Raw genomic sequence first — 264,315 nt, 5'->3', positions numbered from 1 at the left:
ATACCGGGAATTGATTCTGGGAGGCCCTTCACAGCTTAGCCCAAAAGTTATAGCCTGATATTGTCTGGCCACAACAGAAGAAAAACAGGAAGCAATGATGTGGTTTAATTAGGTCTCAACTTTATTCGCTTAAAATCTGGGAGTACCCAGCCAGAAATTGTACAGTGTGGGTAATCATTTCCTTAATAATTTCCACATAATCCCCAATGTGGGATGATTGGGAACCTGCCACTTTTTTTTCGCATGAGGGATAAAGGGGGCTAGACTAGGATGGGTGTCAGCTTTCTGCTGTACCAGATGTAGGAGCCCCAAATAACACCTTCCTCAGCTCCCTTAAGAGTGCTTTCTTTCAAATCCTCTTCCAATCCATTTTACTGGGTAACTGTACCTGCACTGGACATCTGACACAAGATTTATATACTAAGTTATGACATTATAATCTAGCTCCTCCACCCCATCCCACTAGGCTTGAAACCTGCTGTGGGGAAGGTGGAAACCCACTCCACCCCACCTCAGCCAACGTGGCAGAGAGGGGAAAATTCCTTCCCAGCTCCAAAGGAAAAGAGGGCGATTAGCAAAATACTCACAGCAAGTCGTGAAGCCTTTTTCTCTTGCAAATTTTAGGGGTAGGTGCTGCAGCCTGATTCAGATAAAAAAGGGCTTCTCCAGGGCTGCATAGGGTAGAAATACCACCTCCCCACACATTCTTCCAGTCAGAAGGAAGGGCAGTGCCTCCCGCCCCCTTGGTCCGGCTTCTTCTTACTCTTCCCTACTCTGTCCACATAAAATTTTCCCCTCTACTACCCGTTCATTGAAAGGGGACTCCTTAAAGGGACAACAACCCCTTTTCTTTTGGCCAGCTGGACGAGGACTCACGGTATAGAGCTTCAGTGAGCACATTTTAATAGTGTTACTCATAGAAATATCAAGTAGCAGGTGACACTTTTTGTAGAGAGAGATCATAGCACTTTACTGGAGTTATTCAGATGATACCTTTGATAAGGGGGGAGATAAAGTAGCATGAATTAACCAGCAAAACCAAATTATTTATTACTTGTTCTCTTTCCACTTGCTGCTTTCAGCTTCTTCACTAAGGAATTAAATGTAATCACATCAGTGAATCTAATAGGGTGCATTAGGTGGGAACAAAGATTGTCATTCTAGTTTGATTAGAACAGACTTTTCCATTTTTTTCTACTAGTTCATGAAATACAGTTTCTCTCAGATGATAAGCTATGAACATTGACCTCACCATGGTGACCAGCTTGCTCACATTGCCAGACTCACATGATCAAAGGCCTTCAATGTGCATTGTTCAGTCATGTGCACTGTGTTAACAGAATCAATGACATTAGAGATTAAGAAGACTTTTGCCATGTAGACCATCTCTGGGCCTGTGCAGGCTTGTTCCCTACAGCATAGTTCCTGTACTTTGTCCAATTTAGCTTTAAAAATCTCCAAAGATGGGACACCTACCATCTTGAGGCTTGATTCTCCCCTCCAAATCAGAGTGGTAGCATGTGCCTTGTCTCCAAGGAATTTTACAGTGTGATCACTATCACATGTTAGGTATCTTGCTATTTTTACAGCTTGCTGTCAGTGAAGACACAGACGTATACTGGATGTTTTTATAGAGAAAAAAATCTCCTATTTTCCATTGGAGTTTTGCCTGAATAAGGAATTCAGGATCAAGCAAAGGGTACTTAGCGCTCTCCTCTTACTGTAATTACCCAGTTACTTCCCTGGAAACAATCAGCTTTTGATGGAGCACCCAGATCAGAATTACTTGAGAAAGACCTGAAATTTGTGATGTGGACATATGAGATTTTCTTTCTTTTTCATTATGCAGTTTTAAAGCGCTGAACAGAGATTTTTAACAGCTTGTGGCAGCTTCCTTTTGGCTCCAGAATGGTCCCCTGAAGGGACAGCAGGAATGTTTACTGAATTGTAATCTTGTATTTCTGTTATGTAATCACACTCTAACCCCCTTTTTTTTTTTTTTACAGATTTTTTTATTTTAGGTATTTCCTTGCTACATTCCTGTGAATATTGCTGAAGTCTGACAAGTATTCTTGATCTAAGTGTGCCAGTGTAGGAATGACCTTGATATATTTAACTTCCACTCCAACTATCATTAGAATCCTCACAGCCCCATAGCAGAACATCGGCAGCTGTAAATGCTTCTAGAAATGTTGTCTGCTCCACTGTACTCCATGTTGTAACAGCTTAATGATTCTTTGAAGGACTACACTCAGAGGCGGATTAAGGTTTCCTGGGGCCCTGGGCCAGAGCAAATGGGGAGGCCCCTCCCCACTCTTTCCACCTCTGGCCCTGCCCCCCTTCCGCCTGTGGCTGTGCCTACAGCCCCACCCCTTTCTGCCCCTTCCTCAGGCCCATCCCTGTTCCACCCAGGGTCCCCTCCATTCCGCTCCCCACTGCAGTCCCGCAACCCCTTTCAACTCCTTTCTGCCCCACTACCCCATGGCCCCAAGACCAGAGAAGTGCCACAGTCCTGGGGAGTGAGAGCTCGTCCAGTCTCAGGGTTGCAATGGGGGTCCGGGTGCTGGGGCTGCCCTTGCGACCCCCTGGGCTTCTGCGGGGGACCAGGGTCAGGATGCTGGGGCTTCTCCCGCCCCGCCCGGCGCTTCTGCTGGAGAGCAAAGTCAGTCACAGGGGTTTCCCCTGCTGCCTCATGGCTTCTGCTGGGGATGGGTGGAGGGCACTGGTGGGGGGCTTGCTCCGTACTGCGGCTTCTGCTGGGGATGGGGTCAGCAGCCACTGGGGGGGACCTCCCCTGTCCCTAGGCTTCTGCTGGGGACAGGGTCTGTAGTGGGGGATTCCCCTGCCCTACTCGCCAGCCCAGCATTGCTGCTGGGGAGTAGGTGCAGGGGCTTTCCCAGCCTGGCGGTGCTGCTGTGGAGCAGGGTTGGGGCGCGGGGCCTTCCAGGGGCCCCTCAGTTAGCATGGGCCCCAGTCGGCATGGGCCCCGTGTGCCCAGTGGCTAATCCACCACTATCTCCGCTGAGTAGTAGTTGTTGTTAACGATTCTTCCTTTTTTGCCACCTTTGAATTTTAAATGTTTAAAAGCACTTGCAGGGCCTCAGCACCTGTCTCCAGTTTAGCCGGTCATGCAAGTTACACAAATACGAGTTACTGTAGCCAGGGGTGAAAGTAATTTAAAGGATTTATCGGTATGCCCGAGTCCTGAGCAGGGGGCGTGGCCTCAACCGGAAGAGGCGGGGCCTTTATATATCCGGGCCCTTTAAATCAAGATTTAAAGGCCCCGGGGCTCCAGTAGCAGCGGTAGCAGGGGCTGGGAGCCCCGGGCCCTTTAAATCACCCCCGGAGCTGCCAGCTACCATTTTGGTCACCACTATTCATTCTTGTAATAATTAGCCCAGTCCACAACACAAGAAAAGAAAGTTGTATTAAATGATATGTGCTATCTGCACCACTCATTTGCTTTGTCTTTTCAGGACACAGTGGAATTCCCTGATAAATCTGGTTGTAAGGCAGTTTGTCATCCACCCCTAATACCATTTACTACCTTTTGTTCAGGAATGGTAGAAAGGTACATACTAGAAGGAGAGAAGGCAGGGTGTAACATTGTTAGGCATCTTGCTGTTTTTACAGCTTGGAGCTCTGCATCACAAAATAGTAGTGTCATGTTGTTGTTGGGTTTCCCCCCCAAAAAAGCCACCATTTTCATACGGTCAATCAGAATGACCTTCATTTGACATTAAGAGAGCAACAAAACAAGAAAGTACTAAAGCAAACTATCCATGAGACAGCACACAATCTGTGGTTAGCCTGCAGCAGGCTGTGTTTGAACACATAATGGCTGTCTTTGCTGTAGGGGAAGGACTTTCTGCATTTAGAGGTACACTATATGGAACACAAATCATAACAGAGACAGGTTGCAGACGTCACGCTCCTCCTTTTTGTTTTGAGCAGAAATGGGGGAAGGTGAATGAGATCGGACTCAGGATAGCCAGGGGGTTTCTCCCACCATTGTGATCTTTCTGGTTCTGATTATGGGGACAGCTCTGAGCAAGTGGGGAAATGGTCACTGTTTCTTTGAAGTTCCCTTCCACTGAGGATAGGGCTGTCAACACTTCTGAGGTATGCAGTCATCAGAGGAGAGCCCCCTCACAGCAAATGGAGTGCAGGGATTGGCAGAGCTGTTGCCCCACATGATCATGTTGCAGGTTCAGTTGTTCCCTAGCCATTTTCATCATTCTAAATGACATTTTCAATGACTGTGTTTTAGGCATCTGTATTGATTTATAGATACACACTTCTTTCCTCAAACCAACCAGCTATGCTGAAATGGGCTTTCTGGATAAATATAATACTAAGGGTGAAGATCATGTAATGTAACTGCTTCTACCAGAACTTAAAGACAGATTAGCTGGAGCTGGCACAGGAAGAATGCTTATTTGGTTAATCTTCAGGGTTCCTTGATGGAATGGGTTTATTTTTCTGGCATTATTTATTTTCCTCATACAGTATAAATGCCATTACTATGTTTGGCAGCTCTCTTGCATAGCTTGGTTGAATTTCTGTTGGTGATGGTGTCTGTGTGAAATGCATAAGCACATTACCCTGTTTGACAGGAACAGTGAGGGACAAGCATCTCCTGAATAGAAGGTTCCATTTGCAGTGCGAGGTTTCTCATTTTTCTTTTGGCCTGGGCAGCATTTCTCAATTCTTTTCATTCCATTATCAATCCAATGTTACCTTTAAAAAGAATTAACATCATTAAAATAACCTGCTGCCTAGATGCCAGGGAAATAACTGTTTTCTTTATATAACTTACAGCATAGCCTGCTCACTTAATGCATGCTATTTATTTAGTTACGAATGCCTCTCCTACTTGGCAACTCCTGCTCCTGTGGGAAGGGTGCAGCTCCTAAAGTGTTAGACTGGAGTTTGTCAATCAAAAGGCCAAGTTGGCAGTCAATTGTAGGCCAAATATGTAATTCATATCACCATTGCTCATTGTCTAGAGAAGTGTAAAGTAATGTAACTAGGGTCTCTAAATAAGTATTCGAGGATTTGTTTGTTCTCTGGAGATAACACACCTGTATTTCTATGGGATGGTATTTCTGTGCCTCTGTTGGCCAAATTCTGCTCTCACTTAATTGATTTCAGCGGACTTACTCCTGATATACACTAGTGTAATTAGTGCAGAATCAGGCCCAGTGTGTCTATCTTTGAATTCTCCTGACTTATTGTTAAGATTTGTGATCCCCTCTGAGCTCCACCAGTGTTTTCATATCTTCACAACTTCAGTTTTTGTATCATGTGTCCCCTCCTACATGCCACTGCGCTGCATCAGCACAGAAATCCTTTTGCATGCTTCTGCAAGTATGTTCTCAGTGAACAATTAACTCTCCTTCTCCAGCAATGGAAGCGCTCTACTGTCACACAAACAGTGCTGCATCGGTCCTCTAGCACAGTGGATCTCAACCTTTCCAGATTACTGCACCCCTCTCAGGAATCTGATTTGTATTGCATACCCCAAGTGACAACTCACTTAAAAACTATTTGCTTACAAAATCAGACATAAAAATACAAAAGTATCACAGCACTCTATTACTGAAAAAATTGTTTACTTTCTCATTTTTACCATATAATTATAAAATAAATCAATTGGAATATAAATATCATACTTACATTTCAGTATATAGTGTTTATAGAGCAGTATAAATAAGTATGAAATTTTAGTTTGTACTAACTTTGCTAGTGCTTTTTATGAAGCCTGTTGTAAAACTTGGCAAATATCTAGATGAGTTGATGTACCCCCTGGAAGACCTCTGTGTACTCCCAGGGGTACACATATTCCTGGATGAGAACCACTGCTCTAGCACATCTCTACACTACAGGCTACCCACGATGCGTTACTACTGTGAATTGCATGAAATGGCTTTCTTTTGCAGATTTGACCTACACTTTTACTGTCAAACAGAAAATACATACAAATATGGTTGCAGTCAAATTTAGATGAAGTGTTTGTGGGGGCTAACTCTACATCCATTGCCAGTGGGTACAGCTCTAAAATTTACCTCTGCAAGCACGAAGAAGAATTGACAATTACTTTTGGTCATCTCACCTTTAACCCATACTTGGTGATCTTCATTCACATTTCAGTTTGCTTCTTTAGAAGCGCTAGGTACTGTAATAGATTATATTTGCTATAACCAGAAATTGTCAACAGTTTCTACTACAATTACAGTAGGGGGATACATTTAGTTTTTTGCTTTTTTTTTAATTTAAAATTGCTTTAACTATTCATTCTCTAAACTGAGGACAGAGTTTTTGTTTGATTGTTAAATTTACCAATATTCATCTGGTCCAATCTCGCAAGGCACTTTCTGGTAAAACTCTGATTTAAAATGGGAGTTTTGTCAGAGTAAGGCCAGCAGATTCAAGCCCCAAACAGACTAGCCCAGATGGTTTGATGAACTGAATTTCTGCATGGCACAGAAGAGGGGTGTGGGGCTATCTGTTAAGCTCCCTGATTCTCTGGCTAGATATATGCCTGCCCTGACAAAGTAACTGTCTGTGATACGTGGTAACAGTTCCCAAGGGATCATTTACCAACTGGAGATGGCCTGGAGTGCTGCAGGCTCCAGCCATGCCCCCTTCTGCTGGAATTGCAGAGGTGTATGTGTGCTGTAAGAACTGGCTATGACAACAGTATGCCCACTGAGAATTCCCTTATGTCAGAAAAATCCCCAGCTGGGAAATTGCAGATGGTTTCCACTCCCATTATGTTCTCTGTGCTATACAAACAGGGCAGGCTAGGACAGATAATGTGGCCTGCAGCTTTTGGCATCTAGGGTGATTGTTCTTTCAGTCATTGCTTGCACCTTCTGCACAATAATCTTTCCAGAAGTATTGTGAAACATGTGATTTCCACATCATGTGACTGTGTCTCTATTTTATACTTTTACCCATTTTTATACTAGTCATACTATAGAAACTCTCATTTTGGGCATTTATCTCTGGCCACTCCCATGAATGGAATTGTATTGGCAGGAGGAGACATACTTGGTAGACTACAGAATTATTTCTTACATTTCAACATTTTTGCCTGTTCATAGAATATCAGGGTTGGAAGGGACCTCAGAAGGTCATCTAGTCCAACCCCCTGCTCAAAGCAGAGCCAATCCCCGATTTTTGCCCCAGATCCCAAATGGCCCCCTCAAGGATTCAACTCACAACCCTGCGTTTAGCAGGCCAATGCTCAAACCACTGAGCTATCTGTTGCTTAGGGATGATATCTCCCTGTAGGGCATTACTCCTCCAGCTCCCTCTTGCTTATTACACCTATGGCTAGATGGTGATCTTGTTTTGCCAATTCATCTTTTATCTGTGCTGGATTCCGCCATAGGAAATAACCAAAGGGAAGAGAATGGAAAGAGAAGGTATTGGAGTTCCATTTTACTTTCCTCATTTTTGCTATTTTATATTTATTTATAGTTAAATACTTCTAGTGCTATTGTAGGGTATGGCAATCAGAAAAAATCTTGTCTGACAGTGTGCTTGTAACTTATTAATATTAATGCTGGCTAATCAATTATTTTAAATTTGAAGCTCTCTTCAGTTATCTCAATCGCATACAAGTCTACATAATCTTTGCATTCCCTTTCTAATACACCTCTTTATGATCTTATTTTGTAACTTTCTCATCACATATAGTACAGTCAGGACAGTGAATGACACTATGATCCATTAAAGAATGGTGACAAAAGGGTTCATGGAAAGAGCTGACTCCAGCCAATATGAAATCAGAAAAAGGTTGAGTTTTAACCAGTTTGTTTGGGGTAAAAAATTTTTACAATTCACCTTAACATTTGTTAGTAGTTTTGGTTGGTTTTAAAAAATTTTGTGGGATAATTTAAAATTGTTTTTTCCTCTGCTGAATCCTTGGCCTAAGAATATGTAACAACTTTCTGCTAATAGTTTCAGTATCATGGTTCTACTTTATCTATTTTTCAGGTCTCAGATTCCCTGTGGTGCTAGTATGGTTTTCTATAACATCCAGGGAATAAGAGTTTTGTGCCTGAGATACGTCATAACCTTAATCTCAGGGACCATAGGATCCACAGAAAATAACTTCTCAGCTCAGAGGTTCCCCAGCATGCATTTTAGATGTAGCAGAAAGCTCAAGATCTCTAAAGTGCTGCAGATCTAGTTTACAGAAAGCCATCATACCCCTAGGACCACCAGCAAACTGCTGACTCTTGCTCTTTCTGCGACGAGAGGGAGATCCTGGCACACATCTGTGTAGGGTGTATCAGGTTCCAGCCCCTCTTCTGACTCGTCCAGAACCTCTTACTGAGGTTCTGTCTGCACTTCTACCCACATCTGCTAATTCACTCACACACTCCATCAGTGGCCCCACAAAGTTGCGAGACTGCCTCATCAGCTTCATCCTGGTGTTGGCCAAGATGACCATCCATCATACCAGGAGGAAGAAGGTGGAGTGGGGATACTCTGTGACTGGGGGGGACAAGGGGGCTATTTCCAGTCTTTCATCTGATCACACCTCCTAACAGAGTTCCTTTGGGCAGTGTCCACTAACTCCATAAACACCTTTGAGCAGCCGTAGGTGCTGTTGGGGATTCTCTGCTGAGTGTCCCCCACTGAATTCCTGATTTTTAACCATTAACCTTTGCTCCCATCCCTGTTTTTTTATATGTTGTCTCCAGTATTCATGATCTGGGTAGAGCCGCTCTTCCCTCTAGGTAGGGTGGGGAGCCTAGATCCATCTGTCCCATCCCAGTAACAGCAAATAGTACCAGCATGATCAGAACACAATGGGACTACTCACATGAGTGAAGTTAGTCCTCTGCATAAATAATTGTAGGACTGGTGCCTTTTTCAGCAAAGGTGAGGTGAAGAATGACACATAAGAAAGAAGCAATTGAGTGGGAGAGAGGGTAAGTATTTGTTTGATCTGGAGAGATAGGCCATCTTTCTCTACCCCTGGTTTTTGAGAGGATATCAATGCTGAAGGTGCTCCAGACATGGTTCTGAAAAGTTGTGGGATATGTGCCCTCTGTTTCTCTTTGCACGATGTCTTTAGAAGGGTGTAAAGTAGTCATTTAGCAGAAAGACCGGGGTGCGGGAAGAATCTCTCTGAAATGGCTTCATATTTTAAGAGAAACATACAGCCATACCTCTCCAGCAACTGAAATCACACTGAGTAAGAACAGCAAGCAGTCCTAAGAAATACCAAACAAGGTAGGAGAGGTTTAATAGAAAAATCAGTACATGCTATTATCAGATATTTATTATGTGAATTTAGAAGTATAGTTAGGAATCCTATAGGATTGTGACTACCAAAAGCAGAGAGGGAAATACAGTGCTTGGTTTCTACAAATGCTTTTTGCAGTACTTTTTTTGTTATTGCTTCCATGCATATTTGGGAGAAATCAAGAGAATTTTAAAGATTCATGTGCACTAAAGTTTATTGCCCACTGCAGATGGAATTTTCCCAGTACACTATAAAGGACATTCTCAAAATCTATTTTGAGTGAGTGAAGCATAAATATCCAGTATGTGATTTATGTGGTATTTGAATGTGATAAATCAGAAGTCTTAGTTTAAACAGTGTGCACTAGTGTCAGTCAAAGGGCTCTGTTTGTTAATTCAGTGGGAATAATTCATTAACTAACACTTTTCATCTGCTATATTTCTCCTTTCGATTTTAAAAATATCACAACAACCATAAACAAAGCACAAGAAATTATAAAAACATTATGAAACTCATAGCATTCCATATTTTTTTCCTCCCTTAACAAAACCAAAAGAGAGAGAGAAGTCATCATAGTACTGTCACGAGTCACAAATAGTATCTGAGGGATGGATATGTTTAAGAATGCCCAAATAACGATGATGTGGTCATAATTCAAGTCTGAGCTCTTATTGCAAGCCTAGGGAAAATTATCTTTTGAATGATGTACCAGTATATGACAATCTTCAGCTCCTAAGAGCCAATGACAAGTTTGCATTAGACTGCTCATTCAAATACTAAGAATGCTCAAATTATGGAGTAAGATTCAGTGCCAACACACACACAATACATAGGAAACGTAATTGGTGGTTAGTAAAAACAAAAAAAAAAAGTAAAAAATTATACACACTGCAGACTTAGGAACTTTCTTGCCTTTCATATCTTGACTAAGTTTGGAATTTAGTCACAAATGCCAACATCAGCAGTACTATGCAGTATCATACAGATGAGCCACATACTGAGGATGAAATCCTTGCTCTTTTTAAGTCAATGGGAGCTTTGTCATTGATTTCAATAGAGAGGATTTCACTCAGGTTGCCAGGAATGGATTGTAGACTGCATGGAATCTATTTATTATTTTAAAATACATTAATTTAATCTGTCATTGCCAGGTTATTTATTTTGCTTGACTAATTCACTAGCTGTGCTTTTTAATACAATCCAAAGGAACTGAATAACTTGTCCTAATTAGCAGTTTAGTTACCAGTATGGTAAGAACACTTGCCATTTCAACTAATATACCATCTTAGTAAATAGTCTGAGTTGTTTTGACCTTTGCCATAGTCTGTTTTGTAGGCAGTGTTTCAACTGTGTGCAACATCAAAGAAAATCAAGGCATGAGATGTCACATAGTAAATCCCACTTATTGAATCCTATAGTAATAAGTCTGTAAAGCAAGCTAATTTTGTAGCTGGTAGTGTTAGTTAAATTTGGGTCCTGATCCTGCAATGTGATACATTGGTCAGAACCTTGCCTTGTGTAGAGCCTCATTGTCAATATGCCTCCCCACAGATGCAGAGGTCTGCTGGCTTGCATCACATTCCAGGATCAGGGCCTTGGAATGTAGGCATGTGGTTTTACAAGCGGACACCCAAATGACAGCATCTGAATTCCTGACTGTATAATTACTATATAAAGCATGTATTACCATATACTCTGCTTAGACAGAGAAAATAACACAGGCACTAGGACCAGGCAGGCCCATCAGGAAGCTTTGAGATCAAGAGAAGGAGGGACATGTGTGTGATAAAGAATTGGAGTTGAGGTTGGCTGTCTTTGGGAGAGGAGAAATGGCATATTTGAATATGTATGGGAAGAGAAGAGAGTGATTCATAAGAGACCGGAAATGAATTGGGGGGGGGGGATAAAAATGGAGATTAGCACGTGTAAGGAAATAGGATCAGGTTGATAATCAAAGGGTTTGAAGTGGGTAGAAGATTGGAGAGCTCAGAGTAGGACACAGGGTTCAGAGAACAAAATCTGAGGAGGTCAGAAGGAAAGATGAAGAGTGAGAGCTCCTGCCCATTTTCTTTTAAAAGAAGTTAACAAGATCCCAGGTGGGTGAGCTGGCTAGGAGAGGAAGGACTCAAGCAGGAGAGAATAGGTGGAAGAGGAAGATGGCTTAAATTGGATAATCAAAAAATGATGAAGAGGTGTTGAGAAACAGAGAGGATTTCTCAGTCAGAAACAGAAGAAAGAGAAGACTGACTTCTAATGGAGGAAGTTAGCAGGTCTTTTTTGTCTATCTAAGCCATGTAATATGTTTCACTTTAATACACAAGTAAACCTCCATACCATAGACACTGAAGTGCAGTTACCTTTATAGTGTAGGGAGATGGTTAACTGTCCCATAGCTCACTGCATAACAACAGAGAAAAGAGACATTTTGGCAATCCCTTTATGAAAAGTACCAGGCAGTGTGAAGTAGACAGGACTAATATTAATTTCAAAGGTAACTATTCCTCATTTACTTGCTGTAGTTTTATGATAAAATAATATTTAGTGTTTCTATAACACCTTTCACCTGAGGATCTAGAATTGCTTTACAAATATTCAGCCTCTCTATATTTTTGTGAGATAAGTAGCTATTATAATACCCATTTTATAAATGGGGAAACCAAGCTACAGAGAAGTTAAATGACTTTGTGACAGGGTCACAAATGAGTCAGTTACTTATCTGAAAATAGAACTCAGAACAGAAGCCCTAACCCCCAGCCCCCTTTCATTATCCACTAGACAAAACTCCCACTCTGTAACCACACTGATACTCTGTCATTGGATGGTACACATCCAGAAAACAAAAGAAAAGGAGTACTTGTGGCACCTTAGAGACTAACCAATTTATTTGAGCATAAGCTTTAGGTGGTACAGCTCACTTCATCAGATGCATTCAGTGAGCTGTAGCTCACAAAAGCTTATGCTCAAACAAATTGGTTAGTCTCTAAGGTGCCACAAGTACTCCTTTTCTTTTTGCGAACACAGACTTTAACACAGCTGCTACTCTGAATCCAGAAAACAATCATACTAATTCTTACTACCTCAGCAACCCTTCACAAACAGTAAAAACAATACCTTTCAGTTTGAAATATACAAATCAATTATTTTGAAAGGTTAAAATATTTGTAGGTATTACTCTGGAAATTTCTGTGGTTTTACAATCACATTTTCCTATTTCAAAATATTTTTCTCCACTGTCCTGCAGTGTGAAAGACCACTACAAAGAACAGGGGAAAATGACTAAAAGGGAAACAGTGAAAGTGGCCATACCTTCAGTGCTGTTAAATACACAAAGTAAACCAACTGGAAGAAAAATAGAGATGACCCTCTTTAATTGATATGAAGGATAGGTGTTACTGGTAGTAACAGCATTGGGTAAAACCTTTCAGACAGAAACCTGATTTTTTTAAGCAGATGCTTTCCCTTAAGCTAATAGGAAAAGGGAGCACCTGCATTACCTTGCCCTCTGAAATTCTGTGGGGAACTAGCCCTGCACCAGGGTCCTGCTGTACATTGAACAAAAAAGATGGGGCCAGCCCCAAATGGTTGCCAAAGTGCCTGCTAAATGTGCAGTTGGTGGTTTCATAGTGGGGCTCATTAGCATCATGTTCACACCCGGGAGGGAGGTAAAAGCCTCATTTGGGGCATAATCACTTGGCAAGAGTCAGCTTTTGAGACTGGTTCACTTGGAGCCCAGTGGCAGGTAAGTGATTATGACTGCTGTTTTCCCCACTGGTCCTTTTGAAGCCACCCCCCAACCAACCCCGAGGAGCTGGGGCTAGAAAGGGACTGGAGGCGCTGGGCACCCTGAGGGCGGGCCCCCCGCAGCAGGGCGCGTTGCGGGGCCCAGATGCTGCGGGCTGCGTGTGAACATCTGCCGCGGGGCGCGCCCAGTGCCCGGGACCGACGGCCAGGGGGGCCACAGCGGAGCCTGCGGCAGGGGAGAGCTCGGGGCACGAGCAGCTGGAGCTACCCACAATCCCTTCCAGCACCTTGCCAGGCTGTGATGGGGCGGCGGGGGAGAGGCCCCGGGGCCCCGCCGTGCCCGGGCAGCAGCGGTCAGGGCAGGCTGTGGTGATCTTCCCGCCCGCGAGCGCGGGAAGCGCAGCGGGCGGGAGTGGCACCCTCCCCCGCGGGGACGGCCCAGCCCTGGGCTGCGCTGCGGCTGGGAGAGCTCAGGAGTCAGCGACCCTCCTCCCTGCCCCCGGCGCCAATAGACAGCGCTGCCCCCCCAGGCTGCAGAGCGCAACGCGGGTCCCCCGCCCGGTGCAGCCGCTGACTCAACCCGCTGAGGAGGTGGGGGGCGGGGAGACGAGGAGGGGCCGGGCCAGCCCCCGGGGCCGCTCATTATCCCCCGTTGTTTGTTGTGGTGGTGTTGGAAAGACAAGGGGCGGGCGCGGCAGGGCTGGGGGGCCGGCCAGCGGCAGGTTAAGCGGCCGCAGCTGCCCGCTGCAAGGACTGCATGACTCCCGCAGCCTCTCCTCGCTGCAGCCCGCCCCCTTCCCAGACCCAGAGGCTGCTGGAGGGGAGGGAGGTGCCGGTGCGTGGACGAGGAAGGGCCCTGCAGGAATCCTCGTCCTCGACGTGCAGCTTGGCTGGAAATCCCCCTCCCCAGGATCCCCGTCTGCAGACGCTGCTGGGGGTAAGTTGAAAGGGGGCTGCAGGGGGGGTGCGTGTGTGGTAGGGGGATTGGGGTGTGCGCACCCTGCTCGCCCCGCTCGTCAGAGGCGGAGTCGCCTGCTGCTGCTCATTTGCTGGGTTTCCATCCCCGCGACCGTCTCTGCTGGTGTAGCAGGTAGATAGGTGGATGGAGAATGAGTTGCTTTGGTTCGCCTCCCTGGCTGTTCTGCTCATTATTACGATGCGCTTCCGTTTTTTGTGTTTGGGGTTTTTTTTGGTACACAAGGTGTTGGAGTTTTAAACTCTAAATGAGCCTATTTGATGAATATTCTTTGTGTCAGCCCTTCATCATAGCCAGAGGGTTAAATAGCTGCATTGCTTTCCTCAGGGTTTTTTTTTTTTTTTTTAATATGTGGATGAAACTGTTTCTTACGGCATGAAATAACCTGGAACTGCAGGCTTGGATGTATACATTTCCTGTGTGAAGTGCAATGGCAGATGTGTCAAGTTCCTCCATTCTCTGTCTCTTCCAGGCTCCTCAGTTTCACGTGTGCCTGTGCGGAGGAAGGCTGCATGGATTTGTTTGTGCAGGGAAAGAAAATAAAATGATTTTGGGGGGCGGGGGGGGGGGAAGTTAAGGTATAAATTTTAAGTAAACTAGTGAAATTGGTTGTTGGAACCATAAAGTTTAAAATGCAAAATAAAGGTTTGTTGAAAAGAAATTTAAATGTTGGTGATTCACAGTCACTGGAACACTAATTCAGGATAACTTCATATGAAGGACATAGGCAGCTAACTGATGCATAATCCCAGCTATAAAAATTGGTCCTTAGGCCTTTTGTCTGTTTAATTATGACTGTGACTGTTTTCTGTCTGTCACTTTGTGCATTACATTTATCTCCTCTAGTGTTTCTCACTATTTAGTATGATATTTATTTAATGTGATTCCCAATATCTTCTCTAGTTTCTGGCATGGGAGAAAAGTGAATGGATTGACATAAATTCCTGGTATGTTATATTGGAACTAGTGATTTTTCATGTTCATAATATTTTAATTATCTAGAAGAATAAGAACCAAACTGTTGTGTTTATAGTCTTCTTATCACTGTGTTTATTTTCTTATGTAGCATGGAGATTATTTTTTCTTGACATGATTGATTTCTCTAGCCTCTTCTGGACAGATGTCATTACAAACCAAGAGGGTTTTTCAAAAAGGAAAGAACCATTTGTTTTTCTATGAAGCTTTATGGTCTCGGTAAAACTATAGGAGCCTATTGTGTGGGGACAATATTGGTTACCTAATTTAGTACTCTGTTCATCTAATGTTGGATTGTCATCAGGAGCCTATATAGCATGTTTATAAATAAAAGGCAGACCTTATTTCTCCTTTGCTAGGAAGCTATGTAAAAGTAGCCTCTATACTATACAAGAATCTTCACAAAAGGCCCAATCCTGAATTCCTTCTGCACCCAAACTTCCACTTGAGCTTAAGCAATGAAGAATTAGGTCCTTACTTTACTTTAGAGCTATATAGAGCTACTTTTAGTATGTTCTGAGATGTCTTTCCTGTTTTCTGTTTGCAAGAGTTATACATTTCTTTTAATCTTTGATAGTTTGTAAATATTTCAGTAGAAATTCCTTGCAGCACTGAAAGTTGAAATTGATGGCATTGATAGATGAGATAAACAAAGTTCTTACTAACATACTACCCAAATGGACATTTTCCCTCCTGTTAGGCTCTATCATTACCTTTTGGAAAACTCTCTCTTAATGGGTGATTATATATGATTTGATGTACATGACTGTAAAATATATCATTATTAGCCTGTCAAAGAAACATGCTAATGATCCTTTCCAATCTAAACTGTTGTGTAGGATTGAAAATTCTAAAAGATGCATAGGCTTTAAGTGACAGATGACAAAACTGACTTGCACATTTTAGAGACTACTTTACTTTTCATATTTAATCTTTCAGTGAACTGTTGATTTACAACATAATCTAGCAAAACAGGATCCATGTATCATTACTGGCTTGCACTGGAATTTAACAAAGTCACCTTAAACTAGACAGTGGGCATGCATGACAATCCCTGTGGTTGACTAAAAACTAATTTTTAATTATGCTTAATAAGTCATGCTTTATAGTTGTACTTTATAGGCCTTCAGTTCATTTGTTTTTAAAAAAATCTAAACAGCCTAATCACAATTTCAAGGCAAACTTGTGGCATATCTTTCAGTCTGGCTGGTACATTACTACAGCATTTGTTTTGGCTTGGAGCCATGGAATGTCACTGAAGGGATCCCCTGCCTTCTTTAAAGGCATACTTTACCATGGTGTTGCTTGTTTTCAAAGTTGATTTCTCTTACAGAAATTTTTTATTATTTTACATTTACAATGATTTTCAAACCTGTTAAATCCAGGTTGGCGTGTCCCTTTAAGAAACTCAGTGAGTCCTTCTCTGACGTTTATGGTGGCTGTCTGCCAGAACAATATGCTGTTTTGCCAGCTTTTCTGAGAAGAAATGGAACAAATTTTGCTTTGCAAGATTAAATAGTCATACTGAATTAAAAAAAAAAAAAAGATTGCTTTTGTAAAGCAGTTTTAAAAAAAAATTAAGGAATACACTATTACATTTTTCATTATGTGGAAGCAGCCAAAGGATGGTATGCTGTGTAATATACGGCATAGGAAGCTTTTTGAATACTGAATTGAAGAAACTGAGTCTGCAGATCATGCTTTTAAATTTCAAGTAAATAATTTTCCATGTTTTTCCTATTTTGTACTTTTTAAAAACCCTGTATCTGACAAAACTAACATGTTTGATCCATTATATCCATTCAGTCCCACTGACTAAAATGTAATTGCACAGACATAAGGAAAATACTTTGACAAAAATTGATTAGTAAAAAGTATTATTTAACTGACTTAAATGGGACTTAAACATATACTTAATTTTAAGCACGTTTAAGTGCTGTGCTGAGTTGGGGCCACAGAACATAGGAACTGGTGGGTTTCATATCACAGGATGAGAAAACGCCTTCAGCAAAGCCTAGTTGTGTTGATGATCTTGATACTCTCATTAAGGGCAGGGGTAGTCAACAGCTGGATTCTGGGTTTTAAAATCTGGACCACCAACATGCTTTTGAATGGACCGCAAAATCTTTTTAGTTACTTATTATCATTATTGTTATTGCGGTGTGGAAAATGTTTCTCTGGAGTCTGGTCCTTGACTATACCTTCATCAAGAAATTTGGACCTTGACAAAAAATAATTGACTATTCCTGTACTAGGGGGGTGTACTTATAGATCTTGTCTGCAAGTCCCCTATTGATGGTGAAAACTCTCTGTTATGGCAAAGGGGTTGCAGGGCATTCCAGCTATTCATATGCCAAGATGAAAGTTAACTTCCGTGCCCAAAATGTAGAACTACGGGTTAAGAAGCTTAATAAAATTCAGTGAGCTGTTCCATGGTACTAGGTTCTAGAGAGAGAATCTGAAACAGGCTTGGGCCTGAAGTGAATTGTGCTCTTCATCACTGCCCTGAATGCTTTATGAAGGTACATAGGATGAGCCCTCAAACTTAACTGGAAAATGAGATTTGGCTTGCATTATGCATAAACCTTTCTTCAACGAAAGAGGGCGTAGAGGACTGTTGGTAAGAAGTGGTTGCTGTCCACTGTGAGGTTTGTGGGCGTTTGGGAGGATGTGCAGGGTTATTTGCTAGATCTGATGTAGAGTTTCAGTAGAAGGCAGAGCTATTGCAAGTTTTTGCAGCATATGCTAGTTCATTATGCTTTTTAGGTAATGACACAGGAGGCTTTTGCCCAGTCATATTAGTGCCCTTGCAGTGTTGAGAAGTACATGATTAACAGTTATCATTCATATTTATTTTGATATATGGATTTAGTACCTGAGAAGAGTGCCAGATCAACTTTTCTGGAAACTGAAGTCTCTTGTGTATCTGCAGAACAAGTATAACACAGAAAGTAGTTCAAGCTTCCTCTGCTGCTACCTCCAGTATGTCTTATTCTTGATCTGGAGGGCTGCCTCCAGTGGAGAGACTGGGTTGAGTCTCTGTGCCTGTTCAGTTCATGGTTTTCTGCTGAGATGGTCAATTTTGTTGGCAGCTGTGGTGAAGGTTTATGTAACATGGACACTTGTATAGATAGGCTGTTACTGGCATTTGAAGCACCTCACCACCTGTCCATGTAAAATACCTGAAAAATATAATTGATTGATGGGTAATCTGAGCTGCTTACTCTTTCCCCCCCCACCCCCCTGCCAGAGAGCAAGTTTGGTGATCCTTAACCTAATAAATAGCTTGTTTCTCCAACCTTTGTACAGCTATTGGAACACAATAGAGGAACCCCCTTGGGAGCTGAGTAAAGAACAAACAATTGTCATATGAAAAGAGATCAGCTGAGCTGTTAAGTCTCTTTTGGAGCCAACTACTGCCCATTCAAAGTTGGAAAAAAAAACATGTGTAATGTTCTGTTTGTGAATCAGCGTATTGGGCACAAATATTTTGTCTTTTTTTTTTTTAAACAATTCAACATGTGGCATTTTAGCCATGCAACCTCTAATAACAGTGTCATGTACCCTTAATATTTTAATTTGGTCACTTGTATAGAATATCAGGAAAAAATAGTGGTTAGCAACAGCTGATGTTTGGATGCTGAGCCCACCTGAATGTTGTATGGAGGGAGGACAGGTAATTGTGGCTTCATTTGTTCTGTGGCTGAGTGGGAAGCTTCATCGCCATTCGTTCTCAGCAAGCTGGAAATCAGTCCTGCTGTTTAAATGCATTTTGCAAGAGAAATATAGCATCACTAGTTTAAAAGGTCCCTGAAGACTAAGATTGTAATTATAGGAGCCCAAAGACAGAAATAAAAATCCCTTTTCTCCAATAATAATCAACAGCATCTTAAAGAAACCCCACAGAATAATGTTCCAAGTCACCCTTGTCTGAAAAAGTAGCCACAGTAAGGAAAAAAAGAGATGCAGGTGAGTATGATGGCTGAAGTCAGTGGTCCTTACAGTTAGTAGAATGGATCAGTCATAGCCTGGTGGGAAGCAATGAGCCCTTGTTCTGGACACAGCAGTGAAATGAGGACAGACACACAGATGCTTTTAAGTGGCAGGCTGCAACTTTTATTAAACTTACATACAGGGCAGGTGGGCTACCTGAGTAACCTGACCATCACCCATACTCTCCTATAGCAGGCATTGAAGTGATTTCAGTGCTGGGCTACAGGGCTACTGCCATATAACCCATGACTCAGGCTAGTCTGTCGCCCAGCTCATTCGGAGTACTACAGCTCTGCTGCCTGCCCCGCAATGGGGACAGACGGTGTAGAAGGGTGGGACCTTGACCTGTGAGGGTGAGACCTGGTGGTCCTATCCTATCAGCCCAAAGCCCATCAGCAAAAGCCCAGATCTTACCTCTGGGAACTGTTCTTTTTTTTTTCTTTTAACTGTACTGGAAACTGGCCTTAAGTTGTGACAAGTTAACAACTCAACCAAGTACCTCAGTTAGGTACTAAGTAGGTTTTTGGTACTTGGTTGAGTTGAAGGTGCCGTGACAACAGCAAAAAACTCCTTGGGCCTCTGCCAGTTGGCTTGTGGGAGAAGAAATTCCTTTCTGAACCCAAACAGGTGATTAGCTAGACTTGCAGCATCTGCCAGTTTGGTTTCCCTAACTAGGTGGGTAGGGTGGGGCTGCTGGAATGGAGCCAAAAGAGGCTCCACATGGCTTCTGGTTAAATCCCTGGAGCTGGGTTGCAAGGGCCAACTAGTACTCCTACCCACCAACTCGCCAGTGGGTTCCAGAGACTACAAGGTGGGGGTGGGAGGGGAGAGTAGGAGGGAGAGAGCTATCTAGTGTCCTTCACTGAGTGTCTCTCTCCCTTGGAGCTGACGGTGAAGGGGGACAGCCCCCACAACATCAAGTTCCCCAACTTGTTGAGGCAGGAGGGTGCATTTGATCTGGACAGACGAAATTAGGACAGAGATATGGATGTATTTTAAGCGTCAAGCCATAACTTGTGGCCTTCCTCTCCACAAAGGGGACAGAGAGTGTCGAAGGTTGGAGACCTTTCCCTGCAAGGGCCACAATGTCTTACCTTGGCACAATCCTGCTTGTTTCACAACTTGCTCATGCATTCCCCATATTAAAACAGTGTTAAGATATAGTAGATTGAACTTTAGTCATGAACTATCTGAATATCCCTTTAAATCCATCAGTAAGCAACAATTAGTAAATAAAAACTAAGTTAACAAGCTTTGTTTTCTGCTTCTGTAGATGTTTGATTTCTTTTACATTTGTTGATAAACCTATATGTGTAAAGAAAATCAATATAAGGAAATTTAATTTAAAATAAATAGTGCATACTCTTGATATTGGTATGTTATAAGGTTCTTGGTTCAGGCAAGGAAGGACCCCTCATATTAGTCTCTTTCATTCACATAAATTGATCTTTCCAATGGTGCTCTAAGTGATACGATCGACTTGAAATCTAATCATTTAAAAAACACCAGTTACTTTCACATACACACACACAGGTGGAAAGCAGAGAAACTGAGTACATATATACAGTGTTGTTAAATGCACAAAGCATTAAACTGGAAAAAAAATGGAGAAACACATTTTTTCCTCTAGTCTTTCATCTGTAGTAGTTAAGTTGCAGGTGTTACAAGTAACTATAATATTTAAATGTTTTTCTGACAAATGTGATAAGTTAATGGCATCCCTTTAATAGCAAATGAGACATTGTTAGGTGCACATATCCATGTATTAAAGTTAAACAAGTATACATTGGTTAAACATATGTGAGGCTCATCTTTTTTCGAAATAGAGTAGGTTGCTTACTTTCATAAATGGTAATTCTGCAGCGCTCAGTATTCCAAATGCCTCAGAAATAAGAAAAGCCAGGAGCTTGAACTTCAGTACTGAAGGAGAAAAAGAGTTGGCTGGAGCTGTCTCACAGAACACTCTGATTGTGTATGTGTGGTTGATATTGAAAAGATAAAAAGCCACATCTAAAGAGTAAAACATTTCTCTTTCAGCCAGATCAGTCTAGTGCATTCTCATGTGGGCTGTAGTTCAACTGTAGTGGGTCTTATTTCTCAAATAATTATTTTGGAGCTGAGTACACAGCCCTTACTTAAATTGAGTAATGCTTTCTCCTGCAAATAGTTCCATTCAGAACTGAGCTCTTTATTCAGAATGGATTCTTTTATTAATAAAGAATTCCACTTAAGGAAAAAGAGAAATGTTGTTGTTGCAGGACTGATCTTTTACTTTTACTCATGGGTAAATTCATGTATTTTTATTCTTTGCAGTCTTCTGAATGGCCCTAAATTTACCATAAATTTAAAAACACTTAACTGGATGAGTTGGGATTTTGGTAATGAAGCTTTCGCTTCTAGGTTGCTGTTTGAATCTCATTGCTAGTGACCAAAAGTTTTAACCATTTAATGGCTGTTCTGTGGCCTGTGAAAAATAAGTTAGATGATTTGAAAGAAGAGGGTGTGTGTCTGTGTGTGTTTCACATCGTCATGTTTTTTAATTCAAGCCTTTCTAGACATAACGTTTGCTTGAAAAAAAGAAACAAATAAGCCAGATTTTCACTTGATGTAAACTGGCCTAGCTCTTTCTGGAGCTATACCAATTTACAACAGTTCATGATCAGGCCAGTTTCAATTATTAACCAGACTAGCATCACCCAGTGTGATTCGATGTAATGTACCAGTTCTCTTTTTCTTTGTCATTTTGTTTTTGATTTTTGAAGACACTACAATGTATTTCCATAATAGCAAACTTGCTTTGAAAATGCTATGAGATATGGTTAGTCTCTCTGGAAATTTACTACAGAGAAAATACCAAAATAAATTGCATTCAACAAATATGGAATTCACACTGTTACATACAGCAAAAATGTTTTATAATACATCTTTTTGTTTTTTCCTATGAAGAGTTTCATTACTGGGGCATTTTGTTATAGCTAGTCTAATTTTTGCTGGACTTTAAAAACAAAAAACAACAAAAAACAAAAAAAACCTTAACAGTCTATAAGGACTTGAATTAAAATATTTTCTCTCATTAAAATGTAAATGTACATAATATTTTGCATTTCTGTAACTATTTGAAAAACTTCCATACCGTACAAGTACAATGCATACTTGTGATGTTTCTTGTCAATCCATTGACTGGAATTAGCCATAGTTGTTATGTAACTTATGGAGTATGAATATTCTGCAGTGCGGCTTGCTATTTTAATTCTGTGACCACACATTCATCTACAGGTAGTGGTAGATAAACTGTGTGCCTGGAATGTTGGGTGTGTTTTTTTTTGTTTATATGTGACAGGGATATATAAGTATGTAGGATGTCAGCCCCGCTGATCCATTTATGGTAGATTCTAGCCATGGTAGTAGGGTCTGGATAGGGTGAGTAACTATGCTTCTTTTTCCTGCCAAGCTCTGTTTGTGTTCTGACTCCTCAGAGAGTGGCAGTTAACATTTAACTTTCCCCAAATATTGCTGCTGCTCTCCCATATGTCTGCAACAGGTATGCTGCCTCCTGGTGATCCTCCTAGCTTTTGCTTCTCGCTCCTAGCCTGCCTCTCCAGGAACATGTTTTATGGATTGGAAAAATTGATTATTTAGAGAAGGTGCATCCACCGTGGCTGCTCCCTTTCACCGTGTGCGTGAGGCGGGGGAGCAGAGAACTTTTAGGGTCTGTGAAAAATACCTAGACAGTGTTTTTTAAAGGCTTTGCCTGGACATGTATTTTATCAAACAGAAATTGTTGTTGGTCTTCCTCCAACTCCGTTACAGCAAATAAAGCCTAGGAAGCAGGACTAAACACAGAAATATTTAGCAACCACAACTTGTTTCACAACACTTCTAAAATCTCTTTCGGATTCAGAGAAAAGCTAAAAGTGCATAGGTACACACAGAGTGTCGCCTGAAAGTGAATTTTAGTTTTAACGAAAACTGGAAAGCATCAAAGCCATTACTGAGTTTAAAAGAAACAAACCCTTAAGGCTATTTTTAGGACTTTTTTTGTGCACGTATAATTCCAGAATAACATTTTTCAGGTAACTGGTCAATAACTGGCAACATATTCTTAGCACATAGATTTTCTCACAGGTAGTGCCTACAAAGGCCCTTCAGGGCGTCACTGTCCTAACAAAAAAAGGCAGTCACTACTGATTTTTAAACTCTCTCTGAACTCCTTATACTGTAGAACCTTAGAGCTACGAACACCTCGGGAATGGAGGTTGATCAGAACTCTGAAATGTTCATAACTCTGAACAAAATGTTATGGTTATTCTGTACTGTATTGGTTTGTTTGTTTTTTTTTTTTTGGTCGCTGCTGCTGCTGCCTGATTGCGTACTTCCAGTTCCAAATAAGGAGTGTGGTTGACTGGTCAGTTTATAACTCTGGTGTTTGTAACGGAGATTCTACTTGCTCTGGCTATTGAGAAAATCATCCGTCTGGCACTTATTCCATTACTTGCAGGAATCTCTTACAGTAGAACAGGGATCGGCAACCTTTGGTACGCAGCCTGTCAGGCAAATCCTCTGGCGGGCTGGGCCGGTTTGTTTACCTGCAGCGGCCGCAGGTTCAGCTGATCGTGGTCCCCCGTTCCAGGCCAATGGGGGCTGCGGGAAGCGGTGCGGACCATGGGATGTGTTGGCCGCCACTGCGGACGCTACAGGTAAACAAACCATCCTGGCCTGCCAGCGGATTTCCCTGATGGGCCGCATGCCAAAGGTTGCTGATCCCTGCAGTAGAACCTCAGAGTTACAAATATCTCAGGATTGGAGGTTGTTCGTAACTCTGAACAAAACGTTATGGTTATTCTTTCAAAAGTTTACAGTTGAACATTGACTAAATACAGCTTCGAAACTTTACTATGCAGAAAAAATACTGCTTTCCCTTTATTTTTTAGTGGTTTACATTTAACACAGTACTGTGTTTGCTTTTATTTATTTATTTATTTTTTGTCTCTGCTGCTGCCTGATTGTGTACTTCTGGCTCCAGATGAGGAGTGTGGTCGACTAGTCAGTTCATAACTCTGGTGTTCGTAACTCTGAGGATCTGTTGTATTCTGATTTGTTTTGTTGGTTTTGAGTACTATGAATATCATCATTGTGCGTGAGTATGGGCTGTACTCAGAGACCCAGCTTTCAGTAACTGAATCTAATGAAATGTAGAGGTGGGCCGGCCTGAGCTTCCAAATTTTGATCCTCAGTCTTTGGGTGCGTTCAGATCCTGGGTTCTGGTTAGGATGCATAACTAGTGGAAAATAATTTTTAAAACAGCCATAATATGCATGAGGATTTACAGGTTGTAACTTGTAGCAGTGATCTTTGTACTAATTTCATTCTGTTTGAATTCTGATATAACACTCCAGTGCACTCCATCTCATTTGAGGCCCAGATCATCGGGTTATGCTCCTGCAGAATTTCCATTAAACTTAATTGGTGTTTTGCATTGGTAAGGTCTACAGAATCGTGCCTTTTTTTAGACTCGTAAAACAACAAATTAGGTGTCTAGCTCATAAAGAAGAGCAGTTAGTAGAACTGAAATGCTCTCTATTTCAGAAAACTGGAGGCCAGAAAGCAATGTCATGGAGGATGAAAAATGAAATGTGAGAATCTTTCATTGTAAATATTTGATGCAGCTCTGATGTACCAGCCACTTGTAGCTCTTCAGTTGCACCTAATGGCCAATCAAGAGTTGTTATTAACTGAATTTCAAAAGCCTTCTTTTCAGATGAAAGTTAAATATATTCTGTCGAAAGGAATCCAGAGAACAATGTATCTTGTGTATGATGACAAATAACTCAATTAAGCATTTAATCATAATTGTGAAGTTGGCTAAATTCATTTGTCTGGAAAAGAATCCAGCAGTTTGTGTTGTATATGTGGGATGTATGTCCATCACTAGTTGAATAAACAAATACTGTACAACGTAATCACAATATAGCCTGAAACCACAACATTTGGTGTCAAACTAATCTATCATTATAAATACAGAGATCTTCACCACACAACACAAAAGAGTACAGAAAGGGAGATCCCATAAAAAGAAAAAAAACACCAAAGCAGTGATATGAGGCAACCCCCTCCCCCCCATTACCTTTATAATGTCCTCCATTTGTCTCATCTGTGTGGCATTTCCACTGCACTACAGTCACATTGGTTAAATACCCAATTAAGAGTTGTGTTAAACTTGTTCATAAATGACCCTTCTGTCTGCTGTTTCCTGATCCAGTCACAGTTACTATTTCTTCCTCTGCCCTCCTCTCCTTCACTTTATTGGGGAGCTGCCTATATTTTGATAAATGGATGGATAGGTTGTCTGGTTCCATTATCGCTTCACAGCTAAGAATGCTGTGGCTTGGATTGACTGGATTGCATATGCCAAGTAATAAAAATTATAGCGTCTGTAAGTACCTCTGAGTTGTAATCTTGTAACTTCTAGCAGCAGTACTGCTGCGAATCACTACACCTAACCTTGCACCTCTGGCAGTCGCAATACACCTGGGGGGACTGTTTCCTGTTCTTTCTATAGCAGTGGAAGGACACTATCATTAAAATCTAGTGATTCAAATAACTGGTTCCTTCTACGCTGCCATCAGTAGATTCTGCACGTTAAACGACAGGCTTAAAATATTACATTGGTATTTATTAAATCTTTTGTCATCTAAATCAAAAGGAATTCAGGTAGCACTTGTTGAAATAATTGTTGGCTGTGTAGTCCACATAGTGAGAATGCAAGATCCATGTTTATCTAAATTAGATCATTTAAAACACATTCTTTGATAGAGATGGATTATGATGATTTAGTAGATTGAGGAAAATTCACATATAACAATATAGATGTTTAATAGTTGTGAGGTGAAAGTGGGCTTGGTTTTTTTTAGAAATTTTTGATTAATTATGCACATTTTTGAGTGAAATGTGAAAAGCCATACTTTGAATGTGGAAATAGCCATTGAATGATACATAACATAAAATAAATATAACTTGTTTTTCATATAGCTAGCATTCCTGCATTTCAGTTCTTGCTCCATCATGGTGATGAGGTAATCTGACATTTTCATATTGTCCCTCTTAGAAATTCTATGGTCCTGGTATCTAAAGAATATTCAGAAGAAGACTGGATCTGTAAGGATAACCATATTTTGCTTTGCTTGCCTTGGGGGAAAAAACCACTTTGTGCATGCCCCCCCCTTTTTTAGGGGAGGGGGGCAAGTTGCTTTCTGCTCTTTACTCTTTTATAAGAGCATGTTATAGCCTTCAGAGTGAATGTATTGTTAATGACTCTGAATAGGCAGATGATAAAGTCAGGCCTTAGTTTTTGCTGATTCCAGAGTTCTAAATAGCTCTGCATCTTCTTCCAAATATTTAGCACACCTCTACTGCATACCTCTCTAATTTTGTGAGAGAGAGAAAAATCTTCCATCGACTCTTTTGGCCTGATTCTCCTGTCATTTACACCAGTATAAAGAGTAACTCCAGTGCACTTAATAGAGTTAGACTGGGGTAAATCCAGTTAGGTAACATACGTGTGTGTGTGTAGACTGTTGTGTTGTTAACCCTTTGCTCTTGTTATGCTTTGTCCCTACTGTTGGGATTAAACAGTCCTTTGTTTTGTAAAGGCTGTTTGATGTCAGCCTATTCACACACTGCTCACTGCTCCCGAAGGAGGGAGGGTTTGCAGGGTTCAAACCTATTCGGCTCCTGGCACACAGGGTGTAGTAACCTAGACCCAGTCTGAGAATGAGAGAATCACAGCACTGAGATTCCACTGTAGTACAGGGCGTGTCACATGGGGCGGGGAGGGGTGCACTGAGTGAGGCTAGAGCAAGGTCAAAGGTGCAGAGGTCCTTGTCACCTTTCATGGCTATTTAATGAAAGAAAAACAACCAGTACAGATAATTTAGTTTCAGTTCCAGAAGACAAATGTGATCATTTTAAGAATATTTAGTTTTAGTTCTGGTCTCATAAACTAACCTTTTTTTTTTTTTACAATGCATATCATTCATTTGAAGTACATTCTCTTGCAATTCAATCAGCTTTATGGTATAGTACATCCCTATATGCTTTTTTTTTTTGGAAGAAATGATTTGTTTTGAATTGCATCTGAATACATTACAGACAAGCTTGGAAAAGACTATAAAGAATAACTGATTACAGTATGTTGAATTATTTTAGGGTTTGTACTGTGGGCTGAGGATAGAACTCTAGTGTGAACAACCATTTTGTGATTTTAAAATCTGGCTTAGCAATGATGAGTAAAAAGTAAAAAATGGCAAATGGAAAACTCAGGAATGGATAATTTGAACTGTTTTGCACTTGATTTTATCATGATTGCTTGTTCACCTGCAGTACTAGTATTTCAGGAAGATGATGGAGATAATGGGCTGAATTCTGACGTGAAAGTACTCATTGTTCCACAAAATAATGGGTGGGTAGGAATTTTGTTGCAAATTGTCTACATCAGAAAATTGCTAACTCTTTTGTTTTCAGAAAAACAGAAGCGAAGAAGAAGGACAATTCTTGAAGTGCTTGCTCATGTCAATTCTATTCTAGGTGCGTGCGTGTCCACATGTGCAGCCGTTGGAGATTTTTGCCTTAGCGGTGTCCATAGGGTCGGCTGTGGTGCCCTCTTAAGTGCCGCGCTCATGCATCGGTATATTAGGTGCTGCCGGCCTTACACCCTCTCAGTTCCTTCTTACCACCCATGGTGGTTAGTCAGAGCGCCTTTCCCTTGCCTAGGAAGGATTAGCGGTTCTTCTACTTCAGTCTTTGAGCCTTAGGGCCTTGTAAATAGTCTGTTTACAGTAGTTAGTAAGTAGTTGTTAAGTAGTGTAATTAGAAATAAAGTCCCAAGGGAGACTTTGCCCAAGGCGGGGCATGTCCCGATCTCTGGGTTTTAAGCCCTGCTCTGACTGTAACAGGCCTATGCCTGTTAGCGACCTGCATAGCAGGTGCCTCAAGTGCTTGGGGGAATCACATGTGAGGGACAAGTGTCGCATCTGTAAGAACTTTTGTCCCAGAACTCATAAAGAGGAAGACATTCATTTGAGGGCCCCCTTGTGGAGGCTGCTCTCCACCTGGCATCCAAGCCTTCCTGGCTGGACTCTGCCCCGGGGCCCCTTAGCTCCCTGAGAGATCTTCCACCCTCTCCTGGGAGCAGTAGGGGACCCAGACTTGTGGCAGGGCTGACGCATTCCAAGGCTTTCCTGGTACCCTGAGAGCAGAGGCCTCTACTAGCACCACTTGCCCTAGGGCTCCGTGCAAGGGCAAGCCAGCCGTAAAGACCCCCCAGAAGGTGGGCAAACAACACTGGTCTTTGGAGATGAGACCATGTTCTCAGTCTCCACGTTCCAGGTCTCTGTCTTCTGCAGGACATCCTTGGTTGCCGGCACCACGATTGCAGTCTCCGCCCTCTCGATGCAGGTCATGTAAAGGTATGCATCGGTCACCATCTCGCCGGCACCAATCATCCTTCTGCTGGCTCTTTCCTTGGTGCAGATCCCTGTCTCCTAGAGCGTGGGAGCAGTCTCCCTCATGGTACTGATCCCCCTGCCCCTGGCACCGATCCACGTACTCAAGGCATAAGAACATAAGAATGGCCCTACTGGGTCAGACCAAAGGTCTATCTGGCCCAGTATCCTGTCTTCCAACAGTGGCCAGTGCCAGGTGCCCCAGAGGGAATGAACAAACAGGTTATCACCAAGTGACCCATCTCCTGCTGCCCACTCCCAGCTTCTGGCAAACAGAGGCTAGGGACACCATCCCTGCCCATCCTGGCTAATAGCCATTGATGGACCTATCCTATGGGGCACACGCAGTGATGGTTAGCTGTCAGACACAAGCTTTGACGGCCCCTCCGTGGTCACCAGAAGGTGATTCCTCCTGTACAGAAAGGGAATTCAGCCCTTCGCTGTGACAGCACTGGTACAATTGGGTGCCGGAGGCTGTGCTGACCTCTGCTATACCATCATGGCAGCAAGGCCAGTGGTCGGTGCAGTGGCCCTTCTGGAGCATATGGGGCATGCCTGTGATACTGATGCCTCCTTCCATCCATTCCTCGGCCACTGCTTTGGAGCAGCAGCCAGTGGCACCAGACTTGGTGCACAAGGTACACTCGGAGGCCAGGTAGAGGAGCGAGCGCCCACCACTCAGCTGAAACCCTCTTCCCACGCAGGGGATGATGCCCAAAGGCCTCTCCCTGTGACCAGTCATCGTCATTGTCCTTGAATGAGGTGGTGGCGGGGTCCTCTTGTACCAGCCCTCTGGACGATTTTAAAGAACACCAGGCCTTGCTTCATAGAGTGGCTATGAACTTGGGCTTGGAAGTGGAGGAGAAGGCCGAACAGACGGACACCCTGTTTAATGTACTTTCTGCATCTACCCCCGCCTGTGTCATGCTACCACAATGGGGTCCTAAAAATAGAAAAAAGAAACTCCATCTTCCATCCCTCCTACCTCCAAGAAGGCAGAGAAAAAGTATTTTGACCCCACCAAAGGCTTTGAATATTTGTATATCCGCCCCCCCCCCCCCCACCTTCGGGCTTGCCGGTTGTCTCTGTGGCCAACAAGAAGGACAGACGGGTAAACCAATTTGACCCCAAAAATAAGGAGGCCAAGAGGCCTTTTTGGAAGGAAGATTTATTCAATGACCAGCCTTCAGTTCTGGGTGGTTAAACCACCAGGCACTCTTGGGGAGGTAAACCTGGATTTGTGCTGGAAATGGCCCAACTTAATGATCACTTTAGATAAGCTATTACCAGCAGAAGAGTTGGGTTGGGAGGAGGTATTGTTTCATGGTCTCTGTGTATATAATGTCTTCTGCAGTTTCCACAGTATGCATCCGATGAAGTGAGCTGTAGCTCACGAAAACTCACGCTCAAATAAATTGGTTAGTCTCTAAGGTGCCACAAGTACTCCTTTTCTTTTTGTGAATACAGACTAACACTGCTGTTACTCTGAAATCTTTGAACTTACGGAGGGAGTCCCATAAGTTAAGGAGTCCCTGCCCCAGGATTTGGCTCAGCAGCTAGGTGCTCCCTCCAAATGGCGTGGGATGCTACTGATTTGGCAGCTCACGTGGTCATGTAAGCGGTGGTCATGAGATGCAGCTTCTGGCTTTAGACTGCTGGCCTGTCCTCAAAAATGCAGGCCTCGATCCAAGATCTTCCCTTTGAGGGGAATGATCTCTGTGCTGAGCAGACAGATAGAAGGCTACATGGTCTGAAGGACACTCGAGCCACCCGTCACTTGCTCAGTCTGCAGACACCATAGTCGGCAAGGAAGCAGTTCCAGCCGTTTCTGCCACCAAGGCCTTTGACAGCCTCAGCAAGGGCCTGCAAGGAGGAGCGCTAGAGACATGAGTTTTAGTCATAGAATCATAGAATATCAGGGTTGGAAGGGACCCCTGAAGGTCATCTAGTCCAACCCCCTGCTTGAAGCAGGACCAATTCCCAGTTAAATCATCCCAGCCAGGGCTTTGTCAAGCCTGACCTTAAAAACCTCTAAGGAAGGAGATTCTACCACCTCCCTAGGTAACGCATTCCAGTGTTTCACCACCCTCTTAGTGAAAAAGTTTTTCCTAATATCCAATCTAAACCTCCCCCACTGCAACTTGAGACCATTACTCCTCGTTCTGTCATCTGCTACCATTGAGAACAGTCTAGAGCCATCCTCTTTGGAACCCCCTTTCAGGTAGTTGAAAGCAGCTATCAAATCCCCCCTCATTCTTCTCTTCTGCAGGCTAAACAATCCCAGCTCCCTCAGCCTCTCCTCATAAGTCATGTGTTCTAGACCCCAAATCATTTTTGTTGCCCTTCGCTGGACTCTCTCCAATTTATCCACATCCTTCTTGTAGTGTGGGGCCCAAAACTGGACACAGTACTCCAGATGAGGCCTCACCAATGTCGAATAGAGGGGAACGATCACGTCCCTCGATCTGCTCGCTATGCCCCTACTTATACATCCCAAAATGCCATTGGCCTTCTTGGCAACAAGGGCACACTGCTGACTCATATCCAGCTTCTCGTCCACTGTCACCCCTAGGTCCTTTTCCGCAGAACTGCTGCCTAGCCATTCGGTCCCTAGTCTGTAGCGGTGCATTGGATTCTTCCATCCTAAGTGCAGGACCCTGCACTTATCCTTATTGAACCTCATCAGATTTCTTTTGGCCCAATCCTCCAATTTGTCTAGGTCCTTCTGTATCCTATCCTTCCCCTCCAGCGTATCTACCACTCCTCCCAGTTTAGTATCATCCGCAAATTTGCTGAGGGTGCAATCCACACCATCCTCCAGATCATTTATGAAGATATTGAACAAAACCGGCCCCAGGACCGACCCCTGGGGCACTCCACTTGATACCGGCTGCCAACTAGACATGGAGCCATTGATCACTACCCGTTGAGCCCGACAATCTAGCCAGCTTTCTACCCACCTTATAGTGCATTCATCCAGCCCATACTTCCTTAACTTGCTGACAAGAATACTGTGGGAGACCGTGTCAAAAGCTTTGCTAAAGTCAAGAAACAATACATCCACTGCTTTCCCTTCATCCACAGAACCAGTAATCTCATCATAAAAGGCGATTAGATTAGTCAGGCATGACCTTCCCTTGGTGAATCCATGCTGGCTGTTCCTGATCACTTTCCTCTCATGCAAGTGCATCAGGATTGATTCTTTGAGGACCTGCTCCATGATTTTTCCAGGGACTGAGGTGAGGCTGACTGGCCTGTAGTTCCCAGGATCCTCCTTCTTCCCTTTTTTAAAGATTGGCACTACATTAGCCTTTTTCCAGTCATCCGGGACTTCCCCCGTTCGCCACGAGTTTTCAAAGATAATGGCCAATGGCTCTGCAATCACAGCCGCCAATTCCTTCAGCACTCTCGGATGCAACTCGTCCGGCCCCATGGACTTGTGCACGTCCAGCTTTTCTAAATAGTCCCTAACCACCTCTATCTCCACAGAGGGCTGGCCATCTCTTCCCCATTTTGTGATGCCCAGCGCAGCAGTCTGGGAGCTGACCTTGTTCGTGAAGACAGAGGCAAAAAAAGCATTGAGTACATTAGCTTTTTCCACATCCTCTGTCACTAGGTTGCCTCCCTCATTCAGTAAGGGGCCCACACTTTCCTTGGCTTTCTTCTTGTTGCCAACATACCTGAAAAAACCCTTCTTGTTACTCTTGACGTCTCTCGCTAGCTGCAGCTTCAGGTGCGATTTGGCCCTCCTGATTTCATTCCTACATGCCCAAGCAATATTTTTATACTCTTCCCTGGTCATATGTCAAACCTTCCACTTCTTGTAAGCTTCTTTTTTATGTTTAAGATCCGCTAGGATTTCACCATTAAGCCAAGCTGGTCGCCTGCCATATTTACTATTCTTTCGACTCATTGGGATGGTTTGTCCCTGTAACCTCAACAGGGATTCCTTGAAATACAGCCAGCTCTCCTGGACTCCTTTCCCCTTCAAGTTAGTCCCCCAGGGGATCCTGGCCATCCCTTCCCTGAGGGAGTCGAAGTCTGCTTTCCTGACGTCCAGGGTCCGTATCCTGCTGCTTACCTTTCTTCCCTGTGTCAGGATCCTGAACTCGACCAACTCATGGTCACTGCCTCCCAGATTCCCATCCACTTTTGCTTCCCCCACTAATTCTACCCGGTTTGTGAGCAGCAGGTCAAGAAAAGCGCCCCCCTAGTTGGCTCCTCTAGCACTTGCGCCAGGAAATTGTCCCCTACGCTTTCCAAAAACTTCCTGGATTGTCTATGCACCGCAGTATTGCTCTCCCAGCAGATATCAGGAAAATTAAAGTCACCCATGAGAATCAGGGCATGCGATCTAGTAGCTTCCGTGAGCTGCCGGAAGAAAGCCTCATCTACCTCATCCCCCTGGTCCTGTGGTCTATAGCAGACTCCCACCACTACATCACTCTTGTTGCACACACTTCTAAACTTAATCCAGAGACACTCAGGTTTTTCTACAGTTTCGTACCGGAGCTCTGAGCAGTCATACTGCTCCCTTACATACAGTGCTACTCCCCCACCTTTTCTGCCCTGCCTGTCCTTCCTAAACAGTTTATAACCATCCATGACAGTACTCCAGTCATGTGAGTTATCCCACCAAGTCTCTGTGATTCCAATCACATCATAGTTCCTTGACATCACCAGGACCTCCAGTCATCACCGTCCTTCTTCCTTCCACTCACCTTCGCAACCCAGCCTGGCAAAGCATCACTTATTTTGGGGGCGCACTCGAGAGCGCTTCCCATCAGCTCCCCGGATTGGCCTCATTCTTTCCTCAACCATCTTCATCCCTACCGTTCGGCCTGCTCACAGGTCACCTTGGACTGTTGGGTGCTAGAAATTATATCACAGGGTTACACACTACAATTCTCTACTGTGATTTATACCTGGATGTCTTGGTTTGAGAAATCAGTATGAACTATGACTTTTTTAAGTTTGTGACACTTTTATTTTCTGTCAATCAAATGAACATCATCGAGTAGAATGAGGCCCCTTGTTAGTACTGTACCTGTTCAGTCCAGAGCATCATCTTTGTATGTGTTGTTTCTTTGTTTCAGTGCAAACACAAATTATTTTTAAGTGTCAGAATTGAGTTGTTTATAAAGGCAAATTACAAATGGTGAATAAAAATAGGGATACATAAAGCTATTAACCTCCCCCACAAAACTTTGGAACAGGAGGAAATATGAATCAAAATTTGGAAAAGTGCACTACAGTGCAGGATAGCTGAGTATGAGGTATAATCTGGGATTACTTTTTGGAGAGACCATCCTTTTTTAAACAGGCTTACAAACCTCTTTTGAGCTTAAATCTTCAATAAAATTCTTACATTTTAAATCTCACTGATCTAAAACTGTAAATATATCGGAGGCTCCTTTCCTTTCTCTTCTCTCCAGATCTTTCCTGTGGGATGTCAGGTTTTGTTTTTTTTCTCTGGTCAATTGACAGGATTCAGGACCTGTGACTAAGGATTAACAAAAGCTTTGGTTAATCCTTTATTCTGATAAAAAGGGAATGTTTTAAGAACAAGCAATGAGTGCATATGTTTTCACTCAGCAGCTTTGTTTGGATTTTCTTGAAATTACACTGTTGGAAAATATCAATGAGTATATTTACCCCAATATTGAATAGACATTAAAACTGCAATCAGTCTTGTGTTTTTTGCCCAGGGATGCAGTGTAACTAGCCTGCATGAAGGAAGAAAAGGTGACTATTCTTCTGTTTTTAGTGCTCTCAGTAAAACTAGGCTTGCTCCATGGCTGTTCCTGCTGAGAAAAAAGCCTTAAAGTTCTCCATAATCATTGATTTGGCTTTCTTAGCAGTAGTGTCTTGGGGTTCTCCTGGGAAGGGCCTGAAAGCTGCAAAGAGAGGACCTCTGTTTTCTACTGGGGAGTCAGGTTTAACCGAGTGCTCTTGATGGCAGTCCATTGTGAATTATAAGCGTTCATGAATAGTGAAACCAGGCTATAGTGAATTCATCAAAGGCTTTCTTGCGCTGGATATGCCTTTTGCTGCTGTCAGTTATTTGGCTTCTTTTTCCTTTAGAAGTAGGACATATTCTGTTTGCTCTCCTGTGGCCAAGATACCAGATAAATGCTTCTGGCATCTTTCTCCATCCCTGCCTCCCAACTTCTTTCCTTGCATGAAAAAATGCATAAGCCTTTACTGTGTGTGATATAAATGTTCATTTGGTGTTTCTGACAGGGATTTAAATAGCGCAAGCCCTTTGGATGATATAGGTTTGGCTTTCATTCTGTGGCACTGCCCAACCATCAATTTCAGATTTTATTGACTGTGAGGGATACGCTGCAGTCTTGCAGACCAGGGGCATCTGTGAAAACACATTCTGGTGAGAGCTTGGCAGAAACCAACCTCTTCCCCTCTATCAGGACCCGCCGAATATTGGTTCAAGTACAAGTATTTTGAGTCTGAATGCCATGGCAGCCCCTAAGCTTCCCCACCCACCTCCCAAATTGTACATCTTATACTCATGTCTAATACAAATTGTACCCTCTTACAATTTTGTGGTACCAGCTGCCAAGACCTCTCACATATTCCTGTTAACCAATCTGTCCTTTACTAGTTGTGGAAGCTTCTCTGGATCTTTCCTTGTCAAAATCCTGTGCCCCATCAAATTCTTTTTTCTGTAAATCCTGACTCCAGCCTCCCACCAGGTGCCTAAACCCTTCTGTAGTACATCTCTGACCACTGAGAACTCTGGAAAACTCACAGTAGCCCTGAACCTCCCAATTTCACGGTTTCATAGGGCGAAATGCTTATATTTTGTTGTGTTGGCTGAATGGTTGTAATAGTGATGATGAACATTTATCAGTGGAACTGAGTGTCCAGCATTCATTGATAGGGTAGTTCTTTTTCTGCCATCCTGGTTGAAAAGTGAGTTTTCGGAGTGAGAGGAAGAGACAGCAGGAGAAAGAGTAGTCCAGTTAAAGCACTAAAAGTAAAATTCACAGCCCATCTGCATAGGAGTGAATTCCTCCCTAAATGAATGGACAAGAATAAAATCTAATTACCTAGTGCAAGCGTTAGTTTAGCAGATGCTTGATATTTGGGTAAAAAAGCAAAACAAAAAACAAACCTTCCACAAGTAAAGCTTAGAAAAGGAAGAGCTCTGATTAGTTAATTAAATTCATCTGTATAATCTTATACTCTATATATGACTCGCTCAGAGTGCTTTATCTCCAGGGTGGCCTGTAATCTTCACATGCAAACCCTTCCTCGTGTAAATAGGGTGTGAAACTATTATTTATCTTTGTATAACCCGTGCATCTAATGAGGATCTATTGCAGAACTTTAGGTGTAATATTTTCTTGGAGGCAGTGCATGTCAGAAAATAGAGTGGTTTATGCTGAATTTAGAGGGCTATAATTAATCCGAATTCTGTTACACATACATACTCTTTTGATCATCTAAAACAAATAGAATATACGTATTTTCTAGAAGCTGTGAAACTAAGGCTTTTTTACAGATAGCCACATGTGCTTTTGTAAGATGCTCATGACCTTCTGTAAGGTTACTGAGCACCAGAGAATTGCTTGGCCATTGAGGATTAAGAAAGTGTCAGTAGAAAGAGAAAGAGAAAAATGTAAGAGAAAATGGTAAGAGAAAATGTAGGACTTCCACCCATTTGTTAGCTGAACAGAATCCGTCATGATCAGTTTTGACTATCCTGTCTCTCCGGCCAGAGGGAAGATTAATAGATTGGACAGGGATGGCTTGAGTCTGCCTGTGACATATTGGTAGTGCTTTGAACTATCTCTGAGAGAAAGCATTTGCTAACCCAGTGAACCAAATTCTGCTCTCTGATTCACATACGTGGCTCCCATGGAATTAATTGGGAACCCCATGAGCATCCTAAGACAGAGTTGGGAGTTTTCCTCTGCAGCGTAGGTCACTTGCAGGTTTAAACTAGTGTAAATGGAGGATTCTCTGTAACTTGAAGTCTCTCTTTTAAACCATGATTTGAGAACTTCAGTAACTTAGCCAGAGGTTAGGAATCTCTTCTCCTAGAGTATTTCCCGGAACCCGCCTCTTGCGTGTCGTCGTCCCCCACCCCCCCCCCCCCGGGCCAATTCTCTGCTTATCAGACAAACAAACTACTTGAGGAGGCTCCATAGATATATCCTGTTTTCATACTTTTTTCTTCCCTGAGATCAGTTACAGCATGTCTGCCTTTCCCAATCCAGGATTTCACACGTGGCTCAGCATTGAACAGCAGGAGAGACAGTCCTACCAATTTAACAAAAAGTAATGTTGATATGATCTGCACTTTCAGAGATGATCGCAAAGGGATCATGATTATGTTCATGTGCAAGAAACCCTGCTCACATTCGCTTGATGTTATCACTATAATATTGATGCACTTTACAAGGGATTTTACAGGAGCTGGCATTGACCTCTGGTGACTGGCTTGGGGCTCTGGGCACTGGGGTGGACTAGATTAGGGACTTTTGCTCTGCAGGGTAGCAGGGCTCCTGGTTTCAGCTATGCGGCACCAGGGCTTGAGGCTTCTGCCCTGCAGGAGGCTTGGGTGTCCAGACTTCAACCACAGGACTCTGTGGACCCCCTGGAACTGGCTTAAGGTCCCCCAGAGGGCCACGGACCCCTGGTTGAGAACCACTGGTTTACACCATTCAGTAGCATCAGGCTGGAGTCAAGGTCTTAAAAATATTTACCGGAGCTCTGCTCCCGACAGCGCTGGCTGAATTTAAACCCTGGTTACAGGAGTGGGAGGGTGAAGTTCTATGGCCTGCAGTGTGCAGGAGGTCAGACACTAGATGATCATGATGGTGCCTTCTGACCTTAAAGTGTATGAGTCTATAAGGTACTATGGTCTAGCACAGTGTTTTTCAAACTATGGGGTGGGTCTCCCAAGGAAGGCACGGTAGTGTGTCAATGGAGATGCGAGCTGTGTGCTGCCTTTTTTTTTTTTTTTTCTTTTTTTTTTTAAAAAGAGCTCTTGCTGTAAATCCCGGGTGGCTAGGACTTGTGCAGAAGAGCCATGCATACTTGAGAAGTGGGGATAAAAGGGACAGGAGGAGCCCTGCTGCCCGGGCTCGGTCTTTCCTTCTCCTCCCATCCTCAATCGCTCACCAGGAGACAGCCTGGGCTCAGGCTCTCCTCCCCAGTACCTCACCGGGAGGCCATAAGACTCTGGCTGTTGGCCCCGGGGTGGCAGCAACAAGGCAGAAGTAAAGGTGGCAATGGGGCACCAAGTATTCTGTGACAAGTGATATTGACGAATATTACTTGTCACATTGCCACCCTTCTGGACTTATGCTGCTGGTGTGGTGCTGCCTTCAGAGGTGGGTGGTGGTATACGTACTGGGGGGAAGGGATAAATGACTACAGACACAAAGAACAGGGTGGGGGCAAGCAAGTAAGTTTGAGACCCACCAGGCTAGTGGATAGGGCTCTGCACTGAGAGGCCTGGTTTCTATTCCTGGCACAGTCTTGCTGTGCAACCCTGAGCAAATCATTTTCCTTCCCACTCTTTGTCTATGCTCAGTGTAAGCTCTTCAGGGCAGGGGCTGTCTCTCACACTGTGTGTGTGTACACGCACAGGATCCAGCACAAAAGGGCTCTGAACCCTGCTTGGGTGCCAAAGGCACTGCTTATAATTCAAATACTAAACAGTCTTAGATTGTAGGCTCTTTAGAGCTAGGATCATATTTACGTTATATGTTTGCACAATACTTGCCACTGTGAGGCCCTTGTCTGTGACTGGGACTTCTAGGCGCTACTGCAATAAAAATAATACATCATAATAGTAATAAGCACTCTGTCAGAATTTGGCCTGTAGTATGAATTACTGAGTGGAAGCCATACATGCAAATTCTGAGGGCTAATAGTGACTTATCAGATGCTATGGTGTGTGCGTACAAAGACAGAATTTGGTCCTGAGTTAGACTCTTGAGCAGAGACTGGCAGTCAGACAGTAATGTACTATGCTATTTGAGAGTTAATTTTGTACTATAATCTTTCTTTAAAACATTGAGGCTAGATTCTCAGCTGGTATAAATGGGCTGAGTTCAAGCTTACTGGCTAAGAGGTTATCGGTGACTTTGTAGGCACAATGAGCTACATGCAGAAATTGTATTCTTGATTTTGAAGATTGTTCTGTTGGTCCATTCAGCTATCAACCAGTCTTACTAAGAGCCCTGCAGAATTCCCTATTTCTCTGTGCTTTCCTCGTCTTGCTATAAATACTAGCAAACGGTGATATTGTACTGATAGAAGATAAATGTCTAATCTGCAGTTATTACCAAAATACTAAGGTGTTGAGTCCTGTATAAGTACCTAGATAGATTCAGTGATATGTTGCCAATATTTTGTTAAATGACTTCACAAAAAATGTCATACTTAGCCTGTGATAAAACCTATGTCCTGTATGGGAAGGTGTTGCGAAGAGGATTGACGGGTGAGAGGCTTAAAGAGTAAGGGGCAGAGGAATCTATTGTTTAAATAAAACAAAATTAATAAAGATTTCTTATAGTCGTATAGAAGGAAGGATGCAGTATCACTTTTCGAACAAACTTATGTATTCAATTTGCTTACTGGACATTCTTTTCTCTATATTCTTGATAAATATACAGAGTAAACTGATAAGGTGGTAGTGTGACCAGGTTCCGGGGATGGACAACAGAGAGAATGGTTTCTGAGTGGTAGCTGTGTTAGTCTGTATCAGCAAAAACAATGAGGAGTCCTTGTGGCACCTTAGAGACTAACAAATTTATTTGGCATAAGCTTTTGTGGGCTAGAACCCACTTCATCAGATGCATGGAGTGGAAAATACAGTAGCAGGTAGGTGTGTGTGTGTGTGTGTGTGTGTGTGTGTGTGTTTGTGTGTGTGTATACATAGTATGTGAAAAGATGGGAGTTGCCTTACCAATTATGGGGTCAGTCTAACCAGACCATTCAATTAACAGTAGAATATCAAGGGAGGAAAAATCACTTTTGTAGTGGTAATGAGGCCCATTTCAAACAGTTGACAAGAACATCTGAGTAACAGTAGGGGGCAATTAGTGTGGGGAAATTAGTTTTTGTAATGACCCATCCACTACCAGTCTTTATTTAGGCCTAATATCATGGTGTCCAGTTTGCAAATTAATTCCAGTTTTGCAGTTTCACGTTGGAGTCTGTTTGCCCCCCCCCTTAATTGATTAGTCTTGTTAGAATTGGTATTGCAACCCACATTTTTTTCTCTGTGTGTGTAAATATCTTCCTACTGTATATTCCACTGCATGCATCTGATGAAGTGGGTTTTAGCCCATGAAAGCTTATGCCCAAATAAATTTACTAGTCTCTAAGGTGCCACAAGTATGCCTCACGTTCTTTTTGTGGATACAGACGAAAACACCGCTACCACTCTGAAACAGGTCTAATATGGTGAGGTGTTACTGAAAACCTAATTCACCATATATGAGGTTCTTACTAATCCCAAAGGACCAGACACTTACCCTCAGGTCAATATGTATCTCGGATCTTACCCAAATATCATGCTGTCAGCCAGTCCTTAGTAAACTAACTAAAGATTTATTAAGAAAAGAAGAGTTGTAAATGTACATGGTTGTACATGCAAATGTTTGCAAAAAGTCCTCATACCAGGGTTGTAGCAGTATGAAGTAGACTGCTGGTTTGCAAAAGTCTCTCTGGTAACTGTCAAAAGATTAGAAAGTTCTCAGTCCATAGTTCAAAATACTCCTCTTAGTTGTAAATCCACAGTCCAGAGAATTGGAGCAGGAAAGAGGCAAAATGGAGGAGTCTCAGAGGTCTTTTAAATCCCTTGCCATGTGCGTGGAAATGTACTGTTCCAAACCAAACCCACAGCCCCTGTTTATGGAAAGTTACTGGCCCAAGATGGAGTCCAGGGTCACATGAGTGTATCACATGCCCTTACATGTTTTGCTGAATCAATGGGGAGGGGTGGCCATTGGCTCCTTGCTGTCTGAGTTATCCGCAGGGAGACCTACTGTGTGGGATGAGTTTATTCAGTGACTCATTGTGAGAGTGGACTCATTTCCTTCTCCTAAATGGGCCATCAACACATAACTATCTAGCCCTGATGTAAATCTAATTGGAAGGTGTCATCCAGGAGCAAAACACGAGCTGGAGATACAAATACATAACTTTGGATACAAAAATGATACATGGATTTAATCAGGATAATCATACTCAATAGATTGTAACTTTTTGGTTGATGCCTTACATGATACACTTTGTTCAAGATTTGTTGCAATTGTAAAACAGTGGTAATATCAATTATATAAATGGTCATCTTTAATCACACAGTATCACAGGTAGGCAGGGGTGAAATACTCGTAATGGGCTACCTTCTCCTTGGAAGTGCTTTGAATATATTTGACATTTATTGCATTCCAAAGGTAAAACCTTTGTTTTTCACACACATTTATGAATTCTAGAAATAAGTCTTGTCCAGAAGGGATGATTTACCTGCATCCAGAGAAGGGTTTCCTATCAGAGGGAGGGAAATTTTCCAACCTTCACTTCAATTTGTGCCTGAATTGTAACAGGAGTTCTCGAAACCTCTGAGCCTTCTTCAGTACATTAGTTATTTTATTTATTTAGCACTAAATCCTGCAATTCTTACTACGTTAAGTGAAACTTCCATTTAATTTGAGTGGAGGTGCATCATTTAATGTGGGTTTTGCCTGAATAAGGACTGTAAGATTTGGCTCTTAATGTCAACTATTTTTTGTATAGTGTCTCAGTTTCTCTAATGCCCATCTCGGAGTAATAAAAGCTGACCAAAAGTCTAAAAGACAAGGTAAGAATCTCCTATGACAATGTGTCAGTGGTGAAATATATTTACATTTTTTTAAGATCAAAATACGGCTTCAGGTATTCTGATTTGCCTTTATACATGCAACCCTTCCATTTTAGTACAGAAAAATTCAAAATCCAGAAATGAAATGAGACGATTTAGCAGCATTTCAACTAAATTGCTCTTGTTGCTGAGGATAAATCTGTTCCATGCCACTCCCCACATACGTGTTATTTAAACAGAAAAATATATGAATATGTTCCTGTTCTTCAAAATGTTTCACACTCAGTGCATAGAGGCCTCGGAGCACGTTGCTGCTAATAATTCATTGCCTATTCACTAATGCTAACTTATGAATGATTTACAACTCACAGCAGGGAAGGCTGCATAATTTAAGAACAACGTAGAGTAAGAATTTCTTTCTGTGCAGGGCAGTAGGCACCAATGCACAAAACAGATTTAAAGCCAGACAGATCCCTTTTTCTGTAGTCAGGAAATACATTTTTAAAGTATAAATATAAATAGCTGAAAGTAAAGGACGTTAAAGGTCAAGCATCGCATCCTGAATGTGCTGATCTCATTTAGTTCAAGAATAGGTCAGGTCAGCACTTAGATCGAAGGCTACCTGGAAATATAAAAGACCATATGCTGTGACAAACTCAAGATGTTACAGTGAAATAGTTCAGTCAGTCAACAAAATGGTTAACCATCCCCCAGTCCTCCTCTCCAAAAATATATATACACAAAGGAAGCATCTTTGAAGGAAGATGGGATGCATCATTTTTATAAAGGATTTAAATGGAGTTGGATCTTACAGTATATGCTAAATGCAATATAAAATCTGGTTATATATTCTGTGGCTTTGTGAACACCGCTTGTCTTCTTTTCTTTAACATTATTAACTCTACCAGCAGTGGGACTAATGTGACTCACTGATGGCCTTGTGCTGGAATCTTGCTTTAATTCCTCCAAAATAATGAAGAAAGAAAGTGTGTGGGTTTTGTTGCTTGTACTGCTAATGGTTGTGGGAAAGCTGATTTTTTTATGAGAAACTTTATTTGACTTTATTTCAAGCACTCCCTGTTTGAAACACCGTTTAGCTATAGAGAAGAATCACTGGCACTGTACCTTGTAATGTTATTTGAGTGACCGGCATGGATGTGGCCAGGCTGTTTTGAACTGCGTTCAGCAACTGAGATTTAGTTTAGATTCTGGGCTCTGCGCTAGAATGTGGTTCAGCACAGTTTGGCTCAGTGAGCAGTGTCCAGCCATACAGGGCTAGAACTGAATTTAAGTGCAGCAGAGCGCTAGGTTTTCAGGCAAATGTGGATGAGGCCATATTTTAGTGGATTGTAGTCAATGTTATAGGTGGGGGGATGTAGTATGCCATAAATGAAGTACAGTAATCAGTATTGCCAGCCCTTGCTGAGAAAGGGGCAGGCAGAGGTGGTGAGAGCTCCAGCAGCAGGGGCCAAAATTACCTTACCTGATACGTTTGGGACAGTCACTCTCACTCACAGGATTGGCAGGGGAGTTCAAAAATCAAAAGACCGAAAAACCACAATATAATCTTAAACAAAACAAAAACCCTTAATGGTTTGAGGGGTCTGATTCATGGTGTTTGATCTCTTGAGAAAGAGGCAGTACTGCTTAATTCAGGGGTTGGAAAAGTTAGCAGACACCTATTAGAAAAGCTAAAGAGTCATATGAAAGAATGAGGGAGAGGAGTGCACCATTGCAATATCCAGGAATAGCACCCCAGTTAAAACCCCAATCTTTCCCCTCACACCCAAGTCCTAAAAAGGAGTGGTTGCTGGGATGCCTCCCACGGTGTTGTTCCTTAGCCCAGGTTGTGGACTCCATCACTCATATCCACCTCAAGCTTAATACACTTTGGATAATTTTGAAGCTATTTGCTTGCATTCTTTCTATTCGCTCACACTCCAGTTTCCTGACCATTGGGCACTATATCCCTTCCCCAGGCTTCTGGTTGCTGGAGAAGGGAGAGGTCTCTGCTACTCTACTCCCCCATGTCGGGCATTTTTTTTTTTGTATTCGCCTGCCTGTGAACAGCTCCAGTACCTGCTGCTTCTAGGTAAGTTTTGGAAGGATCTGATTTTTATCAGTAAATGTCAGTTTCCCCACAGACCAACACACACAAATATTTGTCATTAATAATCGAAATATACAGGTAGGCAAAATAAGAAAAATGTTGCTTGAGAACTAATTAGAGTTTGAGTTAAGGATATTTACTTTGTATATTTTAATGGTCTCAAAGCTTTAACTTTTTGGAAATCAGTGTCTACTGTCATTTAAAATTAAATAATTCTGACCTGCCCTGTTGTCTGACATTCCCACATAACTTTCTGCAATGTTGAAAATTTAAATAGATAATATCAATGTTTATTTTTCATTTTTTTTTATCTGACAAAATTATATATAAAAATGGAATTCTGCCAGGCCGACACCTAGGTTTCCCCACCAGGACCAGAATGAAATTGACATGATGCTTTGAAATTTCACCCTGTCAACAGGGTTCTGAAAAGTCTGACCAGAATCCTGTTAATTTCACTCTGCTGCTGTTTGTGACAGCTGTGAGGAGAAGCAGAGAAAGATAGTACTTCATATCTTAAACAGTACTTTTTTTTTTAAAGATGAAGCTCATATTCTGTAGAAATTGAAGGCTTATAGCCTAACCTCCATCTTTTTTTTTAAGTAAGTACTCATGAATCATGTGGATGGGAAAGAGAATACAGGACTGCTTTTTTTTTTTTCTCCCTTTAAAGATTCATATCACTGTAACTCTGCTCAAGTTTGTGGAAGATCTCTAGTTCACACTGGGAATGCTGAGAGGCTTAGTATACATATTAGCATAGTCCCTCCTGTACTGGCCTTTACATCAATTCTAATGCGTGGTCTCATCAATTTAAGTTACATGACACATGTCCATATTCACCAGGAAAATGTCCTGCAAACAACTGGTGAGTGGATTTTCCAAGCCAGTCATTGATCATGCAATGACTGACCTGAAAAAAAATGGTAGCAAGAGAACAAAAACTGATAGGTTTCACAGAAATGCTGTTTTCCATTCTCTTGCGTATTGTACGCATGTCAACAAAAATGCTGTGCCTACTTCTTAAAAACTGCAGAAGGGAAATCATGAAAGCACTGGAAGACGAATTCATTATTATAGTGTTCCATAAAATCTGCTTCATTACTGAGAAAGCACTGAGCCAAAGAGAAACTTCTGACCAAACCGCAGATGATTTGCTGCATAAAATGCTTGTCTGTTCTACCAACCATAGAACCATTAGTGCAGTGTGGAATTAAATTACTGTTGATTTCGTCTTGCTTCATAGATTCAACTCTTCTCTTGGACTACAGGAAGAGTGTTCATAAGATTCTCCTATTACTAAAGAATAGAGGGAGACTTCTTAAAGCACAACCGTAGTAGAACAGAAATAGAAGTACATTGAAAAGATTTATGTAAATGGGCTAAAAATCATTTCAAGAAAATTATGAATACAATAAAGCAATTCCAGTATACTAGGAGTTTGTGGAGAGGTTTAGTTGGTTGTGGTGAAGCTGACTTTACCGAATCCACAGCATGTGAGATTAAGAATAGAAAAAATGAGGGTGATGATAACTTCACTAATACAAATTATTCAAAAAGTGTGATCATCCTCCAGGATGCAAATGTGAGTTCTGCAGCTAAGCCAGTATTAACTGGTGAAGCCAGCTGAAATCACTTTATGGACTTATTGCTAAATATTTCCTGAAAGAAGAAAAAAATGACACTTTTCTTGCTGTGATGCTTCTGTCTCTTCTCCTACTTGTCACTTTTATGTTACTCCTTAGAAAAAATTTCAACTAGAATTAGGTAGCTGTATGTGACTAGTGTTTAGGAGCATGCTAAAATAAGGATTCTGAAATATTAGTGTTACAGAAGAATGCTTATATTTAAGCCTTCCTCTGGTCCTTGAATTTTTTGGCCAATAAATTGCAAAAACTGAGGATCTGATTTGCAGTGTAAATCAAATTATTTAGTGAAGCATGAAACTTTTAAACTAAACAGCTTGATACAATATATTTAGTTTTTCTTCCCGCAGCTCTCATTGGCCAGGCATGGCAAACTGCTGCCACTGGGAGCTGCAGGGGGTCATGCCTGCAGATGGTCAATGTCTGCAAAATGTCTGGTGGCCCGCAATTAGATTACCCTCAAGGGCCGCATGCTGCCCGTGGGCTGCAGTTTGCCAACAACTGGTCTACACAGACACTGTAAGCTCTACGCTCCTCGTGAAGGTGGAGTTATTCTGTCAGTGGAGTAGGGCACACAGGGCTGGTCTACGCTACAGGGTTAAGTTGACCTAAATTACGCAATTCCAGCTATGTGAATAATGTAGCTGGAGTCAATGTAGCTTAGGTTGACTTATTACGGTGTCTACACCGTGCTGGATCGACGGGAGAAACTCTCCTGTCAACTCTACCTGTGCTTCTAGTTCCAATGGCATACTGGAGTCGAAGGAAGAGTGATCTGTGGTCAATTTAGCGGGTCTTCACTAGCCCCGCTAAATCAGCCCCCAGTGGATCGATCATCGCAGCATCGATCCACAGTAAGTGTAGACATACCCTTACATCCGCGGGAGCAAGGCTGTAGTGTATACACTGACATAATTGGGTCGACATAAGACCGCTTATAACTGTGTAGTGTAGACCACGGCTCAGTCTATGGGAAACTCAGTGGCTCAATAATCCCCAAGTGGAGCTGGCCTTTAAAAGTAAATGTGTCAGAGAGAATGAGGATGGAGTGTTATAGTTTATACAATGGCATGAACCTTAGTGTTGATACTTGGAGTGAAATCCTAGCCCTACTGAGTTGCAAAATTCCCATTGACTTTCATGGGGCAAGATTTTATCCTTGGTGTCTTAAATAGAATATGTTAGAGTACACAGGGCAAATCTGTTTTCCTTCCTTTTTCATAATTCACTTATCTTTTCAGGACGCAGAAAACATTGCCTTTTGTGATCAGACTATCCCCAGTGATACCTTATTGATGTTGCATGGGGTTAGGCTGTCCCATTAGGCAGAAGCACTTGAGAATTCTTTCAGGGCATAGCTCTCTTGTGAAAGAATTGGGTCTTGCTCACAAAACCAGTGTTATTCCATGTATAGGCCTGTGCTTCACCATTGAGTCAGGACTTCCTGCAGCTCTGCATTGACTCCCTGGCAATGCAACTTCATTTGAAGTGTGCTGATGTAGAATCACCAGCTGGCATTTGTTTTTGGTACTGTCCTTTTAAGGGGGAAATACATGAGTGTACAAAAGAGAAGAAGTCAATTTTTTTTCTCCTTCATCCCTTCTCCACATTATCAAGAAAAAGTAATTATGAATTCTGCTCTTTGAAGATTTTGACATGGGAAAGCCTCATTGTTAAGTGTTGTGGTTGTAATTCTGAGAGGGGGAAAAAGTTGCTGGGAAATTGTTTTGTCGCTAATTAAAAACAGCAGCAGTACAAAACAATTGGAGTTGGTTGTATAACTTGATCACATGCTTTTCTGCAATCTCCATCGGAACACGGAGGAAGGTGGCAAAGATTTTACTGTCCCAGTGTTGGTGGTGAGAAATGATTCCAGAAACTAGGGTACATCATGCTTAAAACTAGTGGGCTAGATTCTGTCCCAACATATTACGCATTTCAGTCTCAAAAGTCAGTTGTGTGCCTGGCTGTATGTCAGGGCAGAAATTAGCCTGGTGCATCCCAGATATATTAAAAAATAGTCTTTCTCTATAAAATGTTAGTTTTTCTTTAATTTTGCCATTTTCTTTTGGCAGAAATTTTTAAAATTCAGTCAAGAATTCTTAGCAAAATTAAATGGTACTTTGCAAAATCTTTGTTCTTTTAAAATAAATCTTCAGTATAGGTTGGGGAAATAATTGTACAGAATATTGAGATCAAAAGATAGAATGAGCCATTTGTTATGGAGAGCTGGTAATCTTTCCATAATTAGGGTAGAGTGCTTAGTCTTCTGTTAACTTTGGCTAACTTTGCCAGCAGTGAACCAGTCCAGCTGAAATTTCATGAATACTTCTATCAGAGGATTGTTCTTTGTGAGAGAGAATAGTTTTTTTTTTTTTTTTCTTGAAAGGTCCTATCTCGGAATGATTGACATATGAAATACTAGATTTTTTTATTTTACTTTTTATTACTCAGTGAGATATGGTGACTTGGATGACTGTTTTTGGAAAGCTTGGGTGATTAGTAGTTTAAGTTTTTTTTGAGAGCTCTGTGGTGTCTCAGGAACATAGTGCAATCTCTGAGAGTTCTGCTATGCATTTTACCTCTTCATTGACCTCTGGTGATTTAGAGACATGGAAACACCTCCACGTGAAGAGAGTGTGAAAAGACAGACTGTTTACTTTAGCAAGGAGGCAAGTCAGTGAAGAAGGGTAAAAATATACAAAATAATTAACGTGATATAATGGGTATAGTTATGTAATCTGATGTCTTAAGGACCCACAGCATCTTTGATGTAAGTGTAAGAGTTGGGCAAAAATATTGACATTTCATGGCTATGATCCCACCTCCTTATCAAACAAAGGCCAACACATTAAATACAGTCCTATTGTATTCCAGTTTTTAGGGGCAAGAAGGATTGGGAAAAACAGTTGTTGACTGATGACTAAACATAGTGACTCACTGCTTTATTGTTTACTAAAGGGCTGGTCTGATAAAAAGAACCAAAATATTTGACAGCTGTTAAATCAAAGTAAGTAATTTAAAAACAAATTGTGCATTCTGTGCTTCATATAATAAGATTTGAGGATCATTGATAGAATAACCCTCTCTCTCACCATTTTAATTTCAAACCATTGTACCTTAATATCCTGCAAGCTGCTGGGAAAAATATTTTTATGCTAGTTGAGAAAATACAGGCAATAAGGGCAGAATCCCTGATCTGTGCTTTATTCAGATATATACCTTGAAAATAATAGCATGGGCCTTTGTCTCCTTCCACTGGTTTAGATGGTCATCTTGATCAATCTGGATAAATTTTAATATGGGTGGCGAGTGTTCAATAATATAAATAAAAAGCTGTATGAAATAGTCTCAACAAAGGGCTCTCCAGATTATTCTCTGCAGCCCAACTGCCCCCTCTTTGCATTGTAGGAAAGGACTTATGTTCTAATAGTGAATGTTTGTCCCTGAAATGTTCATTCAGACTTTTTCACTCGCAGTATTTACCTTTTTGTTAATTTTATCCAAAAGGGAAACACTTGATCCCACTGTGTGTTTTTTTTTTTTAAATAAATGTCTCCTACTAGAACATATTCCTATACTGTAATGGATTCAGTGCTTTAAAATGTCATACCTGGAGTGTGCTGTTTTTGTTCCTTGACAAGCTTCCTTTATTAGGCAATAGGTGTTGAGTCGTCTAATCCTATTAATGGCATGTTTACTTTTAATTTTTAAATTCAAAGTCTCTTGTAATTATGCAGTATTTAGTGAATCATTATGAATATTATGCTTCTCTAAAACTCGAATTATAAGTCATAAGGTAAATTTATCCATTTGATTCAGTAAATACACACAAAAAGTACAAATTAACAAGCAGCTTGCTAATAAAATTATCAGTTTGTTGGGAGTGAGACAACCTGCCTCTTAAATAAAACATGGCTCTGGATAATGGTATTCATGGCAGGATTCCCTTACATAATTGCTTGTCTTTGAGTTTTCTGGTAAAACTCCAGTGTCCTAGTGATAAGTGTTGAAGATATCAAATTGTTGGCAACATCAACTACCATTAAATATTAACCCTTTTACTACTGTGATGTGTGCAACAGCAATAGAAATTATTATACCAATTAATCACAATAAAAAGAGAGATGAATATCAGAAATTAAAATGTGCATGATTCCTTCTTCTTCTTTGGAGTGACACTGCCGTTTCAGATAAGGCTATGTACCCTCTGAGGCATTGATTAGTATAGCGATAATGACTGCTGCTATGTGGCAGAGATGAGAAAAGGGTTATAAGGCTATTTATAATGAAGGTATTGAGGAGGAAAATTTTGATTTAGGTTTAGATTACTGTGATATGAAAAAAATGTCGTGGGAAAGTCAGGATTCTGTTGGCACATGCTTTGCTGGAGATTCTTGGAGCAAGCAGGAGAGGAGGAAGAGCATGCTGCAGTAGCCAGGCAAGGTACTAACAAACTTCAACAGGACTTTGTTTGTTAAAGTGGAAACCTCTTTTCCAAGCTGCTGCTGCACCCTCAGTAGCTCTCCCTCAGCCTCTTCAACTCCTCCCCCCTTCTTCCTGTTTCCTCTCCTTTCAGACTCCCAACAGCCAGTGCTCCCAATTCTAATAATTACAAGCAACATCTAAACACCACACATGCCCACACTCAGATACTTGTGGACTATCTGCTTTAAAACTGAAAGCCCATTTTTGGTTCTGATATTTACATAAAAAGTCTAGAATAAACAGACTAGAGTTTTTTATGGCCAGGAATCTCATTATGCACATAAAGTTTCTCTCTAGCCAGCCCCCTATCCTCCCAAAATTGTAGTTCATAAATCCTACACCGTATTGAGAGGAAAAGGCAAGATTTGACACTAATCATAGATAAAAATATACATCATTTTTATAAAACAGTATTGTCAGACATCAAGATAAACATTTCTGGTATTGTATTTGCTTTCTGTTTTCATGTTTGAACAGAATAATTGTCTATTATAAAAAGTAGGGCATATATAATTGTGGTTTTGTTTGTATATTCAGAAATAATAATGCCTTCTGCTTAAACCATCAGCCTTATAAATGACCATGAATAATGGAAGGTCTTTTATGTGACACTGAACATTCCATTGTACACCTATTAATAATAGAACAATTTTTAAGAATGTTTTTAAACATGCCTAGGGATTAATAATGGAGTTAAAAGGGTCGTTTGTACTAATAAATGATGATACAGACTTAATTTCTCATGCTTGTTGTGAGAATAGTCTAGTGTTAACCGTGAGATACACTATGCTAAAGGTGTAAAAGCTTCAAAATGAAAATGAGGGAGATGTCTAAAGAGAGGTCAAAGATAATTGGCTATAGGAAATGCTTTTCATAGTTTTGTGTGGTCCATGATTTAAGAAATGTAGAGGAAAGATGTATCTGCTGGCTACTTTTGTTGTCATGAGAATGATACTATAGCATTTGAAAGAAATCTGTTTACACCAGAGGGTGACTGGACTAGTGGGGATCCTTATGGCTGTGCAAATGTCATTGTATGGGCCTGATCCAAAGCCCATTAAATTCAGTGGAAAGATTCCTGTCAACTTCAGAGGGCTTTGGATTAGTCCCTGTATGTTCTGGTTATCCTCATCTGCATACTTCAACTCATTAAAATAATATAGATTTTAGAAAAGAGGTTTAAGAACTTTTGACAGAGTTGGAACTTGCTGGTTGGTTAGGTAAAATGGCCAATGTACAGGTTAACTGTTTTCCTCATATTAGGATTGCCAACTTTCTGACTGCAGAAAACCACCCCCTCTCACTCCATCCCCCTCCTTCTGTCATTCGCTCTCCCCCACCCTCTTGCACTCACTCATTTTTGCTGGGCAGAGGGTTGGGGCATGGGAGGGGGTGAGGGTTCTGGCTGGGGATGGGGCCAGAAATGAGCAGTTTGGAGTGTGGGATGGGGCTCCGGGCTGGGGCAGGGAATTGGACTGTGGGGTTGGAGGGGGAGTGAGGGCTCTGGGAGGGAGTTTAGGTGTGGGAGGGGGCTCAGAGCTGGGGCAGGGGGTTGGGGTGTGGGAGGGCTGTGGGGTCTGAGCTCCGGGTGGTGCATATCTCAGATGGCTCCCAGAAGTGGCCGGCATTTCTCTTCAGCTCCTAGGCGGAGGTGCGGCCAGGCGGCTGTGCATGCTGCCCCCATGTGCAGGTGCCGCCCCTGCAGCTCCCATTGGCCACTATTCCTGGCCAATGGAAGCTGCGGAGCCAACGCTCAGGGTGGGGGCAGCATGTGCAGCCCCTGTGGTCACACCTCCACCTAGGAGCTGGAGAGAAATGCCATCTGCTTTCAGTAGCTGCGCAGAGCCAAGACAGGCAGGGAGCCTGCCTTAGCCCCTTTGTGCTGCCAACTGGATTTTTAACAGTCCGGTCAGCCCTGTGGACTAGAGCTGCTGGGATCCCTTTTCGAGCAGGCGTTTCCATCGAAAACCGGATGCCTGGCAACCCTATCTCATGTTTATGTACAAATTGTATTTTTAGAAGCATCAAGGCACTCCAAGCAGTGCATCTGTGGGAAATTTCAGCTCTAAGATTATTAAAGTCACTTGACCTTTGTTATGCTGCCATATGACACCATCTGTGGCAATCTATAATCATTCAGAAATTATTTCCTGTCTTGTTATACATAGTTTGTTTAAATCACCCCAATAGTCTGTGTATAGGTAACAGAATGTGCTACTCTGAGATTTTAAAAGAATTAATAAGTATTTTTGTAATTTAAAAAATCCCCATACATTTCTTAGCCTATCTGTGTCTGCATGTGATTTAAAATGTACTCGCGACCAACTGATGCAGATAGTATGTTTTGCTTGGTTAACATATTCTGTCAGGCAGGTCCATTAGTCCATGTAAGCTTTTCTTAGGATATATTTCTGTTGCATGGAAACCAGGGATTTGCTTCCATCAGCTGTGACGCTCTCTGCTGTCTCTAATTTAGTCAAGAGACCTAGTAGTCTCTGTTGGTTGATCTAGTTAACTATATGAAAATTAAAATAGAGAACTACACATGCAAATCTGCTTGCTTTCTCTGGAATGCTGGTAACCTAGTATTTAATTTGTATGGTATAGTTCACTAAACCCGTGGAAGGTTCTATGATGGGGTGCAGGACTGGATTTCCAATTAGGCACAGTAGGCACATGCCTGGGGCGCCCGCATTCTAGGGGCATTTAAAAGTTAAGTGTGTTTAAAAATTAAAAAGTTAATACATATCGCTCCCCTGCAGGTGGCCGGGCTTGTGGTGCAGGTTGGTGGCCACACAGTTTGTGGGGCTGGAGTAGGGTGAGCGTGTGAGTCAGCCCTCCTGGGGGTGCTGAGAGCTGCGGCTGGGCGGGGTGGCTGCTGAAGGTGCTGGGAGCATCCCAGCCCCTTCCCAATCTCTGCTGCGCCTCTGCCTCGTGCCAGAGAGGGAGGGGCGTGGCCAGCCCCCATTCAGTTGCACGGGCAGAGCCGGAGCGTGTCTGCCACGCTGGGCTGTGGGACGGATGGAAGACACCCGGGGACCACTCACATGGGGAGAGGCACAATCTCCTCCTTGTACCTCGCCTGGGGCAGGTGGGCTGCGCCCTGGCTTGGACTGGGAGGCGGGGGGCACTGGAGATGCTGTGCCTAGGGGCGCGTAAGGTGTAAATCCAGCCCTGATGGGGTGTTTCCCATCTTTTATTTACCAGGCTTTCCCCTTTGCATAATGATCTTTCCTATCATTATGTGCTATTAACACATTCTAATTGTCTATTGATTTTGTTTTTTGTGTAACCTACCCTCCTTATTCCTGTTAGTCAATGTTAAGCTTTGGTAGGATGGCAGTGGATGCCAACGGTACTCCATGTTTCATGAAGATGGTGCCAGACTGAGCATCTCCCATATGTGACTGCTCACACACAGTGGATGGTACTGCTGCTGGGCCTGCGTAATTAGTTATCTTCTTGAATTACTGTTGAAAATTGTAATTCAATAAACAAAGTTGTCAGTGAATGTTCATAATTTATCTTTTGGTGCCATGAAAAGTATTGATTCTTGTATTACATGTCACTGGGTATTTGTGCCAATATCCGGTATGTATTTACTCCAAAGTAAATAGTCACAGCTGTTCAGCTGAGGAATGGCTTGTTAGGTTAGGGCTTTCCCTTTGCAGCAGAAGAATTGAGAGTATGTTATAATTAAGGCTACATTTTAGTCACGAGTATTTTTAGTAGAAGTCATGGGCAGGTCATAGGCAGTAAACAAAAATTCATGGCCCGTGACCTGTCCATGACTTGTACTATATACCCCTGACTAAATCGTGGGTGCTTGGGGGGCAAGGAGGGGGCAGTCTGGGGGTGCTGCAGGTTCTCTGCGGGAGGGGGGGAGAAGGGCAGCCCAGGACCCTCGCTGCTGCTGGGGGTATTTTGGCGGGCTTGCATGCTCCCTACCTGGCTCTGTGCAGCTCCCTGGAAGCGGTGACAGGTCCCTCGGCTTCTTGACAGAGGTGCAGCCAGAGGCTCCGTGCGCTGCATCTGCCCCAAGTGCTGGCTCCGCGGCTCCCATTGGCCGGGAACCGCGGCCAATGGGAACTGCTAGGGTGGCACCTGTGGGCAGATGCAAGGCACAGAGCCACTTGGCCACGCTTCCGCGTAGGCGCCAAGGAAGGGACATGTGTCTGCTTCCGGGGAGCCCCTCGAGGTAAGTGCCACCTGGAGCCCTCACCCCCTCCTGTGCACCAACCCCCTGTCCCAGTCCTGCTTCAAGACTCTCTTGAGACTCTGCCAGACTCCTTTCCTGATTCTTTTACTGCCAGTCACATCAGGAATTGGAACCCTGATATATGACAGTAGGGAAAATACATCATCATAATGATGAGGCAGATTTTACACTGCCTACCACTGCAACATAGATTGGCTTTGCTAAGGCTGTGAATTCATTTCTGCTTTTAACAAAGGTATGTGCTGCCAGGGAAGAAAGGCAATAATTTAGAGACCATTTCATTAAGGGTGTGTGTGTGTGTGAGAGAGAGAGATGGTCAGATCACAAGGTTTATTGACATGCCTGGCCAATAACTGAGAACATCTGCTTTCAGTTCAGAATTATGCTGAATGTAACTATAGAGCTATTACTTCCTGCAGTTGCAAAGAAATTTCTCTCTGATAAACCTACTGTCAGAGATTGGGAAGTATTTGATATGTTCTCTAATGTACTTAATGTAATTTTTTAAAATATGAAATTCTATTTCCATTCCCTGAAACTCTGCAAGATACAACATCTGATGGCATGTTACAGTTAGAGGTATTAGCCTGTTCCTGTGTCTCTTTATGGAGGAACAGGATTTTTATTTTATTTATTGCATTGATACCATTAGCAAATATTCTCCTTTCTCTTCCCCACAGTCAGTGCCAGAAAGACCTAGGTATTTCCAATAACTTTATACACTAACATTAATAGCAAAGTGATGATTCAGGATTGTGATATCTGGACTTGAACCAGCTTATCAGACCAGCAGATACAACATTTATTTTGAGTTTATAAATAAAATCTGTGTTGGGTCAGTGTTGGAAGCTTGCTCAGCCATTTTCAACAGCCTTATTTTAAATGGTTATTGATTTCTAAATAGCAATTGGCATCATTGATGTGATTTGGTCTCTAGCAGACTACTAGGAAAGAAGTTGTAACTGAAGAGCCCTTAAAATGAATGAATGATCTAAATAGTCAGCATACTGTGTGCTGCTATATTTCTGTAGCAGGCCTGAATTGTCATTAGTCTTACTCTTAGTGCTAATGGTAAGGATAGCTAAATGCTACTTGTGTTTGTGTCTATGCACAGAATCAGACCTCTCTTTCTATCTTGCTATTGCTTAAATGTCTCTTAAATTTGTGATAAACAGTAACATATTAAACCCTTGAAAAATATTGGACTAAATTAAAACCCTGGCTCTGACCATCCCTGTGCTTAAAAGGCATATTCTGAACTAATCTTACAGGTCATTTCCACAATTTTACTGTTTCGTCCAGTGACTAATATTTTTAGAGTTCCACCTCGTCTCTAAGTATGTGATGTTAGTAGCTTTGTTGTTTTGTTTATATTCTCATTCAAGATTTCTGCATACCTGATAATGTGGAGTAGGATTGTTAATAAAGTGCCAGCAAGACAGGCATGCTACACTTTATTAGGCTGTCAGAATTTAAGAAAGACACATAAAACTGAAGCCTATTACTAAGGGACCTAGCGGAGGGATGTTTTCCCAAATCTAATGTTTTTTATTGCAGGACTACTGTAATTATGCAGTGGGAAATGGATAACTTAGAGTAACTTGGATGTAATAATTGGGTCACTTTGATGATTAGATAAAGGATAAAAATGAAATGAGCACAAAACTAGAGAGCTGCCAGATAACCAAGTACTGTCGTGGTAATTGGAGGCTTCTGTCTTATGCCTTAAAATACTAACCCTTTGCTTCTGTTTCCCCGGTTCACGTCAGCTCGCCCTGAAGGGATTTGTTTCTGGTGATTTCTATTCAGTTTACCAATAACCTGCAACAGAGATGGAACGTGTCAGTGAATTTGGCACAATTATTGTCATTGAAACACAGGCTACCTAGAAGACTGCACTGTATCTTATTCTTTGATAAGGCCATCATGTGAAATTATGTTTAAAAATATAGGATAGTGTAGGGCAGTGGCTTTCAAACTTTCCAGACTACTGTATCCCTTTCAGGAGTCTGACTTGTCTTGCATACCCACAAGTTTCACCTCACTTTAAAAACGACTTGCTTACAAAATCAGACATAAAAATACAAAAGTGGCACAGCACAGTATTACTGAAAAAATGCTTACTTATTTTACCATATAATTATAAAGTAAATCAATTGGAATATAAATATTGTGCTTACATTTCAGTGTATAGACCAGTATAAACAAGTCATTGTCTGTATGAAATTTTAGTTAATACTGACTTCACTGGTGTTTTTTAGGTAGGCTGTTTAAAACTAGGCAGATATCTAGATGAGTTGATGTGCGCCCTGGAAAACCTCTGCAAACCCCCAGGAGTACATGTATTTATGGTTGAGAACTACTGATGTAGGGGAGTTGCATTAATGGGAGAAAAAAATAAATCCATATAGCTCTATATTTTTCTTTTTTATAATTTAATTGAATTGTGCTCAAATTACACTTGTCTTTTCCTTTTAGCTTTTTTTTAGGTTAAGACTCAAGGTAGTAAATTTTCAGTATGATTACGGGGAAGTAAGGACAGAGGAGAGATTTTCAAAGTCACTGACGGGAATAAGATGCTAAACAGTCTTTGTACATCTAATTGCCATTTTTGTTTTTGAAAATCTTCCACCAAATTCCCATTCACAATAACAATATAATTAAATTAAATAATAACCTTATTTTAATTTGATCTGACTAGACGCTAAGGACCAGTTTCTGTTTGATGGGTATTATAAATGGCATCCAGGATTGAATTTTTTCTTTTCTGATCATGGAGCAAGATAATCTAAGAGAAAAGGAGAGTTGACTGTTTGTCAATGAGACAGTATTAAAGGTACAACAGAAAACTTATCCTGATGCAAAGGAAAGAGAGGAAGAATAGTAAGAGACCAACATGGCTCCATCAGGAGCTCTTTAATGACCTGAAAATCAAAAAGGAATCCTACAAAAAGCGGAAACGTGGACAGATTGCAAAGGAGGACTACAAAAGTATAGCACCAAGTGTATGGGGACAAGATCAGGAAGGCTAAGGCATAAAAAGAGTTACACCTAGCCAGGGCCACAGAAGGCAGTAAAATGGGCTCTAGAAACACATTAGGAGCAAGAGAAAGATGTAGGAAAGTGTAGGCCCTCTGTTTAGTGGGGAAGGAGAACTAATAACTGATGACATCAAGAAGACTGAGGCATTTAATGCTTATTTTGCTTTAGTCTTCACTACTGGTGACCAGCTATTCAACACAGTTAATATTAACAAAAAAGTACAGTGAACATAAGTCAGAATACGGACAGAACAGGTTAAAATATTATATTTAGATAAATTAGATGTATTCAAAGCAGCAGGGCCTGATGAAATTCATCTAGGGTACTTAGGGAACTAGATTGCTTTATCTTGGAATTGGTAGCCGTTCTCTTTGAGAACTCATTGAGGACCTGGTGAGGTCCCAAAGGACTGGAGAAGGGCAAATATAGTACCTGTCCTTAAAAAGGGGAACAAAGAGGACCTGGGGAATTATAGCTCAATCAGCCTAATTTTAATATCTGGAAAGATACTGGAACAACTTATTAAACAGTCAATTTGTAAACACCTGGAAGATAAGATTATAAGAGTAGCCAGAATGGATTTATCAAGAACAAATCCTAACAAACCAACCTAATTCCCTTCTTTGCCAGGGTTACTGGCCTGTTGGACATGGGGGAAGCAGTAGACATGATATATCTAGATTTAGTAAGCCTTTTGACACAGTTCCATGTGACGTTCTCATAAGGACCCTAGGGAAATGTGGTCTAGGTTAAATTACTATAAAGTGGATTCAAAACTGGTTGAATGACGTTACTCAAAGAGTAGATATCAGTGGTTCACTGTCAAACTGGGAAGGCGTATCTAGTGGGGTCCCGCAGTTGTCAGTCCTGGGTCTGGTACTAGTCAATATTTTCATTAATGACTTGGATAATGGAGTGGAGAGTATGCTTATAAAATTTGCAGGTGACACCAAGCTGCACTTTGTATGCACTTTGGAGGACAGGATTAGAATTCAAAACGACCTTGATGAGTTGGTCTGAATTCAACAAAATGAAATTCAATAAAGACAATTACAAAGTAGTTTACTTAGGAAGGAGAAATCAAATGCACAGCTACAAAATGGGGAATAACTGTCTAGGTAGTAGTACTGCTGAACCCCCACCCCCAACTTACACCTTTTATATTGTGTGAATATATTAATATTTTTAAACTTGGTTTTAAACAAGTAAAAGATTCACAGGCAGATAATTTATGGAGAATTTTAACGTTTCCTTAGTTGTACAAATATCTGTATAGTGTGTTGTGATTAAAGTTAATATTATTCATAAATGGTGGCAGCTTTCTAACTGACCCTCTGGCAAAGGGACAATTATGATTTTTCACATATTCTTGACAGCATTATTCATGTGATTTTTAATTAGTTTAGTTAGGACTCGGTGTATTAGGTGTTTCACAGAGAAATATGAAGGTAGACTTCTTACCAGTCTGAGTTTACAGTCTAAAAAGACATTGTGCCAGTGTAGAGATGAGGATTGGGATTTAGCACAGAAAGCTAACTGAGTGGTGAAGTGTAGTATGTGTCATGTCAGTTCTAGGAAGTTGGTTTCGAATTCTGGGGGAAGGGAAATTTAGTAATGTTTTGTTGGTTGACACACCATTGAAGGAGCACTGGGGTTTATAGGCTGGTTGTAAGAAATGTGCTTTAAAGAAGTACTTGAAGGAAAAGGTGAATAGGTGTTGGACCAGATCATGGAAAGAGTTCTAGCTTGAGATGGCCATGCAGGAAAACTTCATGGAAGTTCAGGCTGGAGAAGAACAAGAAGAGGATGGTAAATGGATGTATGGCTTGAATACAGTGTAAGGGATGAACAGCATTGCTGCTGCTTAATGATTTAAACATTAATGTTGTTGTGTGTGTTTGTATTATTGTAGCATGTAAGAGCCCCAGTCATGGGCAGGGACCCCACTGTGTTAGATCCTGCACAGAGAACAAAAAACATACACTCCTGTCCTGGTATTGTGCCAGTTCTGGTTCCTAAATTATGACTCGAGTTGATTATTGATTTCCCCCGTGTGCACACACACCTAAACTGTGCTAATGAAAGCATCCCGAAGAAAGCAACAACACAAAAAGTAGACTTTTTAGTTACCACATTTAATTTTTTTGTTTCTATTTTTTGCACCAAGACTGTAACCTTTTTTTTAATTGCACATTGCATTATGTTTACATGTGATATTTAGGCACTGTTTTGGTAGTGCAAAACTATTTGATCATCTCTGCTGCCTCTCCATATTGAGAGAGTCTAAAAAGGGTGACACCATTGTTGGATGAAAGTGCTCAAGAGACAAGTCAGAATACAGGCTTTTGTGGAAAATGAATATTGGGATTGAATTACAGTGGCTTTCAAAGGATTCTCTTTCTGTTGCCTCAGGGCTGACCCTAGTTCTGTAGGAGCACTTGACCTTCAATTCAGCAGAATTGGTGTGGCATTGCTCTGTGTGAGGGTCAAATGCAGGCCAATAGGAGGTAGCTCAGGGCTCTGTAACCTCTGTCATGACTATGCTCCACAGGGTCTTTGTCCATAACTGTGCACAGTGTGTTTGGTTAGAGCGTGGGCTGGGAGAAATGCAGATCTGCACCTACAAACATCTGCACAGGGAGGCATAACTATCATAGTAGTTGCTGCAGCCAGGGTTCGCAACGCATTTTCTCTGTTGCTATGTGGTTGGCAGTTGTGGCGTTGAAGATTGTGTGTGCCTCAAATCGCCTTCCCCTTGCGCAAAGAAGGTTTGCGGACAAATGCAGCAGCATTAAAATGTGCAGCTCTGGCCCAAATAGAAATGGGTCAGTTATTAAAAAAAGGTTTCTTTGCAGGGTGGTAATGAATGTGAATTGCACAGCTAGAGAAATTCGCTGATGCATGTCTGTTTTTAGTCCTACTTACTAGTAACTTCTGAAATATTTAATAACATTCATAATTGACCATCTTTACGTATCATCACCTTAGGTTTGTTATGGCTGTTCATTAACTGTTGTTAATTTGTATTCTGGAGGTCCTCATTCATTGTGGAAATTGGACAGGATAGTGAATGCAACATATGCAGCCACCTAAATAAAATCCTTCATTGTAATAAGTATGCATAATGGGGGTTGCACAGGCAACCTTAACTTTGGCATTTCCTGACCTTTTGGGTCCTTCACTTTCAAACCTGAACATCCTTTTAACATTGTTTTTGTAAGGAGTACATCTACGCAATAGTGTAATAATACCTATGTATTAGGATATTGCTGTATCCTAATTTTTCTCACATGGTTGTTCGCTGCTGTTTGTTCTCCTCTTGTCTCTGTGGTAAGATTGACGCCAAAGTGTGAAACAATGAAAACTTCCTTTATCCTCCCCTGTCATCCCTGTTTCTTCTCTTTGGGAGCCGCAGGATTGACTTTTTCTCTTTTGAGTCTGCTTCGTGTAGGAGATTGTATGGGATTGTATAGAATTGCAGTCCTCACCCTTTCTGACAATGTCTTCAATTGCACTGCAAGCAGTTCAGTACTGAGAGTCTGCATTCCATGGAGCAGTGCTATCTAAACGTCCTGTGTCTGTTTAGGTTCAGTGCTGTTGCAATCTAATAAATTTAGACCTCTTGTATTAATGACCCTTTTGTGAAGGATACAGTCATGTGACTCAAGTGGTCTGAGATGAGTGGTTGTGAGGTTGGGAGAGGTTATCTATATCTGATGTTTCTTACTAAAGATTATAAAATCTTCAGTTTCTTGAAATTAATCATTTATAAATACTTTCATTTGAACAATGCAAAGAGCATGTTTAATACTATTCAAGCACCCATGGTATTCTGAGCTAACATATCCTTGTGAGGAAAATGATACACCTATAGTAGGTAGCCTCAAGATGTTTAACTGAAAATGTGAAAGCCAGTTTGAACTACAGTTTATATTTCAGGAGAAAATTGTTTTTTTGTGATCTACCCTCTCCCCAGTGCCCATAGTGTGATTGCTGCTATACTTTCATTGAAGGGAAACAGAGCTATGTACAACCTGTAATAACATGTTTTTATGATTCCCTGGTTTTGGTAAAGATTAGCCCCGTTTCCATCTCTCATTACTGATTGGATGAAATTAATATAACAAAAGCATGAGGGAATACAGTTGTTGCATCTCCCCATGGTGCTAATGTGAACTTCCACTAGCAGTTTGCTAATACAGTGAATGAATCAAGTGAGTTCTGCTTTAGATTACAAAAATTTAAATAAATTGCCTCTGAAATATATGAAATTATATGTCACTTCATTAAATATTAGCCACAAAGTATTGAAAGCAGTAGGAAAAATGGGTTGGTGAAGATAAGGCCCTGCTTTTTGCTTTTCTTTTTTTATTTTTCTGTTAAAGAATTTGGTGTAAAATCCATCCCTTGCTAAAAATATCATTTAAAATTTTGTTTTTGGCTGCTTGACCATTTCTTCACGGTTTTCTGTAGAATTGACATTTTATAGTAGTCAGTATGCGGCTGGTTAATTGCTTCCCTCTTCAGATTTATTAGCTTTGTGTTTAAACAATAGATTTTGCTTGTTTTGTCCGAAGAAGGGAGCATGAACTACAATTATTTTAGTCTTTTTTTTTTTTTGTGTGTGTGTGTGTCTAGAAATCAAATGTTACTTAACTTTTATTGATCCCTTCCCTGGACTGGAGATTTAAACCTTATCCCTAGTTGAAAGGAAGATTTCACATTCTTTCATTTCTTTGTGAGCTTTGAGAAGTCAGTGTTGTTCATAATACATAGTGTTTGGAAGCTTATGGCCCAGAGAACCCCTCTGTACATCAACCTCCGGTGGCTTTTTTTGTAGTGTAGACATATCCTTAGTGCCCTGATAAACCTCTGTATCACTGGGATCTTCACGGGAGAAGAGTGCAGAGGGTACCGACAAGGCTCCAAAGAAGAGGAGTTCTAGAGATCTCTTGTTTGAGCCTCCATCAAAGAGAAGTTGGTCACTTCAGAAACTGACCACTTCAGAGGCCTCAGGGGGAGTATCACTGAGGCTCCAGATTGCTCTGCTACTCAGAGCTCTCCCAAGACTTTCAATTCTTTGAAAAAACAGTGTCAGAAATACATCGATATCAAAACTGATGTAAAAGGAAAAGGAGTCCTTGTGGCACCTTAGAGACTAACCAATTTATTTGAGCATGAGCTTTCGTGAGCTACAGCTCACTTCATCGGATGCATACCATGAAAACTGCAGCAGACTTTATATACACACAGGGATCATGAAACAATACCTCCTCCCACCCCACTGTCCTGGTAGTAATAGCTTATCTAAAGTGATCATCAAGTTGGGCCATTTCCAGCACAAATCCAGGTTTTCTCACCCTCCACCCCCCCACACACAAACTCACTCTCCTGCTGGTAATAGCCCATCCAAAGTGACAACTCTCTACACAATGTGCATGATAATCAAGGTGGGCCATTTCCTGCACAAATCCAGGTTCTCTCACCCCCCTCCAAAAAAAACACACACACAAACTCACTATCCTGCTGGTAATAGCCCATCCAAAGTGACCACTCTCCCTACAGTGTGCATGATAATCAAGGTGGGCCATTTCCAGCACAAATCCAGGTTTTCTCACCCCCCCCACCCCCATACACACAGAAACTCACTCTCCTGCTGGTAATAGCTCATCCAAAGTGACCACTCTCCCTACAATGATGTAGGTACTGATGTAAGTACCATCTTAACATGGTCGCTCTAGCAGAGACCCCAAGCACTCTATATCTAGGAGGTTGGCACTACTTACACATTCCTTGGCGTCCGTAACTGAACTGGTACCCCAGAAGTCCATCAGTGTCCTTGGTACCATCATCACCTATTTAAACATGTACTGCCAAAACAGTTAGTATCCTTAGTACCAGTGTCATTTTTCTAAAACGGGCCCACTGAAACAGTCAGCTCTCTCAGGACCAGCACTACCCGCAACGAAGCCTTGTATTGTCTCAGCTCACATACATCTGGTATCACAGGAATTTAGGTACTCCAGGAACTTGTTTGTTTCAGACAAGCTGGAGTGTCTGGTGTTTTATAGAGTACTGAGCAACTATTGGTACCAGGATGGGCTGGCCTTATCTTTTCCCAGTGTCTCCTAGTTCTCCAATCCCAACAACTGGGATTCTTCACCTTCACCGTTTGCCCACCCTTGGACTATGTTGAGGATGATTCCTCAGACTCCCTGATTTTGGGACGGGCTTCTCTTGTCTATAATCAAAGGGACATTTTCCTGACCACCTTTCCTGAGAGAGAAATTCCAAGGTAGAAACAGTTTTGTGTCCCTTCTCATTGGCATGACCAATGAGTGGATGCCTCCCTCCTTTACCGTATGGTCCACCTAAGTGGCTGTACTGGGACCCATGGGCTGCCTATCGCTAGCAGTTTTCACCACTGTATTAAATCTATGAATGGTTTATGCATGACTGTTTTACTCCATGGAGGAGGGTTACCACAGTTCCTACAGGAACTAAAAGAGAGGGAGGTGAATATGGCGAGTCACTGCAACTTAAACAAATCTAGAGAGGTACCACCCCTTGGAGTAGTTTACATATACTGGTTCAGTGTGAGTTTTCCAGAGATTCAGTGACAAAGAAAGGGTTTTTGGTATAAAAGGATGAGCTTGAACTGACAGAGGGCCTTCTTTCTAATTCAGCAAACAGACAAGACCTTCTGTCCAAAGGGGGTCCCAACCCTTTGGCCTACTAGGGTCCCATAAGACTGATAGGTGACTTCAGGTAAACTTTTAGCATGTATATAGGAACTTTTATTGATTTTTCTCTGTAATTTTTTACCTTAAGAATAAATGTGCTTGGTTAGAAAGAGCTGTGTGGTAACTTGTAACAGCTGGCAACACACTGTTCATAGCCCTCAAAGAGAAGGCAAAAGCACGGGCACTGACCTTTACGCAGACTGGTTTGCTGGGGGCATCACAGTGTAAGGGAGGGAGCTTGGCAGCCTGAAAACCCTTGTCAGAAGGGAGTGGGATAAGAGTCCCTACCCAAAGACGGGTGGGGACCTGAAGCCTGATTGGGAACTCCTGTAGTGGACCACTGTGACATGGAAATGGGGATAGGGATATAGGTGCAGATCCCCTGAAACTCTGACAAGGATCATCGAGGGAGACCCTCTCCTGCTCTATCACTCCCTCCCCAACTTCAGGTGGAGGCTTTTGAGGAGCGAGAAGCTATTTCATCATAGTCACCAGATGAGATGGTAATGTCCTGCTACCTTCTCTTGACGACAATTTTAAACAGTTTCAGGAGTTGAAGAAATGCATTGCTGACTCATTGCAGATTCTGTTAGAGGAGGTCCAGAAGTCCCAACATAAATTGTTGGACGTTTTGCATATAACAGCTTCTAGTCATGTGACTCTACTAGTAAACAAAGCCTTACTGGATCCTGCCAAGAAGAGTCTGACAAAATCCTGACACCACACCATTCATGAGCAAATAAATTGGTAAAAAGAATTATGTCCTGGTGAAAAATCCAAACTTTTTGTTTGCCTACACTGCACTAAATTCTGTAGTTATGGAGACAGTCATGAGCATGGCAGACAACATCACACAACGTCTGTGCCCTATGATAAGTACCAAAAGCAACTCAAACTATTCAGTTGGATCAGCTACTCTTCAGTGACTCTGAAATTTTGTGTTGCAAATTACCAAACCCCAATAGTAAAATGCAACCACGCCAATTATGAAAAATGCAATAATTTTATTGAACATTCCCCTGTGGAACATCTGTGACCAGTTCAATGCAATCAGAGCCAATGGTCAGCTCCTAACTAAGGCTAAAATTTTGTCATGGATATTTTTAGTAGAAGTCACGGACAGGTCATGGGCAATAAAGAAAAATTCACTGAAGCTTGTGACCTGTCCCTGACATTTACTAAAAATATCCATGATAAAATGGGAAGGGGCTGGGCAGATGCTGGGTGGCCGGGGAGCTCCAGGACCCTCCCTCCACCTGCGGCTGGGAGTTGCAGAGTCCCCCTGCCCCCTGGGGCGGCAAGGAGCTGTGGAAATCCCCTTGTGACTGCCGGCTGGGAGCTGTGGGGGTCCCCCCTGCCACCGGCGGCTGGGAGCTTGGGTGTCGGGGGGTACCTCACAGCTCCCTGCTGCTGCAGGAGGCTGTGGGACCCTGCAGTTCCCAGCCGGCAGGGCTGAAGTCATGGGGATTTTTGAAAGTCACAGATTCCATGACGTCTGTGACTAAATTATAGCCTTACTCCTAACAAGAACCTTATTGCAAGTCTCCCAAGACAGTAGCCCTGCTCCATTTCTACCATGCATAGAGCATCTTGGATACAGCAGTCTGGGTCTCCTAAGGGAGTGCCAAAATACCATTGAAGACCTTCCTTTTAATGGGCTTAAACCTTTCTGAGTCCTCTGACAAATCTCTTCATGCTTTGAAAAATTCCAGGGCCACTGCCAGGTCCCTTGGAATATGCATCCTTGCAAACAAAATAAAATTTAAGCAGGTCACAAATGGCACAGAAAGCTCATTCGGTCCAGTTCTCTACTTACCCTAGCCCTTCTGAGCCACCTGACAAGAGGCCAAGATACCAAAAGAAAAGACCACCTACCATGACTGGTACCACCAATCAGCTGTCATCTTTGTCCAAGCATTAATTTTGTTGGGTTCGTTGAAGGTGCAGAACATCCCCACCTCCAAAAATCTTCAGCTTTGCTGTCCCACCCACATTCCTCCCTTTGGAGACGTCTCCCCGTTTCTGAGCTGTCTGGGAGCAGATTACATCTGACAATGGGTTTTGGAGACGTAATATCAAGTTCCGTTCATTTCACCTCCATCCTTGCTACCCCACCACCCCTTCACGGTCCCCTTTCAGGGACCCATCTCATGTTCCCTTGGTGAGACTGGAAGTCATTTTTCTTCTACTTATAGGGGCTGTAGAAGCAGCTCCATTCCAGCACTGGGGGAAGGGATTCTATTCCAAATATTTTCTGGTCCCCAAAAGGAATGGGGGTTGGAGACAGACTTTATTTCTCAGACTCCTAAACACCTTTGTGAGATTACAGAAATTGAGGATGGTGACTTTCTCAGTTGTGATTCCATTGCTACATTCTGAGGGTTAGTCCTTCCATCGTCAGGGCGCATATTTTCATTTTGCAGTTCACCCCCTCACAAGAAGTTTCTTTGTTTGACAGTCAGCAAGAATCACTTCCATTATCAAGTGCTTTTGTTTGAGAATATACCTAGAGCAGATCAGAAGCCAAAGATCATGTGACTGGTAGCCACTCACTTAAGTCGACTTTTCGTCTTTCCTTGCCTCTACATCTATGGCATTATTGACAAATGTTTCAGTTGCTGAAATTTGCATAGCTGCAACCGGGTCCTCAGTACATATTTTCTCCAAATATTATGCTTTTGGTTCATGCTTTCAGGTCAGATGTTGTGGTTGGCAATGCAGTTTTGTCTTCAGGGTTCCAACTGAGTCTGAAACTGCCGCCTCCTTTTGAGGATGCTGCTCTGGAGTCACGTGAAGTGGAGCATCTATACGTACACTGCTCGAAGGAGGAGAATTTACTCATCTTGTGCTATAAGTGGACTTCTTTGAGATGTGTATCCCTATGGGTCCTCCACTACCGACCCTCCTGCCCCTCTGTTTTGCTGGGCTTTGTGGCAGAGAAGGAGCTAAGGGCAGTTTACCCAGGCAGCTTCATATAGCCTCATTATGGGGCAGGATGTCTGGAGCGTATCCGAGGACTGAACAGGCATTTCTACCAAAAATCTTCGATCTAAGCTGCACAGGGCACACGAACACCTGAAGTGGAGCACCCATTTTGAAGAACTCTAGTTACTTTCACTACAGTGTACTAATGAGGCATGCTAATTGCCAGTTAGTCTTTGTAAATACCCCTTGTGGGGATAGTCAGGAGAAATAAAAAGCCTGTTGAGCAACATCCTCAGGCCTATTTAATTTGTTTCTTTTAACTCTTCACGTGTGAGACCACAGCAGATATTAATACAGGTATAGGGTTGGTTTCTTGGTGGATGCAGTGTACCTGCAGGATGAATCGGTGATATATGCAATATATAAGGCTACTATTTAGTCACAGAGGTCACGGAAGTCACCAAATCTGTGACTTCAGCCCTAATGGCTGGGAGCTTCAGGGTCCTGCAGCCTCCTGCAGTGGCAGGGAGCTGTGAGGTACCCCCAGTGCTTAAGACAGCAGTGTCCCCAAACTTGCAGCCTCCGCCTTCAGTTAAATCAACCTCCTTTAAGTGGCAATAAAATTTGTTTACCATTCATGGATGTGATGTTGTCCCTGAGCAGTGTCTCCATTGGCACAGCGGATTACCCACAGTCAGAGATGAGGCTGCAGTGAATAATCAGAGACCCCGGTAGTAAGTAGTAAATAATGTTACTGTTTTTATTCAATCAAAGTAATTGTTTTAAAAAGCAAAGTACGCCTTTTTGGATCTGCCATTCCTGTTTTTTAAATACCTCAGTACTTTTTCTGCAGTTTGCTAGTCTCTAACTCCTGCCTCAGCGCCACTGCTGTCTGTTCCTTATGACTGTGCATTTTATTTCTTCTAGCCAGAGGGAGAGAAACAAACGTTGAGCTTCTCTTTTGCCGTCAAAGTTGTATTTATCAGTCTTCCTGATCAATTCCTGTGGGAAAAGCCACAGGAGTAGAAAAGTTATGTGTTAGTCTCTAAGGTGCCACAAGGACTCCTCGTTCTTTTTACTCACTCATGTAGAATCCTTCTCTGCCTCTTCCATTCTTCCCTTCCAAGGAACTTAGATCCCAGTGCAGTGCAGATATGAGTAGGAAACAAAGCCACCAGAGAAAAGGAGAGGCCTAGGAAGCAGGATAAAAGACAACAAATTTATTTGGGCATAAGCTTTCGTGGGTTAGAACCCATTTCATCAGATGCATGGAGTGAAAATACAGGAGCAGGTATAAATACTTGGAGTGGTTGGGTCATTAAGTTTAGATTTTGTAATTTCCCCAATACTAATTTCCCCCTACTGTTACTCACACCTTCTTGTCAACTGTCTGTAATGGACCACTCTCTTACCACTTCAGAAGTTATTTTTCCTCCCTTGGTGTCCTGCTGTTAATTGATTTATCTTGTTAGACTGACCTCACACTTGGTAAAGCAACCCTCATCCTTTCATGTATTTATACCTGCTCCTGTATTTTCACTCCATGCATCTGATGAAGTGGGTTCTAACCCACAAAAGCTTATGCCCAAATAAATTTGTTAGTCTCTAAGGTGCCACAAGGACTCGTTGTTTTTGCTGATACAGACTAACACTGCTACCACTCTGAAATCTGACACGAGTGAGCGTATGTAGGCTTCTAGAGTTACTTCTAACGAGCAAGTAGAATGCTATCCTTTTGTTCTGGCCTCTCTTAAGCTCCTTTCAAGACCTAAAATCTGTCAGTATGACCATAGAACATTTGATACATAGCAAAAAAATGATTATATTGAATGTGAATTTGTGCTTTCCCAGCCTGCGGCACAGTAGCCTCACCTACTGGTTGCTTTTTCTGTTATTCATCCCCTTAATAGCAGTCTTGGGATGGATATTTTTGAGGCAGACTATGTGACCTAGCATCAAAATGCTAAACTGAGGGCAATAGCATCAGTGCTTGCAGAGGAATTCTGCAGCACAACCAGTTCACTGCAACTATACAAATGTGCTTTTCAGTGTCATGAATACTGTACATCAAATCTGTGGTAGCAAGAGGTTTGATTTTTAAAGAGAAAGTGTATTACACGGCGTTTGTCATTGCTACAGGGTGAGTTATCCGAGGGAGAGCATGTTGATAATGATTCTGTGTGGAGCAGATGCATGAAGGGTCAAACATAGCCATTTAATAGTAAAGGAACTTTATTGGTGGAAATATGAAAGACACCTCAAGGAAACAAGATACCAACTGAACACTCTAGCGGGAAACTTTAAAGAGAAACGTAGGCTTAAACGTGGTGACAACATACAGTCATAGATCACTTCAATTCTGTGTGACTCTGTTTTCCCCCCTACACCATTTGTTTGTCTTGTCTGTTCAAATATTAACCTCTGTACAGAGGTGGATTAAGGTTTCCCTGTGCACTGGGCCAGAGCAAGTTTGGAGGATGTGGGTTCCCGCCCCTTCTGCCCTTTCCACAGCCCAAGCCCTTTCTGCCCCTTCCCTGGGACCCCACCCCTCTTCCACCCAGAGTCCCCCTCATTCTGCCTGCCCCACAAGTGGGGGTCTGGGTGCTGGGGCTTCCCCCACAGCCACCAGGGCTTCTGAAGGGGACCAGAGTTAGGGTGCTGGGGCTTCTCCTGCCTGCTGCTTCTGCCGGAGAGTAGAATGGGGCATGGGGGCTTCCCTTGCCACCCTGTAGCTTTTGCTGGGGATGGGGTAGGGGCACAAGGGGCTTCCTCTGATGGGGACAGGGTTGGGGCCACTGGTGCGAGGGCTTCCCCCACTCAGGGGCTTTTGCCGAGGAGATGATCGGGGCACAGGTTTCCCCTCCCCCAACTGCTGGGCAACGGAAACTGGGGGCCCCTCCAGTTGGTCGGGGCGTCTGGCCCCTGTGGGCCCAGTGGCTAATCTGTCACAGTTCCTGTCCTACAGAGACAATCTCTTGCTATGTGTTTGTACAGTGCCCAGCATAATGAAGCTACTGCAGAACACCATAATTATAATACATACATAACTTCAATTCATAAAATGGATGTTTTTCATGAATTTCAGGGTATATTATTTGCTTGTCTCCAATTTATTTTTGCCGCTTGTGCACATTTAACTGGTGAGTGTGACAGCTGATACGCTGGAGACCTCCAGTTCCGAAAACACTTCAGCAAAAGAGCCAGGCTGTCTGAGAGCCGTAACAGACTCTCATCCTTCGTGGAACAGACAAAGAGGGGGATGCGTAACACACATTGATTCTGAGCTGTGGGTTATTAAGAACATTAAGATTTCAGGCAGTGTTTCTATAGTTATATAACTAATCTAGGTGGTTGGGTTACAATGGCATGTGCTTCATTTAGGGCTTGTCTATACTGGCAAGTTTTGTTGCCAAAAACTGCCTTTTGGTGACAAAACAGTGATAATATGCTGGGACTGCAATGGGACTTTTGTCAAAAAAAAATGCCCAGTTTTGGCAACAAAAAATTCCACCCCTGCAAGAGACTTTTTTGCCTTTCCCCTCCTTTTATTGTCGACAAACAGCCAGTGTAGACACCACGCCTTATTTTTTGGATTTTATTGGCCTCCAGAAAGTGTCCCACAATTCCCATGCCACCACTCTGGTCAGCGGTTTGAACTCCACTGCCTTCCAGCTAATCCGCCCCTCCCCCTTGCAAGCCCCGGGAATTTTAAATTCCATTTCCTGCTTGCTGGCTTCCCAGGTGAGCATGGCTAGCTATCGCACCAAACGCACTCCCGCTTGGACTACCGCTGAGCTGTTGGATCTGATCAGTATACGGGGAGAAGAGTCTGTTCAGTTGCAGCTGCGAGTGACCCGTAGGAATCGGGACACAAGGCTTTTGCAAAAAGGGCTATGATCGGGACATGCAGCAGTGCAGAACGAAGATAAAGCAGCTGCAGCCGGCGTACTGTAAGGCGCAGGAGGCAAACCATCGCTCCGGTGGTGCACCTAAGACCTGCCACTTCTATAAGAAGCTGAGTGCTATTCTCAGTGGTGATCCCACCTCCATCGTCAATAGACCCGTGGATACTTCAGAGGCAGTAGAAAGAGGGGGTAGCCCAGAGGCTGAAATTCTGGATGAAGAAGTGGAGCTAAAAGAGAATGTGGAGCTCCCAGCGGGGTCTCCCGATGGGGCAGACAGCCAGGAACTTTTCTCCACTCCAGAATTCTCTATGGGGAATAGGAAGCAGATGAGATGCCGGGTAAGTTGCTGCAGCTTATATAGGGAATTGAAAAGTGGGAGGCAGATAGTGTTTTACTTGAGCTGGACATTGCCCTGTGTACCTAATCTGCATGGCCAAGTAGGGTGTCCATGGACATCAAGACCCCCAGGGAATCCTCCAGAGAGAGGCTATGGAAAGTTTCCAAGAGATACTTGTTAATCCTCTGCCACAGATTCCAGGGGATTGCTGCTTTGTTAGTTCCCCCATTGTAGGAAACTGGAGCTGGGACCAAAGTGGCACATAGCTGAGCTGCATGTAGACCGGGGTGAAAGCCGCAAGCATGCAGTAGTTGTGCTCTGGTTTCCCTGCTTACCTGCAGAAGTGAGATGTCAGCCAGCAGGTTGGCCACCTGTGGAAAAAGTGTGTGATAATTTTAGAATGAGTTCCCTGCAAGCCATGATCGTTTTGTCCATACGCACAACCACCTTTTCCCCCCACTCCCAACACTCACCATGATTGGGGTGCTCACGGAGCTGTGTGCCTGCCCTGACAGTGGACTTTCCTACTCCAAATTGATTTGCAACTGACCGGTAGCAGTCTGGATTCGCCAGCTTCCACACAGCGATTTGCAGCACACTTCTCTACCGAAAAGGCAGCTCTCATTCTGGTGTCCTTGTGCTGCAGGTCAGGGGCCAGCTCAGCACACAGCTCCAGGAAGGTTGCTTTATGCATCTGAAAGTTCTGGACCCACTGGTCTTCATCCCACACCTGCATGACAATGTGATCCCACCAGTCAGTGCTTGTTTCCCTAGCCAAAAAGCAAGTCTACCATATGCAGCCGCTCTGTGAATGCCAAAAGCGCTGAAAAGTTGCTGCTGTCCATATCACACTTGGATGCCTGCAATTCGTCCTACGTCAGTAACTTTGCAAGTAACTCTGTTGCCATGCGTGATGTCCTCACGACTGTTAACAGCGCATAGGAGAGAAGTGTGGGATCCATCCTCTCTCCCTGCAGATGCTGGCACACGCTACAAAGACTGACAGTTGGAAAAATGGCACGAAAGAAAAGCCAGAACGGTGTGAAAGGAAGCCAGAAATCATTGGAGGGCTGGGACACAAAGCAATGCATGACGGGACATTTTGCACATCCCAGGATTTGCCGCACTCCGTTTCTGCCTTCTCACAACACTTAATGACAGATGGTGTTGCCAGGCACTGTGGAATACATACCCACAGTGCATTGTTCACGCTGTCAACATTTGGGGCACCATTGTGGACATTTGTGGGCACTATTGTTGGGGGGAGGGATAGCTCAGTGGTTTGAGCATTGGCCTGCTAAACCGAGGGTTGTGAGTTCAATCCTTGAGGGGGCCATTTAGGGATCTGGGGCAAAAATTGGGGATTGGTCCTGCTTTGAACAGGGGGTTGGACTAGATGACCTCCTGAGGTCCCTTCCAACCCTGATATTCTATGACAAAGGGAGCAAATGTAGACTCGCTTTGGTGACTTTGCTTTTGTTGATTTTTTTTTCGTGTCTACATTAGTTTCATGAACAAAACTTGCAAGTATAGACAAGCCTTAGGCTTGGTCTGCACAGGTTTTGTACTGGTACAACTATTTTGGTTGGGGGTGTAATTTCTTTTACCGGAATAGTTATGCCAGAACAACTTCTAGTGTGGACACAGTTATACTGGTATAACTATATAACTTTTTCCTTTCTGTATTGGAATACCTTATATTGGCATAACTGTTTCCACGCGAGGAAGGTTGTATTGCCATAACTACACTGGTGTAATTTAAGAGGCACAACTCTTGTGTGTACACATGGCAGCTTGTAAAGGGAAAAACAGAGCTGAGTGTTGTACGTTTGCAGTAGGCCAGTTTTAATTCTAACCTGCACATTTGAAAAAATGAATTGTTTATCCTGTTTTGAGAATGAGTATTGCAGGCCTGCAAAGAGCTGCTCCATTAACATAATGGCATAGAAGAGACTAAGCTCTGATGCTGAGGTTCAGATCCTGTCTTAGACCTCATCCCTTAAACTAATAGGACTTTTGGCATGTATTCTTGTCTATGTGTGGAAGTAAGACTGTCTTTACAAATGCACATTTGTATGCAGATGTCTTATTTTACCTTGAATTACCTGAATCATGATCTGCCCCAATAATACACTATATAGATAGGTTTTTAAATAAATATGTATATATTTATGCTGTACTATGTTTTTCCCTTAAGAGAAAATTTCAGACAGTCTAAATTATATGGTGTTTTTGTAATGAGAGCTGGTGTTTAACATCTGAGTTGAGTCATCAAACTCATGTCATCTGAGAACTGAAGGAGACAGGATCTCTCTGTCTGTCCCTGCTTTATGGAGTCTTTATGGTTTTAGAGCAAAACTTTGACACTGTAATTTTAAACTTATTTTAAAATATCCAGAGAGAGTTTCCAGAAGTAAATTCTAATGTTGTTCTTCATTTACTAAAAAGGAGCTGAGAAGATGAGTCAGCAAATAGAAAACATGGTTTGTTTTTTTCAGTGGTGTGGACAAACCTCAGAGTGAAAGCAACAGAAGAAAATGGACCTGATTTAGACAAAATAGTACTACTGTGTAGCTATTGCCTATTCATATTCAGCTGTTCCACGTCCTCTGTATTCTGAGTGGGGATGGAAAAGAGAAAGATAGAAAGTGGGTGAGTGTGTCTGTATTGTACACTGGATATCTTTCCCCTTATCTGTTTCAGATTGACAGAGGAAAAATAGAGGAAGGGGGGGTGGGAAAGGGATCTAGATAGGCTGTGAAGAGTGACTCAGAATGACTTTCCCTTATTACGTAAAGGAAAGATACAGCCAAACAGAAGGAGAACACATTACAGAGAAAAATATTAGTTTAAGGAAGAGTAAAAAGCAATCACATATGTAAAAAAAAAAAAAATGAGAAGAAAATAAAAGGTACAGAACAAAGGGTAAAATGGCTAGGATGCTAGTAAAACGCAGAAGAAAAGTTTTTAAAACCAGGAGATCAAAAAGACGCCAGAAATTGGGGCATCTCTTGGAAAATTTTGCTCTTCTTTGCCTGGTACAATTAATTTATTTAGAAAGGCAAGTAAAATATTTTAGTTTTACCATCCCTGTTGTTATCATCCATCATCCATATCATCCTCATCAATCAGTCATCTATTTGCTCAACCTTACCATGATTTTCGTGTGCGATAAATTTTCATTATGGTTTTTTCATTTTGCTTATGAAGGAATGCAGTATCGCAGCCATCACGGTTTTTCATTTTGCTTGTGAAGGAATGCAGTATCATGTCCACCATGGTTTCTGTTTTCTATTTCCTAACTATTTAAAGCCTATAATTCGATCTTTTTTAGTATTTCTGCAAACACAGAGCCAAATTGTCTCCCTTGTAAGCTTTTTCTTGAATAGGGGTACATGAAACTCCATGAGTTTTCAGTCATTGTTCAACGGGTAGTGATCAGTGGCTCCATGTCTAGTTGGCAGTCTGTATCAAGCGGAGTGCTCCAAGGGTCGGTCCTGGGGCTGGTTTTGTTCAATATCTTCATTAATGATCTGGAGGATGCTGTGGATTGTACCCTCAGGAAGTTTGCAGATGACACTAAACTGGGAGGAGTGGTAGATATGCTGGAGGGTAGGGATAGGATACAGAGGGACCTAGAGAAATTAGAGGATTGGGCCAAAAGAAATCTGATGAGGTTCAATAAAGACAAGTGCAGAGTCCTGCACTTAGGACAGAAGAATCCCATGCACTACTACAGACTAGGGACTGAATGGCTAGGCAGCAGTTCTGCAGAAAAGGACCTAGGGGGTACAGTGGACGAGAAGCTGAATATGAGTCAACAGTGTGCCCTTGTTGCCAAGAAGGCTAACTGCATTTTGGGCTGTATAAGTAGGAGTGTTGCCAGCATATCAAGGGACATGATCGTTCCCCTCTATTCGACATTGGTGAGGCCTCATCTGGAATACTGTGTCCAGTTTTGGGCCTCACGCTACAAGAAGGGTGTGGAAAAGTTGGAAAGCATCCAGCGGAGAGCAACAAAAATGATTAGGGAACTGGAACACATGATTTATGAGGAGAGGCTGAGGGAACTGGGATTATTTAGTCTGCAGAAGAGAAGAATGAGGGGGGATTTGATAGCTGCTTTCAACTACCTGAAAGGGGGTTCCAAAGAAGAAGGATCTAGACTGTTCTCAGTGGTAGTTGATGACAGAACAAGGAGTAATGGTCTCAAGTTACAGTGGGGGAGGTTTAGGTTGGATATTAGGAAAAACTTTTTCACTAGGAGGGTGGTGAAGCACTGGAATGCATTACCTAGGGAGGTGGTAGAATCTCCTTCCTTTGAGGTTTTTAAGGTCAGGCTTGACAAAGCCCTGGCTGGGATAATTTAGTTGGGGATTGGTCCTGCTTTGAGTAGGGGGTTGGACTAGATGACCTCCTGAGGTCCTTCCAACCCTCATGTTCTATGATTGTTTCCATAAAATTATTCACCAGGTGGTGTAGAGTTTGGTGCACAGAACTGGCGGATTCCCACAGACCCATTTGTAGCCAGCACTATCTGGGTGCAGGTCCTATGCTATTGCACTGTCTCCATGCATGGACGTTGTCGCCATATTGGTCCCTGGATATTAGAGAAACAAAGTGGGTGAATTAAAATCTTTTTTTGGACCAGTTTCTGTTGGTCAGAGAGACAAGTTTACACAGAGCTCTTCTTGGGTCTGGGAAAGTAATTCAGCGTTACTTTGAGTTACGCCCTATCTTTGAGTACTTTTTCCAGACTGGAAGGATAGCTTTGTGTAAACTCGAAAGCTTGTGTCTGTCTCTCTCCAACAGAAGTTGGTCCAATAAAAGATATTATCTCACCCACCTTGTCTCTCCTTGCAAGGATGGCTGTTAAAGATCTTTTATTTCCATGAAAAGAGCTCAAACTCTTTTTTTCAAGTGCAGGCTCAGTTGCATCGGTTACCAAACATGCAGGGGGAAAGCTGGTATTTTACCTGTGAATCACTTTGGGGCTCTGCTCCTAGGTGCATTGAGGCACGGTGCTTCGTAGCTTCAGGGCACTGAAGGACCTATACACCCTGTCACAGGTGCCTTTAGAGAGTGGAGTAGCCCTGTCACTTGATTATCATCTTAAGCCTCACTGCATGACCATCTGTCAAATAGTTTTATAGCTTTTATGTATGTATTGTGATTGTCATTGTTTGTAATCTTGAAACTACTAGCACACACCACTTCAATATTCAGATTTCAAATGAACAGCTGTATGATGAAATGAAAAACTGTAACTCATTATTTGGGCTAAAAAAGACAGAACTTTATGCCGAACAAGCCATTCGGTTAAAAAGCTGAATAGATCGGTGTAGTTTAATATGCAGAGTAGGATAAATTAAAAGTCAAGACAGTCTGATCTGATGGAGGCAGTAAAGTTCATCCTGGATTGCTTGCATTAACTGACCTCGAGAGAAATTTGCCGTTGCATTGAGGACTCTGATAAGTCCCTTTGCTCATTTTAAATGCCGTGATACAGTGGAAACGTGCCAATGTTTACACAGGGAATTCTCCATGCCCTCTATTCTAGTGATGGAATCTCCATGCTAGCTCTCCACAGACCAACATGCAGGATGGTAATAGGCATTGTCCAAGAGAAGGGCCACAGAATTCATCATCGTACATATCCAGTGGTCCAATTCCCCGTTCATGTGATGTAGCAACCTCCATACCATCGCCTCATGGCCCTGCAAATGTCATACTTCAAGCTACACTTGGATGAAAGGTTAATCTAAAGAGAACATTTTGCAAGTTTAGCGTTACTTAATTTCCTTCTGTACTTCCTGTGCACCTTGGGGAGAGATGCTTTGGATGGATAGAGGCTCTTCCAACAGCATTGTGCCTTCTAACTGCACATTGGAACACTGTTCAGTACTGGCTTTGGAGGAAAAGTGTCACCGGCACTATTCTTAGAGCAGCTGAGTAATTTAAATCAGCGGAGAGTGGGATGCCATGATTTGCAAAGCACACTCATTGTAAGCACTTTTGTCAGGAACAGAAGCTATCCAGTTGCACTGCAGTTTTGTGTCCTGGGCAAGACTTATCCAGCGTACGTCTGTATGGGTTTTACTTCAATCATCTCATGTTGCTTGTGCTGTACTCTTCATCTCTTCCCTATATGTCAGTAGTTACTAAAGTAAGAGACAGTAGGAATAGTACTTAGTGCTTATTATTCAGAGTGCTTCACAAAAGGTAAGTTGTTTTTCCTACTTGACGATCTGTTTTACAGATGTAGAACGGATAAGTGACTTGCTAAGGTTACACAATGAATCGGTGCCTGAGCCAAGAATAGATCTCGTGTCTCCAGACTGCCAATGCTATTCCCTTATACACTGGATATTTGTCTCCTTCATTAAAAGAATTAATGAAAAAAGATTGTATAGTCCTGTTCTCAATAGAAGATTCTTTGTTGTTGTTTTTTTAAATAAAAGAATATTGATTGTTTGCACACACAGAATAGTATTGGCTTATTTCTGTCTTACAGGCTTTTTTTAATCAAAAGATTTTAAAAAAGAACACATGGTGGTGTTTTGAAAAATGTTCAGTTCCACATACTTAGAAATTCCTTCATCCAAAAAGAATTTGGCTTATGCTAATACTTTTCTGAAAATAGCAAGTTTATTAGGCTCTTGAATAAGCATAGCTTTGAGCTAGACTGCTTTTCAACAATATACCAATAATAGTCTTGTCTTTAATATTCTCTACAGATCCAAGAAGTCCATGGCATGTCCTATAATAAGCAAATCTGGGTTCATTGGACGGAAAACAGACCAGTCAGTATAGTTCTTGAATGTAACTGGCCTGTCTACTGAAGAATTGGATGAGAGGATTTATATTTCAAAACAATTGTTATGATCTTTCAGCTAATGTAACTTGAAATTTAGTCCATTCAAAAAAAGAATTAAAAGCAGTTTAAGATATTTCATCTATCACTGAATCCCCTGTCAATTTTTGAAGTTTACAGTTAATATTTCCTATCTCGGCATGTTTTCTTCTCCCTTACTGCTCTATAACAGACTCACACAAACAACAGAAGAAACAGGACTGACTATTCAGTGCAAACAATGAAATTGACCAAGCACAAATTACTATCAGATGCACAAAATAAACTGGAAAAAAAGAGAAATAAATTTCTTCCTCTAATAGCTTTCAGGTACAGTTACCTTCAGTGTTAACTTTAACATTAGATAAAGAACTTTGAGACAGAAGTGCCATTTTTAAACTGATGACATCTCTTTAATTTGTCCATGATTAGTGTTCCTCAGGTTTCCTTGGGATTGGCACAGTCATATTTTTTTTTCCTCCAGTGTGTCATGGCCACTAGTCTCATGTATGCTAATCAACAGGATAACGTATTTAAAATATAGAATCCTGTTACTGGAAATTCATGCAGTAATGATAGGGTGATGATAAACCATTCAGTTTGATTATTTTTTTAAAATCTCATCTCTGTTTGCCACAAATGGGCTAATAACTGTGTATGATTCCCAAGTGTGTTTAGAATGCCTTTTATATCTGACTGGTTGGGATATATTCCTCGCAAACACTCAGAGTAGGTTCTAACCAATACTGTACTGTTCATTCTTTCCCATATTTTAGTCTGAGAATCTCTTATTTCTCTACCTGCCATCTGTTCCTATGTACTTTGCATTTATATAATAAAGTGGTTTTTAATCTTTTCCATACCTGGGGACCCCCTTTTCCATACCGAGACCACCCTACATCACGTCTGGGTGGGATCCCACTACCATTTAGCAATTGTGGGAAAAGCAGGGTGCCTGTAAACTCTTGACACTTGTAGCATCATGAACTTAGGTTGAAATCCTGTTATATCATCCAATTAATTCCTTCTTGGAGAACAAGAGGCTCATCCCAGCAAGACAGGGAGACTGAATGCAAAATGTTGGGCTCCTGACTGCAACAAAATGGCCAATTCCATGGCAGAGATGTTGGATTCTGTGGCACATGGGAAAAATTTCAGATTCCCTGGTTTCATATTCACAGTGTCTTGATTTGAGTTGAATGGGACAGGTCACACTTCTTACAGTTATTGTCACATAGGGAGTTGGTGGGTTCTTGTCCCAGTAGTTCTGACTCCTAATCCTCTTCTCTTCCCACTAAAATATATTGCCTCCCTTAAAAGTATGTTCTTTCTCTTTTCTTAAAGACTGTTAGAACGTGTAGGCTAGATAACAGCCTCTTGATGGGGGTTGTGCTGACATAAACTCATCAGATTCCTTTGGTGCAGTCGTGTAGCTGGGTGTGACAGGTTTTCTGGTGTATAGGTCTACACTACACTACAAAATAGGGGTTAGAGAATGAACTGACTAATGGTACTTGCAATCCATTGACATATCCCAATGCTGCTTTGCCTTGTCAACTGCACTGTTAGCTCTTTAACCTCCATATCTCAGAGGTGAGCCCTACATTTTAACATTATAATATGAAAATGGCCATTTCTTGATACTGGATTGGGAAGTCACAGGTTATATCCGGCTAGAAGAATCAGATCATGGCTGTACCAAGGTGGAAAGGTGCTTGATCAACAGCAGGGAAAAACCAATTCCTTGGGGGTTATAAATAGCTAATCTTTCTTGTCATCTCAGTAATGATACCATTTTTCACTTGATAACGTGCTTTTACATACTTGGTTAGATAGGAAGCATTTGATTTTGTGTTAGCTTAAGTGTCAGCTGAAAATCAGGGAAAATGTAGGCTGACTATCAGGGAAAGAATCCTAATAATGAGATGTATTAGACCATAGAATAACTTCTTTAAAAATATGGAAATTCAGGTACTTGAGACACTGAAAATTGGTCTGGTTAAAATACTGGAAAATGTGCCATCAGGTACTTCAAAGACAGAGATAAAGGAACATATGTCTTTTCTTTCCCTTATTTCTGAGACACAGTTGCAGGGAAAAGAAACCTTTATGTAGGCTTCACCTTAATAAGAACATGTTAGATCCTCCAAATAAATACATTGCATGTGATGAATTTTGCTGGAAGAGGATGAGATGTCTGGTGACAATTATAAGCCTTCCCTGAGAGTGATGTGGGATTGTGAGTTGCCTGTATGGAAAGGATATTGTGCCAGGAAATTTGCACAATGGCATGGACAGCTGTGCACCATTGTTGGTTGTTAAGAGAATTGCTGCAGCAATAGTCACAGCCAAAGAATGGGAACATGGAGATCAACCAGATGTCTTCGGAAGAGATGGGAAAGAGGAATTGTCTGCTGTGTTAGAAATCAATGAAAGTGGAATCTTTATAATGAATATTTGTTACAGTACTGTATATTAATATGAATATGTACATGGAAGTGAAAGGGATTTTGTGCCGCAGGGATGACCTGTTTGACACCAGATGGGAGGCTCCTCAGCAGCTACCACCAGCCTATTAAGGAGCAGAATGACTGCCAATGATAGTGGCCATGACCCAGAATTTTGAGGGTGGGGCTGAAAATATTCAGAAGCTCCCCAGACTTTTCCTATCCCAGCTGGCTTCAGCAGTTGCTGGGAAAGTGAAAGAAAATGCCTGGTTTAAATAATATTTAAACAATATTGTAATGTTTCAAATGAAAAGTTGTTTTTCAATTAAAAAAAATTTTTTTAAACTTTTTTTCAGAAATGATGCTAAGAAGTTCATTTTTTGCAATGAACCTCTGCCCTTCTTCTAATCTAGTTTATTTTTTTTATCAAAAACATCAAAATGAAAAATTTTCAAAAACCATTTTGGTAACATTTTCAATAATGTTTTAGGAAAAAATATAGAGCAGAAATTGCAAAAAAAAAATTAGGAAAACAACAGTTCGGTCTGGTTCAAACACTGAAAAACAACAAATTCTGCATTTTCCATGGAAACATGTTTACATTTTTCAGCCATCCCTACTCATACCCTGACATGGCCCTTTTACTTAATTTCTATTGTTCCACCTATAAATCTTTGTACTAAGCAAAACAACATTTTATAGTACAGAAGCCAGCATATGTATTTTGCTCTTTGTGTTCTATTTGGGACTGCTTGTCTCTAAAATTATTTGGATTTGCTTATCCTTTGGTGGTGGGGAAGTGGGGTTTGAGAGAGTGAGAGACTCCAGACATTTTCTTTAGGGCTGTCACCTATGTTCCTTAATGAGGTTCAAACACAGAAGCACCTTATTGTGGATAAAGTTGTTCTAGAGAATGGAGAACCTTCACCCTCACTGGTCCTGGGGTTCAGGATGCTGTTTTACTCATCTTCTTCCATGCTGACTCTGTATGTGACGTTGTTCTGTTCTTTGGAAAGTGAAAAATTAAATGTGCTAATCTTCACTTCCACAATGCCACCACCGTTCATCAGCCCAGAGTGCTTATCTCACAGTCATTTCCATACTGAAGGTTTGTATGGTAGTTCAGAGGATGACCAGCTGCGTCTCTGGGCCAGCCCTTTAACAATATATTTTGAGTAACAACTGTGGGAAGAGTCTGCAATCCAGCCGACAGCCTTAAGCTGCCTACAAGATCCCTGCATAAACAAGAAATGATTCACTGTTATGACTAAGATGAAGACGGCAGTATGTGAACTCAAAGGTTTTTTTGTTCGTTGTTCACTCTATTGATGTTTTGTCTTCAATCATATATCTGGTTTGGGGATTCCCAGCCTTTTATTCATATTTTTTTATAATTATTTAATATTTGTATATGGAAAATGCATTGGTGTATAACTTTCCATTGCTATGAATCCTAAATCAGATAACTTCCCCCATCAATTTTTTTATATATGAAGGTGAATTTTTTTTAAAAAATCACTATTTAGTCCAAATTGCTCCTTTTCACTGTCACTAATTGAAGCTTATGTTAAACCCTAGATGTTGTTTTAAATCTAGATATAATCCTGAATTTTGTCCCAGGGGGAGTTTATGAAGAAATCAATCCTCCTACTTTCTGATCCTCTGTGAAGTATTTAAGAAGACCTTGATAGCCCGATAAGCAGCTTTGATACTACTTGTCATAAATATAAAGGAAAGGGTAAACCCCTTTAAAATCCCTCCTGGCCAGAAGAAAAATCCTCTCACCTGTAAAGGGTTAGGAAGCTAAAGGTAACCTCGCTGGCACCTGACCAAAATGACCAATGAGGAGACAAGATACTTTCAAAAGCTGGGAGGAGGGAGAGAAACAAAGGGTCTGTGTCTGTCTGTATGCTGCTTTTGCCGGGGATAGACCAGGAATGGAGTCTTAGAACTTTTAGTAAGTAATCTAGCTAGATATGTGTTAGATTATGATTTCTTTAAATGGCTGAGAAAGGAACTGTGCTGAATAGAATGACTATTCCTGTCTGTGTGTCCTTTTTGTAACTTAAGGTTTTGCCTCAAGGGATTCTCTATGTTTTGAATCTAATTACCCTGTAAGGTATCTACCATCCTGATTTTACAGAGGTGATTCCTTTACTTCTATTAGAAGTCGTCTTGTAAGAAAACTGAATGCTTTTTCATTGTTCTCAGATCCAAGGGTTTGGGTCTGTGGTCACCTATGCAAATTGGTGAGGATTTTTACCAAACCTCCCCCAGGAAGTGGGGTGCAAGGGTTGAGAGGATTTTGGGGGGAAAGACGTGTCCAAACTACATTTCCCAGTAAACCCAGTTAGAGTTTGGTGGTGGCAGTGGAGATCCAGGGTCAAAGGATAAAATTAATTTGTACCTTGGGGAAGTTTTAACCTAAGCTGGTAAAAGTAAGCTTGGGAGGTTTTCATGCAGGTCCCCACATCTGTACCCTAGAGTTCAGAGTGGGGGAGGAACCTTGACACTACTTTACCCAGGTTTTAATTTTAATTGAAAGCCAATGTGAAACACGAAGCTGGTCTTAGTCCTTGCTAATTTCTCAGTTGCCTTAGAATAAAAAGCGTATGAAATTTATTTCCACACTGAGACTTGGCTTCACTAAACACTGCTCCCTCTCCGATCTCTTGGTAGCCGAATAGATAACTTGCCCACCCTGGCCTGGTACTTAATAAAATTTCTGCTCTAGTCCTTCTTAGCCAGTGGTATTCCATGCTTCACGTAAAGGACAACTGACGCAGCAAATTATACATGTTGTCCTCATAGGGCAGTATGGAGTGCAACTGTTTAGTGGCATTTAGAAGAAAACTGAAACGGGAGGATAATTCATATTTTCATCCTCTTTTGATGCACTGGTGAATCAGTACTCCTGGGATTTTTGAAGTACAAGTAAGATCATCAGCTCCTCTTGGAGGGAGGGAAAATGCACAAGTACGTTCCCATCCAACTTCAGATTGAGTTTTTATTCCCTGAGGAACAAAAGCAGTGACCCTTTCTCCTCAACCTCTAGCATGTACACTTGTCACAGTTCTGGTTTTGGGACAGCCTTGTTTTCTTGTTCGACAATAAATATGGGATTCAGGTTGCCTTACGCAAGTCACATTAATGAAAATCTACCCAGCCTGCCACATATATCTCAGTGGTAGAATGTTCTCCAATATCCAGCTCCTTGATGCATCATCTGCCACTTCTTGGTGTCATTCCATGTAAAATGGATTAATGAATTTTAAAAACAACCTAACTGTTGTAAAGGGTGAGATATAGAAGCATGTGTTTAGAGGTTTTTTTGCAGAGTATTTGGTTTGAAGATGGGGGCTCATTTTCAAGTGAAGCTTTCTGTCTGTTGCAAATTGATTTTGATTAAATTGCAGTATTTATTGGAATTGTTATTCAAGTCCATACTTTACAACACCTATAGTTCTTGGGCACATGAACTGAATCAGAGAAACTACCAAGTTTGTATTTGTGGTGGTGATTTCGTTTTGTTTTTTACTTACAGGTGTTTTACCAGAACAATAAGAATTCGAGATTAGAGGAACTTTGGCAGTTTTAAAGGACATAATGTTATTTTTCCCAGCATTCTTTATCTGTGTCTTTATCTCACGATCTCTGGGATAATGCATAGAGAATACAAGTTAAAGCTTTTCTGAATATTTATAGATCACATCTATCTACCATGTATAGATTTTTGTAACTGGTCCCACCAGTATCAGTACTACTGGTAGTTTGTTGTGAGAAGATAACGTTATTCTAGAAAGCAGTGGACTTCCTCCTCCAGAGACTTTTGTGCTTCAGACAAATTTCTGTCCTCTCTGTTGCCAAGGCTTTATAACAGGGGTGGGGAACCCGGCCCATGGCAAGTCTCCGCGCCGCGGGCCGGAAGCGCTGAGCCTCTGCACTTCTGCCCCAGTTTCCGGATGGAGGGGCAATCAGGGAAGCTCTGCACACTGCCCTGCCCCCAGTGCCAGCTCCGCAGCTCCCATTGGCCGCTGTTCCCAGCCAATGGGAGCTGCGGAGGTGGCACCTGTGGGTGTGGGCAGAGTGTACCACGCAGAGCCTCCTGGCCACCCCTCCACCTAGGGGCCGGACATGGCGGCCACTTCCAGGAGCAGCGCAGGGCCAGGGCAGGCAGGGAGCCTGCCTTAGCCCCGCTGCCCCGCCAACTGGGAGCTGCCTCAGTTAAATGCCATCCAGCAAGAGCCCAAACCCCCTGCTGTACCCTAACTCCCTCCCAGAACCCACACCCCCATTAGTTGTGACCAGGGCCTGGTTTTGGAGTGGAACACCTGGTCAAAAAGGGATCCTGGTGGCTCTGGTCATCGCTGCTGACTGGGCTGTTGACTGTCCGGTTGGCAGCGCAGCCGTGCCGCACAGCGGGTCTTGCAGGCTTCCTGCTAGCCGGCGTGCCATGCGGCTTCTGTATCCGGAAGCAGCCAGCATGTCCGGTTCCTAGTCTTAGGGGCAGCCGTGGGGGTCTGCATGCTGTCCTTCCCACAGGCACAGCTCCCATTGGCTGGGTCAGGGCAGGGGAGGAACTAGTGTGACTTGTGAGCGCTCAGCAGGCGGCTGTTGAAGGGTTGTGTGGTGCTCGCCTCTCCTGCTGCTGCCCGGCCCTCTTCTCACGCTCCTTGTGTGGCTGGGCTCGAGCTATGGCGCGTGAACCGCGGTTTGTCTGTCGCCCCATCACCGGCACCCAGGAGTTCGAGGTATGTGTATCCCTGTCTCTGAGTGCTGGGAATGGGGCTGCACCCCCATCACTGCATCCCTCCCTGTCCCAACCCCCCCCCCACCCCATTCCCTCATCACTGCATCCCTCTCCATCCCATCCTGTCCTGCCCCCGACACCTGCCCTGCCCAGCCATGTACCCCTTACAGTGCTCTCCCACCCGTTCTCTCCACCTCCCAGAGCCCTACACCCCATTCACCTCCATACACTGCTGCATTCCCATTATATCCCTATACACCACTGTGCCCCCCACATTCTCATGCACCTGTAGTCTTCTGCATCCCCATCCACTCCACATACCCCTCACATCCCTGTGCTCTCCTTCACTGGCCCCTCACCCCCACCCTGCTCTCATCCTTGGCCTCTTTCCCTCCCTATCCTCCCTCCTCCCCCCTTCCCGGCTGGGTGATTTAGGCAGCCCCTGGAAAAGTGTATGAAAGTGTCTCTGTGTAGGCAAATGTGTGCACATGCATGCATTGTATGTGTGTAAGAGACTGTGTGTTTTTGTGTACGGAGGTGTGTGTATTGCCTCATGTGTGTATGCCTGTGTGAATAAAATTTGCAGCCTAACTCTTTGACTTTTTTATTCCTTTTGCTGGCTTGCGCACAAAAGAGCTGATGACCTAAAATATGTGTGTATTCATTTCATAACAAGCTTTTAAAAGAGAAGGGAACTCTAAAAGAAATGTATTATTTCTTAAAAAGTGAATGTTGTTAACTAGTAATGGCTGAAGAGCCAATGTATCATACATTTGTCCTCACCTTTGTTTAGCTACATTATAAACTCTTTGTTGCAGACTGTCTCTTTTTATGTGTATGTCCAGTACCCACCATCCTGGAGCCCTGATCTTAGTTGGAGTCTCTAGACACTAAACAACAATTGTAATAATAAATAATGTGGAAGCATATGTGTTAGTGCGTGCTAGATGTATACACATGAATCTGGACAGTGTCCGTTTCTGTGGTTGTGCTCTATGGATTTGTATTTGGGTTTCAGGAATGAGCCTTTAATGGAGCCATTGCAGCTGAGATAATATGTGGTCCTAATTCCACACATAAAATTATAATAACTTTAGTGAACAGAAACACGGAGCTGTTTACGAAAAATGGAATGAAGGGAGGGAAAGAATCATGAAAAGGTCTGTAAAATTTCATTTTTTTTTAAATTACCCTTTTTTACTATATTCTGCTGCCAGCTGTAGTGTCCTGCAACAAATAAAACCTGGACTTAGCATAATACATCTGTCAAAATAATAAATATGCCTGTTTGGGCCTTGCAGTGAAAATGAGCATGTGAGAGAGGGTGGGGGAGAGCAAGCAATAGAGGTAGGGGCAGTATGAGGGATGGATCAGGAAGGGGTGGGGCGGAGCCCTCAGGGAAGGGGCAAGGCAGTGGGCGGGGCAAAGGTGTTTGGTTTTCTGCAATTCGGAAGTTGGCAACCCTAACCTCCACAAGTACCCCCACCCCCTGCCTCAGGTCGGAACCCCCTCCTGCACCCTAAACTCCTCATCCCCAGCCCCACCCCAGAGCCTGCACCTCCATCTGGAACCTTCACCCCTTCCCGCACCCCTGCCCCAGCCCAGAGCCTGCTCCCACACCGTGAACCTCTCATTTCTAGCCCCACCCTGGAGCCTAAGGGAAGCCCCAAGCCCCCGCATGTCCCCCTCCCCCACTGGGGGGTGTTTGGCCCACAAATGATTTTTTCTGTGGGTCAATGGCCCCTGATAGAAAAAAGGTTCCCTACTGCTGCTTTATAATATTTATGCATAAACCATGTTTATTTGAGGAGAGTACAGGAGTTCAAAGTATACAGTGATAGTGTGAGCTGAAATCTCCTCTCCTGGTGCCATTTAGCCAGCGTACTATGTAACCAGGCGCAGTATTCGTGTTACGTTATCTCCTGCCTTTGGGATTCAGACCCAAACTCACACGTAAATAACCAAAGTAAACTAACAGAAATGTTATTACTCAGTGTAGAACTTATTGCAACTATAGTTTGTACATGGTACCATTGAATGTAATAATCATATATTTAACACTTTTTTATATATCACTTTGAACATGTAAAGTGTTTTACAAATTATCATAACGCCTCTGTAAATTAGTTATGGTAAATAATATTCTAACCTTTGACGAACCTAATCTTGGTGTAGTTTTTGAAAGTTGTGTGGTTATTAATATTTTAACAGTGCGGATAATTATTAAGGGGTAGTTTAGAATTAAACCCAGTGTCCTGATCAGAGGCACTGACTTTCTAAGGTGCTGGAGAGTATTCAACCCCTGGCTCTGCCCCAGGCCCCACCCCCACTGCACCTCTTCCCACAAGGTTCCACCCTGCCTCTTCCCATCTCGTCCCTGTCCCCGAGTGTGCCCTGCCCCCTAGCGCCTCCTGCACACCACGGAACAGCTGATCGCGGCAGCCAGGAGGTGCTGGGAGGGATGGGGAGGTGCTGATCTGGGGGCTGCCGGTGCTGCTTAGTACCCACCATTTTTCCCCTTCGGGGCTCCAGCCCCAGAGAAAACTGTTTGAGCTGGAAAATCACCAACTGTGCTAACAAGAATGAACCCTATATAAAAGCTTGATGGAAAGGGTTATGATACAATGTTGGCACCTCACAATTTTATAATGAGTCTTGCAATATCTGTTTTCTTTTCTTAAAGCCTCAGCTCATGGAGTCATGTTGTTATATCAGAATTTCAGCTTTAATTTCAAAAATAAAAAGTATTGTGAAAAATGAGTCAGCCCACAAAATCATGAGGTTTGCTTAAAAACCAAAAGATTTTAAAATAATGTATTTTGGGTTCTTTTTATTTGCCTTCTGGTTTTTGGGCTTTTAAGGTGCATTTGAGTCAAGTTTTCAAGCTTCTCTAAGCTGTCACATGGGCTAGAAACTTACGTTTAAAAAAAATAAAAGGCAGGATTTGAGTCTCGTGTTACCACTTGTTAAAAGCTGCGGCTCTTACGTAAAATACCTGATATGAGATTAAAAGAATTAAAATAAAAAAAGAAATTGCAAGACTTGGGGTCACCAATAAGTTTCTAGCCCTCGTAGCTGTTGAGATGGCAAGACTGATGATACCTCTAGCATTTGGTTGGAGTAGAAAGTGAATTCAGCTGCATCATATGAAAGCTGGGTCTGCATAGAGAATGGTGTTGCTCCACTGTGAAATCTGCAATTTAATTACTAGTAGGGGGTGGGGATGGTGGGGTGTTACCAGTAGATGCTTTTATGTCAGGATCCTACAAACACACATGTGAAAAGTCCCATTGAACTCCTGCATAAAGCTTGTTTTTATAGAGTTAGGGTCTCTAAGAGCATTGTCTTACAAACATTAGGAGGGAGTGTATAGAAACACAGGATACTTTAAAAATCTGTCTGATTATATAAACACTTCTAAAACAACTCCGTGTAAACTGATTAACCCAGGAAAGCTTTTAAATCCATAAGACCCCGGTAGATCAGGAGAAGGTGACGTGACCCAATGAAGCTCATCTCAGTAAACAGACCAGCAACATCTGTGATTAGCTAATCTTTATGCTGGATGCTTCAGTGGTTCAGAATGAAGCTGGTAAATGCTCACTTAGCACCCTTGTGTCTTCAAATAATTACTCCTCTGCTCTGAGTTACCCCATGGTCATCATTCCAGGAAAAGAAAATGCACAAGGCTAGGTCTACTCTACACACTTCTTTCAGTATAACTACATCACTCGGGTGTGAAAAAATCCACACCACCGAGTGACGTAGTTGTACTGACCTTAACCCCCCTGTGTAGACAGAATTATGTCAGCAGGCGAGCTGCTCCCGCCAATATACCTGCTGCCTCTCGCAAAGGTGGAATTATTAATCCAACAGGAGAGCTTTGTCCTGTCGGCTTAGAGCGTCTTCACCAGAAGTGCGATAGTGGTGCAGTTGCTTCAGTGCACCTGTTCCGATGCAAGTTTGTAGTGCGTAGACCTGCCCTTATTTGTAGACCATTAGGAAAACATTTAATTTTCCTAACGTTCACTAATGCATATGGATACAAAATTATTTTACCTTGTTGATGTCAGAGGCAGAGTTCACATGTACATTTCAGTGAAATCTGTTGATTCATACCATTAACTATAAAATCTTTGAATAAGGCATAAACAAAAGTCACATAGTTATTAAATATCTTTTTTTCTTTTACCCCTTTTGATACTGAGTGCAATAAAATGCATGATGTCTAGGTTTTCTTTTTACTCTTTCGCTTTATTTTTATTTTATTTTACTTTTTGCTACTCCAGTAACTTTTTCCAAAGTTGAAGAGGATTTGAAAAGCTACGAACAGCAAAAAGAAACTGTAATTCTGCCATTCTGAAACTTTTCAAAATTGAGGAAGGTTTTTAAAATTCAAGTGGCCAAAGGAAAAAAGAAAAACCAAAAATTAGTGGGGGGTGAGGGGAAGGGCCCAACACATCATTCACTGCACTGCATTCTGTGGAAGAAAGGAAAAATGGGATGAGAAACAGGAAAAAACAAAAATAAGAAATTTAGAAATGTGGGAAAAAAAAACCTTTAAAATGTGAAATCTCTGCTTTTAAAAATATTTTTTTGACAAAACTTTTGGCAATAGTTTTTGGTTTTGAAAAATAGTCATTTTGTGGGACGTGCTGAGGGAGTTTCAAGTCATAGTTTCAAGTTGTTTAGTTCTAGTCATAGCCAAATTCTAATGTGGATATACATATTTGTCCATTCTACATTTACCCTTTGGAGTTTTAAGGGAATATTTATTTTTCAGCTGTTGTCCTATAGTGTTGTTGAATTGCTGCCTTACTTTACCTCACAGGTGACTGCATTTCAGTGTTAAGTGAAGAAATACTCATGTGGATGGTGTGTTGTGATGTTTTGTAAAATCCTATGTAAAAATTTAAAATATTACTTTTGTTATAACTAATATCATGTAGTTTCTTACTCTTTTAATAAGAGTCCAGAAACCTTTGTGAAAAAGACTGGAGCTCTAGCTGTGTGAATTTTTTTTGTTTTTTTTGTTTTTTTTCCTTAATAATTACATCTTTGACTGCTAGCGTTAGTTTGTTTAATAATGCAGCTGTAAGAGACTTGACTGATGGGGCTAGCATACGGTGGGTCTAATCATAATTATAATACTATGGAAGATGGCCAACAATCATCATCCATTTCCAGTGAGCTTTACCTCATTTTAAATTAAAAACTTCCTGGAAACAGGGAAAATCACAGCAGGTGACATTCAGCACTGCCAGGAAATGTTTGGGTTATTTTAAGGAAACAAAAATACCCATATATGATAGCTTAAGGCGAGACGTATGAAACCAGGAAGAAAGCTCAAGAATAATACACAGGTATCTGTAAACTTCCTCAAAATATATGTATTTAAAATGAATGAGATCTGTTCTATTCTGCTTGCAGCAGACATCCTTCAAAGAGGACACAACTGTGCTACAGTTGACCTTGTCTATGGTTAACTTGTAAAATGGTCAGATACCTTGCCATAGTGGCTGCGATTGTTTAAAGAGTGTGAGAAAGTCACACCACAATCTCTGCACGGTAGACTATGTAGTTGTCTGGGTTTTAAAAAAATAAGGACCACAAATTTTAGTTCACAGCCTTATGGAAGTGCAGCACCTTTTAGACCACTTAACATTAATTCTTAATGGTTTGACTGATGATCCTTTTTGTTAGCATACATTCAGTTTTCTTCTAATGGAATAAATTATTTTAACTGTAAAACTGTCTTTTCCCCAGTGGAAAGAAACTTATTTATTGCTAGTATCCACTATGAAAATAATCCTTGCATGGTTGAAATTATCTATTCTGTTGCATTTTTATTACATTACTTGGAATATTTTAAGCTAACGGATATCCGCGGACGATGTTTGCGGATCGTGGATCAGATGCAGATACAAATTTTATATCCGCGCAGGGCTCTACCTATATGTATCATTTGCATTGATAAATCACTTGCTTACACAAAACCCCTTTTACCCAGATAAATACAGTGTGTTTCATTCCATTCTGAAAAACAAAGTTCTGGTTGGTTGGTTGGTTATTCAGTAACAATATGTTTTGCTATTGTACAAAACGGAAGTAGTATGTTATGTGGAGAGATTTGAAAGTGAAGAGGGAGACTGTCTATGGAGAGAGACAGAAATGAGAAGAAGCTCATGGAACTTGGCACCCTTGTCTTTGCTTACTAGCTATTCATTTACCAGGCAGTTTTAACAGACATGACTTAATGTAAAGCTACAGAAATTACAAATTCTTAGAACTATCAAATGTGTCTTCAAATCCTGGGTTTTGGGTAATGTAAGGTGCTGCAAAGAATATACCTTGGCCTTGTTTAATCCAAACACCATCCAGAGTGTGTTAGAGGTCAGTCCCAGGAGGTAGACCTATATAATATCTTCTGGTCATTTTGTAAATGAGCATATACGAACAGGGATGATTACCAAAGGAATATCTGACACAGTCTACTTGCAGTTCCTTTCAGTCCAAGGGTTAAGGGGAAACAATCTCTGACTGAAATTGAAGTAACCTGTCTCTTACTGGCAAAATATTGCATAGCTTAGTTCTGGAAATTGTGCAGGCTTTTTTAATAATAAATACTGGGTTAATGCCATGTTGACATCTCCTCCTTTCTGGAGAAGACCTCCTTCTGTTATCTATTCCAGATCCGATGGGAATCATTGAATTCATGAGGTGTCTATTCTTAGACCTGGGCAAAAGGAAACAAAGCTAATTGGGCAGATACAGTGACATGGGCTAATTGAACCTCAGCCCTTACTCCTAGAATACATCACTCAAGGAATTGGCATATTTGTGCATGATCTAGAGAAATCTTAGAACCCATAGTTTTCCTCTTAGATTCTTCTATACTTTTAAAATTTCTTTTTATTACAAAATAACTTTTGTATTACTTAGCTATGGTGCTGTGTGCTTGCTAAAGCTGTATACAAGTCCTATCGAATGTCTGTATTACTTTTCTGACTCCTTAATTTAAAAAAAGCTTTATAAAATGCTACTAGAAACTATTTATTCTAAACAAAGATATACTGTTGTAATTGCTTAGCTAAAAGAGGACTTTATTATCTCCATGTATTCTGAGCGTGTGTCAGACTTAATCCACTTATTTATCGGGGCTAGTACTAAATCTTGGTTGCTGGATCTTTGTTTGTTTGTTTTTTCTGTTTTTTTCTAGTCGGTGCACAGTAGCTCCTTGTTTGTTTCATGGTATACAAATTTTAATACAAAGTGCATGTTAGATTTTGAATGTCAGCAAGACTGCCACAAGTAGTTTGTGCAATGTGCCTCAGTTCTAGTGTATTGAATAGTGTCTTTAGATGGCTGTAGTGGTAGATTAATGAACTATGAGCTTTATTTCATCCATATGAGACTACTATTGGGTCAATCCCAGTTCAAGAAACCTTTAAACTAAATTCTCTACATGTGGCGCTTGATCCAATATCCTTCAGCTCTAACACTTCATGCCTCTCTTTGTTCTTTGCAGATCCTGAAGTGAGAAGTTTTTTTTTATGTAAACCGGAGAGAGAGAGAGAGAGAGAGAGACACACAATGGCAAGTTCAGCCAGAGAACATCTGCTTTTTGTGCGACGACGTAATCCTCAGCTACGGTATACTCTGAGCCCAGAGAACCTGCAGAGTCTGGCATCTCAGGGCACCATACCTGAGAACATGAACTTACAGCGTGCCAATAGTGACACTGATCTAGTGACCTCTGACAGCCGCTCTAGTTTGACAGCAAGTATCTATGAATACACGCTAGGGCAATCTCAGAACCTCATTATTTTCTGGGATATTAAAGAAGAAGTTGACCCAACAGACTGGATAGGTCTTTATCATATAGGTGAGTCAGAATCATTTCTTAATTTTCTATGGTTTTGGTCCTTTGCCACCTCTTCTCACTTTCATTTTCGCCAGTGGTGCATGTAAAGATAAAATATGAGATGAGACAGCACAAAATTACTCTAAAGCTTTCTCTTTCCCTCTTGGTTCAGTGAAGTGTGAAAATGTGTAGCCAATTAATGTAGATCTTGGTTCCATAATTACCTCCGAGGTGGTGAAATGCTGCCTCCTTAGACAACAGAGGCTGTGTGCATACACAATCTTCCTATTTCTATCTTTAGTTACTGTTGGCTGGTGGCTGCATTACTGACTTGCAAATTTAGGGGGCGGGTTTACATATTCCAATACATATTCCAAAAGAGATGCACAATCAACAGAGGTGTTAGCTGTGCCACTCCCCCATAAACTCAGAAGAGATTCAGAGGAGTCACTCCTTTATCTCACTCAAAGAATTTCAGATATATTGTCCCATTAGCGTGGTTATCCTTTCTGAAACTGTGACAAATTAATGGCAACATGGTGTTTACAGAATACCTATTGTGTGCCAAATGCTTCTACCACCAGGCCTAATATCTCGTGCTTTTTTTTCACTTTAGTGTTTATAAGTAGGCAGTCATGACTTTTTCCAGGATTCATCTTTATGGTTTTATAGGAAAAAGGTTTTCTTAGACTTGTAAACAATAATTTATTATTTCTGGCCAGGTGTGTTTTCAGCATTTGTGAAAATGTATTTTGTATAAATTCTTGAGGCTGGCTGTTGCACACTAAAATGTAAAGGATTGCATCTGTATAAACAATAACTCCCATTCATGAAAGGGATATTCTTCAGGACCCCTCCAAAATAAATAAATCACTCCTCCTCCCCCCTCCATGTTCCTCCCTTTTTTTTTTTTTTTTTAATGGTACTCAGCCAGAGAGGGAAATTTAATGTAGACAGGGGTCTAGCTGCTGGATCCCATATTGCCACCATTTTAGTTAAACCCCAAGAGAATCGAAATCAAGAGAAAACCTGTATGACAACTGGAACCTTGTCCATCTTCGAACTAACACCAGTTCAGCTTACTCAATATCCTCACCAATGAAATGTTATTGAAATAAAGATCTGCATTCACTGAAGTTGGTAAGTTTTCCCATTGGATTCAGTGGGAGCAGTATCAAGCCCTAAACTATACCATCCTCCTGTCCAGTTATTCAGCTGTCTCCCAAAGTGGTCAAAGAGCAATTTCAATCTGGCTCCAGAATAAAAAACTTTTCTGCTGTGTGTCTGCTGAGCCTCCCAAAGTGCAAAACAAAGGCACAGACTGACTCTAGCCTCTACTGAGAGGGCAAATAAACTCAGTCTGCCTCCTCTGAATTAAAAACCCCAGCATGTTACAGTGTAGGGCAGTAGTGTATAATATCCATCCTGGCTTTCTTATGTGCTTGTGTTAAAAGTGAGAGGAGGTCCAGCTACTCTATTTATTTATTTTTAACTGTTCTCCTTTCTGGCACTTTAAATCTTTCAGCACTGGATGCAGCTCCTTACTGAGGTCAATGAGTGTTTTGCTATTATTGATTAACATAGGAGTAGGATCTTAGCAGAATCTTTCCTTTAAAACTTGTTTTTATTTTGTGTTATGGAGTCACTGTTCTTACTCTTTATATAGATAAGGCTGTAACTTGCTTTCCATTCTAACTCTGGTTATGCATCTATTTGAACCTGAAAAAAATCCCTTCGACTTGAAATTTGGCATGTGTGTTTCCTATTCATAACAGAATATTTTTAGGGGGAGAGGGAAGGTTTGAGGTTGTTGGACTAAACTGAGAGACTTTTTTTTTAAAAAAATGTAATTTAAAAAAAAAAAAACAATAATAATTCTAATAGCATGAGCTAGAAAGCTCTAATTTGTTTGTCATGAGGCCTAGCTGAGAGTGGGACTGTTTTTTTCAGATGGTAGGGTGCAGGAATTAGTACCTATAGATTTTTGAACTTCACAATGCTTCAATAAGTTCCAGTGGACTGTAGTGCTCACAAAAGGTCCACAAGATAAACCCCACCCTCAGCTGAACAGCTTCAGCTTTGAGAGATTAAAGAGCTGGATAGCGCTCTTATGACTTTCCATTGACTCCGATAAGAGCTGAATCAGGCCCCAAATCACCACCAGCGGAGTATTCATTGTGAATATTATGATGGCTCTACAACCCATTTGTAATTAAGCAAAATAGACTCCATGCTGTAATATATTAATCGTCTGCTAGTCTTCACTCATCCGTGTGTTAAGATTTCTTTGGGGGGAGGAGGGTTGGGAAAACTCCCAGGAAATCTTTTGTTAGTGTCATACATACGTAGATTCTAAGGCCAGGAGGGACCACTGCGATCATCTGGTTGGACCTCCCGTGTAGCACAGACCTTGGAAGGTCCCCAAAATAATTCCCAGAGCAGCATATCTTTAGCATGTGTTTTTAGAAAAACATGCAATCTTGATCTAATAATTGCTAGTGATGGAGAATTCACAGTAACCTTTGGTAAATTGTTCCAGTGGTTGATTACCCTCACTGTCAAAAATTTACACCTTATTTCCAGTCTAAATTTGTCTAGCTTCAACTTCCAGCCATGGGATCGTGTTATACCTTTCTCTGGTAGATTGAAGAGCCCATTATTAAATATTTGTTCGCCATGTTGGTATTTATAGTTTTCTCATAAATATTTTAAAATGTCTTTGTGTGTGGGGAAAGAAAATTCACAATGTCACTTAAGGTAAATAGATGTCAATTAACTGAAACAACACTATTAGAATATTGAAATCTTGTAATATTGAAAGCCTGGAAATTCAGAGTTAAGGCTATAGTTACAGACATTTGAAAGTCAGAATGCCCATAGCCAAGGCTCTACAAACAACCCTGAATCTGACCCTGTCCTTCCCCACTCTGTTTATTTTAGGATGCAGTTGTTGACTGATATCAGGACATTACAAAGGTGTGGTATATAAGTAATAAGTAATCCCACTATCTTCAGTTCTTTACATCCTTAACTACAAGGCATCCTCAACTCCCAGGCACTTCTTTAGAAGTTGAGGTCATTCAGCACTTCACACAATACATGTCTGTGTGTGTATAATTATACATACATATAAAGCCCTAATTTCATTTGCAGTGCAGGGATTATAAATACTTAATTGGGTTTAGCCATCCTGTTCTTTATTTTAAAATAGTCTGTTTTATACAATCATTCTCCTCTGGCACTTCCTCCTGTAATTGACATACGTGTTAGTGAATTGCACATAATCTAAGAAAGCTCTCTGGCTCTTTGCCAGCATAATGCAGTAGCTGTATTTACCACTCTCCCCTCCCCCAAGTACAGCACAATCTCTGAAGGAAATACCAATAGACAAAGGAAAATATTTATCTCTTAGCTTAAAACAAAACACAACCCTGTTCTTTTCTCATTTACATTAATTATGAAACAAAGAGGGCTCATGAAAGAAAAAAATTGATCATTCCTAAAAAAAAGTGGTTATTCATTCCATAAAATAACACAGAGAGAAAACATGAGCATTCTGAAAAATAAGCATCATTCTGGCTCCGATTTTAATTGAGAGGTCTGTCAAAGAGTAAATTAGAGGAACTTTGCTACATTAGAGTGTTTTTAGAGGGAAATTTTAAGAATAGTGATAAAGATTTTCTTTTTGAACTTTCTTTCTGGAGATATCTCATTTACTTCAGAGAATCTGGTGCACTATAATGTGCTGCTTTATTGCTCTGTCTTTCAGAGATGTGAAAGAAATGGTTTTAAAAAAAATCCCAGGTTTCAGAGTAGCAGCAGTGTTAGTCTGTATCCGTAAAACAAAAAGGAGTACTTGTGGCACGGTTAGAGAGAAACAAATTTATTAAAGCATAAGCTTTCATGAGCTACAGCTCACTTCATCGGATGCATACAGTGGAAAATATAGTGGAGAGATTTTATATACACAGAGAACATGAAAGAGTGGGTGTTACCAGACAGACTGTAACAAGAGTGATCAGGAAAGGTGAGCTATTATCAGGGGGGCGGGGAGTACCTTTTGTAGCGATAATCAAGGTGGGCCATTTCCAGCAGTTTACAAGAACAGTAGGAGGGGAAATAAACAAGGGGAAATAGTTTTACTTTGTATAATGACACATCCACTCCCAGTCTTTATTCAAGCCTAAGTTAATAGTATCCAGTTTGCAAATTAATTCCAATTCAGCAGTCTCTTGCTGGAGTCTGTTTCTGAAGTTTTTGTTGTTGTTGAAGAATTGCCACTTTTAGGTCTGTAATCGAGTGACCAAAGAGATTGAAGTGTTCTCCGACTGGTGTTTGAATGTTATAATTCTTGACGTCTGATTTGTGTCCATTTATTCTTTACGTAGATACTGTCCAGTTTGGCCAATGTACATGGCAGGGGGGCATTGCTGGCACATGATGGCATATATCATATTGGTAGATGCGCCGGTGAACGAGCCTCTGATGGTGTGGCTGACGTCATTAGGCCCTATGATGGTGTCCCCTGAATAGATATGTGGACACAGTTGGCAACGGACTTTGTTGCCTATCCTTGCAACAAAGCCCAGCCCACCCCCCACCCCCTCCCCCCCGGCTCTCCTGCTGGTAGTAGCTCACCTTTCCTGATCACTCTTGTTACAGTCTGTATGGTAACACCCATTGTTTCATGATCTCTTTGTATATAAAATCTCCCCACTATATTTTCCACTGTATGCATTCGATGAAGTGAGCTGTAGCTCACGAAAGCTTATGCTCTAATAAATTTGTTAGTATCTTAGGTGCCACAAGTACTCCTTTTCTTTTTTAAAAAATCCCAGGTAGACTTTTACTATATGTTAAAATTTTATAGAATGCCTTCCTAGTAACAGAGGGAAACTGAGAAAGAGACTTTCCTCTTTGTTCTTGTGCTAATTCAGTTAATTCTCCCACTAGTTTCAAGTCACCAGTGAACAGTTATTTAAATGCTTATTAGTCGAGTTTTACCGAATGGTTAAAGTTAGTGGTGTATTAGGAATTCCTGCCAACCTACTCTAGTGGCCTGATCCAATTTGCACATTGAAATCAGGGATTGACTTCAATGGGCAGTGAATCACACTTTATAGGAATATTATTAGTTATTAAGCTGCACCTAGAGGCCCCAATCAGAGTCCTGGGCTTCATTGCGTTAGGTCCTGTGTCAGAACAGTGGTAGATACAAAGACTTTCCCAAAGACCATGCAGTTCTAGAAAGAACTGACGATCCAAAATGTTTTAATGTATCCATGAGGAAAGCCTTAAAACATTTTGCAATGAACAGAAACTAGCTTTAGCTCTTGTCATTTTATCTAGTGAATGAGAGAGAAATTACTACTTATCTTTCTTTGGACACTTAAAGAGAGCCTTTGTGTACATGCAGTGTTGTTTTAGCCATGTTGGTCCCAGGATATTAGAGACACAAGGTGGGTGAGGTAATTTTTTTTTTTTTAATTGGACCAACTTCTGTTGGTGAAAGAGACAAGCTTTTGAGCTTACACAGATTTTACCTCACCTCCCTTGTGTGTATATGAGAAAGACAAGCAGCACGAGTGAGAGACTGAAGGGAGCGTTCATACTGTTGAACTTTATATACGTTTGGTGATAAGGAATTAACCATTTGTATTGAAATTAAGAATTTAAGAAAAAACATAATGAAAGAAATGCCCTGGATTGGCAGTGTGCCCATGTAAAGGATTTGATTGTAAAAACCCTGTTGTTGTTGTTGAAACTCTGAATGAAGCCAGGCTAGGGGTTTTGTGAGTTAATTTTTAAATAGCTTGGGTTAAATTCAGCCTTGGAGTTAGGAGGCACAGTTGCTGTTGTATTCAGTGGTTCTGCTTATGTACTTATTTAAGACTGTCTGGGGTTTTTGTTTGTTTTTTTTTAAGAAATCAGAAAGCACAAAACAAAGAAAGGGGTGGTGCTGGGTTTGAGAAACACATTGTCATTAGTAGATTTTCTTCTGTGGCCAAATTGCCCAGGCTAGATGTTTTTGTCCTAATTTATGGAGTCCCGGTTCTGAGACGTATGGCTTTTACTCTAGAGATCCTGAGCACATTTATAATGCTGAATATCAAAGGTCATCATATTTATTTCCATCAATTGTTTCTCACAATCTGGTTGACATTTTTCTTGAATAAATACAGCACTGTTGCACAATAGCATATTCTTTATAAGGACTGGGGGAGAACTATAGAGGACAATTTAGACAGGAGGTTTAGTATAAACCGAGATCATAGGGTTGGGGAGTTTTGGAGCCTTTCCATTTCAGGTCAGACAAGATTGAAAAGAAAAGCTTTCACATAAGCTGGACTTAATACACTTAAGATAGCAATTCAGATAGATTAAAAAAATTAAAGACCTCTTCTATCCTCAAAGGCTTCTTTGACTCCTGTAACAAAAACCATATGACCTAATATCTCTCTTACGTCCTGGAAAAGCCTGATTATTATTGGTTTTTCTTGTTCAACTTCTGTATAATATATTAAAGTAGCAAAATGTTCTGTGCTACAGATGAATTTTCCTTTCTATTTGATTGCATTGGTTATATTTCTACTCTTAAATTGTAATCGTTACCCTATATATATATATTTTTTTTAAATGTGCTAGTCACCAGCTGCTAGAGATGATTTTGTGGGGTTGTTTTTTTTTTTTTTTTTTGCTACTGCTAAAATCTGTGAGGTATCATTTTGGAGCTTGGATCTGTGGATAGCAGTGCAAAACAGTTGCCCACACTAAAGGCCCAGTTTTGTTCCTTGGAGGTCAATAGGACCTTTGACGCTGTCTTCAGTGGGAGTAGGAGTGGGTCTTTGGTTTAGATGATGATCTGTGTATTCTAGGTTTTTCTGTGGTGCTATCACTGTAGTATCTCATTTTGTTCCACAGTTAAATTGGAAACTCTTCTACCTAGAACCCACAGCTACTGCTATGTTTGGCCTAAATAAATAGCATTTTTAATTACCTTAATTTCTAGCTGAATGTAGGTTTCAGAGTAGCAGCCATGTTAATCTGTGTCAGCAAAAAGAAAAGGAGTACTAGTGTCTAAGGTGCCACGAGTACTCCGTTTCTTTTAGCTGAATGTATTGGCCCATTGGACTTCATGTGAGAAGTCCATCTGTGTGCATTTTTTCCCCCTCTGTCTATATGACTACACAACACCAAGACACTAGGGCTACTGTAGAGCCAATATACACTGGTAATAAACAGTTATGGCAACATTTACCCTAAAAAAACCCTACACCCTAAAACTAAATGTACTGGGGGCCCACAGTGATTAAGACAAACATCTCTAATAAAAATCGATGGTCTTTACAAGCCATGCTTTTCCTCCGGTTATTTTCATTGCTAGTTCTTCTCTTCATAATGGAGTCTGAACCTGATTTATGGCTATTGGTATAGCTACCAGCTTTTCCCCACTACAAAATCTGATACTTCCCTCCTCCCACTTTTTAATTTAGTACAATCCTACTCAGAAAGCAGTGCAATCACAATGGGATGCCTTCCATATGTGGTCCTTGAATCACAACAGTACAAGGAATGAAAATAAATGATACTCTTCTGTGTAGTCTCACTGCCAGCAGTGGATATCTAAATATCTATTTTAAGTGAGAATGAAATGAACTCCTTGATTAATCAAGGACCTAGACCAGGGATGAGCAAACTTTTTGGCCTGAGGGCCACATTGGGGTATCGGGCTATGAATGCTCAAAAAATTAGGGGTAGGGATGCGGGAGGGGATGAGGGCTCCAGCTGGGGGTATGGGCTCTGGGGTGGGGCTGGGGATGAGGGGTTTGGGGTACAATAGGGGGATCTGGGCTGGGATCAAGAGGTTTAGAGGGCGGAAGAGAGATCAGGGCTGTGGCAGGGGATTGGGGAGGAAGGGCTGGGGGGCTCAGAGGTGCAGGCTCTGGGTGCTTACTGCAAGCAGCTCCCGGAAGCATGTCCCCCTTCCGGCTCGGCGGCGCAGCCAGGTGGCTCTGCGTGCTGCCCTGTTCGCAGGTGCCACCCCTGCAGCTCCCATTGGCCAGGAACCGTGGCCAATGGGAGCTGTGGGGGTGGCACCTGTGGACAGGGCAGCGTGAAGAGCTGTCTGGCCACGCCTCTGCATACTATGTAGGAGCCGGAGGAGGGTCGAGCTTGGAGAAGGGTCATGCTGGCTGCTTTCTGGGAGTTGCATGGAGCGGGGCAAGCCCCAGACCCTGCTCCCCGGCTGGAGCTCCGGAGCAGGACAAATCCCGACCCTGCTCCCCGGCGGGAGGTGAGGGCTGGATTAACGGTCTGACGGGCCGGATGTGGCCAGGGGTGAAAATAACTTAAAGGATTTACCAGTACGCTGAGTGGGGGCATGGCCTCAACTGGAAGAGGCGATTTAAAGGCCTCAGGGCTCTGGCTTGGAGCTCTGGGGCCTTTAAATCACCCTGCTGCAGAGGCGGCCGGGAGCCCCAGGGTGAATTAAAGGGCCCAGGGCTCCGGCCGCCTCAGAGCTCCAGGCATTTTAAATCCCTGCTGGAGCCTGGCTGCCAGCGACCTGGGGCTCCGGCAGTCGGGCTCAGGTGAGGATTTAAAGGGCCCGAGCCCCGCTGCCAGAGCTCCAGTGGTGCTTTAAAGGGCCTTGGGCTCCCTGCAGCGGCCAGAGTCCCAGGCCTTTTAAATCCCCGCCTGAGCCACTGCGGGGAGCCCCGGGCCCTTTAAAGCACCACCCAAGCCCCGCTCCTGGAGCTCTGGAGGTGATTTAAAGGGCCTGGGGCTCCCCGCAGTGGGTGGAGCACCGGGCCCTTTAAATCCCCGCTGGGGGAAGCTGGTCCGGTCCAGCGTGGCATACTGGCTCTTGCCCGTACCCCGGACTGGACCGGCTTACTTCCGCCTCTGGATGTGGCCCACTGGCCGTAGTTTGCCCGCCTGCCCGCCCCTGTCCTAGACTGTCGGGATGACTCTGATGGCTGGGACTGAAGAGTTGTCGGGAGACACATGCTTCAATTAATTTCATTTTATGTTTCTAAGATATCTGGTTTCAAAACTAAACAAATGATGCTTTGGTCATGACTGCAACTGTAGAGTTCCACTGTGCATTTTCAGCTGTGTGACTTGTCAGTATCTCTCCACTGCAAAAACTTCTCATATGATCCTTTGGACAGAAACCAATGTTCTTTCCATCTGGCTTTTGTGATGCAAGTGGCTGCTCCAGGTGATGGCTAGACTGTCAAATATAAACATTTGATACCTATAAAGCAAACCAATATACACTTCTGAATCCATACTGCTCTTTTAATTCAACATTCCCTAGCATCAGTCACTTTTCTTCATTTATTTTTGGCCTTGGCCTTGTGTGTTTGTTTTTTATTTTGTTTGCTTTTTAAATAGATATGTGGTAAACATTGCACTGTTTATCTCACTACTTCCTATCATCAAATGTACATGACATGCAATATTATTAAAGTAACTCTGAAAATGTAATGTATTCCAAATTGCTGACAACTGGATTGAAAAAGTAGACACATATATTACCTATTGGTGTGTATATATGTGTAAATAATAGACTATGGATTACTTCTGCTCTGTGCACAGTGTTGGAATTCATACTGTAAATTTTTATGACGTCTTTGGCACCTTCATCTACACAGGCTCTTTATTAGTTGTGTGCATCTGAGTTGCTGTATTGGGTATCATAGCTACTATGGCTTTCTCTCTTTCTCCTGCTCAGGACAGGAATGTTGTACTCTAAGGACAGTGTTACCAGCACTCCTGGATAGTCACATGGCAGGTTAAGTAGTATGTGTGTTAGGATTCTGAAGCTAGTAGTCGTACTTTATGTTTAATATCAGATATATAAGACCATAAGTTATAATTGCAGCAATTTACTGAAAATATCATCAAATATATTTCTAATAATCTTTAACCAACAAATACAAATCAAAATATTTTGTGCTAGATTCTCCTTTGTGTTATATGGCCCCTTTACACTGTATGTAAAAAGATCCTTAAAATTCTCTGCTAGCTGGATCTGGCAGAATTCTCAGCTAGCCTTGGAGAGCTTGCAACTGGTGGTTGCAGAGCTGGTATACGCAACCCCTCTACTACTTGCTAGCTTGGCCTTGATATAGGGGAAACTTGAGTGTGGGGAGGGGATGTGGCCAGAGTGCATTGTGCTCTGGCTATGCTGGGCTGGCATCCAGTCTCTTTGGGGAATGAAGACATCTGCTTAAAGTTGGAGCTGCTGTAGCATACTCTGAGGCCTGGAAAAGTGCAGATCTGCCCTGAAGATCAGAGAGCTGTAAATGTCCATCACTGCTTTGCCAAGTGGAAGCTCAGTGAAGGAGAGAATCTTTATGACTCACTAAAGTTCTGCCATTAGTAACTAGATTTAACAACTTAGGGTTGATTTGAGAATCTCATCGGCTGGGAGGTTGCCACCCTTTCTTTGACATTGCTGCTTATACTTTTGTTACCTCAGGATTAGACTATTGTAATGTGCTCTGCATGGGGTGCAGATTTGGGTGGCTGTCTGTACAATTTATGAATTTTGATTGATATTTTACAACAGTTTTTCATAATACAACTTATCTGTGCCTATGTAACTAAACCCGGCATTGCTGACAGATCCTGTAACAGATACGCACCCGACAGGTATAGTAGAGCAGGGGTGGTCAACAGGGCCAAATCCGGACCACCAGATGCTTTTGAGCAGACCACAGAATCTTTTTATTTACTAATTATCAGTATTGCGGTGTGTAAAATGTTTCTCTGGAGCCTGAACCCTGACTATACCTTGACCAAGAAATTTGGACCTTGAGGGAAAAAAAATTGACTACCCCTTCAACAGAGGGTGTTTACGACTTAAGTACCCTTTGTACCCTATTTGGGTGCAAACGTCTGGGAACAAAGGGTGAACTGCATCTTTACAAAACCAGTTTATCTGATTTCTGTGAAGGGAGGGGTGAAGATCAGAGAAGTGGACACTTACGAAGAGTAGAATAAAAGAGACCAGGTGATCAGTAGGGATTTAAATAAAGAAACACACACAAGCAGGGGAATCCAGGCAGGGAGAGGAAGCTTGGGGCAAGAGAGAGAGAGAGACCATGGTCACAGAAGCTGGGGTGGGGGGATGGGACTCTGGGAAGGAGAGGTCAACCAGCATGTAGCAGCCTCACGGGGATAGGTGGCTCTGCCCACTTTTTTGAGTCCAGATGGCCTGAAGGACTCTGGGCAATCCAAGGGACTCAGATCCCAGCTCAAAGAATGTCCTGGAGTGGTGAGGAAACTGAGGCAGGGTCATGTGTTTATAGTTTTGCATGATCGGTACTCTGCCACGCTTTACATGATTAAGTATAAAGGTGTAGACGATGCAAGGTGTATGAGTGTGTGTGGACTGTATTACAGCTACTGCAGGCCCATCAGAGAGTTAAAGGGTAACCAAGAGCATCATACCTTTTGGGTGCGTTTGTTACTGGGGTATCTTGGGGGGTCAGTGCTAGTCCATGGGGGCCTGGGGCAGGCGGGCTGAGGAGCTTCATTTCTGGGAAGTAGTAGTAGACTGAGAGTCAGTGCCCTGGAAATGTGTCAGAGAGGCTAAGGGATGCTGCACCCTGCAGAAGTTCTAGAAGCTTAACACACCTCAGGGAGCGTAGAGCACAAAGGCTTGAGCTCCCTTCACAGGAGTCCAAGTGAGTGGCCAGCAGGGCGCACTGGCTAGGATCTGTGACAGGCCAGAGTATGAAGCTGCTGCAGAGAATGGATTGCTTTTTGAGTGGGCCATTTCTCTGGGAGCACATGGCTGCAGTGCTCTGGTATCTGCTCTGGGTGCTGTTCGTTTCTGGGTAGAGCTTAAGGTGTGGGTTAAAACCCACAAATCTCTAACTGGCCTGGGTCCGGCCTACCTTAGGGATGGCTCCTCTCCCCATGTTGTATTGCCACAGCGGCAGACAGTAGGGATACCTGAGATGCATCCCCCTTATTATAAAAGGTGAGGCCAGCTTGTGAGATATTCTCTGTGAGAGCTCAGAGGATCTGAACTTGCTTCCCTACACTTGATCCAAAATAGCCAGTACTTGGTGATCTTTTAGATAGGGATGTAAAAGGTTAATCGCTGAAGCGGTAAGCACTGGGCCCGAAAGTTAACCGTTAACCCCAGAGGCCCTGCGGCAGGCCGGAGGGAGGGATCCCAGCCTCGACTGGGCCGGAGCGGTCCCGGCCCTGCCAGTGGGACTCCAGATCTGGCCACCCTACCCCACGATGAGCTGGCAGGACCTCAGCCCCAGCCGCCCCGCACTGCGTGGCCAGACCCCAGACACTGTGCTGAGCTGGCTGGCCGGCCAGCTGGCCCCAGCTGCACTAAGTCAGATCCCAGCCCCGGCCGAATTGGTCCCAGCCCCTTCGCCCATCATGCCAGGCCCCCCAGCTACCTCGGTTAACTGGTTAAATGAAATAATTTTAACCAGTTAACTTTTTAAACCTAAGTTTACATCCCTACTTTTGGGCATGCTGCCAAAGACCTCTGATAAAGAGAGGGCTGAGGGTTTACTTTGCATAGTGATGAAGGGACGAAAAGGAGTTTCTGTAGGTAGCTGGCTAAATTCCTTTGGAATGGATACTTCAATGTTGCTAAGGCTTTATTTAGTGTGGTGGTAATGATGTTAAGGCATCTACAGACTTGGTGAGGGGTCTTTTGTTATTAAATCTCAAGTATTGTAATTTACATAGAATAGTATCTTAGAACCCCCTGTCAGGGATTGGGGCCCTATTGTGCTAAGGATTGTGCACACACACATAATAAGACAGTCCCTTCCCTAAATCTAAACCAGTGGTTCTCAAACTTTTTTTTTCCAGGGACCACTTGAAAATTGCTGAGGATCTCAGCAGACCGCTTAATGATCTTTCCAAATGTTTTTTGTACCGTTAGCTAACTATTGTAAAGCGCTTTGGATAAAAGCACTATATATATATATATAAAAAAAAAACCTTAAGAATTAACGTTTTTGTGTTCTACAAATAAAAGCACACAACTCATATTTTAATATCAGTAGTCTTACTTTTCTAATGTGATGGATGTGCCCTCTCTCCCCCACCACGGCAGCCACTGGGATGGGAAGAAGGGGGTTTTCTCCCGGTTCCCCCTGCTGCGGCAGCCCCCGAGCTGGGACTGGAAAGGAGGGGGGTCTCTCCCCCGCCACAACAGTCATAGAGCTGGGGCTGGGAAGGAGGGCCGTCTGTCCCTGGCAGCCGCAGCCCTGGAGCTGGGGAAAGTCGCCTCTTTCTCTGGCCGCTGCAGCCCTGCACATCCCAAATTCCCCCCACCCCCTCTTCTCACCCCACTGCCCCCTCCCACCTACCCTCTATTCCCCACAAGGCCACCACCTCACCTTACATGTGTGTCTTCTCCAGGGTCCAGGCACTTAATTAGTGGAGCCATGCCTGCGTGGCTCCACTAATTAGGTGGGTGGCCCTTCATTCTCTCATGTGCGGCCGCCCAGGTGCTCACCTTAGAGGGAACTATCCACAGACACCTGAATGGAGCTCACAGACCACTGGTGGTCCATGGACCGCTGTTGGAGAACCTTTGATCTAAGCAATCTGGGCCTTTATCTCTAAGAAGCTTTTTAACTTTCCAATACTACTTTCTAGAAAGAGAAATATGAACTAAAATTGCAAAGCCCACTTCTTATGTAAATGTATCTCAATAGAATGTGATCTTTTTAAAATTAAAAAGTACTGAACCTTTTTCAGCGTACTTAGGGAAACACACATCACTCATTTTAATTATTGATGATTAGTATATTCAATATTCTAGCCAATCCACTTCATTCCTAAATAAGCTGGGGGGAGGGGGAGAGAATGAGAATGAGAATTTTTATATAATTGTGCTTAGATGCCTGGACTCTCTTCGATTGTGCTTGTGTCCAAAAGTGTGCTTAGATGCCTGGACTCTCTTTGCTGGCAGAGAGAGGCATGGGAGAGAAAAGGATTTAAAACATGCTATCTCATCCATACTAATACATAGAAATACTACTGATAAAACCGTAGATAGTTATCCCAATTAGGAGAACAGGAAATCACCCTGTCTTTCATGTTTGCTTAACAGTTTAAAACAACACAACCAAGTATTTCTCAGAACTCTAAAATTATTCTTATACTAATTGTTTATAAGAACTCTGTGTAGGTTTGCAACTTAAAGTATTTCCTTCCCGTTTTTCTCCTCTAAAGTGCATACACCATGGCTTGCTATTGTGCAGTGAATGGAATGTTAGGCTGCTGGCATTGGTATGATATATCATTTAATAAAAATGAGTAGCTGGATGTAAAGAATGGATATTAGAAATGTAAGAGGAAAAGTTTATTGATGCAGAAGATGGGGGGGTAAGGGGTGAGTAAACCCCCTCCCCCCATCTCAAAACGGAAGGTGGGGCGAATGGGAGTAATATTGTAAAAGGGGAGTGAGTTTAGAGGACATATTTGTTCTCGTTAAAATAAATATAAATGAGTCAAAAGAGCACTTGAATGCCAGATGTGCACTTTTAGCCCTTTTCCCCACCTACATACAGGCACAAGGCCATCTCTTCACACAACGCACAGTCAACCTGTGGAACTCTTTGTCAGAGGATGTTGTGAAGGCCAAGACTATAACAAGGTTCAAAAAGGAACTAGATACATTCATGATGGATAGGTCCATCAATGGTTATTAGCCAGGATGGCCAGGAATGGTGTCCCTAGCCACTGTTTGCCAGAAGCTGGGAATGAGTGACAGGGAATGGATCACTTGATGATTACTTGTTCTGTTCATTTCCTCCAGGGCACCTGGCATTGGCCACTGTCGGAAGACAGGATACTGGGTTAGATGGACCTTTGGTCTGACCTAGTATGGCCATTCTTATATTCTTATGTTCTTATCTAATCAGCTTTCAACGGAAATTGGTCCAGGAAATGACTTCATAAAATACATTTTTATAGGGGTTTAGATCACAATACTATATGTTCAGTCTACAGTAGGAATTCAATCCATTGCTGACAGTCCTTGTCAGCAGTGGGACTCCTTTGAGCTTATGTTGAAATCAGCTTAACCGCTAAGGTAGACAGGACAAAACGTTTTGCACCAGGATTGAAAAAAGTGAGATTTGGTTCCCTGCTTTCCCCATCTGGAAACTGCTCTCATTCTTGGAGAAGAAATGGATAGCAATTCTTGCTATTGTTGCTGTTTAGTTACTCTTAAAGTTACTTTATCAGAGGTGGTTTTCTCATAGTTCTAATGAGGTTTTACCTTTCAGACTAGCCATTATATCTCTGAAGATTTAAACACAGAATACTGAGTGACATGTAGAAAACTTACTTGAGGTTGTTTGCACTCTGGTATAATGTTAGCTACATTTGGATCTAAGGCTCATTCCCACAAGATACTGGTCCCCCTCAATTCCCATTAGTCAGTGGATGTTCAGCACCTTGCAGGGTCAAAATTTTAATCAATATATTGCTTTTTTTTCTTGAACCTGGGATGCATTTTTCTGCATTTGAAACCCATGTCAACGCTATGGGCTTGGCTGGCAAAATGAACCACCTACAATAGTATACCGCAGTATGGGACACCTACCCATGTTAGTGAGATCAACCTGTGGTAATACTCCCTTAATAGACTGGTCAAAAAAGTCCAGTTTAAAGAATGCTTGCCATGATTAAACCAATGGTAAGCCAGAGGGTGAAGAAAAATCTCTTCGATGTACATATCTGAGTTTCAATTGAATGATAAATGGAGATCTGCTTTTAACACATTGAACTGACATGCAAACATCTATCACCCTATGTGGTAGTCCCACGCCCTCCAGTGGGGAGGGAGGCCACTCTGCCTCAGTGTATCGGGCAACAGTCCTCGGGCTCTGGTCACACTGGCAGGGCTGAGCCGTAAGTAGTCTATGGTTCTGGGCCTATCTAACAGAGGCAAACAAATAACAACTGCCTGAGCCTCTTGTCCCCACTCTGGGGCGGTGCTGTGCCCTGCATAGTCTTTAGGTTGCCACCCCTCATCTGGGACTGACCACAGTTAACAGTCTGGGGCCAAGCCCTCGGGCAGGGCCAAACTGATTAGCAGGCTGTAGCCTAAGCCTTCCAGCTAAGGCAGCCAGCAAACACACACAGTCAATAGCTCTAGCCCTTTGGGCAGGGCAGGGCAGAGCAGGAAGCAGGCTTTAGCCCCGGCTTGTAAGCAAAGGCAGCCAGCAAACACGCACAGTTAGTAGCTCTAGTCCTTTGGGCCGGGCACAGCAGAGAGCAGGCTTTAACCTCAGCTTTGGGCTAAGGCAGCCAGCAAACACACATAGTCTTGGGGTTCAGATGGGGATGAGCACCCATACAGTCTAGGGTGCTGGCAGGGGTGTTGAAGGAGAATAGGCCTCCTAGCCTAGGGAGGGGAGTCGATCACCCCAGAGTGTCTTGGGGCGGGGTTCGCTCCTTTGGCTACGGGTCTTCTCTTCCTTGGGGTGGACCATCATCGGGGTCAACAGCTTAGCCCCAGGCCCTACAGTAGCCTCTGCTGCGAAAAAGTCCTCCATAAAGGCCGTGGCTGTGCTCAGGGTCTCCGGCCGGTGGCGAAGGACCCAGGTTCTTCCTCGTGCTGGAAGGATATGTATGAACTGCTCAAGCAAAACTTGTTGGCGACTTCGGCCCCCGTATGCCATTCGGGCTGCTGGCTGTCGCCCTCGGTCGGGCCCTGGGAGTGTAGCTCTTCCCCCAGCTTTGCCCCCGGAATGTTTCCGGTGTGATCTCATGTGCATCAAGGATTGCGGCCTTCAACTGCCCATAGTCCTGGGCTTCCCCTACCCGGAGCCCCTGGTAGGCAGCCTGGGCCGGGGCTGTCTAGTACGGAGCCAATAGGGTGGCCCATTGCTCCAGGGGCAACTTAGCTGCAGAGGCGACCCTCTCAAATGTGATAAGGAAGGCTTTGGGATTGTCCTCAAGGCCCATTTTTGCCAAGCGCACCAGCACCATGGGGTCAGCTGGGGACGCTGCACCCTTGGGATTGGAGCCTCCTGGGGTCGGCAGTAGTGCTGCAAGGTGCTGCAGGCACTGTTGTTGCTGCTTATAGTTTTGGGCCCTCAGTTCTCAAATCAGTTGCTGTTGCTGATTCTCGAGCTGTTACAGCAGTTGTTTGGCTCTCAGCGAGCCATTTAATCAACTTTTCAACCATCCTTCCTAAACTGGGGAAGGGCGAAGGGGTTCTATCTAATGCTGTCGTTGGCTTGTCCCCTTATTGCGGCAGGGGGGATGCCCACGTTCTCCACCAAGTGTAGTGGTCCCTCGCTTTCCAATGGGGAGGGAGGTCACTCTGCCTTATTGTATTGGGTGGTAGTCATTAGGCTCGGGTCACACCGGCAGTGCCAAGCTGTAAGCAGTCTATGGTTCTGGGCCTGTCTAACAGAGGCAAACAAATAACAATAGCCTGGGGCTCTTGTCCCCACCCTGGGGCGGGGCTGCGCCCTGCATAGTCTTTAGGTCACAACCCCTCAGCTGGGACTAACAGCAATTAACAGTCTGGGGCCCTAGCCCTCAGGCGGGGCTGAGTTGATTAGCAAGCTATAGCCTAAGCCTTCCAGCTAAGGCAGCCAGCAAACACAACAGTCAATAGCTCTAGCCCTTTGGGCGGGGCAGAGCAGGAAGCAGGCTTTAGCCTCAGCTTGTAAGCAAAGGCAGCCAGCAAACATGCAGTCAGTAGCTCTAGCCCTTTGGGCAGGGCAGAGAGCAGGCTTTAACCTCAGCTTGTGGGCTAAGGCAGCCACCAAACACACACAGTCTCAGGGTTAAAATAGGGACATACGGTCTAGGGGCTCCAGAAGGGTTGAGCACCAGCAGGCAGTCTAGGGTGCTGGCAGGGGCGTTGAAGGAGCACAGGCCTCCTGGCCTAGGGAGGGGAGTCGGCCACCCAAGGGGTGGGATGGCAGGGGGATGCGGGCCTGCCCAACTCCACCATGTCCCAGCCTAGGGCCCGAACAGTGGCGGGGTGGTCTGTAGTGGTCCTTTGCTCTCCAGTCTGGAGGGAGGCTACTCTGCCTCACTACACCATAGAAATTATTCCTGGGATTGTACTCTACAGAAAACCAAATGGCAAGACAACGGTTAAGTTTTTATGGTGGGTTTTCATTGAAAGATAAGCTGATACGGGACCTGATTAATATAGAATTAGAAGATACTATAATGCCAATCAACATGTGATTATGGAAAAGAGATCCTGTCAAACTAACTTCATGTCCTTCTTTTATTTTTGGTTGATAAAGATAATAATCTTGATGTAATATACTTAGACTTCTGTATGGCATTTGACTTGGTACTGCATGACATGTTGATTAAAAACCTAGAAAGATCTAAAATTAACATGGACAGCGTTAGATGGATTAAAAACTGGCTATCTGATAGGTCTCAAAATGTAATTGTAAATGGGGAATCATCATCAAAAGGTATGTTTCTAGTGAGATCCCACAAGGGTCGGTTGTCGGCTCTATGCTATTTAACATTTTATCAATGATGTGGAAGAACACACAAAATCATCATTGATAAAGTTTGCAGATGACGCACAAATTGGGGGAGTGGTAAATAATGAAGAGGACAGGTCACTGATACAAAGTGATCTGGATTGCTTGGTAAGCAGGGCTCCAGCAAATAAAAGTGCATTTTAATATGGCTAACTGTAAATTAATACATCTAGGAACAAAGAATGTAGTCCATACTTACATGATGGGGGACTCCATCCTGGGAAGCAGTCACTCTGAAAAAGATTTGAGGGCTGTGGTGGATAATCAGCTGAACATGACCTCCCAGTGCTATACTGCCGCTAAACTGGCTCATGTGATCCTGGGTTGCAGGAACAGAGGAATCTCAAGTAGGAGTAGAGAGGTTATTTTACCTCTATAGTTGATATTGTGTGATTCCTGCTGGAATACTATGTCCAGTACTGGTGCCCACAATTTAAAAAGAATGTTCATAAATTGGAGAGGATTCAGAGAAGAGACATGAGAATGATTTAAGGAATAGAAAACATATCTTATGATGCCTTACAGACTCAAGGAGCTCAATCTATTTAGTTTAACAAAGAGAAGGTTAAGGGGTGACTTGATTAGTCTGTACGTATCTATACGGGGAACAAATGTTTAATAAGGCTCTTCAATCTAGCAGTGAAAGGTATAACACACTCCAATGGCTGGAAGTTGAAGCTAGATTATTTCAGATTGGAAGGAAGGCATAAAGTTTTAACGGTGAGGGTAATTAACCATGGGAACAATTTACCAAATGTCATCATGGATTTTCCATCACTGGCAGTTTTAGATCAAGAGTGGATGTTTTTCTAAAAGATATATGCTTTAGGAATTATTCTGGGGAGGTTTTGTGGCATGTGTTTATACATGAGGTCAGATTAGATTATCACAGTGGTCCCTACTGGGTTTGGAATCTATGAAAATTGTAGTAGTTGAATTAAAAGTACATTGTCAAGTTACAAGAAATTATGGGCCAACTTTTCTGCTAGTACTAATGGAATTTCACCCAGTTAAACCAGCAAAGAATTTGACCATATGTATTTTTGAGATAGATTTCCTTACCTATGTTGCTGAATAATACTTTGGATCATTAAAACCATAAACAATGTTCAAAATCAAACTTACTGTTTCACTTTTTATGCTGCTGATGTACTTTTTGCATCTTTCTCCGGTTGTTTCATGGGAGTAGGTTAGTTGGTTTCATTTTGTTTCTACCTGGCAGCATGCCCAAATGTTTGGTGGCAAACGCTGCAGGGGGAATATCTATTCTTCTTCTTCTTCTTTTTTTCTTTTCCCCCCTAAAAGTTTTGTAAAAGCATACCTTGAGGCAAATTTAAATTGCTGCGAGTTTTGCCATGGACTTCAAATGGGCCAGTATTTCGCCCATGGTGTTTTACAGCCTATATAAATACATCCGATGAAGTGAGCTGTAGATCACGAAAGCTTATGCTCAAATAAATTGGTTAGTCTCTAAGGTGCCACAAGTACTCCTTTTCTTTTTGCAAATACAGACTAACACGGCTGTTACTCTGAAACCTATATAAATACTGTAATTTTGGAATCTGTCTTGCATACTCTGGTCAAATCCCCCAAAGTGCTGCCTATCTGCTGAGCACCTGCAACTCTCACTGATGTAATTGGGGGTTCCAGTCGCTCAGCGTGTCTCAAGATTTGGCCCTCAAAGTTTATTATACACTGTACTTGTGACATACAGTAGTCTACAGGTTGAGCTGCAAATCTTTTTTACTTCAGAGGCTCTAATTAGCTGCCCCAGTGGTTTGGCTGGATCTGTTGTCACACAAGAGATTGGAGGCTGGGCGCAGCCATGAGACTTACACTTCTAGGCTAGTAAATCCTGATATTATTGTGGAGATGATGCTTCAGGCACAACTCCTGCTACATCTGCATCAGCAAGAGTGTGCTGCATAGTAGAGAAAGAGCTATTGTTGTGAAAGAAGGGGAAATGAAGGAGAGGTGTAAAAACAAATAAGCAAAAACTCCTCAGCTCTCTTTTGACTAAACCACTTTGTTTTCCTTTTTCTTTTGCTTGTTTAGGAAGTGAGGATGAGAAGGAGCCTGTTACTTTATTATATTTCACTTAATTATTTTTCTTGAACATTTTATCTCCTCCTCTGTCTCCTGCTAGTAGTAATGATTTTAAAGTACCTTGCTCTGACCTGTGGTTCCTCAGTAAAAATGATACTGCTCCTGAAGAAGAGCTCCATCACTTCTCTGGCAACTTTCTTTAGTAAAAAAGGTCCATATTTTCTTTTGTAACAGGAAACTGCAAATGCAAGTGCTCTGTTTCTTTTAGACTTGTTCTTTAACAAATTACATTTCACATCCAGTTTACACTCTTTAGGATGGGTTTGGATATGACTGCTACTATCTTTGTGATGTGAGCTTGTGAAGGTTAAGAGTGGCAGAATCTATTTCTGCCCACCTTCTTCACAGTGGTAAAATGTAACCCAGCAGTCTAACAAACCATGTTAAAACAGGAGAAGCCTAAAGAAAAAGGATCCCGGGAATTTATGAAACAAGATGCCATTCATGGACTGGTGCTGCTGCCCTGGAAATGAAAATATGGTGCTGAAGCAATGATGGCCATTTCTTTGGTATTTTTAAAGTGTGGGGAAACACTCTTTAAATTTCCAAGGTAAAGTAGGTCTCCTGTGATGCACCGACAATATAATCTCCCCTCTTAATAGTGTCATGGAGCTGAAGTAGATTGAAAAAAGGAGCTTGGATGATTGCCCAGGATCCTTTCAGTCGTCTTCATCTGCTGCCCAAGAGTCAATGACAGATGCATTATTCAATTGCTATTGCTTGAATGTCTGTCTGCTTGGGAATGTTGTGCAGTTAGATCTGGTTAATCCAAATCATTTTACAAAACCCCATTTTAATTTCCAGTAGAAAACAATCTTCAGTTTCACCAAGAAGTACTCCACAGAGTACATTCTGCTACAGTAAGGCTGGTTACTTACACCAGTATAATCTTGTGGATACTTGTCTGCAAGGAAACACTAAGCACTGCCAGCAAATTAAGGTTTTATCTTGGTAAGTGGATATGAAATGTATTAACCTAAAAACAACTATAAGGCTTGACATGATCCAGGAGAACAAGGAAAGTCACAGTTAAGACTGCAGCTCTCCTTTATTTGTTTCAAGCTAGTGGAGCACATAAAGCAGGATACCCACATTTTGGAGCCTGTTCTCTCACCCCCTGAAAAAGTCAAGAAGTGAGTCAAAGATCAAAAATGGTCATGTGGCTATTCTGAAACTCTGCACAAATAGAATCACTGTTTGGCTCAGAAAGCTTGAGAAACTTCAATCCAAGAATTAATTTTCTGAGAATGACTTAAAAGTGACTTGGAAATGAATAAAGGCAACCATTTGGGTTTGTTCCTCTATGAAGCATGAAGAAAGCTTAGAATCTCCCTCACGGCTTCTTCCAAACTTTTTGTTTGCTTGCTTGCTTTTTACATGATAGATGCAATCAGTTATCTAATTTAATTGGATTGTTTTTCTTGGAAGGATTCGTGGAAGCTTGTTAAACTGGTAGGACTATGACATCCTGAGTACCAAAGGAGTGGAACCTGAGTAACTGAAGGAGGAAGTGATTCCTTACACTTCCCTGTATGGTGCGCCAAAGCCTGCTAGAGGGGTGTGGTTTGTTAAAGCGCACTGTACTGGCCTTTTACTGTCCTTTGCAGACCCTGGTGGCTCACTCTCAAAGGTACCTAGTTCATGTTAATGTCGTCATGTTTAAACTCTGGTGGTGGTTTCTACTGAATATCTATTTAATGCAGATGTCTTGTGGGGAGGGCTGTTTAGTTAAAGACTGAACACTTTTCCTTCAATTAGCAACTGAAAGAGCTCCAAATCCCTAATTGATTCCTTCTAGATGACTGCCAGCAAAATGAGAGAAATACAGACGAGATATCTCTGATAGCTCTAGATGTGATATATCTTGATTTTTAGTAAAGGCTTCTGATGTATCCACATGACAGGCTCATAAGCAAACTAGGGAAATGTGGTGTAGGTGAATTACTACAAGGGTGGGTGAAAGACCTTACTCAGAGTAGCTTTGCTGTCGAACTGGGCAGAGGGGAGACATATCTAGTGAGGCCTCACAAGGGATCTGTCCTGGGTCTGGTACTATTCAATGTTTTCATTAATGACTTGGATAATGGAGTGGAGAGTATGCTAATAAAATTTGCAGATGACACCAAGCTGGGGGTGTTACTAATACTTTAGAGGACAGGATTATAATTTAAAAAGATTGTGACAAATTAGAGAATTGGTCTGAACTTGGCAAAATGAAATTCAACAAAGACAAGTACAGAGTATTATGCTGAGGAAGGAAAAATTAAATGCACAACTACAAAATGGGGAATAACCGGCTAGGCAAAGGATCTGGGTGTTATAGTGGATCACAAATTGTATTAGTCAAAAATGTGAATCAGTTGCAAAAAAAAGTATAAAAAAGCACAAAACTGGGTGAGTGGATAACAAAATGGCAGATGAAATTCAGTATTCATAAATGCAAAGTAGTGCACATGGGAAAACATAATCCCAACTATACATATAAAATGATGGGGGGTTAAATTAGCTGTTACCACTCAAGAAAGAGATCTTGGAGTCGTTGTGGATAATTCTCTGAAAACATCCACTTAATGTGCAGTGGCAGTCAATAAAGCTAACAATGTTGAGAATCATTAAGAGGGGGATAGATAATAAGACAGAAAATATCATATTGCCTCTATATAAATCCATGGTACGCCCGCATCTTGAATACTGCATGCAGATGTGCTCATCCCATCTCAAAAAAAGATATATTGGAACTGAAAAATTCAGAAAAGGGCAACAAAAATGATTAGGGGTATGGAACGGCTTCCATATGAGGAGAGATTAATAAGACTGGGACTTTTCAGCTTGGAAAAGAGGCGACTCGGTGGGGGATGTGATAGAGATCTATAAAATCATGACTGGTGTGGATAAAGTAGATAAGGAAGTGTTATTTATTCCTTCACATACCACAAGAACTAGGGATCACAAAATGAAATTAGTAGGCAGCAGATTTAGAACAAATAAAAGGAAGTATTTCTTCACACAATGCACAGTCCACCCGTGGAACTCTTTGCCAGAGCATGGTGTGAAGGCCAAGACTATAATAGGGTTCAAAAAAGAATTAGATAAATTCATTGAGGATAGGTCCAGCAATGGCTATTAACCAGGATGGGCAGGGATGGTGTCCCTAGTCTCTGTTTGCCAGAAGCTGGGATTGGGTGACATTACCTGCTCTGTTTCCTCTGAAGCACCTGGTATTGACCACTGTCCGAAGACCGGATACTGGGCTAGAAGGATGTTTAGTCTGACACAATATGGCTGTTCTTATGTTCTTAGTATCATTCTGGGGTGTATTAACAGGCATGTCATATTTAAGGCCTGGGAGGAAATTGTCCCAATCTACTTGGCATTGGTGAGGTCCCAACTAGAGTACTGTATCCGGTTCTGGGGGCCACAGTTAAAGAAAGACGTGGATAAATTGTAGAGAGTCCAGAGGAGAACAACAAAAATGATAGGTCATGTTTTCTAAACCTTTTATGAGGAAGTTTTTTTTTAAAAAAAAACCTGCCTCATATGTTTAGTGTCGAGAAAAGACTGACACCAGGACATAAGTCTTCAAATATGTTAATAGTTGTTTATAAAGAGGACGATGATCAATTGTTCTCCATATCCACCAAAAATAGGGCAAGAAGCAATTGGTTTGATCTGCAGCAAGGGGGATTTAGGTTAGATATGAGGAAAAACTTTCTAACTATAAGGATAATTAAGCACAGGAATAGGCTTCAAAGAAGGTTGTGGAATACCCATCACCGGAGGTTAAGAACAGGTTAGACAAACACCTGTCGGGGATGGTCTTAGGCATACTGGGTCCTGTCTCAGTGCAGAGGACTGGACTAGATGACTTTTGAGGTCCCTTCTAGCCCTACATTTCTATGATTCTATGATATTTCAAAGATAAAAACAAGTAGGGGGAAAAACACTAAAAAGAAATAACATTTCAGGCCTTCTTGAACCAATAATTAATAATAAAAAAAAAAGACACCAAACCTTCCCCTCTTTTGTTCCCCCACCCATTGGAAACATTTGTCGGTGTCTCTACCAGTGGCCATTTAGAAACAGTCATATATCTTTAAATACTTTATTAAACTGCACTGAGGACTTCCAACCTGCATGGATGCAGCCACAGAAATGTACGTTTTTGTATCCACTCTCTGGACGCACTTGTAAGCAGCTGGATTGAAAGTTAATTTTGATGTGACACTGAGTCACTGCTGCTTGGGACACTACTCATACTAGTACAAAGATCTAAGAATAGGAAAAGGATAGGTTTTTCAGTACTTTTCTTTGAGAGCTTTGTTTCTTGGAAAATAGCTTTTACATTTTGTTTATGACCTCACTTTAGGCATGAAACCCTGGTAGAGTAAGCGATGCTTGGAAGGGTACATATTAAGACTGGTCAATAATTTTCGGTCAAAACTTTTTTGATTGAAAATTGGGTTTTTGACTAAATGAATTTTTTCATGAAAAGTGTCGTCTTTCTGTAGAAAATTGTAGATTTTTGTCCAAAAACTTTAAATTTTTTTGTCTGAAAACCAATATATTTTATTTCAGATAATGCTACGGCAGAGGCTCACTGGAGTTGTAGTTCAGTTGCCTCATGTTCCCATTCTTGTGTATGGGCCAGGATCTTCAATTAGACTTCGTCTCCCTGGGTGTCCTGTAGCAATGGGACTCCCATGATGCACAGTCTACCCTCATGAATAAGTGAGACCGTGGTGGATCATGGGAGATGCAGCCCAAACAGGGACCACCCCTGCCTATAGAGACTAATAAGAGCATAATGGGGGCATCTGAAGTAGAATTCTCATGAGGCACTGTCAGGATTCCCTCCCCACTCTGAACTCTAGGTACAGATGTGGGGACCCACATGAAAGACCCCCTAAGCTTATTTGTACCAGCTTAGGTTAAAAACTTCCCCAAGGCACAAATTTTTCCTTGTCTTGGATGGTATCGTTGCCACCACCAAGTAAGTCAGACAAAGATTTAGGAAAAGGACCGCTTGGAGTTCCTGTTTCCCCAAAATATCCCCCCAAGCCCTTTCACCCCCTTTCCTGGGGAGGCTTGAGAGTAAACAAGGTGAGCACAGACCAGACCCTTGGGTTTTTAGGATACTAAAAACCCCAATCAGACTCTCAAAAACAGAACTTTATAATAAAGAAAAAAAGTAAAAGAAGCACCTCTGTAAAATCAGGATGGAAGGTAATTTTACAGGGTAATAAGATTTAAAACAAAGAGGATTCCCCTCTAGGCAAAACTTTAAAGTTATAAAAAACAGGAATAAACCTTCCTCTCAGCATAGGGAAAATTCACAAGCTAAAACAAAAGATACTCTAACACATTTCCTTGCTATTACTTACTATTTCTATAATTTTAGATGTATCATTCAGTAGGAGCTGGATTACTTGCTTGGTCTCTCCCTTTGTCTTGGAGAGAACAACAAAGAGCACAAAACAAAACCTTCCCTCCTGCCAGATTTGAAAGTATCTTCTTTCCCCACGGGTCCTTCTGGTCGGGTGCCAGCTAGGTTAATGGAACTGATTAACCCCTTACAGGTAAGAGATTCTGTACCTCTGGCCAGGAGGGATTTCATGTTACTGCATATATAAAGGTTGTTACCCTTCCCTTTATTTTTATGACAGGAACTATGGTGGCATTTCTGTATTGAAATATTTTGTTGGAAATACGTCAGATTACAGTATTTTTTGTGGGGTGGGGGTCATAGTTAAAATTTTCCTTAAGAAATATATCTCATTTTTTTCCCCACAGTGTGACGGGCATATAGAAGTAGTATGGATGTAAACACATTATCATTAACATTAACATCCATGAAACATATGATTCTTGAGTACAGTTTATTCAGGGAAAGAAAAGTTGCTGGTTTGGATGAAATGTCAAAGGTATTTTAAAACCTCTTCCTCCTGTTCATTCTTTCATGAGTCTTAGGCTGGGTTATCTATCTCGTTGTGTGCACGCATTGGATGTATTTCTTCCAGGATGTGTTGGCTCATTTCCTTGAGTACTTCTAAGTTTTCTGACTTTTTTTCCCCACTCACATAGATAGCTGTAAAAGCTTGAAGGAAGTGAGTCATCCTCCTGAAATAAACCACTTACTGGACTGAAGATACTGAATTCAAGAATCGCATGCTCCATGGATATGAATTTATAGGTATTCTTTGAAAAAAGGTAGTGAGGACTCAGAATATTCTTGTATTCCATATGTTGAAATAGCTTTGGAAAAAACATTTTAAAAAAACCCTGATCTTCATTTTAGAACATTGATTTAATGTCTGATTTCAGAATTCCAGTCACTAATGTGTGAAAGCTACAGATTATGAAGAGACGAGGAGAATTTCTGATATGAAATTTGGGACATCAGGATGGCTCAAGAGGTGCGATGTAAATACAGAGGTGTAGTTGCATACCAGATATCCTTAATATAGTATTTTGAGTTTTGGAGCTGAAATGTTGCAAATGCAATGTACTTGTAATCACTAGTCATTTTATCTCTTGCTAAAAACATACATTTAGGCTTTTAAGCTTCCTCTGGAACTATCTCAGAAGACATTCCATATATCCTCTAACGCAGGGTGGCCAACCTGAGCCTGAGAAGGAGCCAGAATTTACCAATGTACATTGCCAAAGAGCCACAGTAATATGTCAGCAGCCCCCCATTAGCGCCCCCCCCACTCCCAGTGCCTCCCACCCACCGGCAGCCCCGTCAATCAGCGCCTTCCCATCCCTCCCTGCACCTTCCGATCAGCTGTTTTGTGGCATGCAGGAGGCTCGGAGTGGGGGGAGGAAGGGGGAGGAGCGAGGGCATGGCAGACTCAGGAGAGGGGGTGGGAAGAGGTGGAGTGGGGGCACCGTCTGTGGCAGAACCAAGGGTTGAGCAGTGCGCACTCGCCCCCCGCCCCCCCCGACACATTGGAAAGTTGGCGCCTGTATCTCCAGTCCCAGAGTCAGTGCCTATACAAGGAGCTGCATATTCACCTCTGAAGAGCCGCTTGTGGCTCCAGAACCACAGGTTGGCCACCCCTGCTCTAATGGTATAAGGCAGACATGTGTTTGTCCTCTGAGAGAGAGCATACAACATACTCTTTTCCATCCCGAGGAGCAAACATCCCAAGAATGGGTGTCTGCATGCTGCCAAGTTACTGAGTTGGCATCTGACTACAATCATAAGTAGTTAGTTTAAAAATAGATGAGAAAATACTATTTTTGTAAAACGTAAGTTTCATGTTATGTATTGCGTAGATAAAATTTGTTTTCTTAGAATTGTTTAACATTTAGAGGTGGAATCTAACAAGACACCAGTTCTAAACCTCAGGAGCCAAACCATAATACAGAATCTGAATGCTGCTGAACTTTTGGGAAGGTAGGATCTGGATGCAGATCTGAACTTTATAACCTGCACATCCATTGCTGATTAACCAGCTTGTTATGGTCTGATGGGCATATGATGGTAGCAAGAAACATTTAATTCCAAAAATGCTGACCTGCCTTTTCATAGTTGAAGTGTGTGAGCAAATTTTCCATTGTCTAGCATCTTAGTCAACTGAGACGTCAAGAGCTCGTGATGGGAATTATCTAAATTATTCTCTTCATTAGAGACAAAAAAGGGATGTGTGTGTGGGGGAGAGGCAGTGTGGCATAGTGAAGCAGGTATGGAATTGGTACTTCGGAGACCTGGGTTCTCTTTCTGACTCTGTCATTGACTTACTGGGTGACTAGGCAAGTCACTTCACCTCTTTGTGCTGCTTATCGGGCAGCTGTGGCAGGGAGACCACATAGAAGAAGGAAAACTCTGATTTCAAACCAAGAACATCAGGCCTGGCTGGCTGGTTTGTAACAGTTGTGACAGTCATACATGCTCTATGGGTGTGCACTGCCAACCCCAGCTAACTGACAGGGTGATAAGGAAGCAAAATACTAGAGACAAACAAGGGAATTTTGTGCCAAATGTGCCCTGTCCAAAACACTCCCAAATGAACACTTCCAAAAGAAGAAAAAGAAATTTGGTAATTTATTAAAATAACTAATACAAAACACTGAGGGATCCCATCTGTCCTTTGCTAGCTTTTCCAGAGCCCCTAATTATCTAGGGAATGTGAGACTACAAGAGAGAAGAAAGTGCAGAAGAATGCCAAAGGAGGCAATTCCCCATGGTCATATTTGGCTTCTTAAAAGTTGTTCCTGGTGCAAGCTTTATCTCCTATATGTCGAATGGTAAAACAATAAGAAGGGAATGCCAAACAGCCAATATTTTTCTCTGTAAGGGATTTAAAACAATGGGAGGAGAAAAGGTTATTTGCGTTTCCCGTGTGTGGTGGACAAACACTGTTGCGTGAGTGGAATTAAAAGATAAATGATGAACATATGGTAATCTTCCATTTATTTCTCTAGAGACAGGTCCAAGAGGAGGCAGTGTTATGTACTGATGATATATTTATTGCACATAGTTATATTTAGGTTGTTATACCATTCTCATCTAGAAAAATCTGAAAGGGGTTTACACCCTTTATAAACCATATGCGGTATAAATAGAAGTCCTTTTACTCATTGTTAGCAATATTTCCATGGCAGTATTTCAATCTCAAACTTGAAACATGGCAGCTGCTAATGCTACATAACTGCATTACTCAATGGTTGAAGACCAGAATTGAATGTCCTATCCAAACAAAAGTGCTGGGAAGTCTAATTGGCCAAATGCAATTAATCACATTGGAATTTGGTCAGGAATCCGCTTCTCTTGCAACACTCATCGCAAAGGTTCAGGTTATAAATCTCATCCAAAACCTGGTACTTGCAACTGCATGCTTCTTGCTATCATACTGGAGAACTGACTCTGTACTGACTCAGAAAAAGAGGATTATATACTGAGCTGCCAGCACCATTTCCTGCAACATCTTGGTTCTCCACGTAAGTCTTCCTTCCCACTACTAATGAGCCTGGACTGTCCTTGCTTATGAGATCACAAACTCGGACGGTAAGGATGCAGGCCCCTGAAAGTTGCACTATAAATTAAAAAGGGATGTGTCAAATAGCTTACAGATTTAGACATTCAGCATACAGTTTATGAAAGAAGCAGAGGGGGGTAGATGATAGTGGTGTGGTGGTGGTGATTTAAAAAAAAATTAAACTTCATTTTGAATACATATACTCAACTCTGCAGAGCAAGATCAGTATTTAATAATTCCAGTTAGTTACAGAACACAGTGCTCCTCAAGCACAGGGCGGACCACAATAAATAGAGACTTTCTTGTGGATCATTTTGCCTCCTATTCATAAATTGCACAGCATCCTTGTACTAGCTGCTGCAGTTGTTTACATGGGAAAGTATTAGGAAAGTATTTAGCTGTTTTTAATGAGATTTAGTAGCAGGAAAGAATGAATTAGAATCATGTAAACAGTCCTTTCTTCTCTGCAGACTGCCTTTGGTCAAAGGACTGTGGTTTAAGAACCAGTAACAGAAAGCATCATAGAAATGGAGTTTAAATAACCCCCCACTCTCAGCTATAATTATACAGAAACAAAATAACAATTTCCCTTCCTTTAGTGTGGATATTTTAGATACAATAACTTTGGAGGCTTGCACTATAAGAGACTGCTCTGTACTCAGCCCAAACCAAGAACCTGCAAATCTGAGTGGGGGTAGACTGACTCAGAAGCAGATAAATCAACCTTTATTAAGAATAAAAGGCTACGAACAACCTTTTTAGCCACATATGAGATAAAGTGCAAGAGAAAAACTTTCAGGAATAAAATATGAGCCTGAAGCCTTCCTCTTAAATTTTCATTACCTGCCCGCAATGTATTTTGCTTTAATCACTAGAATAGAGTTACAAAGCATGAAGTGTTTAATAGTACTAATTAAATTATACATTATAGATTATAAATCTACATTATAATCATATATAACGGTTTATATTATTGGAGTTGTGTGTGATATATCTACATATTTGTTAAAGTGCCACGCTTCATGTAAAGAGTCAAGTCCATATACACTTTAACTGCCTTTAACCGCCAGTCCATTCCAGCAAGACAAATTAAAATCCAATGGCTAAATATTTTTGTAGCAGGGAGGTACGTACAGCAAATTTAATCAGATTTGCTGCTACTTAGAAGCTTGAACTATTCGTATTGTAGCATGATGTCACTTTTAATATTTCATCAGAAACAAATGTTATGAACAGCCTGAGTTAGCAACCATGCAGAGTGGGGGTGGGCTAGTATGCAGCAATATGCCTTTTGATCTATAGAAAGCCCTGGAGTATTTAACTGTTTTTTATTATTCCCTTTATCCTTGATTTGTTAAGGGTAAAGTTCACCCCTGTGCACTTAGATGGCTGAAGTGGGACTCAAGTGGTGCATAGTTGTTGTGTTGGTCCACTATGTGAGTGTAAATGTCATCCTAAGTAGATAGGCCATATAAGAAGTTAACATCGACTGCTTAAAATAATGCATGGAGTGTCCCAAATGAGTGTGTCGAGTCATCACAATGAAGAAGATAAGAAGCATCACGTCGAAGAAAAAACATCCAATGGTGAAGAAATGCTTTTCAGAGCAGTAGTGTTTCCTCATTGAACACTCCTACTGTGAAACAGCTCACCCAGTCGGTCAGTGGCTTCTGTCTCACACCGGCAATGTTAGAACACTTAGCTCTTTAATGAGGAGAACATCCTACTTAGCTAAATTATCCATGGTTCGCATAAGTGGCTAGGTATCGCAAGGTTGTGCATGGCTACTCCACATATTCATTCTACCTGGTGTCTCTGCAAGGGTGTGTTTGTGAGTTGTATCACCCCCCCCTTGTCCCCCCCCAGTCCCCAGCAGATATAGATGGGAAATTATTTTGAAGATAACGCATACTTTTCCTTCTGGTGTTCACATTGTCTCAAATGTTTATGTGACTGGTAATCATATGCAGCAAATTCACATGCCTTGAACTTGCACTCCAAGGACAGATACAGAGATCAGATTGAAAGTTTGATTCATAAGCTTTTTAATTTGACCTTTAGAGTTGAAGCAGCAGTAGGCAGTAGGAGCTACAGCTGCCAGTCCCACAGCAGTTCTGTCCTGGTGGTTAATGCAATTTAAGTATTTATGAAGAGGCTGCACAAATATCTATTAATCTTTCTTAAAACAGTTGAATGAAGAAAGCAGCAATCATGTGCATCTGCAGCAGTGGTAGGGGACCTGCATTGTGATCTAGCCACATGTATAAAAAATGAAACTGGCTGTTTTTTGAGAGCTGCTTTGACATCTTTGAGTTAGAAATAAATGGGTATCACTAGTGGGTAGAAAATAGATTTTTTTTTCCCCCCGCTAAGCAATATGTGGTGGGGTGTGGGTGTGTGTGCACGCGTGCAGAATTACCCTCAACTAAGATTAATATTTTACAAGTTTGTTTGTGTTTGCAGAGATCTATAAAGAGGAATCCTCCATATTATGAAGTTAGATACCTCTCTGTGCTCTGCCTTAAAGTTGCAGGTATCAGGGGCTCTGCCCTATATATTTGTATTATTAACTTTAAGTCATGGAAAGTGTACCCTGGTAAATGTATGTAATAACATACAGAATGCAATCTTAAGGCTTTTATTTAATTATTTTGAATTCTTTTGGAGATTGGATGCTGCAATGGCTGTGGATGAAGATGCGGGAAAGATGGTGGGTACCCTAGAAGTGGGAGCAATGAAAGACAGGTGATTGAGATTTTAAAAGAGGAAATGTACTGGGTCTGCAGAAGTGCTTGTGTAACTTGGAGAAATTTTGAGCTGTAATATGCTCTGAAAGAAGGAAGGAAAAGGATAACACATGCTTGAAATGAGACAGTAGACTTGCAGATCAGCACACTTTCTTGCTTCTAGCTTAGGGATGAGGCACACGTGGACAGCGTGCAAATAGAATAGAGAACAGAGTTGGATGCACCCAGCCACGTACTAACCTATGTGACAAATTGTTGGGCACATTTAGACTTACTGTGTTTTGGCTCCTCAGCAAAGATCTCAAAGACATGTTATGCAAACCGCGGGCTCCAGTCCAATAGCCAGTGTCAGATCAGGGACAGTACAAATGTGTAGGCACTGAAATAGAAATGAACTAATCAAATTTCTTGTGCATGCCTGGCCTGGAAAAATAACATCTTTGAAAGTGCATTTGGAAGTTCAGAATATGCAAAGCTCCTTAACTATTTCTGGGCTATACTGTTTCTGCTTGACGTTAATCTATGTAACCATGTTATGATTTTTTTTTTTTTTTACTATTGAACAAAATAGCTTCTAAAAAGGACAGAACATAGTTATTCACACACTACTTCCCCTTGTTTCTGATGTCTATAGAGTTTCCTTTGATATGGTGATTGGTACTGTATTGCCATGTGCTTACCAGTTTCAAAAAAAGAGGCCTTTGTTTGTGCAAATGAGATGAGCATCTAGTCTTTATTCACAAGTGACTATTTGCGCAAATAATTGTAAGTTTTGCATATGCAAATATGCCAGCACAAAAACCAGACGGCAGCTAAAAATGACTTTTTAAGGTCGCAGTCCACAGTTTGCATGTGTATAGTGTTTGCAGGATTGGGACCCAGGTGTTAACTTTTCAACATGAGATTACTGTTGCCATATGTGAAAATGAAATATATGTATTGCAGTAACAGAAAATAATCACTGTTTCTCTCATCATGCATGACCTGGACATTTAACAGCCTTTTACAAAAGCTTTAAAATCTCCAGAATTAACTGAAATGTTACTACCAGTAAGAGGCTGAAACTTGGTTTATGGTGCGTAGTTGGTCTTAACAAAACTGATCAAATTTTCCTCTTTATTTATAATGAGGTCCACAGACCCATGAGGTTGGGTACGTGGCTGTATACCGCCTACGAGGCAGACCAAATCTGTCAATCAGAGGCAAGTGTGGCTCCACCTCTGAGAAACTGCTCGATTTTTGTCTGCAGACCAGCTCGTCCTGCTGGAGTGGAATTTAAAGGAGAAGAACAAGAAGGATAAAATAATCAGGCTGTAGTGTCAGCCTTTATCAGCAGAGGATTCTCTTTCACCTTAGTGTCTGGGACTGTCCGTGTGCCTATGCAGGATGCAGTATGGCAGAGAACGGTGAGAGGAAAAACCAGGCATTGTGTCCTGCATTTGCCCTGCTGATTAAGTGTCTACATAGAGATCTGTGCCTGTTCTGTGGAGACCCAGGCCTCTCTCAAGTGTTCAGGCATAGGCAGGGTTTCCAGTAACTGGAACAGGTGACTGGATCAGGCCCCAGGATCAGCAAGTGAGGCAGCTTCTCCCCTCATCCTCCACCACGCACATACACGTGAGGGGAACATTGTTTGAAGCACAGTGTCGAAGGGCCAGGGAAGCTACCCACTTGGCCATTGGACCCTGGGCTCCCAGCCACATCTGCTGACCACACAGGTAGCTGCCCAACCCCTCCCTTACCCTCCTCTGCACTGCAGTAGCAGCGGAGAGCTACAGACAGGGATCCAGAGCAGATAGAGCAAGGAGAGCCTGGTAACCCCTCTTTCTCTGGGCAAGACAGCTGCTCAGAAGAGTAACCCCAAGATCCTTCCCCCCCACTCTCCAGCAGGAAGATCTTTGCAAAATGATGACAGCTTGCACAGTTGAACCACTTATATGCTCAGTATTTGGTGCTGACAGCACATATGGATTGTCTAGCCCCTCCGAGTCTGCCTATAAGAGGGTCCAGGTTTCTGACCCGTGTAATAATACAGGTAATACACGGGTGTGATAGATGCTGAACTTTGTCTCAGTGCAAAGACATAAGGAAGACATGGCCTTCCTGCAGGAGCTGGCAAGATCTATTTGTTTGAAGAATGTCCAGTTTCCTGTGAATGTTTGAACTCTGCTTGTAGGCTAGGTAGAGGACCTCTTCAACAGTCTCCATAGTACTCGACCCCTCCTGCACTAGGGGTTCTGATGGCCCAGTTCCTAGGTTCTGGGCCTTGGTCTTCTGCCATTAGACTATTTTGGAAGGTGGGCCTGAAATTCTGAGACTCTTCCATATGCAGGGCAGCATTGTCAGCGTAGTCTTGATCAGTGAAGGCTTCTTGACTAGCCTTGATTCCAATGAGTGGAGTGGCAAGACCTAAAATCTAGTCAATAGCTTGACAGAATAGTGCCAGGGTGACAGTGCATCCCTGCTGCACATGTGAGGTTGTGTAGAAACATGGCACTCTCGTACCTGTGTGAAGATCACGCACCAGATTTAGCCAGAGTTTTGACCTGCTGACTGAATCAAAAGGTGCTTTGATGTCTTTATATATATATGCCACGTGAAGTAGGTGGCTAAATTCTCTGTGCAGCTCAGCCAGAAGCCAGAGGCGAAGAATGGTGTCCTTTGTCGATCACCCAAAAGAGAAATCTGATTGCTGTGCATGACAATGTCTGTTAAGGAGCTGCTGCATCCTGCCAAGAACATGAGTGAAGACCTTTCCAGGGACCACTAACAATGAGATCAGCCTGTAGCTGCAATGCTTGGTTTGAGTGTTTCCCTTTGTACAGGGACACTCTGATGCCATCTTTCCACTTTGATGCCATCTTGCTGCTGATACTTCGCTTGATGCCCAACTGTTAAGAACAGTTGTTGCAGGCCAGTGCTCACTGATTCCAAAGTATCTTTGAGCAGCTCGGATGGAATACCATCAGGTCAAGTAGCCTGTCCATTTCATAACTTTTGGATGGCCTTTCTGATACTCCGTCACACGAAGAAGTATGAGTTTGTTCCTGGATCTGCAGCTGTGCAGTTTGCCAGCTCAAATAGCTCTGGGTAGTCATTAGCCGGGGCATGGCTCACCATGCTTTAATAAGGAGTTTTCCATCTGTACAGGTCCTCAAGTATTGATGAGCAGGGAGAGCTGGCTGGTTTCATGATAAGCATGTTAGAAGGCTGTTTATGGATGCCAGCTAGGCGTGTAATGGCTCTGAAGGCAGGATGCAGATTGTTGTATTTCAGGCCGTCCTCTGCTTTGTTGGCCAGGGAGTTGATGTAGATCTCGTAGTCACAACAGTGCTGGATTCAAATCTATAAATAATTTAACTTGATCTCCCCATGTAAACACTGTTCTCATGAGCATTGATTAAAAAATGAAAATCACAATTTTAATGGGTTATAGCTCTTTAGCCAGTTTCGTAGCAAAGTCTAATGGGGAACCAAACACTTCCCCTGTTTAATAAGACTGTTTCTTCACTGCCATAAAGATGTGTACTAATGTGTAATAGTTATGTTGCTGTAAAACCGTAATGGAGACAAGGGACTTGTGTGTACCACGGGGTATCTAGGTAAGATCAACACCATACATCAACCAGCTGTCGTTGATATCACACAGTTCACCTCATGGTAAATCTACAGTGCCTTATGTGTACTGGGATTTTACAGGTGGGTATCTAACATGCATTAGCAACCACGTTTAGTAGTGAATACAAAACCTAAGGCTGTTCTGAGTTACAGTACCCTAATATGATGTTTCTCCATATTATTCCCTTGGGAGGTGCTCTAATGACAGAGTATACTGTTCTTTCTTACTGTTCTGAAGCATGGATGTCTGATAACATGAGTAGTTTTTAAAATGTTAGGGTGTTCTAACGCTGTTGTTCTCTTGAGTAATTTGAACATTTCGTGATTGTTCCAAATACAAATGTTTGCTGACTATCACGCAAAATATGTAATTATAGTCTCTTAAAATAACATGTCGTTGCAGAAACTAGTTTTATCTGCTCCACTTGACCTTTCTGTATGTGATTGCTAACAGAAATAAGAGCAACAAAATAACTTTACATAATGTCAAACACCCTTCAGAATTGGTTGAAGGCAGTGAATTGATTTATTTGTGTATCAAATTTTAAAACAGTCCAACAAAAAATCACTATCACAACTGATACAGTTCTTGGCATTTTCAGGAAAAACAAGAACTGAAGGTTCAATCCTGTTTCCCTTTAAGTCATTGAGAAAGGTCCCATTGACTTCAGCAGTGGGATAATGCCCTAAATGGGGACACAAACTGAACTAACTTCTATCTTGTCGAAAAGTGATTTCCTTGGGTCAGTGTGGGGCAACTCATACTGCTGTTCCCCATAATATATCTGCCTGTGGACAGTCTCCAGGGCTTTCACTCTGGCACTTCTCACCAGCATTAGATTTAAACTTAAAAAAATTTAACAGTTGATCTTGGCAAACTTCATATAAAACAACAGTAGAAACAGCAGGACATAAGTGAAAGGTTAGACTGATCTTAACAGGAACCCTGGAGAGTGTCTGGCGTTGGCCTTCCTCACTGTTGGTTCATGCAAAATTTACATCTAGCTGTTGGGAACCCAGGTGAGTTGTTTAAAAAACAAAACAAAACAAATAAAATGTTGCACGCCTGCTGGCTTTACACAGGACACAGAACTAAAAAAAAACTAGTGTTCTGTCATGCACACGGACTGGGCCAGATCCTCAGGTGCTGTAAATCACTGTGACCCAAAACGTATTGTGCAGTCATTCTGCACCTTTGAAAATACTGAATTCATTTTCAAAAGGCAAAAATCCACAGAACGGGCTCTTGAATCCTCTGGCCCGGTTTTCTCTTGCACCAAGATCCTCTCCTCATAGGAGTGATTGAAGGAGTAGTCAGAGAGCTGGTGATGAATCCCTGATTCTCAAGCTGCAGAGTTTAGAGCATGTCCTACTTGACTGACTCTAACACTAACTACTACTCTTCCAGCTGGTGTACCACAAGCCATTTGGTAATTGGTGACGCACAGGTGCATTCTGCCCTCCACCTGACTTGTCCCCCTCCTGCCCCATAATGCAGTGAGGCAGACCATTTGATCTAGGAACTGGCTACATTGATTTCACACCAGATGTGAGCTCTGCGACACCAGGGAATTCCCAGCTAGTCAGTTGGGGTAGATTCCAGCCTCTTAGTGCCACCTGTGTGGTGATTTTATCAAGGAATATTTTTCTTAACCTGTTGACCTGTATTTTCTTGTTGCTAGAGCAGTGTAGATAATGTGTAGCAAATACGTTATTTGATTAAGTTAGCCTTTTTTATTTGCAGCATGTATGCGAGCAGAGTGATTTTTCCTAAGTTTACTCAACATTATTTTCTGAACAACTTTATTGAATATGTCTTGGTCTTCAGATCTTTCATTTAATGTTGTCACATGCGTTCAATATTCGAAATTCAAACTCTGTTGGAAAAGGAGTACTTCTGGCACCTTAGAGACTAACAAATTTATTTGAGCATAAGCTTTCGTGAGCTACAGCTCACTTCAGTGCATCCGATGAAGTGAGCTGTAGCTCATGAAAGCTTATGCTCAAATAAATTTGTTAGTCTTTAAGGTGCCACAAGTACTCCTTTTCTTTTTGCAAATACAGACTAACACGGCTGCTACTCTGAAACTCTGTTGGGTAGTTGTGATTGTACATACAGATCACATGGTATTGTCTGTGTTCTTTAATTTGAGCATAACTCTTAAAATCAAGTGCCAATACTCCAGGGTGTGTTTTAATTTGTATCATAGTAGTGCCAAGAGACCTCAACCAAGATTGCGATCTCATTGTGATATGTGCTGTACAAACACACAGTGAGAGACTGTTTCTGACCTAAAGAGTATTTGAGTTTATACTTTGCTTTCCATTAATATTATCTAATATTTGTTAATTTTGTTGTTTTCTGCAAACACTTCTGCCAGTAAATATTAATGGAAAATGAGCTGAAATGCTCACAAACAATACAGAAGTGAATTCAGTTTTTTAGCAAATAGTTGTGGAAAACTTTTGAGGCATTTGTCCAATCGTAATGGGGTAGAAATACCTTTATTCCATTTTTAATTGACACATTAGTATGGTCAGTAGTTAACATTGCTTTGGTATTTGTTTTGAGGCTTTCTGCAATCAGCTGCGGTTTCTGATCTCTCAAACTTATTTATGAAAGCCCTTTTCGTTGTACTGTAGATTCATGTAATTAACCAGGATCTGCATACCAGGCTCTGGGGATAGGAAGATGGGGGTAGACACAGTATCGGATTGTTAACCTAAAATCAGTGCAACTGTTCTTTGAAATACATATTATCAAGGAGTTGTGAGGCAAGGGGAATTGGTGCAACTCCCTCTAATAACAGCAGAACATTTCGGTCGTATGATTGTGTTCACTGAAACATTTGTATGGATTTTATCAAACTTGAGGTTTTTTGGTCATGTCTTTGTAATGAGTGTAAGTGCATGTAATTGATTATAATGGATACTTTCAGAAGTATTGTGTATTCCACATAGCTTCTTTTTATGAATGTAGCCATTCTACTCCAGTGAGTGGGCTTGTTTTGCTGCAGTCCCTACAGCTGGAACTCACCTTTTGATGCAGCCTGACATACTCCCCCACTTTTTCTTCCTTCAGACCCTTCTGAAAACATACTTCTTCCAAAAAGCCTCCGAACCCTAACCCTCATGTCAGAGATTTGCTAACAAACCAGTCAGCATCAACTCTTCACCAAAAGGAAAATTAAAATAAAATACCCAAAATTCCATTTTATTTCATGTAAGGGGCACCACAGGAACAGATGTGCAGCTTTTGCACTCCCTGAAGGCTACAGGGGATCTCTATGCCAGCCTACCTAGCTCAGTGTAGATGGGTAGAGCAGGGACTGGGCCACTTTGAGGAGCTCACATGGAGCCAGTGCCCATAATATTCTATAAAAGTGACCCAGGGAGCTGTATTCTAGCTAGACCCCCGGGCCAGGGTTCATGGGTCTCACGTTTCCAATCCCTTCCTTTGTACTTCATATAAAACCTGAAGTGCATTTTATCCAAAGCCGGCATAAGGAGACAAACTTTTCAGTAACAGCTGAGTCTCTTCATGGGTCATGCCTGTCACAGTTACAGGAACTTCTGACAACAACATAGCAGCAGAGTTACAGGCTGCTTATCGAGTGCGGTAGTCACCTGTGCAGTCAGTACTACTGCTAATGCTCAAGGAAGGGGACAGGAGGCAGAAGAACAGGAAGGAAGGAGACTGGAAAATTGTTCTCTGCATATCTCCAGACTTCTTATAGCAAAGATGTGGGAAGTAGGTTTTGAAAATACCCTACCCTGCTTCATAGGTAGCCAACATGAGTCATGTTTTACAGTGTAGTACTGAGAAAAGCTTAACATGCTGGTAGTGCAATTATATTAATGTATCCAAGCAAAATATTTTAGTAGAGCTGCCAAATAATTTTGTTGACATGTATCTGATTATACTTGTTGGGATATTTTTAATAATAAAGAGAGTTGAGAACAATTTGTCAGTCATTTTAAGCTTAGAAAAACATACTGCAGCAACAAAGATCTCTACCAGCCTTCTGTGCTGTTGACACATTCCAGTACACAGTGTACAGCTTTTAAAGGGCAGATGTATGTTTCATAACATTTCAAAATGATATTTTTAGAGATTTACAGGTAAACAATGTAAAAGTAGAATGCGGCCATTTGTGAATCTATTTTAAGGTCTCTCACTTACAGCACTCTTCTTTGCTGTCTGCTCACAAAAACAAAAGGCCTTTTGAAGAATATGTTGTATATGGGAGATATGTATGTGGAACTCAAGGTACTTAAGGTACTTAAGGTTACCTGGTAAGCAAATGGCTCGGCGAGTTGCCATTTGGATGATCTCAACTGAGCATCACAAGATCCAAGGGCCTGTTCCTATTGTGATCAGTGGCAAAAGTCTCATTGACTTAATGAAAGCAGGATTGGCCTGAAGTTCCTGTTCTGGATATGTTTGATTTTTAAAATGCATTTGTAGACCGTAACTGGCTTGCAGCTGCTGATCTTGATGAACTTCAAGGTTTGATTGTACTTATATGCAGTTCTCTTGCATGTACATTTGTTTTGGATTTCCTAAAGTTTTAAAAATTATTTCCCACTCTTTTGGACATCAGCTTTCTTGTAACCTTTATCTTAGAGTACACCCTGTACAAAAATCCCCATGTGCTGGATAGCTCTATGCATGAGTGAAGTTCTACTGTGTATGAAGTCACAGCATGCATCCTGCTGTAGTTCTCTCAGTGCAGTGAGTGACTGCTCTCTGCAACTTTGGGAGCCCTGAAATAAATAACAACCAACCCTTCCCTCCCCCTCCATCCCCCCCACAAGAAAATATATTCCTAACCATATGAGAATGTAAATCTCCAGACACTCTGGATACATAAAAAAGATACATGTAATAGGAGCTTGCCCTTGTCTTGCTTTTTAAAACAAGCCTTCTCAGAACTGGATAATACATGATGCTAGCTGTGTAGATGCAACTCAACATGACCATCAGCATGTTGTGTAATCATCCTTGCTCCAGAATGATATTGTATGTGGCCTTCAGTCCATAAACTTGTCACCTGAATCCTAAAACTACATTTGACTTTGATCAAAGTTTGGGGAGAGTAAGAAATAAATGAAAACGGTTAGGCCCACTTTGTGTGTTTTTAGAAGCAAAATGAATAAGGTATTCAGAGTTATAAATTTCCTAATGACTGTTACAGTACAATAATGTTAACTGTCTACAAAATATCACGAAGCTTGTTTGAATGGCACACACTTTGATGTCATAGTAGCAGTTTTGTATACCTCTTTTAATACCTACCTCTCATTGTGGCCATGTACAGACTGGTCAAGAAATGGATGAAAAAGAGAGCTCCTTACCACCACTCCTTGATTTGTACTTCCAAGCTTATGTGTGTAGATTAGGAACTGAACGTTACAGGGAAACTGTAGTTGCTGTAAGAAGCTGAGATGCAGTAATATGGTAATTAAAAGTTAGAAGGAAGCAAAAATGGTCATGAGGGGGAAAAAAGAAGAGAGACCCAGAATGAACAGAGTTTTCCTTTTTCGTACCTACTCTTTTCACAGTATTTCTCTTCTTACTTGCTATTTTTGTCATCCTCTTATTTCCTTCCTAAAAATATGAAATACTTACCCATCAAAAGCTAAATGATGGAAGATATAGCAATTCTTTGCATTTCTGTAGGGTCTCTTTCTATGTGAAGATGACAAAACACTTTAAAATATTTAATTACTGGTACCTCACAACACACTTGTGATTTAGGCAAGGGATAATTTAGTGACTGTTATTCTCTAAGAAAAAATATTTTCATATTTCTTTCATAGCACATAATTCATTGTTTGTTTTTAGATTCTGGTTGTCTTTTGTGGTTCAACATTCTAGAAATTCAGGCTGTTGTATAAAATATGTATGCATTGACCGTGTTCTGGCATTTGTATCACACAGTAGAGACCACTCAGTCCAAGAGAGATTGCAGAAGAAATGTAGACGTGTGCTGTGGCACTCAAGTAATGTATAAAAAGAGTGCACGTAAGATGTAGATGAGTGTGAAATGCACATCATTTTACAGTGAGATTAATGAGATCTTCAGGAAAGAGTTTAATCTTGAGGTCATTTCCTTCCTGTTATTGCACTCTTGAATCTTTGCCAGATTGTGATGGGTGAAGTGCTTTATTTTTGTCTTTGAATACTTTGAATTTAAATGATGTCGACTTGGAATACTGAAATGTGGAATTCCTCTCAATTCCTCACCACTGTCTTCTGCGACACTTCTGAAAAGAGTTACTTGTTGTTTTTGTAGTGTCTTTTTCTCATGCCCTTTTTTCCAGTTAATTAACTCACTAAACTGCTGCTGTGAATCCCATATCACCAAGGACCCATATTGCTTAGGACAGCATAGAGACACTCTAATAATCACTTGATATGTCAGTGTCCATGATGATGAAAAAAGGGGGTTTATAAAGGGAGGGAAATAAATTGGTACACGCTGCAATGCAGGATAAAGCTTTGCATGAAAACAAGAGACTAGTGCCTTCCTCACCCCTCAACTAATTTAAACTTCAGTAACATAACATATGTGAAGCTTACAGTTTGGGTGCAGTCCTAGAGACTTCCTAGGGTTTCCACTTCTGTGCAACGTAAGAATTAACTGGTAGAAAATTGGAGGAATGTGGCAGCTCATTTAGGAACAAAGAATGTAGACCATATGTATAGGATGGGGGACTTTATTCTGGGGAGTGGTGACTCAGAAAGATTTTGGGGTGTGGTGCATAATCAGCTGAACATAAACTCCCAGTATGATGCTGTGGCCAAAGCGGTTAGTGTGATCCTTGGATGGATGCATAAATGGGATAGGAGTAGGGAGTTTATTTTACCTCTAATTTGGCACTTATGTGATTGCTGCTGGAATACTGGGTTGAGTTCTGGTGTCCACAATTCAAGAAGGAGAGAATGTGTAAATTTTTAACAGTGAGGGTAATTAATCACTTGAACAATTTACCAAGGGTTATAGTGAATTCTCCATCGCTGGCAATTTTCAAATCAGGATGGGATGTTTTTCTAAAAGATATGCTCTAGGAATTATTTTGGGGAAGTTCTATGGCCTGTGCTATACAATAGATCAGACTAGATGACCATAATTGTCCCTTCTGCCCTTGAAATCTATGAAAAGGTTTTTTTGGGGGGGGAGGAGGGGAATGGGCAGGGGGTTGGTTTGGTCTTTTTCTGTTTTTCACCTTCCTGTTAAACATCTGGAATTGGTCGCCGCTGAAGATGACACACTGGCCTGGATGGACCAGTACTTTGAGGTAGCACAGAAAATCCTCTTCTTTTAGATGTCTGGGTGATGTATCTTGCTAATATGCTCAGGGTGTAACTGATCAGCAGATTTAGGGTCAGGAAGGAACTTTGGTTTTGTTGTTTTTGTTCGTTCGCCTTCATCTGAGAAGCATAGATCACCTGCTAGGATCATCTGGGCATATTCCACCTAATCCGTTCCCTGCCATTGTTGGGGCTGTGGGCATTGGTGGTACCTCTATCTCTCCTGTTCTCTGCCTTGGGCACACAACAGTTTATTCTCCTGAGGACTAAAATGCTTTAGTTCAACTAAAAGTAATTGGGCTCAATATAGGGGTCTCTGGATGATATTTAATGGCCAGTGATATACATAAGGTTAGACTGTGTGGTCTAATGGTTCCTTCTGGCCTTCTGACAAGAAGTATGCAGCTCATTCCTGAACATCCTGTGGATCAAAAGAGTAGGCTAAAAAGTGCTAATCCTCCTTCCTAATATGTAAACAAACACAGTATAATAAGCACAAATAACTTTGGCAGTCATTCAAGTGGCGTTGTCCTCTAGTATGTTCCCCGTGGAGAACGTTGGTCAGAGATGACCTCGGTTTGGCTTCCTGTATAAGTGGAATCCTTTCCCCTCCGCCCCCCCCAACCCATGGAAAAGGCTGTAAATGTATTTTCCTTTGCAGTTAAGAATAAAAACACATTGCCAACGTATGAAAGCTAGAGTTTTAGGAGCAAACACACACTCCGCAAGGCTGAAAGAGATGGATGGCAACACTAAATCTCTGATTGTGGGTGTGTAAATCTGAGCATACTCATTACTTGTGTTTCCTTGTAGAGGGACTGTATTACTATTTTGCAGAAGTCCAGTACCTGGCCCATATGTTAGAGTCCAGAACTTTGACCTATAGCCTCATGGCAGGCTGTTAGATGCTTTCCTCCCCCTCATGTGGTGAAGCACAACTGCAGCATATCCCTGTGTGTATCTCATATTGTCAAAGTGTCCTCTATAAGAGGGCAGGAGCCAGGATGGCTACTTCTCTCCCCTGTTAAGCAGTAAGATTTTAAGTGAGTCTTTTATCTTATCTGTAATATTTGTCTCTTTCTGCGCACCACCTGTAGATTTAACTGTTATGTCTTTATTAGTCAAAATTTTAGAATCCCCCATAGCATAAGTAAATTGTAAGGCAGTCTTTTTAAATAGATCAAGAATCTGGCTCTTCTTAAAACATTAATGGGGCTTGATTTGAAAATAATTAAACCCTCATGCATGTGTATTTCTCACAACCTGTGAAAGCACCTGTGTCTCTAGAGAGGACATGTATGATTTGAAGTTACAATGTATTTTTCTCTGTTTCCAGAATAGGTAAATGAATTGCAGCTATTATCTTGACTATCTCAGTTTAAACAAAAACAACGAGGAGTCTTTGTAGCACCTTAGAGACAAACAAATTTATTTGGGCATAAGCTTTCATCAGATGCTGATGAAGTGGGTTTTAGCCCACGAAAGCTTATGCCCAAATAAATTTGTTCATCTGTATTAGCAAAAACAACAAGGAGTCCTTGTGGCACCTTAGAGACTAACACGGCCACCACTCTGAAATCAGTTTAACACTCAGTCTGCCAATAAGTGCCTGGGCCTGATCCTGCAAACTGAATCACTGTGGAGCTGCTCACATTTGGCTGAACTGTTTACACAGATAAGAGTTGCACTGTTCATCCCTTAAGGCCTGATGCTGACTATAGAATTCCATGTGAGATTTGCCATTGACTTTTTAGTGGAAGCAGTATCTGGCTCTCAGTCTTCGGCTATACTGTATTTTAAATGTCCCTTATCATATTTTCCTGAGGTTTTTCCTTTCACTGCTCTCTGAGGCAGGGATTGCATCTCTGTGTGTTCGTGAAAAGTCATGTGCAGTGATAGCACTATGGAAATAATACAGAAGTTACCAGAGTCTGCTTGTAGCAAGCTCATCTCACCTGATTTGATTGGAAGTGCTTTACTGAAAGGTCTATTGAGTATGAATGAACACTTCTGCAGGTGGTTGTGGGGTTTTGGGTCCAGTTTTGGTCCATATTGGTCAATATTTGGTCAATATTAATTACCGAATTATTATCAAAAATAACAAAAATCTCTAAGCACTTTAAACCTGTGCAATGTTTTACAAACATTCGGTAAGGCAGGGCTTGGTGAGGATCCTGTGGACCAGATCCTGAGCGTGACTGAAGAACTCTGTGACATTTAGGAAGGGGAACAGGGTGCAAAACTGGCCTTAAACCACCTTTTGTGCTCTCCTGATCCTGGGGCCATGCTGACATATGGTCTGTGGCATAAATTAGAGCAGCCATATACCAGCTGCCAGTGGCTACAAGTAGAGATTCTAGCAGTCAGATCAGCTGGTATAAGGGAGCCCTAACCATGCTGCCTTTCTCTGCCGCTGCCGCCTATGTTGCCATTGAAGAAGGGGTGGCCTAGCAGAAGCAGCTCTTTGCCACCCATTGATCCTTTTGTGCTGAGGAATCCTCCAGTGACTGGCTACAGCAGCTTTATGGTATCTTTGCACAGCAGAACGACACTAAGCAACCCGAAGCTCTAAAATAAATGGCTTTGCTAGGAAATCATACAGTGTGTTGAAATACTGGGAAAACAAAAGCCAGCTTTCCCAGTGAGCTCCCACTGTGTTCTTTGTTATGACTGGCTTGCTGTCATTTCTGGGATTTTAAAGTCCTCCTGTTTACATCAGTCTGCTTAACTACATGTGGGATGTAACTCGCTCTTTGGAATTCTCCCATGGAAAAGTAAAGGAAGGAAGCTGAGGGAGGATGGAGCTATTGCATCCTGTACCCTTCAGAGGGGAGTGGCCACAAATAGCTTAGTTTGAAGGACGTAATACTTTATATATTTTAACTTAGGATGTTTGAACCTAGATAAGCCCTTGATTAAAGGAGGACAGTCAATTGTGTGTAACTGGTGGAAACTCCTTAGGAGTTTGAGACCATCCTTCTTAAATCCCTTCCTTATAATGACAGAAGGAAGAGAGAAAATGCAGAAGCACCTTTCTGAAGTGGTGATTGCACAATGATGATAGTATAGTGTTAGTTCTTCAACACTGAGCTGCACTGTCTGGTTCCAGAAGGCAACTTTTTAAAACCTTACTGCATATCACTGGAAACAGGGCTGACGCATGAATAACAGGAGCCATGCAGAATACCTCCTGTTGAACGTCTCACTTTCTGATTCTCCAGTTCATTAACTGGGTCTGATATGAAGGAGTGCAGTTTAGGATCAGCAGAGATCCTTTGCAGTAGTGAGGTAAGGCTAGAATGTGCAGTGAAGTGTGGATCCTTTACAGGCAACTTTAGGATTGTATTAAATACGCTTTCTATGTTAAAATTGTTTTCCCCCTGGAAAGCCTGTGAAACGTTCAGTCAGCTATGGAAAATTATTTGACTGTTATCAGAGTATAAATCACACTTAGTCACTTAACATTTGGAAGTAGGGGAAGGTTGAAAAAGGCTCTGAACTTCATTTAGTGCATTTTAAGTGAATTGCTTTAATATAATTTATCTAGAGACTTGCTTTCTGGGGATGCTTTTGTTCACAAGATTTAATTTGCTTACTAAACTTTAAGAAGAGGAGTGAGACCTCGGGATTAAATTTGCCTTCTCCCTTTTAATGTGTGTTGATACCACTTTCAATTGCTTTTAAGCATTTCTTTTTTTTTGCTGATGTAGAAGAGAAGTGAGGTTGTTTCACTGCTTAAAGTACACACACAAGATTCTCCAGTGAATTATGTGATGCTTCCTTTATTTGTGCCCACAGAACTCTTTAATATTGCAAAACCATGCATCTTTTTACAGTGTATCAAAATGAAAACTGTCAGTGTGAGCAGGTAGGGACAGAAATTTGTGCCTTCTCAGCCACATAAAGCCAATACAGATTTTTATTATTAAACATAAAGAATTTTAACAACTGAAACAACAAAGAATCAATGAAATTTACAACATACATTCTTTGTTTCAGTTGTTAGAATTCTTTGTGTTTAATAAAAATCTGAGTGCATTTACGAGCATCACAATGCTGTAAAAGTAATGGATGTTAAATCCCCAGGATTTCATTGAAAATCTCAGCCTAGAGGTCTACTGGTGATTGGTGCAGAATTAAGACCTGATGGTTTGCATCTCTGCCCAATAATGAAAACAAGCAATTTAACTAACATTCTAGTAAAAAAGAAAATATTAGTGAAAATGTTCAAACTTGACTAAAATGGAGAGGAGGCAGATCATTCTTTATAGTATGTTTACTAGAGAACTTGATGTCAGGTCAATGAAACTCACTTTGAGACAAAAATATACCTGTTAAAGGAATATACTCGCACATCAGTTTCTGCAGATCAGGTGACACTTACTTTAAGAAAACACCTGACAAAAATAATAACTTGTCTTAAAATGATACTTTGAAACCTTCCCCAGTCTGAGATCCACTTCAATATCTTCCGTAATGCGTACGGACAATGTTGCTAGCACCGTGATCGATCTTTTCCAGGCTGTGCTGCATGAATGTTTTTGAAGATCTTTTTGAAGAGCTTTAGATTGCAAGACCCTTCTAAAGCGGTGAATGATGATGATGATGATTAAAAATGTTCATAGCAACTGAATGTATTTGACATAACTTTTTCTCTAAACTGTATGTCACAAACTCTTTTTCAACCTACTAAACAAAAAGGAATTGATTTATAGTAACTTTTAAGTAGTTAAATAGCTACGGGCAGCATATTTTTCTTTCACAAAGTGAATAGTCCTCGCGAAGGTTCAGGGCTGGAGTATTTTTAGAAATTTTTTTATTCCAAAGGGACAAAATGTTTCTCTAAATTTGCGCTCAGTTTAGCTGATAGATGTTACAAGCTGTTCTGTAACGCAAACTAATGAGCCTGTAGTTCTCTTGTCTCTGTGTTTCATTGTCTGCAAGTTTAGGCACTGGGAACCAGAATCATCTTTATAAATGATGCTTCAGCAACAATGCATTTGTTAATTATGTGAATTCAGAGATAACATAGTGCAACCTTGATTTTTCATTCCACGCTAATCTAGACTTCCCTATTATCCAAACAGAACCATGGCTTTCCTGACTTAAGGTGAGAATGTGACCCTGTTTCAGATAACAGTTGGTTCCATTTAAGTGCTGCTCCGTTAATCAAGGATGCGCTGCCTGAGTGGCTATTGTAGGGGGTGTTCTTGATGATCTTCATCGGTGATGCTTAAGAAAAGAACTGTAAGACTAAGCACCACAACATCTCACTTACAGAGTGCACACTTCAAAGCCTGATGACTGGCTTCCATGTTTATTAACTAAAGATTTTGGGCGTCCTCAAACTACGTGAGTTAGAAGAACCTCATAGGAAGGACCTTCACTCTAGAACCTTGTAAAAAAACACACATTTGCATTATGAGTTTTGTGAAACAATATGCAGGATCCATTCTGATTGATCAAGTAATCACAATGATCATAATGTAATGCCATCAGAGAGACTTAGTAACATGGCCACTAACTTTCTGGCCAAGGAGACTTGACAAGACTCTCCTCTGAGCCCGTTGATGTGGCTTCTTACTTGGCCAGGGAAGTTGCTCTTGAGTGTGGAAAGCCTTTCCCCATTCATACTTTTCAACAATTGGGATGCTGCAACCCAGAGAAACTGAGGCCAGAAAATGAGCATGGATCTGCACATGGCCATTCAGAGCACTATTACTATCAGGTTAGCCTCAGGCTTGGTAATTTTGTAATGTTGTTAGAAGATTCTGTTTTCTAACTCTTTTCAACTGGTATAAAATACCAACAAATGATTCGGAGGAGGTATATTTTAGGAGTTTATCCTTTTTCCTTGGGCAGAGTAGCAAAAAAGATATGACACACAGAGTTTAATAAATCTATTTTCCTTGTTCGATGCAATAGGATTTCTAATGTCAGATACTCATCCTTCAGCAGCAGTACAGATCCTGTGTTGTGAGATGCAAATAAATGGCAGTACATTTGAGGTGGGGTGTGACTCCTAGGAGGCAGTGTTATTGCTTCTATCAGCCTTTGAGAATACTTGACCTTTTAAGTGCTTGGATTCATATTTTGCTGAAACACTTAATTTTCAAATCCCAGTTTACAATTTCAGCTGGTTAGAAGAAAGAGGAGAAAACAAGATCAGCTGAAACTTGCATTCTTTGATGAGGTAGCAGTAATATGTACTCGATGAGATTCTTTGCCAGTGGTTCTCAAACTTTTTTTTCCACGGACCACTTGAAAATTACTAGAAGTCTCAGCGGACCACTTAGTGATCTTTCCAAATGTTGTTTTTACCATTAGCTAGCCATTGTAAAGCATGTTGGATAAAAGTGCTATATAAAAAACCCCTTAATAATAATTAACGATTTTTGTTCTACACATAAAAGCACACAGCTCATATTTTAATATCCGTAGTCTTACCTTTCTAATGCGATGGATGTGCCCTCTCTCCCTGGCCATGGCAGCCCTCAAGCTGGGGCTGGGAAAGAGAGAGGGTCTCTCCCCAGCCACAGAGCTCAGGCTGGGAAGGAGGGCCGTCTCCCCCCGGCAGCTGCAGCCCCGGAGCTGAGGAAAGTCGCCTCACTCTCTGGCTGCCGCAGGCCTGCATTTCCCAAATTTCCCCCACCCCCTCTTCTCACCCCACTGCCCCCTCCCATCTTTACCCTGTTCCCCCCCAAGGCAACCACCTCACCTTACACATGCGTCTTCTCCAGGGTCCAGGCACCTAATTAGTGGAGCCACGCCTGCGCAGCTCCACTATTTAGGTGGGTGGCCCTTCATTCTCTTGTGTGCAGCTGTCCAGGCGTGCACCTTAGAGGGAACTATCTGCGGACCACCTGAATGGAGCTCGCGGACCACGGTTTGAGAACCTCTGCTCTATGCTATAAGTCTTCGTGCCTGGGATTTTTGTAAGTATAGGAGAAACCTAACCCCAACTGATAATTCCACAGTTGAATGTAAAACGACTTCAGCGTACCCTGTTCTATCTTTCCTAGGCAATCAATCTATTTTTAACAAAGCAAGAATTATCGAGTAAGAGAGAGCCTTCTGTTTTGTAGTTATATGACATCGATCATTAATCTTCTCTCTCAATTTGTGACATGAAGCTGTGGATCTCTCGAGATATTTAGTTATGGATTTAACAAATATAGCAAATCTTTGATTGCCAGCCAATCAAAAAAGGACCTTCTTTTCATTTTATTTTTTAGAAGATTATATTTCATCCATTGGATAATGTAACTGTTGTTATGACTTTGTAAATGTGGGAAAAATCCCAGATGATTTTTTTATAGCTCTTTAGTATTTTGCATATTAAAACGATATTGAATAAAGTCAAACATGTTTTGGCTGGATGCCTGTCATAATCTTTGCATAGAAAAATGAGCTGCTCCATAATGTTATCTTGAAATCAAATTGTAAATTTAAAAAACACCCGATATGATTTTTGTTAATCAATGAAATTTAAAAAACACAAACTTTGTTAAAAATTATTTTTCAAAAGTTTTCCTCTTACAATTCTAAATCGTGTATGTCAAATCTTATGTGGTCCCTAGGATACATAGTTGTGGGGATTTCTGACCATACAGACTTGGGCTTGATTCATCAAACAAAAGAGTGTTTGTTTAATTTTCATCGTACCTGTGTGCTTGGAAGCAGCTCTACCGGCAAGGTCTTTCAGCTTGGATGGGGATGCAGGCAGGACTGCTGCTCTTTGCTATAGGAGAGCAGGTTTAAACTCCGTCTGGGGCTCAACAGAAATGCTACCAGTGCAGACTGCTGAGGGCCATGGGTAGAATCAGGTGGTCTCTGGAGACTTTTCTCTAGGGGAAAGAGAATTTTCTGTTTCATTTTTCTCCAGTCAAGCCCTGCAGATTCCCCCATTTTGCCTTGATGTAGATCTCCCCATCCAGACCTTTCATTATGACTATCTAGCCTCAGGCCCATTCAAAGTACGCAAATACTACTACTTAATTAGCCAGGAAGACCACACCAAAGTGACGCATTTCTTCTGAAGGCTGAGGCCATCCTCTCTACAGCAATCCCAGTTTCTGTTGGCTCATTCAGCAAAACTGTGGCACCAAGGATTAAGGGTAATTCCAGGAATTCAATCCAATAATGAGTCGTGTGTTCACTAGTGTTAGAATGCCTGGTGGCAAAACAAGGAATATATTTTCAGTGGAAACTGTTTATCCGAGACAACAAAGTAAAGAGACAGCAATTAAAAGCTGAGACTGCATGATGAAGCTAGCACTATAGCAGCAAAATGAAATCAGAACTATAAGGGTAGTGCAGTTAGTCTGAAAAGTGACTTTGCAAAAATGGTACCTTCTTACTCAGCAAGGCTGTTTGCTATACATATCCCAGCTTATGTCTGTTGACAGCAGTGACACAAATTTGTTTTTACTCTAGGTATCCTTGCAGAGTTAACAATGGCAAGGAAAAATGAGTTGGCTTCTATTCCTTTTTGCGCATTGTCAACAGGATTGTTCACTAAGGTCCAGTCTGTTACGCCTGTGTAAAACTGTGGGCAGTAGTAGTTTTGCACAGTTGTCACCGAAGACACAATTTGAGGACATTGGGTTACACAGCTGGATCTGGGAGCCTCATTTGTCTGAAGAACTTTTATTATTGATGATGAAGCATGAGAAGGAAAAAATTCATTTTGATTCTCAAATTCAAGGTTTTGTTTACAGGGCTAGTAGGTTTGGTTTGGTTTGTTTGTTTTTTATTTTACTCATAAACTGAACAATTTGATCTGGAAGTAATTGAGACGTGGTTAACATGCAACCACTCGATACTATTTGAACAAGTCATTTTTTTTGGAGTAGATCAGCAGTTTGGAAGAACTTAGCTGAATCCCACATCCACCAAATTGTATTACATCATTATGTAGTAATTGTTAATTTCTAGAGCTTGTTGTAGCTGATCGAACATTGTTAGGGTTTTTTCCCACCCGGGCAAAGAGATAACTACATACAGGAATTTGGGGATCTTGCATTGCTAGAGCGGAAATTTGACTTGGCAGATTACTGACGTATGAAGACTGTAGTTTATTGCATGCTGTATGTTGTGGTCACTGATTGTAGACAAATTGTTTGGCACAGATTCCAACTCAATCAGCCAGCTGAACAAATAGCAATAGGATTAACTGCCAAAAAAGGGTCTACGATTGCTTAAAACTGAAGTTGCCCATGGATGAATGCAGCAGTCCTGGCCTGTGGCTTCCAGTCCTTTTCAGGACTTTGACTGCAGACCACAGACCAAGGACCACAGAACTAGTTTCTGAGAAAATTAGCTCAGAGTTTTAGCTCAGAGTTTCTCTCTCTCTCTCTCTGTATGTGTGAGAGTGTGAGTCAGTCCATAGGTATATTTTATTTTTTTTGTATATTAGTTTAGTTTTCATTTTTATTGGTGTGTAAGGAAAATATTTGTTTTGTTTAAATCCATGCACTGAAGTTTTAAATTATCTTCCCACTGATAATCATTCTTCCCGTTGAATGATATAACACAAATAGCAAATAACCATATTTTAAAAAAAAAACAGCCCCTACCCCGAACAAACAAATTTATAATTTGTGTGGAGTGAGCTGTCTCGCAAATCTGTCATTTTTATTAATTTTCCCCACCTCTCTGTTATACTAGCAGTTGCAGCACCAAGGAGGACTACACTTGATTTAGAAGCATGGTTAGAAATGGCAGTGTTTCTTGCTGAAAGGGGAGAGAAGCAGGATGCTAACTACGTAGGATATTGTTTTACATCCTGACTAAACAAATTGAAATGTTAGGAAAATCTGGAACCTTCTCAGCTACTCAATATTTCAGAGGCAGCTTGCACCTTCTGCAGCTTCTTCATTTAGGGCCTGCTCCAAAGCTGGTTGAAGTCAATGGAAAGACTCCCAGTGACTATAGTGGGTGACACAAAGGCCCCCTGGCAAAGGGTCCACTATTCTTTGCAAACAGCTCTCATCTCAGACCTGACAAACTTGCGACATCAAACACACTGCTTACAGGGTATTTGTCCATAAAGGGTAACATGTAAGGTCTCTATTGAAAGCTTGTCACTTATTATTGTTCCTAATCTATGCGTGATGTGTGTTCAGGTAATATTTAAGGATTAGTGTAACTATACTGACATTTATGCCCTTCTGGCCTTAAGGTTAAAAGACGTCACTCAGGGAGCGATATCAGGTGGCGATGGCTTACTTATGCATCAGGGAGTTGCCATCCCTCCCTGGTTAGCTGGTGAGGTCAGGAAAAGTACAGTTGTCTACCATTGCCCCATCACAGAACAGTTAGTGGAAAGCCATCAAAGACACCTGCAAACAACTGAAACCACATTGAGGTTTGAAAAAAAAAAAAAAAGGAACATTTATAGCAGACAAAGGGAAGAGAGACTCTGGATCCATTCATTGAGGAGACAGCTTATTGAGTGGGGGTATTTTTAATGAAAGGTTAGATCCTGGTTCATGTGAAGCCAGTCAGCTTTGCAACAGACTGAACTTTGGGTGGGAACCTATTTTGTTCAATAGGAAAGGTAGCTATAAATAAGTGCAGGCCCTGCTTCAAGTTTTATGATTTTGTTTTGTAACCATTTGTTTCCATCACTGTCTCTTGTTTCCAGTGGAATCTCTATTCTTTCTTAAATAAACCTTCTTTTGTTTCACTACAAGTGCGGTGTGTTATACAGGAGTGGTGGTTTAAAGTGAAACTGGTAAACTGGGGTACTCTTTTGGGAGCAGAGGATCTGGGATTTCTGTGAGTAGCCAGTGTCAGGGGCTGGACATCACAGGGGAATGATTCAAGGGAACTTGGGAACTGGAGTGCACTTCTTGTTAACCCGAAAGGCAAAAGAAAGGGCTAGCATAGCCCAGAGCAGAGTGCTTGAGAGACTGATGGTGTTAGGGAGCAAACACCCAACCCTCGCAAGCAAGACTCCCTCATGCTGGAGGCAGGGGGTAACAAGATGACTCTCTGTCCTAGGTACCTCAAGAATCATCACAGTTGGCTTTGGATTGGGCCCTTAAAGAACAAATGTTAAACATTTTAGTTGTCGAGACGTTGTTGATAAAGTCACATTTTGTTGCTTAAAATATTTATTGCATTCTTCCATTACCTGAAGCAATACATTGTGTTTTCATGCTAATGTGTACAATATACTGAATGTCTTTCCTTGTGAATCTGATCTAAATAGAACACTCTCCAATTCAGTTCATACTTGAATTCAAGAAACAAGAGCACGTTACAGCAACTGGCTCTTGTCGGACAACTATAGTTCCCTAGGCATAATAATGAAAAATGAATCATTTGAAATGATTCGTGTTTCAGATAATTGAGCGATATTCAGTGTAATAGATTGTCAAGGGATGTGACTGTTTCGGGTAAGTATGGTTCATGACGTAGCAAAACATGTGTGTGAGGAGTGCTTTGCTACACTGTTGATCTTTGAAAAATTAAAATATGTGCCCAGTTGAATGGTGAGAGATGATGGAATGGCACAGCATTGAGCTGCATGTCATTGACGGTGAAAAAGTTGGCATAATAATAAAGAAGAAAACATTTACATGGTTTAGGCCCTGATCCTGTTTGTGCCTGATCTTATGCACTATGAATATTCCATTGAAGTTAATGTGTAAAGTTAAGCGTGTGGGTAAATCTATGCAGGATCACAGTCTGTAGACAGTTGATGTGACTGAGGAATAAGGAAACTATTTCAGACTGATAAGGATGTTACCATGGTTGGGACTGGGAGTTAATAATAGTGGTCCAGAATGCCCTGACCCCTACATCCAAACATAGAGAGGACCATCTTCATAGAAATCTCCCCGACTCCTGTGTGGAAGTAGGGGTCACCTATCTCTGTGGAGGTGATGTCTGGGTGTGTTCAGGGAGGAGCAGGATGCCAGCAATTGCACATGGTCTTCCCTCCACCCCCATGCGGATAATACTAATCAGATCTTGTCTAGATTGTTTCCGCACAGGACTTCACCCTCTCCTGCCATCTCCAAGGGGCAGTTATGACTAGTATGTGAGTAGAGCCATGCTGCTCTGAGGGAGCAGGGTACTCACCAGAGCAGTGTGGAGGCACGAGGGCTTCTGTGCAGATTACTTTGGCCTTTTGTGTATCCATGGAGATCCTCCAGATTCATGGGGGCCTAGAACAATCGGGGAGGAACTCCATCAGATAGAGAAATTCTTTCCTCATTTTTGGGCCAGTAACTCTTTGCACATCCACAGTGTCTTGTATATGAGGATTTCAAAGCACAATGCTAACATAAATGAATTTTAGTCTTGCAACATGCCTTCAAGGTAAGGAAGCAGTCATCTTCTTCCCATTTTATAGACAAGGAAACTGAGGCACAGAACAATGACAAGATCTGCCCAAAGTCACATAGGAAGTTTGTGGAACAGAGCCCAGGACTTCTGACACCCACTCTTGTAATTTAACTATATACAAACAAAATCAATAAATAAAATTCAAGTGCTTTAAATAATATCAGACGGCATTCATCTTTGAAAATAGCCGTGAGATTTAAAAGCTTGTGTTTTGATTTTGAAAGGAGATTATATGTTCTTCTAGGTAAACTAATTATACAGCGAATTGTGGTACCATGATTCAGGAGAATACTGTGTACATACACAGAGCTGAATATTCAGTGTAGAGAATTCAGCTAAGTATATATATATTTGTGACATTTTAAATAATAAAACTGTATTTTTCTTCTTTTCTTTCTTAGAGTACACATTTCTAGGAACATAGGGCTGAATTCTACAACCCTCATTCATGTGAGTGCTCTCATCAAGTCCAAAAGGACTACTTGCATGAATAAGGATTGCACATTAAAACCCAGAGGGGGCTACATGTTCAGTGAATACATTTTAGGAGTGTAGCAATGTACACTCATGCCCATGCAATTAAATAGAAATATTTTTTAAAATTAACATGGGTAAACAAGTGCAGTGAGAGAGAAGGCTCTGTGAGCCTAGTTATGTGCCTACCAAAGCATCTGAGCTCAACCAAACTTGTAAAATATCAGGGTGAACTTTTTGTATAAATAATTCCACATCGACTTACATCAGCTTGTCTGTTGGCAGTCAACTCCTGTTGTGCTCTCCTTTGCTCTCTGTGAACAGCTTCTCAGCCTGCATTCCTTTCATTCCAACAAGAGCCTGGGTACCTGAAAAGTAAGTTGTCACCTGGTGAAAATCTCTTTTTATTGATGCCAACACCAAAATGTTAATTAACTTAAGAGTAACATTTTCCTCGCCCAATCCTTCTTTACTTCTTCACAGATACCATGCATTCTATTAAGTGCCTGATCCTGTACCTTGCTGAGAGCATCCTAGAGGTTTTGAACACCGTGAACGCTTACTGGAGTCAGCTAAGAACTGAGAGTGCTGAGCTGCCTAACAGCAGTTGCTTGGCATCTTGCAGGACAAGACCTTAGGAGCATTAAACCTCCTCCTTTCTTCTCTAGGGGATATATTTTATTAAAGAAACAATATATTAAAAAAAATTGATGTACCTGAACCACTGTATTGCTGCTCTGTCCATCGGGTTTCACTATATTGCAGCTGGGGAATGCTGGAGTGTCACATGACCGAGCGAGGGGGACAGCTCTGATGAGAATGTACAATGTGGCACCTCTAAGATGAAAAGCAGAATGGTGTTTTCAGTTGCACCATGCTGCTTGTTCCCATTAGCCTAGATATTGAAAGTAACACTAAGTAAAGTCTTTGGAATTTAATACTTTGCCTTTGCAGGTTACCTTTAACAAGATGCCATACATTTACTATATTTATATGTCTGTCTGCTCTCTTTGCATAAATGGATATAAATATCAGCAGTGGAGTGAAAGGCCATTTATCATTGACCGTTTCATTTTAATGCCCATCAGTCTGGATAAGAAACCACCACAAACAAACATTCTGTTTAGTGTAAGATCCAAGATTAATGGTCTTTTGGTTTACTCTCAAACCCCCCACCCCCCCCCCCAAAAAAAAACCAACAAAAAAACCGACAACCAAACCTGCAGATTATAAAGAAAAGGGGTTATTTGCCCAAAGAACTGTAGATTATTAAATGTGAAAGAACGTTAAGGCCTCTCTATCTTGTTGCTAGTCATTTCCTGGCTACTATCACCTGACCTATATCTGGGTTACATGCTGGGCAGAATCCACTGATGTTAGTGGCTAATATTAGTTACCATTTTACAGAAAGGGGTTTTCTTTTTGCTGTTGCAGATGAGAATTCTCCTGCCAATTTCTGGGATTCCAAGAACCGGGGAGTGACGGGCACACAAAAAGGACAAATCATATGGCGAATTGAACCTGGCCCCTATTTTATGGAACGTAAGTACCTATGTGTGTAATACAGGGTGGGCATGGACATGGAAACCAGCAGTCCCTAAGGGTTGTTAGTTGCTATGACTTTTTATCAAAGTCTGCTAAACAAAGCAGCTTATGGTTAGTGATATTTCCATGTCTGACAGCATTTTGAAATCACCTCTGTTAGCTGTTTTTACAAAGAGCCATGCTTTGGAAGGGAAAACTAAACAGACCCTTGAGTGTGTTTAGGGTATTGTCACATGTAGGGCTGCTTTTTAGCACTCTTGCAGTGCCAGGCATGGCACTATAGGTATGCCCTTCCTTAGTCTAGAAGTTGTGGCGGCTAGGGATGTAAAATACGAAACGGTTAACCAGTAAGCATTAGTCTTACCGGATAACTGACCCTAGCCTTCATCCCCAGGACCGGATGGCCTCAGCCCCTCTCCATTTAATTGGTTAACCGATTAAAAGACATAATTTTAAACTTTTTAAACGGATATTTACATCCCTAGTGGCCGCTGGAGCAGGGTGGCCCTTGCCATCAACTCTGCGTCAGTGTCTAAAAATGGTCAAATAGAATAAAAAATTCAGAGTTTGGCTGTCTGTGCTTTTTAAAGAAAAACACCTCAAAGGCAAGCACTTAGTCCTACTTAAGGCCCTGACCTGGTCCTAGGACTTGGGGCAAGCACTGGAGAGCTCCTCCTCTGTTCCAGTCTCACCCAGTTCTGCCTCTGAGACTGAGAAGAAGCCTCCTGAACTGACCTGCTGGCTCCTGATTGGTCACTGTCTCCTCCTGGCCCTTCTAGGTCTGTGGAGACTAAGTCTTGTTGGTAGCCTGGCCTGAGCAGGGGCGTGTCATGGCAGCAGCTCCTCCAGCTGGGGGCAGAGAAGAACTGATAGACCCCCTCACAGTTATGTATAGAGGAAGTAAGGTTGTATATCCTTGGGCCATTGGAGCACCCTTTGAGTGTGTTCTAAGACCTGAAGCTGAAGAAAGTTGTGCATTTTTACTCCAGAAATGTTCTTCCACTCTGAGACCTAGTTTATAGTAGCAAAAAAGATACTTCTATATTGTAGCACCATACGTATGCCTGGCCCTTTAGATAAAAGTTGTAAGGAGATGGAGGTCCCTGCCCCCCAAAAATTGTTAATCTCTATCTGCCATCATTATTTCTTTGCTTTGTCCAACTAAGTAAATCAGCAAGAATTAGTGAGTGGGGCTAAAGTCTCATGGGTACAAAGAGAGGGTATGGCTGGTAGGGTGTTTTGACCCCAGACCTTTAAAACTTGTTCCCTGTTCCCTCTCTGTAAGAGCCTGGAGTATGATAGCCTGGTGCAAAACTCACCTTTTACTCCTTTCCTGTCAGGAAACAAGTGTTGGGTAGGGCTGGGTAGTGGTTGCGTGGGGAGGATGATTGTTATATCTATATTGTTGCTATAGGATTTTATTTGATTTGTTTGGGGTAATTGACAAATCTGGTTGTTAATGTGCTTTTAAATGATTTTCAAGGGTGTCCTGAGGAGTGGATGGGAGCTTTTATTGTAGAGTAGTAAAACTCCAAATGTGTAAATAATGAACTATATGCATGTTATGTTTGGAATAAATACATATAATTTTGGGGATTTTTTTAAAAAATTGACTTAAGTAAAAGGTTAGAGCTGCTTTAAAATTTTCAGTTATTTTTTTAAATGAAACTTTTTCTGGAAATTTTCTATTTCAATCATTCATTTTCTGTTTTTTTTTATTTTTTTTATCAAAAAACTGAATATTTGCAGGAGGAATTTTAGGGAGAAAAAGAAACTTTTTTCCACCACTTTCTGCAAAAACGAAAAAAGGATATTTTGACCAGCTTTATTAAAAATAGTAATGAGACCTTGAGTAGCTGACTCCAAAAAGGAGTTTAACTATGAAGAGCTAGATGAAAGGAGCAAGCTGTAAGGAGAGATTTAAAGGAGAAGAGTGAGGTTACTTTGAGGATGGTGAGAGGGGGAGCTTTTCCAAGTATAGGGAGCAACATTAGGAAAAAGGCAGAGTTGTGTGGGAGAAGTATCATTTCCCTCCTATTTAAACTAAAAATTAATATCCCCCACCCCCCAATTATTGATTTCTTGATACTTTAATTTCCTCCTGCTGTCCTCCATATGCCCCGATGTTCTTTTTACAGCAGTAGTTTGAGGCCTGCTTTCTCTTGTGGATGTTAAAATAGCAGAGGTGCACATGAAAAGCAGCTTTAAGTCACCTGATTTCTTTATGTCTCAGGAATCCCCACCACCATTCCCCAGCTCAGCTGCTTTGGTTTGATCTTTATTTAAAAATCCGAATTGGGAGCTCCCAATTTAATGGATTAAGTTAAGTAAAACTTAAAAGGCTGCCAGCCACCTCTGAAACACTGAATACAGTGGTAGCTTCTCTTTGAAGTTAAACTCCTTGAGAGGTACTGGCAGCCAAAATTCAAATTACAAAGTTGTGCCCCTTCCTAATTCAGTCACCAATCTTCATAAGCAACTGGGCTGCTGTGAAGTGTTACTTTTCACACGAAAAGGAGCTGTTTTACCTTCTGTAATTTTAATCAACTGGAAGAAATCCATGCAATAATCCTGGAATGATGTGGATGAATTTGTTAGAAATTCTAATCTGTCTGGCATCAAAGGTGCAAAGACAATTCTGTCATAGAAGAGATGAGGAAAGCTTCAAGGGCTGCTTTGCAACCCAATTTGCCTGAAAGTAACAAATGTTGCCTGGGGGGGGGAGGCATAGCTCAGTGGTTTGAGCATTGGCCTGCTAAACCCAGGGTTGTGAGTTCAATCCTTGAGGGGGCCATTTAAGTATTTGGGGCAAAAATTGGGGATTGGTCCTGCTTTGAGCAGGGGGTTGGACTAGATGACCTCCTGAAGTCCCTTCCAATCTTGATATTCTATGATTCTATGGTATTTAAAAAAAAAAAAAAGAGAGAGAGAGAAATTATGCCTGTCTGTTATTACCTCATTTTACATTGGGATGCTGTTAACTGTTTGTAGGTCTTGATGCAAATTACCCACCAAGGGTCTGTGCATTTCATAACATGGTTCTGAAAGTACAATAGAACATTATAGAAACATAATAAAAAGTCCTAATAGAATAAAAATGAAATGAATTCAGATAATTCATTAAAATAAAATAAGTGTGTGGGGTGGAGGGGAGGTATAGGATAGGAAGCTAATAAACACTGGGGGCTGGGGAAACATCAAATTATTTTGGCAATATTTTAGACATGGACTAAGATGGATGTCTGGGGAATACCACACACTTAGGCCCATCACAGAAAATGTACAATTGCCTGCTGACTTGAGGTGCAATGTTTGGATCTGTAAATGGCTGGTTTTGTGCAAATACAACATACCATCAAGATCAGAGTCAAGGTGAATATTTCAAATATACTTGGGTTCCAGGGGTAGGGCTTTAAAAAACCAGCAATGTTAGCTTAAAATCAGCTAGCCACTTCACAGGCAGCCAACATAAAGAATGCAAGCCAGGTCTAATGTGATCACTATTGTTTTTGGCATTTAACAATTATGCCACTGTATTATGAACAAGGTACAAGCAATTGAAAAGCCCACATGACAATCTTCAAGAGGGAATGTCAGTCTAATATTGTGTTTGTTAGCACAAGGTATTGCTATTGCGAAGTGTCCCAGGATAAATATGCCACTAGTAGTATGCGTTTCCATTCAGGGCTTGACCACAAGAGACACCTAACTTCCTGCAGTAGGGAATCAGCATGAACGATATGTCATGTAGGTGACAGCTGTCCTTCTTCAAGACTTGTTTTCTTCCAGAGTTGAAGTTAAGTGGCAGATGGATGCATTGGACCTAATATTTTCCAAACACGCCTCCAGAGCAGTGGCCATCAAGCTAAAGCTATGTAGTTGGGTTTCATCAGTGTACCAATAATACCTACCCTGCATTTAGAAACGAACTCGATGTATCTGAAACTATGGGTCATAGTTTAGATCCTTGTGGTTTGCGATATTTAAATCGCTTAGTGCTTACACACAATTGTCCATCAGCACCATATGACTGCTCTTCTCTTGGAATGACTGGAACAACTAAAAGACAGTTCCAGGCACAGCAATGCCCTCTATTTCCTGAAACTACAATCCATGGTCAGTGTGTCAAATGCTACTGAGGGCCCAGCATGAACAAAATGACTAGTTGACCGCAATCCAAACCTTGCAGCAGACTTATTCGTGACCCTGACAAGCACAGCCTAAATGCCAAAGGCTGGTACTCAAATGGGAATTATTGGTATTCCAATGCACCTAAAGTTGAGTAGCTGCTGCTTTCTCAGTTCTCTTTCTCAAATGGTGTAGGTATGAGACTTGGTGGTAAGTGACAAGTACTCAAGTATGAAGAGAAGGTTTCTTATCTAAAGATAGCTAGCATACTCACTGAGAGAGGTGCTGATAATACCTGTTAATGATACTACAGCCACACCGTGTGCTAAATAATCAAGATGGTCTACAAGGAATCTGGAATGACCAATTCCATCACGTTCGCTTTTATCGGTGGGAGTTGGGTAGATTGGGCCAAAGGCTCCTTCTACTATCCCCAAAGCTTACATCCTTTTCAGAGAGGCATTTTACATTTTATGCCCTGAAAAAGCTGCTTAACTTTATGTGAGTAGTCCCAGTCAATTGGATTGGTCATATGTTTAAAGTCAGGCACATGGTTTGGTACCTATTAAGGCCCTAATTTAGGGTATCTTCAATCCCTTTAGGTTAGTTCCTCCATTCATTCATTCTCCCATCATATAACCTCTCCTTACGGAACCATCTTCCATTCACGCCATTGCCAAACACATAACAAACACAAAGGAAGAACTCTTCTTTTCCTCCCCTCAACTCAAACAAACCACAAAAAGCAGACACAAAAGGTGGCAGGGGAAATTCTTTGTTGTGAAAATGGTGAGTTTCATTCACTCCCCCAAAGACACTCCCCCCCGAAGAATCAACAAACAAAGACGATCAAGGAGAACTCACTATCCTAAAGCAAAAATCAACAAAGCAGCCAGAAAAGACTCTTTTCTAAACAAATGCTCTAACTAGTAATCAAAACAAAGACCAATAATAATAATAATTGTGCACACACCAACTTGCTCCAAAAATATCCACAACCAGTATGGATGGGAGCGAGCAGGGAATGAAAAGGAAGGGTGAAATGAAGCACCTGCCGAATACAATGTCCTGCTTACCTCACAAATAGCTGGTGCCCTTAGGCTGTCCTCTCCAGACAAAGGGGCTGACTTTATGCTGCAGCGCCAGCCATAACAGAGGCAGGTGTTCCTTTCTTCCGGTCCCTAGGCAAAGGGCAAAAGTGTGATGTTAGCATGAAATGTAACACTCTGTAGCTGTAGAAATTCAACAAAGCAAAATTGAGCTGTGATATCACTGAGATTTTAAAAAAGAGAAATATTTTGTTACTCATGTCATGTAAAACAAGTTAATGGGAGCTGCCTGTTTTCGGGGGAGGGAGGTATGGTGAGGGGCTAAAAGTTGTGATTCACTAGTCATCTCAGTTAAGCTGCTGTATTCATTCAAGAAAGATTGTTTAAATGCAGAATAATGACATATGCTCCATGAAGGGATTATCTGTCTGCTCTCAGTGAAATAAAAAGACCAGTTCAGTGAGTGCTCCTCTGAGTTGGTGGCAATATCGTGCAGGTACGGTACAGTGTAATGTATTCAAATCATTCTGAGATGCTTTGGAATGTTACTGAAGGGTCTGAGTGTCCACTCTGGGGATCATGCCATTAGGTTGTTCTGGGTTCTGCTCAAACCAGGTCCTTCAGTCCCCAGCCCAGCAGAGTCTGGCATTGTTGCAGATGTGACAGAACTTGGTGAAGGGCTTCTGTTTCCACACCAGGGAGCTGATTTATAATGGTAGTCTGCTCTACATCAATGTTGTGACTCAGGAAAAGCAGTGAACTTGTGAACAGTGTGAAATGGGCCTGATGATGCCCTACTGGAGGGCAGGAATGTTCAGTGGAAGGGATATGGAGGGAAATGGTATAAAAAATGCACCCCAACCTCCCTTTCTGAAAGCGTGGGATTAGAGACCCAGGTCCTACATTGCTGCAGTTCCTAAATCCTGTTTTCTTCCCATAGAAGGATAGGGTTAGTTCATGGAGTATGGGGCAGGGAGTTGGAAGTTCAGGGAGACCAACCCGGACGAGATGGTAGCTACCATCTTGTTTATGGTTTTCTTTACTGATGAACAGATTTGCAAGCATGAACGGACAGTGAAGTATATCTTTCAGCTGCCATGGGGTGTCTTGAAACCTAGAATTAATGAAACCTAGAATCATTTTCAGGGATGCCAAAAATTTCTGTTGTCAAAACCGTGAGCGTTCAGTCCTGAAGCAGCTTTTCAGCTTCAGATTCTAGGGAAATAAAGTCTCCAAGCAGGTAGAGAACTGGATATACCATGAAACTATTTCAGGGCCTGACCTCTACCATCTGCTACACTATCAGTTAAAATGGAAAGCAGCAGGGAGGCAGTCAGTCTCGTCTGGTGTTTTTTCTTATCATTTTTATTTTTAAAACCTGTCTACTTTGTACACTGGGGAACAGCCAGAATATCTCCAACCCTTATCTTTGTCATTCTAGGGATCCTAAATATTCCTGAAATATACTGCCAAATACACAAGTGACATTCCATGTCCACATAAAGTGAATAGAATAGAACAATATGCCAGAATAAGACATTTGCGGCAAACTGGGTCTCCTAAAGTTGCTGCTGCTCTGATTTTTCTTTGTTTGTAATGCTCTCTTACCATTACATCTGATTATCTCACAATTGCTAATATATTTTTCCTCATAACATCCTGTAGGGTAGGGTTCTGCTATTATTCCCATATTACAGATGGGGAACTGAGGCACATTGAGACTAAGTGACTTGCCCAGGGTCACACAAGATGTCTGTGGCAGAGCAAGGGACTGACCCATGTGTCCCAGGCTACTGCCCAAACCACTCGACCAGCCTTCTTTTCTGTGTTCATAAAATTGTTCTGCAGACTCTCCATATGACTTTTGCGACAAAATTAATTTTTGCACCTATAATCTAGAACTGACTAGAGCATCTACAAATGTCATCAAAACCACCTGGTGATTTATTAACAATTCTCTCTGAATATGAAATTATTGTAGCAAGAGTATAAGAAAGATGATTAGAAATGTCTTTCTCTCAGAGAGAGAGAGTGCTTTACTTTTACCTCCCAAGAAAGAGCAGAAAAAACAAGGTCAGTCGAGGGGTTCACAAACAAGTGGGCTAGTAAACAGACATTTCCACTGATAGTGTTTGCATCTCACTTCTCCATCATTTTGTATGAAAGAGGCTACAAAATAAAAGCCCAGTCCTGTGAACACTTGCCACTGGGCATACTGCTTACTCCATTGTCTTCAGCTTTATACAATAGACAAAGGCTATTGAAGTCAATGGGATTACTCTCAGAAGTAAACACTTGGTGGATTGGGGCTCTAGAGTAATAATGTACTATACTGTCTGTAATCTCATTCCGGTGAATGTTAATATCAAAATTTCTCTCCAAGAAAAATCCTACATAAAGTAGTACTTTAGCTTTAATGTCATATTTTTATTTCGATAAATATTGTAGAAATGTATTATAATAAATTTCTATAAATATATTGATTTGCATATATTTGTTGTGCTGATACTACAGATTTAAATCTTGAACACTAACACATGGTTGCTGCTGTTGGGATTTTTTCTGATACTCCAAGTCTTGTCACATCAATCACCTCTGGGATATTTATGGGTAAATTACTACTGTCACTGCAGTACAACATTCTAGCTCAACATCTGTGGATATAGACCATTTGTATTTTGTACTGATAGGAATCTCAGTTTGGGGCCTGAAGGGAGTGTGAGATAGGTTCAATGAATGTAATAATGCATATATGTATGGTTCATTTGTATACTGTCTGAATCATGCTGGTGTACTGATGTTACAGTCAGAGTTGATATATAAGGTGTCTATATGCAAGCTCTGTTTTCAACTAATTATAACTTTGGCAAAAATAGTTCTCTGAGATCGAAACTTGCTGTACTTGGGGTCAGTAAAGCTCATTTTCCAATCATCTCCCTTTCAGTTTGATTTAAAAACATTTTTTGGCTTATTTTCACTTAGTGAGAGGTAGAATTTGAAAAAATTTTGTGACCATTCCTTCCACTCAGATCTTTTTTTTTTTTTTTTTTTTTTAATATTTGTTTTAAAAGCTGAACTCAGCATACCATAAATCCTTGAGGATTAATGCTAAGGCTAGTTGGCAGGGATGGGGGGGAAGGCATTGTTAGGAGATATAAAAATGCAAAGTTCAGTGTTTTCATAAAGTTACATCAATGAGAAGAAGTTTTGACCAAGAATATTTGTTGCAAGATGACTATCAAATATTCATCACTTGTATGCATTTTAATTTTAATATTCCTATTTTTTTCTCATTTAACCCGCTAAATTCTAAGGGCCTGACTCTTGTTTGCATACCTTACTTTACAAGAAATTAATGGGACTATTTGTGGGGGGAGGGATAGCTCAGTGGTTTGAGCATTGGCTTGCTAAACCTACAGTTGTGAGTTCAATCCTTGAGGGGGCCATTTAGGGATCTGAGGCAAACATTGGGGATTGGTCCTGTTTTGAGCAAGGGGTTGGACTAGATGGCCTCCTGAGGTCCCTTCCAACCCTGATAGTCTATGAACTCAAAATGAGTAAGGGTGGCGGAATCAAGACCAGAGAAAATACAAGATAAATATCTTAATATTTTTCAATCCCATCAGGGTCACCTCAGAATTAGGAAGTTTAGAGTATGTTGGAAATAATTAAGCAGCAGAATTCTGAATTAGCTTTGATTAATGAAGAGAATGACATGGCACCTCCAGAACCCTGGAATGCTGTTCTGCTATTATGTAATCCATGTCCTTTAATTGTTCCATCTGGGGACTGTTTATCTCATTTCTGCATGATTGTTGTTCCCAAACTATTTATAAACTGTTTCTAGCAGCATTCTGCTGAAGATGGTTTGGGATTCCTTAGAAATTTTCTTGTTACATTTTTTTTTGTTTTGTTTTTAAATCTGTTGCCTTCAACCACTATTTTTGAAAGTGTCAGAATCAACCTAGGTTTCAGAGTAGCAGCCGTGTTAGTCTGTATTCACAAAAAGAAAAGGAGTACTTGTGGCACCTTAGAGACTAACCAATTGATTTGAGCATAAGCTTTCGTGAGCTACAGCTCACTTCATTGGATGCATCCGATGAAGTGAGCTGTAGCTCACGAAAGCTTATGCTCAAATAAATTGGTTAGTCTCTAAGGTGCCACAAGTACTCCTTTTTCTTTTTGAGAATCAAGCTAAACTTTTATCATCTTTTGTCTCATTTACACAACATATGGCAAATCTCCATAATCTCGCTAAGACAAAACAGACAATAGGACTACTTGTGCTGAAAATCAAGAATGTACATAAGTGCTTTGCTGAACTGTAGCTTAATATGCAAAGTAGATGATTGTGTATAATAATATTTTGCACTTAGTCTATCCAAGAATCTTTACAAACCCCATTTTATGTATATGATAAAGGAGACACAGATCCATGGATGTATGTGGAACAGGGATTCAACCTTAAGCTCCCTGGGTAAATATACTTGGCCTTCACTCAGAACAGTAATATGAACCCTTGTAAGCCATGAGTAAGGATTGTGGAATAATCAAGTCATTTGCATGTGAAATCTATTATATCTGTTTAAAGCCAATAACATAATGGTGTAGGGGCTAGAGAGAAAGAGCTGGTAGGGGAAGACAGTAGAGGGAAACAGATGAGAGAAATATAGGAGAAGAGGGTGGAGGAGAAAACAAGGAGCATCAAAAATATCTTTGTTCTTGATATCAGTAGATCTAAGGCTGGCCCCATCAGTTAGAAACTTTTCTTTCTCTGACCAGTTTAATTCAACATGAGTTCTCTCAACTTTCCAGCTGGTGAGACTATCTGTTTTATCGTAAGTGCTGTGCATTCATGTTGGGGACACATTGACCAGTGTTGTCTTTTAGTCCCTTCCTAAGGAATGACGTTCAATCTCCAGGACCCGCTGGTAGTGGTTGAGACACATTTGATATTGTCTCATAGGATCTCTGGACCCAACTACTTGATAAGAGGCCAGGAGGAATGGCATAGCTGACTGGTCCATCATGGCTGCCATCATGGTCCATCATGTGAAGCCATAGTTGACTGGTCCATCATGGCTGCCATAGCTTTGGAGAGTTAGGACCACAGACTGGACCTTATTGAGCTAAATCCTGATGACATCAAACTAGTGACTTGATCCTTGTGTTCTAAAAGGAAGTATTTCCATGATGAGTTTATATTTTTGGTGCTTGGGTGTGGATGGAAGACTATCTTCAAGTGAAATTTTGTTAATAGCTGGGATATCAAAGCTCAAACTCCTGGAAAAAATGTATAGTAATACGTCTTATGATTAAAGTACAAATATTTATTTTATAAATGTTTTTAAATTGTTAAGTTGTGGGCTTCTGTTTAGAACTATCTAATCAGTTGTAAAGGGACAAATAAAATAAATTCCCAGCATTCTATGGAAGTAATCTTTTATGTCTTTTCATTCCTGTTTTTCGAATTTGGGAAAAATCAATAGAGATTATAGAGACCCTTATGTATTGCTGAAAATGTATATGCAGTACTCTGGACTGCATCCAACAGTTGAGAGTTTTGTCAGTAAATAGTGCTGTGAAAGAGTGTCTCTCCCCTCCCCCCAGTTCACAAAAGGATCTGTACATACGGTGCTGAAGGGCCTCCACACTGTTATAGCTGAAGTACAATACCTCTTTAGTTTTTCAAATTCAGGTGACTTGATTATGGTGTATAAATACTTTCATGGGGAGAAAATAACAAGTACTAATGAGCTCTTTAATTGAGCAGAGAAGTGCATAATAAGAACCAGTGGCTGGAAGCTGAAACCAGGCAAATTCGAACTGGAAATCAGGCATACATTTTTAACGATGAGGGTGGAACAAACTACAAGGGAAGTGGTGGATTCTCAATTTCTTGGTGTCTTCAAATCAAGATTGGGTGCCTTTCTGGAAAAGAGATGCTTTTAGTCAATTACAACTTGTGTTTGAATAATCAGTAACTTATTGGGCTCAGTACAGGGATAAGTAGGTGAAATTCAATGGCGTGTAATATACAAGAGGTCAGACTAGATGACTTCTGACTTTAAACTCTATGTATTTTCACTTGAAGAAAGAACAGTTACTTACCCTACAGTAACTGTGTTTTTTTGAGGTGTTGTAGACAGTGTGGATCCCACGCCCTATCCTCCTTCCCCATGTTTCAGAGCCCTCAGCAATCTTGGGGTTAGAATTCCAAGGGAACTGAAGGAGGACTGTGGCTGCCCCAACCTTTCTGTCCTCATACAAGAGCACGAGGAGACACAGGGTACATGGGTGGTCCTGCATGCACTGCTATTCAGAATTCTTTGCTCTGATTTGCATGAGGTGGATGCACACCTACAGTGGGATCCACACTGATTCTTGGATAACCACAGTTATTGTAGAATTAATAATCATTCTGTATTCCAGAACAGTATCCACATTTTAAAAAAAGTTTTCATATGCAATTTTGGCAGAGCCTCAGCTTTTACCTCTTGGTTAAATTTTCATCTCAGTATAATGCATGCTGGCACTTTTTACTGTGATCTAAAAACATTAATGTATTATCTAAGCATATTTGTATAATATTTTCCCCCTGAGAAGCCAAATAGTCAGTTCCTTAATTATTGCATAAAATATCAAGATACAAAATATCCTCAATTAAACTGACCAAATGTTGAAAAGTAGCTATATCTAGGGTTATATCATTTCCAGGGTTTAACAGTTACATGACAAAATAGTTTAAGCATAAAACAGCTTGCATGCAATACAGTATAGTCTCTTTCATTGCAAGAAATCTATTTCTAGATCTGATGAAGATCTTAAGTGATTTTAATTCACCTTTATTTTTTTAGAGTAAAATGGAGCTCCCTTCACAGGTCAATGCCAATACTAAATACATTATTCAGTGATCTTGTCTCCCTGTTATTTGGCTCCAGAAGATGTATAAAAAGCAGGTCAATATCTGTCTAGGCTGGTGCTTTCATGTGGACAAAACCACATGCTGAAATTTATTATCTTTCTTACCAAGTGATTATTGTGAATGGGCCACCAGGTTTTTACTGGCTTTGAAGCGATTTTGGAATTTGGCTCTTTCCTCTTTAAGAAGAAAAGATTTTCATGTTTCCAGAATTTGAGAGGAAATATAGATCATAACTTTCATTGAAATGCCATTATACTGGAGATGGGCTAGATTAATAAATAATGTTGGTGAAACAGCCCATCGCTCATTTCCAGAAGAGTGAACTACGATTCAGTTGAGTTTCCGCTGAGCTTTCCAAAGCATGGGGCTACCACTGTTTTGTCTCACATTATCAGTGTATGGATTCCACATGAGTGTGTGTGTTTGTTTGTTTTCCCAGCTGAAATAAAGATCTGTTTTAAATACTACCATGGTATTAGTGGAGCCCTGCGAGCTACTACCCCATGTATCACTGTGAAAAACCCCGCTGTGATGGTAAGTGGAGCCTTTATATCAGTTTGTAATTTATCTGTAAAGAGATGCTTTAACCTGTCAGTCATACCCACTTAATATCAACTGCAATCTCCGAGTTTTGCCATTAACTGGGATTTTTGTGATTTTACCTGATGCAATCCAGTTGTATTATAGGCTGCATAGAAGTGATGACTCTTGTTAAGGTTGCTCAATACTTTTCATTATAAGACTTTTTTTTCAATTGCTTATAACTTTGACAAACTTTAACTGGTTGGGCTGAGATTTTTCATGCTATGTATCTACCTCAGGCTGAATCTTTTTAGAAAGTATGAGCCAAAACAGTTTAACTTTTCCTCAGAATTAGGTTAGGAAATACGTATATTTAGCATGGGCAAAACAGTTGTTTTGTTGAGAAGCACAATGACCTGAAATTTAGCAGAAGTGCCTTTTTGCCATCCCTGTAGAAATCCACAGAAATTTGGCCAAGTCATGAGCCTTTGAAAATCTCAGTTCACACATGCTCAGTAGAAGGGGGGACTGGGATGTGGAGCTGAATATGGGAGGGCTGAGACTGGGACAATGAGTTTGGTTTGGAGGGGGCTGGGACAAGTGGTCAGGGAGGACTGGGTCAAGGATAGGTAGAGGGACCAGGGGAAGAAGCAGGGAGGGGGAAACAGGGCAGAAAGGTCTGTAATCACTAAAGCATGTTCCCTTTTGAACTCGGAGTAGAACCCAGGATTCGTTCATCTTAGTAAAAAGAAAAGGAGTACCTGTTGCACCTTAGAGACTAACAAATTTATTTGAGCATAAGCTTTCATGAGCTACATTCATCGGATGCATTCAGTGGAAAATACAGTGGGGAGATTTATATACATAGAGAACATGAAACAATGGGTGTTACCATACACACTGTAACGAGAGTGATCACTTAAGGTGAGCTATTACCAGCAGGAGAGCGGGGGAGAAAAAACCTTTTGTAGTGATAATCAAGGTGGGCCATTTCCAGCAGTTGACAAGAACGTCTGAGGAACTGTGTGGGAGGGCAGCAATGCCCCTCTGCCATGTACATTGGCCAAACTGGACAGTCTCTATGTAAAAGAATAAATGGACACAAATCAGACGTCAAGAATTATAACATTCAAAAACCAGTCGGAGAACACTTCAAGCTCTTTGGTCACTCGATTACAGACCTAAAAGTTGCAATTCTTCAACAAAAAAACTTCAGAAACAGACTCCAACGAGAGACTGCTGAGTTGGAATTAATTTGCAAACTGGATACAATTAATTTAGGCTTGAATAAAGACAGGGAGTAGATGGGTCATTACACAAAGTAAAACTATTTCCCCATGTTTATTCTTCTAAACCCCCGCCGCCACACACACACACTGTTCCTCAGACGTTCTTGTCAACTGCTGGAAATGGCCCACCTTGATTATCATTACAAAAGGTTTTTTCTCCCCCGCTCTCCTGCTGGTAATAGCTCACCTTAAGTGATCACTCTCGTTACAGTGTGTATGGTAACACCCATTGTTTCATGTTCTCTATGTATATAAGTCTCCCCACTGTATTTTCCACTGAATGCATCCGATGAAGTGAGCTGTAGCTCACAAAAGCTTATGCTCAAATAAATTGGTTAGTCTCTAAGGTGCCACAAGTACTCCTTTCTTTTTGCGAATACAGACTAACACGGCTGCTACTCTGAAACCTGTTCATCTTGGTATTAAATTTTCCTGTCTTCAAATTAGCTCACTGGCAAATGTTTGCCTTATCTTCCTCTAGAGTCTGGCCTGCACAGAGAATGACAACTTACTACTACTATCACTTTTTTAAGTCTGCAACCTCTTAATTTAAAATTACATGGAAAAAGCTACATTATATTCTCAGTTCTAATTGTGCACTGCTATTGACATCTAATGGGAGTACACTATTGCAACTGAAGAAGTTATTTGAAGACAATAGGACTGCACAGGTGTAGACTAGGGGAATAATTTGTTCTTCAGTATCTCTGTACAAGATACTGAAAACAGCCCAATTTCACTCTCAGATACTAAGTTGAGATGGAAAACCTGGTTAGTTAGAAATTTTTTTTTTTGTGAACTATGCACACCTAACAGAAAAGAAGACACGTTAAATGTGGAACCTCCATGACACCATTGTTAGTCACTGCACACTGAACTGTATTTCAGTCCAGTCAGATTTACATAATTTTTGGCCACACACAACTATACAACTAAGCAAAATGCACTAAATTGAGTTTTCATTTGTAGATTACATATTTAATCAAAATACGGAGAACTCTCTTGAGATGCACACAATAATCAACATTAAATGCTTTTTGGGTCAGAAAACCAGGGGTTTAAAAGAAAACAAACAGGAGCCTGTTTAATGACACTTGGTAGTAAGTGGATGCAATTGTATTAAATCCAGTGTGAAATCATTTGGTGAATGTAATTTTTCTATTAAGTAGGACCTTCTGTTAATTGGTTGATAAGTGAGTTTGCTGTAGTACAGCATGGACAGAAAGCCCTTAACAACAGAATAGGAAAGCTGGGAGAATCCCATAGAGCATACATCTAAACACACTGACCTGTTTGATAATATTTTGGGAACTGCATGGCTTGAGCCTAATCCTGCAAGGTGTTAAGCATCTCCAATGGGAGTTTACGGTCTTCAGCATCTTGCAGAGCAGCCGTTAGCACCTTTCAAGATCAAGACAGTCAGTGCTATCACATGCATGTTTTTTGCATGTGTCCTGAATAAACTCTGCTCTAGCAAGTTATTTGTTGCGATAGTAAGCAATTCTTGATGCTCATTTGTTTGGCGATACCTACAATTCAGTGCACATCCTGCTTACAGCTATTTCATAGCTATGCTGACGTAACAAACTGAAAAGACTGGCCATGATTCTATGTGCATGCTGAGTTATTTCCTGTGGAGAGATGTACTAAGGAGAAACATGAATAGCTTCCCTCAATCTAAACCTCTCTATATATGTAAAACATACCTTTTCTGAGTTTGGGTTTACCCATATCTCAAGCTTGAGATGACTAAAACTCCAATTTATTGGACTGTTAATTACTTATTAAAAGTAGGTAGAACTACTGAGAGTTGCCCACTGATTAAAATGGAAATTACAAGGGTAGATGGAAAAATTCCTGGTAATACCTGAAAATAATTGAATTCTCATGACTACTCCTTAAGCACCTTGTAGTGCAGTAGACTTAGATTTTCCTCTCAACATCAAACTATTTATCCCAGTGCTGAACACACTCTTGTGAAATACTGACCATTTAAAGTAAATAGTTTTAATCGTTTAAAATAAATAATTCAGTACTGTTAAATAAATGCATTATTATATGCACTGCAAGGCTTCCCAACTTTATATTATACTTATTTCAGTTTATCACTCTATGTACCCAGTTTACATAATATTCCACAGTACATTTTGTTAATTTATTTAGTAATATAATGTGTAGCCAGATAATCCTCTGGTGATTGTACAGTTGCGGATACTGAAAGTTGTAATTTATTCCATGTCATTAGTATTTTCTTGATCTTGCACTCCTCCTTTTTAAGGAGGTCTGTACAGTGTGGGTATATACAATGAATATGTGAAAGATGTGGGTATTCAAGATTGTATTTCATTGTCATTGTGTTTGTTGGATTATATGCCCTCAAAGTGCCAGCCCTGCTGTAACATGGATGTATTTTTACTTTTATAATCATTGAATTGAATGGAGGCATTTTTTCTATTTAAAAAAAAAAAAGTATCACTCATATGGATAGTTTGTTGCCATGATTTATTAGTATGATAATGTGGTCCTATCTGATGGAAGGATGCCTCAGAAAAAATATACACAGAATCCGTGAGGACTTTTTCTTAATGAAGAATGTTTGGAACAAGAAATCAATATAAGTTAACAGCCCCCCCCCACCCCCCCAAAAAAAAACCCCGAAAACTCCACAGTTCTTATGAACCTTGGTGTTCAGCCCAACTGTCCCAAAGAGATATATATATACCCCTCTCTGCTTTCCAAGCACCTTGCAAAGGATAGAGGAAGCTGAGATGGAGTTAACCCATTGTCCATGGAAGACCAGGTCATTCTGCTGCATGGTGTCACAGGTGACTTACCCTTATGAAGTCATTTGGAATAAGTTTCATAGTCAATAGGCACATGACAGAATGCAGAACACTATATTGACAAATGTTATTGCATGAGAAACAGTGAATCGTGAATATTGTACTTATGCAAAATGAAATATGCTGAGATGTGAACAATGTAAATTTTCTGTCACCGTGCATCCTTTCTGAAGAGACTCAAGGCCAATGGAGACCTCAGACATGATTGTCATCGCTTTTTCTTTCACTGCTGTTTCTTCATCTTTGCTACATATTCTACTAAATGTTAGAATTTTGCTAATGAGGAAATTCTTAGACTTCAGATGCTGATTAATTCTCACCGCTTAGTCTTGTTTTGTGTTTGCGCTGCTTTAGTGTGCAGATACATTCCATGACGATTGGCATGGCAGTCAGATTAACAGATGAGATCGCAATATTTATTTGTTTAAAAAAAAAATTTGAAAAGACCACCATTACACTTTTTATATTAAGGCAAAGCTGAGTTTCTTCACAGATTAAAGATGTTAAGGCCAGCAGAGGCTATTACAATCATGTAGTCTGAATTCCTGGCCGCTGAACCTCATCCAGTAACTCCTATATCAAGCCTGTCACTTCTGTTTGAGTAATAGCTTCATTTTTAGAAAGCTATCCAGTCTTGATATAAAGAGGTGTCTTATCTTTCACAGATTTAACATATGGCTAAATGCAGCCAGACTGCAGTATCTTTCTCAGTGTTTTACACCCCAACTATGATTTATATTCTTGGAAACAGACCAATTAATAGCTTTTCTATTGTGTATCTTTTTTTATACCCTTAATTTACAAGCATATATCCTCAACATATTTTTCTCTTTTTAAATATAAAATCACTTTGGTAACACTCTATTTTATTAGAGATACCCCCAGTGTACACCCTACAGTGTGTCCAGGTATCAAGCTTTATCAGACTTGCAATCTGGTAAGCATTTCCACAGGTTGTCTTCACCTTATCCTAGCAATTCATTGTCTTTTCCCTGCTGGATGAGAGTGCTGTGCCTCCTTTTGGAACCATTTGTCCTGAAACACAAACCCTATATTTTCAATTGATTCGAAAAGTAAGAGCATTGAAGCTAGGAGCATGCCTCCTAATGTGGATAGACAGACTTGTGCTAGCTCCTCTCGAGCTAGTGTGCTAAAAATACCAGTATGGATGTTGCGGCACGGGGAGTGGCATGGGCTAGCCATCCAAGCTCAGTCCAAGGAGGTCATGTGGGCTTGGACTTGGGTGGCTAGTTTGAGCTGCCCCCTGTGTTGCAACAGCCACTCTGCTGTTTTTAGTGCACTAGCTTGAGTGGAGCTAGCACAAGTCTCTCTACCCGGTCTGGGAGGCTCCCTCCCAGCTGCAGTGTAGACATACCCTAATAGTCCATGATTTGTGATGGGTTGTTTAGCTGGATACATGTCACTCTTGGGGGGAAAAAAGGCAAGCTCCTCCTACTGATGCATTTGCAAAAACTCCACTTGTGGAGGAGGCAATGGGGCAGATTTTTTTTCTAAGAAGTGAAACTTACAAAAACAAACAAACAAAAAAAGCCCTTATCAGGGAAAGTAGAAATAAACCTCAGGGAAAGTTTCCCACGTATGAGCATGACTTTCAGATCAATGCCATAGTTAGAAATCTGATGTGCCTTATTTTGTCACATAGATGTTAAATATTTTGATTGATTGCCCTCAGTAAGCCATGTATTTTGTGTTTAGGTAATAAATGGTACATGGAACTACTTACTGCACAGTGTCTGTGGTTAGTTCATGCTTATGTATAAGATGCCAATTTGTGCTATTGATTTTTTGAGAGGACACAAAAACCTATGAGGAAGAAGTACTTTCGCTTTCTCCAGTTAATACCTTCCACACACCTAATAATAATGCATTATGTATGTTCAGAAATATTCTCAGTATTGCAATATTGACCCTACATTGCACAGACAGTTGTCAGTATTTGTGAAATTCCAGGGAATTTGGGGTGGACGGAAACAAGTACTGGTGTCTTCAGATTATAGCTTTGTCTATGGGTAATATTTTTCTCCTGAGTACTTCATAACCATCCTCATGAACATACAAAAACAAATGAAAAATGCCATGATACGCTTCGTTTTTTTTCTCCCTCTTTAGATGGGGGTGGATGGCATGGATGAAGGTGCTTCTGCAACTCAGCAATCTCGGAAACTAGTCAGCTTTGAATTATCAGGTAAGATTTCAGAAGTATCTTGCATTATCCCACTAAAACAAGCATGAGTTTTGTGTTAGATTGTTACTGAAAGTCAGAATTGACTCCAACTGTGCTATGGCAAAGCAAATGTACATTAAAAAAATACTGAACTAAAATACTCAAAGATGGAAAACATTTCCTCTTCAGCTGCATCTGTCTTCTTTAGGAGTGCATGCTAGTGGCTCAGATTATATAATTTCATTGAGAACGTGTATGCTGAAAGCAAACCAGATTCATTTATATCCAGAAGTGAATGAAACCAATTTGATGGACCTAGCATGAGAAGTCTCCAAGAAATTTTCAGTGTGCCCAAGGGAACATCCATCTCAGACTGAGTAGTGGTAAAGCTATCTTTTCTGCACATAGAAAAGGGCTAATGGAATGCACGGTAGTCCCATTGCTTTGAGAGATGGACAGAATACCAAAACAACAAGGGTTGTAAATAGTGAAATCTTTCTGAACACTTTTTTTCCCAGTCAGTAACCGAGAAAAGGAATTGAACTCTTACTCATGTTGATTAGTGCTTAATCTATATGTGGTCTCATGAGAGTAAAGTATCTCAATGTGAACAACGAAGGTAGAATCTGGTCCCTAAATCTTGAAGAACAGACAACAAAAACCTTGAGGAGATTTCTCTCTCTGTAGGACTAGAACACACTAACGCTGCCTTTTAGAATGGTTTTGTAGCAATTAATGGGGAAAAACACAAGAGAGCCTATAGAAAATAAATAGGGTTCAATAAAAATCACTCCAAAACCCTATAGAGTGTAACAGAGAGTTCTAGCTCAGCTGCAAGAATTGTATGGTTGATTTAAATATTTTATAGAATGGCAAATTTAATAAGATTTTTCCATAAAGGTGCTGTGTCTAGGGGAAAGGCAGTATGTTTTTTAAGTGTTTGGGCTTTTTTGTGTGGAGAAGGAGATACTTCTACCTTGTAAACAGAATTTTGCAGGGTGTAGTGCCTTTGTGTGAGTGATATTGCCCTCCAGGGCTGGCTGCAGAGAGGATCAGGAACCTAACTAATGTTGGCAAAGTAGGTCTCTTTTTGTCTTAAGTGCAAGAAGTTTCTACTTTTGGGGGTGAAAGATTAGTCCCAGCCCCCTGTATGAATATGATTATAGAGAGATATCAGTAGTGACTCCACTACTGCAATTTACACTTAAATCATGGCCAAAATCCCTCTGTTTCATACTTAAGTGTAACACTTCTGCCCGTCAGAGTTGGCAGCAACAAGGGCCGGGTTCAATATCTAGGGGATCCATTCCAATAACACAATGCAAACCGGCTCGAGCCCCCACCCAGTGACCTGGGACAAATATATACCACCCCCGCTGGGCGCCTCCAAGAGGCAATACTTCCCCTTTCGTAAGCACATAGTCTGAGTGTAGCAAAAAGCCTTTTAATAACAGAGAGAAACAATGTGGCATTATGTTGGGGAAACACCACCAACAGGATTCATAACACAACCCATGAGGAAAAAAACCCACCCCAAGCAAATTGGGGCATGCCCCTTTCCCTTTGGTTCTTGAGTCCAGCAATTTAATTGGGGATTAGTCCTGCTTTGAGCAGGGGGTTGGACTGGATGACCTCCTGAGGTCCCTTCCAACCCTGGTATTCTATGATTCTAACCCCAAATCACCCAAAGTCCCAAAAGTCCAATGACCCAAAAGTCTCTGTCCCTGGTCAGGGCAGCCCCAGAGTTCGAAAGTTTATCTGCGGAGCTTTACCTCCCAACCTGGGTGGAGATGGGACGGGGGTAAGAGGCACCTTACATGATCTGAAGCTGACCACCCCACAGCTCCATAGGCCTTCGCTTTGCTCCGTTCCGCTCCGCCAGCCGCCCACGAACTCCTTCACTCAGCTCCGCTCTGCGGCCCACAAGGAGCTCCCGCCGTCCCACGAACTGCTCCACCAGCCGGTCCACAAACTGCTCCGCATCCCACAAGCAGCTCCCACCGTCCTACGAACTGCTCCACCGGCCTGTCCACAAGGCACTCCAGCCATCCCACAAACTGCTCCACAATATATCTTCAGGCTCCCCCACTACTTAACACAACACTCAGTGATTTCAGCTCTTAGTCAGTTCAGCTCTTTGGTGAATTCAGCTTGCAGTAGGGGAGCCTCAGTGCTGGTGCACCATTAGCCCAAAGTGAACTCAGCAGCCTGTAACTAGACTCCTAATGGAATCAAAATTAGCTCTGATATTCCACAGTGGAGAGAGGAGGAAGTGCAATTAGCATGTAAGGCCCTCACCAAGGGGCCCATGCCACCAAGTATTAATACTTGTCCCCAGCCTCTCTCTAGTCACAGAGTTTTAAAACCCATGACCCTTGCCTAGCGAGTGCTACTTAGTTGATGGTGAGTCCCTCCGTCATAACAAAAGGCCAAGTACTGTTCCAAGCACAATTCCCATAATCAGGGTAATAACAATTTATTCTTCCTGCCCCAATAACAGAGACACTGGGGATCCCACAGCAGCCAAAGTGACCATTTGGGCAGCTATGGCCTCATTCTAGGTGGGGTGGGTGTGCCTATGCAAATGAGATCGACCCCTGAAGTTCTTTTCCACAACTTGCCACACCTCACCACCAGATGTCAGGGTGGAGCTCATCCTGACACTGCTTACATCAGTAATTGCATTACTCTCCAATGTGGGTATAATATCGCATCAGAGGACAGTTGAATTTACTATGTACTATTTTGATGAAATATCCACTTTTGCAGAGGATTGCATCCCAGACAGAAGACGTGACCCACAAGTAGGAGATATGATACTGATCTAGCGAGGAGGCAGAAAGGTGGCATAAAGGGGGGTCTAGCTCTACAACGAACACATGCAACAGTGATTAGCCACAGGACCCATCATTTGCAGAGTGTACAGTCCATCTCTTACTACAGATGGCACGCTGCTAGGTATTCATAGGGGTTTGGTGGTACAATGAAATGTCACCTGTTCAGGGACTAGTTAATTGCCATATGTGGAGTCAGAAAAGAATATTCCAACAGGTCGGATTGGCAGCAACTCTGCAGGTTTCTTGTCAGGATCATCTAGGTTCATCTCACTTAATCAGTTTCCTCCCATTTCAGGGGCCTTGAGGATTGATCCGTCTTGGTCCTTCCTATCCTCTGCCTGTGGCACATAGTAGCTTAGTTTCCTGAGGGCTGGTAATACCTTGAACTAATTTCTGTTGCTGGGTTTAGTGTGGGATACTCGTAGCCTGTGCTGCATAGATGGTCCGACTAGATGATCCGGCAGACCGGAGAAAATATACTTTTAAAAATTACATGAATAACTTTCACTATTGGTTGCCCTTATGGAGGACTCTCTCAGAGGAAAGGAAAAATCAAGTTGTCGTTTGAAGAATTCTGTAATTACACTTACAAATAATAATTGTGAACACAAATGACATTAAAATGGCGTTCTAAATTGTATGTTACATCTTCTCATGATCTAAGCAGGAAGGTCAGTTATAGTAGCAAAACCTGGAGAAGAAGAGATGGAATGGAAAAAAATTAAAATAGCAATTGGGCATCTCTAGCACAAGATAGAAGTTTAGTTGCACTACACCTTTTCACTATAATCTTTATAGCATGTGTCAATTTGGTCATGATGAAAACTGTCCCCACCCATGGAACGTGAACTCTTTGTAAAAGTTTAATTCCATGATTGAACGCTCAGTGAAGCTGAAGTGAATGAAACTGTTTTAAGGCCAGAAGGGATCACTAGATTATCTAGCCTGACTTCCTGTGTATCCACATCTTTCCTTCTCATTCGAGTTGAAAACTCAGCCTTTAGCTCCAGCAGTTGAAGTAATTACAAATGGTGGCATTTTGTTCTGCTCATTTTAATGTTTCAAAACTTAGTTTCTATTCGAGAAGTCCCTCCAGGACAGATCTCTGAATATGCCACCTATTGTTCCCAAAATAGTTGCTCAGTGGAGCACCTAACTTGCATGTATGGGAATGGTGGGAAGGAGCTGTCTTCATCAATTCACTCACTCAGAATGGCCTTTTCCCCTCTGTCTGCTGCAATGCTCTGATCCATTCTTGATCTGCTAACACTCCCATCAGAGATTAACATGGATAAATATAACATTTCAACTGGCTTGACCCTGTGTGGTGCTAACTAAGCATCTGTCCATTCATAAATACCTTTATTGCTCATCAGCACTCTGGTTACCAAGGGAGGAAAGCAGTAAAGAAAGCAGTCTGCCAAAAAAGACAAACTTAGGTCCTGCACTGTTTCCAGGGGATAGTCAAAACAGGTGCACGGTCAGGGTAAATTTGTCCTTACACTTCCTCTAGCAACAGAGCATGGAAACAACAATCTTGTTTGGGCAGACTGACTGGGAAAAGCAGGTCTATGACTTCTGCTTTGGTGTGAAACTAACATTGTTTAATCATGAAACAAATTTTGGCTACAGGCTGAGAAGTCCATTTTCCTTGACTAGTGTGTGAACAAAACTTGAGCACAAATATTTGGGGAAAACATTGAATAGAAAACACAGTTGCAAATAATAATCCTCACTGTGCTCCCATCTTGACTTACCGACTTTGTTTTAAAGGTCAGGTTATAATCTTCCTTTTATGGAAGTGCCTTTCATATTTTTTTTTAAAAGCCTGCTCTTTTTCATTCTCCAATCTTTTCTAAGAGCACTTTAATTAACTATGTTCAGATAAACCCATTTCAAAATGCTGGCCTTTAAAGATGATGAAAGGATAGGTTGTTTTTATAAAGAGGTCTCTAAAATTAGTTGGGAATACTTAGAAAGCGGAGTGGCTGAACCTCCCTAACCATTGCTGTTTATAGGCCATGACAGTGCATGTCAGAAAGCATTAGTGATATAATGCAGTACATTATTATATTAATGTATCAATGTAAAATCGGGTCACGTGATGAAATAACATATCTGCCTTAGGCTGTAGGATCCTGCATGTTCTTAATTTTAAATTATTCTGAATGCACACAGAGATTACGTTCTGTGGATATATTTTAAAAAGTGGGGGAAAACATTAAAGTCTCTCTTGCTTGCTAATGAGTTCTTGTCTCTTTATGCATGAATTGCTTTTCATGGTTGGTGGATAACCATTTACAAAGAGGCATAGAGGGCTTCTTCCTTCACAAGCATAACTGTGCTCCTGCCTGGAGAAGGAGAGTGTCTAACTGGTTCAGATGAGAAGTGCATGATAGAGAACTGTAATGTTCTTTCTCTGTCATTTCAGTTATGAAGAAATTGCTCTTAAAAGGGTTTAGTTTGTATTTTATGGTATTTCCTATATACTATTTTTAATGTCCTCACCCCCAACGATTACTTTTGATCGTTAGGTTGGGGTTTTTAGGTTGAATCCAAATTCAGGGTCTCATTTTAGTACAGCAAACTTTTTCTGGGTGTGCAAAAACTACCTACAAAATTGCATATCTGACCTCGTGTGTGCCGGCTTCACTGAGGTTGGAGACTGCACACTACATGCTAGGATAGCTCATGAAGAAGGACCCAGAAATCTGTGGCTTCGGGGAACTGGAAAAGAAAAATACTTTGAAAGTTAATTTTAAAATCAATTATTGTATTGAAAGTGCCCCTCTTACCCTGGCTATTTGAGGCTTGTGGCCCCAGCATTTAAGCAGGTACTGAGGATACGAACAAAAGTTCTTCTGGCAGGTGAGCATCAGTGTATGTTCCTCCATCATACAGCAGATGGCACAAGGCTGCCACACTTTGTTTCTGTGGGGGAAAACCTCTGTGTAAAGAAAGAAACATCCTCAGAAAACTCCGCATCTCCTCTCTTGGGAGTGGCTTTTCTTCCTCTGGGCTGAGACCATGTGCCTCCCAGCCCAGAGCACCATCTTGCTTTCTGAATATTTAGGGTGATCTTTATGCATCAGTGTATCAATCCTGAAAAACATTGTTTCATTATCCCCTATTTCATGGGTGGCTCTTTCTTTTCTTTTTCTTTCTTTTTTTTTTAAATCCAGCAGCATGTGGAGGAGTGGAGATTAGGTGCTTTTTCTCTGAATGCAAATACAGAAAAAAAACAATTCTGCAACTCAGAGTCAGAAGTGCGCAAAGTATTTTATATTAGAAATGACTGGAGACTGGAATGTAAATCAAGAGCCCAGTCTAGTCTCATTACCTCATCTGTTTATTCTCTCAGGAAAACTGAGTGAATTCTTGCCATAGGCAACTTCCATTCACTAGATCTAATTAATCATAGTATGAGTAATTTTGTGTTAAACTGAAATCCGAGGTAATATTTTAGGACTACCTCATTTGTGAACTTCATGTTTTAATCCTTTTTGTTCCTTTTCCTTCTTTCTTTCAAGATATTAGAGCAGTTGGGCTTAAAAAAGGGATGTTCTTCAATCCTGATCCTTACCTAAAGATGTCCATTCAGCCAGGAAAGAAAAGCACATTTCCTACATTTGCCCATCATGGTCAGGAAAAACGGTCTACTATCATCAGTAACACAACTAATCCTGTTTGGCACAGAGAGGTAATGTATGCCTTTTAAGAACTGCTTCAATTGGCTAGTGCAATAAGTCACTAGGATATTGTTTCCTTCTTTTTTGTATTGGTCTTTAACGTCTGATGCTATGAGCTGGTTATTTAAATTGACATGCAAATTGCAGTAATTGTAGGAACCCTCTTGTTGGGTAGGAACAGTTGTTTTCTGTAACATGTTTTAATCATATGCTATGAGCTTCTCAGTCCCTCTTCTGATAGCAAATTTTGGAATTGCTTAATAGCCCTGTGGATTCCTTGAAATTGCAGGAATAAATTAATTAGAATGGATTATATGTTGTGAGAAGAATCATTACAAAAAAGGCACAGGAAGTTAACATTCATGTTCAGGCTCAACCTGGGCAATGTTTCGGACTACAGTTAATTGAGAAATTATTCTCTCTCATGGCGCATAGCAACTGGCAAGGTCAAAGATTTCTCTGTCATCAGGAAAGGGGGATGATCTTTGAATTATTATATGTAGCTTGACAAAAGGCAACTTTTGAGATTTGTTTCCACAGGGAAGGCTGTTTTGTTGTTAGAATGGACACTGAAATGACACTGTCTCATATATATTTGAGTGCTGAATGGCAAATGTGTGTGTTGAAAAAAACCCACTGAACTGGAAATAATATTTAAAATGAATACCTCTTAGTAACCAAAACCTGTAACCTTTTGAGGCTATTCACGGTTTGGTTTGGTTTGGTTTTTGTGAAATGAATTGATGGTCTGAGTCTACATTCTAGTGTACATGTGCCCCCACCACATTTGGTGTCTGACTTCGCAGACTCAACGAAGAGGTCAAGGACAGAGTGGGAATGGGAATCTTAACAGAGAACATGGTTGAAGTAGATTAGCAACAAAGCAGGACAGTGTAGGGTCACTGTTAACACTGCCACTACTCATGGTCTGGCTGTTCTGTGGCTAAATAGAGGGCGTTTTCCCCAGTGATATCAGTCTAGCATCATTCACAGTCATGCAGATTTCCCTCACTATTAAGCTCAGAAATAAGAGTTTTAGTTGGAGTCTCTTGTCTGTCTTTGTAATAGCCAGTAAAAAAATAAAAATAAAAAACTCCTCTATTCTGTTTCCTCCTTTCTTCTCTGGTCTCTTATTTTTGCAACTTATTACTAAAGTGATAATGTATTGTGCAGTATTCATTGGACCACAAACTATATTCGCATGCTGTAACTGATGTGCGTTTCCCTGTAGCAATGCTTTGCAATACTATCTTATGATTGTATTATATATGCTGAACTTGATGCAAAATTGGCCCTCTCCTTTTCTCTGTGGGTTCCACAATGGCAACTTGCAATTTCTGTAGCAAACAGGTGGCTAACAGCCACAGGAAATACAACCCTGATTGACAAGGATGAGAATTTTTGTTTTTATTCATGACTCTTTCATTTGCTGATTTATGACTCTGCCAGATGTGCAGCGATTTGAACCTGTCTGATTGATGTCTGTAACTAAGTTGAACTCTAGCCTCTTGTTTTGTTCCCTGTTGAGAATTATTTAGCCAACCAGCCAGACTGTTTTTAGCCATTCTTGTAAGGTGGTGATTTGTACTGAAATCCGAAAGGTGAAGGCCAGTGGAAGTCTAAGTAGTTGATGTAGGCTGTTCCAAGCAGAAAATTGATGCCTCACCAAACTGTCATTTTTGATGAAACATCACAGTAATATAGAAATGAAAAAGCCATTTATCCTTCGAGGAGGGACAATCATTTGTTTTTAATGATTGAAGCATCATTTTGTAATCTGGAAGCAGCTGTCATCATCAATAAACATTGCTTTGGGTTGCCTGTCACATACGGGTGGTGTAAATGTACATATATGTTGAATAACGGTATAATGATACACTACTGAATGTGTTCTTTTTTTCAGAAATATTCTTTTGTTGCACTTCTAACAGACGTCTTGGAAATTGAAATTAAAGACAAATTTGCCAAGAGTCGTCCTATCATCAAGCGCTTTCTTGGGAAGTTAACAATACCAGTCCAGAGACTATTGGAGAGGCATGCAATAGGGTAAACTAACTCGTTGTTGTTAATTAAGTCAGTAGGGAAGATCAGATCAGCATCTGCGATCCTGGCACAAACGACCTTTTCTTGGCTAATTAATTGTATACTCATTGTGATCATATACCACAGACTTGCCATAGCAGGAAGTTAATCTCTCTGTAGCCTTATGACCTCTGATACGAATATGCTTGCATTTCTTAGACTGTTTTAAATTTGTGTGTGTAAGCACCTGTGTGTGGTTTGTTATAACTTATTTTTTTAAGGTTTCTGAGGCAAAAAAAAATTAACTTGTTGCTAATAAATCAGGAAGTAAGGCATAGCTACTTCCAGCAATATACAGTAGTGTGCCAACTTAGAACAAAAAGATTTTATTGTCTTGTTTCTTTTTATAGTTCAAACATTCTAATAGTTAGCTTAATAGTGAGAAAGATTTCACAATGGTTTAACTGGGTAGAAATGAAATTGGGTATTGTTCTGAGTATTGGGAATACCACAAAATTGAAATTGACTTTCACTATGAATAAAGGTTTGATGGGGCCCAAAATTAATCTATTGTGCTTTTAAAAACTTTTTCTTAGCTTTCGATACTATTTTTTTTAAAAAAGACAAGTTTTCAGATAACCAAAGTGACCATTGGTAGGGATGGAAACACTGTCCAATCTTGCTTGATGGTTGGACAGGCTCTGGAATTCTATAGTTGGGCAAGGAGGGAAGGATAAAGGCAAGGGATTCTGGGCTGGAACATTGGGCCCTGGCATTGTGGTTCAGGAGGAAGATGGCTGTAGGTTAAGAGTGGACAGATAATAGTATGTATACAAATTAAAATATAAATTAATAAATAATCCAGTACAGTATTTTGTTTTTATCAGGATCTTTAAAATTCATTTAATAGTGCATTTAATAGTTCTAGGAGTAGACAATAAATAATACTTCTCTTAATATTCACGCATCTGAAGAAAATGGGAGGAGCTGAACTGTGTCAAACACTCTTCTTTTAGGGCCCGATCCAAAGCCCGTTGAAGTCAATGAGTCTTTCTACTGACTTCAAGGAAGCTCTGGATCAGGCCATAAGAAGCAGAAGCAAAAAATATGTTCTTCCTGGGAAGTTAAAGGGTGTGAGAGTAACATCATGTTCTTGTTTGCATCCTGGTTGTCAGGCAAATAGTGACCTTGGCAGAGAAAGTTTGCAGATCCAGTACAATGGGTCTTACTCCTGCTTGCAGCTTCTTGGGGGCGTTAACCAGACTTGTCAGTCAGGCAGGCTGGGAGTGGCCATATCCATGAAGACTTAGCCAGTTTGACCTGCCTTCAGCAGCTGCTGGAAGACTTTACCAGACCTCCTGCTTAGAGCAACAAGAAAACAAAACCAAAAGGGATTCTAAGTGTTACAGGGCTATTATTTAGCCTCAGGAGTGATGGGGGGCTCTGCAGCAGGGTTGCTGGAAACTCCCTTCTTATACTGAGGTTGCTGCCTGCAGCAGCTTCCTGCGTAACATGTCTGGGCAGGCATTTCTGGTAGAACACCTCACAGCAAATAAGAGGAAGAGAGAAGTTGGCAAAAAAGAATGCAAAGGTGCCTGGGCTAATCAGACCCTATCATGGTCAGCCATGCCACAGCTGCCAGGTTAATTGAACCCTGCTCGTGTAGTGGATCAGACTTTCCACACCGGTGGGGCTGATGGGACCGTGCTCACTGTGAATCAACCAATCCCAATATAGCCAATCCTGCAGGGCTGAGAGGGATAGCAGCCCAGACATGGAGGAACAAGCAGGCGGTAAAGGGCTACTGGAACAGAATCATAGAATATCAGGGTTGGAAGGGACCTCCGGAGGTCATCTAGTCCAACCCCCTGCTCAAAGCAGGACCAATCCCCAACTAAATCATCCCATCCAGGGCTTTGTCAAGCCTGACCTTAAAAATATCTAAGGAAGGAGATTCCACCACCTCCCTAGGTAACGCATTCCAGTGTTTCACCACCCTCCTAGTGAAAAAGTTTTTCCTAATATCCAACCTAAACCTCCCCCACTGCAACTTGAGACCATGCACTTATTTTTGACTGGTTTAAGGTGTAAGCCAGCCTTTATGGAAGTCTGCCTGACACTGAGGGATCCATTGAAACAAAGGACCATGCCATGCAGCTTATGTGCAGCTCTGCTTGTCTCGCTAAGGGATTCGGTGAAACAAAGGGCGGCTGCTGTTTAGCACAGCAGGGCGTAATATGGGATTCAGTGAGACAAAGGCAGGGTGTAGAAAAATTGATGATTTAAATTTTTTTTTTTTTTAAATTTTAAAAGATTTTCTAAGCTCAATTAAATATAGGTTTATTTAAAAATAACTGTTTGACATCTTATTATAACTTTAAGCCTTTACATAATGTATTCAAATCATGTAAATATAAAATATAATGTAAAGTAGTACATGTGTGTTGTCATATTTTAAAGAAAGTCAAACTAGTGAATTGGTGAAGTCACTGGCTATGCATCTAGAACCAGACTGTGTTGAAGTGCTAAACTGGCTTTTGACAGCATGTAGTCTCTTCTGCAGGAGCAGAGAGAATATTTTCTTCATTTCAGTTTATTCAGCTAGTGCAGTTCAATGACTAGTTCATTCAAAGTTAAGACTCTAACTGGGAGTTGAAAAAGCAGTTTCAAAAAGTAGACATCAGAGGATGAGATCTACTAGTTCTAAAATATTGAAGGACATAGGGGCCAAAATTAGTTCAGTTCCCTAACTATAGATAAGTCCTCCTTTATTTAATCAATGTTCGTTTATCAAAATATGGTTTGCATTTAAAATGTTTTTTCTTTTGTATCCAGCACATTTAAGTTAGTAATATTATTTTTAAAATGTGTGTGCTTTTTTTGTGCTTTTAATTGAATTTGCATTTCCATCCAAATAGATCTTAACACAAATCAGAAGTAAAAATTAATCATCTAGTAAATAAGAAATGGCAACATTCACCATTTTCTAGTCATAATAAAAATGTGAAAGTTAAGAATCTGAATAAATGTAGGTTAAGCGATAATATTGCTTAAATGTGTGTGGATGTAGTGTATCCGCCAGGTTTGCCAAAAAAATAAAATAAAATAAAAACCACCAAATTTAGTGTAAAGGCTATATTTAGTTGCAGACCAACATGTTGTAATGGTTACCAACAAATGAGACTCAGCCTTTCTTTAGGAAAATAGCTAAATTAGGATTCAAAACATGATTTAAAATTATTTAAATCAAGGTTTTTTGCTTGCTAATTAAAATTAGTCCACCCAGGACCAAGGGCAGTGCCATGTGGCATCTTGTGTAAGACTGCCTGGTTCACAGCAGGATCCAGTGACACAAAAGGGCTGTGCCATGTGCCCTTGCCTCAAGCAGGGGTTTAGGGAGAATCTGTAAAGTTTAAGGAACCCTACTAAGGGATCATCTCAAAAGAGTGAACCTTACAAATGTTGCACTTATTTCAGAAGCACAGCAGCAGGTGGTGGTGTTCTCCCTCCAGGCTCTCTCTTCAGTGATATTCTGTTATCATAGGTGATAGAGGCCACTCTCTCTCCCTTTGTCCTACCATTTAGGGGGTGGCAAACTCCATAAATCAGGATTCACTCAGTGGCTGGACTTCAAGGTTAATTTCTCTCACTTTCTCCCCTATAACTCTGACAAACTAGGAAGGAAAGATAAAGGCATACTACAGATTCTGGCCACAGGAGTCACTCCTCCACAAAGGAAATTTCTAAGGCTTGATTTTCCTAGTAAAAGGAGGAAAAAGAGGTGCAGGGACTTTCTTCCCCTTCTAGTTCACTGTAATGCAAATCTTCCCAGAGTAAAGGCTCTGAAAGGGACAAGAAAGAGCCCAGAAAGTGCAGAGAAGTCTCCTCAGATTCACTTATGTGAGAGCTGTTTCAGTCTTTAAGCTAGAACCCTCAGGGGAAGAACCTCAGAATCAGCTTTTGAGGAGCAATTTGAAACCATTCTCAGGAGTATTATGAGTACTGTATACTCTTCCAGAAATCCAATCCCCCGGCAAATTGGGTATTTGTTACTGCTAAGTATCCTGAGGACAGGTGCTTTGGTGACTATAGATGGCACTACCAGGTAAATCCTCCTTTAATAATAATAATAATAATTAATAATAAAATATAAAATAATCATAATCTAAGGCGTTCTGGTAGCTCAAAAGGAAATACAGAACTTACTGTGGGTCTTGGCACTCTTTGATCCAGTTATGAGTTATAGGAGATATGTCTATCTAGCTGAGCTGATTGAATACACAAAGTGACATGAGAGATGGAGGAGATACTGCAGGACAACCCTCTGCATTTTTTCAAGCAAGTATGACTACGGGCTGATTCGGTTTGAAGAGGTTTCCCAAATAGAGAGCAGGAAATTTCAAGTGTTGGATCAATGCTGTCAGAAGAATGAATCTTAGCCTGAGATATCGAGTTGGCTTACATCTGAGAATTAAAAGCATTTCAAACCAAGACTGACATCCCCTTCTTCCAACCAATTGAAAGCGAGCATATGAAGGCTGCCGTATTCGTCTGCTGCAAAATTGATCTCCCAGCGAACAAGACGACTTACACTTCTTCTTTGTCTTCTTTCTAGTGCCCAAATTCCAAACAGGAGGCTCAATTGGAAATTCTTGAGTGGATTTTCTCAATTCAGGATGGAGACCTTTAATTTTTACCAAAGCATCAATTTCCATCAATAATTGATCTGATGAACGCCTATTTACATACTATTATGCGACCCTCCCAGAGGACATATCAATGTGACATGCAACAGACAAAGTTACCAACTATACCTCTTTATTCCTGGGCCTACCTGCCTTTTTAGGGGTGTTTTGCAAAATGCAAGTCAATGCTGTTTTTTCTTGAGCAGAAAGGGTTCCCCATATACACATAAGGTGTCCCATCCATCAGATTACTGTTCCTGGAAAAGGCACGCAAAACAGCCATTATGTAGTTCAGATTTTTTGGAACAACATTTTTTTTGGCAATATCACTAACATCCAAGTGATGGCATGCAGTTAATATTACTTCTGCGAGTAGTCATAGATATCCACTTCCAGGGGCGTTTATTTCTATCAGAGATCAGGATTCAGAAGCCAGTGCTCAGAAAGCACAATGTCACTCATTCTCCAGACACATCTATCATGGTTCTGATGTCTTGGATAAGAATGAAGGTCACTAGCAATAACATTCTGTTGAGAGTGAGACTTCATGTGGGTTATTTTCTCCATAAATTTCTAAATATCCTGAGGTTGTAGTACCCATCATTCCTGTTTTCCCTTGCCCCAGTGCCAAGGAGTACTTGGAAAGTCACAACGTGTTGCAGTCAGAAAGGATTGGTGAAGAAAATCCGTGCCAGCTTCAAGAATAGGGAACCTTATTGAGGGAACCATTTTATCCAAGGATAATGGAAGATGAGACCTCCAACATGGTGTCAGTTGGATCAAGGGCAGAGCAATCAGGTTTTAAGAGTCCAGTCCTGATCAGCCAAGATGTACCGGTGGTGTTGTACAGCACTTCAGCAACGGCTTTTATCAACAAGGTGGTACCAGATCTTCAATGTGGCTGTGAGCTTCTAATCTCTGTTCCCAGGTGCATATTTAAAAAACAAACAAAAAGAAAGCTGTTGTATACTCAGGCACCTCATATAAGAGGAAATAAACATCATAGCATCAGTTAAGAAAAGAAAAGGAAAAATACAGGAGAATGGAGTGTACAGCATCTTCAAGAGGAGAGATGGCCTTGAGTTGCCTGCCTGTCCATGGACCTAGCTGCATCCAGAACCCAGCAAAGAAACTGAAGTGTTGTTCCAGATGAAGAAATTAATAGGCAATAGCTGCAATTGTTCACTTTCTTTCATGGCCCAAAGCATGACTGGTTTTTTTGTTTTTTTGGGGGGGAAGGTTGGGGGGGTGTCATAACATACTCCTGGACAGCCACAAGAAGCAGAGTGAGTGGGGGTTGGCCCTACATTGTCAGGGGAAGTTCTGGGTCTGGGCAACGCCACTTGGTTATGTCGTCTCTACAAGAAGAATCTGCTCCCAAGGACAAAATTCTGCACCCAAGGTCAGAAAATTAAATCTAACTAAATGTACAATATGTGAGATGTATTAGGTAAAATAGGATATTCAGATATGTTTATAACACACTTCTCTTTTAGCCTTGAGAAGGTATTTTACAAACAAGGCATCTAAAGGGGCTGGTCTATATGTATAGCATAGTGGTAAGTTATAGGCCTGGATGTATTGCGTCAACGCAAAGTGGGCCAAAAGAAAACGTGCTCATTCATTCAGAGCCATGGAATCCTCCTGACCTGAAGATTCATACATACAACATACAAATACAGATGTACAGTGCCTACCTTGTCATGTGTTTTTTCACACCTTCGCTAAGTTTTGCAAATTTAAAGTTTTGCAGACCTCCTCAGCCTCTCCCATTGGATGGAGGGGTCTGCATTGTATGTTCACCCTGGAATATATTTAAAAAATTGAGAGCACTCTCTCCTTATTCATTCTTTGTTTTCCTTCCCTGGTTATACATGTCTTTTGGACATCCCATTGTAATGGATCTGCGGACTTTCCCTATAAAGAAGAATAGGAAAATTTCTTTCTTCATCCAAAAATTTCTTTTCTTCTAGCAGAAAAGTCCACAGATCCAACCCACTCTGCACAACCCACTCTGCACAAGGATTATGATTCTGAGGGAGGCTTAGTGTCTCACTCTCCTCCATTTTCTTTATGTGGAACAAACATATATTTCCTTGGGTGGAATTTTCACTTGTGGGAACAGTGTATTTGGGGTGGATTTTCACGTTGCTCTGCAGCATGAAACATTTGTATGATTTTAATTTTTTTTAATGAATCTGTGAATTAAACTTTAAAGGACGTAGCTCTACAAAACAGCTTTCGAAGTATCTTGGATTGGTTAGCTGACTGGGTCTTCGGGAGTGTGGCCACTCCCAGCCCCACTGATTGACAAGTCTGGTTACTGAGCTCAAGAAGCTACAAGCAGGAATAAGACCAATTGTACTGGATCTGTGGACTTTTCCCATAGAAGAAAGGAAATTTTGGGCTAAGGTAAGATGAATTTCCCTATTTTTCATAGATATTACCACCAAAATAAGAAGTTGCATGAATGGAGAAAGGCAAATTCAATTTGAAAACAATTTTAATTTTTAAGTTTCCCAAGGTGGTATTTACACAGGTAAGTTTTTTTTTTTTTTGGTTTGTTTTTGTTTTAAAAGTATACCATTAAAACGTTGATGGTGCCTTCTGTTGAGTAATTTTGAATTAAAGGGGTCTGCCCATACACTTTATTATAATATCAAGAGTATCTCAGCTTCATAGATAAACTGACTTTCCTAAGAAGTCCTGCGTTAAAAAAACCCACATTGCTTGTTTGTTGTTTGATTTCTAAATGTGATACTTATATTTGTTCTAGTGCAATAGTTTTATTCAGATCTCAGTTTAAATAAATTATGATACATCAGAATAAGAGGCTTATTCTAATAAATTTGCAAACTGCTCGACACTAGACGAATGTAACGACACTGTGAGCGACTGTCAGAATATTGCTTAATGTCAGAAGGGTAGCTGTGTTAGTCTGGATCTGTAAAAGCGGCAAAGAGTCCCGTGGCACCTTATGTGTTCATTTTTACATTGATGCTCAAAATGTTCTTCTAGTTCTCTATTTCATAGTAGTGCTTTGTGTGAAGTCTGGGGACTACCTTAGTGATTTTGGTGTGCTTATCCATATCCAGGGAGTTCTCTTCTGTATGTTTTGCAAGCCAAAATTATGGAAGAGATTTTCAGTCTCCATATTTCAGTTGTATATACATTATCTTATATCATTCTGAGGAGGAAGGATTGCACATTAAGTGCACAAGGAGAAAATGGGTGGGTATTCAGTTTGGTAAGTGGGAGTTCATTCCACAGTCTTGGACTGCTCCTGGAGAAAGTTCTGTCTTCCACACAGACACACTTTACTCTTGTTGAGAGTGCAGTTGTGCCAGAATACAAAGTTGTTGACCACAGTCTTCATCTCGGAGCTTTAGATGGTCTTTTAGGTATCCTTAAGCCCAGTCCTGGACCTCTTTAAGGTAGGGACTGAGATGTTGAACTTGATTTGATATTCTTTGGGAAGCCAGTGTAGGTACTGGATGAGAGGTTTGATATGTTCCCAGTAGCCATTGTGTTGCTGAGGAGATGTGTGGCAACGTTCTGCACTAGTTGGAGTTTCCTAAGTGCTGAAGGCTACTGATTTAATTTTGTATTTTCTCTCTCAAATACAGAATTGTACAATGTGCTATCTAGATGCTTTCTACAAAGCTCCATCCTCATTAGAACAGAAGACTACAATGCAAACAAATTCTAATTAATTCACCTAGTGCATTTTTTAGCACTGAATCATCTTCTGAATAAAAGTCCATTTTGAAAGTTCAGAATTGTAAGATTTTGGAATTATTTATTATTGAAGTTCCTTCTTCGAGTCTTGACTAATATTGAGGAATGCGAATGTTGAATAAATACTAGACAAGCTGAAGTCTGAAAGCTGCCATTCTCTAAATACCCTTAATTTACATCTTATCTAAACATAGAATTAGCCCCGATTTCAGCTACTGGTGCAAATGCACATGTGCAAACCTCTCATGTAGACAAACAAAGCCACAATTTGCAGTGGTGGAACTTACTCTGATTTCAAAGAAGGTATTATACTGCTATTATAGAAGTGTATTTTGTCTCTAACTGGATAACTTGTGATCTAGCCACTGGTATTGAGTGATGAAAGGGGCTAGACATGTTTATTGAGAAGGTACTTGCTTTCCATGAGGGCTTTTTCCTGTTACGAGCTGGGGATGAAGCAATTTGGCAGTTTTCCAGCTTAAACATTTAAGGTCCTGATTCACTAGTAAATTACTCCAATAGATTACAGCATCGTAAAACCAGAGGAACACAGTGGTGAATCAGACCCTTATTTTGTAAATTTAATGTAATGCTGTTTAAAGAGACTTTTGCATTGATCATCCACTCAGATCTAATTTCCTACCAGACGTGCCAAATCAACTGAATAAACAGGATTTATTTTCACACACAAAATAGACGTACGCTATGGTTGCTCTGTTGAACAAAACTTGCTTTGGTTTGAGGAGCACAGTAGAAATATTGCATTTTGTACACAGGAACTATAAAAAAGCATTCCTGGCTCACGCTTTTTTCCCATGTCAGTGATGTTACTCTTGATTCATGGGAATGTAATGCAATGTTTGAAGCTTGGAACTTGCCATTCTCAAGGTACATTGTGCTAATTTAGGCCTTGTCTGTATTTGAAATTAGTCCTGATTTGTGGCATTGTTTGCACCAATACTCTGCATATTTGTGTAGTTAAAGTGCCAACGCATTTTGAATTTTGTGAAGCTGTTGTGGAAAATATGAAACATAGCCAATCAGAAGTTAATATGGCCTGTCCTAATGTAGGCACTAAGGGTGTGATTCTCACCCACCATTCTGGCCTGTTTATGCTGCATAAATGGCTAGAGCAGCGTAAAGGAGCTCTAAAAGCTATTTTTCCATCTGGAGGAGGATTATGCCAGCACAGGAGCTGTGAAAGATAGCCAAAGGGCTGTCTTCTGAGGATCCCCCTCCTATGCCCTGGCAAAGAGGACATGCCTGATTGAGGACAGGAATGGTGTGTCTGTGACAGGGCTGTAGCATGTAGCGATGTGGAGATTCCAGCTTTATATATGTATATAAAATCTCTCCAAAGGTGTGAATTTAAACCACTATAGTTGTACTGCTATTACCCCTAGCCCCCATGTGGAGACACTTACGCTGGTATAGAAGTGGCATTTTGGTTTAGTTTGTCGTTTGGGAAGGGGTTTAAGCTGAACCAAAAAAAGTCTCACTCATATTGGAATAAGTATGTCCAAATGGGGGGTTACACCAGTATAACTATACTTGTATAAATGGTAAAACTTTCCCATGTAAACAAGGCCTTAGACAAGGCCCCACACAGCTGTCTAAACTATGTTGGAGAGGACCCTGGGCTGTGAGTTCTATGCTGTTCAGAATCTCATCCTAAGACCCCGGTTCTGGAAGCACGTAAGCACTTGTTTAAGTCCCATTGAAGTTACTAAGGCTTAAGCACATGTATAAATTTAAGCCCATGCATAAGAGCTTAGCATAAGTGCTTTCTTGCATTGGAACCTAAAAATAAAAATTATAGTGTCTCTTGTTCAGGTAAATAATTAAAAATATTTTCTGTGCAGTAAAAACCACCAGAGGGCAGAATGATTTCAGAAATGAAAAGGTTTTGTAATCTTAAAGTACACACATTTTTGTTGTTGTTGTTTTTCTATTAAGCCCTGGTCTACACTGGGGGTGGGGATCAATCTAAGATATGCAACTTCAGCTACAAGAATAGCGTAGCTGAAGTCGATGTATCTTAGATCGACTTAGAATCACTTACTTCGCGTCCTCACAGCGTGGGATCGACGGCGGCCGATCCACCGTCGACTCCGCTTCCGCCTCTTGCAGTGGTGGAGTTCCGGAGTCGATGGCAGAGCGATTGGGGATCAATTTATCATGTCTACACTAGACGAGATAAATCAATCCCCAGTAGATTGATCACTACCCACCGATCCTGCAGGTAGTGTAGACATGGCCTAAGAGAAGATTTGTGGGTGGATGAAATTTGCCAGTGCACGCTTTATATTTGGAATAAAGACGAAAGCATAGTTTATGGATATGCTATGTTGCTTTATCTGGTAATTAATTGTCTTTTAGGAAGTGTACAGTCTGCATGCTCTGTTACACAAGCTAACGTGATGCTCACTTTTATGAATTCATGATTCTCTATTACCTTTTATTATGCCGGATCTCTCTGACAGGAGCCTGTGATGTAAAACATTTGAAAATTAAAATAATAGTAAAAGGTCTAGAGAACAGTAATTTTTTTCTTCTCTGCAGAGACCAGATTCTCAGCTATAACCTCGGCAGAAGGCTCCCAGCTGACCATGTAAGTGGGTATCTCCAATTCAAAGTCGAGATTACATCTTCCATTCATGAAGGTGAGATTTAAAACCTGTGCGCACACATGATTGGGTAGAGAAAATCATTATGTACTATGACTACCTGTTACACATACTAATCCTGTTGTGTATAGTGCCCATACTATAGAAAAGCTTTGTGTGAAAGTGATGGACCAAACATTTCAAATACTACTTTTGAGATTATTATTAGCAGTAGTGCTGAATACTAATTTTATCCTATTTATTTTCTACTTTTTTTTTATTGCTGATATATTCAAACGTACTTGGCATACAAGTATTTTCATTGTAGGGAGATTAGTTGACCTCATACATCCTTTTCAATTCCTAAAGTGTAAAAATGTTTCTGAGGATATGTCTACACGGGAACTAGACATCACTGGCTGGCTCATGCCAACTGACTCGGGCTCATGGGGCGTGGGCTGTGGGGCTATTTCACTGCTGTGTAGGCTCAGGCTGGAGCCAGGCCTTAGGACCCTGAGAAGTAAGAGGGTCCCAGAGCTTGGGCTCCAGTCCGAGCCTGGAAGTCTACACAGCAACGAAACAGCCTGAGCCCCACAGGGCCAAGTCGGCTGACACAGGTCAGCCACGGGTTTCTAGCTGCTGTGTAGACATACCCTGTGACCCTTCTCCCTCCCCAGGTTTCAGAGCCCAGGCTCCAGCCCCAGCTCAAACGTCTCAACTGCTGGTTTTAGCCCTGTAGCACAAGTCTCACAAGTCTGAGTCAGTTGACCCAGATTCTGAGACTCACTGCTGGGGTCATTTTTGAAGTGTAGACATACAGTTACTATCCATGGAACTTAGATCCTCCTTTTCTAAAGAGAAAAAAACCTAAGTAAATATAAAACTGTTCTGTGCAGAGTGTCATATTTGTACAGGTTGTGACTGCCTCATTTAATTTCAGATACTGGCTGCGGTGCACCTCATAAGGAGACTGTTGCAGTTAATGTGTCTCAAGTTCTGTGCAGATCTTGCTCTTAGGAACAAGAGCACAAACTTTAGAAAACTGTTTTTTATCAAAGCCAATTTTGGCAATGTGCTGAATATATAAGAGCAGGATGGGAGTCCTTTATAGTGATACTTCATGCATATTGTGTTTCCTTATTGTACAAAATAGATTAAACTTAGATTGGGCGAAGTCTATAAATGTTGGTCCTGCATGAGTAGGAGTATAGATTTTTTTAAGTGTATTTTATTTTGTTTTTGGTTTTGTTTTTCACTTCACTGTTTGTATACAGCAAATGGGTATCTTAACAGAAGTGTGTTTTTATAGCATTGTGTTGTGCAGAGATATTAGAATGAACTGAATGAATATATTCATGTGTCTCATTCCCAGTCTTTGTATTTCACTGCAGATGCTTCACCAGAAACAGTTGGTACTTTGCTAGGAGTGAACTCTGTGAATGGAGACTTAGGAAGCCCTTCTGATGATGAGGACTTGCCAGCAGGGAACCATGATGCACTTCCAATTTGTTTAAATGGCCCAATCCTTGATGAGTCTGTTGGAAATGCAGTCTCTACGCATTCTTTAAGGACTAGTACAACTCTAGAAATGGACCAGGAGGAGTTAATCTCTACTGCTGCAAGGTCATCACCTAACAGAGGTCGCCAGAACTCACTGAATGACTATCTGGATGCAATAGAACACAATAGTCATCCCAGACCTGGGACATCTGCCTGCAGTGAGCGTTCACTTGGGGCATCCCCGAAACTAAGGAGTAGTTTTCCTACTGACACGAGACTTAATGCAATGCTTCACATTGACTCGGATGAAGAGGAGCATGAGTTGCATAAAGATCTGCATTTTCAGTCTTCCTTGGAAGAAGATGGCGGTTTAGTAATGTTTAATGGTGCTACAAGGGGTGTTGAAGGAAATTTTTTAAGTTACTCATCATCAAATCAGATAATGCAAGGTCTTGCAGAGGATGGGAAAGCACCAGCCCTTGAAACTCCTTTGCAGCCCTCTGATGACCAGCAGGAGACTCTCCAAGGGCTTCCACCATCAGAGTTAGCAGGAGAAGAAGGTGAAGGCCAGCCAGATTCTCAGAACAATCTGTCGGTAGAATTGGCTAGCAGTGAATTGGGTGCCTGTCAGGTGGCAGAGCAGCCTACTAGCAGTGCAGACACGGGAGCTTCAGACTCTGCAGTTGGTAGCAGAAGAGGTATTAGTGAAATGGAATCCATTGACCAAGGATCTGAACCTTCCCAGATATCGTCAGAAACTGAGCACAGCGATCCTGCTCGCACAGAAAGTGTCAGTGAGGTCAGTACCAGGCCAGAAGGAGAGAGTGATGTGGAAGGGGCGGACAGTTCCTGCAATGAAAGTGTGACTACACGTCTCTCCTCAGTTGAAACTCGGTGTTCTTCTTTTGAAAGTGCCAGGTTTTCTGAGACTCCTGCCTTTTCTTCTCAGGAAGAGGAAGAGGGAGTTTGTGCCACCCATGTGACCAGAAGCGAGCCTGCTACAGAAACACAGGACTCTGTGTGCACTCCTGGCTCTTTACCTGTGGTGCGGTTACCCAGCACTCAAGAGGAGGCTCGGCAGCTAGCTGAATTACAGGATAGAGATGACTCCGAAGAAATTTGGCAGAGGAGGAGTCTGCAGGCTGCAGCAGCAAGTAGCCAGTGTCAGGATGAAGAAACTGGAGGGGCCCAAGCTGCTTGCGAGGAGGGAGCTACACAAGTTGAAGGAGCTACTGGAGGTAATTACTATGGTAGTCAATAAATGGGGCTGTTTTATAAGTGAGAAGTCTTTTCTGCAGTCATTAGAAGAGTTGTTTAAGAATACTTAATTCATAAAAATTTCAAAATAGTTCTGTTCTTGGTGGGTTTTGAAATAGTCTGATTTAAAAAAAACATTTAAATAGTATTTTAATCAATTTGTTATGGTTTTGAAAATCAGATTTAAAAAAAATTGAAATGGAAAGTGTTGTATCTTGGAAAAGAAACCACATCCTGTTACTGTGTTGGCTAATCAAAATTATTAATGAGGGGAAAAACAAACCAGAAAACTAATAAATGAGAAATTGAGCTCCTGGCACTTTTATTGTTTTGGGGAAAGGGGAAAACAAATCTTTATGCATCTGTCATAAATATAAAGGGAAGGATAAACACCTTTAAATCCCTCCTGGCCAGAGGAAAAACCCTTTCACCTGTAAAGGGTTAAGAAACTAAGACAACCTCGCTGGCACCTGATCAAAATGACCAATGAGGAGACAAGATACTTTCAAAGCTGGGGGGGGGGGGAGACGACAAAGGGTTCTCTCTATCTGTGTGTTCTTTTTGCCGGGACCAGAGCAGGAATGCAGGTCAGAACTCCTGTAAAAAGTCAGTAAGCAATCTAGTTAGATATGCGTTAGATTCTGTTTTGTTTAAATGGCTGATAAAATAAGTTGTGCTGAATGGAATGTATATTCCTGGTTTTGTGTCTTTTTGTAACTTAAGGTTTAGCCTAGAGGGATTCTCTGTGTTTTGAATCTGATTACTCTGTAAGGTATTTACCATCCTGATTTTACAGAGGTGATTCTTTTACTTTTTCTTTAGTTAAAATTCTTCTTTTAAAAACCTGATTGCTTTTTCATTGTTCTTAAGATCCAAGGGTTTGGGTCTGTGTTCACCTATGCAAATTGGTGAGGATTTTTATCAAGCCTTCCCCAGGAAAGGGGGTGCAGGGCTTGGGGGGATTTTAGGGGGAAAGACATTTCCAAGTGCACTCTTTCCCTGTTATATTTGTTAAACGCTTGGTGGTGGCAGCAATAAAGTCCAGGGACAAAAGGTAAAATAATTTGTACCTTTGGAATGTTTTAACCTAAGCTGGTAAAAATAAGCTTATGGGGGTTTTTCATGCAGGTCCCAACATCTGTATCCTAGAGTTTAGAGTGGAGAAGGATCCTTGACACATCATAAAGTGCAAAGAGGAAAAAAGCTCTATTTTTTAAAGAATTATTTATCAGATTTAAAGCTGATTCCCCTCTCATCTACAAATTCTGACCTGCTCAAACATGTCTGTCCGTGGGAAGAGATTTCATACATTCATTCTATTTACAACAATTACTTGTAAAGCTAATTTAGGATATAAAAATTGCATGTCATACCTAACTTCAGTGTAAGTAGTAATATATTGTAATAAATAACTTGTCCCTAGTCATAATTTACCATGTATTCATTCACTTCCTTTTTCTGGTGATGAAGTGGGACTCTTGGGAGTTCCTTGGTAGCACTTCACCGCCATATTTGAGGAGGCCTGGGATGACCGCCAGCCTCTGATGGATTTGATCACATGCTGGATACTGTTACAGTAAGTCATCCCTGCCAGTGAAGGCTTATCTGAAGTACATCAAATACTTTTGAAGAATAACATTTAGACTTCTGAATGTACCAGATTGCACCAAAATATCCCTGGAAACAATATTCCCAGACTCTCTCAGAATCCTCACACGCCACCTACACAGAGAGTGAAATCCCAGCCCCATTAAAGTCAATGGAAGTTTTGTCATTTGACTCCAGTAGTGCCAGGATTTCACCCAGAGTGTACAAGTTGTGTATACTTTCAGTATGGTTGGTATATTTTTCAGCAACAATGTGTACATCTTTCCAGTGAAGTGCACTTAGTTACATAAGGAAAAGGAGTACTTGTGGCACCTTAGAGACTAACAAATTTATTTGAGCATAAGCTTTCATGAGCTACAGCTCACTTTGTCGGATGCATGTTCACGAAAGCTTATGCTCAAATAAATTGGTTAGTCTCTAAGGTGCCACAAGTACTCCTTTTCTTTTTTGCAGATACAGACTAACACGGCTGCTACTCTGAAACCAGTCAATTAGTAATATAAGAAATCTTGACAAATGGCATTCTCTCCCCCCTTTGGTTATGAGTATGAACTTTTATTTAAGGGAACAAACCAATAAGTAGAATCCTTTATCCCTTCTCTCACTGAGCAGCCCTCACCCCTTGCTTACGTGACTAAGGGAAATTATTTTTGTGGGAGATCTTGTTAAAGTATGTTCAACAGACCTCTGTTGTCCTATTATCCAGACACTAAGAGCCAAATTCCCTTGTAGTGTAAATTTGCATGATTCTACTGAAATCAGTGGAGTTGCAGCCATGAACCCCAATATAGAACTTGGCCTTAAGATCTTAAAGCAGCAGTTACTGTATTTAAATTGGGTTTCTGCAGTGGTTCCATGTGGTCTGCATGCTGTCTGAGGGGCCAGATGTGAGTTGGTGCCCCCTCTGAGACTTGAAATTACAGACGGAATCCAAGTTCACTGTGCTGCTCAATTCAGAGGTCACTCAACAGCTTCTTAGCACTGAATGAAAAAATAGCAGAATGTCTTCTCTGTTTATTTCTAGGTTCCCAAGCCAATGGCCACCAGACTTTGAGGTCTCTACCTTCAGTACGTCAGGATGCTAGCCGATATCAGAGAGTGGATGAGGCTCTGCCACCAAGTGAGATTCTGTTTTACTTTAATCAAAATGTTCAGGATATGAGCTACTCTAGGAGTAATATGGCCCTGTAATTCAACGAGAACGAAGATCAGCAGAGGAGTTCTATGTGGGGAACAAGGCTATGAAATGTTTTGTAAGAGAGACTGTTCGGTTTAGGAAGTACCACAATGTGCTATGCTGATTAAACCTCTTGTGGTCGTCCACTAAATGAAGTTGGTAGAGAGGTATGGGGGAAAGAAACTGCCTTTTCAACTTGTGATCCAGATGAGTGGTGATGTGCTGTGGTAAGGGCTAGGAAGCAAAGATATCCAAGGACTCTGGAAGCTGTGGAGTACTTCAAAGCTGGTGGAGATTTACACTGAAATAACGTAACTCCACGACACACAGTGCTAACTGGAGTTCTAGGATCAGTTGGAAAGCGAGAACTTGAAGCTTTAACCTTCCTGCTTTCAGCTGTTGTGTCATGGGATATATTTATTATTCACGGGATGCAGTAGGTGTAGGGCGCTAATGTTCTCATTGCTGATGGATCCAAAGAGTGATCATTAGTGGAATGGTGATACAATTAGTTGTAAAAAGAAATTAAACATTTGTTATTTTAATTGTTTTTGTTTTGTGGAGGACATGAAGACACTCTGGACATAGTTTAATATCTAGGTTTATTTTAACTATTGGATGCCTCTAAATTGGCTTAGAAATCGTTACTCAATATTGTAGATGTGGCTAGCACGTTGCTTTCAATTACTTGACTAATGCACATGAATAACCCTGGCCCAGTGATAACCCAGTCAGTATTAAATATTTGAAGGGGAAGGATTATATCATCTACCTGTACACTGCTAGTGGGGAAACATTGTTTACCTCCACTCCCTCCCCCCCCCCCCCCCCCAAAATATGGAGGCCAATTACCAACATCACCTTCGTAGACAATCATTAACCTATATCAGCCCTGACTACTTATTCTTTGTTTCCCAAGGGGTGGTGAGAATAGGCAGGTGGTTTTGAAGACTGATGTCAAACAGCAGAAAAGAAACTCCCTTTGACTTTAATGGGATCAGGATTTTTCCCCATTTAATTTAATAAAAAGTAAGATATTAATCTTGCCATATGGAATAGGATTGTGTTGGCATTAGTAACGAGACACCTCAGAGGAGTACTGTATGAAGCCCATTATCCTCTTGCTCCAGTTTGATTCTGTTACAACAAATGGTCATGATAGTGTTGTCATTCAAAAATCCCCAACTACCAGGTCAGCCAAAGAGAATGTTAGCACCCTACACCTTAATTTAAAATTTCTCATAACACAGTATTTCTTTTCAGAGTCCTGCCTGGGGGAGATAAGTATTTTTGGCATTTTCATCACTTTTCTCGCTGACAAGATACAGGACATTTACAGGAAATATTTAGATGAGATCAAGTCAAGATATAATAAATTAGAAACATTTGAGAGGTGGCTTTTATACTGCAGTGATGTATATACAAACTGCTTATTTTTCTCATAAGCTGTGTCTGCTATAATTGTTACCTTTCAAAAAAAAACTCATAATATTTACATTTTGTTTTGCAATATAATATTGCAACACTGTCATTTACTAGGAGGGTGTGTGTGTGTTTGTACCGAATACTGAGCCTTGATATTCCCTCCCTCCTCCCTGCCTCTATACTTCTATAAATATTTAGAGAAAAAAAAATCAAGGAACAGTGCAAGGGTATATACAGATTATCCTTCTGCTGCTATGAATAAAACTTAAACCAGAAAAAAACACTAAATGCCATCTGGATTCAGTTTTTCTGTCTGCAAATGTGCTTGAATGTTACATTATTAATATTGTGATGTTATCTGGAGCAACACTCACTGTAATGGAACATGCTTATTCAGTCAAAGGTTGTGGGCAGCGTACCACAGTCTCAGGGTGCTTTGGGATACGTTCTTGGTGTTATTACATCAAGCTGAGACAGAAGAAAAATAGTTATTCCAGTTGCCATATAGATGATGATCAAAAATTAGAAAAATATATATTATTTATGCAATATACATAAACCATATGCTGATTTTACAAATTACTCACTGTATTAATAGGGAAAGCAAAAAACAGATGACCTGGTATTCTAAAACCTTGATTAACTGCATAGAAACTATGCAAATTCACTGTACTTCCAAGCTTTTGTTTTAAAAATATATTTTTGTAAGCACGTTTGCATCCAGTTTAATTGATAGAAGGAGGCAGTAATCTGAATGGTTGCCTCAGTAATGACTTTGCAGTCTCAGTGCATCGCAGCAGTTAAGCCTGTGCTTAACTTGAAGAAAATAGACTAGTTACATACTTAAAGTTAATCATGTTCACAAGTGCTTTTCCGGAATGGGATCTTATTGCACAACACTGTTCAGCTGCGACTTGATTTGAAGAAAGGAGTGGAGAATATATGTGCTAAATAGAGGCAAATTTCCCTCTAGAAAGGCCTTTTTCACCTGAATATAAAATCTCTATATACTCTGAAATAGTCAGTCCTCTTGGAAAGCCAAGTAAGAGGTTACAGCACTCCGAAAAATTTAGTTTTACCAAGCTTAATTACTTTTGGTCAATTGGCATGCCTATCCTGAGAGGTAAACAAGCTTCTATGCAAGTAATTAAGGTTGTCTCCTTCCATTTATTTGTTGCTTTCCCTACGAATGTGCCTGGTTGTTTTCCACAGTCTCTTGTTAGTACTCTACTGTGTGTGTGAATTCTGCTAAGGGATGCTTAGCTGAATGTGGTTTTTCATTTATCATAGTAATACACTGCAGCACTGGAAGAGCATTTAATATAATCTTTCCTCTCTAAAGAGTAATTTATCACAATGAAATACACATTATGTATCATTAACTAATCTGCCTTACTATTTTTGACAGCTGAAAAAACCGACCACTAGGTATCAAAATCAAAGCAACTAGTTAAGATTTACAAAGGTCACCTCTGTTCTATAAAGGTGCAATTCAGGGCTTGTCTACACTACTGTACTGGGTCGATCTAAGATAAGCAACTTCAGCTATGTGAATAGCGTAGCTGAAGTTGATGTACTTAGATCTACTTACCGCAGTGTCTTCACTGCGGTAAGTCGACAGCCGACGCTCTCCTGTCGACTCCGCTTGCGCTCCTCGTTCTGGTGGAGTACCGGAGTTGACGGGAGAGCGCTCAGCTGTTGATTTATCGCGTCTGATAAATCCCCTCCCGCTGGATCGATCGCTGCCCGCTGATCTGGTAGGTAGTGTAGACAAGCCCTGAAGTTCTGCTTAAATCTATATATTCGGGCTTAAATGGAGCTCATTTGGTGCATGGAACTTGACCTGGCCTTCTGACCTGCCGTAAACTTCAATGACTGCATCACAGCATACTGCAGATGAAGTGAGTGAACCCAAATATCTTGAATTGTTTAATTTGGGATTCACACTCTGTAATGTTTTGGGGTACAAACCCACTGAGAGGTTGTGTCACTGTCTGCCCTGTAATCCTGAGTGCCTTAAATGTTCTGTTGCTGTAGCTCACATCCAGGGCACCAGCAGACAAGCATGCAGTTCCCTTGTGTCTGGGTGCTGTGAAGCCTTGGTTCAGCACTCTGACCCCAGTAGCCTGCCTACAAACACAACCTGTGGTTACTACTTGCAGGGTGACACCAACATACACCCCAGTCCTGAATTGCCCAAAACTGTCTGGCTGCCTGGAAGCATCCAGCCCTCCTCTGGAACACTTAAGGAAGCAGTAAGGTTTATTGCTTCTTTAAAGAGACAAAAGTACAGCTTATTACTTTAATCAGAGTTAACTATCACTTCAGTTCAAACACAGTGCTGGGTTCATTAAGTTTAAAAGTAAAACAAATGTATGCACAGAAGAGCACAGGTTAAGTGATACTGAGTTAAAATTAAAGGACGCAAGCAAATAAAAGTGAAAACACTCACCGAGCAGGATAGTCTTTGTTCAAGAAGGTCTTTCTCTCACCCACAGTCTTCTTTCCAAATTTTTACTGACTGGCCTGGCTAGGACCCCTCACAGAGGTCAAATCACTTGGTTTCTTTGTCTCCTTATGGTGAAGGATAATTTAGATGGTTGCTTCCCCTTTCATATAGTCCAGTGACCCTCTGAAATGTATTCTTCTGAAGGCTATCCCCAAATAAAGTTCATTAGTTCATGCTCCGTAAACGAGCCATGGGTTCTGGAAGATAAGGCTCTATGCTGGTTCCTCCTCTGCTGGTGATTGCTAAAGTGCAAATTATCTCTTCCTGCTGCCACCTACAATACAAATAAATAGCCCACTGAATTTGGCCACACCCTCTTTCCTTTTTTCTGGACAAAACCTGTTAATCCATTCCACCTTGCATGCTTGGTTTAAACACCTTTTAGTCACAGACTTTAAAGCATAATATCAATGAGTATCCATAATTTCACATACAGCATTGTCACATATATTTTACAATGATACTATTGACCAGTGTGGTGGTAGTTTTCAAATGATACCTCACAAGGCATATTTTGTACAAAACATCATTGCACTAGTGCATAGGGTGTGAACACACAGATTCTGCCGAGGGTCACACACTCCCTAGTCAGTGGAGCATCAGCACATATTGGATAATCCATATTACATGTGAATTCTGTAAAAACTCAGAACAGTGGGAGGCTGATTTGCGGAATAACATCTGAGAGAAGCCTGGGGTTTTAGCTATGAGTCATGTAGACAGAGGGCAATCAAAAAGTGCTGGATTGAAGGAATCTTGTAGAAGAGAAATAGAAACTCAGGACAACAGGTATAGTTTAAAAAGCAGCAAAATTTAAAGAAAAATCATACCTCATGACGATTTATTGCTGTTCAGACTGGGAGGCCCGAATCGACAGCCATGGGAGGATATTCTACGTGGATCATGTAAACAGAACAACAACATGGCAGCGACCCACAGCTCCTCCAGCCCCACAGATCCTCCAGAGGTCAAATTCTATACAGCAAATGGAGCAGCTGAATCGCCGGTAAGAATTGTTGTTGTCCGTGATTATTAAGTTTATAGTACCAAAAGTGTGCTTGGCATGAGGACTAGGTCCCAGCTGCTACCATGAGTAGCTCTGCGCCGTCTTTTGTAGACTAGTGTATCTTAAGTGTGGTTCTTCTGAATGTCCCCCTGAATCTGGATGCAGGCTACTATAATCTGTGTTCCATTAATGTTCAATGGCAACCTGGCCAAAAACAATGGGTAAGGAACCACAAAAATTCAGGCCACAGAAGGCTATGAATAATCAGACATCAGTAGATTTTAGGCTGCACAGGAGAAAAAGCAAATGAAACAAGCTTCAGCAGTTGGAGTTTCCTAGAGCCAGATGTAGGGTATATTCACCCTGTAGTGTATGTAAATCCAGTCTTGTAATTCTAGATATCAGAGTATTCGTCGAACGATGACTAATGATAGGCCTGAAGAGCACCCACATGCCATTGATGGAGCTGGAGAGGATACTGACTTCCATCATTCTAATGCAGGTAAAAATAAAACTGATGTCGCTCAATGGAGAGTTCAGCCAATCAGCCATTTAGCGAGAGCAAGATAAGGAGAACCCTATTTTCTGTCTGCATAGAACTGGATCACCGTTTACTATCATTTACTGTCCTGTTTCTGCAGGCGATGGCTCGGCTTATTAGGACTTATTCAATCAGCATGTTGAAGAATTGTGTGTGTGTGTGTTTTTCAGCTTCTTTACTCTCTCATGTTAGGAAACTATGTAAATGGCTAACGTAGGCCATTTGCATAAAAATGTTCTGCAGCTGTCAACTTTTTTAGTGATTAGTATTATTAATGGTGGCATAGAGAGAACAGCAGGCTATTCTGTAGCAATTCCTTTCACTCTGTTAATATGAATTCCCCTTCTTCTCTTGACTTCTGAGCTCATTATCAGTGTTGCTTCTGTTGCTAATGTCAGGGAAGATGAGCTTAGAGTTTGAATGAATTAAACCAGCAGAATTATATATCTGAGAAGTAACCTGAATCCTCCATTTTGTCAGGCAATTTCAAGTCTGAAATTGTGAGGTTTTTCCATTGTTTTTCCATTGTTAAAGTTAACCCCTTGAAGCCAAAAGTCAGGGTCTTTCTCAGTGCATAATTTCATTGTTGGCAATGGGGGGAGGGGCACAGGGACTGCTGGAGGTGCCAAGAAGCTAATTAGATGTTCTACTACTGACTTTCACAAAAGAAGTGATGAGAATGTCATCTGAGAATAAGGCAGCGTCCCTATGATGGACATACAGTGGGAGGAATTGAGGGAAATACTGCATGAGCAGTAGCTCTCAGAATCTTTTTCTCCTCTTATTCATCTCTCTTCTCTTCTATTTTTCAGAACTCCTTCAATGCTTGACATATTTTTCTCCATATTTGTTTCAGATAGTACCTTTGTTTCCCACTCTCCCCTCCTTTATTATGTTCCCTATCTTTCTCCATTTGCGTTTATCATTTCCTTCCTTCTTTTGTCTCTCTCCGATCACCCCCCCCATTCGAAGTCCCTGTTCTTCCCTCAGCTTTTATTCCCACTTAACACCTGTCCTTTCCCTCTTCCTGTCTCCTCTATTAGTTTTTTAAAGTATAGTGTTCTTCCTAACGGAGCTCATTTGTCATTTACGGATGGCTGGACTTCCCAGAATTAGTGAGGAAGGATGACCCTGTGCATATTGTCACACACATAAAAGAATGGGCTTGTGAAGGATGGAAGATGGCATGATTTTTGGTGGACCTGGGTACGATCATGATCCCAATCTATGTTTACAACCTCCCATCTACTTTAAAATCTGTATCCAAATCTCCTGTTTGTTTTAAAAGAGGCTTACTAGTTGCCCTTTCTAGTTGAAAGAATATAACAAATGATATCCATGGTTCCTCTCCGGTTCATGATATTTGTGAGAAATCAATAAGCAAAAGCGACTGCTCCGGGGACACCCAAATGTTTATCATATCCATCTGGAAACATGGAACTGAGATCGATTTCCGTACCCAACTTTTTCTTTCCTCCATTGTGTGGGCATTTTGGTTAAATACTGTACAACTGATCAGTGCTTCATTGCTGGCTATCTTGTAGTAGGAGAAGTGGAACATATAACAAATTACATTAATTTTATATGCACTGTATGTATTCACGTTGGTTGGCATTAAAAACAATCAGTATTTGTCTGCAGTTACAGCACAATGGTATCTGACACACCACAGTTGCCGCCTTTTCCATTTGTAGGAATATGGCTCTTGTATCCCAAGTACCATTGTGTGGTGACTGTGGGTAAATACTGATTTGTAAGAGCGGCACTTCTGTATATCTTACATCAGAAAACATTAAAAACTATTACTACACTGTTACCCTGGAAACCTCTGATATCTTCAGCAAACATGCATTGATAAATTAGGATTATTTGAGGTACACTTATGTAGAGACTGTTTTAAGAACCAGAGAGAAATGTCCATCAAGGAATTATCATGAGTGTATAATGCAAATCGGTGTCATTGTTTGCAGTGAGGTTTTGTTAAAAGTTATTACTGGAAACCTTTGTCACTCACTTCATTGTTAGATTTCCGAAGGGAGAATGTTCTGCCTCACTCTACCTCCAGATCCAGGCTTACTTTATTGCTGCAGTCTCCTCCGGTGAAATTCCTTATCAGTCCAGAGTTCTTTACAGTGCTGCATTCTAACCCTGTGAGTACAGTGTATACCGACATGCAATTTCATAAATATATGTTGATAAATATGGGCACATCTGTGGTCTCTGTATTTTTCTTATATACAAAAATCTTACTCAATATTTTGAGGCTAAGATATGAAAAAGGAAACTATGTGATGAGCTACTCAGTATGGGGCATTTATTACTTTACTATTCAAACTGTGCATATCCATGAAAACACTGGAAAATTGGCAGTATACCAGCTGTTAAGTCAAGTCAAGGTTTTCGACTTCATCTGTGCTGCGGAACTGCAGCGTTTATTTGTTATGGGTCTGGTTCACCACTGCATTACATTAGATGTGCAGAAAACTGGAATGATGCAATGGTGAATCTTTTTTTTGTTTGTTTGTTTTGGTATTTTGTTTGTTTATTTACAGTGATAACTGTCAAAGAACCAGTATTTACCCATTTACCAACGTGTTATTTGAGATGCTTCAGTTATTGTCTACTTTACACACAGTGAATCTCTGCATTATCAGATATCACTCCAGTAATGGTGGTAAATATTAACTTTGTAATGGCTTCTACCGTATACAGCATTGTAAGTGTATATGGCATTATACAATAGAGGGAAGGTGCCAAACAAATAAATCTCTGCCCTGAACAGCTTACAATCTACAGACATGACTGGATACAGTATATACTGGTAAGTGTATTCAGGCAGATGTAGGAAATCCTACTGCTTTAGTGCGTTCTTTTGGAGCTGGATGTGTGTTCTTTTGGAGCTGGGTGTGATATAAAAACTGCCCTTAGAGGCATTACAGTGCCTTTAGTTTTTACTTTTGGCTTATCTGTTTGCCCAGTCTTATGTTGCAAAACATAACTAATGTGCTTCTTGCAACAGTTGATCCACCTATAAAGGGTTAAATACACCCCTGCAGATGGCCGGTTGTGTGCACTATTCAAGTTACATTATTTTGAGGATTTAAGTAGAGCATATTCATACTCACCTATTTTATATGAAAGTACATTAGAAATCATTGAATAAAAGAGGACTCTTGTGTTGTTTTCCCCCATATTTGATTTAAAGTTTTCCCTATTTATTCTCCAATAGTCTCTTTCCTACATAGGTTTTTCTGTTCAGTATTTTTTCCTTGCATGTTATAAATAGAAATAATGTAATGAATACTTCACTGTTGCAAGTACTCCTGTTAATAATTCAGTGGCTTTAAAACTACTGGGCAGTGTTAGTTTTAATCGTATGGTGTGTGTATCGTTCCAATCAGCTTCATGGAATCTAGCCTGCATAGCTGCATCTTTAATTCATAAGGCAGGGGTCCATTTTTGTTTGATGAGAAAAAGGCATGTGTATTTCTGTGACTTTCATTCTTTTTGTTTATGTAGAGCTACAATCAAACACGCCAAGTGTCCTTTTAGAATCCAAGTAGGTCAAAACAATGTTAATGTCAATCCCTGGTGACTTTCCATGAAAGAATATAGTGCCATACTATAATACACTTTCAGTTTTGTTGCCAGGTACAATGGCTACATTATTCTATATATATTACCCTTAAGAGAATGCTTAAGAAGGCATTGTGAAGTCTCTGCAATTTAGGCCAATTTTACTGCTAGAAGAAGCAGTCATAACTATACCAACATCAGTGAAGTGGAATGCTGGAAAATATAGTTTGCACCTCATTGGGTGAATAGAGTCAGGCAATGAAGACTTCATGGCTTTTCTTCTGCTATTATTGTTCAGCTGGAAACAGTTTCCTTCAAAGTTTATTAGAGCTGCAGGCCATAAATTTACATTAGGAAGGCTGCCTTTGCAGGGAAAAAGAGCTAAATACTTTTGTTTGATTAAATATAGATACTTCGGAAAAGCCTGCAAGAATAGAACATTTATGAACAAATATATTGGGAAATGTTTATTTCATAACTGCTTCCCATTCTGCTATTCTTTCTTTAATGTTCATTCTTCCATATTGCTGACTACTTATCTAATTGTCAGGGCCCCAGTTCAGCAAATCACTAAGGAACATGCATAACTTTAAACATGTGAGCAGTCCTGTTGAATTCAAGTGAGACTGCTCCTTGGCAAGGACCAGTGCCCACTGAACTCAGGCTTAAGTGCTTTGGGGTTCAAGTTATTATCCACTCATTGGAACGTAGGACACTCATCCAACTGTTGAGTCTGTCTATGTAGATGTTTAACTTCTTGTGTCTTTTCCTGAAATTATTTTACTATGAATTTTTCAGAGTGCCTACCGCATGTTTACAAACAACACGTGTTTGAAGCACATGATCACCAAAGTCCGGCGGGACACCCACCATTTTGAGCGCTACCAGCATAATCGAGATTTGGTGGGCTTCCTCAATATGTTTGCTAACAAACAGCTGGAGCTGCCGAGAGGTTGGGAAATGAAGCATGACCATCAGGGCAAGGTACCTGGAACACACATGTAATGCTGGTTGGATTTTGTCTTTGTAATGATGGGATTGAAGCATCTGCTCTTAAAAGCCTTCTAGATTTAAGGCTGTAGTTTGGCCACTTTAAAAGAATTAGGATCTTTTAACCCATCCTTTGAATTAGAAATGTTCATTGTCAGAAAAGTTATGATATTTATTTCAGAAGTAAAAGTTTAAATTTGTTCTGTGGTTCCTACATTAATTTTCCTTTTTTTTTTAAGTTGGTGTGATATTGGATCTGCTTCTTTCCTTGGGAAAATATTATTGAATATTGTTGAGCAGGGGGCAATTACAGTTACTTTTTGTATGACCGTGACATTTGGAATTTTATATTCAATGCTAAGTAAACAAAAGTTAAGTTGAAGCTACCACTGGGAATTTTCAGTGGCCTTACATTGTAATAGTGTTACCTAGAGTGGCATTTTCTCCTTTGCATAGGTATAGGAAAGAATAAAAGTATACTAGAATTAACATGTGAGGGAGTGATAGTGATATCTATTTGGGTGAGAAATAAATGGTAATTAGGACTAGAGAGAGACAAGGTGGAGGAGGTAATATCTTTTGTTGGACTGCCTTCTGTTGGTCAGAGAGACAAGCTTTCAAGCTTCCAGACTTGTTCTTCAAGCCTGTGAAATGTACTCAGTGTCACAACTACATACGAGGTGGAACATATTGTTTAGCATAAGTAGTTCACATATTTTAAAGGACCTTTCAAGGTGAAATGGCCAGTTAACATCTCTCCGGTCGTGGGGGTGGGGTGGGGGTAGGGGTGGGGGTTATAAGCACCCAGATATAGGGTGAGCACTTTGTGAAAAGGGTTCACCCACAAGTGATGCAGTGTTTTTGTCTTTTATCATTGTATGAGTTCATTTCAGGAGCATAGTGATTGTCTGCTTTCACCTGCATAATTGTTGTTGGGACATTTAGTGTGCTGTAGGAAGTACATCACATGCTGTAATAGGCATGTGTAGGACTCATGGATTCTGAAAGGTGTGTTGTTGGGGGTGTTGATTGTTGTAGCAATGGAGACATGTCTGCAGGTTTCGCGTCTGTTGGTCTGGCAGGGTCTGGTGCTGCTCTGAGTTGAATCCTAGTCTGTGGAGTGCTTGCTTCTGATGATGAGCTTGGTGAGGTGGTGGGTTGTTTGAAAGCCAGAGAAGGGTTTCAGGGAAGATTTCTGTCAGGAAGTGGTTGTCATCAAGTATGGATTGTAACTATTTAATGATACTTTGTATGGGTTCTTTGCATGGGTGAGCTGGTAGGTGACAACTAAGGATATAATAAACCTCCCTCCAACCATACTCCCTAGCTGTGACCTTTGACCCCACACTGGAACCAGTAGGAGGTATCCTTAAACAAGTACAGACCATATTTGATGGGGACCACATCCTGAAAGAAATCTTTCCTGAATCCCCTCTTCTGACCTGTAAGCAACCGCCCAACTCTCCAAGCTCATCATCAGAAGCAAGCTTCATACAATCCAGGACCCACCAGCTCAAAGCAGCGCCAGAGCCTGCCAGAACATGAAGAAGAGCTCTGTGCAGCTTGAAAGCTTCTCTCTTTCACCAACAGAAGTTGATCCCATACAAGATATTACCTCACCCACCTTATCTCTAATATCCAGGAACCAACACAGCTTCAACAAAACTGCATGCAACAATTAGGACTATAGTCTGACTAAGACAATAAGTGCCTATGTCTATAATTCTTGGCTGTGTTTAGCCATGAATGTTTGCGTGTCCACATGAGTAATGTGTTTGACACCTGAAAGGAATACAAACAGACTCCAAACTGAAGGCAAGAAATATGCTTGAGGTATGTTGTTGTCTTGGATTTATTACTTTGCAGCTTTAAAGAAAACATTGTGTAAAAATGGTGGGGGAGATGCAATTATTTTAACTTCCTTTTTCTTCCTCTTCCTCTCTGTCTCACTGATCCCTTCCCCTTAAATTTCCTGGAGTCCAGTTCTCTCCCTGAAGAATATGAGTAACTCCATTTTGAGTTCAGTAGGAGCTACTCATATCCTCCAGAGGGAGAATCAAACCCTGGATTTCTGTGTGTAGTACTTGGTGATCGTGATTAATGCAGCCGTAATAAAACACAGAGGAAGCACTGAGTAAAGCCTCAGAGGAAGCTCTTTATTTTGAAGTGTATTTTCTGTGTCCTAGCTCATGATTGCTGGTTCTCACCATTATGAATTGGCTTTTCCACAAGTAGTAGTTGCTTCCGCAGTGACCAGTGGAAGCTGAGTCACAGTAGAAAAATGTATTCAGTACAGTAGAGGAATCATAGCATGTGTATGATCTAAATGAGGGCTTGGTTGGCCTAAATTGTACCATGTGCATTGCTTGTCCAATACTTTTGCCACAATGCATAAATATATCTTCTACTTGCCTTAGTACTTGTGCTGATGGTGACCATACCTCATCTCTGTTGTGCTGCAATTAAAAAATTCTTTCTTTTTATTATGCTTTAACATACTTTTAAGGTGACAGCAGGTGAAAAATGAAACACATATCTCATGTGCACAAGTGAATTCTTGGATTTATATATCGTGATATAGAGGATGAATGACTGAGTGGGACCCTGCCAGTTAGAGGATATATGGATATTTTTCTTCATGACACAAATTATTAGGCCAATGGCGGTGAAGAAGATTAAAGTGTCTTATTTCACAGATCAGCTGCTAGAGCAGAGACAAAGAATGGGACAAGTGGGCTTTACTCCCCAGTAGATGCTGATGTTTCTTACATCTGCGCAATTGGCTGTGAATTGAGGTCCATTGGTAGAACTCTGTGGGGAAGCTTAAGCAGAACTAGTTCTGAAATGCCTGTCTCTAAACTAAACAGCCTTCTCATTTTAAAAAAAAAAAAAAAGACTCTTTCCTGGATTTGTAAGCAAATCATACATAGAAAACCAGTGTATAAACAGAAAACTAGTGTATAAATAGTATATGTTAGGGAATGTTAAAATAAAGTTGAACCTTGATGAAGTAACGTATTAAAACAAGCATTCACAGCCTTTATTTGAAATAACTTTTATTTAAAAATCTATAGTTCTTTGAGGGGGAAGGGATTTAATTTTTGGTCAAACCAAGATTCTGTCACTTTGCACAACTGTTGTAAGTTTCCTGGCTGTACCTTGCCAGGACCAGTCATAGGAGTTTCTTTAAAATTAGGATTTTTTTTTTTAATGCGTGTGCACGTGTGTGTGTGCTCAGCTCAGTTTCCAGCTGTGGTGTCAGCATCCAGATTAGCCCAGAGACTTGAAGTTCCAATGACTTTCTTTAAGGAAGCTTCAGCGCAGTAAATCTGCATTTTATTATATTATAGACTGCTGCTGGCTGGCCTAAAAGCATTCATGCTTAATAAGACATGATCACCCTTAATATAATCTTTAAGCATAGTTTAAGTGGGTACAAAAAAGCATTACATGCGGTGTTAGATGGCTGCATTAATCAGAGAATTGGGCATCTGCAAGGAAGTTCTAAACAAGTAACTTTTTTCGTATCGAATCATTGTTTTTATTTGTTTTTCTAAATATACTCTATTATAAGGTTGGTACATTGAAGTCAGCCTTTGGAAGGTTGTCTTGCCTCCTTCAAAATACTGATAGATAGGGTTGGATAAAATAGATATCAGTGCCTGAAAAGAATTACTGGACACTTGCTAGTAAGAGAATTAAACCTATTAGCTGGGGCATAGATATCAAAGATGACATGGCCCATTCCCTCTGCCTCCTTGCAGAAATTTAAAAAGCCAATATTGAAATTGTTAAAACAGGTTCCATCCTGCTTACAGAGTAGTTTAGTATTCTTTAATGCCTGGATCCTGTGTAGCCAGTGTCACAAATGACATCACTGTTTTGCCAGGTAGACACCACTAGCCTGAGGCTCAAACATTGCCATTAGCAAAAACATTTCAAAATTCAACAGAGAAACATTATGCTTAATTTATACATTTATAGATATCTCAGCTGACCAAAACGTATATAGTTTTCCTGTATAAAGTTTGTCTCATCCCAGATACCAATTTGTAAGGCATATCTCTCTTTAGCTCCAGATTACCAGACAGCATCGTGACAATCAGGGTCCTTAAGAGTTTTGGTGTCCTCTGCTGAACTATTCCCAATATGTTGGAGCCTCAGTTTCTTTTCTGTTCACATTTATTAAGTGAAAACTTCAAAACAGTAATCATAAATTATAGTCACAATAGGGACAGTACACAGATACAATCCCTCTCCCCTTTGACAACCCCCCCCTTCCCAAATTCCAAACTTTCCACACCTCAAACCCATTGTCCTGAAAACTAAAAGGACAATTTGATATCGTAGTCCCATACCATAGTCTGAAGCTTCTTTTGGTTCTCCTTTATGTCTTGTGAACTTTCCAGAAGTGACCCTATGCTCCCCACCATAGTAAATAATACTTATCTCTTCTATAGCATGACTCATGTTTTCTGTCTGTCTATTTTCATACAGCTTATAAGAGGAACTCTGATTTCATCTTCAAGTGATTGCATATATCCATTCCACTGTGGGGCGAGGGGGTGTGTGTGCATGTCTCATTCACTGGTAACAGAAAGTTTTCCCTAATAGGGGTGGGCAGGCAGGTGCCCTACTTTACCTCATGCCTGGAATCAAGGATATAAAGGGTGGAGCGAACCACCGCATCCTCCTTCAGTTCCTTTTTTACCATCTATGGTCGGAGCATGTTGTTGTACTTTGGTAGTCTTTTGCCTTTAAATGTGTATGTTGTTAGTGTATAATTATCCATAGTAGTTAGTGGCACTCGTTTTTTCATCCAGTTCGGTGTTTGTTTTTATTTTTTTCTTAAAGTTCGTTTTTAATTGCTTTGGCTTGTCCAGGCTTTGCTTCAAGAAGCAGCTGCAAACCACAGTGTAAAAGTGCCTCAGGCTTCTGGGGCACATGGCCACTTGTACATATGTGACACACAAGCCAAGATCCACCTCTTGTGTATGCAGGCATGGCTAAAACCTGTCTAGTGCCAGGAGGTACACCACCTGGGCAAGTTGGCATACATCCCAGCCTGAGTATTGTCATCCCTGGATGGATGGATCCCCCCAGGCATTGTGTTCAGGGCAGTCCCATTCTTACCAGTTCTCCCCTCAGTGACTTTCATAAATGGATGCTTCCATCATGGAGTGGGGAGCTGCAAGCTCAAGGTATGTGGTCTATTCACATGGCCAGGCTACACATAAATGTTCTCAAACTGTGAAGCAGCGTGCAACATTCTGAGCATGTCAGCAGTTCCTGTCACCCATTCATTCAGGCCAGGTGCTCATGGCGTGCACCACAGCTATGTTTTATGTAAACAAGCACCAAGTCAGACAACCTATGTCAGGAGGCAGTCAAGAAGTGGGATTTCAATATAAGGAATTATATAACTCCCAAGGCTTCACACCTGCTGATCTAAGCAGAGACCATGAACTCTAATGTGTCGGTATTTCAAGTTGTGGGAATTCCTCCAGTAGATATGTTTGCAACATGGTAGAACAGCGTATGCCCCCACTGTTGTTCCAAAGCTGGCCACAGTCAGGGTTCCATATCAGACACTTTCCTATTTCCATGAAACAATGATATACTATATGCTTACTCACCAGTACCTCTCATTCCCAGAGTGATATTGAAAGGCAAATAGAGGAAGGATGATCCTCATAGACCCAGCCTGACCAAGACAACCCTGTACTTTGATCTGCACAGGCTGTCCCTTACTTCTCCAGCTAGTCAAGGACTATAATCTTATAAAACCACAGTCAGGTGTTGCATCTCAACTCAACAAGTGCTTCACGTCAAGAGTTGGTTTCTTGTTGGTTAATGCCAGAAGTGGCACGCTGTTCAGCAGCGATCCAGAATATTCTGCTTACACCTTAGCTTCCTTACCATAAGTGGAAACACTTCTCCATGTGGGTGACCCACCAATATGTCTCTTAATCTTCAATCTAGAAGATTTTGAACTCTGTTCAACACCTGAAAGAGTCAGATCTGTGTGCAGTGTAGTTGTAGCCGTGTCGGTCCCAGGATATTAGAGAGACAAGGTGGGTGAAAGAGACAAGCTTTTGTGACCTGAAGGAGAGCTCTGTGTGGCTCTCACCAACAGAAGTTGGTCCTAGGGAGGTAAAAGGTTAACCAGTTAATCTGCCTTAACTCTTAACCTCACACCGGCCGACCAGCAGCACCACACCAGCTGGAGCGGGCCCAGCCGTGCCGCCCGGCACGACAGCACCGCCTGGCCAGAGAGGCCCTAGCCATGCCAGCGGATCGGCCCCAGTCCCAGCCGCACCAGCCTGCAGGATCAGCCTCACATGCTAAATCAGTTAACCATTTAAACCACACATTTTAATAATTTAAACAGTTAACTTTTTAAATGGTATTTACATCCCTAGTTGGTCTAGTAAAAGATATTAGCTCACCCACTTTGTCTCTCTAAGAGTCAGATCTAGCAGTCAGCTTGATCAAGGTGCATCTGGCTGCAATTCCTACATGTCACACTCGTATTGGTGGAAGGACTATGTTCACTAATCCCATAGCAACCAGATTCCTGAAATGATTGAATAGGCTTTGCCCACTTATTTGGGATTTGGCCCTGCCTTAGGGCTTGAATTTTGTAGGCTCTTAAGGGGCTTCCATTCGAGTCCTTAGTCAGTTGTTCAGTGTTACATCTTTTGTCTAAAGTACTCTTCTTAGTAGCCATCCCCCCACTATCAGCCAATATACTTACTGGTCTCTTTTCCAAAGCCACACACTTAGAAAAATGAACAAAAGTTGCATACTCTGGATGTGTGCAGAACTCTGGCTTTTTATCTGGATAGAACAAAACTCCTCCAGGTTTCTTGTCAGCTCTTTGTTTCCTATGCAGAGAGAATGAGAGGTCATCCTGTGATGACACAGACTTTCTAAACGGATTACCACCTGCATTTTTGTGTGCTATAATGCCAAACTTCTGACACCTCTTGAAAAACTGTCAGTGCATTCATCTAGAGCACATTTAGCATCTACTGGCTTTGTAGGAACCAATCCTCTCGTTGATATTTCCAGGGTAGTGATGTCTATGTACCTTTGCTAGATATCAAGAAATTATAACCGCCTCAAGGGGTGACATGAATGTTGGGAAAGCATTCCAACAGTCCCTCTTCAGATGGGACTCTGAGCCCCATCTCCATTGAAAACAGCTTGGGCGTCACCTCCACTGGAATGGACCTATGTAATCTCCTGAAAAAGGAAAAACTGTTGCTCTTCAAGATGTGTTGAATATATCCATTCTGTGACCTACCCTCCTTCCCCAGCACATCAAAGTCTCTCATTATGTGATTCTCATTCAAAGGAAGTGAAAGAGAGTTGGGGGAGTGGGTTCCACCCTTTATATCTTTAGATCCAGGCACAAGGAAGCCAGGTACCCTTACAAGTACCGCTAGGGAAACTCTAGCATTGGTGCATGACATCTCTTCCACAGCCATGCACACAATAGAATGGACACGTGCAACGCATCTTGCAGAACAACACTTATGAGAAGATAAGTAGCCATTTTCCTCCTCAACAGCCAAAACTCCCAGCTGAGGAGAAGGCTGTCAGAATTGCGGGGCAGCCAGCTGGGGCAGGAGCAGATGCAGACTGGAGCAGGGGCATGAGCTAGAGCAGAGCAGGCTGAAGTGGGAGTGAGCCCAGGAGCAGTAACGGGCTGAAGCATGAGCATAAGCAGGCTGTCAGAACTACAAGGCAGCTACTAGTACTTCTGGCCAGGAAGTGACATTGAACAGACAGGAGGAACTGCTTCCCTTGGGAGCTGATGTACCTGCCTTGGGATCGCCTGGGTGGATTCTCAGTCTAGATATCCTTCTCCCCCTATGGTGCCACGTGTCTTCTTCACAGTGTCTGAAAATCCCCAAAAGCATGAGAATGGCAAGGAAATGGTTCCCAAGTGTGACACTAAAACTGGAACAAGTTTAAATTATCTTGGAATAGAGAGGGGGTTTTGGTTTTTTTTTTTTTGCTCTAATTGTATTGCAGCTTGAGGCTTTTCGGGTTTAGGACCCATGATCACGTGGCCTTCTCTCAGCAAATGGCTAACCAGTCAATACTTGTCATTTCTTCTTATCCCAGGAAACCATTGGGCCTGCCTTAAATTCTTTTTTTATATTTTTGGCATCATCTTCTCTGTATCCCTGGTCGATTCTCTAAGTTGGCCTACCTAGAATAGTTCTAGCAGAAGGATGGTGAAAACTCCTTTTAACCTATAATCACACTGTGTCCTCGAACATAATCATATGCTTGACATGTACACACCCCAGCTATATTTATAATGATATGATAAATAACTTGTTAAAGTGCAATGTTGTTGCCACTAAGTGACCTCCTTTTAGATGCATATAGATTAAATGAACTGGTGAATGTGCTGACATAACTTCTGTTAGACATTCACGTCCTCTTTTCTAGAAGAACAATCATGATTTGTCTTGGTATTTTCATGTTGTGGGCTATCTGAGGATCTCAAAATGCTGTATAAACATTAATGAATTAAATCTCATAAGTCTCCTGTGAGAGACAGACACGTTATCCTTGTTTTACAGAAGGGGAAAACTGAGGCACAGTGAGATAATTTCCTAGAGTCTCAAAGCAGTGACTGGAACCCAGATCCTCCTGTGCTTTAACTCTCACACACTTTCTCTCCTGCCAGTGTACTTACAGCAGGAAGGTGTAGTTAGGAAGCTCCTAAGTTACAATGAATGTTGACTCTGAAATCTTTTTTCCTTTTCTAGGCTTTTTTTGTTGACCACAATTCCCGCACCACTACGTTCATTGACCCACGGCTTCCCTTGCAGAGTAGCAGGCCCACTAGTGCATTAGTGCATCGACAGCACTTAACCAGACAGCGCAGCCACAGTGCTGGTGAGGTAAGCCTGAACTGCCCCTCCTGCTACTTAGCTAACAAGGATTTCAGGATCATCCAGTTTTCACATCATTCCATTCAAACATTATTTTGTCAGTCGTTTAATGGTCCTGCCAGTGTGGTATCCACCTGCAAACGAAAGACGTTCTTGCCTTTTGAAAAGCCAATGATGGCCTTTATTGTACAAGGAAAGGTCTGATTTGATTAAGCTAATAATCTGATAGGATTTTATCTGCTGCTATTAAATGGCAGTAACTCCATCAAACCACAGGAGGGCTCTTGAATACAGATTTCTCCACCAAACAGCCGTAGCCTGTTTTTTACTAGCACAGCAATTCACACTGACGTGGGAAGTGTCAAAGCAAGTAGGCGATTTAATTTAGAAAAACAAGTTTTTGTGCATGCACGCCCAAACCTTATACTGTTTTCCCACCTATTCCATGGTACTATAGACCAAGAAAGGTGAAAATTCTTCTTACCACTGACAGAATGACAGACCGTTAAATGTTGTGGTCCATATGATATTACACTAGTAGTAATAATATAACCTTTTTAGAACATGGATTCTAAGCAGAAGTGCTTAAAACTCCTTATCTATAATATAAAAAATTCTGTATTTGGGTTCTGATTACAAAGCTCTTGAACTGTATTGTTTTCACTAGAAGGTTTTGAGTAAATTATGTCCTGACTGTAAGATATTTTTATGTTTATAAGCATATGCAAATACTGTAGGCTCATTCCTTGACTGTACTGAGTTTACCTTCACTGAAGTTGAGGAAAGGGGTGGGGAGGGTGATTCTAAGCCATGTTTCCACTCTCATTTAGGTCTGGTTAGGGACCAACACTGCACTCAGCATAATTTAGAGAAGCTAGAGGGCTGCTCTAATTTATGCTATCTGTGAGTAGCAACTGTAGCTGATGAGGGTCTGCCGGAATGCTTCCTTACTCCTTGCGTGCATTTTCCCGGCTTCCCACCCCTGACGTACCTTACTCGGGGATGGCTGATGACGACCTGAGAATTCCCTTGCAGTGGGGGAAAACTGGTGCTGCCTCTTTAGGACAGCTTTCTGCCCTCTACACTCTGATGCAATCTGTAATTACATTATCATAAACTCTTTGTTCTTCCCTGCTATGTTCAGTGCACAGAATGGAGCGGGAATAAGGCAAAGGAATTAATAGTAATAATTAAAAGCAAAAAAACAATGGTAATGCAACAAGATCAAGCCCACAAAAGCAAGAAGTTGCTCTGACATTAAAGCGATTCCTAGTAGTGACCATAATCAAGTGTTGCTTTTCTGTGAAAAAGAATTCTGTACAAATAACACCTTCTTGCTCCCTGTGTGAGTTCAGAGTTCCATCTGCTCTATTTGGTGATACAAAATAATTTTGTTTTAGTGCTTTTTACTTGTGTGTGCCCTGCAGAATCCACACAACTGAGAGAGTGTGAGCTGGATTCTAGTGCTTTTCTTAGTCATCATGAGAATTGTTTCCTGTCTTTTAGATCTAGGCCATGATGAAGAAGGTGTTTTGTTTTGTTTTGTTATTTGCTTGTTGCTGACCATAATTACTACTGTACTTTTAGGTAGGAGAGGATTCCCGTCATTCAGGACCACCAGTTCTACCAAGACCGTCCAGCACGTTTAATACAGTCAGCAGGGCTCAGTACCAGGACATGGTTCCAGTGGGTATGTCAGGGCTTGGAGTTCTCTTGAGGGAAGTGTACTTTGATTTAACTGTGCATGTCTGTGTGCACTGCTGGGTTTTTCTAATTTTTGCTTTTACCGTATGTTATGGCTAGCTCTATCCATTATCAATCCCTATCATGGAATTTCAATTTGTGTGCGTAATAGTGGAAAAACTTCCAGGCATGACCAATTTATTAATACCAAAATGTTTGCTAGTTAATGCAAAGGGTTTCTTGCATTAAATTTTCTAATTAACTTCCCCTCAGAAGTAACTAGAAGAGTTACAAATAGAGGGCCAGATTCTGTATTGACCTGGGCCCTATGTAGTCCCATTAATTTCAATACAAATACTAGGCTTTTATTTCAGAGGGCTTCCATGAGGTGTGAGGCACCTCAGAATTGGTCAGTAGCCTAAATTTTGTTCTCAGTTACACACACACAAAAGCCTTTTGTGATAATCGCCACTAAGAAAATAATTTAGTGCGCTGAATTAACAGGCATTGTGCAAAAAATCATGATTGATCTGCTTGATCTTTGTTCAGTAGCACAGTCACCACAAATTTAAACTCCTTTCACTTGCTATGGACACTGTATATTTTTCAGGTTGAGCTTTTGGAGATTTTTGAACAAAGATACTTTTAATTGCTGTTTAATAATTGACAGTGGAACAGGCACAAACACTTTGAGTGGGCCCTCGCTTCATAGGTGGAACCACTTTAGAGACATGAGTAAATATAAAATATTTATGTAATCTTTTTCTTTGTGATAGAATAAACAGTAAAAAATAAAAACCATAAATGAAAAGATGGCCACTGCCAATTACATTTCAATAGCTTTTCGTTACTTTTGACTGTAATATTTGTCAGACCTTCTTAGAAGTTTCATTAGTGACTGCATCTTACTCCTGTATGGCACAATACAAGTTGCCTGCCAATCTGTCCAGCAGTAGGATTGCTATTGTCATAAAAAATGTGTGCAGCTGTGTAAACCATGTATGTTCAAATACATGCTGCAGAGCAGGAAGAAAAAATGATGCACTACGTTTTAGTGCAACACATCATCATCATGGGTACTAGGAAGGAAGTTATAGTTCCCAGTGACAGAACTGCGTTATTGAGTTATAAAGGCATATGATAATAGTAGAATATTTGTTGCCAGATAAAACTATTTGAAGGTAGGACAAATTGACATACCAACATTGACAGTGTCTTTATGAATTTGTTGTTGATCATTTTATTCCTTTCTCATTCTAATGTTACAAAAAGGAAGAGGAATAAAATCTGTGAAGCTTTGAGTCTTTCTTGAAAGCAAAAATAAGGAAATTCACCATTAAGGCAGAAGAGCTGGCCAATACACTTGTCATTGTGTACCATAAGGGTTTAGAATCACAGTACCTAGGCAAAGTGGCATGAGTTAAGGCTGGTATGGAAGCCTAGATTTTCAGCCTTGTGTGAAGATATTACTTTTGTGAGACTATATCAGATCCTTAATATGAGTAAAACAGATCATTATTTTTCAGAATAGTGGAGGCAAGGAGAGGAGAAAGCAAAACAAAAATACCCACACATTAATGTGCAGCCAATAAGAAGCACATGCAATTTACTATTAAGCAGTGAGCTTATGTTTTCACCGGTCCTGTAAGTCTAAGAAATAAAGAAGTATAGAAAATAAGGCCCCGTACACTTTATTCATGTGGTTATATGTTCCAGGTTGGCGTGAGCTGCTGGTGTATGTGATGAAATATTATAATACTCTGAATTCTTCAGAAAGGCACATTAACATCTGATGATGTTTTAATCTAAAATTTTATTCATAATAAAGTGGGCCATGTATATACAAATTCAAAAACCAGCACTAGCCTTTAGGCTAAAAATGTAATGAAAAGATCATATTAATGTAGTAAATAAAAAGATTATGAATATAAAGACATAATTCCATTATCATTATTATTCAGAAGTTATAAAAATATAATGCTGTTTTTCAATGCACCTGTTTGCAGTAAGCTGTTTTCGGTTGCCACTTACAGCCTACAACGACAAGATTGTCGCATTTCTGCGACAGCCCAATATCTTTGAAATTCTACAAGAGCGTCAACCAGATCTTACCAGGAATCATTCACTCAGGTAATGATGTTGATTCTGTTCTCCAGCTTTACTTTCAACTGACTGTCCCATTTCAGAACAGACCATCAATTCGTATTCTTTATTTCTGGCAAAGTTTGCAGTATTAAAAAAAAAAAAGGGGGGGGGGGCAATATTGCTTGCTCGATGTCCATTGGTCATTTATAAACTTAAACCCTCTCCTCTCTTCCCTCCCCCCCCCCAAAAAAAAATCCCCCAAACCTTGTGTAATTTCAGCTTAATCAAAGAACTGCAGGAAACATTCCTTTAATGTGCTGTTATATAGTGCCTTGGACCTTTGCAATAGTGCAGTTACGCTCTTTCAGGAACTTGCACACATGCATCCAGCCTGTCGGTTGCAAGGCCATAAATAGCGCACTTTAGTCTCTTCTCCATGTCTTCTCATTTGGTTCTCTGCTCAGCTCCTCAGCCATCCTCAGGTGGTGCCCAAGTAGGGCAAGTTTTCCCACGCTAGGGAGGGTTGCAGGGGAAAGAAAAGGAATAGTGGAAGCAGGTGAAACTGCATGACCTGGGATCTGTCCTTCTTCCTTCCCTTCCCCACTGCAAATGTGGCCATGGGCACCTCTGCAAACCACAGCTCCTCAAAAGGTACCTGGCTCCTCCCCCTGTTCTTAAACTGCAGCTTGACAAGCTGGTCTTATCTTCTCTGCTCCCTTAGCACTCTTCCTAACCACATTAGTGCATGTGGCCTGGCTCCCGGAGCCACCAATGAACTCTGCCATCGCCAGCAACACGTAGCCTTGGGCAACCAAGGAAGTGGAAAGAGAGTGTGTGCATGTGAATAATAATTTTCAGTGAGGAACAGGGAAGAAGAGAATAATGAAAACAAAAAGGGATGGGATGAGCAAACCCATGCTAGGCAGATAGGCAGGGGAGAAAGTGAGCATAGATGGACAACTCAGGGTGCTGGGCGTGGAGCAAGGGGAATGGGAGCTGGAAGAGTAGGATGCCAGCCTGCCATTCCATTACAAAGACAAAGTATCTCGGGGGGGAAAAAGGGTTGGAGCTACTGACGTAGGATATCTCCAGAAGTCACAGAATCTCACCAACAGGCAGGCAGGCAAGATGTGGCCTTTGGTGGTCCATGGTTGTGAAGCATTCAGTTAGAAAGGCGTTCGTTGGGGCCCTGCTCATCTTCCTTGATATATATTGTAGGGTTCTTCCTAAACCTAGAGTTGGCCCTGCATTTTTGGATAAGTTCAATCAGCAATATCCATTTAGCATGTTTAGAGTTGCACATTTTTAGAGTTGCACAGATGGTTTAGGAACAGACCAGTATAGTTCTTGCACAACCGCAAGAGATACATAGTATATTATCAAAGATGCTTTATAATATTATATGATGATTATGGTATTATATATCACAGGTAGAATATAACTGATACAGGGTGAAATTCACCCCGTGCAGAGGGTCAACACAAAGCCACTAAGTCCTTCCTATACACGTACTTAATTTTAAGAGCATGAGTAGTCCTGTTGATGTCATTGGGATTACTGACATGCGTAAATTAAGCAGGTAGTTAATTGCTTTGCTGAACGGAAGTCAAAGGGTTTAGCACATTGCAGGATGGAGCTTTAAATCCCTCATAAAAATGCTGGACTTGTCTTATGCTGTCTTAAGTCTTATGCTGACCCTTTACACAGGAGTGAATTTCACCCTTAGGGTATATCTCTTTTGTAATTAAGTATATGTTGCTTAGCTGTAAAACTAACTCGCTGTTAACATGGGAATTAGAAATTGGTGTTCAAATGTATGTTTCCAGAACTGTCTTGGAGACACTACTGTTGAAAAATGTGTGAGTTCATTGCTGCACATCTGTCATTATGGTAGTTAGGAAGATTTTGATCTCACTGTGCACTGTGGCTCCCAATGCAGTGCTCTCACTTCCCAGAGTCAGAGTCTCGCGTGTTCTAACAGTCTGATCAGGATGTGCTGGCTCAAGAGCTCGCACTACTTACCTGCCTCCTTTTCTGTGCCGCGATACACAGGGTGTGACCGCACCGCGGTTAGAGGCGTGACTGCAGCACGTGTAGCTGAAGTAACTGGCCGTGAAGCTGCAGCAGCACAAGGCTGTACGCTTGAGTGGCTGGCCTGTGCTGCTGCCCGTGCTGCCGTAGCTTCACTGTTGTTGTTGTTGTTGGAGCTAGCTAGATCAAGCTAGCTCCGGTATGTTTGCACATGCAGCGGTCAAACCTCTGATTGTAATGTAGACGTGCTCTTAGTGACCCTGCATGCCCTGCACGTTCTCAGAGCTCAGTCAGCTATCCTGCTTTGCAGTTTCCCTGAGCTTCATGTCCCAACAAGTAGACTGATGACTGATTTATCCTCTGAGTAAGTCCTGGTTGACAACCCTGAAATCAACTACCAACAGAATTCACACTTTCTAGAAAATTGAGGGGAGGAGGAAAATCAAAGCAGATCTCAGCCTGTCGAAGTATTCCCTGTTTGTACCCATATTGTTATGCAGAAGGCTTGTCTCATTTGAATTGTGTTCAACATGTGAACAAGCCAATCCATCAGGTAATAAAATAAAACCAACTTCTGTTTTTTTCCCCTGAGGTTCTTGGCTTCAGTTACTCCAGTAGCAACAGCCCCAGTGTCGATTTTCTTAATTTCTGCCCTGTTATACTCAGTTTGCAAATCAGAAGATGTTCAAAAGATTGTTGACGCTATCATCAGATTTTACTTCTTCTAGTATCTTGGTTCCCGGATCATAGTATCAGAGCAAGCTTGCCGCGGGGACCTTGTCAGGATCAGTTAGTTCACAGCTTAAAATTACAGACCAAGGGTAAAAAAGGTGTTAGTATGTGCCAGTAGATAGGATCCATTACTCAGTAGGTACAGTTTGTCCCTGCAGTAACTAGACTGAAGAAATGTGTCTGTCTCTCTTACCTGCCTTAGTAGAGGGATGGAGGATTTTATTGAATAGAGGAGCATGATGCTTTGTTCAGTATAGTTGGTTTGAGAGTGGGTACACTGTATGGCCAGATCTTTGCTCTCGCTCCTTGGAGTTATGATGCTTGGTTAAGAATTAGCTGCCTTCCTTTGGCCCCTAGCCCCTACTCCCACATTCTTTAAAACTGCATCTCACACAGTTTTTATAGGACTGACGCTTCCATCACATCGCTGTGTATCTTTTATAATGATGCTACTACCCGTTTTCCTAGTTAGCTTTTAGGGCCCTGATTCAGCAAGATACTTGAGCATGTGCCTAATTTGAAGCATGTGACACTGAGTAGTGCCATTGAAGTCACCTAAAGTTAGGCACATGCCTAATTGCCTTGCTGAATTAAGGCCTGTTGGGGAAGATGATTAATAGTGTGCGTATGACCAGTATGCACTCCTCCTGTGACTCTGTTGTATTTGTTTGTTCTATTATCAAAGGTGCACGTTAAGTTTAAATTATTATGGAAGTTTAAAAATAAATCCTATCTTGGATTACCTTTTTGTTTTAATACACGTGCACACAGTTGGACAGTATGTGAAGAACTGAGCATGTTGTTATTGACATTCACTTCTCCATAGCTAGGGATTATAAATTACTTTCAGTTGTACAGCAGCTCTTTTCTGGATTGGCTGGACTCTCTCTCTGACCCTTATGGGGGTGGCAGGCCATTACTGGGATTTCTCTGGTATTTCCCTAGTAGTCGTGCAGGGCTAGAACTGCTTTTTATGTATTTTCCCTGTCTTTGCTTTAGTTGGGGCTTTTGATGAGGAGTTTTGGGCCAACTCGTGTATGTCAGTAGTAGGAGGCAACAGCTCTTGTGGTTTGAATTTCTTCTCTTTCTCTGTGGCTTTTAATTTGTTTGTGTCTGAAATGTGTGGGTTTACTGCTGGAAAGTTTGTACTGTTATTTTTCTGAGGAAGTGATAGTTTCTGGAGGGATTTTTTGTTGCTTGCAAAAGGTACAGCAGTTTTGTTTTTAAACACGTACGCTTGCTTGCTTGCTCGGACATCCCAGCCCCATTGAAGTCAATGGCAAAGTTCCTATTCCCAGGAGGGCCACGATTTCATCCTTCTTTACATACATTTCTGACCTGACTTCTAGTGCTGCTATTGCTATGGCTTCATCTTGTTTCCCCTTCTCTGCGTCTCCAATGCTCTCATCTTCCTCTCTGATTGCCTCACCGTATCCCTTTATCAGCTTTTTGCTTCTCTTCCTTCCCATTTGTGGTCATGTGAACGCTACTTCATTCTCTTTCCTACCACCTCCCCACTAGTTCCTCTCACCTTTCCTCCCTGCCCTCATATATCCTACGCTCCCAGGTGTGTTTTCTTTTCTTTCTCCTCTGCCTTGCTCCTCATCACCTTCAGATGTTATACAGGTTCCCATGCCCCATATTCTTGTCCTCCCATCCTCAATCCCGTCTCCTTTCCTGGCATTCCATATTTAACTCACCTAACTTTGTTCCCGTCCTTTTTTTCTTTTCCCCTCCTTCTCAACAGCTGTGTTCATTCTCTCTCTGTGCCATTTTTAGCCCCCTTGTCTGCCGCCCTTTATTTTCTTTGCCTTCACTTAAATCTGGCTGTCTCCTTGTGACTTTCTGTAGCCATCCTCTGACAGATTCACAGAGTCACCTTTCCCCTTCTCCTTCCAACAGCTTCTTCTCTTTTTGAGGTCCATCTAGCCAACCTTTTACTACTGTTCAAGCTGTTGTCATCTTCCATCCTGCCTCAGTTGTTTTCTTTGGGCCTCATGCCTAATTCTGAACAATTTCAGCTTTTGTCTTGATGATCCCCCCATCTTCCTGCTGAAATCTCTGCCCTTGTTTCTTCCTGTTGTCGCTCCCCAGTTCCTTTGATCTATAGCATCTCTTCCACCACAGCCCCAAAAGTGGCTATATAGCTAAGGTTGCTGGAGATGTGCAGAATCAGCACATCCCATCAATAGCTTGGTGCAAACTAAATCACCCACTCTCGAGGAGAGGCCAGTGGTGAACTCTTACCCCAGAGTACAACAGATTTCACTGATATAGAGAGGTGTAACTTCTGAAGCTGGTTCAAGGTCTTGTTCTCCTGACTCTGTTGCAGTTAAGTAACACGCAGACTTCACTCACCCACCCCCAAATAATTGTTTTTTGTTCAAAGGCATGCATCTGAGGACTTTAATCAGCGTACAGCCTAAAAATCACCAGCGTTGCACAGTGTTGGGCATGCATAGAATCCAGAATAGTGACTGACTTGAATTGGGAGGTTGGGGAGGGAAGTGTGCGGGGCTGGGGGGTAGGGGAGGGCTGGGAGGAAGAGAAAGGTGCATGCATACACACAGCAGAAAGCCTTTCTGGAAGATCTGTAAGTGCAGTGTTGTACATAAAAGCTACCTTAAAAAGCACGAATGGTCTGTAATAGACAGCTTGAATTTGTACTAAAAAATGAAGGGGAGAGGAAAGGAGTTGGAGAGTACTACTTTAAGTAGTTCACTTTCAGAATAGCAATGTCCTCCCACAGGGCTCTGTCTGCTGCTTTGAATTCAGGGCCACAACTTATATTAACTTGAGGGATTGATTTTTATTGGTTGGATGGCTGTGTTACCTGAAGCAGCCTGAGCATGTTACAGATGAGGGCAACAGGAGAATCATTCTTCTGAACAAATTAGGTTGGTTTTTTTTTTTTTTTTTTTTTTTTGGGTTGTAAGATTCTATTGCTCACATGGACATGGTGTGGCAGGGAGAAAAATGGTGTCTGAAATAGAGAGGCATAACCCAGAGGTCTACTGGGTATACCCAGCATTTTTTCTTGTTGCCCTGGTGTACATTGGTGCCTTATTTGCAAAAGATGTCTTGGAACTCTTCCTTTGCTTAAACAGGGAGAAGATCCAGTTTATCCGAACAGAGGGAACACCTGGACTAGTGCGTCTATCCAGTGATGCAGACCTTGTCATGTTACTAAGGTAGGTAGCAGTGCTTCATAATGGATGGTTGGGAATATGCTGTGAGCAGCTGGGGAAGTGCCTTCCTGTGTATTGTGTGTACTGACAGGGTGACCTAAATGTCTCCCCTTCAGTTCTCAGAATTGCAGCTGGGGGAGCTGCAGCAGAGGATTCAGACTCTTGATTTTCCCAGTGCTGAGATTCCAGATGTCGGTTATTAGTAGGGAGATCACATTTTTCATAGTGGTGCGGAAAAATGATTATCCCTGCGGGAAGGAGGGGGTAAAAGAGTACAGTACTGCAAGTAGAATTTAAACCTAATTACAGTCCAAGCTACTATATGATTCTCTTGCAAGGAAAAGAATAAATGGGCTTGTCCTGATTGCCCTAAATTTTTCAGTTATAGTCACTGTTAGAAGGACAGAGATTTATATAGATCAGTACAGTTTGAAAGTCCCTGCTCTGTGCTCCTTCAAGTATATTTTCTGTTTACCTCTGTGATTTGCAAGTACCATGTTTTTGGAAGTTAGCACTTGATATGCTTCCGTTATTTTAGCTGAACACCACACTGTGTATCTTTCAACTATGCTGACAGTTTTTGCTCACTTTGTTGATGGGATGATTGATTATTGCTTTTTAGGAGTGGGGAACTGTCCCTTTAATGTATCCCACTTCAGCATTGGTTCAGAAAAGAGAGATCAGGTAGGAGAGGTAATATCTTTTATTGGACTAACTTCTGTTGGTGACAGGTTTCAGAGTAGCAGCTGTGTTAGTCTGTATTCACAAAAAGAAAAGGAGTATTTGTGGCACCTTAGACACTAACAAATTTATTTGAGCATAAGCTTTCGTGAGCTACAGCATCTGATGAAGTGAGCTGTAGCTCACGAAAGCTTATGCTCAAATAAATTTGTTGGTCTCTAACGTGCCACAAGTACTCCTTTTCTTTCTGTTGGTGAGAGAGACAAAATTTCAAGCTTACAAAGAGCTCTTCTTTAGGTCTTCAGACCTGTGTAAACTTGAAAGCGTGTCTCTCTCACGAACAAAAGTTAGTCCGATAAAAGCTATTACCTCACACGGCTTCTCTCTCTAATCCTTGGACCAATATGGCTACAACACTGCATACCCAGAAAAACAGGCAGCTGATAGTAGCGTCTTTCTTATGTCCGACACATGGTATGCTCATTCAGGGTGTAAGTGTGATAGATTTTTCCCTGAAAAACAGTTTTTTCTCTAATATATCTGTAGAAAAGTTTTACATTTAATGTTAAAAATAGTCTAAATTATGAAGTGTTGGCATTAATATAATTATTATTTGGGGTGACATTGCATGAACATAATGGTCCCTTTTGGCCTTAAAATCTGTGAATTAATTAAAAGCTATTAACATTTTAGTCTGAAACTGTGCTGATGTTGTTTAAAGAAAAAATAAAAAGAATAGAAGACAAAATTGTAGGGTTTTTTTATTGGTATATAATACATGAAGAGGTCACACGTTTTACAGAGAAAACTGAACCTCGATTTCTGTTTTAAATAGACATGATATAAATCATTTTGTCATTGCTGCTTGAATGTATTTTTCTGTTAATCTGTAAATTCTGCTCATACCGAAGACTCCAAGTAATTCTTATAATGGAAATACAATAATTTGATACTATAATTGATATCTCCCTTTCGTGGAAAACTCATAATTTAAAAAATTCAAAAAGACAAAGAGCACCCCCACAAAAATGTACAAAACCAAATATCTGATTTTTCAGATTTTTATTTACTTAACACACTTACTTCTTAAAATCAATTGTTTACAATGATTTTCTCTTAATTTAACTATTAAGAGATTTGATCTGTGATTAGCCCTCTTTTCAGTCCTAATAATAATCATTGTACTCAGGAAATAAATTATTGAATACATGATTTCTGTGTTTCTGTTGGTTCCCAAGAGCCTCAGTGGTGTACCTGGGAACTCATTAAGCTGTGTTGAGTTATTTGGTAAGTTAGCTATAGGGTGATAGTAAATATTGATGTAAAAGCAGAGATGGGGTTGTTTAAAACAGTAATTTAGTGTGTGTGCCTGATTTCTCATTTTAGAGTTAAACAGGAAAAAAAATATAAAATGTTCTAGCAGGAGCAATGCATCCTTGTCTTCAATGCATTCAAAATGTGGGAATTTTCTTACTGCTGGAGAACTTTACGCAAATTTTAAAATGTTTTCTCCCACGCATCAATAAAACTCAAATTTCAGCTGAATATAAACACCTTTTTATATAGGGAATGAAGGTGCCTTAGTTAAAATAGCCTGAGAATAACTGATGTAACACAAAAAGAAAAGGATTACTTGTGGCACCTTAGAGACTAACAAATTTATTTGAAATTTGTTTGTCTCTAAGGTGCCACAAGTACTCCTTTTCTTTTTGCGAATATAGACTAACACGGCAGCTACTCTGAAACCTGATGTAACAGAATATTCTGTTTCAGAGATGGGGTTCCTAGGAGGAGATAATTTGCACTCTGAGCTTGTAAACATACCATTAGGCTATATGCTATGCAGTTCTAGTTTTATCTTGTTAATTTAAACACAAATCAGGTTCTTAATTTATTCTCAGATTGAACCAGTTTTTTCAGATTTTATTCACATTTGAAGACCATAGTTCAACTTTTCTCTGTGAAAAAACATATTATATACTGCAGATGATTTTTTAGGAGTGCAAAAATGTCAGTAAATATCTGTTCCAAACCCCCCCAAACCATTCACAAAGAACTATTGGGGGTATCTGTAATGAACAGATTTGACATGAAATCCGTTTTATTTTAACCAGTTAGATTACTATATCACTCAGAAATGAGAGAACCACAAGACAATGATGTATTTGTACAGCCTAACAATTGAAAATAAAGATGGTCATTTAACTAGTCGATTCAATGTGTATATGTTGTGATAACATCCAACAGCTATGCTATTTCATATTTTATTTTATATATGTATTATGTTAAAATATTATAAACATGCCTGTTTTGGATGTTATGGTCTTATCAAATCAATGAGATTTAGGGTTATGCAAACATTCCATACATGGTCTATGAATTAGGGCTATCAATTAATTGCAGTTAACGTAAGCGATTAATGCTATTTTAAAAAATAGTCATGATTAGCTGCCGTTTTCACCACACTGTTAAACAATAATAGAATACCAGTTTAAATTTATTATAAATATTTTTGGATGTTTTTTACGTTTTCAAATATATTGATTGCAGTTACAACACAGAATACAAAGTGTACAGTTCTCACTTTATATTCTTATTTTTGATTACAAATATTTGCACTGTAAAAATGATAAACAAAAGAAATAGTATTTTTCAGTTCACCTCAGACAAGTACTGTAGTGCAGTCTCTTTATCGTGAACGTGCAACGTACAAATGTAGAATTATTTTTTTACATAACTGCACTCAAAAAACAGAACAATGTAAAACTTTAGAGTCTACAAATTCACTCAGTCCTACTTCTTGTTCAGCCAATTGCTAAGACAGACAAGTTTGTTTACATTTGCAGGAGATAATGCTGCCACCTTCTTATTTACAATGTCACCTGAAAGTGAGAACAGGCATTGTTGTAGTTGTTGTTGTTAGGTATTTACTTGCCAGATATTCTAAACATTCATATGCCCCTTCAGACTTTGACCACCATTCCAGATGACATGCTTCCATGCTGAATTAAAATTAGTATTCCATTATTGTTTAACAATGCAATTAAAAATCTGATTAATCACAGCTTTTTTTAATCTCGCAGTTAATTGTGATTATTTTTAATTGTTTGACAGCCATACTATGAACTATTAAATGGTATCTAAATTATAGATTATTTCAATGTTTCAGGCTGTGAAAGTTACACTGTACTTTCCAGAAAACATTTTAAAATCATAGAAAAATAGGTGAGACATACTGAAGCCTAACGTGGTGAAAACTCTATATGATACTTTTTTCTCTGTATATGACGTGTTAAGTAAGAGTAAATGAAGCATTAATTCCTAATAGACTAAAGAGTATATTGTTCAATTCACTAAGCCAATTCGCACATGATTGATTACACCAGAAGTTCAGAGTATTTGGCTCTGTTCTTTATGTACAATATTATAAATTTTTGTATAAGAAAGTGCCATGAATGTTAATGGTGTGTTGGCAGGGAAAATGTATAAGCAAAAGTATAAAACAATGTAACTTTTAAAGGGTTCATTAAAAACACGGACCTTAGTTTTGAAAACAAGTACACATCATCACACTGAGATGCCACACACAAAACTAAAACTGTGACTTCCCAGTCACTTGCAAGATTCCAGTCCTTGTTCTACAGAGATAACATTGAAAGAAGGGCAACAAAAGCCTCCTTTTTTGCATTCTGAGCATGCGCACAGGAGACAGGTGAGTGACTTTCTAAAAACCAGACTGGCTTTGAAGGTCACATTATTGCTAGAAAGTAGAACGTATCCTTGGCTCAGATAAACATCTTCTGCCTTCTCCTGTTTGCTCCTTTTTACCAGTTTGTTCGAAGAAGAAATAATGTCATACGTGCCGCCACATGCCTTACTTCATCCCAGTTATTGCCAGTCCCCAAGAGGTTCTCCAGTATCCTCACCTCAGAACTCTCCAGGTAAATTTTGTTGAAGTTTACAGTGGGATCTTTAGGGAGCAATTCCAGATACTTAGTGTGCACCAAATAAGATCAGGGAATAAGAATTTTGTCATTGACTTCACCGAGACCAGGATTTTACCCTCTGAACAAAAGCAGTAAAGGAATTCTTTGGCTGTCGGATACTTTTTCTGTAATTACTTCGTTACATTGACAGCTTTAATTCTGCATGATGTTTCTCAGAAGAGCCCTTTTTGTAAGACATGAAAGTCTTTCCAGATGATGAGGTAATAGACAGTGAGATGATGAGAATCCACTGTAGTCCAACAGATTTTGAAGTTACACAACAAAAGTAGACAAATAATGTAAATGTAACCTTATTATTTACTCTCCAATTCTGAAGCGTGTAGTCTCATTTTCATATGCAGTAGGAACATATAGCTCTATATATGGGGTTTATTTTCTTTGATTTTTGCTCTTTAGTCTGTAAATAATGCCTAAATGACTTGTATTTATTGGAAGTCGTAGCACTGCTGATTGGCTTGCAGAGGTTTATTTGATGGATTCTTGACAGGCTACACTGTCTTGGTGGCCTTTTGAAATAAGTTGGTGTTTTCAGTCCAGTTCTGGTAGGGTTCCTCATCACAAAATCCACCACTGAAAGTGGTGGTAATTGGCACTTCCACCAGAGCATTTTCACCAGAGTAGTTAAGGATTGAGGTCCTGATCCAGCAACGCACTTAAACCCAGGCTTCACTTCAAGCACGTGAGTATTCCCATTGACTTCACAACACAAATGAGGAAACTAAAATACCCCGTCACCCTGAGAGATGATCTTTCCAGTTCAAGGTCTTGGAAAGTGTGCTGTAGCTTGCCCTGGCACTGCCCATGCAGTACAAAATCTGTAGAACAGACTGTGGGGAAGTCAGTATAGCATCTTTCCTGAGCACTAAGATTTACTTTTAAAACATTGTTTGAAACATATTTTTGAAAAGAAAAATTGAAAAAAATTAATTGGTGATATTCTTGTTCTTAAAGGGGAAATACTATTCAGATAGGTCTGCTTCTTATTTTCTTGCAAGGCATGGGAAGTTTACTTAATACTGCTGGAAATTTTTTTTCAATGGGTTTGGGGATTCTCTTTGCAAACAAATTGAAATAAAACAGTTGTATGGCAGCCTCGTACCATAGGCCTACTATTAACCAGGATAACCTTTTCAAAAGACCTGACGTAGGCTCTTAAGTGCCTGAATCACCTTTGAAAATGGGACTTAGGCACTTATAAACCTAAGTACCATTGATTAGCAATGGGAATTAGGCAGCTAAGTCATTTTAGCACTTCTGAAAATTTTACTCCTACTGCACACAGGACACAGTGGCCTAGTAACTGCTGTAATCCCCCAAAGGATTAGTTTCATCACAATACTATAATAATCTCATTATAGTATTGTAGTAATGCTGCTGTCGTTATTAATTTACATTTTGCTTCATATAATTACATCCCAGTTTCCTTGAGATCAGAGCTCTGTTGTTTCAGCAGAACTAAAGCCTAATCCCATTTCAGATTCGAGCAAACCAACGTGATGAGGCATGAACCTCTCAAACTGGAAACTTGCCTTGGGCTCACAATGAGATTTGACAATAAAAAAAAATGTGTTCAAACTCCAGAACTTGTGCTTTGTTTCGGACTGGTAAAACTTGTTTCTAACTGACTTGAAAGGGTTCACGCTGGGGCACCAAAGTCTAGAGGGCTGAGGAATAAGGGGGAGTGACAACAGTTATACAAAGTCAGACTGCTGTCACTTACCATGTGTTTAAGAGTGTGCATACTGCAACTCAAGCCTGCTGCTGCACAATGATCTTTTTAAACCACCAGCTGCACGTTTGCCGTCATGTCGCCCATTATAGTCTCATCTGCCACTCCAGGATGTTAGGGCAGAAACACTCTGGCAAGAAGAATGGATATCTGGTATAATCCCCAACCAGTCCCTCGTCGCCAATCCCACAATTTGCCCACCTGGTTTTGACCTGCCCCATCGCCAGTGGTCCCTGTTGAACAGGTTCTGCCCCGGGCAAGGTCTCTGTGCAGCCAACCAGTATTGCTGGGGCCTTCATGACAGTCTACACCACTGAAGATGCCATCGCTTGGCTAGACGACTGTGCACACGCTAAATAAATCTGTCTGCAGACACACACTTTAGAATATGTGACAATATCTGTGCATGTTTAAATAGTGATTAATAATTTAGTTAATTCAGACTAAATTATTTCAAATGTAGCAAAGCCTATTTTCTCCTCCGAGGTCCACATACAGCAGTTTGATGTTTTCAAATATAGCTGGTATTATTTTATTGGAAAGGAATAGTGATAGATAAGTAAAAGGAAAAATGTGGGCTGAGACAAGACCACACCTGGAAAATTCAAGCCCGTAAGAAAGGTTATCAGAATGTTGTGTTTTTGTAGTCTTGCACTCAGCCCAACAGAACTAATAATCCATGCCCCATTCTCACAAGCTTGGGGTAGCATGTGTGTGTCCTGAAAGTCAAAAGACTGGATTCTGTGAGACCCAAGGGGGACTCTTCAATGAAAACATCCTGCTACCACTGCCATTCCAGCAGGGTGCTGTCAGTCTGAGCTCTTCAGCCTATCTCAGTGGTGGCGTGCTGCGAGGGGAAAGGTGATCTCTAAAACAGCAAGGGTCTGAAGCATTTGCCTTTTGTAGCTCAAACCAATACCTTGAACTTATGTGGAACACAGTCAGAAGCCAGTCCTGGTCACAGATCATGGTCATAAAGTTCTCCCTGTAAGCAGTTTTGCTAACCCAGCAGGCTGTTGCATGCTGCACTATCTGGAGGTTCCAGGTGGTCATGAAATGTGATTCATTTCACTCTTGATATGGATTTTGTTGCTACAGAACAAATGCTACCACTCTCCAATGTTTAATTTGTAATGAAAGGGATGCCGGGGCTCAAGCAGTTTTTTTTTACTTTCATAACTGATGCGGCAAGCCAGAGGTGACAGGGCTATGAACTCCCAAGCCCGGAGGTGCTGGGGCACAGCCCTGGCAAGCCCTGGCACAAATTTAAGTGCTGGATCTCTCCATACAATCCATGAACTGGGTTGGGGGGGCATAATAGGTGTAAAATAAGTTAGCTTCTCTTGAGGAGGTCCTTCTCGTCAGATTTTGTTGTTTTAATAAAATCTTCTTCTAAGAGGATTCCTAAAAGGTTTGTGCTTTGGATAAGGCCCCCTAACCTTCCAACAGACCTGTTAGTGGGTCCTAATCTGCCCTGATAGAGCTGGATATACAAAATCTGTTTGTTGCCAAAACAAAAAAAAGTGATGTGGTCAAACTGGAAATCTTTGACGTGCCTTGGGGAGAGATGGGTACGGAGTTGTAGTGTCCGAACAAAGGTCCTTTGAGGTATTTGGCTTCCTCAGAATACGCAAAGATAGGACACCTCAAGAGTGCTAAAGGGAGAAGAGAGTATCTTGAAGAAAGGAGCAGTGCATGCTCTCAAAAATGCCTGCTGCTGCTGGTAACTAGCAGGCACACTAAAGTCTGGTCATGCTCCCATTTTAACTTGTCCCTCCCACCTTAGGGCTGTGCAGTATGACAGGCTACATTTGATTCTACGTCACTATAGTTAAATTCCAATTATCCACATTATTTGTATTTAATATTAAATGTGTTTTCTGTTTATTCAAAGCTTTGGCTGTATCCTGAGAATTTGGATAATCAGAGTTTACCTGTACAGTACTCAGCTTTGGCAAAAGGGCACTAGCGATATAGAGGCTGCTCCTACATCCCTATTTCTCACTCTATTCCATGCCATGCACCTGTGAAGGGCAAGGCAGCAGTTTAAGCTGAGTTTTTCATGACTGTTTTGATAACAACTCTCTTCTGAACAGCAGTGAAATATACATCCACAGCTAGTGTTGCTGTTATTGCCTACATTTGTGGCAGCTACTATTTGTGTAGAAACTATTTTTGTCGTTTGTTAAGAAGAAAGAAAAAATGAACATCCATATACACGCACCTTATTGCTGCTGCAAACTTGGCAGTCTTTTATGATCAAAAGGGATTCTATCCTCACAGTTCTCATTTCTGAAGTGGGTCCACCAAAACACCCTGGTGAAGGTCCTGATTCAGCAAAGTATATAAAGCACCTATTTAAGCTGAAACACATAACTATTGCCATCCCTATCCAGAAAAGCACTAAACACATAATTTCTTTCCTGAATTAAGACCTAAATATTGAAATGTGAAGATTTCAGATTCATTTTTCTTAGTTACAATTTCTGTTCTAACAAACACAAAAAGATAAATAGAAAACGCATTGAATTGGCCTATCAGTCATTTGGTTTTGTGGATGGAGCCCTATGACTTTTTAAAGAGAAATCTTTGAAACAGGTAGTCATTTCTACTGGGGCTCTGTGTGTTATGTATTGCCAAACTGGCTGCACTGTACAGCAAGGGGGTGATCTTTTTAAATTCCTTTTTAATTTCTTGCAGTGACACTAATCAGGCTGATCTTACTGGCTTTGCTGTGAATGTGATGTTTAACTTCATAGGAATTGATTAATATCCCTGTATCCTAAAATGTAGTGGTGTCAAATTAGAAGAAGATTTCTGAATGCAGAGGATACAATTATAATAGGGATCAAGTCAGTGTTTTGATCAGTAACCTCAGTTACAGATCTCTTCAGCTACTGTGCTCTTCCATTAAAGGACACAAATAGTCATGAAATTACTCTCTCTATCTCTTTTGGACAATGTAATCTGTTTGAGACTTCAGCATGATTACCCATATCATTTGTATTTTTTGTAGCCCTCTGCCTCCCCTAACACTTTTGGTTCACAAGGTGGAAGTAATTGCTATAATTGCCCAGGAATTTCTTGGCATTTGCAGTGAGAGTTTGTCATGTGCTGACAGAATAATTTCTTGGTAATTTTTGAACCATGAAGCAATATGTTACCAGTTTTATTTACCATGATGTATCTCTTAGCAAAAGTTTCCTTTGGGGGCTGTTACCACAATGCAGATGAAAGTGTGGGTTTGTCACATTCTTTGGTGAACTCATAATTGTACCTCCCTCCATCCACATCAAAATAACCTCCAAATAAACAAATGATGTGGAAGACATCAGTTAATGGACTGTATATATTTAAATGGCTACATATTTTAGAGTATTCAGCAGAAATGTCCAGTAGGAAGCACCTGGAATACTCATTAAAATATGTACAGCTACAGCAGGTTCAATTGATGTGTATGGTGTAGTTTTCCAGAGATGTTCTGCACATGTCTCCTGGAACTCCAAAGATCTCCTGCCATATTCTCCCTCAGAGCCCTGTCTTTTGACTTTCAAGCGACACACGTGTTCTGCCTGGCTTCTGAGGATGGGGCATGGATTATTAGTTCTGATAGGTTGAGTGGCTGAGGGAAGGACTACAAAAACACAGCTTTCTGATAAACTCTCCTTAAGAGCTTGAATTCCTCTCACATGCACTACTGCCACCATCATCCTTCTGGTGACAGGGAAACACTTGGGATTCTTTAAGGGACCCATTAATGGCATTCGTTGTTAACCAAAATGAGAGACAGTTTCCTCTACCTCTCCCACATCTGCCCAGAGACTGAGTATACAGCTTCTTCGAGCAGTTCCAGCCCAGAGAATGAGGATGCTACCTCATCCACCCCACCCATCTAGCTGATGGCTAAGCAAGCTGCTTCCTCGTCCCAGCCTACTTGTCCAGAGTGTGTGAGCACAGCCCCCTCCCATTGAGAATCTGAGCAAACTGCCTGCTCCTCCTCTTCCCTCTTTCCCTTGCTGAAGGCTAGGTACATTGCCTCCACAGTAATGAAACCTCCTCTGCTGGGTTAGCCTTATATAGGGAGAGAAAAGAAAAGTGACGTACCGAACTGGCTGATATTTTACTTATAAAGCCAATTTTACTTTATTTTACTTTAAAGCCAATTGCATGCACACATGAGATTACTCACAAATGAGTAGTTAGGAGCCCACCCATATTCCTGGGTGTATGAAACTTCAACCTTCCAGGTATATTTTGAACAATATATATTTCAATGATCTAGATGCCAGAGAGGGAGAGGAATTATTTAAAGTTATAGGTAAGTAGGGATATGAGAATGAAATTAGAAGGGCAAAATGTAGGCTGAATCTGAGGGCACCTTCTTGCAGTGAAATCTTTTGGGCTGTGGAATAGTCTGTCAAGGGAAGTAGAGGAAGTTCATTGACTGAGATGTTTAAAACTAGACTAGACTAAACACTAGAAGGTACCACTGGCTACACAGCTGAACTGGGAGGGAGGTGGGATAAATCCCACCCACTCCGTGTCACATTAATATCAATGGTTTATTTACCCAATTTGCAATAACTGTGCATGCAACTGTAGGCAGATGTGCAATTTTTTTGGCATACAGATATCTGCCTCCTTTAAAGAACTGTTCCTTAAACTTGTATCTCAAAATATGAATTCACCTTTTTGAGTCATGTTCGAAAGAAACTTAGTACAGTAATTCATTTGATCCAGATATTTGAATGAAGAGAAAAGTCTTCAGTCTTTCCTCTCTCCCGATATTTTTCTCCTTTGTTGTACTTGACTGAGTTTCACTGAGTAAACTTTTTCACAGTATTCTCTCCTCAGTAAGGTGAGAAACTCCATGCATTGATGATTCTATGTGCACTCTATAAGGTGTATTACACACATAGGACATACTAATTTAGCTCATTGGAACCTGTTTTACTTCTTGACAGTGAAAAACATTTTTTTTATGAGGATGCATCATTTTAGTCGTTAAACACAGGTATTCATAAAATGCACATATGCCAAACAAAAGTTGGGTCTTTTCCAGTTTCTTTGTTTGGTTTTGAGGGGGTTGTTGAGGTGTGGTTTTTTGGTTTTTTTTTTTTGTTTTGTTTCTTTTTTTTTTGAGGGGAGAGGTCTGCTTTGGACGGCTTCAACATTTTAGGACTTAATCTAAAATCTTGAAGCCATTGGACAAACAAACAGCAATCAAAAACATCTAAACCTACAGTAGGTGTGGAGATACGGATCTCTTAGCAGTTTATAAACCAGGATTTTAAAAGAAACCAACCATGTCCCATGCTTTTGGTCAGCAAAGAACCTTCTTTTCAGTCAGAGCTGGAAAGTGATGCTTTGCATAGCTGCAGTTCATTTTCTGCTTGTTGTTTGCTGCAGGTACTCAGCGTGCTAATGCCAGAGCTCCAGCTCCTTATAAAAGAGATTTTGAAGCCAAACTGAGGAACTTCTACAGGAAGCTGGAGACTAAAGGATATGGACAAGGGCCTGGGAAATTAAAGTATGTAGAAGCACCTTATCAAATAGGGTTTATCTCACAGGCAGAACTTCTTTCCTTGAAAGTGTTAGAACCTGTTTCCTCTGGGAATCCCACTGGTAACATGATGCATTCTTGCACTTATTGAATTCAATGTGAAGTGTGTTATAAGGCATTAAAAGCCATCTCACGCACAGCAGAGAACACATTTGAAGCATCTCTTCCCGATGTTACCTCCTGCTGTAGTTTCTTCACATGCACATTAATACTACTGCAGTGGCAGAAAGTCCTCTGAAGAGCAGCACTCAAAGAAACAGGGAGCAGTTGGGCCACTTCCATTACAACAGTCACTGTGGGGCAAGTTGAAGTAACTCTATTTTCATTTGTCTTGCCCAGCAACAAAAATAAATATACTTTCATATGATTCATCTTTGTGTAGATACAGAATCTTTACTGATCAGAATTTGTATAATTAAATATTATTAAATTCCAAAGAATTTGAAACTTGAACGTAGTTTTTGGTAAAGTTAAGCACTCCATATGTGGGAGTGCTGAAATGAAGGCTTCATGCCACCTTAACTCTGCCTTCTTGTGAATTTTCATTAGTATAGAATAATTAATCACATGCTTACATACGTGTCATCGGGCAGCCCCTTCCAGGAGCAGCCTCCTGCAGCAGGACACAGTACGACAGGAGTGTCTGCCTCAGTTTCCCCTCTCAGCTGACCCAATAACTTCAGGCTGTCTTGTCTCAATACTGTTCCTCCTTGGGGCTGGTTTATTACAACAGCGTAAGGCCAAATAATCCATAACAAAAGTCCCAGACATGGAGTCCATTTCTCCCCCCAGTGCAAGCAGTTATTAAAATTCAAGACATTTCATCTCTGTTTCCCCCATGCCACACACTGGTGCCTTTGATGGTATCAGGGCTCTCAGTCCTCTCCTGTCCTTCTACCAGGACAGCCACCCCAGCCCTTCCAACCTGAGTGCAACCCTGCTCTTCCCAGTGTGAACCCCCACAGCCTCTCTCCTGGGAACATCCTTGCTTCCCTCACTCCCACTGGCCCTCTCACAGCTCTTCTGGGTCCAGCTCTCCAGCAGTGAGAATATCCGTGGGTAAACTCCTCCACAGCTCCTCGGCCTTCAGTCCTTTCCGGCCATTCTTCTGGCTGTCCGGTTGAGAGACAGTAGGCAATTCTTGCTGCTGCTCCTGCTCCTGCTCCTCCTGCTTTCAACCCTCTCCAGCCCTGAATGTCTGGCCTGGGGTCGCCAGCCAGGAAGCCCCTCTTGGCCTTTTCCTGGGAACCACCCTCTGCTTCCTTCTGGGACTCCTCTAGTTCCTGGGTCTCTGGTAGCTCTCATCTTCCTGTCCTGACTGAAGCAATTTACTCTAACTCAGTGGGATTTATCCTCCCTGGGTCTTTCCCTAGTCCTTTATAGCTCCGAGCTGCTGCCCTGCCCTCTTAATTGGGCACCTGCTTTGGCATACGTGAGATTGGACCTACCACGTCACAGCCAATTGGACCTACCATCCACTGTGTGATAGAACTATTATGTTAAGAGATCATCATCACATGATACTTGCCTGATTTAAAAAAAAAATCTGTGCCCTACACCAACTGTGATCCTCAAACTCCCATAAGTTAACCAAATAAAAACCTACTTTTCGTGGAAAAGATAAATTTTCTCCCGAAGAACCATCTCCCTGCCTTATACCAGTTTTCTAGCTCCAACCACTCTGGGACTAGAGCTATTTTTTTTAAAAAAAATTCACTGCATTTAGAAAGGGCAAGGTGTATTTTTCTTTGCCACTTAACCATTTTTGCTCAAAAAAGAACTAGATAAGTTCATGGAGGATAGGTCCATCAATGGCTATTAGCCAGGATGGGCAGGGTTAGCATCCCTACCCTCTGCTTGCCGGAAGCTGGGAATGGGCGACAGGGGATGGATCACTGTTCTGTTCATTCCCTCTGGAGCACCTGGCACTGGCCACTGTCGGAAGACAGGACACTGGGCTACGTGCACCTTTGGTCTGACCCAGTATGGCCCTTCTTATGTAAATTTTCCAAAAATATTCACCTTTGGGCAGAGTCCAAACTCTGATAATTTCAGGTGAACATTTCTTAAAATTGTCAACAGCTGAAAAGGGATTTGAATGGAAATGCTTACCTGTGATGTAATTGATTAAAAAATAGAAAAAAGTAAGCTGTAAAAAAAAGAAAAGAGAGAGCTGCAGTGACCAGTTTGGCAAATACCTTGTGCAAGGGGGTGGCTATTGCCAGCTATAAGATCTATGATATATAAATGCTCCTGTTACCTTGTTTTTCTGGGTTTGTGAACTACAGGTATATTTCTGGTAGGATTTACCATCATACCAGAGGTTTTAAGGGAGAGAAACAAAATTATAGTTTATTTTGATACAAATAGGTAACTTTTTAAATTAAAAGTTGTTTCTAAGGTGTTTGAATGTTTACAAATAATATACTACTGCAGCCATTTTGCTATGACAGGCAAGAATAATTCGTAACACAATTTCAGGTGGTTATATTTCCTCCTGTTGTTCTCCCTCTTCTCCCTAAGGGAATCCAGTGCTGCATAAACATATTTTGGCCATGAACATAAATGTTCAGTTCTGTGCAGGATTATTTTGGCCATTATTCCAGACCCTTGATTTTCCCCCTTCTACAAATTTTCCAGTAACTAGGGCATTACATTTTTTTTTTCATTTAGTACCAAATTCTGCTCTGAGGACTATTTGCCACTCCAATTGGCATTGCTTGCTGTCCTTCTGTACCTGTCCTGTGCATAAATACAGGATATTAAACTCCAGGGCTGTCAATCCAACACCTTTCACCAAATTTACCTTGCCTTTGACTATATTGCTTTAGTTGAAGAGCCAGATTCTCATTTACCTTAAGGCCACTTTACAGAGCCCCGGCACGGTAAACAGCCTTTAGAGTGGGTTTAAATGCCCACTTCAAAACCCCTTCATGCTGCCAGAATGGTGCAAAGCAGACTTTGTGTAAATGAGAACCGGACTTGAAAAATTTAAAATACTATTTCTTTATGTGGGAGACATTTTATTGAATAAAGTATATCCAAGAAGCACATACGCTAACCGATATTAGCTGCTAAATCTGGATCAAATGGTTGTATAAAGAGGAGATTAAATATTGTTTGTATCCATTATCCTGAACAGTTACCAGCCAGTGTAACTATGTGTTTTCATCTGCAGTTCACCTTTGTGAATTACTGTGTTTAAAATTATCTTGCTGTGCAGATTAATCATCAGGAGAGACCACTTGCTGGAAGATGCCTTCAATCAGATTATGGGTTACTCAAGAAAAGACCTGCAGAGAAATAAACTCTATGTCACGTTTGTTGGGGAGGAAGGGTGAGTAGTGGAAGTGGGCATGAACACATTAATCAACTATGTTTGCAGCTGTCTTTGGCTATTTCACCATACTGTTGCGGTCTAGAGGGGAAAGAGGAAGGATTGTCGTCAGGAAATGCCACAAACATAAGCCTAGAACCTACAGCTGTTCACATTTCACAAAGCCAAATAATTCATTTTGATGCTCTTGGTAATGCATCTTGCTTTTTAAAAAAAAAAAAAAAAAAAAAGAGCATGTATCTATGTGTATATGGAATTTCTGCTGTAACCAATATATACTTCAGTGTGTCATTAAGTCAGCAAAAAAACCCAAACCTAGTTGTCATTTTGTTTCTATTTCTTTCATCTCTGCCAGTGTTTTCCTCATGCCTGCTACAAGACAGGAGGTATTTTGATTGGTGGGAGTTAAAGACAGGGTGGACGAAAGGGCCAGTCCTTCCAATTGCCGTGCACCCTCAACTCCCATTCAGATCAATGGGAATTAAGAGCCCTGGACACCTTTCAGAATCACGTCCTTTGTCACAAATAAAACTTTCAGAGTCAACTGGTTGGTTGCTATTTGTTAAATAAACAAGTGTTTCTAATATTCCACAGCCATGCAGCAAATGCTTAGCCTGCAGCTGACTGAAGGCTGATGTGTTGTAGCATTTGTATGATTTGCATTATGAGGCCAGGTTAGGAATTTGGTCAGAGCTCCTTTATCCAAATGCAACTTTGAACAATGTATTGCTTTTCTTCCCCTCCCCCCCCCACACCTTTCCCCCATGAGTTCTTAAAGCCTTTTACAATGTATTATTTCATTAGACCCAAAGAGACAAATCTTACTTCATCCTTTGCCACTGCACAGGGACTCCTGGCAGTGTAATCCAACACAGTTCAACTGCGGAGGGGAATGCATATCCAATGCCCAGCACCAAGCCCTGCACTGCAGTGGCTTCTGGCATGACGGTACTCAGAAGGTAGGTGGGGGTGGCAGCACGGCAGGAGGTAGGTTGTGGGAGAGCATATCCAGAGAATCTGCTACTTTGAGGATCCTCTGTTTATCCTTCACGTTGTAGTAGTGATGTGTAAGGGGCATAGAGAGCTGCTTCAGCTAATAAACTGAAGTGGGTTCCACAGCCACGCTACTACCTGTTCTCTGCCTTGCTGAGCTGCTAGGATGGGTGCTGGCATGAGGATTTGCCCCAAAGGTCTGATTTTCAAGTGGCAAAACATGCAGATTAACTTGCATTTTCACACCTGATTTGCACACACAATTATTGGCAACATGCTTGAAAATGAATAGTTGTTCACGTCTGACCTTTTATGAACGTGATTAAAACTGTAATGATTGTAAACATACTGAATTTTATTCACATGTGTTTCAGAGATTTTGCACTGTCTTTAAGGGAGCTGTTGCAAAATAGGTCTTGAACCAGTCCTTATAATACTATTGGTTGTTAGTACCATGTGGTTTGGCATTAAGTTTCTAGAATGCTTTTCACAGCTCTGGTGTAGTAAAAGCAGTTTGTACAAGATTAGATAAATACTCCTTTTAAAGGTTCTAAACTCTGTAGTGTGTTTAAAGTTCATCCTCAACGGCCAAGTTTTAATATGACCTAGTTAAAGTTTTTAAGTAAAATGTGGTGGTCTCATCCTAGCTGCAAGTGTGGGCTTGTTCACATACATAATATCACCATACTGACTGGCACCATTCAGATTGATGGGTACTCTTGATCCAAGAAAAACCCAGAACTGGAATGGCAGGAATGCAACAGTACAGGATTAAGGTGTTTTGAATGAACTTATTTCAGCCTTTGTTTTTACTACGAGCAGCTTCACCCAAATTTAAAATATATATAAAATGATTGCAAGCCATACATGAGAGAATGGGAGAAGGGGAGGGGAAGAGCTGAAAAAATACAATAAGAAAATAAAACTAAAGTCAGGTAGATTGTCTTCTTCCAGATCAGATCATGTCAGGTTTTTGCTTTTCTAAACACAAAATGACAAGATGAAGAGTGGCCTGGATGAGGAACACGTTACACACACTGTTCCTTTCTCCCCTGATAGCCACTTCTGTACAAGATGCCTTTCTTTGAGGAAAAGAATGAGCTATTTTATGAGTAACATCAAATCAAAATGACATTAAGTGTCTTGCTAGCAAAATGACTAATCTCAGCTTTATACAATCATTTGATCCAGTTTTGAATGGTGAGAGGATGTGTGCAAACAACTCTTTCAGCATAGATGATGCAAGGATGTGAACCATGCAGAACTGCTCATTTAGTTAGATGTAGGATGACTATCTGTGGGGGAAGGGAAAGAAATAGGAGAAATTTTGAAAGAAGCATGTCCTACTCCCCCCCACCCCCTTTTTTTTAATGCAGGCTAAACTATTGTTTGATAATTGGGCAGGAACTTGGTTTTATGTTTCTGTTCCTCATCCATTTGTAATGCTGTAAATATAAGTCATAAAGAAATAGGTAATGAAATCCCCACTGAATGTATATGAGAACATTTTGATTAACTCTACGCTTGTTTGCATTAGCACATGGAGTAATTTAAACCCCACTGTTGCGATTCAGACAATTTTATCATGAGTCTCACAATATTTTGTGTTTTTTCTTATAAAGCCCCAGTTCCTGGAATCATGAGATTATATGAGAGAATCCATTGTACTTCTTTTTTTTAAAATAAGTTCTAGTCCTCATGGTTTCAGAAAAGAATCAAAATCTCAAAGCAAATAAAATGAACCCCAAATGTATTAGTTTTTCTACATTTCATGATTTTCCAGCCAAACATTTGGCTTTTGGGGCCAGATACTTTTTTTAAAATATTTGGCATTGGTAAAAAAGGGATAGTTTAAAAGGGATAGTTTTAGGGCCTGGATTTGCTGTCAGTAGCAAAATCAACAGTATCATCCATCTACCTTAGATGTCTTCAGATATGACTTATTATTACTCTGTCATTTTTTATTTAATGGTTGATTATATACATGGGAAAGCCCATGTCTTGGGCCATCTCAGATGACAAAAGAATTAATATACTGATGTTTCTGATGCCTTGAATCCTGTAGTGATATCCTCATGCCCTGCTCCAGCCCCTGTAAGTCAGGTAAAATGGCTGGAGTGGTATAAGTGGGCCATAAAAGCCCCAGTGGCAGCAGCGGGTGGATTCCCTTGGTCTTGGTGCAGACACTGTGGAGGCTGACTCCCAAAGATCCCCTTGTAAGTCCTGGTGCAGGGGGTGTGCCCGAGCCAGGCTGCAGCATACATCACTATGAAGGCTCTGGGAAGCATTGTGGTTCATAGGTTGGCCCAGGGAGGCTGCCATAATTCAGAAGGGCCCCTGGGACTGTCTAAATTCCAGTCTCTCTCCAGCCCTCAGGACAGCCCAGGACTGGGAGGGTCCACAGATGGCTTAAAGTGAACTTAACATTCCTAGCTCCTGTTAGAAGCACAGCTCAGAATCTCACCCATGATTTAAGTCCAAAGAACTGTTTAGTCTAAAGAGATCATATAAAGTAAAATAATGTGTCATGTTTTCTTACTCTATGGCTATTCTTTGCATTTATACTGTAAATGCTTATTTAGCACTGATGAAGGTGACTTTGAAAAATAACAAGCATCTAACTGTATCAAAAGGTCCTGCTGCTACAGTCTGTTCTGCATGTCAAACAGCTGCCTTGCATGAGAGGGTGGTAGTTTAAAATGCCTAACACTCCTCCCCAGGAGAATTGAAACATGCTGCCAACCACAGTACTTCTGCGTTTGAATACTCAAATGCCTCCGGTTGCAGCTGTTGTGTGGCTGAGTGCCTATTGTATGGAGTTTTTTCATTCTTGTGCCAAGTCTTTAGTTGTGGGACAAACCTGACTGACAGAGCAGGACTGTAATGAATGATCCATCTGATGTGAGTTATATTAACTGTATGTATAAAAGCAGCTGGATGGAATAGCTGGAATTAGATAAAACACAAAAGTCATATTTTATCCTGGGATTTCATGGCTACTATGGCTGCCATGGGATTATCTCAGAAGTTTAGAGGCTCAACTCCTATAGTTGACCATATTCTTGATCAGGTGTTTGGGCTGGGATTGGAGATTGAGCAACTGGAATTTTGCCCATCACATGGAACTATCCTTTCCTTCTGCAATTTGAGGGTGGACACACCTCTCCTGTCCAGGTGAGAGACCAGCTTTGATACTCCAGTCTGAGATGTTAATGGAACCTAAATGCTTCCAGATCACTGAAGGAGAATAGTTTTTCTTCAGATAGAGCATTCTTAGCTTCATTCTCATCTTGACAGTGATTCCTAGACTGTCTCTTCCCAACTTCATTCCCACAGGTCACATGCTGGGTTTATAGATGGCAGGCAACAACTGAAGTTGCAGAGATGACTGGCAGAGTGCTAATGGCAGAAGTCTTTTACTGAAGCTGATCAATTTGTGCAATAGATTTTTTTGCATTCTTGTGACATGGATGAGTAGGAGGCAAAGGAGAGACTCCTCCACCAAAGCATCGGCATCATCTTGATCAGTAGTTTTTTTGTGGGTGCTGAACAACACAGATAGTCTGAGCTGTCATTGCTTGCTAATTGTATTGTGTTCCTCCCATTGTGAGGAAAAATTACATTATTTGATGGACAAAATTGCCCAGGTTCATACTGAACTGGTTGCATCTGTGAGGCTGGGGCTGTATGTTGAAGGGGACTAAGGCTTCTCTGCTTGGGTTTCAGTCAGCATCACTCACTAAGGTAATGGAGGGAACTTTATGTGACAAATATCCTGGGACCCACACAGCTACAATAACACTGCAAACAACTCTTGTTGTTTTCCTCCTTGTTTGGTGAAGGCCAGTGGGGAAGAGCTGGGCCAATTGCTGGTGGAGTTTGAGAGTTTCAATTAGGGAGGGTGGGTTGCTTGCCTACCTTAAAGCATTTGTACATCCATTGCTCAAGAAACCGTCAATGCTAACTCTTGTTCTTTATCTCATCTTCCATTTCTGGGTAAGATTACTGAAAAGGCTATGGCAAGAAAACTCTCATGGTATCTAGATCCCTCCAATTTCCTTGACAATTTGGTTGCAGGCTTGGGCATGGCATGGAGACTGCTTTGATGGATGAAATGTCCTAGTGATGGATTGGGTGTCCAGGTTGATATTAGGTCTGTCAGCTGCCTTTGGTAACTCTTGATGGTAAAGTAGTGTAGAAATTCATGGAACCCTAGCAGAAACAGACACTAAGGAATAGCTGTCCATTACTTTCTGTTAAATCCCAGAGCGTTTTGCACCATTAGTGCGTGAGAGGGAGCTCTCCTGTGGCAGGGTTCCATCTGGCCACATCTCTTATTTAATGAGTATCTGAGGCTATTGGGAGGGTTAGTGTTTTAAAAAAAAAAAAAAAGAAAGAAAGAAAGAAAGAAACAAAAACCTTGGTTACATTGTCTTCAATGTGCTTGTGACACCCTGCTCTGTATCTCTGTAGATACTTACATGGACCCCAGCATCATAGTATCTTTGGTGAGGTAAAACTTTGAAGAATTTATCTTCATAAACTCTTCTGTGAGGTGAAAAGTATTCATTTCCACATTTTACAAATGGGGAACCGGGGCTAAATGTCTTGCCCATGTCACATAGGAAATCTATGTCACAGCCAGGAACTGAACCTCGATCACCTACGTGTCAGAATAAGGCCATCTTTTTTCCTCAGCTGAAGCAAAAGGGTGGTGGAGATTGGGGCATGGATAAGATCTACTTGGCTGAGGCTCAATGCAGAAAAGACTCAGAAGATATTAATAGGTGGGAGAAGGCAAACCTGATATGGTGGAGATTACATCTGCTCCTCTGACTGTGAGCGTGGCCTGCCTTTTCTCACTGAGGTAGTTAGATGTTTAATAACCAGGTATCAGCCAGCAGTCAAGGTGGTTGTGACCTTTTCTTTCTTACATGGACCTCTCAATATCATCACCTTTACCTTTGTCATCTTGAGTTTAAACTACTGCAGTGCATTATGCACACTGCAAAGTGGAGTTATACCTTAAATTCATTCAGAAACCGAGCTGGCGCAGAACATGGGAGCCTGCTCACTAAGCAGGGTTTTGCACTGTGAACATATTATACGAGTGCTCAGGGATGTGGACAAATTGGAGAGAGTCCAGTGGAGGGCAACAAAAATGATTAGGGGATTGGAGCACATGACTTATGAGGAGAGGCTGAGGGAACTGGGCTTGTTTAGTCTGCAGAAGAGAAGGGTGAGGGGGGATTTGATAGCAGCCTTCAACTACCTGAAGCGGGGGTTCCAAAGAGGATGGAGCTCGACTGTTCTCAGTGGTGGCAGATGACAGGACAAGGAGTAATGGTCTCAAGTTGCAGTGGGGGAGGTCTAGGTTGGATATTAGGAAACACTATTTCACTAGGAGTGTGGTAAAGCACTTGAATGGGTTCCCTAGGGAGGTGATGGAATCTCCATCCTTAGAGGTTTTTAAAGCCTGGGTTGACAACACCCTGGCTGGGATGATTTGGTTGGTATTGGCCCTGCTTTGAGCAGGGGGTTGGACTAGATGACCTTTTGAAGTCTCTTCCAACCCTAATCTCCTATGATTTGCGTGAGCTGCTCTTTGGTTTTCCAGGTGAGATACTAAGATGTTTATATTCACATGTAAGTGCCTGAATGGCAGTGCCTGTTTCAGAGACTTTTTCTCCTTGTGCCATGCATTTGCAGTGAGCGGTGACACTCCTTCAGTTTGAATGAGAAGGAGCTGCTGGCAGGGCATTCTGAAGAGCCTCTCATCTTTGGAATCCAGGCCCCACCTTGGTCTAAAATAAAACAAATCGTTTGAGCTTCTGAGCACATTAAAAAACTGATCTGTTTGCTCAGGCTTTTGCACAAGGGAATAGAATGGCCAGCATTTTTGGAAAAGGGTGGAATATTATATATTTTAATATAAACTCTTTTTGTATTGTATATTATTTGTATATTTGAAAAAGGACATAGATGCCCAGATCCAAGGATATGTACATTTTTTATATTTTAGGTATTTGAAATCAAAATAAAAGAGGAAAAAACCCCACACATATATAGTGCAAAGCATGTCTCATTCTATACATTTGATGTTGTATATTAACTGTGCATTGGATAATTATCGTAAGAGGTACAGATTGTCCTTTCAAGTTTAGTCTCTTGCCTTTTTATATGTACATTATCCTGGCACTACTTAGACTAAAGAAGGTCAGTGTCTGAAATCCTTGGGCTATAGTGGTGCTTTATTTCCTCTCCTTAGGGCTATAATAATGTCTGTTCTCAGTGGGAAACTCCCCAGTTTTCCATTCTGCACTGCTACAGAGGTATTAGTCTTGCACTTGATTCACTTCAATTGTGACCCTGGGAGGAGTGGCAAGACAATAATTTGTCTCAATTCTATTTCAGCAAGGAGGCTGTCTGTCCTACCAATTTGAGGGCAATTACATGTCACCTGGAGAATGCATTTCCTTCAGGTTCTACTAATTCAAGATTATAGTTTCTAATAAATAAAGAATCTAAATAACTCCCAGCTTTTTAAATAAAAAAACAAACTACTTTGATAGGGTGAAGGTCCTGAAAGGAGAGAGGTAGTCCAAGAAAGATAAAGCATTAAAGTAATTTGAGATTTTCTTTATAAAGGAGAATATAACTCTTTGAATTTCCGTATTGCTTCCAATCTGCAAGGATATAATGATTCGTTTTTCATTTCTGGCCTTGATTTGTCAGGTGCATATATGTGTAGGTTTAATGATGGCTCTTTTATTGTGTGCTGTATATAGGAAGGGATTTCTGCTTTCCCTTTAGCTTCTCCAGAATGACTCGAGTTGACACCAGTGATCAAAGTTATTCTCAAGAGACCAATATAGACTAAGCACGGGTCTTCACTGAAGGTTGTGTGTCACTTAGGCCCCAATCCTGCAAGCTACTCCACTTCAGTTATGGCTCCATGCAGGCATAGGAGTCCACCCACATGACGCATCTCACGGGATCAAGGATTTAAACACCACAGTGATAGGCGCCTTAGAAAAACCTTATGCAATGGTTAAAAGAACGTAAATTTATAGAGAATAAGTCCATCAGTGGCTATTAGCCAAGATGCTCAGGGATACAACTCCATGCTCTGAGCCTCTGCATCACTCGATAATTACCTGTTCTGTTCATTCCCTCTGAAGTATCTGGTATTTGCCACCGTCAGAAGACAGGATAGTGGGCTAGATCAGTGGTTCTCAAAGCCAGTCCGCCACTTGTTCAGGGAAAGCCCCTGGTGGGCAGGACCGGTTTGTTTACCTGCCGCATCCGCAGGTTCAGCCGATCCCACTGGCCATGGTTCATCGCTCCAGGCCAATGGGGGTTGCGGGAAGGGTGGCCAGCACGTCCCTGGGCCTGCGCCGCTTCCCGCAGCCCCCATTGGCCTGGAGCGGTGAACCACGGCCAGTGGGATCGGCCAAACCTGTGGACGCGGCAGGTAAACAAACTGGTCTGGCCCACCAGGGGCTTTCCCTGAACAAGCGGCGGACTGGCTTTGAGAACCACTGGGCTAGAGACCTGACCAAATATGACCATTCTTATGTTCTTATGATAAGCCTTGTTGTATCAAATAAACCTTCTGTAATAAATTAACTTGAATTTTTTTAAAGGTTGGATTACAGTGGACCTTCAAGAGAGTTTTTTTTCCTGGTGTCCAGAGAGCTTTTCAATCCATATTATGGTTTATTTGAATATTCAGCCAATGATACCTATACAGTACAAATAAGTCCCATGTCTGCTTTTGTAGACAATCACCATGAATGGTAAGAATTAATTTTTAATCTTATTTTTTCTATTGTTTCTACTTGTGGAGAACCAGCTCATATTTGTTCAAACACAGAGTTTGATCTTTTTAACCAGCAGTAAAATAATTGCATTTCTTTAGACTTTCCTCATTATTATTTTTTGTAGTTGGTGGTAACAGATATTCTTTTTTCTCACAATGTCAGCAAAGATGAGATTTGGAACATATGTATTGTGGGTTTGGCTCACTATATGAAACTCCACACTTCTTGTACAAGAGCAAACATTTGCTTCACCAAAGCACTGTCAGTCCTTTGTGCATGAAAAGCAGATTATATTAAACACTGGCTTGTAGTCAACTCAGTGTATGAGAGATTTCAATCAGCTTTTATTGCATGTTGTTTGTTTGGGATTTTTCCATGAATATAGATTGTTCCAAGTAAGGCAATCCACATCTGGAGTAGGAAAATCTATTGAGATATCTCTTCTTGTTCTTTGCTATTTAATCAAGGTCCATATATCTGATAGTAGCCTTTAAAATCTGTAAAAAGGATGTACTATGAGGAATCTGAAAAACAGAGGAAAAAAACCTGAAATGATGTGCAGTATATATATCTATAAAATGTATCATATATATAAAATTGCAATTTCATGATTAAGGGCCAAATTCTAAAATGGTATAAATCAGTACATTTCCAGTGAAATCAGTGGAGCTATGCCATTTACACTAGCTGAGAATCTGGGTCTAAGGTATTTAAATTACAGTAATGGGGTGACAGCTGCAAGTCTGTGTAGGACAGAGGCAAATTAGGGTCTCAAATGATGTAGAATCATTGCAATGAAGTATAGTTGAGAGTTACGCCATTTAGTGCTGGCTGCACTGCTCATCAATTGAAGCAATGCACTTGTTGGACTCTGGATACAGAAGTTCAGCAACAACAAACTGTATATGCTGCATCTGAAAAAGCATGACAGCCTGACAGAACAAGCTGCAGGGCTGTGCGTGGCCATCTTCTCCCCATCCCAAGCTGTGTGGAGCTAGAGATCTAGCCAGTGAGTGAGTGGGGCATGACCCATTTGTTTCTGGAGAGACTAGTGCTAGCATCAGCATCAGGGAGAGTGCAAGGAATGGACCTGTGCAGAGAGAGAGGAAGCTTTGTGTGTCTCTTCCCCATCTTGCAAACCCTGCATAGGGCCAGGCATAACAAAGCCTTAATTTTTCCCAAGTAAAGTAGTTCTGAGTATATATCTTACCAGGAAGTCTAGAAACTTGATTTTCTTTCAGAGAGCGCATTAGGCTTGAATCTGCTTTCAGATATATGGAGGGCATGCCTAGTTTCTTTAATGAGTTTTTTCACAATGTTCTGCAACATATACACCATCATTTCTGACAGCAGAATTGTGCCCTTAGAGTCTAACAGAGTCTATGTGAAGGCCCTAGTGTTGCAAACAAAGTTGCCACGTTCCTAATTTCTAATCTTCCAGCAGCAATGAGTTTACAAGGGGATTTAAATCATGTTGGTATTTTTTTGGGGAAATGGAATGGTAAGGGTGATAGTTTCCAGCCACTCCCCCAGAAAAGGTTACATGGAGCCCAACATCCATCAGTCATGAAAAAGAGCATGGAGCCACCCACTAGCTAGAAAAGGATGCCTAGAATTATCTATTAGTCAGTCTCTCAGTGCTCAGAAAGGGAGAATGAGGAGATGGAGGGGCAGAAAACGGCTGTCATGTTGGAAGCCAGGGTTTGAAAAAAGGACCTAGTTTAGTAGGGTTAGAATGAGTTCAGTTTAGATTTCAGTAGCTGAAAAGTGGCAACTTCAGCTTTGAAACCCCAGGTACTTTCCACGCCTTGCAGATTTTTTTTTTTTCGCTACATTCTACCGAGAAGTAAAAAGAAACAGGCTACCACAACACGGTTATAGTTATCTGATTTAAATATACTGTTAAACTTGGTACACAGACAAATGATAGGACAGCACACAAACCACAAAGTCTGAGTGTACTGGTTATAACTCATTTCCTTTGTCGTTCAGGTTCAGGTTCAGTGGTCGAATCCTTGGTCTTGCTTTGATACATCAGTATTTGTTAGATGCCTTCTTTACACGGCCCTTTTATAAAGCCCTCCTCAGAATGTGAGTAGAAATGTTCTGATTTTCTTTTTCTCATGGAAAATGCAGTTTTTGACCAGCGATAAATGTTAGGTTCTTTACTCCAAGAAGATAGGTCAATATAATTCGGTCATTTAGTTTTAATCCAAGGTTTACTTTAAAGTATAGTTGCCTAAATTAAGTCCCATTTATGGTACTAGCCAGTTACTTGATGACTTAGATGATGTTGTTGCTGATAATATCAAAACCTTGTGATTCCTGTCAACCAATTACATCACCTGTTCCTTCTATAAAATCATACTCTTCAAATCCTGCAGTGAAACATCAGATATTAATAGAGTGCTTGTTCATTTGTCTTTAATGACTCATAGGACAGGATGTGAATCAAACCTTATTTAGACTTTAAGATCTGCGTTTTCAAAAGTAGTCTCTGATTTTTGGTTGCTTCCGTTTTGAGGTGCCTAATTTGAGATATCCTGGGTCTCATTTTCAGAAGTACTGCATCTTGCAGCTCAGCTGAAGACCATAAGAACTGGAGTTGCTCAGTACCTCTGAAAATCAGATCTAATGTTTAGGGATCCAAAAAAGGAAGCCCAAAACCAGAAGCCACATCTGAGAATTTCGGAAGATGATTTACTTTTATCTGTAAAGCACCGTTCACATTTATGGTGCTGTGCAAATAATACAAGCTTATTTTTACAACAACCAGAACTGTATTAGGTGCTTTACAGAATTTTTTTTTAAAAAGGCATGGTCCCAATCCCAAGGACCTTACAGTCCAAGGTTAGAGGTGATGTGGCGGGGGAGACGAATAAAACAGTAGGGGGGATGGGTGGTGAAAGAAAAGGACTCCAGCAGTAATATCATGTGATTACTTAGTTTAGTTATCTATTGGTCATAGTCGCTTGCTAGAAGTTTTTTAAATAGCTGTGGGCCAGATTCTGCCACCTTCACAAACAGTGGGCCTGATTCATGATCCCCTCATGGCCTTGCCAGCAGAAAGACACTACAAAGTAGCTTTATGGATACCCCTGCTCATGCACTCCCTCCTGGGTCTGCAGCTCCACAGAAGGTGTCTGAACCAGCTCTGCACATATCTTTGCAGGAGGCACTGGTACACAGGGCATTCCCAGGTCAGCAAGGGGAATGTTGTCCCAGCCATTCTGCACTGCTGTTAAGGGCCATTGCTGCAGGATGCAAGTTAAGGTAACCCTTAGCCCAAGACCGCTCCCGGTACCCGGTAGCTAGAGAAGATGCATGCCATCTTCCCTGTGTGCCTGTACCAGCCCTAGAGTGGGCACAAGAATAAATTCCCCTGGTGGAGTAGCATCTTATTCTCTGAGTGATCCTAAATGTAAGGCTGTTCACAGGTTAAGATTCTGCTTCAAGTGAACAAGGCTGACAGAATCTGATCCCGTAATAATAATTATGATTGTTGACTGACTTCTTGTGGGGATCATGGAAATGGTAAGGAGGTGCTTGAATGAGGAGAGGGCAGTTCGCTCACAAACCAAATTTGGAAGGGCGTATCATGTTTAAGGGCTTTATGGCAAAATCACCCAGGCTGGCATTACTGGCAAAGTGGAGAGAGCAGGACGTGACAGATTAAGACCATCCTCCCTATTGCAGAGGTTAGTTACTACTAATAAAGAGGTCCTATTTCTTTTATGAGGTGAATTACATATCCCATATTGATGGATCTTTACTCCTAAGTATTACAGGTTTCAGAGTAGCAGCCGTGTTTGTCTGTATTCGTAAAAAGAACAGGAGTACTTGTGACACCTTAGAGACTAACAAATTTATTAGAGCATAAGCTTTTGTGGGTTACAGCATGGAACATGTATGTTCCATTCTATGCATCCGATGAAGTGGGCTGTAGCTCACGAAAGCTTATGCTCAAATAAATTTGTTAGTCTCTAAGGTGCCACAAATACTCCTGTTCTTTTTAAGTATTACAAGAATTAGCATTTTTTGTAATCCATGGTCAAAATAAGGGTATTAGTAATTGAAATATGGTGCAAGTGGCTAGAATTCGAAATAAAGTGAAATTTACAAGCAAAAGGTCTTTAAAATGGAAATTCAGGGTTTTGTAGTTTAACAACAAAGAGATGAGAGTTACGCAAGTAGTTGCTATTATCATTGCTAGGCAAATACAGAGATTCAGAATAGTTTCTACTAACTTGACTTCAGAACGTCAGCACAAAGGAATCCAGTAACCACTGTTCTTTGTTCTGTTGATTTCTCTGAGCTCCCTTTATTCTCAGTTTGTTTTGTAGGGCTGTCCTGTCTCAGCTCTGTTAATGAGCACGCACTACTGCTGTCAGCTATATTTGTATATTTTCTTCTTGTTTATGTTAGACTCTGTGACCTGAGTGACTTGGAATACCTTGATGAGGAGTTCCACCAGAGTTTGCAGTGGATGAAAGACAACGATATACATGATATCCTAGATCTCACATTCACTGTAAATGAAGAAGTTTTTGGGCAGGTGTGCAAGATTGCTACTTTCCTTTCCTTTCCTCTTTATATTCTGTTGTTAGGTAACTGTTTCTTTGGACTGAAAAATGATGTCATTCCCAGCTGATTTGAGTTGATTAATAAAAATCTTGGTTGATATGAACAATCGAAAAACCTATAGAGAGATTGTCATTCGTTACCTACCAATGCAATACCTAAAGAATGCAGAAGTTGGTTTGTATCTCTTATTTTGAAGCTGCTTGTTCTTACTTTGTACTTGACATGATCTGGTGAAAACAGGGATTTCAGTTTCATGTCATCTGTCTGATTTTATGTACTCCAGTCTGTTAAACCAATCTGTGCTTGGCCTAGGATATTGGGGAATTAGCGCTACGTATTTAACAAAAAGCTTGAGTTTATAATATATTCTTGTTGTATTTATATTATTTTGGTTATGGTTTTCCTCTAAGATCACTGAACGGGAACTGAAACCAGGGGGTGCCAACATCCCAGTCACAGAGAAGAACAAGAAAGAATACATAGAGAGAATGGTGAAATGGAGAATTGAGAGAGGGGTTGTGCAGCAAACAGAAAGTCTAGTTCGAGGTTTCTACGAGGTGAGAAATCCTACTCAACTGTAGTTCCCATATGTATATTATGTAGCATTCTCCATACTTGCCTTTCTAATACACCCAACCATGCAGTATTTAGAAAACATAGGTTAAAATCAGGAGTGAGAGTTATATGTATTCTACAGTGGACCTAATGTATTTCATAATAATCAAATGTCGTCTTATATATGTGGAGGTCACTTGTTGGAGGTCATTGAGTCAACTAACATGACTATATTCTAAAGAAATGGAAAACATTTTTACCACTATTTGCATTAGCAGCAGTGCAAACTCAGATAATAAGGAGAGTTGAACTCAGGAAGGAATTTTTTACTCCATGTCCAGCATTACACAATTGGCTGAGGATATTTCAAGATGTTTTCCTTTACATTTTCCACCTTGAACATGGACCTTGAATATATTGACCCTTATTGCCCTGGAAGTATTTCTGTATTATTTTTCTAATAATTTTCCTTCTAAATACTAAGAGCTTCTAATGAAACTGAATGTAGCTACAGTATGAAACCCAGTGGAAGAATAGTCCACATATTTGCATCTTTTGAAAAATCTTTTAACCTTAAACCTCCCCGTTCATTGAACAAGCCAGAACATTACTTGAAAAATGATACAGCATTAGTAACTGCGGAGTCTGTTTAGTAGGAGGCAAAAATAACACAAACAATGAAGGCAGGTTTCTATGTATTCTATTTCCTTTCACAGGTTGTTGATGCTAGGCTGGTGTCTGTATTTGATGCAAGAGAATTGGAACTGGTTATTGCTGGCACAGCAGAAATTGACTTAAGTGACTGGAGAAACAACACAGAGTATAGAGGAGGTGACATTGATTTTTTTTTTTCCTAGTCAAAGTTAGCTCTGGTACTGCATGAGTGAACCTGGAAGTACCCTTTGTCTAAGATTTTGCTAAACCTATTCTATGAAATATGTCAATTCAATAAGTGTTGGAGCCCATTTAAACTAATTTTGGAATGTCTTTATTTTCCTGGTTAGCTTTTGAATTAGGAGCAGACATTTTAGTTGATAAAAGGAGTAAGATCCCAAACGGCAAGAGCATGTTTGTATTTTGAATTTACAGAGAGGTTGATGGCATCTGAAAGTGAGTAGGCAAACCTTTGACATAAAGGTGTTCTCAGAGTTCATTTACAGCAGCAGGTAAAGATTCATGTTATATCTGACTCCAAACCCCTCTCACATTCCCATTACGCTCAGTCTTTCTCCTTGCTCTTACATTCAACTATTCTGATTTTTCTCCTGCCTGACTGCATAAAGAGAGTGGTAAGGCAGAAAACTTTAGTAAGGACCACTTCACTTCCATTTCCAAAGGCTATCTGGAACTGGTAGTGAGCCTATCCGAGTGCAGTCCGGCTTCAGTTCCATCAAGAAAAATGAGATGACAGCTGTTTTGAGTGAGGTGGCTGCAGTTGCTACTGGTATCATGAGCAGCTTTTAAAAAAAAACAAAAACGTAATGTCACAAGAATTGGCAACTCGGATGATTGGCTTGCTAATGGTTTAAGTGTTCGCAAAAGGGAAACTGAATGTCTGCCTTTAATTTGGAGCAATGTGCAATGACCCTGATAAGAGCCCTGGTTTAGTCTCACTTGCTGTCTTTTGCTGATATTTGATTATAAATATGGAGGCTAAGACTGTAACTAAGACTGAGCTGGGGAAGGCCATTAATGATTAATATTTCACATGTGTGTTCTCCTGCACTTCTGTAGCACTTAATATTAAAAGAATCAAAGGTAATGTGGCTTTTTGTTGCTGTTCTAACAGGTTACCATGACAATCACATTGTAATTCGGTGGTTCTGGGCTGCTGTAGAAAGATTCAACAATGAACAACGGCTAAGGCTATTACAGGTGAGAAATCAGTAGATTTGTATAAAAATATATACCACCATTTCACATTAAATGTTAAACTACTTCATCAGTTTCGGATAATGAAACCTTCAGACAGTGTGATATCAGGACACGGGAATGGCCTGGTAACTCAGCAGTCTCCAGATGCTTGCTGTAAATAATTGAAATGTCAAAGCTAACTAAAAACAAAAGTCCCCTTGATAGAAAGTTACCAAACAGTATGAGTGTTGGGTGGTGGTGATTTTTATTATTTGACTAAAAAAATCCTCAAAATTTGCATTCCAAGGAAAGGAAAAGAAACATGATCATATTTACCTTTGAAGATTATTCAGAGGAAGAGTTAGGGAGGACTTGGCTGAGGTGTTCAAAATTATTAAAATGATATTGAAAACTGATCCAGTCCCCCATTATTATCCTTTTATATAACAGGAAAACAAGAGGTCTTCACTTAGTTGATAGCCAGTAAATTAAGAACAAATAAATAGAAACACTGCTTCACACAGTGTGTCCACTGATGGACAGGTTCATTTACCTGATGGATTCAACAACACTGAAGGCAGTAGAGGAATTTTAATGCATGTGGGTTTTTCACAGAGTTACATGTAATCAAATACAGGTACTTCTAGCACACCAAATTCTTTAGAAGAGGCCATATCTGATTTTATCTGGGTTTGCCACATAGTTGCACTAGTTTAAAATCCATTGTTTTAAACATTTCAGAACTGGCATCTGATCATGTTAACTGTGTCACTAATATTCCTTTTTCCTGTTACAGCTGGCTCTTTGTAAATGCTATGTGGGAAACCTTACTGAAGTGTCACTTTTGATGCAGTACCATAGATGGCTGTGTAACTTTATCGCTAAGATTTCCCTTTGCGATTATAATACAGTGTAGGGATTCTGCAACTGCAGGTCAAAAATATTTTATATAGGTGTTTTATCACAGACCATTAAAAAATAAGTAGGCTCTATCTGTCACAAGAATCTCTCTTATTGATGGATGATTCTAGTCAAATCTGCTCTGTACAATGTCATAAGAAATTCTCACTGAAATCTATGGGAATTTTACCTAAATGAGAACTGTAGAATTTGTCTCTTAGCTTATATCAGTTAGTAAAGTTTGTAAAGTGCTTTGAAATCCAGCTGAATGAAAGGCACGACATAAATGTAACATATATGGTAATTTACTTATTAGTTAGTCCCTCTTAAACCTTATTAAGTGTATTTTATTTTCTCCCTCTTCCCTTTATTATTTATTAGCTTGATGATGCTAGTAATGTGACTTTAATTCTACACCGATTGTGCATCATAATTATTCTTATATACTGGCTGTCTATAAGTGAAATCTGTAACATAAATTAGTCTAGTAAGACCTCCCTCCTAGAATGCTAATCAAGAAATATGCCACTTTCCCTCCCCTACATTTTAAACAGGACTTTAATACTCCTGATTCCCCTTCAAATAAGGCCTGATCCTGCAAAGTCTTATACAAGAACAACTTGACTTAGTGGGAACGCTGCTGTGAGTAGTTACTTATGCATGAGCATTCACACAACCCTCAGGTTGTACATCTGTCATCCGTGTTGTTCTTTTTGTGTTGGTAGTTTGTTACAGGCACATCCAGCATACCTTATGAGGGGTTTGCATCTCTAAGAGGGAGCAATGGGCCAAGAAGATTCTGTGTAGAAAAATGGGGAAAAATCACTGCTCTTCCCAGGTAAAAGTGTGTGTATGTGTATGTTTTGGGTAGGGATGTTTTTTTTTTAATCTAAGTAAATTTTGAACTACTTGGATAGAGTTCAGTTCTCTGTGAGCCAGTCACAATAGATACATTGATATTCTCAACTACCCCTGCTGCTAACTATTGGGGTTATGCAGAAGCTGCTTGAGAAACAAACAGCTGTCATTGATTGACTGAGTAGGCTCTGCTGAAGGGGAAGTTCTGCTTCCTAGTTGTTCCAGAGTGTATGACATATCTTTCTTTCTTTGAATTGAAGAGGTTGTTTTCCTGCATGCTGGGAAAGACAAACTAATTGTGCTTAGGAGTCTGTACCTTAATTCAATTCTTTCTACTTTACCAGGTTTACAACTTCTCTTCTAAAATTTATAGAGTTTTTTGTTTGTCATGAAAGCAGGCATTGCTTCCCTAAAATAGTATCTATGATGTTCTCTGAAAGGTCAGTTATTGGTCATTGCCAGAAAATGGATATCAACTCTGGATTAAAGAGACCCAATGTATTTACAGTCTAGTTCAGTTCCCTAGGAGGTCCAGCATGATTTCAGCATTGTGTAGAAATCTTGCTGTGGTGATTTTTTGAATCAGAGGAAAGAGTGTGTTCTGAGGAGTGATTTGAAGAAGGAGAGAGAGAAGGCGGCAAAACACGATGTTAAGGGGGGGTGAAGATTGTAAAGAGAGCAAGTAGTAGAGAGGCTTGGGCCAAGTGAAACAAGTGAAAAGGAGAGTAGAAAGAAATGAGTTGGATGTAAGGAAAAGCTGAGTTGCACAAGGCCTCGAAGAGCTGAAGCCAGGGAAAGAATTCAAGATGGAAAGTGACATGATCAGAGTGGCAAGAGGAAAAAGTAAGGAAGGAATTGCTTTCCTCGTTTTTCCTTTTGTGATGCCAGGAAAAGAGCTGTGGTCTTAAATGATCTACAGTATCAAAGACTGATGACATATGAGCCAGGATCTGAAAAGTCATCTTGACTGAACTCTGTATTAACAAGAACTTCTCTACAGAGAGGTCAGTTTTGCAGATTAATACATTTGGGGAAGATTTCCCATCATCCAATTCTGTAGCATTTAGAGCAAGTTACACTGGTTGGAAATAGATACGTTACTAACTTTGATTATCTGATAGAAAGTCAAAGTATAAACAGTACTATGTAGTTGAAATGCACAGACCCAGTGTACAAGTTTGTGGAGTCAGTAGCTCGAACACAAAACCACCTTGTCAGTTAAGAGTATAAATGGGAGCCACGCAGCTGAAGGTCAAAGGTACATTAAGAGAATTCTAAGAGTTTATATTTCAAAACAATTACTGTAGTATCTTTTAGGGTCAAAAGGTATTCTGTGCATCAGCCACCTAAGCATGCCTCAGAGAATGATTGTTACTGAAATGAGAAATAGATTATGTTCCTATAGCATTTTAAAAATATAAACCGTTGCATTTTCTTGAATGAACCTGGACTTCAGCTGTGCTATTCCATTTTATACCAATACTTAAGTAGGAAAAGAGAATATTGTAGTTTTTGTATCTTCTAATATTCAGTCTCTAAGACCAACTTTAGGCAGTACTGAAATATTATTATTAAATAAAAGGTCCCAGTTAGGATGAGGGCACCATTCACTGGGCGCATTTCACACCTAAAGACAATTCCTGCCCCAAAAGGTTTGCAATCTAAGATCTCAGACCTGCTTAACTTCACTGTGCTGAGTCGTCCCATTAGCTTCAATGGGTGGCTACTGGTAATGAAGTTTAGCACATGTGTATATGTCACCAAGATCGGGACTTTAATAGCTAGATGTAAGTAGACCCAAAACATGTATTTGATAAGTGTGGCAGGATGCTGGCCTGGGAGGCACAAATAACTGGAAATCAGATTTTTCCAGGACTGATAATCTGGCTACTGTGAGGAGGAACATGACAAATTAATTCATTAAATTCCTTGCTGGACCTCTCATCTGTAAAAATAAATGTTTTAGGGGGGTATAGTGTTGATGATTTTTAAAGTAACTTAAAAACAGGAGAAAGAAAAATAAATTGTGAAAGCTCCATTTAAAATAGTGTTTTGGACCCATAAAAACCCACTAAAGCAGGGGAACTCAAAGGGAAGGCTCAAACTAACTGTCTATAAATATAACTTATGGAACCCACTTTACTCATTTATTGTGCATAGATACAGAGACTTGGGACCAAATTCACCTCTTAGGCAGCAGGATCCAACCTGGAACAGGGCCACGCTCCTGTAAGCTGCTCATTCTACCAGGGAAACCAGAGCCAGCGGGTACACACTACACAGGGAGAAGGGGCGGGACAAGCCAGGAGATTCAGCACCTCACTGAGAGAGTTTCTTGTGGCAGGGCTGCTGCGGAGCTCCAGCTGTAAAATAAAACTGCTTCACTTTGGAGAAAGAGAGTGGAGATATGTGCTGAGCGCCTTTACTAGTTCAGCCCAGTGGGTGAAGGGAGGGTGCCAGCTGCTTGCCTCTTTGCCCATGGCAATGAACATGGCCCTTGATCTTTAACTTTCAGTTCCGTTGCTTTGGAGACACTGGGCCACAACTTTACTACTGTTTTAAGATACTTTTACAAACATGAGAGCCAAATAACACAAGTTTATTTGTCGTGAGTCAGCCACTCCCAGTGCTCAAGACATGGTATCCTAATCCCATAGGAAATGCATGACTTACAGCATTCATCTCAAACTTAGCTCTGAGCAGAATGTAAACTGTGTTCACTTTTCTAACATCTCCAGTTCCTATGTGCAGAGTGGCTTCAGCCTAAGCCACACCAGCTTCAGAGGCTTTACTATGCAAACACTGAGTAGCACTGGCTATCTTAACAAAGACACTGAGTGGCAGACTTTCAGCAGGCTCCTAAAAGAGATCCTGCAGATGTGGATGAATTGTTGGACACCCACTGAAAATTTCACCCAGAGGCTCTTCGATGCCTAATGGTTCTAGGGTTTTGTATTAACCTAGGGATAAATTCTTTTACCCTCACTCTCAGTGATTAATATTTTTATTTTGTGAATAGTCCCACTGATTTCAATGGGACCACTTGTGGAGCCTGGTACTATTGGCAAAATCTGGCTCTCAAATTACAAATCAAGGGTTTTTTTGTTTTTGTTTGTTTGTTTGTTTTTAATTCATACCAGAGAGAAGAAATAAATGAATGAAAACATTTTATTGTAGCCATTCCCTTTTCTTGGCTCTGTAGAGCTGCGGAAGGCTAATACAGATAACAGACTGATTAGATGATTCCATAGCTTCCACAGTTCTGATCATGTTATAATCAGCCTTATTGAACCAGAAAAATGAAACTTCTGGACCTTGCATGTCAAGTTGCCTGGCTTTTATCACTGCCCTTTCCATCCTATGTTAGTGGTATGTGCATGCACTGAAAAAGTTAGTTATTTTTAGTTTAGTTTTGCCCCTGCTGTCCCTGTCACCAGCTTTACTTTCAGCTTGTTTATCTTATTGTATGTCAGGCTAAATCAGATATCACTAGTGGAACTCCTACTCTCTATTTCTTAAATGTTTAGAAGTTGGTAGTGTTAATTATATAGCAGCTAGTGATGATGAATATATAAACATTTGCACGCGAACAGCATTCTTCTGTTATTGCTAAGGTATTGGACTTTGGACTTAAAGTTAATTTGACTGTAATACTGTTTGAAATCCAGTGAAGGGGAAAGTGATTGAATGTCAAGACTCCAGGAACTAAGATACATTTACCTTTATCAGAAAATGTGAGAGCACAAAGATGAACATAGTATACAGTTAGCTTGAAATGTCCTGGGAAAACAGTATCCACAGTAAAATCACTCTCCTTGCAGAATGACAGAGTCCTTTGTCTGGTAGAAGAAGAGCACATTTCCTCAACAGGATCAGTATCTTTATTTTTAAAAATGAGTCTTCTCTCTAAAGAAAATGATCACATTTTCAATACCCTGACAAAATCATCCTCAAAAACTGAAAGAAGACCCAACTTATCTTCCTACTAATCAGTTAAACCAAGATGCAAGATTGTTAGCTTGCAATGAATCCCTTATTGATTCATGCGTTATGGTTTTTATAATTTGTGGTTGTACAACCCACATTATGCATGATGCATAATTCTAACAAGTGGATGTCTGTTTTAAAGAAACTCCTCTCCTTCCACACCCTTTGTGAGTTTATTAATCTTAAGAAGCAAGAGGAAATTCTTCTGCTGGTTGTGTGAGCAGCCAGAGGATCCAAGGAGGATTATTACAATGGTCCACATTCCCCTCCTGTGGGCCTGATAGAAAGAGAAGCTCTATGAAGTTTCTTTTATAATGTTTCCTCCAAATTCTCCTTCCAGAGGGTTAAGGAGGGGGAATCAGTTGAACCCACCCACCAGATGCAGGAGGTTAGGCCACCATGGATCTTCCGAGGTCTAAATTGAACCCAGAGAATTGGTGGATGTACAGGTTCATCTAACTACCTGACAGCACTGCTCTAATTGTAATCATACTGTCTTTTTCCCCCACCCCACCCCTTAACAGGGGTCTCCAACATGGAGGGACTCTGCAGGAAAGTTAGATCCTCTAAGCACACTTCCTGGATCCCACAGATAGCTTTCCACAATGTTCTGGGAAGAGAAAAGAGAACCACGGATTCTTCTGACCTGCTCCCTTTCCCAGCAGCCAAGGGTTGATCCCTCTAGTAGGGAGGGAGGGGGGAAATGAGCAGCCCCATAGAATACCATGGGGTGTGAACTCTACCTGCTGAAAAACGTTCTGACTGAGTTCTGTTAAGTCTACAATAATTGGATGGAGCAAAATACAGTATTTTTTCTACCACAGCAATACACCCGAAGTTTGGTCTGATGTTTAAAATGATAATCTGGCCCTGCATACTGTGTCTTTCCCAAAGTCTGATATTTTTATGACCCTATAATGCTGTTTGCTAATTCAGTGTTTCACCTTCACTGAGGGCTTGTAATGAACTCTTAGCTTCTGTGTTATAAACAAGCTAGAATGACTCACCTCTTCTCTTCATGTTCCAACCTGGTAGTTAGGATCTGATTGGCAGTTAAGATGATGGTCCCTGATTTGTTCATCTGGGGGCTGGGCACCCTCTTGTTTTGAGAAGGCTCACTGTAAATCCAGTGTAGCCATTCTGACTACTGCTGAATGGGGTATGTTGAATCAGGAGTCTCAGTTCTTGGTGGGGGGAGAGTTCCTGACATTATACACTTAAATTTATTATGCTGTGTGTTTTTTAAATGTTTGCTGTTCAAGTGGTGACAGGCAGGCCACTGCAGAAAAGGTTTCTGCTTGCCAACGGGAACAGGTTTAAACAACAGTGTGGTGTAATTGCAAAAGGAAAAAGTAAATGTAAAGAAAGTCCTGCCCCTTTAAGGGCCAAACCCAAATACAAAAGGACTTTTATCTTCCAAAGCGAAGGTCTAAAGGGTCAGTTAACTTTCAAAGAAGAAGAGGAAATGAAAAGTCCTTGGAGCTTTCACCTCAGAACCCCTCTCCCGAAAGATCCTACTTGCATTAGTCACTTGGAGCTGTGCCATTTATTTCAGTGGGAGCAGGACGGAATTACCCTGCTACTCAATAAATCCCTATATCAAATTCAGGCAACTCTGGTCCTTCCTCTAGTCAGAGGCTGGGGTCTCTAGGGGTCTCTTTTCACAATGTATGTAGAGATTGTGATAGGCAGATTATAGAAATGAGGGGGGAGGGGGGAGAATATATTCCTGTCCTGTCAAGAAAGCCAGAGTGTGTTTTGAGAATTATATACATACATTCATTTAACTACTAAATATATTTCTCTGTAATAGATTCCCAAGATCAGATCCTCGGCTGGTATAAATCAGTATACCTCCACTAACTTCAAGGCAGCTACACTGATTTACACCAGCTGAGGCTCTGGCCCAGAGAAATTATCAATGGAAAAGACCTAATTTGCTAACTAGTCTATCTCTTGTCAGTAGGACTATTCGCTATGTGTGTTTTCTAGTATTTCACTAACTCTATCTAATTTATGTGCATTCATTCTTCAGAAATAACTTCCTCATGATTACAGACCTAATATTCAAATATCACTAATTATTAATAGAAAATACTAATTTTAAAAGTATGTATTCTAAGCCAAATTTTCAAAACAAACTGCCTCAATTGTGCCCCTAAATTGCAAATTTTGTGTGTGCACATTTTACAGGCAAAATTTAGGCTACTACTTGTGATCCACATTAAGGGTCAGAATTTCAAAAATATCTTTGACAATTAATTCTTTTTTAACTTGAAAATAACAGTGTTCAGCAACACAATAATATTTCACAAAGCATGGTATTTTGAAAGGACCTTCTTGCACATCTGAATTTCCAGTTACTTTCATTTGAATTTCTGAATAACCATGGCTTATTTGCCACTTTTTTTTTGCAGGGCTCATACGTGTTTCAATCGTCTTGACCTTCCCCCTTACCCATCATTCTCCATGCTCTGTGAGAAACTGTTGACAGCTGTTGAAGAGACAAGTACCTTTGGACTTGAGTGATACGCAAACCATAGTGCCCAGCTCTTTGGACGTTTGTGGATCTGTCCTCTTAAGAACGAATGAACAGTTGTATTGGATTTCTTAGAGGAAAATGTTTTACAATACAATTCAAATAATGAGATTTCTATGAATGAGTAAATCTAGCTTCGGAAGCAGTTACAAGCATTGTGGTAGTGGCAGAGTACTCTACAGTAATACTGGAGTGTGCCTGGTGTGCAGGGAAAACCAACAGTCTTGCAATAAACAGTTTTTCTTGAGTGCCATGTTTGTTATGGCCCAAGCAAAGGATGTGACCATGCATGATCAGCAAGGTGGCTACTGCAAAATCTGACAAGTATCTTGAAACTGGATTTCACCAAAGTCCTTGAATGTAAAGTTCAAGTCAAAATGTGAAATCGTTCAGCCCGCCCCTAAATTCGCTAAAATCAAACTATGGAAATCTTTAAAAAAAAAAAAAAAAAAAAAAAAAAAAGTTTCCTAAAGAGAGGTTACTTTATGCCATATACTATAACAGAAAATCCATTACTTGCTATACCTAAGACTACGAGTGCCTGCATGGTGTGCACCATAGATTTCAGCTTCCTGGGGCAGAAGTGAATTTGAAGGAAACTCAGCAGTAAGGGATGTCAAAACAATGGCTTGCAATAAGGAGGTTTGTGAAAATGTATATGCAAGTGCTGCGTGTATGGCAAATGATGAGCTATTATAAGGAGAACTTAATAATGTCTGATTTTATGCTTTGTACTGCATGGAAACTGTTTTAAAAAATAAGTATCAATTTATCACAGCATATCAGGAAAAAGAAACTTACACAGTGACTTCTGTTTATTTTTATAGGTTCATTATGTTAAGTTCCTCAGAGTGTAAATAAGAAACTAGCAAACTAAATGCTATTTCTGTTCATTTCACTTTTCACGCATTTACAGACATTGTGCTAGTGTTTTATTCTTTAAGCACTCTCAAGGAAAAAAATGCCTTTTATTTTTATATGAGTAAGAAATTCCCAAAAATATTTTGCACTGAATGTACCAAAGTTGAAGGGACATTATGATCAGACTGACCGCAAACTGCATCACTCTTACAAGTATCTAGAAAATAGCTTCTTAAGAACCGAGCTTTCTTCACAGTGCCATGTCTATAGATATCAGGACTGTGCACATAAGTAATAATTTTGTAAAAATCACTACATGTGATATTGTAATATGCATTTATTTTAAATGCATTTGGTTCATTTTTCATCCATCAAATAACCTGTAAGGGATTGAGTGTAATACAGATGTTTCATATTTTCCCAGCAACTTTTATTTGTACAGCACCGTAAAACACACTAGCTTATTGGAGAAACCATGGGCGACACTTAAGAAGATGAACCTTTAATAGTAATGATTCCACTCTCCCTTGTCAGTGAACACCTCCAAGCTATAAACTGTTCGTAATGTTTTTCTAAGTTTGCATTTTCACTGAGTAGTTTTCTTGTCAATGTTAATTAAAATGAGGTCCTTTTCAATTGAATATCAAAAACTGAATGAATCCACCAATTTAATTATGCTTAATTTTGCTAAAGTGCACAGGCGTCACTTGAACCCATTCCCCATAAATTAGTTTTGCATCTGTGCACTTGTACAGCCATTGAGAAATACGACATACATCGTGCCAGAGTTCCAGAAAACTGCAACTGAATGTTGGATGGCAAGAAGAGAAATACAGCTCTTTGTGTTCTTTTTGATGGCACTCAAGCATTTCAAGACCTGCTTTGTGGAAGAACTAAGTTTGAGAGTAACCTCAGGATTCCCACTCTGGGGACTCTCATTGAGTAGGTGTCTCAGTGAGATGACATGCTTATTGTCCGTATTCATA

The 264,315-nt window shown here is 41.1% G+C and overlaps 1 protein-coding gene across 1 annotated transcript; it reads left to right on the top strand.

Moving 5' to 3' along the window:
• Positions 1-92,355: 92,355 nt before the first annotated feature.
• Positions 92,356-263,979, top strand: HECW2 (HECT, C2 and WW domain containing E3 ubiquitin protein ligase 2). The gene is made up of 28 exons (XM_077830363.1): positions 92,356-92,647; positions 150,204-150,311; positions 162,856-162,950; positions 169,201-169,276; positions 175,623-175,792; positions 177,685-177,827; positions 188,789-188,889; positions 190,224-191,570; positions 194,222-194,317; positions 199,164-199,314; positions 199,713-199,816; positions 201,881-202,005; positions 204,230-204,415; positions 213,214-213,348; positions 214,927-215,029; positions 217,056-217,152; positions 222,978-223,061; positions 227,571-227,680; positions 234,885-235,005; positions 238,262-238,375; positions 247,015-247,167; positions 249,184-249,282; positions 251,617-251,746; positions 252,186-252,332; positions 253,047-253,161; positions 254,120-254,205; positions 255,810-255,922; positions 262,347-263,979. Exons 1-28 carry the CDS (start codon positions 92,356-92,358, stop codon positions 262,456-262,458), a joined length of 4,713 nt encoding a protein of 1,570 aa, XP_077686489.1. The 3' UTR covers positions 262,459-263,979.
• Positions 263,980-264,315: the final 336 nt, after the last annotated feature.

The sequence above is a fragment of the Eretmochelys imbricata genome, chromosome 11 (assembly GCF_965152235.1).
Source record: "Eretmochelys imbricata isolate rEreImb1 chromosome 11, rEreImb1.hap1, whole genome shotgun sequence".
Classification (NCBI taxonomy): domain Eukaryota; kingdom Metazoa; phylum Chordata; order Testudines; family Cheloniidae; genus Eretmochelys; species Eretmochelys imbricata.
The sequence above is the reverse complement of the archived record's forward strand: the minus strand, read 5'-3'. Positions and strand labels throughout refer to the sequence as shown.

Excerpts from the sequence above, each read along its gene's own strand:
- HECW2 (XM_077830363.1), top strand. The coding sequence starts at position 92,356 with ATGGCAAGTTCAGCCAGAGAACATCTGCTTTTTGTGCGACGACGTAAT. Across the intron at positions 191,571-194,221 it reads AGTTGAAGGAGCTACTGGAG|GTTCCCAAGCCAATGGCCAC; the intron begins GTAATTACTATG and ends GTTTATTTCTAG. Across the intron at positions 251,747-252,185 it reads ATGAAGAAGTTTTTGGGCAG|ATCACTGAACGGGAACTGAA; the intron begins GTGTGCAAGATT and ends TTTTCCTCTAAG.